Source organism: Maniola jurtina, chromosome 24 (assembly GCF_905333055.1).
Source record: "Maniola jurtina chromosome 24, ilManJurt1.1, whole genome shotgun sequence".
NCBI lineage: Eukaryota > Metazoa > Arthropoda > Insecta > Lepidoptera > Nymphalidae > Maniola > Maniola jurtina.
In genome coordinates, this window is record NC_060052.1 from 33,338 (window position 1) to 321,695 (window position 288,358).

Here is a 288,358-nt window from a genome sequence, read left to right on the forward strand (position 1 = left end):
AGATTTGTCGTAGTTGAAAACCAACTGCACTTAAAGAGCGTTTCGCTCACTTAAATGCAGCAAGTTGGTCAAGACCACTTGCACTTAAAGAACATTTCGCTCACTTAAGCGTACCAAGTTGGTGAAGACCACTTGAAGATCACTTGCACTTAAAGAACATTTCGCTCACTTAAGTGTACCAAGTTCACCTTCAAGTTCCAAGCATCATAGAAGACCACTTGAAGACCACTTGCACTTAAAGAGCATTTCGCTCACTTAAGCGTACCAAGTTCGCCATCAAGTTCTAAGCATTATAGAAGACCACTTGAAGACTACTTGCACTTAAAGAGCATTTCACTCACTTAAGCGTACCAAGTTCGCCATCAAGGTCAAGCATCGTAGAAGATCACTTGAAGACCACTTGCACTTAAAGAGCATTTCACTCACTTAAGCGTACCAAGTTCGCCTTCAAGTTTAAGCATCGTATTCCAATGTGATATTTTATATTCTTGGTACAATATTCCCAATTATCTTTCGAATATTTTATCAAAGTTCAAGCTTCGTATCCCAGTGTGATATCTTATATCCATGGTGCAATATTCCAACTAATTAATCTTCCAAAATTTTATCACGGCTCGCTGTATCAATTATGTTGCTATACATACTTAATTTTAAATAGATTACTCAACATAATACACAAGGTAGCCTTGCCAACACGGTTTTTAATACTCCATGAATATTCTTTAAAGAAGCAATGCATTAGCACTCACGATTAAAATCAGATCATACCTCTTTACTAAATCTCAAAATTCTTTACTAAATTCTGAACACATACTCAATGCCATAGCATCGTGCACCCACACAGTGCTCCGACACTATTCATCCACGTATGCAATCACCACACTATCTTTATCTACCGCGCATCCACGCAAGGGATCACCGGTGCCTAGTTCACCATAATACAAGGTATTTGATCTCATAAGAATCATATTTGATCTCATCCATTTTATTTTAACTATCAATGCTTTATTATTATAAACGGATCATTTGATTGTAAAGCTGGTGCTATCAAAGTTAACTTTAAATAATTATTATCATACTAAAACTATCACTTTTTAAACTAATCAATATCTTAACTGCAGTTATATTAATGATTTCACTAGTTCACTGCATTATTAATTACGAGGGTTGGTCACCAAATATAATCTTATAACCCACAAACTATTTTAATTCATGAATTACTCTAGTATCAAAAAATAATAATAATTGGTATTTCATATTCCATATATGCAAATATTAATTACGCTATCTCAAATAATTATTAGGCTAATTAAAAATGATAAACAGAGAGTCATGGATTATGAGCGACACCGATGCATGCCACTGCCAAAACCAAGACTTTCTTTTTAACTCATTCATCTGTCCATTCACGCAGGGAATTCATCTACTGCCACTGTATGCTATCTAATATTTCTATTCGCACAATATACTCTTACTGTCACTCTTTATTATTTTCGGCCTGTCCTGATTATAGCACAGAATTGCAACTGAGAGCATAAAAATGTTGCATTTGTCTACCCTCTTATTGTAATCTTTTAAATGAGAATTTCTCAAGTTAATAATACCCACTTAGCTATCCGGACAAGAATATTTCTTTGTTCAACGCAAATGTGAAGCTTTTACCCAAATTTGTAATGTTAGGTATTAACTACCAACATAAATCATAGTTATTTTTTTTTAAATATTATTCTAATTTGCATTATTAATGATATACTATGACTTTACAAACTAAATAAAGCTTCATTATCATATTATACACACCACAATCCGTAGTTACTATTTGTTTTTGAAGCAGGTACCCAACAAATGCAACAAAACTTTTGAATTGAACAGACTACAGGCAATAGTTTTAACTCTGAAGAGAAATATTACTTTCATCGTTACTAGTCTGTCTGTGTCTATTTTATTAAAATATAATGTACAATCCTTTTACCTTCGTTCTAGTTCAATCTAATCGACTTGTACATGTATACAAAACGGTTCTCTGTTTGGGTAGACAAAAAATAGCTAAAATGCTTTCAGAGGTCAATGTGTATACGAGTCTACTACTATTACATTACTTTTCTCGGGGATAAACCAAATCGGATCACTCTGTTACATTCCGTCCAAGCAAGTTACTACTCCCTAGTACCCCATAGGTACATACCTACGTAAAAATAAATTCGCTTAACGCAATTGAATCAAAAGGAATGTTAACACATTTTGTTTTTTATTACCTTTTGTAATTCTGCTAAAAACCCTTGTATCAACAAAAAAAATCAGCTTTATCTTTAAATAGAAACCTTACGTAAAATTATTCATCTTGTATGCCAAAAGTACGCCCTAATATTATAACGATCTAGTCAAACATCATATTGTAATGCATGGTAAATTATTTTGACGATTCAAAAGCATTTGTAAAAGTTTACTTGAATTATTATATCATATTCTATTCTAGTCTAGTCTATTCTATTCTATTGTATATTGAATAGTATATCGAAAAGGGGATGCCTATGTCGATGAGCACGCAGAATATAAAAAAAATAAAACTAAAACTTCATATGTAAATAATCTTTACTGTAATAATTTAAAGTTATTATCTATCTAATTAATTATTTACTTAGGTGGCACTAAGGTAAACCTGTACAGTACTTATTTAAAACTGCAACAAAGGCTCTTTTTTAAATATTTACTGATTTAAATAACCTGTATAGCAATAATAATAGATGAAACAAAAGAAACAATATTTAAACAAAACTAAAAAAATGGCTAATCCAAAAATGTTACTACAGTGTGCATGAACTATTGAATGAATATACCTCAATAATATGATAATACGATATAAGAAGATTGTAATAACTTTGTTAACCACTTTTTATTTGTAACTACTTTTTTTTTAAAGTCTGATTAGTTATAATAGGACATAATTTGAAAACTCCCATAATCTTTATTTATATGTGACCTTTTTATTTTATTTTTATTTAATGACCATATAATTAATTCATAATTTTTGCTATTCATATTTCATATTTCATAAGAATTGTAATATTACCTTTGATTATTTACATATGTTTTACTTTGCAACGCCCCAACGGGGCTTCATGTTGTAATATTATGATATTTTTTATTTATTATGTAAGACATGAATGCAAATAAAGAAAGAATAAAGAATTACCTCTATAAAGATACGAAAATTCTAAATATAAGTCACTCGTACGCGCTTCAAACTTGTATTCCTATCAGGAAAATAATAACAGGATATATACACTCCCAATTGAGCTTTAAAAGAAGAACCATTATGAAAACTTCCCTAAAAACTAGTATTATAAACGTATGGATGTTATTACTTACCCACACAATTATTCAATGTAGATAATATGAAGTACTAAAATGGATACTTGATTTCATGTGCGGAAGTACCTACCATTGTCAATGTAAATAGCTGTAATTCCTGATATCTAAAAGACTGTTATGCTCTTCATTGATAAATAAATGTTTTTAAACTGAAATCCCTTTACTAACGATTTTGATATGCGCGGACAACTACTTCCGGTATCTATAAACGCCTCGTGACATGTATCAAAAATATACACTTTTTAACCCCATATATTATGTAACATTTACTTACAATTAATATAATAACTTATTATTATAATATTAATATTGACATTTAATTAAGAGACATGTTACCATAGAAATTAATTCACTTTTTGGTCTCATCAGGATTATTTGTACGGATTATTCCTGATGAGTATTAAATATTTGCATGCTTATGAAGTAGAATATGAAGGTCGCTACTTAGTTATAATTTTGAACTCAACAACTGATATTCAGCAAATAAATAAATTTCATTTCATTTCAGTATACGAGTTCGGGATTGGTTATCATGATTTATATCTGAGCTAACATTTCACTTGTGAAGTTTGACTAACCTAAGACATTCTTCGATTACTTTTACCACTACCACTATAACATTTTAACTTGTTCGTCACGTATACTACCCACATGTTTAATATTTTTATTATAAAAACTTCTATGTAAATAACTAGCTCAATCGTCACACGTTTTTAAATTATTATCTTCTAAGGACGTATATTACTGATGCTACTATAATAATTGACCCACTATAATTTAAATAATATTTTGTTCGAAAAAAAGTTGAGACAAACGTGAATTTAACATTTAGTTCCAAAATAAAATTTAAACAAACCAAAAATTAACCATTTTAAAAAACATATTCCTTTGAATTTGGAACTAAAAGACAATTTCGTTTACCGATCACTATTCCCACGAGGACCACTTATAGACTGTACGCAATATTAAATCGTGCCAGACTTTTAGCTGATACCTTCAACTTAGTTTAGTAACGAATTATCTCACCTGACTATACAAAAGTTTGAGAATACGATTTAGTAATTTAAACCATATTGACTTAATCTTTAATAATTATTCAAAGTACTCACAGTTTCGGTATCTTTACGAGATACCTTATTACGTTTCCATCGCGGCCGACGGTGTCCTGGCACTTGAAGACCTCTAGGTGGAAAAGTACGTTTGCGTTTCGACCGATTATTCCTCAAAGCGTAAGTTACTACACACTTCTGATGTTAACAATTAAACTCTCAGATAGTAAAATCAACCCGTATAATGCAATGTAAATCGGTCGGAGCGCAAACAGCAACTCAAGCTTGTCGTTCCACGCCACGTCCTCGCCCTAGCGCCATCTTTTTCGTCTCGATGGAGGGGGCTCTGACGTCACGACCACAGCATAACCACCAACACCAAGCAACACCGAACGTGAGAACGAGTTGTTGCCAACAAAAGATACAAGAATGATTTGAATTCGGCTGAGATGTTTATGAATGAATCATTCAGACAACTATTAAGTTGTAAATATTTTGGTCAGTTCTAAAGGTGCCTATCCACTTGAGCGAAGCGGAGAGAAAGCGGCGTCTGTGTGCTTTGACCAATCAGATAACGTGGTAAGATCACCAGACTTTAAGACATTAAAATCAGAAGAAGAAAGACTACTGCGTAAATCCAAACTTAAAACTAACTAAAAACCTTGGTCTAACATACTTAGTAATCTTTTTTAGAAACATCATCATCATCATCATCAGCCTGTGGACGTCCACTGCTGGACATAGGCCTTCCCTAGAGAGCGCCACCACACGCGGTCCTCAGCCTTCCTCATCCAGCCACTTCCCGCCAGCCGCTTTATATCGTCGGTCCATCGTGCTGGAGTCGTTTCGAAACATCAATTTATGAAAATTCCCACGTTTTTTCTCGATAACTCAAATTACTTTTGCAGAGGCAGAGGGACCGAGATACCATCAGTGACGTCTGCGGCGCGTGACGTCATCCCTCGATAAGGTAACGACTTAAGAGGCGTCACTAAGTCTGAAATGAGTGTAAAATCGCTCGCACAATTTGTGGCTCGCACCAAGCGTTAAATTGTCGACTTGTAGCGGTAGTTACATTACACATACAAACATACATACATACATACATACATACATACATACATACAAGCACTCTCGTCCTTTGTTGGCGATAATTACTGTATTTGATCGGAAATAATCGCCACGTTCTGTATCTACGTACACGGAACAAACACCTCCGAATGCAGTTTAAACTTAATGCCACCTTCCCTATTGCGTCACTTCGCAGAAACTAACTGACGAAATAGGGTATTTAAGTATTTTGTCCTGACTGAGCCTTCTTATCAGGGTCGTAACATTGTTTTTTATTCGAGTATTTCACCTGGCGGGAAGTGGTGATGCAGATGGGGTCCCCTCGGAAGGAGTAGGTATGGCCGCCATTTGTCAGTATCGTACCGGAACTCGATATCGTACCGGAACGTCAAATCGCTTGGCGACCACACAGTTTAGCCTATGATCAGGGACTAATTAATAAAAAAATTGCTGGGAATCGAACCACAACCTCACACATAAAAGAGCACAGCGCTCACGGAGCCGCAAGTCATCTTATTTTGGACGAGAAAAATGTGACAGAGAGACAATGTAGGTAGGTACCTGCCTTATACCTAACTACCTACTTTATAATATGCTGGCTCCTCAAAACCTCAATAAACTGTGTGCTTACCGTCTCTCCTATTTGAAATCAGCTAAAATATGAATCATTGGCCGTGATTACTGGTTGTAGATATTATTTCTTATAGGTTTAAAAGTTAGAGAATTTTGTTATGTCCAAGTTTAGCGATGCGCAGTTGTATTTATGTTTCGTGTATATATTACTGATTCGCCGGCCTTGTACAATTAATTCAACATACCTATTTACACCTATTTACGAATTCTTAGTTCTAGAGCAGTCTGCAGAACTTATATAATTAAAACTTAAAACTTAGGAATGCCTAAAGCAATTTAACAATTCATACTAATATTATAAATTGTATAAAGTGCGTCTGTCTGTCTGCCTGGCTAGTGTCTTTGCGCGGTTCGATAACAAGAATGATTTAGATAATTGGTACAGATATAGCTTCATCTTGGAAGCGAAGATAATATAGCACTGTTATCTATAAAAATTGAAGCGTTCTGACGGGACTTTTAAAAGCTTAAATGCGCGCCGCAAAAGGCTCTTTTGTAGGACTTGTAATACATAGCCGTAGAGTTGCAGATTTCAGCCACAGTGATTAAGTCCCTATATCCTTTAGTATCTTAGGCAGGCATTAATTTTTATTATTGTATTTGTTTACCTAAGTAAGTATGTTTAATAATATTGGAGGACGAGCTAACTCTCCGACGTGCGCGATTACCGTTCAGGTCAGGTTCGACCTTCCTTTCAGGTAAGGAGGTTTCCCTATTATACAACCTAATATTGTAAGTATAAGTAACTACTAATACTTATTAACTGAAAAAAAATCAATAAAATGGGCATCGTGTAAAAAAACTCGCGTATTGAAAACGTATTTTCATAGCTCTCTTGAAAAAGAAGTGTACCTATGTATTGTATTCAGGTAGCTAGTCATCCCTTAATTTCCCCGGCGCCTACATTCCCCCGCGCGGCTGGCGCGCCGCCAGGTGGTACTGCTCCTCAGCCGACGGCCGCGTGCGCGTCGCCCGACGGCTTAGAACATTGGTCTAGACTCCATGGAACATTGGTCCATGGGAGCTGTAGTCTCTACAGCCCGCTGCCAACTATCTACGTCGGTAAGTAGATAGAGTTTCAAGTTCGTAGTTGCTCCTGCAGGCTAGACATGCTACACACACACACACACACACACACAAGCAGCTAGACCGACGAACGAAACAATATCGCTACCTAGGTCACACACCACGTGTCTCATTTTGAGTGTTTATTTTGCCTATATAGTAACTATCCCCGAGGCCCAAATAAATACTTTTTATTTTTTTCTACATAGACAAAAAATAGGTTTTGTCGCGAAACAATGATTAGTAATTAGATGCGTTTCCACTGAAGCAGAACTGAGCGTAAATGTGTACTTTCAACCTATCAAAAACTTCTCCGATCCACTCCGGTTCAGTTGAAACGCGCCTTTAGAATTGACGCAACTATTCAGATTCCCATGAACAAAGTTCCCCGCACAGCACAAAGCTAAGTACAGGTTTTCAGCAGGGCCTGTCTGTCTGTCTGTCTGTCTGTCTGTCTATTGATATTCCCGGAGTGCGGGTGAACCTATAGGGTAGTTTTTATCCCGAAAAAAATGAGGGATTCTTCGTGATACGAATTCAAATTTTTATCGATTTTACTTCCGTCAAAATACCGATTTACACATTATTTTCTAACCCCCGACCCAAAAAGAGGGGTTTTATAAGTTTGACGTGTGTATCTGTCTGTGGCATCGTAGCCCCTAAACTAATGAACCAATTTTAATTTAGTTTTTTTTGTTTGAAAGGTGGCTTGATCGAGAGTGTTCTTAGCTATAATCCAAGAAAATCGGTTCAGCCGTTTGAAAGTTATCAGATCTTTTCTAGTTACTGTAATACGACATACGGATTATGACCTACCCTTCTCATTCTGAGAGGAGACCTGTACTTAGTAGTGGACTGGCGACAGGTTCACAAGATGATGATGATAACATTATAAACTCTCGATTCAATGGATCACAAAACTGTTTTGTAAAAGATAATAATTTTAATGTTATTATTTACATCAATTAACATAAAATATGGGTGAAGCAAGAAATAGTAAGTAGGTAGGTACTTAACTAATTAATTAATGAGTTGGCAATTAAAATCTGCTGCGGACTTACAAATTATTTATTGAAGCAGGTAAACGTGCGCGTGCGCCGCGTGTCTGTCTACTTACCTATTTGTTTCTAACTACATATTATTATCATTATGTCACATTATTGCCACAACACTCGCACTATACCTACCAGTTCCTACTATAAGTACATCTATAAATCTATGAAAATATTACCTCAATCGGAATTACCTGCCTAGACAAGTAAAATACAATAATATGAATTATTATTATTGAAGGCTTTGTCTGTGATTTAGAAATAACTGCCCTTTATGAAGCTCATAATGAATTAAGATTATATAAGTAGGCGCCTATATACAACAGCCGCGATGCCTCGAGGCATCGAGGCCCCGAGGTCGGGGCTTCGGTGCCGGGCACGCACCTCTGACATTGCAAACATATATAATGCGTTTTAAGCAATTAAATATCACTTGCTTTTAACACTGAAAATGCAAGTAATGTGTTACGTTACCATAACCCAAACACACAATTTTTTTTCTGTTTGTCTGTCTGGTCTTATTTTCGAAACGTAATATGAAAATGGTCGAAAACTAGGCAAGCAGACATTTTGCAAGGAATGAGGCTTGTTGTGGATATAGGTTTTTCAAATGCCACGGGAGCTCTTTTATTTTCCGGGTTAAAAAGTAGCCAATCTGTTAATTCAGGGTATAATTTATCTTTATTCTAAATTTCAGCAAAATCCGTCCAGTACTTTTTGCGTGAAAATGTAACAAATACACACACACATACAAACTTTCGTAGTTTGATATTGTGATAGCACTCATACTCACATGTCTTAGGTAGATACATGTGTATTTGGAAGAAAATATAATTAGCGGCGTTTGTGGCGAGTCACTCTCCACGTGCTGCCAATTTGCGAATATCGGTGATACAAGCCGCTGCCCAACACAAAACTTTCATAAACCGTTGCCAAATGAATCAGAACAAAAATACTTGTTTCGCTGTTTCTTTGACCCGAATCTCGATTCACAAATTACTTTTTACCACCTATATCCCATTGCCACTAAATAGTTCAAATTCACGAGAATGGAGTCATTTCCTTTTTTTTCTACGCGAGTCATACCGGAATGCTAAACGGAGTGTGGCGCTACATGCTTGCAACTATAGTGCTCACCAGCCACGACCGAAGCCGTCCGACATTGGTGCTGCAGTTTGTCAAGAGGTCACAGTAAACGTGGAATGTAAGAAAAAGGTACAAGTGAGTATAGTTCGTTTTAAACAATTTATTAAGCCTCGATCGCTTTGCTTGGTGGCGGGCTTTTACTGCGTGCTTAGTTGTGGGAGGGCGGGCGGTGCATATCGCGTGTTGCCTGTTGCATCATACAGATTTATCTGTTTTATCGGATTATATTAAATTATTAAGCTTTTGATTCCTTGTAAGTAGTATTATCATGGAAATAACGCCTGCTTCTATAGGTGCATAGGCAAATATGTCGCACCTATTCAATATCTAACTACATCACAGCTTGAAATTGCATCGGTTGCGGCTTGCAAGGCGGAAAATAGTCTCATTACATTTATGATGCAGATAAGGGTTTACGACGTATCGAGGAAAATATCGCGATTCTATGATTTTTATAAATAAGAACCTATTTTTACTGAAAATGTGTACTAAAACTATAAATTAGGTATTATAGTACTTAATATAAATTAGGTATGCCTGCGTGGAATGGTGCCAAGAATACTGGCTGCATATCCGCGCTGAACCAGCCAGGCTGATCTTTTGCACGAAAACAGATTCCGACGAGTTGAAAATTTTTTTGAAATCGGATATTATGTCACTAGATCGATACAATACCATGTTTTATAAGAATTTTAAGCAATCCATAAAACTCTATGACCGCAACATCTCCACGGCATACGGATCAAAAATGTAACTCTCGATGAGAGAGGTTCATAATGCCCCGCTTACTGGTTTCAGCAATTTCTGCTGCGTGGCGGCTTTCGCTCCCTGATATGGTGCTGATATGACGCGGGGCCAATGTGCCGACACGTGGGCGTGTCCCCGTGCTCAGTAATGAGCCGGCATGGAATGAATGTGAAATTCTTTCCTGTCGTCCTCTCTGTGTTCTGCAGTGTTGTGTGGTGGTGTTCAATCCGAGACCTAGATTAACACGAACGCTTATAGATAACAAGCAGGTATCATGATCATAACATCATATTGGCGTCACTCAGAAAAGCAGGTATTATTTAATTATTTTTATCGAATTATTGGAATGTTCTCTCCAGAACCAACACAAAAAACACAAGTTTAATGTGTAAGGTTATCCGAGAGTTTTAATCTAAACAAACTAATGCCAAAATAAATAATTTAATTAGAGCGTGATTGCTATCACAACATCTAATTATCCAGTTTAAAAGCCAAATACCGAAAATATGCGATATCGCTCCGAATCTCAGAAGGAGACTGAACTAAAACCTTCGAAACACCCGTATTTATGCAAGTTCAATCTTGTCGGCCTCCTAGTAACAGATTGTATGACATCGAATGAGCGAAATATCGATTTTATCAACCTACCTGCATTACATAAACTAATAATTTTATATTATTGTTAACAATTCAAATCAATTTTTAAAAGTAACCTTACAGTTCGGCCGTCCTGAATTTAACACGTCCTCGTGTTTCTAATCGATCTTGTCATGTCAGTCGCGGGCTTCCTTGCCCTAAGTCAAATACAAATCATGGGCTATCCTGCCCTCCGTCAAATCATTAAAACCTACCCTTGAACTGCCGAACTCTCAGTTTTAATATTCAGTCAACAATAAATCCAAACGACTAACTTCTCATTCGATGTATACAAAATCTGAACCACTTATTGCAAATTACTTTTCACTACACAAAAGACTAAATTATTAAAAAAAACTAAAAATTTTAATCACCAAATCAAACTCAATAAAAATTTTAATCAAATGTGGGTTGTTTACAAAAAGATACCAAAGCGAAATTAAGACAACGTGAGACACGTCCCGCTTCTGAATTATTGGCGTCACTCAGAAAAGCAGGTATTATTTAATTATTTTTATCGAATTATTGGAATGTTCTCTCCAGAACCAACACAAAAAACACAAGTTTAATGTGTAAGGTTATCCGAGAGTTTTAATCTAAACAAACTAATGCCAAAATAAATAATTTAATTAGAGCGTGATTGCTATCACAACATCTAATTATCCAGTTTAAAATCCAAATACCGAAAATATGCGATATCGCTCCGAATCTCAGAAGGAGACTGAACTAAAACCTTCGAAACACCCGTATTTATGCAAGTTCAATCTTGTCGGCCTCCTAGTAACAGATTGTATGACATCGAATGAGCGAAATATCGATTTTATCAACCTACCTGCATTACATAAACTAATAATTTTATATTATTGTTAACAATTCAAATCAATTTTTAAAAGTAACCTTACAATCAATAGTTTTCTCAGTCACGATATTTACTTATGCAGCTTTTGGATGCAATTGAACAGTATACCTACTTATTTAAATATTCATTTATCTGTCTCAACTAGAAAACGTATACAGTTACATAGTAATGATGAATGATTATGCGTCTCTAAATAATTAGCATCAAATAAGTAACAAGGTAAGTATGAGGAATTTCACCAATGGTAAAGTGCGTGAGCAGCTGCGTGCGCGCGTACTGTGTAGCCTGTAGGGTAAAGTGCGTGAGCAGCTTCGTGCGCGCGTACTGTGTAGCCTGTAGGGTAAAGTGCGTGAGCAGCTTCGTGCGCGCGTACTGTGTAGCCTGTAGGGTAAATCACCCGGTAGTCAACCTCTTGGCACTAATTGAAACTTTGCTTAGCTGGAGTTTAAATGTTAATTGCTGTGAAGAAAATCTTGAGCATCTTAATGTCGTTAGTTAATTTTTTTAAATACTTACTTAAATCAACAAAAATGCAACAGTTATATTAATTTACCATAGTAAAATACACCAATAAACGTTGTACAATTAATGTTGTATAATAGAGATAATGTGAGTAAAAGCCGACCACTGGAATGGGGGGTGATTCGCGCTACGACAATGTACGTAATATGACGCAATCAAAGTAAATACCTACCACTTCAGTCCTAGTTCAAAGGCCGGTGATGTTTGAGGGAGTTATAGAAACTTAATCGATTTTCAATTTTCATGACACTCACTATAATAATAGTGGATGCTCGCGACTTCGTAGGAACCTTCAACCTACGCGTGGTATTTACATTTTTATGTATTCCTTTGGGAGCAAGACATTTTTTCCGTGATGAAAAGTTGCCCACGTCCATTGCTCGGCTCCGGAAAACTAGGTAGCTATGGTGGTGCTAATATATAAGGTGAGTGCAAAATCTCATCAATATCGGTTGAGCGGATAGGCTGTGAGAATGGTAATCGACAGACGGATATACAGTAATTAAAATAATCCATACTTAATATTATAAATGCGAAAGTGTGTCTGTCTGTCTGCTACCTTTTCACGGCCCAACAGTTTAGCTGATTCTGACGAAATTTGGTACAGGGTCACTTATATCCCGGGGACGGACATAGGCTACTTTTTATCCCGGAAAATCAAACTGTTCCTGCGGGATCTTTAAAACCTAAATCCACGCGGACGAAGTCGCGAGCATCCTCTAGTTTAAATTAAATAAATATTTTCGAATTGTTGTTGACGTTAGCACGGATTTTCTTCTCGTAGAACGTGGCAGTTTCATTTCAGTTGACCTTCAAACCTTTGCCAAGATTGCTTCGCGCTTGGAAATTCGTTCACCCCCAGAGAGGGGTGCCCCCAGAGAGGGGTGCCCCCAGAGAGGGGTGCCCCCAGCTCGAGGCGTTATCACTTAGGTACTGGCCTGTTCATATCACTTGGTTTTTTGAAAACCTATCCAGACGCGGCCATTATGCCGTTTTTGATTCATTATGTTTAATGAATATTATTTATTATATATTATTATTCATTAACCACCGACCCAAAAAGAGGGGTGTTATAAGTTTGACGTGTGTATCTGTGTATCGGTATATCTGTGTATCTTTGTATCTGTGTATCTGTCTGTGGCATCGTAGCTCCTAAACTAATAAACCGATTTTAAAAGAAAATCGGTTCAGCCGTTTGAAAGTTATCAGCTCTTTTCTAGTTACTGTAACCTTCACTTGTCGCGGGTGTTAATTTACACTTGTGATACTATGCAATGTACCTACCTAGAATTTAAAAATGATTTAGAAGTTTCATTCTTGTGTAGGTAAAACCACTCTCATACAAATTATATACTTATAAATAGATAAGTAGCTGATTTTGATAATCGTAATGTTTTAAGCAAGTCTTCACTCTAATATAATTCAGACTTCATTGATGACCTTATGAAACAAATTCGTGAATGATATGAAATTCAAACCAGTTTATCTAGAGACGTCCATATAAATGTTGCAAGCTATGTTAGGTATGTAGGTATGTATGTTCCCATCTCGGGAACCTAGCTGTCGGTGGCGGTAAGGAGCCGGTCTTGCAGTAAAAAGTGTGGAACTATGCATGGAGAGTGTGGTGCGATGTCAGTTAACATCGCGATAAGGTCGTTAGCTCGGCAAGTAGTTAAATATTCATCTAGAAAGAATTTCTCGAAGACCGACATCGACTGTGAAAACCTTAACAATGCAACATATTATAAGTATTGAGTAAATATTTCATTCGAAACTTCAAGAAATTCTAATTCTTGATAAATGTTGATTAAGTATAGTTTTATGCGTAGGTATATACCTACTCACTCCTGAATTACAAAATTAAAATGCGTTTAATTTTTTTACCTACGTGTGTGTATCACTGTATTATACAAAAAATTAAAAATGTCAAAGTGCGAGTCAGACTCGCGCATCGAGGGTTCCGTACTCGGGTATTTTTCCGACATTTTGCACGATAAATCAAAAACTGTTATGGTTAAAAATAAATAAAAATCTGTTTTAGAGTGTACAAGTAAAGCCCTTTCATATACCCCACTTGGTATAGTTATCTTACTTTGAAAATTAAAACACATTTTAAATTATTTTTTTGTGATGTGTCATGCAACCACAAATTCATGGTTTTCAGATTTATTCCTTTACTTGTGCTATAATACCTACCTACTTGACAAAATTCACGATTCTAGGCCTATGGGAAGTACCCTATAGGTTTTCTTGACAGATACGACGGACGGACGGACGGACAGACAGACAGACAGACGTACAGTCAACAAAGTGATCCTTTATGGGTTCCGTTTTTCCTTTTGAGGTACGGAACCCTAAAAAAATAAAAATATTCCATCATCACACAATAAAAACAAGTTTAAAATACAGGTACAATAACTTATGTAGTAAATAAATATATGTTATGTAGTTGTCAAAAAAAAATAAAAAATAAAACCGACTTCAATAACCAAGAAAACAATTTATTTTTATTTCACTATTTTTAGTGGGCTCACTGTACCTACTATGCCGGAGTAAAACCTACTGTTTACACTGATTACACATTTACTCTTATTCATTGAGGAGTTCTGTTCTACATCTCCGAAGATATCCGGGACCACGTCTGAAGTATGACGTACCGACTAAGAAATAATTATTATCAAAATCGGTTGATGCCTGGCGGAGTAATCGTGTAGCAAACACAAAAAACATGCAGTCGAATTGAGAGCCTTCTCCTTTTTTGAAATCGGTTAAAAATATTATTTCACGTGTGAGAATGTCCTGACAACCTGCACCTGGCGCTGTGATCGCAGGTACAAGTGGGAAGCTTTCAAGTTCAATTCTCGAATTTGAGAATTTATTAAGTAGGTAATTCTGAATATAAGGTCTGGTCTGGCGGCAAGCTTCGGCCGTGGCTAGTGGCCCCACCGGCAATACCGTGCCTCCTGCGATAGGGTTTCAAGGATCCTATTAGGATATAGGGGTAGGTACTAGGTTGGTAGGTACAGGTTCATCACAATCAAAATCGTTTATTCAAAGTAGGCACTGTACGCCTTTTGATAGTCAAATTGTTGGACTTGTAATATAGTGGTGATAATTAATTACGTAAACTTAAAACTAAAGCTACGAGGGTTCCAAACGCGCCCAGGTCTGAGAAGAGCCCACAACAAACTCAGCCGGGTATTCTTCTTTAATAAAAACCTTCCCACTAGTGAAATATCAGCCGAGGGCTTTCATATAGTTGCATCCGAATTAAAAAAATCAAATTCCTTAGGTACAAAAAATGCACAATAACTTGAAAAAATACATATTATCATCATTATCATGTATTTTTATAGCACATGTGCCATCTGCATCGGCGACTCAACAAAAACAACTCACTTTGTTTTCCGGGAGCCGCAAATAGCCGAGTTGGCCGCTTTCCACGCGCGCCAGTTCCCAGTACGTGCGCCCTACGTACCACTGACATGTACTGTGTACTCTGTGTACTCTGTGTACTACGTGTACTGCGTGTACTGCGTGTACTGCATGTAGAGTGCACCGCGCGGGACGGCGAGCGAGCGCCGACTGACCGTTTCACAACATGCGTGAGTTTATTATAATACATTTTGTTTATTTTTATTTTTATCTGATTGTAGCCCTCGACGCTAAAGGGTTAGTTTTCCACGCGCGTTTTTCATCTGAGGAGATCCGTGGGAAAGCACAGTAACCGACGTAGTTCAGCGGGTTGCGAAGTGGCAACGGCCGCAATGGGCAGGGCACATACTTCAAAAAAGGCGATTTAGGCGAACAACTGGGCTACGCAGTGTGTCGAGGTTTAATGAATGGCATTGACGCAAAGGTTGTGTTCCCGGTGGGCGCGACGCTTCGTGCACCTGCTACACAGTACAATCATGATCAACCCATCACGGCACCATAGACAACGGGTCTCCTCCGAGAGTCACAAAGGGGTTTGTCCTTATCCTAGCACGCTGGCGAGGAGCGATTGGTAGATTTCACACACCTTTGAGCGTATTGTGGAGAACTCTCAGGCATGCAGGTTTCCTCACGATGTTTTCCTTCACCGTAGAAGCAAATGATATTTAATTAAAAACGCACAAAACTCCGAAAAGTTCGGATCGAACCCCGACCTTCAATTAGGAGTCCTAACCACTAGGCTATCGCAGCATATCACCGATATCAAAATACGTATTTTTATAGTGGATTTCATTTTGATACCCACCACACGGCACACGCCAAGCATCTCATCTGCTGTGAACTACAGATAAACTCCTATTTTTTCTTTCATTAAATAATATGATCTAGTTACTCAACTAGATAGTGGGATAGTGTCTCTTACCTTTCACAGACTTCTTTAATTCAGAAATGCTTGAGGCTTTAAACTGCGCACAGTCACAAAAACTTGAACGCTACTAGGTAGGTACATAAGGAAAGAAGTCGGACAGACATTATTAAACTATTTTGTTATTTTTAAGAAGTTTACGGAACACTGGTTGTGCGCGGGCAGCTCGCACTTGTCCGGTATTTTTCCTACAGTAATAAAATAACCTAGTCCTAAAAATAGCTAACCGACTTTAGACGATAAAGTCATTTGCAGAAGATCCCGGTTTTCGCTAAGTACAGCTGATGAGTAGAGCGCGCGAACTGCGCTTATCAGTAAGGGCCGGTGCACACGACGGACTTTTGTCTGCGGAGGGCATTTTTTCTGATACAAGTTAGCCCTTGACTGACGGTAGGATCTCATTTGATGGTAAGTGATGATGCAGTCTAAGATGGAAGCGGGCTAACTTGGAAGGGGTATGGCAGAGTAGAAACCGATCAGGAGTATAAACTCGATCGGTTTCTAGACGTTATCGGAATTATCGCTTGGTGGCTCGGCTTTGCTGGTAGGTTGGTAATTTACCCTCAGCCGAAGCCTCATCAGACCAAAACCAGAGACAATTTAGAAAGTACAAAGTTTTCAAATTCCCCTTTTTGGAACTCGAACTCGAGACCTCCCACTTAAAAGACCGCGGCGCTCTCAAATGTGCCCGGGAGGCGGGACGTCGTCGAGATACATCCGTCGAGAGATAATTCCCGAAGTTTAGATAGTTATATGTCCGCCGCGAACTTTCCGGTGATCATTTACTTTTATTCTATTTTTCTAGGACTCCCCCGTACTTTTTTGCAGTCCGGTCCGCCGTCGCGCTCTTTCAAGGGATTTTTCGTACAGGGTAAATATAGTCCCCCGTGAAAAAAGTATCCCGAGGACTGTCCCTCGTGTGTGCAGGCCTTAGGTATCGCAGTACGAGGCAGCCGCCGCCGCAGCCGCCTCGTGATCACCGTGACTCACCGCACGGCGCGTCGGCGCGGCGGATGGCGAGGTGTGCGGGAGATTTGCCCAAACACATGTGTAACTAATACATTTACGATTGGTAAATAAAATAGATAATGGATCTTGCCCTCAGAAAATGTTTTCATATACTTAGGTACTTAGGCTTTTTAGTGTAAATGAATACACAATCAGCATTTCAGGTCAGAATCAGGTCCCATAGCTATAGCAGAGGCAGGGCTTACACGAGTCGCGGCGCCGCTGGACGACGATGACACGACGGTGGCATGTTGAAGTCTCTACAAGAGAATGTGTTGATGATGATGATGACAGCTTAGTGCAATAGTAATATGCAGCATCTGGATTGAAGGGCTAGGATCCGAAGTTCAACGATAAAGTCAACGCTTGGTAGATAGGTACAGTCAGCAACAAACGTAGGTTTGCTATATAGGTATAGTGGCTTGTACTGGCGGGTGCAAACCTAGCTGTTGCATACTCTACCTGTAATATCAAGAAATGCATCGTCAATATTTCCCTTATCGCCACAGCAGCGTAGGAACATGGTAAGCGCAGGCGAGCTAATATAACCGTCAGCAAGAGTCACTTGTAAGTCGCTAATGAAGAGTGAGTAGGTACTGAGGTAAATAAGTAAATGGCGGAAAATGCTCGTAGGAGTGTTCCCGGGCATGCGTCACGACGCTCGTGGGTTGATGACTGCTCCGTTGTGATGATACTTCATATAATTCATATCCATACTAATATATAAATGCGAAAATGTGCTTGGCTGTTCACGGCCCAACAGTTCAACCGATTATGATTTTGGTATGGAGGTAGCTTGCTCTTGGAAAATCAAAGAGTTCCCGCGGGATTTTTAAGAAAACCTAAATCCACGTGGACGAAGTCGCGGGCATCATCTAGTATTATTATATAAGTCGTAAGTAACATTTCGCAGTAATTTTTTTTTTCAAGAAATGAAATATTCATTTTGAATTATTTTGAATACTACTAACGATACAGCTTGTACTATTAACGATAAAGACAGCACAGGTTCAGAAAACAAATTCTTCTGAGAAGAGCCGGCAAGAAACGGCCGGTCTAAGTTTGTGACAGCGTCGAATGCTGATTGATCTAGGTGGCTATCGTCAATTAATGATATCTAGACTCGCTTTTGCTTAGATAACCTTCTGTTAGCGATATGCCTTTGCCTGGAGTTGAAGTTAAAAAAAAAGAAAAGACAATTAAGGAGATGGGAAAATGGCGGCAAGAAAAGCGGTTGGTATTGATTCGAAGCAGAAAATATTGGAATTTATTGATATGTTTGCAAGAAGTTAATAGTTTAGAATTAAAGTTAGGTAAAGTTTATAATGCGCATTGTATAGCTATGGAATAAAGTCAGTTCTTATGAATTAAGGATATTTTTTTTACTTCTGAGACGGTTAATAAAATAAAGTTGGGCTTTCATTCGTGTCTACTGCCGTACGTTTTGTATGACCTATTGCACCTACTACCCTTAAACATCGCTTTATATCTATGAGAATAAAGCTAAGTAATACATGAGTACAACCACAGTTGACCACCAGAGCGTTACATCGCTTGGCGGCACTACTTCGCCGGCAGGCAGCTAGCCACCGCCGAAGCCTCCCACCAGACCAGCCAAGAGACAATTTAGAAATTACAAACGCCCAAATTGTCGCCTGCCGGGAATGGAACCCGGGACCTCCCGCTCATAAGACAACAGCGCTCGCCGCCGCGCCACGGAGGCAGTCATGCTTGGAATGAAATCTAAGCACTTGCCCAATTATATGGCGATGATGAAATTATTGATAAGAGAGGTTGTTTTTCTCAGATAAGCTAAACTCGTCTGCAGAGTACCTCGTACCTCCTCGGTCGGTACTGGGGCACCCTGTAGCAGGGGAGGGGGAGCTACCCAGTAGCTACTCGCTACTGATAGCAATTACCTGTGCATCCGTCATGTTGGTTTGCAGTTCACTACAGGGCAGTAAGGTCAGCAAAAAAATTAAGTAACTAACTTAATAAAATTCTTTAGCTTAGTCAAGTTATAGGTAGGTCACATGGTCGACAGTGGATCAGTGGTACACAGTTGATCACGCACACAGTTGAACCATTTATTCATGTAAGAGTAAAACAATATTACAAACGTGTCTTGCGTGTGAACCCCCTTCCACTCCCGCAGTCGCTGCGCGGACGCGCTTAGTAGTAGACGCGGGAGCGCGACATTTTGTTTATCCGGAATAAAAACGACCAATCAGGTAAATTGAATTTTGTTTACAAATCTCAAAGTAACGCTCTCATCTGATATATTTTATTCTAATCGTGTGTGAAGATTAATATAGAGTGATTGAATGATAAGGAATTTGCGAAAATATTTATGTTTTTTTTTTAATTTGATTTCGACTTGTATAGTGGTAACATGGTTAACAGTGGATTGATTCACTGTGTACACAATGGATCACGATCCAGTGTGTACCACCTAAACGACTTTTAACTTCGTAACTTAACGGAATTATAACTTTTCAGAAATGCCGAGGAATAAAGTAGAAAAAAGGAAGGTAGGAGCTCATTCGCATGAGCAAATGCAGGAAGCCTTACAAGCAGTAAAAGATGGGAAAAGTATAAGGCAAGCTGCTACTGACCATAATATTCCATTCACAACGCTACAAAGATACAAAACAAAAGAAAAAGAAACTCAGAATCAGCTTCTACGATTGACACCAAACTACGCGGTAAATCAAGTTTTTTCCAGAGATCAAGAAGTAATATTAAAAGATTATTACATTAAATGCGCAAATCTTTTCTATGGTCTGTCTGTTAATGATTGTAGACAAGTAGCCTACGAAATGGCCAAAATAAATGGTATCAAAATGCCAAAGACCTGGACAGAGAACCGATTGGCTGGTATAGATTGGCTGAGGGGTTTCCGCCAAAGACATCCGGATTTGACACTACGTAAACCAGAAGCATGCAGCTTAGCACGAGCATCGGCTTTTAACCGGGAAACAGTAAATCACTTTTACGATAATTTAGAGAAAGTAATCCAGCGCCATCCTGCATTTGCTGATGGGACTAGAATTTATAACTTAGACGAAACTGGTACCACCACTGTGCAAAAAACTCAACGAATTATTGCGCCAAAGGGCAGAAGAAATCTTTGTAAAGTGACAAGCGGCGAGAAGGGAACACTTGTCACTACCTGCAACATTATAAGCGCTGGAGGACAGGCAGTTCCACCAGTCATTGTCTTCCCAAGAAAAAATACGAACCCTCGCATGGCTGTTGGTACTCCACCTGGTTCACTGATTCTAGCAAACCCATCTGGATGGATGAACAGTGAACTGTTCCTCGATGTAATGAAGCATTTCATACGAAGAACGGGAACTTCGAAAGAATACAAAATGTTTTGTTGTCACTAGTTGTGATTAGTCTTTAAATAAACATCCAGTTGATTATATGCATAGATTTTTATTATTTTCCGTTCAGATTTTCTTCGATCCACTGTTAACCAGGGTGCGATCCACTGTAAACCAGGGGGAGTACACAGTGAATCAAAACCCACTTAAAAAAATAAAATATCTATTTTATTTATTGTACACTGAATGTTAAAATGGGCAATAATATTATAAACTTTAATAACTTCATAACCCCCTGGCAAGTTTCCGTATAATTCTGACGATTAGTTTTTGTAAAATAATGCGTGAAAAAAAAGTGATCCACTGTTGACCATGTTACCTACAACATAAAATCTTATTTGAAAATTTCTGCGCTGCGCGATATTGATGAGACTAGATGATGTCCGCGACTTCGTTCGCTAGCATCCCGCTGCTATACATTTTAACGGGATGAAAGTAGCCTACATTGTGTGAATCCAAGATAAAATCTATCTCCATTCCAATTTCAGTCAAATCTGTCCAGTAGTTTTTGAGTGAAAGAATAGGTAACAAACACAAAAACTTTCGCTTTTATAATATTAGTGTGATATGATAAATTCGCACAAATGGATACAATAAAAATTAAATAATCCAACAAAGAAGACAGAAGGTATATAATATAATCACGATCCGTTGCTCTGTTGCGGCGTGACAAACAAACAAACAATATACTTTTGCATTTATGATATTACTTACTTGCAAAATGCGATGTTAAGTTGAATAAAGTAGGTAAATGATAAGTTTAAGAGTCGAGTTACCTCGAATAATGATTTTTCTTTCTAAAATTTTCTTAAATTGATTTAGGAGTCCTAGGATACGATCAAAGTCTGGAAATATGCCGAAAGCCTCATGAAATATAACTTGTAGAAATAATCTTTAGAAGTTGTTTTGCTGACCGTTCACTGTAACTGCTATTAACCTAGGGCTCGGCGCATTCCAACGTTATCGAAATATTCCCTTCGATTAATTACCGCGATGATACATTCCGGTTATATCGGCGCCTCGCCGACCACCGCGTGACTCGCGGAGGCTATACTTAGCCATAGTTTATAATATTATTATTTACCGTTTTTATACTTTTTACGAACCGTGATAGTCCAGTGGTTAAGACGCCCACTTTATATTCGGGAGGTCGAAGGTTCGATACGGATCTGCTCAACTTTTCCGAGTTTTGTGCGTTTCCTCAATTAAGTGACACTTGCTTTAACGGTGAAGGAAAACATCGTGAAGAAATCAAGAAACCTGCATTCCTGAGAGTTCTCCATAGTGTTTTCAAAGGTGACCGATTCAGAGAGGTTCACAATCTTTCCACAGCTTACAATCTCCTCTGTTAGACTATAATCTATCGGTACTCTATTTACAATTTACAGACAAATATGACAAGACAGATATACTTTAGTAAGAGTCCAGTATATATGAAAGACAATTGGAAAGTGTTATGAATGCTAATGGATAACTTTACATAGGTTGGTCCGAGATCCCACAGCCGCCAGACGTTCCTTATTTTCTGAGAAACAAAACGTGTGTGATAGAGAAGCGCTAGTTTGTACGTTCGATGTACGCCACAGAACACAAGTGGTCTGTGATGTACGCATATTCGCTAGCTTGTACCTCGGACCAATTTAAAGACTTCAGTCGCTAGAGGCATATAAAAACATTACTCACTTTTCTTAATGTCCGAGTGCTGATTTTTACGTATATTTCTTGAGTAGGTATCATAATATAAAAGTTACGACTCAGACTTTAAGTAAGATAAACTATGTTATTTTTTGCAAGCAGAAATTACCGCCGGCAGGAAGTGTCTGGCAGTATTGAATATTAATTATTAACAATATTCTGTAAAACATCCAAGAAAATCAGCAGTCAGACTTTAAGAAACGTGAGTAATTTTTTAAAAAGGCACATACTCAGTGGCTTCAACCTACCTATAAATTGGCCCACGGCACCCTTACACTAGTCAATTCCACACAAAATTCTCAGAAAATAAGGAAGGTCTGGCGGCAGTGGGGTTTTACTGTATAAATAATGGTCAGGTAGCTATCAAGTATCAACATAGCCTTGTGCTGGAGGAGTCAGCACAAAGGAGAATAAATTAAAACAACATAATTCTGTATCATTTAAAGATTTAATAACTTTCATTAAAATAACAATTAATTATAATAATTTATATACAATAAGGTGTTATAAACATTTTATACACAACAAAATGTGACAATACTTTAACGGAGTTAAGCTGAACGTCCACCGGTTACGAGTTTGGTTCAATGTAACATGGAAACTGAAACTGCGCGTGAAATACGTTTTGTGATGACAAATAAATTATAGTTAATTAATCATTCAAATAGATCGGTGCAGAGGGCTGATGGTATTTAAAATTGAGTTTTAGGACATTCAAACAGCTTGTTTATTTTGACATGCTAAAATAAAAGTAAACCTTATTTCAATGTCCTAAAACTCAATTTTAAATACCATCAGCTCTCCTCCCCGCGCTGGTCTATTTGAACGGATCCTTACAGTACGAACAAGTTCAAAATCTGATTAACTAAATAGGTGGAACACGACATTGAGTAGCCTGTGGACGTACAACTTTACAAAATGTGTATGAGCCTCGATAAATAAAATGAATATGAATGAAATAAATGAATGGTTAAATCATCTATAAAGAGTATTCATTTCTTTAATGTAATAATAATAATAATTGATAACAACGTCAAATAATAATTCCTTGCTCTTGTGATAATATCATTTTAATTATTTATATTCATAAATTATATTTCTACAGTTAAATGTACAATTTGATTTATAATATCGGTCAGCCATCTTCGTATTTCAAACAAGTTGTTATTACATCTGTGAACTTTATTGTTAAGAGACTTATTTGTAAGAAATACGTTCTTTATAAATAAATGAGCAGCTAAAAAGTCCCAGTATTGCAACGATATTTTCTAGTTTACTTATTTAAGTTTTGAAGATGCTCGCTTGTTTTTAAACCCCCCCCCCCCCCCCCCCCGCCCCCCCCCCCCCCCGGGGAACTCTTTGATTTTCCGGGATAAAAAGTAGCCCACCTCTGTCTCCAAGATGCCTGATGTTTGTATCAAGCTATCTTTGTATCAAGTTCGTCAAAATCGGTTAAGTGGAAAGGCCGTGAAAAAATAACTCAGACAAGGTAGTTCATACTTTAATATGAATAGATTCTGTGACTTTGCGTCGGGCATCATCAAGTATCGAAGTACGAAGACAGCCGACCGAATACTACATCTATAGTGCACTAAAAATACTATAAAAATCTTAAAGTATAAAATATCTTTTGGAAAATAATTTACATTATCTTTGATATGCTTTAACAGTTAAAATTAAAACGTCGCGTCCAGACTGATTTATTTATTAGAGATTTGATCAATAACATTATACCATAGATATAACGTTACGTTTATATTACGTAACGTATATAATTCGTACTCGATGATGAGTAAGACAGAAGATAAAAACGCAAAAGAGTGGAAAGAGATAGCTCTCTAAAATTAAAGTGAACATAATGTCCTAGGTTCAAGTTCATCACTTTAGAATTAGTTACGTAGGTATATCTTTTACTTTATTTTAGATAAGTGTATTATTATGATAGGTTTTGATGCATTTGCTAGAGCGTTGACCAACGACGAAACACGTCAAATATTTCAGTCAGTTTTTACCAAACGTCAGTTAGTCGAGACGCGACTTGAATACTTATTCCAAAATAAGGCACTAGTCCTCCAAACTCCAAATTAGTTGTCAAGTTTGACGTCACTAACTGCACCTATGCGTATTTGAAAAAGGATTCGCGATATTTCCTCGTCATGTCAAAAGGTAGTCAAATGTTCGGTGAACAGTTCTTTTGATATGACAATAATTGACACAGACCAAAATAATATGGGGAGTCCTTTTTCAAACTCTATGCGTAACACACAAACGGAAAAACACAAATTTGAAAAATCAAATATATCAGTGTTCTATCGAAATTTTTTTTTTGCGAGAGATAGGTGGTAACTTTTACTGACTATAACAAATTATTATGGCACTGTACATTTTTGGATATTATACGTATACTTTGATTTTACTTTAAATATAACAAAAGGGATCTTTTCATTTGACTCGAATATAATTTCTTTAAATACAATAATATTACACATTAAGTTTTTCTTAAAGATAATAATAATTTTCGGCATCTTTCGGTTTGATTCAAGAAAGACTGTTTTAAAGCATTTAATTTTATCTATTTGTAGAAAAATATTTTGATGTAGACTTTTATAAAAATGCTAGTTGGAATGCTATTACATAATTTTGAAAATGTACCAAAACTCCACGTTCGCGCTCGATTTCGACTCGGCCGCTATAACATAGTTGGAGGATTGGATCAAAAGACACAAGATCCTTTCTTCAAAATCAACAAGTGCGTCTTGAAAAGATAACAAATAGACACACTTTCGCGTACAGGGTGTAGCCAGAACGCTAGCAAAAGGAAGACAGGTGATAATACTGATGATTACTGACAAGATACCATAAATAAAACTACGAAACTTTTTTTGAAAAAAAAAAAAAAGTATTTTTTTAAAGTTCACAATATATTGCACAGTAAAACATCTGACTGACGCTAGAGATCAGCGAACGTTCCGTAAATAGGACACTCGAAGTCAATGCTGAGTCGTAGGTGGGGCAATGTAACTCGGGTCAATGACCCGAGTTTTGCATACAATGGGGGCTTGGAAAATAGTAAATCACTAAAACTACAAGATAAGGCAAATGGTTATTGGCATTGGATTGTGTTTAGGTAGTATGATAATATCGCTAAGTTTCTGCTAGCGTTCTGGTTACAGCGTGTGCAGTGTGAACGTGTAAGCTTCAGTTGAGTGGCGCGTGGTTGCTAGACGTTGTTCTGGTTGCGCTTCTTGGGCGGCGGGGTGGGCGCCCTCTCGGCGCCGGGCGGCAGCGCGTCGCGCGTGTTGCGGCGCCGCGACTGGTAGAGGTAGGAGTTGCGCGGCGACACCACCAGGTCGTAGTTGTAGCGCGCGGGCGTGGGCGTGGGCGCGGGCGTGGGCGTGGGCGTGGGCGCGGGCTCCGCGTTGTTGTTGTCGGCGTCGGGGTCGGCGCCGCGGTGGGACTGCTTCTGCGGCAGCGGCGGCGGCTCCTCGTCCTCCTGATTGGAATCCGTCGTTCCTAAACAACAGTATTCATTGAGAAATAAACATTAGATATGATGGCTAGCTGTCAAAATAAGAATATTTCAGTTTTGGGATATGCATTTAGACTTTAATATGAAGGTCAACTTGGAAAAAATGGCTGGGTTTCATTCAGATAAATTTTACAATGCTATCGCACTTCAATAAAAATTAAACAAGCAAGACCATGTTAGTAGTTTTCTGGCTTGAACACAAGCGAGTGCTGATTTCATACGAAAATGTATGTCAATGTCATGAGCTGGAGGGGAAGACAGAGAAAAATAAGAGTTTACTTGCACTTTATAGCGTCGTAATAAGAGTTGCTGGGCATGAATCTTTTTCAACCATCTAAGCAGTATTTAGTATTCTGTGGCATCACGCTTACCTAACGAGTCTCTGTTGGAGGGCGGCTCCGAGGAAGTGATGAAGCTGGCGCGCTGCGAGAGGCGCCGCTCGGCCTCCGCGCGCAGCGGCCGCTCCGTCACCAGCTGCAAAGGGAATACTTCCAGATTTGAAAGAAAGATAGAAAGAAAGAAAACTTTTTTTTACTAGGTCACTGTAACACTACAATGTATCTTAAAACTAGTCGAGTTATACTACATTATACACTAAAAAAAAATAACGGCCCTAAATGGAGCCTTGTGGTACGCCATGACTTAATATTTGCGAGATTATTTTCAAATTTTCTTAGTTTAACTAATTGCTTCCGGTTATTTAATTATGACTTAAGTATATAATGTGCAGAGCCCACGATATCAATTTCATGTAGTTTATGCATAAGATAGCGTGGCTGACTGTATCAAATGCCGTTTTTAAATCGATAAAGAAGCCGAAGCGATTTGATTTTTAGAAAAATTTAGAAACACTGATGGAACATAGGCCGATAATTTCTTGGATCTGTTTTGGATCCTGACTTATAAATTGGGGTCAGTTTGGAGATTTCAAAATATCAGGAAAATGTCGAGTCAACATACCTCCTGCCTCAGCTCCCGGAGAGGGGAAGACGAAGGCGAGTCCAGCACGCTACACAGAGCGCCGTTGTTGTTGAGGCCGGCGCTGCTGACCCCCGTCATGATGCTGTTGATGGCGCTGTTGAGGCTGTTGAGGTTGTTGAGCGTGTTGAGGCTGTTGACGTGCACGGGCAGGCCGGCGCCGTTGGCGGACGTGTACCACTGGCTCGCGCTGGACTGTAAACTCACATCGCTCTACAAACCAAACGTTACTGCTATTGCCACGACTAACCCAATCAGAATTGAAAGAATTTTGAAGAAAGAAGTTGAAAGGTGACTTTCAGTAAAGAAATCAAGAGTAAAGAAAATATCATTAACACGAGGAGGAACGAGCAATTTAATGGCCGATGTACATTCCGCCACGAGCTTGTTTCAAGTTGTAGGAATCTCCATAAGTTAAACGGGCAGTAACCCTGTATATCAAGATTGACGAGTTGGAACTTGGAATTCAATAATAATAAAGTCTATATTCACCTTTCTGCCGCGCTTCTTCGGCGGTAAGGTGCCGCTAGTGCTGTTCCTGAAAATACGACAAAATGCGTCAAATAGTAGTTTTTTTAAAAGAAATCGGCTTCTAATGCCGTTACAAATAATAATTTTTGCTTACGTGTACAAATAGAAATGTATATAATTACCTGGCCCAATTGCTTAAAGCTGAATTAATTTTAGCACTGACGAATTTCGTCTTGTTCGGAGTGGATCTGCAAACAAAGATTAATGTGAAAATTATGTTGAGTGTAAGTTCACGAGATCTTAAACTCTGGAAAAAATTTCACACAAGTACTTTGTTGTTTATTGTTGACCTTTTTGTAGGGGTTTTTAAAGTTCGATCTTAGGGGAGAGTATGAATAACGACGAACACAGCGACCCCTTTCCGAATGACCTTGTATTTTTCCGTTTGTTCAAAATAAAGTGCTGGTAACTGATAGTCACCAGTTTCTAAAATTATTATTATCAAGAGTTGTAAAGCCTGTTTACATGAAGTAACAGTAATTTTGGAAATAGAAAAGGAATAGTCATCTCACTCGTTGCCGGTGGAGATGTCGGAGATGCGGTTGTTGCTGAGCGCGCTGGCCTCGGTGTCGGTGCTCTTGCGCAGGTTGGCGCGCAGCTGCACCTCCGGGATGGACTCCGTCTCGAAGTCGCCCATCTGCGGGAGCGGCGAGGTATCATACCAATCCGTTCAACAATTTAGAAATAATGGTGTTACAAAAAAACTCACATAGATACAATATACATACATGAACCCTGAAAGCATTACACTTCTTCTTTGAACAGTCGTGTATTTTGAGATACCGATTACGAAAATGATAAGTATCAGGTACCCATTTACCATTACTAATTGCGAAATACATTTTTTTTGGTTTTGTTTATGTTTTCGGGGGACTTTCTCAATTTTTTTTTAACTTATCAAAACGTGGTGTTACCCGTTTCCCATATCGCTGGTGCACGTGCTGCTGCATCTGGCGGAAGCACGCCGTGAGGTGCGCGTTGAGCGACGCTTGCTTCGAGCGCGCCACCAGCACCTCCAGACCTGGCGCAGATAGACATAATTGAGAAAAATTCAGACGTCCGGCAGAATCAAAGCTCAATTTTAGAGTGAAAGTAGTTTTGAACGGACTTGACTTGACTGAAATAATCCAGCCCAGTCCTGACTGGGCCGGACTATTCACCAGCCCGCCTTGCACCGCCGAGTCCAGGATGCCTGATCATTGTGTAACGTACCGAACTTGAGCAGCGGCACTTGGTCGGCGATGTGGTCGCGCAGCTGCTGCAGCAGCGCCGCGTGCTCGGGGTGCCGCGCCTCGTACTCCGGCGTCAGGAACGCGAGCTCGTAGTTCACCAGCCCGCCTTGCACCGCCGAGTCCAGGATGCCTGATCATTGTGTAACGTACCGAACTTGAGCAGCGGCACTTGGTCGGCGATGTGGTCGCGCAGCTGCTGCAGCAGCGCCGCGTGCTCGGGGTGCCGCGCCTCGTACTCCGGCGTCAGGAACGCGAGCTCGTAGTTCACCAGCCCGCCTTGCACCGCCGAGTCCAGGATCCCTGATTATCAAGGATATTATTGAAACATCACTACTGACAGATATAATAAACTTGATTGAAATTTCGAGTGCTTTTCAGGTTTTATACATATTATTTATTAAAGTGTACAAATATGAATACTGTTAACCATCGTAATATTTGGAGTTCCTCATAGAGTACAATGGTACTGTGGACAACAGTTCCCGTCACTCGAGAACTCGGTAACTAACCTTGCAGCTTCAGGGTTAGAGGGTGCAGCGGCGCGCTGGGCGGCCGCGCCTCCAGGATTATGGTCTTCAGGTCAGTGTTGGTTCGCGCCATGGTCTCCACGGCCACCTCCAGCGGACAAACCGGGTAGCTCCGGCTGGAGACTATCGGGAACCATCGGAGGATACCTGCAGAGAATCAAATTATATTAAAATTTTTACACATCGATTCTATCTTGATATATTGAGGATACTCACAAAAAATAAAGGTCTTCTTAAGATCCAGAAAATAAGAAACAAAATTGAGGAAAAGAGAAACATCGGTAGAAGAAAGTCGTGGTTTCGGAACATCCGAGAATGGGCCGGAATATCCAACGAGTACAAGTTTCCAATTTAGCAAAGGTGAATATAGTATGACGAGATGACAGCCATGAGACATGGACGGCCAACCTCCAATACGAGAGACACAAGAAGAACAAAATATGTAAAAGTACATCTGCCACTATGCAGTTTCTCTCATCATTTGAATCTGGTAAGCAATTTATAATGAATAATGATGAATGGACACAATAGGACTCCCAACAATCAGCTTGTCAGCGCATTGGTGACGCATTAAGGAATAAACACTCACCAGGCAAAGTGTCGCTAATCTCCAACTCTGTTCTGTCGAGCCAGCGCGTCGCGAACTCGTTCGCTCCGGACACGTCGTCTTTGGAGTCGCTGGTGATTATGGAGTCCTCTGCAAATATACCCTTGGAGTAAATGAGTGTCGACACGATGGGCACTCGGCGAACAAACTCATGGAGTATCGGTGATGTTATACTTAGTGTGCAGACATGAATATTGGTATCGTGATTCACGATGCTTAGTGTGCGAACATATTTGTCTGTACGGGTGGGTGGTCAGGCAAACTGATTCAGCCATGAAATGTGTGAATGTGAGAGTTGTATATGCAATTTTGTGCACGCTGCGTACGTGTTGTGTTTATGCGTATCTACGAGTATACATTATGAGCGAGATAATTCGAACGTATTTTTGGTGAACACGTGAAACATCCTCGCCCATTCCAGGTTGTCTTTGAGTATTTGTGTATTATATAGAAGCAGCCGTTACTTTGCGGAAGTCATGCTAATAATGACTAATACTCCCTTTTCCCCTCCAATAAAGCGTAAAGCTTGTGCTAGGAGTGGGAATAGTGCAACGGGTGCGGTTTGAACCGCCGACCTTTCGGAATTCAGTCCGCTCCTTAACTGTTGAGCTATCGAGGCTATGGAGAATATGTAGCAAGCAATAAGCACCACCACCCGCAGCAGCGTATTGCTTGCTTGGTGGCTGGCTTTTGCTGCATGTTTAGCAGTGGGAGAGCGCATGCTGCATGTTGCGTCATACAGATGTGTCGGCTCACCGGCTCTGTGGAAGGGGCGGGAGTACACGAACTTGCTGACGTTGTTCTGCTCGTAGTAGCGCAGCATGCGGTCGTCCACCGGCTTGCTGAGCAGCCAGCGCCAGCGCTCCGCCATCACCGGCGTCACCGCGTTGATTTGCAAGTCTGTTCACAAGCTAAGGCAATTCCGATTGGCTCAAGCTTGCTTGCAATTTGAATCTTTACATTGCCTCCACATATCTATACTAATAAATAAAATTGGAGTGTCTGTCTGTAATTTCAAAATAACTACCGCATATTAAGGTCATATGGTTATTTGAACGATACTATAACCGAATCACACGTTTTTAAAATTTTTGTCTGTCTGTCTGTCTGTCTGTTTGAAAAGGCTAATCTTGGGAACGGCTGAACCGATTTTGACGGGATTTTCACAGACAAGTAGAGAATTGACCAGGGAGTAACATAGGCTACTTTTTTAACCGACTTTCAAAAAGGGAGTTGTGTTTTTCTATCTATGTACACCGAAATCTCCGAGATTTCTGAACCGATTTGCGTCATTTTTTTTAATCGATAGAGGAACTTTGCGACATTGTTTCATAAAAAATTTGGAGTCCAACTCCTCAATCCTGATGCTGCAGGAGATCTGACCAATCCACGCGGGCGAAGCTGCGGGCATCAGCTAGTGTCAAATATAATGCATAAGGACCTACAAAATTCTAGTCTAAATTTTTTTTAGACGATTCGTACGAATCAGGTAATTTTTTTAATGTCTTTTATACAAAAACAAACTTTTACCCCCTATTTAATCCTTAGAGGTGAAAAATCCTTTCTTAGTAAGCGCCTACGTGATACAAGGAATTGTAACCCCAGCGGTTTAGACTTTGTGTGCAATGATAGATCAGTCAGTCAGGACAAATCTTTTTATATATATAGATGAACCGTTTGTTGGTGACGATATGTCTAAGAGGTGTAATCGAGTTTTAGGTTGAAATCTATAGAGCACACTTTAACTTTGCTTAGATTTAAGTTTCAGTTGAAGCGAGACAGATTTATGCCAGCGGTATAACGCTGTCTCGTTTGCACAGTGTCTTAAGTGCTGGAGCGTCGTAGTAAAAGGATACACTGTCCGTCGGAGTCGGTGATGTCCTCCCCCGGCTCGTCCAGCTTCAGCAGCACCTCGGCCTCGGGCCACTCGTCCAGCATGCGCTCCTTGAAGCTGTGCAGCATGTCGCACTCGTTGCCGCGGTGCACGAACCCCTGACCACACCACTGTATTGACACTGACTTCACTTGAAAAGAGCAACTGCTGAGTTTCTTGCTGGTTTTTCTCGGTAAGAACGGTATTCCGAACCAGTGACAAATTTATTTTGACGATTCAAAAGCACTTGTAAAAGTTTACGTGCATAAAATATATTCTATTCTATTCTTTACTGTCTCATTGTCTTCCTCTTAACTAAGATGCACCCCGCACCCGCACGAAATTCGCGAAATTCGTGTAATGAAACAAGGCAGGGCGACCAACAACTAATTTATTATCAAAAAACCCTCAAGTACATTATAGTAATAATTACACTACATCTTTCTTTTTCTATACTGAAAAACAATTGATGTGTGTGTGAGACATGCATAAAAATTAATATCCTTTAATATCTCTATTCATCTCATCATATTACAAAATCTGTTACTGTATAAAACCATTCTATTACATATCCAATATAAAGTAAAAATGCACAACACAAAATAACATTATTAGTAGTACTTATACTAAATTAAAATAATTCATTTCTAAAATTCATCATTGAGTAAAATAAAATAAGATAAAATAACAATGGTGTACACTAACAACCTACGCAACAACACTATTCTGAATTATTTTTATCATATAAACGGCAAGCCCTTCTCGTGCGACGAGGCAAGGCAAAATCCTGCGGTGGAACAGCGTCTTTCGACGGTGCTCCGGCTGAGCCCGCACTCATGGGATCTGTACCTGTAACCGTACCGGACTCACCTGCATTTGTACTATTTTCCGTTGCACGTGTCTCGCATTCATTGTGCCTTCCCTCGGACGCCTGCTCGCCCTGTCTATTTACCAGGTGTCGCCTATTGCGCCGATATTTACGCCTGGTTTGATCCTCTACAACATAAGACCTAGGTTCCGCAGTCTGCTGAACCACTTTTGCGAGCTTGCGTTCCTTGCCGTCTACTATCACAACCTTATCATTCGTGTGAAGCGGTGGAAGGGTTTTCGCTGACCTATCATAGTATACTTTTTGTTTTTGTTGATGCTTCAATATAGCGCTGTAGTTTCTTTTACGATCAACCGTTTCATCAAAAAGTTTGTGATATGTCGGCAACCGCGTATTTAATCTCCTACCCATCAGAATTTGCGCGGGCGAATCGATATTTTCGCGTGGCGTGGTTCTCAAATTTAACAACCCTATATAATAATCTTCGCCTCGATCCCACCGCTGTCACCATGTAATGAAACAAGGCAGGGCGACCAACAACTAATTTATTATCAAAATACCCTCAAGTACATTATAGTAATAATTACACTACAACTTTTCGTTAGATCTTTTTTAAACAAAAAAATAGCGAGCAAGCAGGTCATCAGATGTTAAGTGATTACCGCCACCCATGAACATTTGCAGTACCAAAGGTACCACCAATGCGTTGCGACCCTTTCAGGAATTTGTTGGTCCGCCCCTTGAAATACCCCATGTATTATCGGATTTGATCGCTTACCTTGGGATGCCTGAGGTGCTGAGGGAAGCCTCTGCCGAGGTAGCGCACGCGGAAGTAGGAGTGCCTCAGCCGGGTCTCCCGCAGCGGCGCGCGGTACAGCCTCGCCAGCTGCTCGTGCAGCTCGGCCAGCGCTTCGTAGCCCATCCCGCGCCGCTCGTACACCTGCACTAGCTCCTTCACCACCTCCACCGCCAGCTCCCACTGGTGCCCCGAGTCCAGCAGCCGAGCTACCTCCTCGTACAGCGAAATCTACGAAGCCACAGAGAATCTGAGTTTTCTGCTGCTTACTCTCCTATTTGAAAGGGAAACTGACCAACTGACGTAACAGTTTCTGCTGGACATTTTCTTGTTTCTGAATGACCGAAAGGACACGTCTCTCGGATTGGCACCAAAATGTTAAAACCGCCAAAAAACTTAACTTAGAACTTAAGTGAGAGCCAAGGCATTACAATCTGCATTTCGTGGCAGAAACGAAGGGGGGGGGGGGGGGATATGTTTCTGTGACGTAAGACGCCATCCTAGAATGGGAAACTAGAGACTATCCAATCATGAACCGAACTGCTCGATTTTGAATCAAATTAAATCGAATGTGTCGGTATGTGTTTGTAAGATTTTTGCTATAAAGTGTGTGTGGAGTGGTGGGGATACCTTCAGTTCCAGATGTGTGTGATGGTCGAGCGGCGCGGCGGGGTGGCGCAGGCGCGGCGGCAGGGGCGTCTCGCTCCAGTCCAGCAGCTTGGCGTGCAGCTGCAGCGTCAGCCCCGCCTCGGCCCAGTGCTGCGACGCGCGGTGCATGGCCGCCAGGCGGTGCACGTAGCTGCCGACAACAGTGGTTGCTACAGTGTGATCCTAGGTGGCGTGGCGGTGACACGAAACGACCCTAAGACGAACTTCTCACAACGACCTCACTAGATGGCACCACAAGTATCTTCAATCACTCACTGTGAAGCCTGAATCACGCTAATGAAGTTTTAATTCTGAAAGACTATAACATACAATTCCATTATTATCCGTATTCTAAGATACAATGGCCGGACCAATCGGGTCCCGAAAAACTTCCTATTGATTAACGCCTGTAATAGCCAGAGTAAATCATATAAACTTAGGCAGGTTTAGCAGGTTTGGCTCACCGTATGTACATGTGCGGGCGCTCGATCTCCTCGTAGAAGCGCAGCACGCTGGTGATGAGGTACATGCGGTGGTGCGTGGGCGCCGCGCGGTACTGCAGCAGCGCGTCCAGCTGCCGCGCCGCCGCCGCCACCAGGTCCGTGCCTATGTCCCTCACCGTATGTACATGTGCGGGCGCTCGATCTCCTCGTAGAAGCGCAGCACGCTGGTGATGAGGTACATGCGGTGGTGCGTGGGCGCCGCGCGGTACTGCAGCAGCGCGTCCAGCTGCCGCGCCGCCGCCGCCACCAGGTCCGTGCCTATGTCCCTCACCGTATGTACATGTGCGGGCGCTCGATCTCCTCGTAGAAGCGCAGCACGCTGGTGATGAGGTACATGCGGTGGTGCGTGGGCGCCGCGCGGTACTGCAGCAGCGCGTCCAGCTGCCGCGCCGCCGCCGCCACCAGGTCCGTGCCTATGTCCCTCACCGTATGTACATGTGCGGGCGCTCGATCTCCTCGTAGAAGCGCAGCACGCTGGTGATGAGGTACATGCGGTGGTGCGTGGGCGCCGCGCGGTACTGCAGCAGCGCGTCCAGCTGCCGCGCCGCCGCCGCCACCAGGTCCGTGCCTATGTCCCTCACCGTATGTACATGTGCGGGCGCTCGATCTCCTCGTAGAAGCGCAGCACGCTGGTGATGAGGAACATGCGGTGGTGCGTGGGCGCCGCGCGGTACTGCAGCAGCGCGTCCAGCTGCCGCGCCGCCGCCGCCACCAGGTCCGTGCCTATGTCCCTCACCGTATGTACATGTGCGGGCGCTCGATCTCCTCGTAGAAGCGCAGCACGCTGGTGATGAGGTACATGCGGTGGTGCGTGGGCGCCGCGCGGTACTGCAGCAGCGCGTCCAGCTGCCGCGCCGCCGCCGCCACCAGGTCCGTGCCTATGTCCCTGCACAAATTCATTCAAATTAAATCCTCGTATAAATGTGAATGTTTGGTTGCTTGGATATTTATTACTTTTTCACGCCAAAATCACTGCTATTTGGGTGAAAATTAAAATTTCAAATAGACATAGATTATACCCTGAATTAACGTTGACTACTTTTCACCTAGTTTATATTCACCGTCCACTCACCGTGCCCTACCGCTACTGACCCCCTGCAGCTCTGGAATCCCCTGTTGTGTAGTGCCCCTGCCCTGTAACCCCCTGTGTAATATCAGCGACGATTCTGGCGAATCCTGCGGGTCGGTATAATCTGTCCCCAGTTTCGCTCGTCACCTCGTAGGATTGCTCTGTTCAGACATCTCCGTCGCCCGCCGTCTGTCCGCCACCTGAGTAGGTCATGGTAGCACTAAGCCCTCACCTCAGCGACTCGTGCGCAGCGCACAGCGCGCCGCAGAGCGAGACGAAGCGCGCGCGCCATGCCGCGTCGCCGCGCCCTGCCTCCGCCAGCACGTCCAACTTGTCTATCAGCTCGTTCTCGAACGAGCGCAGGTTGCCCTCGCCTGACACCAAACATATTCAATAAACAACGGGTGCAAGATAAATGCCTTAGACTCTAATGTTAATCGAGCACTCCGAACCGATTCGAGAAGTCGAGCGGTTTACAGTGGTCTTCTCAGTTAAAAACATAGAAAGTTGTTTGTCAAGTTTGTACTGTCAAATGTAATATGTCACACAAAATAATAATCCCGAATAGAGTGCATTTTTTTATTTAGAAACACGATTACCAGCTCAAAAAATGTGAATCTTTACATGATAACGGTAAATAAGTGAACCACAAACTGCCGGCCCCTATTGGTAGTTATATTCAATGGACAACCAAAGTTAAAGTTCTCCCAAAACTAAGCAAAAGTTGATTGAAAAAGCTGAATTGTGCGGTCATCTTACCGATTTCGGCGGTGTACTTGTACTCGGTCTGCATCATGTCAAAGAACAGCGGAATGGTTGTGTTCCTCACTTCCTCGTCGCGCAGGAACGACACCTCGAGGAACGGCCCCACCAGCGGACCGATGAAGTAGCGCTTGTGGCTCTCTGGGAAAACAGATATACCATCAATAAACAAGATTGGACTTTAAAATATTTCAACAACACGAGAATCCAGAATAATTTCTTGCGAGATCTATGGAAGTAAGAGTAATCGCATAATGTAGTAGAATCGTACAAACAAAAAAATAAAGGTTGATAATGAAAGACATTGGATTTTTATTCTCTGCGGACAATATGCCTCACCCAAGTTGAACCACATCTCAGCCAGAAGAGCAGCAGCGCTTCTCCTTATATCGCCGTACAGCGTGACGGCCCGCTGGCGCCGCGCGGCCGGCAGCGCCTCCAGCTGGATGGCTGGCGACGCGGCCACGGCGCCCAGCACGCCGAACCACTCCTGCAGGATGCCGTGCACGGTGGTGAGCCCGTCCGCGTCCGCCTCGTCCAGCGAGCACAGGTTGTCGCGGAGCGTCGACGCCAGCAACCTGACAACACATCGTCCGACTCAAGCCACGGGCATATCTAGTGGAAATTTAACGAAATGCCGCTACAATATTTATGAAGTTAACGACATGGTAACATTGGAGCTCCTAAGCCTGATACAGGCGAGACGAAGCATATCACTGGAAGTTATTTTATGTCGATCGCAAGTTAAAAGTTGCAAGTTTTTACGAATGTATCGTTCCATAGCCCTAAGAAAATTTTCTATCAACAATCACATAACTATTTAGTGATTCACCTCAAGGCATGCAGCATGACGTGGTGCTGCAGATGCAGCATATCGGCCCAGTGCGGGCGGAACACGGGGCGCTGCAGCAGCGCCAGCATGAGCGCCAGCGCGTCGCTCACCAGCGAGTTGGAGCGGCCCGCGCCCTCCGCGTCCAGCGCGCGCGTCACCACCGCGTACTGCGCCTCCGACATCTGCCGCACCATGTCCAGCAGCACGCAGATCAGCTTGCGCTGAGACAGTAACAGCACTTTGACACAGCAGGCCCACTGCTGGCCAGTGACCTCATCTCTCATTAGAAATTACAACTGTTAGAAAAAATATTTCGAGGAATCGCAACTTTTACCGTGATGCTTCGGTTTTAAAATTCACTAAAAAATGATATTTGCACTACATTTCGTGTCAACTGTGTAAACTCGTGGATGCGCAAATATTGCAAGTCAATGACATCTCGTCCGCTCAGATTTGGCACACCCCTAAGATTTTGGCGCGCGTTTTTTGTGCAATTCCGCTTTATTTGTGCCAGCCCTAAAATTTACGTAGTGGCCGAGAAAACACACCAAAAACAAGTACCAGGCGCCCTTCCGCGGAGTGAACCTTACCAGCAAGGGGTCATCGTTGGCGGTGGTGTCCTCCTTGCTGCGGTCGCGCATCATGGTGGCGGCGATGCGCAGCACGGTGGGCAGCAGCGAGCGCGCCAGCTCGCCGCGGTCCGCCTCCACGGCGCCCACGTCGTCCCGCGCCAGCAGCGACACCACCTCGCCCAGCGTCTCCACGCACAGCTCCACCTGCAGCGATGGCGCGACTCTTGTAACCGGCCGAGGTTCCTCTTCCACACAGGCACAAAATTCCGATACACAAAAATACTATCCCTTCTTTAGCAAGTAGACAGTCCCTTGAGATTTCTTCTGGCACTTATGTACCGGAGAAAATACGTGTTTACCAAAAAGATGGAAAAAATCAAAAAGTAAAACCATTTTTAAGTTGGTTGGACACACTGAAGCGTTTACAGGTGTATTTTTCAATTTTTCAGTTTTTTGCTGACAAGAGTGTCTGCAAAACACTGGACAGATAAGATCCTACACATCAAAACTCATTAAATATTTTCTGAGAGTCTTTAAATAAATGATAAAAAACTCTAACGCATTGTGGAATTTTGCACCTGTATGCACAAGATAAATATCATTTATACTGTAAAGGAAAAGTAGTGATTAAAGAGTGCTCTTAGAAAACTGTGCGTAAAAATTGTAACAAACATAAATCGCAAAAAGAAAGTGGAGAAATATTGAATAAACCAACCTTCTTCAAGTTTCCACTTCAACCGCGCTGCATTAAGTAAAAAACTGTTTGAAATTATTGATTTCGAATATGTATAACTGTTAGATTTAAGGCTATATATTTATTTGGCAAATTAGTGTAGCAAAAAATGGCGTAAATATAAATTATATCGACATCGTGCCTTAACAAACCTACGTAGATAGAAGTTCTCATTTTATTAGCTGAAAACTTTGCTGAGCACTTGACCCTATAATATGTAGATTGATCGCACTTTGGATCAATTGAACTGATCTCATATCGACTGTCGCAAAACGCCTCAGCATGTGTGTTCAAACCTTCCGCACAGCTCCACGGGTGTAGCTTCCTTCTTAGTGCGGAAACTGGCCTAGTTGAAGAGGTTACTTACGATCTATCGGAGTTCACCAATCACAAGCTCCATGTCAGAAATTCCTCTGCTCCAAGATCATTCCAGAAGGAGTAAACTTAAATGAGTAATGGTCAGCGGGCTGGCCGAGTCACCAGCTCGTTTACGTTTATACGACCAATCTGCTGCACGTGGTCCAGCAGACTGGCCGTGTCATAGCTTTGTTCGCCGAGCACGATAATATTTTGCGGCAATCGTCTGTATGCGCAAGCGCAGAGGGAGATGTACATACGGTCTGCATTTACTGCACATGGTTGAGCATACTAGCCGGTCGCTGTCGCTCTGAACGCAATCTGAGCGCTGCGTTGTATAGCAACCGTCGGTGTGTGCAAGCCTGGGAGGTGTACATACGATCTGCATCTGCTGCGTGTGGTCGCGCAGACTGGCCGTGTCGACGCCTCGTGCGCCGCGCTCGCAGCCGCAGCGACCACAAGCCTGGAGGGACGTGTACATACGATCTGCATCTGCTGCGTGTGGTCGCGCAGACTGGCCGTGTCGACGCCTCGTGCGCCGCGCTCGCAGCCGCAGCGACCACAAGCCTGGAGGGACGTGTACATACGATCTGCATCTGCTGCGTGTGGTCGCGCAGACTGGCCGTGTCGACGCCTCGTGCGCCGCGCTCGCAGCTGCAGCGACCACAAGCCTGGAGGGACGTGTACATACGATCTGCATCTGCTGCGTGTGGTCGAGCAGGCTGGCCGTGTCGGCGCCCAGCAGCCGCGCCGCCTTGTCCGCCGAGCGCGACTTGTGCGCCGCGTTGTCCAGCTGCGCACACACCACACCGTCGCGCCAAGCCCGATATGTATACGCGTACTGATCATGGTGTACTGAGCCAACGGTTTCACTAATTGTTCTTTTAGGTACGTGTGATCGATGAAAAATCGACAAGGACTGAACCGACTCTGTGGTCTCAACTCCTCAATGATGATCAGTAGCCTTATCGTGTTTGGGCGATGTTAGCTTCCACAAGAGCTCTAGTCCGAGGTGATGTTCTTTCGAACATTTTAAACAGAACTGATTTGAACCAACGAATTGATGATTTACTCAGAAAGGATGAGCATAGAGTTTGATGAAGGGAGGAGTTAGCCAGAAATATTTCATTTTGAAATATTTTTGAATTGAGAAATCTTTGTTCAAGTTTGTAAAGTAGGAGTTGAAATATTTCATGTGGCAAAAACTACAAAAGACATTCTTTCCAATTTTTTTTAAAAGAACGAAAGTAGTTTCTTGCATGTTCTGGACGGTAGGACGGGTATCCCGAATTCCAAACCGGTAGTAGGTATATTTAGTTGGAAAAGTTTACTTGAATGAAACTCTTTTAGTATGCAAGCGTATGCAGAGCTGTTTGCAATATTTGTATAATCGTTTAACTCTTAAATTAAACAAAATATTTATAATTTTTAACCTGCCGTTGACCACACATACTCCTTGCGCTATACTACGGTTGGCTTCAAAAGTTACAAGTACACCATGATCAGTATTCAAAAAGCAGAATGTTAGCATTTTGAAGAGTTTACACAAACTTATATTTTTCAAATATGTATTTACTTAATTTGCTATGACTTCGGTAAATTAGTAAAACAATATTTTCATAGCAATGCTATGTGTAATCTCTTCATGATTGTTACGCAGTTTATCGGAGTTTGTTCACAAGCGTACACCAAATTACAAAATAATACAAAGTAACATCTCAGAAAGCACTTTGAATTTTAACATTTATTCGTAGTATGCTGAAACATGTTAATTTGTAAATACTTGTTATGTTGTATGTGAAGGCGGCCGCGCAAACACATCGAATTTGGACGTACGTTTCTTCGTCATGTTGCTTTCGACTTTTCATCAGATTATTTGCTGATTGTTGCAAACCATTGTAAACTAGTAGCCTGTTAAATTATTTAGAAAAATAAGAATCTGATTTATTAATAATAAATAAATATATAAATAATTAACTCAATTATAATAATAATCAACTCAAGTAAGTACAGATTATTTGAAGACTGAAAATTCTTTTCTTTTCTAAAAGAAGATATTTATGATACAAATTCGACGTGCGTGCGTGACCCGTAGGACTGTAGTGTTCGTCAAATTCTTTGGCGATATTGACTTATAACTTAAGTCCTAGTGAACGAATTTCCTTCACTAGAAAACTTTTTAAATATTTCTGAATAACTAATGTTATATTGTCAAAATTAATTACATTTTTATTTAGTTACATTTATCTAGAACCATCGTACTATTTTAGAATTTGACGAACTATGCACAGACTAAAGAAAAAGGTAGACCGAGTACTCTCGAACCCAGTAGTTCATAAAAATTAAATTGCGCTACGCATTTCTGACTAACACCCCAGCACCAAGTCTTGAAAGCTATACCAACCGAGATGATGGCAGTCACAATTTGGATGATAAGGTGCGGTGTGATCTATGGGTAACCCGTTTCTTCTATCTTTTTCTTTAAATCTATGTTCACATGCTACACATCTGGAGTGTGCACACAATTTAAATAGCGACATCAAAAGCTCGCTTTGTTATTTTTTTAATTAAACAAAAAAAAAAACTTCAAAAACCGTTCATTGTTACTTAAACCATTTAAAAGTAAAGAAAGAAACAGTTTTAAATTCAAACTTCACGTAAATTACGTTCTAAAATTGTTTATTGAAATGTCATGTAGTGTATAAGTGTGTGTGTGTGTATATTAGGTAAATATGGGTAAATAGATACGTATATAAGTACAAATACGTATGTAAAAGTTATTGAGTAAAATCATAGATGTGTATACTATTACTAATAATAATAGTTTTGGCATGAAATCGATATCTCGTATATTGATAATAATAAATAATCGGTCATCTCCATGAACATGTAGGCTGATCGCATATTATCAGAAATTATGTCAGAAAACTTTCTGTCTCACACACTTGCGAATGTCAGAAGGTAGCAACATTCTCTGTCGTATGTGTGCAAACTCCATTAAGGCGCAAGGCCAAATTTTTCTGACAGAAATATCTGATAATATGCGGCCGGCTTAAGGCCGAGATCTAAAGAGCATACTGTGACTTTGCTCAGACTTAAGACTCTATTAAAACGAGACAGCGCTTTACCGCTGGCATAAATCTGTCTCGTTTTAACTGAAGCTAAAGTCTAAGCAAAGTCAAAGTACGCTCTATAGGTCAGCCCTCTTTGACTTTGCTTAGACTTAAGTTTCAGTTAAAACGAGACAGATTTATGCCAGCGGAATAGCGCTGTCTCGTTTTAAGTCGTGTTTGATGTCAATTTGACAGTTCCTGTTTGAAAAGGTATCAAAGACGTCACAGAATGTAACCACACATAAAATTGGGGTTCCAATGTCGAGAATCGCGCCCAGGTCATAAAGGATAGTGTATAGAGGTATCGCAGGGTGGATTTTGTAGACTGTCTGACATTATGATAATGATAGGTTAATTATATACATACTAATAAGAACAATACAAACCAACACACAAACATACTGATTAGTAGGTGACGGAACACAAACTCACACAAACAACACAAAAAGGTGAATTAAGACAGAAACTGGACAACACAATTTACGAGTAACAAAAACTAAAACTCTACCACCAAAAACATTTCTAGATTAATAGTTTTAATTTTCTTCAAAATAAGTAGTTACAAATTAAAAGATGGACGAAAAGATTTACTTAGTAATTAAAAACCATTTTTGCAGATTTGCAATAAAAATAACTATTACTTAAAAGCCTAAAGACTTAAAGAACCCCCTGTTCCTTTTCAAAAAATTATAAAATTTCTTTTCCCCAAATCACTCCCTCGCCTCAAAAGTTAAGATCAAGTCTTTTTAAACACAACCGATACTTTATTTCTAGCTAAACTACTGCATAGAATCGATTCACACGTAAATTCATGCACACACAGAACACAACAAATATTAAAAAAAAGAATAATTAGGATTACTTATCATGTAACATTTATACCCCGGTCACTGAAACGAGCTACTAGCAAAGTGAGACACCGCACGTCATTGGTCGTACATAACGCACATAGGGCAGGTTTACATTGCGACTGTGTCAATTTCCGGGACGCAAGCTACGTCTGTACCCATATAAATCCGTAAAACGGATGGGCCTTTAAGGATCCCATGGGAACTCTTTGATTTTCCAGGAACAAAAGTAGCCTATGTCCATCCCTGGTATGTAAAGATTTAAAACTTAGCTAATGAGAGTCGGCTGTACTTTTTTAGTAATATTTGAAATTTTTAGTAATTAATAAAGTATGAGGGAAAGTAAATTATTATGTCAGTGGTTATCTTATGCCTTCTATAATGATAAAATTATTGTGATTGATGCATAGTGATCGCTTTACATAGTTCGTGTTTGGTTATTCACAGAGCTTTGTATTTTTGATCGCCAAATAAACTTTCAATGGCAAAACGTCTTTATTCATTCGTTATTAAACATAATATGATGATTGGAAATACTAAAATGTTATTGACTTCTACTATTTAGATCTGGATCCTTTAATTGAATTTTTATTTCAATATTTGGTTTTGGGTCAACGTTTCTACACCAAATACCAAAATTTCAGATCTGTAACTCATTTAGTCTGCGAACTAGAGACCTGTGACATGATTCAGATAGACAGCCAGACAGGCAGCAGAGTGGCATCAATAGAGCTTTATTTTGTTGGGTGCGGAACCCTAAAATCAGGCGTTAATATTACATGATAAGTAAAGGTGTGCGTAAAACGATATATTATATAAAGAAGTATGGATATAGGAAGATTATATGACTTGTGACACAGTAGTGTTGTGATTGTTAAGGCCACGGTTTTGTGTGCATACCGCAAGATGCCGGTGCGCAGGCCTGAGTACATTACGACATGACTGATTACAATTGTTGCACATGTTCTATTTCACCATGACCGTTTGGCTATGACTGTGTGAGTGCACACGTACACATTGTTGTAGTGTGCGTGGCGCGGTTATATGTTACGCACACAAACGCGTTATCGCTTATCGGTACACTCACTACTACAACCAAAGCTGAACGGTCGTAGTGAAATAGAACAACTATACTAGGCTTCTCAACTACCGTTCACACAGCGTCTAACGTAATCTAAGGTAAAAAATTACTTCAAAAACTAAATTTTGAGTAACACTTGTCAAAACTTAATGTTGAAGTCTAAGAATTATATCTTTGTTGATTGACAGATTTTAAAATGTATTTACAAGCTAACATGTCCGATTTCAATATTCAATCTATCTATAATCTGTAGATCTATAAGTTTCTTAGCAATGCTGTTATATATAAAGATGATTTGGTTTTTCTTAATAAATTACAACGTTGCTAAGTAATTTGTCTACACATTACAGATAGATTCAATATTGAAAACGGACTAAGTAATTACGTAAGTACTTTATCAAATCAAACATTTTATTGGCCGAAAATGATAACCACCACCGTCTTTGAAAATCCATCAATCTTCTTAATTTTTTAACGAAGACGATACGTGCAAAGCGATAGGTGATACTACTTTCAAAAACCTAGTGAATGTTAGTGCAAGTCTAAACCCCACTGTATTTCTCCTAAACTCCTTTTAAATGAAGTTTAAACCAGTTTCATATTGTGGTTCTAATGGGTAATCTATTCTAATTCTAGTACTGTGGTAATACAACTTGAGTTATCAATCTTTTTGACAGAAAATTAATTTAAAAGAATGGAGAACTAAGTTACAGTCATTAAATTATATTTGCTGCGAGCATTCAAAAGGTCCCAGTTAAATTAATACTAATTACTCAATTCACCAATATATATATAGGATAACTTTCTGTGGCATCCCATATTTTTACGGCAAATTAAAGAACAAGTACATATCAAACATAAACCCTCATTAAAAGCATGAGTATCCCATTGTCAATGTAAAACTAAACCTTGAATGTCTTAAAACTCAATTTCAAATACGATTTTATTTGTTCTCCTCCTGCTTATCTGAACGGACCTTTAGCCTGAGATTTATATAGCGTACTTTGACTTTGCTGTGACTTCAGGCACTGTCAAAACGAGACAGCTTTATATCGTTGACAACAATTTGTCTCGTTTTAACTGAAGCTTAGATGTGAGCTAAATCAAAGTATGCTCTATAACTCTCAGCCTAAGAGTTATAATAGAGTGGTACAGTAGAGTCAGTGAGCTCGTTCTACGACTTGAGTTATCAAAGCAACATGGAAGAGTGCGGCAGGCGGCGTGCATAGCGTGGCTTACCTGGTGATCTGCGAGCGCGCGTACAGCCGACTTTCGTCTCTGCCACCATCGAGATTTGGCCGACAATCGTTTGTACAAATTGACTAGATAATATGAAACCAATTTGATAGTTGAAGCTTTCAAATAGTTTAGTCTACTAATAGCATTTTCGGAACACGTCAAAGTAAATATTACAAAAGGTTAGAAATTAAATTCACTCTCATGGATATGTAGCGACATATTTTCACCAACAGCAATGAGTTCTATTAGAGATTTGCAAAAAAGATGATGAGTATTTAATTAGGGCAAAATCAAGCAATCAGATCAGTGAATTTTGGTGTGATGTATAACTGGGAGCTATGTCATTGGATAATTATATTCTCAGTCAATAGGTTCAGTTTGTTTTACAAAAACAAAAGTGATCAAATATTTTGGTGGTCGGTCGAATCTCGATGCATCGGCATAGTTGAGGAGCTAGGTGCATGTGCATACATACCATCACAGGGTGGAGTGGACACGCGCACACGGACGGACACAGTTAACACACGGACATACCACGACCTAACGTTTTGAGGTACTTTGTATACAAATAATGTTGTGTGTCCTTTGAAAACTATACCTGTTACAACATTGTTAATTCCTGTACCATGAACACAATAAGCCCAAAAACTCCAATCCCAATTTGTGATTGTACCCAATTAGGGGGCTTGTGCACTAGCCCGATCCGAATCCGAGAAAATATGGACCAAAAAAAACTTTGGACTGAGTTTGCGTCTAAAGTAACAACAGCAGAGGCCTGCAAGCTCTGTTATTTAAGACACTTATAATTAGGCCTTTGATATTTGGTGGACTATGGAAAATGTACCAAAAACGTATTTTTTGCTGAGTGCATTTAAGTTAATATGTAGCCATGAAAAAAATAAATGGTTGTTTGGTAGTGCGACCATTTCTCGGACTCAAACTGAGTTGGTGCATAGAGCCATTCATGATAAAACAATATATCCCACAAATAATAATTTCTTTGTGTTGGGTGAAAAGTTTCATGTTTAGTTGTGTTATAATAAAATTGGACAATGTTGGATTTGTTGAATTTTAACTCAAACTTGACAGAATTTCCGACCCATCAATAGTTTGAGGATTTGTTGAATGTTTGCGTGTTACTTCTGTACTGTTCGACTAAAATAATCAGACAACTCCGCCGCGAGGCGCTCGCCTTAAGGTTAGATCTATAGAGCGCACTCTGACTTTGCTTAGCCTCAAGATAGAGTTAAAACGACACAGACAGAGAACAACGACACAGAGAAAAAAAAACAAATGTATATTTCTCACATAAATCTGTCTCGTTTTAAAGTCAAAGTGAGTCTTGAGTTAGAGCCCTGAGTGTGGAGGCGAGATGTATGTGCGTGTGGGTGTACCTCGTTGGGCGCCCGCAGCAGCGCGCGCAGCGTGGAGGCGAGGTGCGGCAGCAGGCGCGCGCGCGGCGCGGCGGCGGCGCCCAGCGGCCCGCGCACCAGCTCCAGCAGCGCGTGCAGGCGCTGGTTGGACAGCCGGCCCAGCGGCAGCGCCTCCAGCGCCCACACTATGTACTCGCTGACAATATTATTATATTGTGTTATTATTTGACATGAAATTATATGAATTCATTTACTTCACATAGGCAGATTACGCGTAATTCATGCGCCACTTATGATATGTCGAGGCTACCACCGCCGGCTCGGAAAGCAGATTCTATTGACAGAGCCAGCAAGAAACTCAGTAGGTAGTTGCTCTTTTTTTTTCAAAATAGAAGCAGTCGAAAAATCGAAAATTCGAAAAAGTTTTTTTGACGATTCAGAAGCATTTTTAAAAGTTTACTTGAATAAAAATATAATATTCTATTTTAATCAGTTACCAATTTCAACGGAATGGCAACACATTATGATGAATAAATCAAGTTACTAATACGGAACCCTAAAAAGGGTTTAAAGCATGTGGATTGTGGATACCTGAGCTGCGTGTCGGGGTATATCTTGATCATGTGCGGCACGGCGTGCGGCAGGTACTTGAGCGCGGAGCCCTGGCACGTGAGCGCGTGGTCGCCGCAGCGCATCAGCCACACCAGCGCTTCCAGGAGATTCTGCACACCACAATATATTTTTGAACTTTCAATAAGGTGTGTAAGGGTAAGTAAAATGCTTGCGAATATTTTCAGGTCTACCTAGCGTAAACTCACCAGACAAAAATCTTCAAACCAAACTCCTGCGCAGGATTTTCGCAACTCACTAGAGCACAAGAACAAGAAGATTTGCAATGTTGCGTAACTCAAGGGATATATTTTAAGGGGTTATAAGGAGGTAATACGGGTTTCTTACCCATTTACATCAGATCTATAAACTAAAGCATTCGTTTGTGTGTTTTACACACATCCTCTGCCATAAATCGTAATTATTATTATTATACGTATAAATATAAGTGATATAAGTATAAATAAGGAAAAACTGCGTTTCGGTAGTGCGTACAATATTACGAACAACTGTGACAATAAAGATGGTTTCAGGAAGAGCTAAATTACAAAAGCTGAAAACTGAATACAGTGCCGCTCGATAGAATTCTAATCTCTGATACGCTGGCTATAAGGCTCAAATTCACCTGTAGCTGGGGAAAAGTAGATGGGTTCCCTGGTCCCTGTATCTTTCTCCATTGTATTACTCTTCTATAATATAGACTCTATCTACTACTATAATACCTACTAGCTATAAGGCTGAAAGTCACCTGCAGCTGCGGGCAGTAGGCAGGCTCCTCTATGCCGTTCTCCATGCTGCTGCGGGATACGGCCGTCGCGCGGGAGCCGAGCGCGGCGCGCAGCTGGCGCGAGCGCACCAGCACTCTGGCGAGACTCTCCAGGCACTTCATGCACTGCAGCAGGCGCTTGGACGCCACCTCGCCCTGCTCTGCCGAGCGGATCGTCCACACCATGATAGATATTAGTTTTCTGCCGACAACAAATATCAAATAAGGTTTATAGGGTGAACAAATCATCCCTCCCAGCACAAGTTAACAAAAACAGCGTAAGTCTAAAAAATTTAACGCATAGTTAGTTATTGGTTTCTAGCAGTCTCTGAATCGCTTTGGGTTGCCCTTACATCCATGGAACATTATAATTGAGGAATTGAAATTTTTGGAAGAATTTTTTGGGACCATCTGTCTGTGTCAACTTCTTTCATCCAGAAAAAGTGTAGAAATCTCGTAGAAGTCGTTGTGTATGTACAAAATATATCACTCACTCATAAGCTAGCGCGTCGCAGAAGCTGCGCTCGACGTAGACGGCCAGCACGGGCTGGAAGTGCTGGTACTTGTGGTCGGCCACCAGCGCGATCACCTGCAGCAGGCAGTCCAGCACCAGCACGGCGTAGCTGCGCTCGCTCCTCTCTTGCTCCTCTTCGTCGATCTGGTGAAGCACACACATTTTGATATGGCTGAGTAGCAAAATCGTCAACTGTAAATTCACGCACACTCCTGTTCTGATCCCGTATCGGCAATTTGACATGTCATCCCTTAGATAGAAATGAGAATAAGTCTGAACACGTGTTACCTGTGTGAGTATGCTGAAGAGCGCGTCGAGTATGTCCTGCAGGAACTTGACCAGCTCGTCGTTGGGCACGCGCTGCAGCCGCATCAGCGCTTCCCGTAGAGTGTCTTCGGCGTGGTGGGTACTCCACTTTAGTACGCCCAGGATCTCCTCTGACAATCAATACAATACCATGTTTTTAAGTGCGATCTGGCAAGAACTGGTGAGTTTCTGAGTTGAGCATTTTCAGTCATTTTAGTGGGGTAAGATTTCGAGAAGCTGTTTCGAATTTTTTGGGCCTTTTCGAAAATTCTCAAATATTGCGTGTAAAGTCTGATGGGTCTGCGCAGACACAGTGTGCTGTATAAAGAAATGCCGCAGACTGTAGTCAGTAATTTCGATGGTTTTCTGCACGAAAAATTCAAATTGATAGCATAAATGAGCTTCCTTTATTAAATTTCACTCGCCCTCACAATCATCAGTTCGAAAACAGTGTGGATTCCACCAATCAGATTATTCAAAGTTGCCGTGACACAGTAACCTGATCGGTGGATCCTACACTGCGAAACCTTGTAGTACTGATTGCTACTGACATCGAACTCACCTCTCTGAGTGAGTTTGGTGGAGCACAGCCTAGTGGCGACAAGCAAGGAGTCCCGATGCAGCAGCGCGAGCGGGCCCCGGGTGAGGCCGCGGTCGCAGCCGGCGGGCAGCTCGTCGCGCCGCGACGGCAGGCCCAGGCACGCCGCCGCGGCCTCCGTGTCCACGTCCACGTTACCCGTAGCGCGCTTGTAGTCGATCTGACAACCGAACAACTGTTGTTGGCGCATACTTTCGCGTAAAAATAAAAAGCATACAATCCAGTTTCAAATTATTTATTACGATTTCAAAATCAGTGACCTTATAGCTTTACGTTAGGATTTTGCTGTCACTCAACTCGTGCGTACAAAATATGGCACCTAAGCAAAATTACTAGCGGACGAACGCGCGCACATTAGCTGTGGTATTGTCGCGCCATTCAAAAATAACATTTCTGCGCAAGCACATAGGCGTAACTTATAAGTAGTAGTACATCTACATGGTAATAATGTGAGACTGTACCTACACGGTAAGAATGGAATATATAAAACTCCCTAAAAGCAGCTAAAGTGATGGAACCGACTTGCCTTGTACACGGCGAGGTTGTGCTGCGTGTCGGGCGTGGTGGTGCCCTCCTTCTGCATGAGCCGCAGGTACGACAGCGCGAAGTGCTTCTCCGCGCGGTCCTTCGCCTCGTTGGAGCTGCGGTGACGGAACAGGAACACGATGTGCGCCTCCTTGAACTCGTCGATGTTGAGACACACCTGGCAACACCAGTGTTTAACTATAGGTATGGCGCATAACTATAGGTATAGCGCGAATTAATCTTTTAAGGCCGATGATTTTTGTCAGCCCTAGCACAGAGTACAGACTACGGTCTATTTGGGCTGCAAATTGCAAACACCGGTCTCAGTTGTTATGTAGCGCTTTGGTCTACAAAGTTTGGTGTAAAATGTCCACTTTTCACTAAGTCTGTAATTAAATAAATAAATGAAAAACAACTGAGTAGGCTCCTGCGGTAGTGGAGCGGTGCGGGAGGGAGACAGTTGTCACAAGTTGACGAGTCGCTGAGCTCTCGCGTCACGTCATCACACCCCTCCCGCACCGCTCCTCTACCGCAGGACGCTGTAGGTTTCTAGGTATACCAAAATAACCCAAATTCTAAACGTTCAAATTGTTAAATGAAGACAATATCTTACAAGTGACCGTACTGGTGCGACAATAATGGATACGTAATGTTGATAGAAGAAAATCGTATCACTAGAACAATGTTATATATACATGAGGACGGGGAAAAAAGACGGCACATGAGAGACGACAGAAGCGAGTGGAAGAAGATCAGAATAATAAACAGTTCGATACCTTGAAGACTTCCTGCCAGCGCGGCCGGTCGTCGTGGTAGTACACGACGGACGTGTACTCGCTCACCAGCGGCACGCCCGCGCCCACCGAGATCACGCCCTGCGGACAACGCCACGTCCACGTGAAGAACATTAAAAAAGGGGCAGTACAACTAGTTTTTGAAGATCCGGCAACGCATTGGCGGTTCCTCTGCTGCTGCAAATATGTTTATGAGTGGCGGTAATCACTAAAAATTGCAAAAAAACAGGTGGCCCGCCTGCTCGCTATTTTTTGTTCAATAACGCCGATAATTTCGGAAAACCCCATTTCGAGTACAATGGGTGTATTCCCCACTCACCGGCACCGTGTGTCCATTCTTGTCCACGACGCGCGCCACCAGCTCGATGTTCCTCTCGGAAGTCTTCCCTCCGCCCTTGGAGAAGGACCCGCTGCAGAGGGTCACGTAGAGGTCGTTGCGCGCGTCGCCGGGCAGGATGACCTCGGGGAAACCCATTTTGCGCGCAAATGCTGTGTTCCCCACCACTATGTGAGGGTTTTCTTGTCTTATCTGTAACAAATGCTTTTTTTAGCGTCTAAGAACCATGGAAATCGGCCATAAATGTAATAAAAAAAATTGCGGATAAAAATAGTCCGCAAATTGTGAATCTCTTTAGAGAGGTTGACTCTGACACTGACATACACAGAGGCAATGTTAAAACGAGACAGTGGTATGCCGCTAAATTTGTCTCTTTTTAACTGAAACTTAAGTCTAAACAAAGTCAAAGCACACTCTATAGATTTCAACCTAAGTGTACAATTTAAAACAGACATACGAACGCGCCACCTTATTGGCTGACCGGAGTGGGACTGAGTACAGCTTCGGTTCTAATGAGTATACCACGACAATATAACACACAATCGTTGTATAAGACCTTCCTAATTATGAAATATGAATATTCCCAGAACTAATTAGGAGTAAAAGCACTCGATGCAAGGGTAGGTTCTGGCCGGCAGTGGGACATCAACGCTTGCCTGTTTCAAGTCTCCCTCCACCATTTGCAGGAACACCCACAGCCCCTGCGACTGCTTCTGGTCCTTCAGCTCGCGGTTCGTGATCACCTTCTTGAGGAGAGAATCCATATTCTCTTTTTCACATCTAAAAGAAATTAATACAAATCCATACAGTTTAACTATTTGGAGATTTAGCGATAAGGAAAAGATTGTGAAATCCAACATCAAGAGAATTGCAAGAGAATTGAAGTGTAAGAAATGGCTTTAGCTTTAAGGCCGTCCTTGCACCTTTTGTTATCGCACATGTTTGCCGCGCTTTTGAACGGAAGTCACGTGGCATCTGTTGGTAATGTTTTTAGGAACGCAACAGTGGCGCCACCTCGGAAAACTATCTTGAAAGTGGCCTGCGACAGTTCGAGGGACTTTGGTTCGGTCGATCTTAGTGTGCAGACGTGTTTTATCCATCTGTTATTATTGCGCTAACTTAGTTTTGTTGAGTATCAAGCCTTAATCATGTAAATAAGGGTTATATTTATTATTTCTTATATTTTTATTGAGGTTCACTTCTGGTATGCTTATACTTTTGTATAGTTCCTTAAGTATTTATGTATTGTTAGGGTTCCATACCTCAAAAGGAAAAACGGAACCTTTATAGGATCACTTTGTTGTCTGTCTGTCTGTCGTGTTTGTCAAGAAAAATAGGGTACTTCCCGTTGACCTAGAATTATGAAATTCGGCAGGTAGGTAGATATAGCACAAGTAATCCTTTACTTGTGCTATATCTACCTACCTGCCGAATAAATCCAAAAACCGTGAATTTGTGGTTGTATCACAGAAAAAATAATTAAAATGTGTTTCATTTTTCAAAATAAGATAACTGTACCAAGTGAGGTATCATATGTAAAGGCTTTACTTGTACATCCTAAAACAGATGTTTATTTATTTTTAAGCATAATAGTTTTTGATTTATCGTGCAAAATGTCGGAAGAAATAAGCGTGTACAGAACGCTCGGTGCGCGAGTCTGGCTCGCACTTTGCCAGTATAAGTTTTTTCTATAATTTGTGTGTGTAGTAAAGATTTGTAATTATAATAAAGCAAGCGACAGCATGCTCACGCGTAGAAGGGCAGCTGGATCTCCTTGTCGGAGTTGTCGGCCGCCAGGTACTGCGTGATGTCGGCGCACGCCACGCCGAACGGCCGCCGCATGCACGTCGAGCTCGCCAGCGGCGTGCTGGGGCTCATCGTGCTGCGTCTGGAACACCACACCACGCCGGCTCACTACGGAGCACTGGTCTCCTCTCATGACCATAGTCCACCACGCTAGCCAAGTACGAATTGGCGAACTCCATATACCGCCGAGAACAGTGTGCAAGACTCTCAGGCATGAAGGTTTCCTCACGATATTTCCCTTCACAAGAAAGTAATATTTAATTGCCTAAAATGCAAATAACTACGAAAAGTTCCGGAATCGAGCCTCCGATTTCAGGAAAAGAAGGCCGACGTCCTAACCACTGACTATCACCACTCCCGTCTGCATTTATTATCATACACTTAAACTGTTTTGAAGAATCTCTCCATTTAATTGCTGAAAGTTGAAACCCGTATGAAAATTTATCTGATGAAACATTCGCGCAACAATATTATGTAACAACTAAATACATTTTTTTTTTGTATTTGTTTTTTCTGGTAATTCGTAATAATTATTACGAAAATTCCTAATTATTAATAATAATAATTAACAAAAAACTCTATAAAACAAAAACAAGAAAAAACACTACAAATATTTAGGTCTCTACCTGTGATCCACATTCTGCGCATCCATAGATCCTAGTCTGACGACATGGCACACTAGGAAGATCTTCTCTTTCTTTATGTCACTGCCTAGATCCTGCAAACAAAAATGACACAAGTTAAGCTCGCTTTTCAGGAATGATTTTACTGTACATTGCAAGAAAGATAAATCGATATCTGGCTTTGATTTAGATCTAGAACAAATATTTGAATAATAGGCGTGTGTATGGAGAAGTGCGTAAGTAAAATCCTGTATGATGGTGTACTCACAGTGAATACGGTGGAGGGCGCGGTGAAGAGTTCGGCCGCGCCCAGGTGACCGGGCGGCCACTTCAGCAGCACACTCTCAGTCAGCTTGTTGCCGCCGGAGTCGTGCAGCGCGAGCGACAGCTCCGCCGTGTCGTTCAGGCGGCACACGAAGTTCTTGATGTTAACTACGACGGTGTACGTGCGCACAGTGGGCGTTTGACTCGTCGGCCGACTGGTGGGCGTCGTCTCCTGGTACACAAATCAATATTGGATACTTCCAAAGATATTACAAAACTCCAGAAAGGAAACGCTTCTCCAGGTGTATTTTTAAAAATAAAGACGGAGTCATACGCTTGTGCGCATATGCATACGAATTTTACGTACTTTTTAAAATGGCGGCCCGTTACCAGGGTTGGGTTGTCCATAAAAAATAGCTGCCAGTTCGAGTGTACTTTATTGAACGCCTTCATGTTGGGGTGAGGAATTAAGAGGTAGACGGGGCGACAGTGAAAGCTTATCGCGACATAAATAAATAGTAAAACAAAAATAGTCGTTATTATAAACGTATTTACATTACAGTTTAGTTCACTTTGAACGCTAAAGATCGATTTGAGATAATTCGAGGGATTTATTTGAACTCGTGAAAAGAGGAGTGTTCTGAAAGAGAAGAGGTGTGGTGAAAGAGAAGAGGTGTGGTGAAAGAGAAGAGGTGTGGTGAAAGAGAAGAGGTGTGGTGAAAGAGAAGAGGTGTGGTGAAAAAGAAGAGGTGTGGTGAAAGAGAAGAGGTCTTCTGAAAGAGAAGAGGTATGGTGTTACGTTACCATGTTCTTGTCGATCCTGGAGTTGGCGTCGTCATGTAGCGCGTTGAGGCGGAACGTGGACGTGGTGAGCGGGTCCACCAGCTGCCCGCTCACGGTGCGCACCGCCAGCTCCATGCCCAGCGTTCTGGAACGGCAAACGGTAGTTAAAGTCTATAAAATAAACAGCTCTTTGGATACGACTCCCCGGTGTGAGAGCAACTCTATTGAGCATCTTGTAGTGCAGGGCGAGATAGGTCGCCTGCGCGATGGAGCGATCAAAATGGGCGGTGCCATGCAAGAGTGTACCAGACTATCGGCCAGCAGGGAGGAGGGGCGAATGCTCGTGAAGCGGATAACATCTGCCCTCAAAAACGTCACTCCTTGATGACCACGTACTAATCTGCACGACGAAGAATAAAAAAAAAAGCGAAGGATCAAAATCACCCGTGGAATATGGGCAAGGAAAGGAGTCAAAAAATGTTGTACAACTCTTGGTAATCTCTTTGTGCTACTTTTAACCTGACTCACATTAGAAATTCTTTACTTTGTAGTCAAAGTAGTATTTCTACAGTTACCTGTTTCCTTTGTCTATGGTGAAGACGGCGGTGCGCGCGACGCGGCGCAGCAGGTCCTGCGGCAGCGCGCCCGATGCGGCCTGCGCGCGCAGCTCCAACAGAGCGCGCATGCTCACCTCCATGAACTTGAACCGCTCGTCATTTGTCTACAGATGACAAACATAAAAAACAGTCAAATTTTACATCTCAATTTCAACTTGATTGTGGGTTGGAACTTTTTTCGTATAAAAACATTTAAAAATAAAATAAAAACTGACATCATAACCACAAACACTAAAAAGTTTTTTTTTTATTTTATTCACAACTTTTAGTGGCCCGACTGTAATAAAATATCCTATACCTGGTTAAACCCTACTGTTTGCTACGCCATTATACCGTTCGCGAGCAATTTACTCTTATCCGTTGAGGAGTTCTGTTCTCTATCTCCGAATATAGTCATCAGATTTTCACCAAACCATCGAATTGAAAACCTCCTCCTTTTTCTAAGTCGGTTAAAAATACGTCCAGTGCTGAAAGTGCGTCAACTCACCAAGTACAGCAGCTTCCAGTGCTGCAGCCACTCCCGCAGCGTGACGGCTATGTCGTGCACCACGCCGCCGCCGCCCGCCGACGCCACCACCGTCTCCCCGCACCTAAACCACCACACCAACATTGCACACCAACACTTTAGCCTTTAGACTATACTGCCGGAATTGAACCGGGTTTCTTGCTACTTCTTCTCGGTAAGAATATTCCGAACCCGTGGTAGATGAATTTGACGATTCAAAAGCACTTTGACAATACAGAAGGAAATATGTTGAAAAGGTAGGGCTCGAACATTTTTTCCCAAACAAGCAGTCACTTTGAAATAGAACGGTCCGTATTGAAAGATGTGTAGAGCTAGAAAAGTACGCCTTTAAATTTTTATAATCACACAGTCCAAATTCCATGTAATATAAAAGTGCATTAAAATATTGTATTGCGGGAGCTTCGATACGTCAAATGAATCACCAAATGTTAGTTATTCAGTAGTCATTTTGATGGCCTCCCTGGCGCAATGGTCTTATAAGGGGGAGTTCGGGGAATGCCGAGTTCGATTCCCAGAAGGGGCAACTTGGGAATTTATAATTTCTAAATTGTCTCTGATCTGAACGGGTGGGAAGCTACCAAGCTTACCGTGGCGTAGCAAGCCGTGGTTACCAAGCTACCAACCCCACCGGCCTAGCCGTGCCGACAAGCGATTTAGTGCTGTCTACGATGCTGTGTAGAAACCGATAACGGGTATGGGCTTAATAAAAAAACTTGCATATCTTAGACTGCATCATCACTTACCAGCAGATGGGATGGCAGTCAAGGGCCAACTTGTAGCTGAATTAAAAAAAATAGTTCAAGTTCACAGTAAAATAATCTAGTGACAAAAAGTGCTGTACTCAGCATCAGCGGAGCGGGTCGGCGACCTACTGATAACAGCAGTGATTCACGCCGCGCGACGCCATTCATTCAAACATTATCACTTTTACTATAATTACCGGCAGCTTTATACCAGTAGCTTTTGCCCGTTTACTGTTACAGGCTACTGTGTACAGAGTCACTGTAGGGAACTGTAGGGAAGATCTTCTAAAGTCTCTACTGACAGACTGCTGCTCCAGTATCATTGCAGCGGCTCTCTCCAGGTGAACCAGCGGAACCTGTGGCAAATGGAACTGTTTGGCCCGGTTTGGAACTGTTACCTGTCCACATTGCAGTCGCGTATGGTGACGTATCGCTTGGGGAAGGCGCCGCTCGCGTCCCTGCGCAGACTGCTGCCCCAGTACCACTGCGCCGTCTCCCTCTCCAGGTGCACCAGCTCCCCGACTGCCAGCGGCAAGTGGAACGGTTTATTTGAGTTGAAGTTATATACAGCTGTGGACAAATTAAATTAAATGTAAAATGGTCGCTGCTAAATCAATCGGCTGTGAGTTTTAAATCCTGGGTATTTGAAACAAAAAGTGGAAAATAAGCTGTTAGACGTTGGGTTTCCAAAGTGCTATTAATGGCGACTTCGCTCCAGAAAGCGTAGCATTGGTAGCCACCTCACTAGACGAGTTCAAACGAATTGGGAGGTGCTTGATGACGGCGCGCGGCGCAAACCGTGGTGTGTGGAAGTCCCTACAAGAGACCTTTGTCTATCTATGTATTTGTATATGTATGTTTGTATTCAGATTCTGTGTGTTCCACCGTAGCGCTAAACTAAACTAAGTGAGGTGTCAATTGATTCGTTGTTAAGGTCCGGTCCCATAAGCTATTACGAAAAAATTGACCGATGTCTGAAAGATTGATGTAACGGATGTTACATCAAAAAAAGTGGGGGTCTCCAAAAAAATTTTTTTGCTATTGTATCGAGTGGGATGTCAAATAAAAGAAGAGAAAATTCTGAATTCATGAATATAAATACACTACATCAAAAATATACCAAGACATACCAAGCGACAGAAAAATTATTTAACTCTAATATTTCAGCGTTTATTAAGACGATCGTAGTCGGGTATTAGTTTTCAACTTTATCTTGTTTAACACATGGATAAAATATTTATGGGTTACAAGTTACAACCGCTATTGCATTTTATCATGAAGCGGAAATGGTGGCCATAATATGAGTTTCCTTGTAGTGCAGAGATTTGGCGAGCGTTTGCCGGTCGACCGCTATGTCGTCTGCCGTAGCCCATGCAGGGCACAATCACATTCGCAATGGTAGGTATAGATTTCACTTTTTATCGATGAGTAGCGTTTGGACGCACAGCTTAATAACAAGTTAGCCCTCACTGCGATTTTTAAATAAAACTAGCGAGCAAACGAGCAGGCGGATCACCTGATGTTAAGTGATTACCGCCGCCCATAAACATTTGCCGCACTATGGCTTTTTAAAAAATTGTTTCACCCTGCTTTCACCTGCTGCTAACTTGGAAAGTGATGATGCTTGGTAATTAATGTAACTTGGTAAGTGATGATGTTTTGATGACCTCCCTGGCGCAGTGGTCTTATAAGCAGAGGTCCCGAGTTCGATTCTCGGTAGGGGGTAATTCGGTCATTTATAATTTCAAAGTTGCCTCTGGTCTGGTCTGGTGGGAGGCATCGGCCGTGGCCAGGTAACTAGCCACGGCCGATAAGATTGGACATCCTACCGGCAACGCTGCGTTTCTGCACGATGCCGCGAAGATACTAGAAACCGAACAGGGGTACGGGTTTAATGAAACTTCCATACTCCTTCCAAGTTAGCTCGCTTCCATCTTAGACTACATCATCACTTACCACTAGGTGAGAGCGCAGTCAACGGCTTTTTCGCGGAATTAAAAAAATCTATATCCACGCGGATAAAGTCGCAGGCGTCATGTTGAAGGTAGGTATAGTCCGCGACAAGTTGAGGTGGCAATCGGGGTATGAGGCGGGAGGACGCCCCGCACACCCGCACGTAACCTGCGCAAATTATTCATTATTTCCAACCAAAGTAAACTACCAATCACTTAACAGTTTGATAACTTGAATTAATTACCTAACCCAATAATTATGTGCATAATATCTGACCCGAGCAATATCCCTGACTAAATTAATTTCGCCGGGAAAGGGACGCGACTATACGTCACCATAGCGTCGTCCCGCTCGCGCGCATGTCCTGAATCTGACGAGATAAGAAGTGGTCCACATTACAGCAGCACAAGTTTATGTTTGTTTTCACGCACTTTGACTCAAAATGAGCCAGTGCGCTAGATAGGTGTTAGAGTGTTGGTCCTTTACCTACATTCTGTAAAACTTAACAAAATAAAAAGATAACCTGAGCTTTTGCTCAATGAATGAGTTTTCAGCTGAGTATAAAGAGTAGAAAAACTCATTACCGTAGTATATTTTCAGCAATAATTATTTTTAATTGCAGGTTAAGATAGGCTTGCGCTTGACGACTATCATCATCATCATCATGCTTTAAAATCGGTCAAGCGCGAGTTTGACTCTCAGAGGAAGGGTTCCAAGGAATGTAGCCGCAAATTCACGGTTTTCGGCTTTCTGTCCTTTACTTGTGCTATAAGACATTGATCCCTATACCCTATGCCCTAAGACCCAGACAGACAGACAACGAAGTGATCCTATAAAGGCCGATTCACACCAAGCGTACGTAGTGACGCGCGTAAACCCCTAACACACCGGGTTACGCATACGTCCACCATGTTTCATACAGTTCCATACATTACAACGCAATGGTACGCGCTACGTCTACGCTTACGCAACGCTTACCTACACAGCCTGTGTAAACGAGCTATTAAGCCTATAAGAGTTCCTTTTTATCTCTGGAGATACGGAACCCTCACAAAGCATCTTTTTTCGAGAAGTTAGAGACTAGACTACTTTGACGTAGTGACTTTACCATCGGAACCCGAGTGAACTAGAGTGAGGGAACTCTCGGTCTGATCCTGAATCGATGGTATGTCAAATATTAGGCTATGCTGACGTCAAATCATAGAAAACCTCGCACCTTAGGGCTACCTGCGTCAATGTACTAACATTTGACGCCTGCCAGAGATATCGAAACCTCGACAAGAGGGCTCTCTCCGTCACTCGTTTCATACAATCGTAGTTCCAATTTCATTTGAATATTAATCAACCAAAGTCCATGAAATTTTGCAGACATATTCTAGAAACTAATATCTATGTCTGTGGTTTTCCAGATTTCTGTTAAAATATTCGGTTTCAAAGTTACGCGGACTTAAAAATTTTCATACAAATCTTTGAGCCCCTGTAATTTTAAAACTACATATTTTTAGAGAAATCTAAAACACCACAGACACAGATATTAGTTTCTAGAATATGTCTGCAAAATTTCATGGACTTTGGTTGATTAATATTCAAATGAAATTGGAACTACGATTGTATGAAACGAGTGACGGAGAGAGCCCTGTTAAGTTCCCTAACTGTGATTACCACTTACCACAATGCACATTTTTTTAGAGAAAAGTGTAAAGCTTGTGTTAGGAGTGTCTACGACAATAGTGCAACGGGTGGGGTTTGAACCGCCGACCTTTCGAATTTCAGTCCGCTCCTATAACCGTTGAGCTATCGAGGTTCAAGTTTCATTCCACGGTTGAAGAACCGTGTGTGTATACTGTATATATTATGTCGTATAGATCCAGATGAATTGTTGGCGTGAGTAAGTAAAGGATGTAATGAATAAGTTCGCGTCGCCAAGTAATTGCTCGGCCATCTGCCGCCAAGACCGTTTTATTTCTCTCTTTATTGTTTTGTTTGTTTTGTCTGATGAGAGCTTATGAAGTTATTATATTTTGTTCCTTGCTGGGAACGAAAGTATGGCTCCAATAATGAAGCTTCATTTAGGTACGTTATCTCACTTGGTGATCGGTTTAACCAAAATGATTTTTCAAGAAATTATTATCTCATATCTTTACCAAAAAAAGCCTTCGATTAAAAAAAAAACAAAGTGATTTTTTGAGAAATTATATTTTTAACGTAATATCCTTATCAAAAAGCCTTCGATGAAAAAATTGGTGATAGCCTAGTCAGAGATTAGTAATTAATTATCTCTTTCCACAGGATTTTTAAAAACCTGAACGGAAGAAGTGGCGAGCATCATCATCATAATATAAAACGTGGACTCAAAGGAAGGATTTTCAAAAATGTCATGCGAACGAAGTCGCGGGCATTAGCTAGTCAACCATAAATAATCACACTAATATTATAAAGGCGAAAGTATGTGTGTATGTTTGTTACTTTTTCACGCAAAAACTACTGAACGGATTAGGCTTAGATTCGGAATGGAGATTTTTACCCTGGATTAACACATAGGCTACTTTTTATCCCGGAAAATTAAATAGTTCCCACGGGATTTGGAAAAACCTAAATTCCACGCGAACGAAGTCGCAGGCATTAGCTAGTCAAGTATAAATAATGGAGTAATGAATAATGAATACGACACAATGGCATGAGTGTCGTGTGAGTCAACAGCGCGCCGAAAACGACCGCTTGTGCGTACTATACGTTGCCGATGCTGATTGACGCAGACACTGGCTTCTCACAGAACTGGCACTTCTCACAGAAATCTCATTTTTATTTACTTTATTTTATTTATTTTTCTTTTCATTCAACACAACACACATTCTTTGATTCTCCTGGATAAAAAGTAGCCTAAGTGCTAATCCAGGTTATCTATTTAAATCCGTCCAGTAGTTTTGCGTGAAAGAGTAATAAACATACACACAGACACACACAAACACACACACATACCTACAAACTTTCGCCTTTCTAATATTAGTATGTGATAAAAATGCATAGATGTAAGTACAATAGATTTTTAGCAATACTCGGCTGAGTTTGTTGTGGGCTCTTCTCAGACTTGGGCGCGTTTGGAACCCTCTTAGCTTTAGTTTTAAGTTAACGTAATTAATTATCACCACTACATCATTGTTTAACAATCAGAAAGTGACAATAGTACCCAATTTGAGTAAATGACTGACTATAAATTAAAAGTTCGTATCTATTAGATTCGAAAGTCTGTTAGGAATCAAACTATGCACCTGCCCTGTCTGATACATCATATAACGTAGTCTAGTAAAGCCAATGCAACTGATCAACTACTGTGTGATCAGTTACTTCAGCTACAGGCTCTTCTGAGACCCTAAGCGCGTTTGGAACCCACGTAGCTTTAGTTCTAAGTTTACGTAATTAATTACGTAATATCATTATTATTACCTTACTAATCCAACAATTCACACTCAAAAATTGTACAATGGTACCTATTTGGAATAAATGATTTGACTTTGACTCCTCATCTCTAAACTATGAGAGTGAGGGAGTAGAGTAGGTAATGCACCTGTATAATATACGCACACATAATATCGCTATGGATTTTAGCCAATCCGAGATGATTGTGAAAGTCACTATCGATCCAAAACAATGGAAGATAGCCAAGATAAGTGTATAGGCCATAGTCTACCACGCTGGCCAAGTGCGGATTGGCAGATCTCACACACCTTGACAACATGACTATGGAGAAGTCTCAGGTATGCAGGTTTCCTTATGATGTTCCTTCACGACTAAAGCAAGCGACGTCAATGCACGGTGCGTGCTCAGGATCGAACCCTCGACCACCGAATACGAGGCCGACGTCCTAACCACTAGGCTATCACCGAAAGTCACACAGCTGTCAAGTAAGTAAGCCTCGATACACGTCGGCAATCAATCAGTCATCCGCACAAATTGGCCAATGTGAACGGGCCGCGTTTCGACTGCCGCTCATAATTGAACTTCCTCAGGTGGGGACCGCGGGTCGCATGGGACACACAGACAGACTGCCCCCCTACCGCGGAACATGGCATTATTGCATTGCCATCATTCATTCATTAATCGATGTTGATTTTTTTTAATAGCCACGCGCTTACTCCTATCACACCAAAGTAGGTGTCCACAGTGTAAGGTAGAGCGCCTATTCTCTCTTCTTTTTAACCGACTTCAAAAAAAGGAGGAGGTTCTCAATTCTTTGGAATCTTTTGTTGACGTAACAACGTCTTATAATTTGATAGAGCCGGCTGCACGCACGAAAAAACATGACTCATGCGGCGTTACCTCGCTCTGAGGCGTTCCATGTAAGGCTTAAAGTGCAAGCGAGAGCGCGGAACGAGCGACAAAGAAGCGCAATCGGCCTTTGTTGTCACGTTCAACTATCGTCAGTAAACCGACTTTACAGACAACCAATTTTTTTTTTGAAGGGAAGTATGCGGCGGGGAAAACGAAAGCTCCAATTTGACGGAGTCCTACAGCAAGAGAAGGTAAGACTGCCAAAAAAAAATACGTATCGAATTGAAAACCTCTTTTTTCTGAAGTCGATTAAAAGTAGAGTCTTCGAGACGTGGGAATATCATTGCATGCGTGTACACATTGTTTATTGTTGAACAATATCCGGTAGTGGGATAACCGAACTTGGAATCTAAACAGATAAGTGATAGCGCGATAAATGTTTGGGTACCGCTGATAAGGATAACGCGACGTTGATCGGTGCATCCACTGATACGCTGATCGGTTCACTTTATATACCTACACTCTACCTCTACGTATTGCCGACAGCGTTCTATGCAGAGAATGCTTGGAGAGTGACGAGCCACATTTCTTTTTTTAGGGTTCCGTATCACCAGAGGAAAAACGGAATCCTTATAGTATCACTTTGACTGTCTGTCGTCGTGTCTGTCAAGAAAACCTATAGGGTACTTTCCGTTGACCTACAATTATGAAAAATGTAATGATTTCAAGGTTTATGTATGTATGTTTGTGAGTTTCTTTGTGAGGTTGTATCAGAGTGAAGTAGAGTGAGGGAACTCTCGGTTTGATCCTGAATCGACTGCATCACACTAATATTATAAAGGCGAAAGTTTGTATGTGTGTGTGTGTGTGTGTGTGTATGTTTGTTACTCCTTCACGCAAAAACTACTGGACGGATTTGGCTGAAATTCGAAATGGAGATAGATAATATCCTGGATTAGCACATAGACTACTTTTTATCCCGGAAAATCAAAGAGTTCCCACGGGATTTCAAAAAACCTAAATCCACGCGGGCGAAGTCGCGGGCATCGGCTAGTGTCAAATATTAGTCTATGCTGACGAGAAATCAATAAAAAATACGGCTACTTTAGGGCTGCGTGCGTCAAATGTACTAACATTTTGACGCCTGCTAGCTAAGAGTATGTGATGTATGTCAGTGACGTGGAAGCCTCGACGGTTTGTCAGAAGTTGTCTGTATGCAAGTGAGCATTATAATATGAAATAGTCGCTGTACCACATAATGGTCTGTATTACAATATTATTAGCTCCAATAAGGAAATGTAACAGGAAATAACTGCAGGAGCGCGTTAGTGTATGTTTCAAACAAAGCTGCGACACCCGTTACTATCAGTTGATGGCGGGCGTTGTATATGTTTTATGTAGTTTACAACTAGTAACATGGGCGATAGTCTAGTGGTTAAGACGTCTGCCTTCTATTTGACAGGTCGGGGGTTCGAACACCGGTAACTTTTTGAAGCTAAGCGCGTTTTAAGCAATGAAATAACATATTTTTGTGATAGTGTTTTAATTGAACTTCAAAGAAACTAAATAATTTTTAAATGCATATAAAAAAAAATAAAAATTGCGGAACCGGCGGGGTTCGAATCTGAGTCTTCTGGGTTCGCGTCCGACGCTCTGGCCGCTAAGCCACGGTTTTGCTTACTGCCAGTGACGAAAGTGATATGTATGTTCACTGAGTACTGAAACGACTGTTAATGTCGTCAAAAAACGCGGGTTCGAATCCTGCCGCGGTTCTACAAATATTTAGAAATTAAATATCATTTACTTTAAAGTGAAGGACAACATCGCGAGGAAACCTGCACGCCTGAGCTAGGCGCGGCAGGCGTGTAGGCTATCACAGCTTACTCTTAGGTTTATGTTCCAGCGCCTGCACACCTACTTGTCACATAGGTCTAGTATTATACTTGAACTGGTTTTGAATAGCCCCGCATTTTGGTGTCGGGTTGCAAGTGTCTTCCCTTATTAACCTACCTACCTATTGTTAAGAAACTAAGGCTAAGCCCGCCGATAACACCGAGACCGCGTGATTTTTAACCCCCGACCCAAAAATAGGGATGTTATAAGTTTGACGTGTGTATCTGTGGCATCGTAGCTCCTAAACTAGTAAACCGATTTTAATTTAGTTTTTTTTGTTTGAAATGTGGCTTGATCGAAAGAGCTCTTAGCTAGCTTAAGCCAGCCACCAAGCAAGCCCTAAGTACCACCACGCAACACCACATAAATCCACCAGAACACACTCGACGCACGTTTCGCTCGGACACCGGAGCAACATCAGGATATGTAGACCTAACAAATGCACAATTTGTGCATTTCCTGGCCTTTCTTGCATGCTTAGCTGTGGGAGGGCGGGTGATGCGTGTCGCCTGCTGCATGTTGTACCATACAGATTTGCCTTTTCAGCGGATTATTGCAAATTAAGGTTTTTATTGCTAGGACGTAAGAACATTGTATGAAACCGTTCGTTCGCGCATGTTTTTTCGCAAGTACGTACATATAACTCTGCGGATATAATTCGCGTACGGCACCCTTAATAAATCACCCGAGTTATCCTTCACTGTGAAAAACCGCGCGATGTTTTATCGCGATTCTGTGAAATCATTTAAAATGTGCAAGTATTGGCAATTTAAAATTTGCAACAGGGATATGAATGAATTTGTACAGGAAATATCGCAGTGCGGGCAAACTGCCTTTAACATATTTTTTTGGTTCCGTACCCAAAGAGTACCAACGGGACTCTATTATACGCCTCCACTGTCCATCCGTCTGTTTGTACTAGTGAGTTAGTGGGGTAGTGAGTTGAATTTTCCGCACTTGACCAGCTTTATTAACGAATCTTTATATCTGAAAGGAACACTTCGTCCTTTGATTATAACTGTAAAATCGCTATAGTACGTATTTTTGTATAATTTCGCGATCATGTTTTCGTAATTAAAACATTAATTAGGTGTAGGTAAGTACATCAATGTAAGACTTAGGTGCTGATTCATATTATTCCGGTAATGTGGTCAATTCTGTTGTACATAATCAATAAAGTAAGAAGTGAAATGGCAGGTCTAAATGTTTGCTATCCCTTTGATAATACCACTTGTAGAAAAGAATAGCATTAGATTAAAACCCATATTCTTAATCGCAACCTGGAAACCTCCTCGCCTCAGGGAACTTCAAGGAATGACTCAAATCTCCACAAAGTTGGTCTTTTGGACTTGTCAGGTTTAGAGAGTGCATACAACAGAATTAGCCACATTATGTGTACAGAAGTAAAAAAAATGCTATTCCAATCGTGATCCTGTGGAAAATAGCACTACTTTTAGACATTTTAATTAAGAGATTTTTACACTTGAATTAGCACCGTTCTTACATACATAACAAATAGTACAAATAGTGGGAATTAATTTAACATACTATCGCACTGATTGCAAGTAATTTGTTGGTAAAAACCACGAATTAGATAATTCCAGGTGTTATAAGCATCTAATGAGGCGCGAAACTATATAATTACTGGCTCAGTGGAACCAGCTGGCTCGCGTTTATTAAATCATGTTCTACCAGGGCTGTCACATGTACGGTTGGCCTCAGAATTCGAGTAGCAATTTTGCGGAACTATTGCATCAACAACATGTCGCACTTATGACCTTTTTCTATAAAAAAGTCACACACGCCTAACATGATCATTAAGGTGCTAAACGACTTACAGCCTTTGACTGTACACTGGTGACAGGTAAGAAGCGTTCTAGATGAGTGGAGTGGAGGTGTAGTCTATACATACTTGTAGGTGTCTACTATGCTACAGAGAAGGATGCGAGAGATAGAGCGGTGACATACTACATAAACTCTATCTAAACAGTCTGACTATGTACATGTGGGTTTGGTTTTTAAAAAGTTCATTGGAATTTCTCAAATATTTTTTTTTATGAATATAGAGCACCTACATAATAATGCGAAGTCTCATTTCTAGACAGTGCTTTGAGCTGTATGTTGTTGTTACTCAGTTTCTTCATAGTCCGAACTTACTACACGATGCCCGCAACTTTGTGTATATTTAGGTTTTTAAAATTCAGTGGGTTTCTGACTTTCCAGGACAAAAAGTTTGTGCTTGTCCATGCCCCGGATGCAAGCTACGTCTGTACTAAATTTCGTCAGAAGTCTATTATGTCTACAAAATCTTAGAAAAGTGACAACCCTGCATCAATAGTTCAGTGATTTGAAATAGATTACATCCATATTTGCATACTTTGTTATATAAGAGGTAATCTTTAAGTAACTACTAACTTAATTATAGGCTTCCTTACTTCAAAAGGAAAAAGGAAGGATAGATCATTTTGTAGTCTGTCTGTCCATCTGTCTGTTGTCTGTTAGTCCATCTGTCTGTTATCAGTCAGAGAAACATTGACCTAGAATCATGAAATTTGGCAAGCAGGTAGGTCTTATAGCACAAGTAGCTAAAGAAAAAAATTCGAAAACTGTGAATTTGTGCTTATATCACAAAAAAAAAATTAAACACAAATTTTTTAATTTACTAACTAAAAACTAAAATCATATATTATAGACAAGGCAGTCCATCATTAACTGGCAGTGTTCTACATAAAAGTGTTTGTATTTTGTTTATATGTTTGGAACCCTTAGGAGTGAGACTCACACTTGACCGGTTATTCAAATGAAATTTCTTATACAAGACAGTAATGAATTGTCTTGATTCAGTTTATCAGTGGTAAATATGAAAGAGTATTTATAAATTGTGTGAGTCAAACCATAAACATTTTACAAGAACAACTTTCTCTCCCACACCAATGTTTACGAATGACACAATAATGTATAGAGTTTTGGCAATCTGTATTTATATCACTACATGCAGGGTTCACTCAGCCTGCCACATAAAGTTTATTTCATTTTTATTGATTTATGAAGCTAGCAACAGCATGTGACTTCTTTTTGGGAATTTTGAAAAATCCAGTTTTATTCCTTGTCTATATTTTAAGGGAATCTCTACTTAAAATTTCAGCTTACTAGATCCAAGGGTATGAGCTGGGTGTTGGTGAGGCAGACAGCGAGTCAGGATTTCTCTTTTCTAAATACATTTAGACAAGTTAGCCCTTGGCTATGATTTCACAGAATAGTAAGTGGATGATGATGTCTGAGAGGGAAGCAGGCTAACTGGAATTGAGTAGAGAATGATGCAAGGTTTTATTAAACCTGCATCATACAGGAAAGGGATACTTTTGCATTTATAAGTAGTCATGGTAATGATTTTTAAAGGAGTTGGAGACAAGTTTCTTATTGGTTCTTCTTATTGGGAAATGCTTACTAAACTAGGAGTTTATCTCAAAGTAATTACTTTATCAGAGATTTTTGATCCATCACTTCAGTCTCCGGATGTCCACTGCTGAACATTGGCTTTTCTTAAACAGCGCCACCACAATCTCTGATTAATTTATTATAATATTTATAATGCGGTTTGTAAAGAAATCTATTCCATTTTATACTCTCCCATGTTTCTGTCTTGTGCTTCTAAGATCACAAAAACAATAATTTTTGTATATATTAATAAAAATATAAATATTTTCCAGAGATCTAAAAGTGAGATAAGCATTTCACATTTGAAATGAATTATTTATAGACTTCAAACATACTGACTGAACGAAACTTGACTGGAAACACAATGCACATTTTAATTAATGATTTTTAAAATAATAGGTAGGTACTGCTGATAAAAAAATCACAAGACGTCATGACAAATTAATTAACAAATCAAATTAATTGTTGCCAATGGACTTGTTTTGGGAGGGGCATTGAAAATTGATATTTTCTATAAGAACGCTGGGCAGAACTATAGCTACTGGACTTCTCTGACTTTTAAACTTTAACATAGAAGTTTCAACCGTGAGACAATGTTTATATTTATCTTTCTCTGCGGGTGGGAGCTTGTGGAACTGTGTAACACTAATTTTCTACAATTTCTTAGTCATTACAGGAAAAATTTGAAACAGGTACATACCGACGGCGTAGCAGTCCTCATTGTCGAGTTTTCGCCACACAGTCATATTTGATTAATCACTAGATTTTAATTTTCTAATTAATTTGTGGAGCTCGTCATTTTTATCACGGTCAAAACTTTTGTGATTGTCAAAACACCACTGACCACAGCAAAACACGCTGTCTATGGTCGGACGTAGTGATGCGTAATGACGGGAGGTTTAAGGCCAGTGCACACTTGACATTACCATAAACTAGTTAGCCGCACGTTTACAACGGCCGTTTATCGATTGAGATATCGAAATATTATTGATCTAGATGATAATAATTATTATGAGGGATGTTGGTGGATGTGATTAAGGTAATCTCAAGATTCTGAGAATACACGAAATCCATCTATTATACCTATTAACTCGACTACAAATATATCTAGTCTAGCATCGAGGTTATAAAGTTGGTAGCACTGACACGTGTGAGTGAACATCATAGAACATCTCAGCCCGATTTCTCTTTCTATTTTCGTCTTTGCTAGTTTGAAATCGTTATAGGTTTTCCGTTTTATGAGTTTCATTATCGCTTATTCACGTTTGTAAGAGTTCCCCGAACCTCTTGATATGAGCTGAGGATGCCCATCGAGGGATTTTAGTGGGTAGAAATCCCACATAACCCGATTTCTCTTCAAAGAGATCGAACCCCCCGGGAACAAAAAAAAGGCACCTACTGTACCTTTGCTAGAAAACTTATAGCTACCTACTCTAATATAATTTGTGGGTATAGAGTTATGTTAAATTGCGGGCGCACACCGTCGCGACATGTAATTTAAGTTAATTATTTTTTATTTATATTATTTTAATCACCTATTAAATTTGGCATCCCATGTATTCGCAAAATCAGAGATGGTATTAACGTAAAAACCGTCACGCCAATGGGTTATTCCTAAGGTTATTTAAAAGTTATGAGAAGTATAATGGAACACGCACCATTATAGGTGCCTGAATAGATTAATATAGCAATTTTGTATTGCTGGACTTTTGTTTAATATACTTAGTTATTGGGTGGAATAGGGTAGATAATGAGGTAGGTACACTTAACCACCAGGCTGCCACTGTATTACCTCCTTTTTCGAATTCAGAAATGAAAAGCTGGTCAAGTGCGAGATGGATTCGTACACGAGGATTCTGTATCTATCTACCACCATACATACAAAAAATAACACTTTTTTTTTTAATTTACATGGTTGACATTTTTATTATCTATTGTTATATAGCGGCAAATGAATACATATTCTGGGATTTTCGGCTCTATACCTATTAGGATTTATGGGATACAGCCCACTGACAGACAGACAGACGGACGAACAACGGAGGCTTAGTAATGGGTTCGGAACCCTAAAAACAAGTGTAAATAAATTAGGTTACACCCCCGACAAGTGAAGGTAACTAGAAAAGAGCTGATAACTTTCAAACGGCTGAACCGATTTTCTTCAATTACCTATAGCTAAGAACACTCTCGATCAAACCACCTTTCAAACAAAAGAAAAAACTAAATTAAAATCGGTTCGTTAGTTTAGGAGCTACGATGCCACAGACAGATACACAGATACACAGGTACACACGTCAAACTTATAACACCCCTCTTTTTGGGTCGGGGGTTAATAAGGAGTTATTTTATGAATTATCTTCGAGATGAAAATGCTGACGTGACATTTGACCTCTGCAACAATCTCGTTATACTGAATAGCTGTGATGTTGCGGCAATTTTTCCGCTCCATTGTATCTCGGGACGATCTCTGTAAGGGTCTGGGGTCAGTTTTGTGGTTCTTATACGCCGCCCAATGGCTACTCCGTTCGTAATTTATATAAATACGATGTGTAGTGATCTGGGGCATGATATGACACGCAAGAGTCAGTTTTAGGGTTACGTGAGTGTCTTAAAAGGCGGAACAATGAGTTTAAAAGTATCCTAGGAGCACGACATAGGCTGCTTATGCTATAACATTAGCTATATAGGAGTTACGAGCGAAAAGACGAAGAAAATAAGCCATATTAAAAAAAAAAATATTATACTTAATATACAAAATTGTGTCTATTACTTCTTCACGGCCCATCTAGTAAGCCGATTTTAACGATATTTGGTACTGAAACGGAAACACGCTTCTTATGCTGGGAAATCACAAAGTTCCCAAGATAATTTAAACCGCAATCCACGCGGACGAAGCCGCGGGCATCATCTAGTAATAAATAGTAGGCTGTTTCTAGAAACTCAATATTTTGGCAGTGAGTTCTTTGAACTATAACGTAGTCCCCACTAAGAAAGGATTTTGAGAAATCTTTCGGATGTTCAACTAAAATACGCCCAATTTGTAAACTCGCAGAACTCGTAGGTATACTTGTATATAACCCTTCAGTCGGGTACAGCTACAAATACGGGCTCATATTTTCTTGTGTAAATAAGTAAATAGGTAGGAGCATTAATTTTTCCCTGTCATCTACAGATTCTCCCGAGAAAAGGGGAACGTTATAAGGCGCGATAGAAGTTATGCATTTTCATTAACCCGGCGACATTTATATTATACCTACTTAGATCGTGAGGGAAAATAGCTGTTTATTCTAATAACACCTTTTTTATCTCTCTCAGAACACGTCTTGGCTACCTGAAAGTTGAGATATCCTGAATTTTCAGCCGCGCTAACGAAGTTGGAAGGCTATGGAATTCAGGCTGACTGGAAATGCGATGCATTCCTTGCAAGGGGTGAAAGTAGAGCTTTCTTGCAGCTAATTTTGTCATCGTAAGTAGTGGTTATTGCCTATCAGAAAACCACAAAATAATAAAAAAAAATCCGTATATTGATCACAAGGGTACATATTAACTTAACAAATTGGCGGGTTTGATTGAAATTCTTAAATCTTAAATAACTCAGAAATAACCACATTTCGGATAGGGTGTCTAACAAAATTAGATGCAAATAGGCTCTACTTTCACCCTTTGCAACGAACGCATTTCCAGTCCACATGTAATATAATAAACAAGTTTCAAGATCCGGGGTTCCATCCCGGGCACGCACCTCTAAGCGGACTAACCTGAAAGGAGTATGGTAGTTTTCATTATACCCATACTCCTTTGGTTTCTACACGGCATCGTACCGGAACGCTAAATCACTTTGCGGTACGGCTTTGCCGGTAGGGCGGCAACCAGCCGCGGTCGAAGCAGACGAGACCAGAAATTTAGAAATTATAAAATTCCAAACCCAAAGATTAAAATCGATGACGAGTGGGATCGCATTTTAAAGGTTTGTCCACACTCCACGCCGAACCTTACAGAGCTCTGTGTTCCCGGAAGTAGCAGAGCAGTAATAAAACAAAGAAGCCCCTATGCATTGGCGCAGCGCGGTGCGGGTTTGCGCTATTTGGCACTTTTCCAGCGCCAGCCGCCAGCCGCCAGGTGCCGACCATGGCCCTACCTATAGCTGCCTACAGCCAGCTAGCTGCCTACTTAATACTACAATACTTTCGACAATTAAGAAAGCTCAACGTGTAAATTGAATCAGTTGATTACTGAATCTCATAATATTCAACAGCGAGTCGTTTGTCATTACAGAGAACAAGGTAAAGTTCAAAACTAAAATCCGACTAAAGGTATGAGGTATCCAGTTTATAAACGCTGAAATAAAAGTGATTTTTTTTTCTTGTGGCTGATGGCATATTTTAATATTGCACTAAGCAATATAGTCTGCATGTGCGTGGAAAAAAGGATCCGGCACAACGATCGAAGTAGGTACACTAGGCGCACAGGTTGGTGACGGGTCAGGGTAAAATTGCTTACGATGGCATGCGGTGCGGTTGTAGAAAAAGGAAGGTGGAATGAGGTGTAACGATTAGGTACCGACTCAGAATACATCTGCATTATAAAATCTCTGCGATGCTCCAGGTTTTTACAACAAGCTGGTTAGTTTGGGATTGTGCACAAGTCGGACTATCCGGTTTTGAATCCGATCAAATCGTAAGGAGTTGGTAGAAGAAGGGAGACCTGGAATGTGTTTACATTGTTAACGCATAGGCAATAGGCATTAGGCATCAACACTAAGTGCGATGCGATAGGATGCGTTGGCCGGCCGCCAGATAACGAAGCCTTGGTGAGAGCGTCACGTGAATGCGAGCGAGCTTTCTTTGTTCTGCGAATAGAATACCAATAGAATACATTTGTAATTGCCTCTCGATCATTTAGGAGATTCAGATTTGCTGGAAAGCGTCTTTTTTATCGACTTAAAAAGTGAGTGCTACTTAGTAGTTAAATTTTAAATGATAAGAACTACCTCAATAAAACTAGCTTTTCAGGGTTCCGTAGCCAAAGGGTAAAAACGGATCCCTATTAATATCACTCTGCTGTCTTTCTGTCGGTCTGTCCGTCTGTCTGTCCGCATGCCACAGGTCTCTAGCTCGTAGATGAAATGAGTTACAAATCTGAAATTTTTGTATTTGGTGTTGACCCAAAACCAAAATATTTCTAAGAGGATTCACATACACGACAAAGGTGCCAAAAAAAATCTTTTACTTACCCTAAAATGTGGGGTGTTGTTGTTAAGAGCCAAGAGCTCATCGAGTAGGTTACGAGGTTAAGTACGAATATATGTTTGATTTATTTTAATCTTAAAAAACAAAGATATGGGGGGCCGTTAAAGTCGTCAGTTTTATATCATTTTTGTGACGGGGGCTATCTCAAAAACTAAACAGTTAGGAATATGACATTTCGGTATATCATGTACCATATATTTACTTTACTTTTCCTATTTGCCCAGGACTGAGAGTAAACTGAAAAAAAAACCGATCAAGTGCAAGTTAGATTTGCACATCGAGGGTTCTGTACTGGGGAATTTTTTCCGATATTATGCACGATAAACCAAAAACTATTATGCATTAAAATTAATAAAAATCTGTTTTAGAATGTACAGATAAAGCTTTTTCATATGATACCCCACTTGATATAGTTATCTTACTTTGAAAATTGAAATACATTTTAATTTTTTTTTTGTGATGTAACAAATTCCCGTTTTTCGGATTTTTTCCTTAACTTGTACTGTAAGACCTATCTACCTGCTAAACATGATTCTAGTTCAACGGGAAGTACCCTTTTCTTGACAGACACGACAGACGGACAGACAGATAGAGAAGACAACAAAGGTTCGGTCTTTCCTTTTAAGGTACAGCACCCTAAAAAACGACTCAACTCCACTCCGTCTGTATGCGCTGGTCCTCACAGGTCGTTAGTCTTATTCGTCACTTGGCTAGACATAAATGGGTAAAGTTACTCCGGCGGCGGAGTTCGAGCGACGCGACCAGCCGCGACAGCTGGCCGCGGTCAAACGACCAATAACCGCAGGTGTTGGCTCTCCCATCACACTGCGGGGTTCTCACGCATAGTGTGACATGAGGCGTGGTGATAGCTACGGAGCCTAGTGGATAACACGTCGGCCTCCTGTTGCGGGGGCTGGGGATTGGATCCCGGGCGTAAACCTCGTAGGTGGGTTCCTAAATTCCAACGAGTCACACTAAGTCGTGTAACAGTATGACTCGTCGGAAATCCATTGAAATTTTTAATTCTGAAATTAATTTGTTTAAATTTTTTATTTAATGCACTTCATCAACAAAGACTTAATTGTTTAAAGAATTGCGTGAGAATTCTCCGATTTTTCGGGACAAAAAATAGTCCACATCCATCCTCGGGATACAGCTATCTACATAATATATGCCACATAGACGCCAACAAACCTCCAAACTCATATAAAATGTTTTTGAACACAATTTAAATGCAAAATCGTTCTAAAGCTAAACTTCTATTCTCAATTTATACAAACCACGCTTTGTACCAAACGTGAAACTCACTGTTCCATGAGTTAACAGTTAACACTCAAAACTGCGTCGGTTCGTCGAAACTGCAACTCAGCGTTGCACTGAAAGCATAGGCACTTACCCAAATAAATACATTCTGAGGGAAACTACTTATTTCAAGTTTCAACACAATTTTCCACCACTCTACTCATTCTCCTAATGGTAATATATTTTATGAACTAACTGTTGCCTGCGAGTTTCCGCATAACCTCCGCACTGCCTCCTGAAACACAGTTTTCACTTCATCAGGAGGCAGGGCCTCACACCAAAGTCTGTAAATAATGTTCTGTTCAGATAATAAAGATTTATTTATTTATTTATTTATTTATTTATAAGAAGGTATGGTACAAGATCTCAGTGCCACCAGACGTTACCTACCTACTACGTATGTCTTATTTTGTGAGAAACAATATGTGCGGACAAAGCCTTCGTATAATTAGATAGAACTTCACTTACAGGTAAGTTCGTTTGATCATTAAATGCATGAAATGTACCTACTCGTACGTGCCACGCGAACACCACAAGAATCCACCTACTATACATCGATGACCAGAACACACTCTACGCAAGTTTCGCTCCGACAGCGGAGCATCCTCAGGAGATATTCCTATAGGTATACTGTTACGAATTCATTGCAAAGTGATGATCGCGTCTTTGTCTTTTTTGGCGGATATAGCAAATCAAGCTTTTGATTCCTTGTAGATGATTAATCGTTACCGAGGCCAACTTAGATATTTCGGCTGTTAACTACACTCAGGATCTAATATCTGCAATGTTTCACACAAATTAAAACTATCTATCGGAGCTTTGGTTTTCTTAACAAAGTGGTAAGTATAATATTTCATAGGATGTATCGGTTTCATTGTTCAAGTGCTTTATAATGGACGAGCACTTAAAATGTCGACCAATATTGGAGTTTGGACACTGCGACCACGTAAACCGTTGCTTCCGGTTATCGTGAGAGGGTAAGAGAAAATAAAACATTAAGTTAGTATAAGATCTTACTCTATCAAGAAAATCTAGTAGCAGTTTAGTAACATTAGAGATAATAAGGGTAAGATTAGGGTGAGGATTCACGTAATTCGGTGCCTACGTCTAATTGGGTAAAGGGCATTCCGATACAATTCTATAGCCCAGTGTCCACTAGGAATAAAACTTGCAGAAGACAGCTCTCTCTTTCCGTTGGAAAGCAACTCGTGCGATTAGATTTCAAGTTGTATTGTAGATTAGCGTCTAGCTAATTGGCTTTGGCAGAGCCTGTAGAAAAATCGAGAATCTCATTCTGTTAGCTTTTGACGGCCCACACGTTTGGGCGATTTTGTCAATTTTGGAAGTTATAGATACGAGTAGCTTGCGTCCCGAGAAATGACAAAAGACTACTTTTGGTCCCGGAAAATAAAAGTCTCCACGGGATTTGTAAAAGACCGAAGTTCACATGGACGACATAGCTTGTTGCTTGGCGCCAGGACGCAAGCTGTCTGTACCAAGTAGGTAATGCCTTGATTGAGGGTTATTCCAATAATTCCATCTGGCAATCTTACTTTTTATCTCGGAAAATCAAAGAGTTCCCACAAGATTTTTAAACTTAAAATCAAATCCAGGCGGAACCAAGCGAATTCGTAATCTTGTTGTGTTTTGTATTCATCGGTTAAAATATTGTATAAGTATTCAAAAGCGCCATTTTGTTTAGGCAAAGGCTGACGCGCCATAAATGTGCCGCTCTCCGTTTAATTGTATGCAAGCTCGCAACTAATCACGGCTGATGAATGGCGCGGCGCCGCTGTTGGGTGTTTTCCAATTAAAATTGCCTCTAACGAAATGCTGCGTGTTATATTTTTTGCTAGAACAGGTTGACTGCGCGTTTCGTAAATGCTGATCCCTGTATTTGACCAAGCGAAGTTAGGTGGAGGCCTTTACGGAGCTTACTTGGATGCTTCATCCTACATCTATATTCGTGAGTCTATTCATCGATCGGGACCTTTAATAACATCAAATAATACTTACAACATAATTACTATGAACTTGAAAGCTTAATTTTTAGCTTACACATCTTATACATCTTGTATTAAACTTTTATTTATTTATTTATTGGCTCAACGCTATGTAGGTGTGTTAAAAAACCTATTTTGAAAATTGACTATATTATACAAGCAGTTGCTATTATTATATATTAGACCTATTCTTTCCCTGGGAATTTCTTATAACAGGTTACAAGATATTAATCCTGTACCCACTGGAAACACAAAAACTAACATCAGTCAATTATTGTTATTTATCATATGAAAAAAAATACGATTTTAAAAGCACTTTACTCGAGGTTTCGCCTGAATGAAGATCCCGTCTTAGAATTCTTTATTTATTTAAATTTGTTTATACAAGGAACCAAAAGCTTAATTTAATACCACTTGAAATCCCAAAACTACTCAAACTTGAACTTTTAATTTGTGTGGTGCTGCTTGGTGGCTGGGTTTTCCTGCATGTTTAGCAGTGGGAAGGCGGGCGGCGCGTATCGCATGCTGCATGTTACACCATACAGATTTGTCTGGTTTAACGGATTATAGCAAATTAAGGTTTTGGTTCCTTGTGTATCATGGACTTCCGCAAAGTAACGCCTGCTTCTATATAATATTTTGTTTGTCCTGGTTTCTGTGGCGGAATTCATGGTGTTTGCACAGATCGGATGTCGTGAGTGATATGCCTGTTGTCAGCCTTCGGGCTTGTGATGAGCCGGCAATCGGCATCAAAGCTACGCTACTTCCACACTTATTGCTTCACGGAGGCAAGCAACAATCTTCTCTGTTCCCTCAATTTCTAAGTACAATGGGATCAGAGAGAACAAAACAGACGAATCAGAATGATCATAATTATTACTAGATGATTCCCGCGACTATGTCCACGTGTCTTTGATTTCCCAGGGTGAAAAGTAGCTTATGTCCTTCGTTGGGCCGTGAAAAGCTAGCAGATAGACAGGCAGACAGACATAATTTCGCATTTATAATATTAGTAAGTATGGAAGTATCTAAGAAGGCCTTAGTAGCGAAGTGCGGACTGGCAGGCTTCACACACCTTTGAGAACATTATAGAGAACTGTCAGGCATGCAGGTTTCCTATCGATGTTTTCTTTCAGCGTTAAAGAAAAATGTGATACCTAAGTATGTACTTATTACTAAGACGAATTTTATTTATACATACTACATAATTGTATATAGTTTATTTTCATCACCCGATACAATTTAAGAACGAATGTGTGAGCCAAAGCTCCCTGAATCTATCGGGAAATATAAGTTGCGGACGAAATGAGAATTTACGACAACCCGGGGAGCGCCCGGCTCCGGGATAAATGCCTTTGTGCCGGAGAAAAATAATTATGTAACACTAAATTATATACTTTAGGCATCTGGTTGCCTCACAATGTTTACCTTCACCGTTAAAGCAAATAGTACTGGATTGCTTGAAACACGCATTGCTTCGAAAAGTTAGTACCCGGGACCTCTCAATTAAGAGGCCAGGCTATCATAGAGTTCTCCATAATGTTCTTAAACGTGTATGAAGTCAGCCAATCCGCACTCGGCCAGCGTCGTAGACTATAGGAAAACCCTTCTTGTTCTTCGAGAAGCCCCGTTCTCAGTAGTGGGCCATCGATGGAGTAGATTCAAATTGATTGAAGGCGATATTACCTAGTTCACAAAAGACGATGAGCATAAACTTATTCGACCTATTTTCTTTATGTTGTTTGTTCCACAAGTTGGGAAGTTTGCCCTGCATGCGTTGTCAATTTATAAGTTCAGTACGACAGGTAACTAGGTATATTTTTCATACCCTATTCCTTAATAATATTTCCTTTGTATTTATGCTTGTTCAAATTGTTTCTGGAATTCATTCACTATGCATTTGAATTGAGAAGACCATAAGGTACCTACTTACCTCTCTACTCCGTAACTGAGATAGCTCTAGGAATTAGCGAGCTGAAAAGGCAACAGGCAGGTCTCGTCTGTCGCTGGGCAGACGTGTTCTAGAGTGGAGGCCACGTACCAGCAAGTGCAGTGTGGGGAAACCTCCACTCCAGCCCGCTGGACTGATGACTGAACTGGAAGAGGTGGCGGGAAGTGGGTGGATGAGAAAACAAGAGGAAAGGCATATGTCCAGCCATGGAAGTAAATAAGCTAGTTGATAGCTATCAGATTCGTATTAAACATTCTAGCAACTGCATTATAATTTCAGTTCGATTTTTTTTACCGTTTTTTAAAGCAATTAAATAAGCAAAACAATCATGAGTTCAAGTATAACCTCAGAGTACTTATATACCTAATACTATATTAGGACATCTTTACCTACTGTACACACATACCTATAAATTATATACAGAATAAACTAAACAAAAGGGTGCAGGGGCGGTCTTACTCGTATTGCTAAAGCAATCTCTTACAGCCAACCTTTGGTTACATTATTAACAGAGCTCTCTCCGTCACTTACTCCATACAATCGTAGTTCCCATTTCATTTGAATATTAAGCAACCAAAGTCCATGAAATTTTGCAGACATAGTCTAGAAACTAATATCTGTGTCTGTGGTGTTTTAGATTTTTCTAAAAATATGTAGTTTTAAAATTACAGGGGTTCAAAGATTTGTATTTTTCTTTAAAAAAAGGCCCAACTTTGTGCTCGTTTTTCTAGACAACGAAGCAATTTAATGAAATTTGGAAAAACCACAGACCTAGAAAATTTAATGAATATCATGCAGTAAAAAAATTATCGTTATATATTTTATATTGTTATAATTATGTTGGAACTACGAAAACCAGAAATTACACCCAGAAATCTTGAAAATTTCGTGCTGTCTCGATTTCTGCAAGAGGGGTGGTGAGGTGCGGGGGACGACCAACCCCCGACGGTGACGGGGGGCGGAACTGACAGTCTAAACTGGTCTAAACACACGGGCCACATTTAAACTACACCCGACTCTAAACTTGTCGATAGGTCTAACTAAATACACTGGTACATTTCAACTTGCGTTAGACGTATGCGTTACCTACTCAGACGTTGCCTGTAGATAAAAATATGTCTCATGTTTGCTGGCAATAGCGCATGCATCAAACCCTGCAAGTTGCACCTATTCCTCACGCAATACGCAATTCCTCACGCAATACGCACAGCTTTAATATTATAATTTTTGACAATGTATACTATATGTAATGCCATATCACAGGTCACTCTCTGATTTATTGCTAACAATTTACTTCCAAATCAATTCCAAATGCAAAGAAATCTAAGTGTGTTCAATTCACACTGCCCAATACCAGGACCTTAAAGGACATAAATTCATTGATTAATATCGACGGGGGCTTGTTGACAAGTATCCTCTTAACCTTTGGTTTTGTTAGTTACGGTAAGTATAACTTAGAATGATAACGCTTTCTAAGAAGTACTTTTTTTGACACCAACGTCGTAGTAGACACGACAGATAGTCGGCTAAGTATATTATATGTCGCGAGTATCTCTGATTAATAGCTTCCTATTGGGAAAGGATTCTAAGGACCTCTTTATAATAGAGTAACGTGATTCTTGAGGTCACCGGTAAGGAAGTCAAGTCCCATAGTTAGCCACTGGAGACGGGTCCACCTCCCGGTGGATAAGTAGTATTTAGTTGTCACCTGAGTTAGTAGAATTCCTTTTTATGTCGATATTTGTACAAGGTAGGTACCTACTCAACCCAAACTTTCATGTGAGGGTAAAATAATTATAAAAAATTGAAATAACCTCCTGGTAGGTATATTATTTGGAGGTTCCGGCAACATGTGGGCGGTTAATTAAATGAGTTTAGCTTTTTAGGGTTCCGTACCTCGAAAGGAAAAACGAAACCCTTATAGGATCACTTTGTTGTCTGTCTGTCTGTCTGTCTGACCGTCTGTCCGTCGTGTCTGTCAAGAAACCTATAGGGTACTTCCCATTGACCTAGAATCATGAAATTTGACAGGTAGGTAGGTCTTATAGCACAAGTACAGGAATAAATCTGAAAACCGCGTATTTGTGGTTACATCATTAAAAAAAAATTAAAATGTGTTTAAATTTTCAAAGTAAGGTAATAAGGTAATTTTCAATACCAAGTGGGATAACATATGGCTTGGAATATGGAATGGGCTTTACGTATACAATGCGCGAGTCTGACTCGCACTTGGCCGGTTTTTGACGTGACAACGTCTTATAATTCGATAGAGCCGGCTGCACGCACGAAAAACCATGACTCATGCGGCGTTACCTCGCTCTGAGGCGTTCCATGTAAGCCTTGAAGTGCAAGCGAGAGCGCGGAACGAGCGACAAAGAAGCGCAATCGGCCTTTGTTGTCACGTTCAACTATCGTCAGTAAACCGACTTTACAGACAACCAATTTTTTTTTATTATTTTACTCGTTCATTAAAACTCTACCTGTAGGTGCCTAGCTATTGACCGGAAAAATGGTTCAAATTATTGAACAATAAAGGTTTTGCATAAATGTTTCCAGTAGCAAAGTGGTGAAAACTTTTCCATCTCTGGCGCCGCTGCGCGGCTTCTGGCTGGGCGTCTTAACTAAATTTGTGCAGATAAAAAGTTCCGCCGCGAGTTAAATCCGCGATTCACAGACTTGTAAAAATAACTTATACTTCGGAAAATTGAACGATTTTATTATCATAAAGTTCTTTTCAATGCAAATTTACTGCGCGAACATTTTGATAAGGCCCTTTCACAACGCTTGCGATGCTACGTCGCGCGTCGCATCGTCAAACTCTACGACAGCATACGACTGTATATATTATTTGGAGATATGCATGATGTCATGCAAACTTGATGGTTTTTTATGAAGTTAGTCCTTGACTGCAATCTCACCTGGTGGTAAGTCATGATGCAGTCTAACATCGAAGCGGACTAACCTGAACCTGTGTAAATATACATCGATGCTAAATACTAGGTAAGTACAGAAGTAACAGAATTTTTGGATGGATCCGTAGTTTCGGCGATTATCCTCTACATACAAACTGACTTCCTTGTTGAAAGCTTATCCAGTGTCCACCATGCCTGATGACGACAGCATGCGTCGACTTGAGAATCAGTTCGTTTTGTGAGCTCTGGGCCACGAGCCCACGACAAAGCGTACTGATTCTAATGCCGACCACACGCCTGCTTCCTCCTCTCTTCTTCTCTTTTCGTTCTTCTTTTCTTAAATATCCCGCATTGGTTAGCGCAGAAGCTGGAGCAGAAGTTAGAGAGGAAGCGCCCAAGCAAAAGGTTTATTTATCGTAATTTACTTCCGGTGAGGACTTCCCTGACGCAATGGTAAGCGCTGTAGATAAGGTGGGACGTCCCGGGTAGGTAAAGGAGATTTATAATTTCTAAATTGTCTTTATCCGGTCTGATGGTAGGCTTCGGCCGTGGCTAGTTACCAGCCTACCAGCAAAGCCGTGCTGACAAGTAATTTAGCGTTCCGATACGATGCCTTCTAGAAACCAAAGGGGTACATATAGGTTTAATAAAACTGGCATACCCAATCCAAATTAGCCCGCTTAGACAGTGCAGTTTGGCGAGACATATTTTTTAAGGATTTTTTTTTGTGTCTGCAAATTAATAAAAAAAAAAAAAGACTGCGCAGAATATAATTATTATGCATTACCTATTTCTCTTTTAGGTCTGTTTATTTGTAGCTACAGTACTAACAGAGAGACAAAGTAGAAACTAGATTCCACTGAGAAGAGTCGCTAAGCCAGCCGGCTTTCACCTTACCTTTCCTTGGATGTGTAAAGAAAAACTGATGTATTTTAGCAAGAAGACGGCTATCCGGGATAATCCGCGGCCACGGCCTATCCCGGATAATTTATTGCCAGAATTTTAAAGACAAAAAAACCATTCTTACGATTGATAAATTGGTCTTTATTCAACTAGAAACGAACCTAAACCAGCGTGATACAAAAACGTACATTTATTATTGCTTTTGTACAATCAAACACATAAATTATAAAAAGTAAAGACCAGCGCAGATGACTTTTATGACGCGAGCTGTGGTGTCTGATGGATATTCAATTACCCAGCAAAAAGCCGCTCGTTAGATTTGTATTATCGTTTGCAGTGGCCTTTCGTTTTTAATTAGACAATTAATAGTTTTAACTTTAATAAGAGCCTTTACACAGGACGACCTATTCGCGCGCGGTTGAAGCGAGTCAGACTGGACGTAACTAAAACGAGCACCGAACGCGATGCAGCTGTAATATCAACTCACTGGGAGTATTCCCATATATGGTAACAGCTTAGGTTCGAGTATTTTATCACTGTAGGCAAGGCAAGCATTACAATGCGCACGCGCACATAATAATGACTCAATTTCGTACACTGTTACATGTTACGTGTGTCGAGATTTGTTTATATTTGTTACTAGCTGATGCCCGCAGCTTCGCCCGCGTGGATTGGTCAGATCCCCTGCAGCATCAGGATTGAGGAGTTGGACTCCAAATTTTTTATGAAACAATGTCGCAAAGTTCCTCTATCGATTAAAAAAGAAATGACGCAAATCGGTTCAGAAATCTCGGAGATTTCGGTGTACATAGCTAGAAAAACACAACTCCCTTTTTGAAAGTCGGTTAAAAAGTAGCCTATGTTACTCCCTGGTCAATTCTCTACTTGTCTGTGAAAATCCCGTCAAAATCGGTTCAGCCGTTCCCAAGATTAGCCTTTTCAAACAGACAGACAGACAGACAGACAGACAGACAGACAGACACAAAAATTTTAAAAACGTGTGATTCGGTTATAGTATCGTTCAAATAACCATATGACCTTAATATGCGGTAGTTATTTCTAAATTACAGACAGACACTCCAATTTTATTTATTAGTATAGATGATTTTTAACCGACTTAAAAAAAGGAGGAGGTTCTCTTTCTACTGTATTTTTTTTTTGTATGTCGTAGGCTCTAAAAATATTAGTATAGAATTACATAAACTCTTGTATACTTACATAATATATTCGGTAATAAATTATAGAGTTTTTTACTTTTTATTTTTTTGGTTTTTGAAGTCGGTTTTTCATTTATTTCTTTGAATTTTTTTATACGGCGCTGTTGATGAGCGTGAATAAGGTGTCATGTGCAAAGGCTTGTACTTGAAAATTATTATTTATATTGTGTCCTAATAATTACAATAAAATTATAATGGATATAACGTCTTCACTCTGAAAAGCGTAAAATACCTCGATATTTTATGTGTTGCGAATTTTGATTTGCTTAAACAATAATTGACTTACCTACAATTACTTACAAACTACCTATAGTAACTTTTTAATGGTAATTTAGAATAATTCCGTTTTGATGTACATAATATTATTATTAGTATTATTATGTGATAAAATCTATAAAGCGTTTGTTTTAAGGTGTTTAGGTACTATATACATTACGTTGAAAACATACAATCTAATAAGAAAATTTACCTAATCATTTTTATTTATAAAGTAAGTATTATCAAATCTTCAAGTCTTAAGACCAAGATGCTATAGTGGTGCTCTCAGACAACAGTTATATCTTAAAACGTTATTTAAACAAGATAGTATTTTCGTAAAGTTATATTTTGTTGTTAAAAAAGATTTCTTTTAATGTAATGTTGTATAATGTATTGTATTATATCCTCTTACACTTTTATAGTATTTCACATAATACCTATGCGTGCAACATTATTATATATTGGTGTAGTTATAGTATAGTGGAGTAAATAAAGCCTTAAAATAGTCAATCTTAGGAAGTCCTCAGAAACAGCTCCGATTTTGATGATTTTTTTTTTTAATTCTTGGTCTTTATACATTATTTAAAATCAGAAACGTTTTGAAGCGGGGAAATAATTTTTAATATTTTTTTATCCATATGTGCGATATTTATACGTGAAGTCCAGAAAAACGCTACCTTCTCTTTGAGAAGTTGTACAGGAGGTCAAATGCTACAAATGACCTCTGAACACTTATGGGCGAAAACCGCCCGTTTTTGAGTTATTGATCGTTTTCAGAAAAATACGTATTTGTTTCTTTTAAAATTCATTAAAAAAAAAAGTAAGGCATATTGCCGACTTTTTATTTAATTTCTAAGTACTAGACATCTCAATTAATAATTGTGAATACTAAAATAAAAATAATCTTTGTAGGTTCCCCGGTTAGGGATCCAAGACTGTACCAGTTTCATAATTTCTATTGGGTTACTTTGCCAAAAATGCAACTTTTTTTTAAAGTTACAGAAATTTTTGGCCTGCAAATTATTTGCAAAGCTTTTACACATTCTCAGCTATCTAATGATGTACAAAACTTTAAAATAAGTTGAAAATTAGCTAAAAAAAACAATAAAATAATAGCACAAGGGAGAAATTTCTTAACGCTTAAATTTTAAACAAATCGTTCCTATCGATCAATTGAGCTATCCCGTGACCGATTTTATGATCAGACTTGACCAGATCACATATTCACAGTAAACTGTTACCTCTTTCTAAGTAGAGACTACCTCTAAACAAAGAAAAAACGATTTGTTTAAAATTTAAGCGTTAAGAAATTTCTCCCTTGTGCTATTATTTTATCGTTTTTTTTAGCTAATTTTCAACTTATTTTAAAGTTTTATACATCATTAGAAAGCTGAGTATGTGTAGAAGCTTTGTAAATAATTTGCAGGCCAAAAATTTCTGTAACTTTAAAAAAAAATAGCATTTTTGCCACAAAAACCCAATAGAAATTATGAAACTGGTACAGTCTTGGATCCCTAACCGGGGAACCTACAAAGATTATTTTTATTTTAGTATTTACAATTATTAATTGAGATGTCTAGTACTTAGAAATTAAATAAAAAGTCAGCAATATGCCTTACTTTTTTTTTGATGAATTTTAAAAGAAACAAATACGTATTTTTCTGAAAACGATCAATAACTCAAAAACGGGCGGTTTTTGCCCATAAGTGTTCAGAGGTCATTTGTAGCATTTGACCAGCTCTACAACTTATCAAAGAGAAGGTAGCGTTTTTCTGAACTTCGTGTACAAATATCGCACATATGGATAAAAAAATACTAAAAATTATTTCCCCGCTTCAAAACGTTTCTGATTTTTAAATAATGTATAAAAAACAAGAATTTAAAAAAAAAATCATCAAAATCGAAACTGTTTCTGAGGACTTCCGACGAAAATGCTTCGTTTACTCCACTAGTAGCTGTCATAATAATATTATTATGTAACAAAATATGTTATTCACCACATAATACTATAACTGCTGTATGGGGAGCACCATAACAAACTAAATTACTTGAAATTTATATGCTTTAAGATTAAAGCTACTTTTAAACTTTAAATTAGACATAATATCTAAGTAGTTTAGAAATACCAACAAGCTCTTCGCAAATCATATGATTTATAAAATGAGTCTGTATGATTATGTTTAGTATTTAACTTCTAATATTTATTCAGAACAAGTAGCAAATAGCAATCTATTAGAAATTCTATTAAGTTAGGTAAGTATCTTTGGAAGCCAGCTTAATAAAAACTATAATACATACATATTTCTATATAGTTTACCTTTTAGAATTAAAATATTAATTTCTAATCTACATGTCTAGCTAAATTATAGATTTATTCAAATTGTGTTTATCTAATAAGGAAAAGGCAGATCCGAATTATTTCTTTTATTTAATGCTGGGTTATGCCAGAGCAACAAAATGCGACAATGCGGCATACAGCAACAGTCTATTTTACGCCAAGAACTCATCGTGCCATAGGTAGAAATATTGCGGTACGATAGCTTGCCAGTTGCCACATAATATAAGATGTTGCATATTTGATGAACTTGATGCAATGTGAGGTCTTGTGCTTTAAGATTCTTTTCACCTAAGCAAATAGTACGGCATTGCGGCATGCTACAGGGCCTCATGGTATAACAATTCAAAATGTAGCAAGAATCGTCGGCAGGCTGCTATATTCCTATTTTATAGCATGATATTGTCCTGGCATAATAAGACTGTCGATTGCTAATTACGACCGAAATATTATTGTTTCCATTGCATGCCGCATTGTCGCATATTGTTGCTATGGCGCAAAACAACTTTTAGTTAATGAAATAAAATACATCATACCTAATTACGGTCGTCGTCGTCGTCGTGTAAAGTTACACATATCGCCTTCTATATAATTATACTCAATGATATATTCTAGAACACAAAGCGATGTACTTTCCCGCGGGATTTAAGGGTTCAAAGAAATAAATCCAAGCAAACGCTCTGTTTGTATTTACACAAAAAAATATACAATCTATAACTCGGTCGTGCTAAGTTTGCACCTCACTGGAATGCGGCGCCTCTCCCACTTCCCCGCTCACCTCCCCGCGGTCGTCTTGTCGGGTCAGTACGGTTCGGATATCGTACCTAAACGTCAGTGTGACGTGATCGAGGCGAGGTGCAAACTTAGCTTGACCAAGTAGTAGGTGAGGGAATATTTTCATGATCACTTTCGAATTATGGGATCATTCGTCATAGGTCCAAATCGATGTGTACGCTCTTGCAATGAAACATATAAGGCTCTCCCACACTCGTTCGATGTTCCAGCCGGAACGCAGCGGCCGGGCGGTCAGTGCGCGAGCGCGAGCGCGAACGCGAACGTCGCGACGAGAGCGGCGAGCGGGCTCCGTGTGAAGGCGCTGTTACATTCGTCCGTCTCGCAGCAGAACGTGCGCGCGCCCCACCACTCTGCGGACAAACTCATTATGAATATCCTGACTTCCATACTAATGTTATAAACGAAAAGAGCAACCGCCGAGTTTATTGCTGGTTCTTCTCGGTAGGAAAGGCATTCCGGCAGTGGTAGATGCTTTTGACGATTCAAAAGTACTTATAAAAGTCTAGTTGAATAAAAATATTTTGAATTTGAATGCGAAAGTGTGTCTGTCTGTCTGTCTGCTAGCTTTTCACAGCCCAACAGTCTAACCGATTTTGATGAAGTCCCAGAGTTAGCTTGCCTCCCGGGGAAGGACATAGGCTACTTTTTATCCCGGAAAATCAAAGAATTCCCAAGGGATTCTTAAGGGCCCATTCGTTTAACCGATTTATATGAAATTTGGCACAGAGGTAGCTTGCGTTCCGGTAACTGACACAGACAACTTTTATCCCGGAAAATCTAAAGGTTCCTACGGGATTTAAAAAAAAAAACTTAATCGAAGTTGCGGGCATCATCTAGCATAATTAACGCGAAAGTAATAGATAGCTCTGTCTGTCTGTGTGACGCTTAAACTATTGAAACAATTTAAACGTTTGGTGTAGAGATAGTCTAGACAAGAGCCTGAGAAAGGACATGGCTACTTTTTATTGCGAAAAAAGGGCTATAAAGGATTGAAATACCTAGCGGATGGAAATTTGTATGGAAATTACGTCATTTGTAAAATTAGAAGCTTGAAACTTACTTTTTAGGCTTTTGGTATATATAAAAATTATCAATATAGTTAGTAATTACTTACTGGTTAATGTCTAATTGGTTAATATCTGGTTAGTGGCTCCTGTTCGGGAGGTTAGGAGTTGGATTTTTAAGCTTTTCGGAATTATGTGCGTTTTAATTTCAATTAAATATCACTTGTGTCGGTGAGGGAAAATATCTTGAGGAAACCTGTATGCCTGAGAGTGCTCTTTAATATTCTCAAAAGTGAGTAAAGTCTGCATAATAAATATTAAAATAATTCGCACTTGGCCTATTTATGCTGTGCTGTGGTAGAAGAGTATATTTAAGGCTCAGAGCACATAATATGAAACGCAACATTGCCTAATAAGCAATAACCAAACGTACAATGTAAGTAGCAACGTATTGGTAACATAACACAAGCAATCACTTATTCATATCGGCGCAATACCGCGAGCAGATTGCCTGATCGCTGCAATTTGCAGCGCGCTTTAAACTAATATCAGTCTCATTGCATGTTCATATTGTCAGCGCATCTACACAAAGTGTGCGACCCCGCCCCAGGCAGCTGTCATAGGATTCCTCATACCCTGATTGACATATCAACCTGTGCGTAGGTATAATACGTATAAAGACTAGATGATGCCCGCAGCTTCGCCCGCGTGGATTGGTCAGATCCCCTGCAGTATAAGGATTCAGGAGTTGGAATCCAAATTTTTTATGGAACAATGCCGCAAAGTTCCTCTATCGATTAAAAAAAAGCCCAAATCGGTTCAGAATTCTCGGTGATATCAGTGTACATAGGTAGAAAAACACAACTCCTGCATTTTTTACATGTTATGCATGTTACTCCTTGGTTAATCCTGTATTTGTCTGTGAAAGTCAAAATAGGTTTAGCCATTCCGAAGATTAGCCCGTTTCAGACAGACACTTCCATTTTATTTATTAGTATACATAGGTAAGTATAGATTTCAATGGCTCGTCTTGGCGTGCCCCCCGATAATGAATCGTTGCTCAAGTATGCATAGGGTGGATGGTATTAATTAACATTCGATCAAGTAGGTACCTATCGTAATATCGACTCTGTCCCATGCAGCATGTCATGAATACCGTTATATTATGCATGCAATTAATTTAAAACTCCAATAAACACATGAATAACGGTGTATACTTAATATTAACAGGAAATGCACGATGTTTATTTTGTTACTTGCAATATTTTACTTTAACAGAATATTTTAATTTTTAATTATTAAAAAACTCTGGTGCTGATTGTTCTTGCACGTTCAGTTCCGTAAAGAAAATAAACTCCTTACCGTGAACTAAAATGTAAAATCAAAAACGAAATAGCGTTTGTAGCAAGCTACTTGACTCCAAAGTTTACAAACTGATTAAATTATGCGATGCATTTTGATTTTATTGACAGACAAAATTGAAGATGAATAGTTTTTTTAATAAAAAAAAATAGTGAGCAAACGAGCAGGCTGGTCACTTGATGTTAAGTGATTACCGCCACCCATGAACATTTGCAGCACCAGAGGTACCGCGATGCGTTGCCGGCCTCTCGGAATTTGTTGGTCTGCCCCTTGAATAACCCCACGTTCTAATCTACTGGGAACACCGTCGATGGGAGTCAATTCCACAGTTTGCATGTGCATGGAAAAAAGGATCCGGCACAACGGGTGACTAAGATAAGTCGTAATTTACCACGTGTTATGCAACTGGACCTCCGGCATTAGTACCTAAATCCTACGAATGTTACAAACGCCAAAAATTTGTACCTATATATGGATGTTTGTTTCTCTTTCACGCAAAAACTATTGAACGGATTTAGCTGAAATTTGAAATGGAGATAGATTATATAACCTGGATTAATACATAGACTACTTTTTTCCCGGAAAATCAATGTGTTCAAACGGGGTTTATAAAAACAAAAGTCGCAGGCATCAGCTAGTGAAAGTAAAACAGCCGCTGTTCCAAAATAAAGTCACATTTGTACCGCAAAATCATAAAAAAATATAAATATACACTCCGCAGTACACAGGACGGCGTGAGCTCCAATTTCATCCAACTTTACTTCTTTACAACTGTTTTGGGCCTCGTCGAGTTTAAACATTCATGCGAGAGTCAGGCGGACTACAGTTTTGCAGATTTTCGGAAATCCGCACCGGGGCAGAAGTATTAAAAATTTAAACCACGGACGGCCAATAAATTCTATCTGTTAGACCCTACTTGGTTATTTATGATACTTTTATAGTGTTGTGGCATGGTTCTGGTTGGCACATAGTAAGATGTAAATTATCTATAATTTAATCCAAAGCAACATAATGCGTACAAATAGTTATTATTATGCTTAGTTTCTCTACGTATAATCAAATAAAATAAAAAATGACAAAAAGAAAAGAAAAGAGTCATAATAGGTAGAATTAAAATTTTCACAAAATGTGTATTTCTATTGATGCTATGACAACAAATACAAGTGTAAATTAAAAATTTATAACACCCCCGACAAGTGAAGGCATCTTGACAGCTTGACATTTTGTCAATTGTCATAATATTATGAACCTAACGGTTATCTAACCTTCTTTTCTACAATAAAACTAGAAAAGAGCTGATAACTCTTAAACGGCTGAACCAATTTTTTTGGATTATACCTAGCTAAGAACACTCTCGATCGAGCCACCTTTTAAACAAAAAAAAAGTAAATTAAAATCGGTTCATTCGTTTAGGCGCTACGATGCCACAGACAGATACACAGATACACAGATACACACGTCAAACTTATAACACCCCTCTTTTTGGGTCGGGGGTTAAAAAAGAAATTAAAATGGCCATCATGAAAAAAAACTTTTGCACGTACTATGGTACGGAACCCTTCATGTGTGCATCCTACTCGCACTTGGCCGATTTTTTACTAACACATCTTATAGTTAACGCCGGAAACGGAAGGTTGATGCCGAAAGTGGTTATTTCTGGAACATTCTCGTCACGGCTCCACTGATCCCACGATAGATGATATCACATTCAGTATGTCTGTCACGTGCTAGCTCCCCAACTGGAAAGGCTTGTAGAGATACCGAATGAAATTTCTCCAAAATACGCTATTGTAAAGGAAAATTGCAAGAAGGAATGTCTCTAAGGTTTCACAGGAAAACAAATAAAAGGATTTTTTTAATGAATATGAAATATCACTTGCTTTAATGATGAAGGAAAACATCGTGAAACATTCTCCACAATGTTCTCAAAGACGAAGTCTGTCAATCCTCACTTGACCAGTGTGGTAGACTATGGCCAAACCCTTCTCATTATGAGAGGAGATCCGTGCTTAGTAGTGAGACGGCGATGGGTTAATGATGATGATGATAGTAAAACAAGAAACTCACAAAGTTTCATTCAGTCCGTCTGTCCGTCAGTCTGCGTGTATCTGTTATCCTGCCTTCACAATCAACTCCACGTGAACAAAGTCGCAGGTATGAAGGAGTATCCAATATGTTTGCAGGTTAGGTGCAACGTTATGCGATTTGTCAAACTGTGTGTGTGTTCCGCCCACACCCCCACTGCAGGCAGTTGAATGTTTTTAATTACTGAAACAGAGATATTTCAACGACATTCGTGGCAGATAAGACAAAATGTCAGAAAGCTTCATATTGTTTGACCACTAATTATTGTAATGGAGACTGGAAACGATCATTGATGATGTACATTGTACACTTAACATTACTTTGTAAATAAATTAGGTTTTGTTTCCTTGTATATACTTATCTACATATTTTTAATTATGTTTTTGATTTCTGCATAGTTTAAGTCGATTGTTTATGTTAGGTTAAATGCTGATTCAAACCCATTGCGTATACAGCACGTACCTACACGTGACACGTGCGTAATGACGAGCGTGAATCCGTAGACATAACTGCATGCATTACATCCACGCGAACGTTCACGCCACGCAAGCGGTATGCCATGTCGTATACAGTTCCATACATTACAACGCAATGGTACGCGCTACGTCTACGCTTACGCAGCCTGTGTGAACGAGCTCTTAGTAGTTTGTTCATATTGTGTCGCCCTGGTTCTATTGCTAAGCTGTAGTGCAGTTGATTACATATTTATACCTATTTTGTTTGATAGATTTAAGATAACTATAGTTTTAATACATAATAATATGTAATTGTTTATTGTCTTAAAATAAAATAAAATAAATAAAAAGAATACTTGCGTATTATTACAATATAGCTGTCTGTGTTTGTTTATTTTTAGTGTTACTTTTTCTTTTCATCGAGTTTCAAATACACCACAACACTAAAGAAGTTTCACTTCAAAAATATTTAGCCGCTCTACTGTGTACAGTGTGTACAACTCTCAGGTGTGGAATGAGACGCGTGGTGTATCCGACTGCGGCGCGTTGCTCCATTTTCTTTCAGCAAATAATACACCGTACACCGTACTACAGTACTGTAGCGCAGTTGCGACACCAAACGCGTCACGGAACTTGAAAATCTGGACACTACACGAGTAATTAATTGTGGAGACGTATGTAGAGGATTCCTTGGACAGCCAAGCGCAAAACGGGTCTATCCTGGCACAGCTAGGAGTAAAAACGCGACTTTCCTCCGTGTGTTACCAACGCCTGCTCTCCTATTTCGGGCACATCATGCAACGAGGGAATGATGGTTTGGAAAAACTTATTGAGACAAGCAACACAGAGGGCAAAAGATTGAGAGGCCGCTCACCAACCAGATGGGCAGACCAGCTGAGGGACTCCAAGTGCAATATCACACGATTGCAAGACTAGCCTCCGAACAGCATTCCGAACCAGTGGTAGATTATTTTGACGATTCAAAAGCACTTGTAAAAGCGATCTTCAAAAATGAAGGAACGACTTTAGACAGAGAGAGAGAGAGAGAGAGAGAGAGAGAGAGAGAGAGAGAGGAGAGAGATAGAGTAGCCGGGACGGGTCGCTAGTTATCAGTTGTGATGTAAAGCATCTCGGGAAGATAATGATCCGTATGAAGTTACAAATTGTTGCATCTACGAGGATCATTTGTGCTGGCGCGGCCGGTAATGATCCAACTCACTAACTGCGCGAACTGCACTGCAATTAATGTTAGTTCACTGCTATTGACGTTAAGAGCAGTTATGTAATGAGGAGCGACCTAATCCTGCAGGCTTCACTGGTGTATCTTGACAGTCACAGCTACAGTGTAAATCAAATCTGATTCAAAATTCAAAATATTTTTTTTATTCAATTACACTTTTACAAGTCAAGAGCATCTACCGACACTCTTCTCACTATTGACTGAAATTGACTGTTACAAATCACAAAAATCAACAACTAAAGTGTCTCTTACGCTAGGTTCGTACTCTACCACCGGTTCAGAATGTAGATTTTACTGAGAAGAGCCAGTAAGAAACTCAACAGTTGCTCTTTTCAAATCATATAAAGTTACAATATAACAATACAACTGCGCCACCTTGTGGGCAACTGAAGGCACAGTTTTCTGTTGAAAGCTCAGCCGGTTTCTCCTACACAACTTTATTACTAAGAAATTCATCAATTGTATAATACTTGTCTTAAGGTTGATATCATATTTTGGCTTGGATATTTCAATTTCAATAAAATTATATTTCGATTTAGGCTTGCGTTAGCTTTTACTAACGTTAGGGCCCATACAAATTAAAAAAAAATAGATAGAATTACAGTATGGCTACATAAAAATACCACAGAAAAATATTTTCATCTTACGAGAAAATAGAAAGATTTGAAAAATACGAAATCCTTGGCAACGGAGCTCCGAGTACTCGCTGCAATAAATTGTATCCGGTAAGTAGATACGTAAGAAGTCTAAATGGGAAGTAAATAGCGAGATTTATTCAAATATGCGGTAACGTAGGTAGTGAAATGTATTCAAGCATAGAGGAAATCTGCATATCCAAGGATTCTGCGAAGTGTACAGAGTGTAACCAGAACGCTTGCAACAACCAAGAGAGATTACTGATAAGATACCATAAAAAAGCGAAAAAGATAAATTAAATAATCCTGTATTTTTAAAAGTTCGCAATTTGCAAATGCAAATAAAACATTTGACTGACGCTAGAGGTCAACGAACGTAAGTAGGACACTCGGAGTCATTATGCTGCGTTGTAGGAGGGGCATTGACTCGAATTTTGCATTGCGGGTTTGATAAATATTTAATCACTAAAGTACAAAATAAGAAAATTTTATTTATAAGGTTATTGGCAATGCATTGTGTTTAGGTAGTATAATAATAACGCTAAGTTTTGTTGAATACAAATTAAATTAAAATGGGCAAAAATTACAAGGTTCTGTTCCTTTTAAAACTTAGTAAGTATAAAAGTTTTACTATAAAAGTTTACTATAAAAGTTACAACAAAATTTAAAATTTAAAAACGTCTCGTCTCGTTTATTTCGTATATTAGGTCAAAAAAAAACGCTAAGTTTTTGGTCGCGTTCAGGTAACACCCTGTATATCTCTCCAGTGGGGCTGCGTCGGCGCGGAGTCGATGCAGCTAATGCGATTAAATCTGAGCTCTTGTGTATTTACTATTCCAATATATTGCTAAGTTTAGAAATACACTAGTGTTCAGAATGCGTTGTGGCTGTTCTTTGCCACAAAAAGTTGTGGTCGTATAGCAGGATGGCCACGACATGAATTTCGCGTCGTTGCCTTTTTTTGAATGCCACAACGCGTTGTGAGCTGCTTTTCTGCACAATAAGCATTTTCGGACGTCGAGCGCAACTTATCTAACTAATTGGAATCGTCTCAGGACTTTAATGGAAAACAAGTCGCATTTAAAAAAGTTAAAAACACGACTGCCCCAACAAAAACGAAATAAAAAAGTAAACATTTTCACATTTGAATATAGCGCACTGAGGGTTCCGTACTCGGGTATTTTTTCCAACTTTTGCACGATAAATCAAAAACTATTATACATAAAAATAAAAAAAATCTGTTTTAGGATGTACAGGTAAAGCCCTTTCATATGATACCCCACTTGGTACAGTTATCTTATTTTGAAAATTGAAACATATTTTAATTTTTTTTTAATGATGTAACCACAAATTAACTACATGTCACTTGGTGGTATGATGTAAGGATTCTAACAATTCGCAAATACACCCAAATCTGTTTAGGTAGAAGTTGTTGTGAAATAAAAAAGCTCTCAATAGAACTATAAATTACTCTCGTTAATTACCTAAAAACATTAGGTACGAAGTGTAGTTTTTGGGCAGTCAGTCGTATAAAATATGATTCAAATTGATTCATACGTTTGGAGACCGATTCGAAGGACTTGTTTTCATAAAATATACATAATTATTTAGTTAAAAAACTCCTTGGAACAGGGCATATGTATCTAATTGTGACCTAAAAAACAATTCTGAACAAATATTAACGCAGTAAGTACCCCGCTACGGAATGGGTAATGAAGCCCGTTATAATTCTCGCCTATTCAAACAGAATTGTATTAATTTGCGGCGCCATTGTTTCGGCAAATGATCGCAAACATCAAACACACCTATGCGCCATTGTTTAGATAAAATTAAGCTTTCATTTGTAACGGTGAGGTATTCGGCGCAGGTTTACATCTGCGGGTAGCTTCAGAATTCCGGATACTTGTATATATTTGCCTGCAATAAATCAACGTAATTGGGGAAATCTCTTTGCTAAGGATCCACACAATTTTTTTATCAGCGGTTGTTTTCCTTTGTCGGTTCTAAAGCTCAAGGAAAGTTTCTTGCGGCATCGAGAAAGCAGACGTTAGGTACATTACCATAATCAACTCAACGCCGGCCCACTACTGATCACTAGTCTCCTCTCAGAATAAGAAGGGTTTGACCATAGTCCATCATGCTAGCCAAGTGCGGATTGGCAGACTTTCACACCTTTGAGGACGTTAGAGAGAACTCTCAGACATGCAGGTTTTCTCACGATGTTTTCCTTTACCGTTAAAGTAATTGATTTAATTGATTTAATGGCTTAAAACGCACAAAATTCCGGAAAAGTTAGAGGTACGCACTCAGGAATCGAACCCTAGAACCCCTGAAAAGGAAGCTGACGTGTTGACCACCAGTCTGTCACCACTTCATGCTTATCGCTCTGAAATGGGGGTAAAACTGTAGGTACATGTCCTGACATTGTCATAATGACATATTCGAGGGGAAATTCACGTGAATTTCTCATTCGCGTATTTCCTTCACCTGCCCTGCACTAATATGGCACCTGCCCTGCACTAATATGGATTTAATTACCTATATTATGACCAACTAGAATCTAGATGATGCCCGTGACTTCGTCAGTGTGAATTTATGTTTTTGAAAATCCCGTAGGAACTCTTTGATTTTCCGGGAAAAAAGTTTCTTATGTCAATTTCCGGGATGCAAACTACTTCTGTACCAAATTTTAAATATAAATCGGTCAAACGTTTGGAATTTTAAGAATCTTAAAGTTCCCGTGGGAACTCCTTGATTTTCCGGGATAAAAAGTAGCCTATGTTCTTCCCCGATATGTAAGCTAACTCTATTCCAAATTGCATCAAAATTGATTAAACTGTTGGGCCGTGAAAAACTAGCAGGCCGACAGACAGACAGATACACTTTCCAATTAATTATAATATTGGTATGGGTTTACCTTTTTCACTGCAGGTGGGCACGCAGTCGCGCACCACTGTCAGCTCGCTCACGTATTTCTGAAACAAAGCAAATTCCATTATCGCTCTCCCTCTTTGTGATGTTCCTCATTACTGAGGGTCATGGTCGTTTCCCTTTGATCATATTTCTTTATTTGTTTTCTTGAGCTAGTAATGCAGGAGGGCATCCAAATACTTTCATATATAAGACTCTACTAAGATTGAAATCTATGGAGTGATTTTTGTCTTTGACTAGACTAATAACGAATTCATTGACACCTCATTCATCAAAATCAGCCCAGTAATTTAGGCGCTACGGTGGAACACACGGAATCTGATACAAACACACATACAATATGCATAGACTGCTAAGATCATAACCTTTCCTTTTGGCTTTGCCGTAGTCGGGTAAAATGTGGTCTTGATATGTCACCTCATGACCTTACACTAAGGTTAACAGAATTATAGATTACCGTCAGTTCACGGATGGCTAACCGGGGGATTAACTCAGTTAACTGGCAGGCTGACTGGCGTCTTGCAATCACACGTCGCACTACCGCTCTACTCAGTTTTCTTATCTTAGAAAGTAAATAGTTACTCTTTTTTACACGCTTTATAGTATTGTAACTGTACTTTCGTAACAATGTCATGTGCGGCTACATTAAAGTTAACGTCAATGCTCAGCAACGCCATAATTATCGCGATAATCAACGCGTTAAACTGAGTGGCCACACTTAAACGTCTAATGCCTAAATTGCATTAAAGTTAAAATCGTAAAACGCCAAACGGCACTGTGAATGCCGTTGTACGTTGATCGTGGCTACATCTACGTTCAACATGACTGGTTTAGCGGATTATAGTTTTGTAGGTTCCTTGAATGGCATGTTTTTTCCTCACGATGTTTTCCTTCACTACTAGTGATATACATTTAATTACTTGAATTGCACCTATGAAAAGTTAGAAATCTCAGATCCACTGAATAGAAAACCCTAACGTAACGTCGTGGTCATTACGGCTTATTTTACCTACCCTGAAAAACTTACTTAGTGCTAGAAGCTTAGTACGTATAAGTTTTGTGATGGCTCGGTATGGAACCTGCAAGTGCTAGATATAAACCCTGCTGCGTTAAATATTGGCTATTCATCAACCTTTCAACAAATGGGGTTCAAACCGACCCTTGAGACCCTATTATCTTAATACCGTAGCAAGCTGCCGCACCTAATTTATTCTAATCGGGGTCGTTCTTCACTAATTTGTGTACCTCAGGGGCCCAGGTGGCGTAAATTGGATTATGCTGAGGACATTTTTAAAATTCAAAGGATCTTGTAAATTAGATTTTTATTTTTACTTTAAAAATAACAACAAAAGTAACAATGGTACTTAGTTAATACAAAACTTTGGTTTAGATTTTGGTTTGGTTTTGGTTTATTTGGTTTGTCTGGTGGGAGGCTTCGGCCGTGACTAGTGACTATCTTTGGGTTTGGAATTTTATAATTTCTAAATTTCTGGTCTGGTCTGTTTCGGCCGTGGCTGGTTGCCGCCCTACCGGCAGAGCCGTGCCGCCAAGCGATTTAGCGTTTCGGTACGATGCCGTGTACAACCCAAAGGAGTATGGGTTTAATGAAAAACTGCCATACTCCTTCCAGGTTAGGCTTCCATCTTAGATTGCATCATCACTTACCACCAGCTGAGATTACAGTCAAGGGCTAACTTACATTATATCTGAATAAAAATAAAAATAAAAGAATTAAAAAACCCCTGCTAGCGTGCATCACAGTGTAAGGCATATTGCATTTGAAGTGGAAAAATCGGTCATGTTCGAGTCGGATTCGCACCAGGGTTCCGTACCATCCTACCTACAAGATATAAAACACTTATTATTATTTTTTTAATTTTCGTGGCAGCCATTTTGTAATTATTATCATTTGTTGTTAAAATCAGAAATTTTAAGAAGTACACATTGTGTGAAAATTTCAACTCTACCTATTACAGTTTACGAGATACAGTCTGCTCACAGACGGACGGTCAGCGGAGGCTAGTAATAGGGTCCCGTTGGCTACGGGTACGGAACCCTAATAAATGATTTAATTTGTTAATCGGAGTGGAAGAAAGAGGAAAAGCACTGAGCACTGACCTTCACGTCAGTTAGTTTCGCTCTAAATATCATTTCTCGGAACATTATATTGCGGTTATGGACATTTTATATTTTTTTTATCAACTTTCCAGTGGATTATGGAAATTAGATTTCACTCATTGCGGAAGGTCATACTCTTTACATTATTTACATAATACATACTTACTTAACCTAGTAGACGGTGCCCGCAATTTCATCCGCGTGGCAAGTTTTTATAATTTTCGAAAGTGTACAATATTACCCTATTAGAATAAATGACTTTGACTTTGACTTTAGCGGAATTAATTTTCCGGGATAAAAAGTTGTGTCTATGTTCGTTTTCGGATGCAAGCTATCTCTGTACCAAATTTTATAAAGTAAGTTAAACGGAATCTTTTAGAATAGAAACGGAATCTTTAAGGAATTCTGATTTCCTGGGACAAAATGACCACCATCGGGATAGATGCTAACTCTGTACTAAATGTCAAAACCGGTTAAATGGATGGCCTTCAAAAGCTAGCGGAGTTCTACAAAGTAACACTTCTATAAAATAAAATAAAATATTTTCTACTCGTATGTTGAAGTCGGGTCCTTATATTTTTTGTGATGAATAAAGTCTGGTTTAAGTCTACAATAATTTCAGTCTAGACTTTTATTACTTCAGTGGTTTGGAGGTTAGGGAAGGGGATAATAAATGAAATTTTGTCCGGCATTAATTAGCGGGATTGTATTGTGATCTAATTTACTGGCCGCAGTCTTCTATTAGACCTTAGTAATTGACTCCAGGATTATATTAAAGAAATTTCTGTGTTATATTTTCAGACTAGCCGACCTGCTCGCTCTGGCTTCGCTTAAGTGGAATTTGTCAAAAATTTTTCTTCGAACCTTTTTTGAATCCTACGCGAAAGTTTGTATGTATGGATGTTTTTTACTCTTTCACGCAAAAACTACTGGACGGATTTGGCTGAAATTCGGAATGGAGATAGTTTATACCCTGGATTAACACATAGACTTGATTTTTCGGAATAGTACATAAAAAGTAGCCTATGTCCGTCCCCGGCATGTAAGTTAACACTGTACTAAATTTTATAATATGTGTAGAAGTGTTAACCGTGTACTAAGGTTTGCATATTTAGTTTTTTTTAACCTATTGTGATGTATTTATGATGTGAATGGAGTGTTAACTATGATATTGGTAAGTTTGAAAGGGGCGTGTACAGCCTGCCAAACTGTGTTAGATTTATTATTTTGTGTTTATCCTGTGTGTGTTACCAGGACATAAACTGTGTATATATTTTAATTATTTGATAATAAAGACATTTTTCAAACAAAACAAACAAACTAAATTTTATCAAAATCGGTTAAACCGCTAGGCCGTGAAAAGCTAGCAGACAGACAGACACACTTTCGCATTTATAATATTAGTATGGAATGGATTTGTTATGCCTCTATCACCGCAGTGTAGCTAGTTGTTTGTGTGTGACGATATCTGCAGCAAAAACGATGCTTTGGTCACGTCCTGCAGCGCGGGGTACACAAATTAAGCGTCTAACGAGCGCTTTGAGATGACTTTGGACTAGAGGTGAGCGCTCAAAGCACGTGCACCGCAGATAATGGGTATTGGCTTCTTATATTATTATCTACCCATTGATTTACTTCATACAAATAATTTATTCCCGTACACTTGCTCGCATGAATGTGTCTTTGCAGTTCCATATTAATTTATCTAATCAAGTTAGTTTAATACAAGACGTGTAAATTAAAAATTTATAATACCCCCGACAAATACTAAATTAAGATCGGCTCATCAGTTTAGGAGCTACGATGCCACAGACAGATAGGTACACAGATACACAGATACGCAGATACGCTGATACACACGTCAAACTTATAACACCCTTCTTTTTGGGTCGGTTGTTAAAAATTGATATTTGGCTGATTCGATTTCATACGATCTGTTCCTAGGAGGCCAACAAGAGTGAACTTGCAATAAATACGGGTGTTTTGAAGGTTTTTGTTTGAGTCTCCTTCCGAGATTCGGAGCGATTATTGAATATTTTCGGTGTTTTAGATCGTGGAACTGGATAATTAGATGTTGTGATAGCAACCACGTTCTAATTTTTATTTTTATTTTGCCATTAGTTTATTTATATTAAAACTCTCGGATAACCTCACACGCGTTGGATCTGTGTTCTTCGCGTAGCTTTTGGGAGGACATAATTCTATAAAAATATTGAAATAATATGTACCTTCTTTTCTTAGCGACGCTTAAAATATTCTTTTTTGAAACTCATAATAAAAATAATCGTCCATTCATCGTCCGATAGTGGTGTGGTAGCGGGGTAAGAAGTTCGCGTCATCTTATTGAGCAGATCCCGTGAAATATGACGCCGTTAACACTCGCCGTGAAATATGAACGCGTTACAGCGCGAGCGTACTTACGGCGTGTGAAGCTATCATAAAACTTGTCGCTCCTATTGCGTTATGAGAAATGAGATACTTATGATCGTATGATAAACTATGATGTTTATACAGGGAACCAAAAGCTTAATTTGCTATAATCCGCTAAACCAAACTTTGTATGGTGCAACATGCAGCATAGAGAAACTTCAATCATCTTCATCTCTCTCTGACTTTCTAATACCAAACATTGCTATTTCTTGGCTATATGCCGCCCCAAACGGGAACCCAGGAAGTAAGAAGAAGACTCTAAGCTTTCTCACGAGACCCATAGTTGGCGACCATGTCCCGGATCCCAAAATCACTTTACTCTTGGCAGAAATCTAACTCACTATTGATATAAGGACATATATCCACATCTGAACGAAGGTTTACAGCTTAAGTTCTCAAGCTACAAGGAGAACAAACGATAAACCGTCGCAGAAAACACCGGCGGCGCAAAATCGAAAACCAATACCGAATCAGTTTGCCAAAAGCAAAGCGCTCGAGACAAATACTTACTAGCTGTGCTAGTGTTGCCCGCTTTTAGGGACTATACACAAATGTTCGGTACGATTCGGATCGTTTTCTTCCTAGTATTACATTACCCGTTGGAGTAAATCGCTTACCGCCTGGACCGATGACTTTATGAAAGTCAGGCGAGGTGGTTGAATGAGAAAGGTAAGAGGACTGTGTGGTACCATATGGATGCAAACCTATTTTTAAAACTGGACAGAGGCCTCGAAAAACTGTCAAGGGTACTCTTGTAGAAATCTCTTAAAGAGATAAATGCTTTCTGTTCACTTCTTCTTGATTTTCTCTAATATTAGATCAATTCATGGGTTATTTTGAAACTGCCATACTTCTCTTTCAGTCGATCGTAGTTTCACACTTCTGTGGTTCTATCTTACAAAATATCATCGTCACATTTTATCATCGGATTAAATACAAGTTTTTAATGCAGTTTCAATTTTTTAACACTTCTAAATAATTTATGTAAGTATTGTAAAATACTATTAAGTGTTTGAAAGAGTAAAAAAGAAAGATAACGGAACGAGAGCAAACTAAGTAAATAACTAGAAAATATTATTACTTAGTTCAAAGTTTTTAGAAATTTTTAGATTTTAAACACTGCTTTATAAAACTGCAGCTTGCCTTTCGATAAGTGTGTGTAGTACCTAAGCTCAGCTAGACATGAAGTTCTAACATCGGTATAGTATACAGGAAATAACTTTCTGATCCTCTATGCGGTAGGCGATCATGGGTCGGACGAGCGAAGTTGTTAGTCTTCATTATTCCTGCATCGTTCTAGGTCATTCTAGAATATTCCCCACATTTAACCAGACGTTTACTAATGTTGAGCGAGCCAAGCAAGATTAGCGAGAATGTTTAAATAATTTGCGCTTCGTGCGTCCATCGGTCGGCCTATTTGTCGGCCATAGTGTTTATTCATAGTTGCACAATATCAATGGTGCTAATAAAATTAAATCCTGTACAATGGTACGGAACTCTACGTGTGCGGGTCCGACTCGCACTTGACCGGTTATTAAATGCCCAAAATTAAATATTATTATAGATAAATCAACAAATTATTCGTCTTTATTTACCAATACTAAGTATACTCAATACAAAAATTAGAAAACAAAAATGTCATTCAAACCACTAAGGTAGAAAGGGTCAAGAGGCGCAAATATGAAGATATTATAAAAAATAATTCCTTAATCATGCCTTTTGGGGGTAGAGATTGGAGACCATGGGTTCGTGGGGCGTAGATGCCAGATCCTTTTTTAAGGACCTGTCATCCCGTCTCGTGGAGTCCACGGGCGACCGGAGTTCTGGCAATAACCTCGGTTCAAATTCAAGATATTTTTATTCAATTAAACTTTTACAAGTGCTTTTGAATCCTCAAAATAAATTACCACTGGTTCGGAATGCCATAATATGTGCCATAATATGTCAGAATATTGGTCTGGCCATTCAACGAGGAAACACAACCAACGTTCTGCACACCCTGCCTCGTTTCAGTGGTTTAGATGACATTTTTGTTTTGCAATTTATAGATACCTATATCATATCTTATTTATCTCTACGAGATAAGCATCTCGTGGCCAGCTCTCCACCTCAGTAATATCTGGAGGGTTGGCGCTTAAGCATGTAAACAAGCAATTAATCTTGGTTACGTCCCCATTCAGCCGCCTGAAGCGGGTCGGAAGGGACCTTATAAAATTGGACCCCGGCGAGGGCGACGGGGAAACCTATAACTCATTGGGAGACGATTTTTCAATACATTGTACCTACCTACATTTCCTTTTACATTGCGGAAGTTAAGGAAACTGAGGTGCGCTTTGAATAGAAGTGGATGGATGGGTAGCTAGGATAATTAATTATTTATAGGTTGAGATGGCAACTGAAGTGAGGCGCCCTGCACACCCGCATAGCCCCCGCGTTTTCCGCGAGGGAGTTTCCTCCCCGATTGCCATTTCAACCTGTCGTGTATTATACAGTTACAGCTGTAGTTTGACCTGTTTCAGTCATGATTGCATATCAAATCCTTGAAAAGAGCAACCGTCGAGTTTCTTGCTGATACTTCTATGTAGGAAAGGCATTCCAAACCAGGTGGTAGATGCATTTGACGATTCAGAGTACCTTGTAAAATTTAATTGAATAAAAAAATATTTTGATTTTGTCCGCGACTTCATCCGCATGGATTACGGTTTTCAAAAAAATATGTGGGAACTGTTTGACTTCTGGAATAAAGTAGTATTGTCCAGGCTTCTGTCAATCGGCTGCTACGTTGTGCTCGATTGAAGAACAAACCAACAAACACACAGTCTCTTTCATAATATGGGTACGCGTAATAGGCAGCCCTATTGGATCTTTTTTCTATTGTTCCCGTGGGATACCAATTTTTTGTATAAATAAATTCTATTATTGCAAATGTTTAATAGTGACCGTTTCTTTTCTTACAATCAGTTTCCGAAATTAAATTAAATAGGCCCCTGGGCACAATGAACTTGCTGGGTACACGATGAATGAAAATAATTCATTACTAGCTGATACCCGCGACTTCGTTCGCGTGGATGTAGGTTTTTTAAAATTCCCGTGGGAACTCTTTGATTTTCCGGGATAAAAAGTAGCCTATGTGCTAATCCAGGGTATAATCTATCTTCATTTTAAATTTCAGCCCAATCCGTCTAGTAGTTTTTGCGTGAAGGAGTAACAAACACACACACACACACACACACACACGCATACAAACTTTCTCCTTTATAATATTAGTGTGATTTTTTTCATTTCAAAGGTCTATGGATAAACTCTTTAAATTACATCAACCACAAATGTGTAATTACTAGGTTTTAGATTCGACTTATGAGGCTCTAGATGGGATCAAATGCGTGGAAAATTGCTCCCGTTTTGGTTTTCATGGGATATTTTTAGGATTCCGTATCTCAAAAGGAAAAACGGAACCCTTATAGGATCACTTTGTTGTCTGTCTGTCTGTCTGTCTGTCCGTCCGTCCGTCCATCGTGTCTGTCAAGAAACCTATAGGATACTTCCGTTGACCTAGAATCATGAAATTTGGCAGGTAGGTAGGTCTTATAGCACAAGTAGGTACACGAATAAATCAAATAAGATAAATAAAGTAAGATAACTTATACCAAGTGGGGTATCATATTTTGAAAGGGCTTTACTTGTTGATTCTAAAACAGATTTTTATGTATAATAGTTTTCGATTTATCGAGCAAAATGTCGGAAAAAATACCTGAGTACGGAACCCTCGCTGCGCGAGTCTGAATCGCACTTGGCCGGATTTTTTAGGATTAGTGGAATTTCTACATACAAGGGGGTTAAATAAGGTAGGAAGTTAGTATGAAAGTCCGTCATTTTTCAAGTTTTTTAGGTATTTGGGTTTTGAGGCAAAAACAGCAATATGGGTATGTACAGAATTTGTAATAAGAAAAATAAAGGCCGTAGCTCACTTACACGTAGGCACGGTAAAAGAATAAACATTCAAATATGGGCGATGGGCTTTCAAATAAGTGAAACTTAGATTTATTGCTTAGGTGTTAAGTTTTATTTTATAATAAATATTTTTGTTCTCATTAAAAAAAAACCTGGCCACTTGAGCCATGTCATTTTGTTCGTGATCTGTCATCTATACCTACTATTCTATATCAATGGGCGAAAATATGGCGAAAATAAAGAAGTTCATATTTCAAGACATTTTGAAAATCCCCTCACCAATTTTCGAAAATTCCAGTCGCATAAAGCCGGGGCGTGTTACTAGTACTTAGTAGTAGTACTAGGTAGTTAATAGAATTGATAGATAATAATCCAATTATAAGCCATTATACAGCGTGTTCATGTCGATACTGATAACCGTGTATGGCGCCGCGGCATCGCACATGCATGCGCTGTGCTGATACCATAATGTCTGGATAACATGATGTCGACTGACACGAAGTCTTTTTATCACGAAGGTGATCCACACCAGAGTGAATTAGACTGAGGGAACTCTCGGTTTGATCCAAAATATTAGGCTTTAAGTGAAATCAAAGAAAAATACACTATTTATAGGCTACCTAGCGTCACATGTAGGAACATTCGACGCCTGCCAGTGACGTCGAAGTCTCGATGTTTGGTTACAAATTCCGTAACTGTCGTGAACTGGGCTTATACAAAGAAAGGGTTCCGCATTGAATTTTTGAAAACAGCAAACGCTGAGTTTCTTGCTGGTTCTTCTTCATTGTGTGGGCATTCCGATTTCCGAACCAGTTCTGTTCACTTGACAATTTAAAAGCACTTCGTTTTTTTTTCGAGTAAATTTAAAAAACCACATTCGAAATTCAATAGAAAGAATAGTTTCGTGTGTGATTGGTTGGTGACTCAAAATGGTTAACACCCACTGAGGTTTTTGATTTTATTTTGTACTAGCGCCCGCCCCGGCTTCGCACGGGTGGACACTACCACGAAAAATCCTATCTATTTTCCGGGATAAAATATAGCCTATACGGATTCGGAAGAATCCCTCTAAGTAATGGTAAAAGAAATTATGAAATCGGTCCAGTAGTTTTTGAGCCTATTCAATACAAACATACAAAAATACAAAAATACAAAGGTTTCCTCTTTATAATATTAGTATAGATTGGATAACGTAACAGTGAGAGCGCTTATACTAATTTATTTTAGACCGTTTATGTTCATTGAGCCTCGATAGCCCAACGGTTAAAGGAGCGGACTGAAATTCGAAAGGTCGGCGGTTCAAACCCCACCCGTTGCACTATTGTCGTACCCACTCCTGGCACAAGCTTTTTTTTTTTTTAATTATATAGACTAGCGCTTGGCTGCAATCAGACCTGCCAGCAAGTGATGATGCACTTTGCACACATAGTACAGCTTTGTACTTAATGGGAGGGGAAAAGGGGAATATTACAAAGGGGGGACAAACTTGGCTAGTATCTATCTCACACCTATATCTAGAATTTTTTGCACTTAATTTTTTTAATTTAATATTCTTGTTTCGCTTTTACGACGCAGCCTGGTAACAAATTATAAATTTAAATTTTATTCGACTTCACGAAGAAAGAAATATTAAACTGAGTAAAATTCTAAAAGCTTCGTGAAATTTTAAATGCAATTTTCGTGGATTGACAATGGTTGATAGATTTGAATGTTTGTGAATATTATATCGCGAATAGGTAATATTACCAACTCCGCTCAATAATGTTAGATGTCAACCCCACAAACAACATTATACTATTTGATCGATGAGTTGTTTAGTTGTTTTAGGGTTCCACATCTCAAAGGGATTTTACGAAATTTTCAATTTACAAGAGTTGCACCTACCGTTCCTTAAGTTAATAAATTCCTTAAGTTAATAATAAATTAAGTGAAATACCCACTGTTCTATCTCTAAGTTATGTAATTTTTAAACGCTCTAAATATTGAGCTCGTAAGTTCTAAATAACCAAAATCGATTACAAATATCGATTACAAACAAATCTTTCTTCTTTATAGTATTAAGAACTAGATAGAACTCTTTAATTTCCCGGGATAAAATGTCCCATTTCGATTTCCGGGATGCAAGCTACCTCTGTGCCTTTCATATAAATCGGTTAAAGAGATGGGCCTTTAAGAATCCCCTGGGAACTCTTTGATTTTTCGGGATAAAAAGTAGGTTATGTCCGTCCCCTGGATGTAAGCTAACTCTGTATATTTCATCAAAATCAGTTAAACTGTTGCACCGTGAAAAGCTGGCAGACAGACAGACACACTTTCGCATTTATAATATTAGTAGGTATGGATGTGGATTTATAGCGACTTAAACGGCAATAAAACCCAGTTTGAAATGTGCAAATGAAGCCCTTTAACGTTATGATATTCTACTTGACCTAATAACTCCTCTTAAAAATACAACCCCTCATTTCGCCTCTTTTGAAATAAATTCTAAATTATTTCACTCGCCATTGAAGAAGGGTAATTAATTTCATTATTTAAATGTAACCCTACTGAAATACGAGTACAAACACACCGACAAACGGACGAGGTGGCTCCATAGGGGTCCCCTTTTAACCATTTTCATACGGAACGCTAAAACTAAAGTGATGTACAAAAGTACTCTAATAAGTTTTTACCCGGGCAAAAGAAACAAGATATGAAGCCTGAATAAAGTTTGTCATCTGAATCCTTCATCAACCCGTCGCTCGCTCGTGCAATCCCATAAACCCGGATACAGATTAGGAGCAGTCCGTGAAAATGTCCATTTCCACAAGAACATTTTATGCTGTCTTATTTTATGCAATGGCGTCCCTTTTCCATGACATCCCAAAGTTAAGGCGGCGAATACACGACGAGCAATCTAGCGTTCTGAATTATTCTGCGTTCAGAGTTCTATGTACTCTATGCTTGGACCTCTACACAAAGCATCAAGATGAAAGCAGCGACCATTTTTAGGTTTCCGACCCGAAGGGTACCAATGGCATTACTAAGCTTACATTGTCCGTTTTACGTCCGTCCGTCCGTCTGTCTGTCAGCGAGCTGTATATTTTGAACCAGAATATGTAGAGAATTGAAAATTTCACAGAATATGTTTTTCTTGCCGCTATAAAAACAAATAACAAAAATTAAAATGGCCGCCATGAAAATTTATGAAAATTAAAAGTGCTATTTCTTGTATGATGGTACGGAGTCCTTCATGTGTCGAACTTGACTGTTTTTAACCCCCGACCCAAAAAGAGGCGTGTTATAAGTTTGACGTGTGTATCTGTGTATGTATCTGTGTGTGTATTGTTATTATTCTTTCAAACTTACAATATCGGCCCGAAAGACAGCACGCAGAAAAAAAACAGCTTTTACTTGTTAGACCTTCACACTCTTGCCTCGAAATCTGAACTAGACCGTCCGTAGTGGAATTGATACTTATGCGCGATGACATCCCTTCAACATGGCGTCGCGAAGATGAATGTTGAGATAATTCGAGTTAACGGTTTGTAATCATTGTGATATTAGGAAGCAGGGAACATTACGTTACTGTTACTTGCTGATAATACATTTCCTTAAGTACAATATAATTCGTGTTGATGGTTTCCTTAATCTCAGTGAAAGCTTCTACCGTTATTAATAACACAAATCAGAAACATTTTAGTCAGGCGTTCGCATTTTTGCAGCTGACTAAACTTATACGAAAGGGGTGCAGGTTTCCTCACGATGTTTGCCTTCAGGTTAAAGCAAGTGATGATGACGATGTTGCCTTCAATGTTCTGAATCGTCCTGTAAGTTGGATTCAGTGGCTAACCTCATTCTCGAATAAAGGTTGTTACTCACGATGCAGTATTTAGCGTCGGGCGGGCACTGGTTGAGCCGTGCCGCGCTGCGGTTGTTGCAAGGGGTGATGGAGCCCACCCCGTCGCTGTACTGGCCGCACTGCCAGCACTTGATGCCGGCCGTCGCCGCCACCAGCGACAGCAGCAGGCCAACTGATACCAACCGAGCCGTACTTGACATAGTCTGTGGAAGATAAATAAATTTTAAGCAAGCATAGAATTTGACAATGAAGAAGGTGTGTGGCAACCAGAACAACGTTCTGTTGAGCATCCTAAACTTATCGTCTTCTAGAAAAAATCCCAAGAAATTCCTGAAATTTCTTGTCTCATAAGATAACTCAGAGTAACTCAGTGGTCGATGGTGCGAGTAATTTTTTCTTGGAGTTTCTCTACGTGATCAAATCAGATAAATTAGGAGATCCGCATGAGAACCAGAAAAACTAGAAAATCTCAACGACTTGCGAAATGGGAAGGCCTTTGGTTCTTGCTGTTCCTGTTTGTTTTAGTGGCCGTCTAGTGCAATAAAATAAATGTCATAAATAAGAACTTGTGTTTCAGTTTTATTGTTTACTAGCCGATGCCCGCGACTTCGCCCGCGCGGATTTAGGTTTTCTGAAATCCCGTGGGAACTCTTTGATTTTTCGGGATAAAAAGTAGCCTATGTGCTAATCCAGGATGTTATCTATCTCCATTCTAAATTTCAGCCAAATCCGTTCAGTAGTTTTTGCGTGAAGGAATAACAAACATACACACACACACACACACACACATACAAACTTTCGCCTTTATAACTGTAAGGTTATTTTAAAAAAAGTTGATTTGAATTGTCAACAATAATATAAAATTATTAATTTATCTAATGCTTAATCTTTAAATAAATCTTTAGTTTGATAAAATCGATATTTGGCTCATTCGATGTCATACAATCTGTTGCTAGGAGGCCAACAAGATTGTACTTGCATAAATACGGGTGTTTTGAAGGTTTTAGTTCAGTCTCCTTCTGAGATTCGGAGCGATATCGCATATTTTCGGTATTTGGATTGTGAACTGAATAATTAGATGTGATAGCAATCACGCTCTAATTAAATTATTTATTTTGGCATTAGTTTGTTTAGATTAAAACTCTCGTATAACCTTACACATTAAACTTGTGTTTTTTTGTGTTGGTTTTGGAGAGGACATTCCAATAATTCGATAAAAATATTTAAATAATACCTGCTTTTCTGAGTGACGCCAATATAATATTAGTGTGATTTAGTTTAGAAGTTTAATTAGAGTTGGGTAGCAGTCCAAGCACGATCAGTGCAACACATCTCTCTTGTGGTTTTGACGAAGTTTTGTCGTTAAAAAAGCCGCGACAAAAGCCGCGAAAACGCCTTGTCACACTGATTTCGCTTGGGTTGTAGAGCGTTAATGGTCGATTAAGGACAGATAGTTGTTTCAGAGAATGTTTTGGGGAGATTCTATTGCCGCAAATATCTTCCATCTTGAAATAAACCCTCACAATTTAACATCTCTTACTCTCTGTTCAAAAATACAGTAATATGGCTTTTATCGACTTTATAATAAGAACCATATTCCAATGAATAAATATTAGTCAATTATCTTCAGAACTTTGAGAAGGGTAGCTGATGTAAGATGTTACACGACAGTGTTTCGACTTTTTTATAGCCTTGTGATACATGGTCTGAATATTTGCCTTGAATACATTCACGTAGGTACGTGGCTAAAATTTGTACCTAGGTATTTAAAGTTTTAAAGAATCTAAAGGATAAGGTCGATATACGAGGTGTAACCAACACTAGCAAAAACTTAGCGTATACCTAAACACAATCCAATGCCGCCATCTGCCTTATCTTGTACTTTTAGTGATTTAGTATATTTCAAATCTGCATTGTAGTATTCAAAACTCGAATCAACGCTCCACTGACGACGCGGCATTGACTTCGAGTCGTCTATTTACGGAACGTTCGTTGACCTTTAGAGTCAGTCAGATGTTTTATTTTGAACGTTAAAAAAAAATTGAAATTCTGAGCAACTTTGTAGAGCCAAGCTGTAGAGTGCATAATATCATGAATAACCTCGACATAATATTGTGGTATCGTACATTTTTTTTAAATCAAATTAGCGAGCTAACGAGCAGGCGAGTCACCTGTAAGTAATTACGCCGCCCATGAACATTTGCAGTACCAGAGGAACCGCAAATGCGTTGTCAGCCTTTCAGGAACCTGTTGATGCGCCCCTTGAATAACCTCATGTTCTGGTAGATTCATTCTAGGAGAAACACCACCGTCGATTTCCCAGTTTGCATCCCAAACAGGTGTACAAATTACATAGCTTTTTAAGCCTTTACTGAGAAAAATCAATTAAACAAACACATACCAGTGTATACTTTTGATTTGACTTCATTTTATAACAAAAATCTTTGAAATTTTTTGAAAAAGTATAAGGCTGGTTGGGGACACACTATTATTTACATTCCAAATGTTCTTTTAATGACTGTGACAAATAGGTTTTTAGTAGAGAAAAGGAGAAAGGTGCGTCACAAGGGAGTATAAAGTTTCGTTAACCTGAATATTTGAGGGAGGATTTATGTATGTTTTCATTCGGCCACGGCTCGCGTGCAGCCGCGCGCGGCGCCGGGTAATTTACTGAGTGTTATTTGTGTTGCCTGTTAGAGAGTAATGTATCTTGCGTGCTACTTGTGTTTGTGAAGTACCAATACGTTTTACTGTAAACTCAGAGGGCGATAGAGTAAAGCAAAAGTAAAAGTAAAATATTTAAAAAAAAAAATCAAAATATTTTTATTCAATTAAACTTTTACAAGTGCTTTTAAATCGTCAAAATAATCTACCACTGGTTCGGAATGCCGTTCCTACCGAGAAAAACCAGCAAGAAACTCGGCGGTTGCTCTTTTCAAGTATTCAATTTACAATAAAATACCATACTGTATACAAGCAATCGCAGCGCCGTGTATTGCTAGAGCGAGTCAAATCCAAGCTTTTTTGTCATTAACATAATCTTCGATTGTATAATAAGCTTTTTTCATTTATTCTTTATTTTACACCAAAGAAATATAATTACAAAATACACTATTGTACACTTTCTGATTGTCAAACAATGATGCAGTGGTGACAATTAATTACGTTAACTTAAAACTAAAGCTACGAGGGTTCCGAACGCGCCCAGGTATGAGAAGACTCTAGCTATAGGTATCTACAATTTTAATAAGCACGTCTCAATATCAGAAAGGTTTCAGTTAAAGTTTTGATATAAGTATATAAATTGGGGGCTAGTTTAAATCACATTATAAAGTAGATCCGAACAAATAGTAAGATAAAGTTAAAGTCAAGCTACAAGGCAGCGAGCTCGAATCTAGATAAATGAGATGTCGCGAGGCAGCATTATACTTCGCTGGAGAGTCTCGGGACATCTTAAGTAGGTTCCCGACCCTTCATTGAGATAAAGTATTTTTTATCTTTCTGAATTAAGCACTATACAAGGGTACTGCCCTTTGATATCAAACTTTAAATCATTTATTCAAAGTAGGTAGGTACTATTTTGTACACCTTTTATGGTCAACTTAAAACTGCAAGGTCAAGGTCTGCATCCATACGTAGTTGAAATTCTTCGGACACGCACGAAGCGATTTGCTTCCTCGTTTCTAATCTGAACCGCTAGGATATGGAACGCCCTTCTGGCATCAGTTTTCCCTTCTACTTTTAATATGGGTGCCTTCAAGTTAAGAGTGAATAGGCAACTTCTAGGCAAACGCACTCTATGTATCTTAGGCTGCATCATCACTTGCCGGCAGGTCTAATTGCAGCCAAGCGCTAGTCTGTAAATTAAAAAAAATAATAGGACATCTAAACCACTTGGCTATTACCGTTTTCTACACAATTCTACGTAAAAGGTTGACCTTACCGTGTCTGTTGTTTTGTTAAAAAAAAGCCATACAAAGAAAAATGTAGAGTTCCGTAGGTAATGTGACGGTAACCACATATTATGATCAATGTACATCGGAAGCGGGGCGCAGCGCTGTTGTCTCGCATCCCGCATGAGGAAGCCGCAGCAGCATTGTGAACGCGGCCTTACATACTCGTAGCTATCGGTGCTCCAGTTTGTTCATCTACACTTTATATACGACTGCCAGTTAGTCCAATGATACACTTTTAACTATGTAAAACAAAATTTCGCGTGGGATAGAGGGGATCGATTAAAAAGTAGACAAGTGTAAATTAAAAATTTATAACACCCCCGACTAGTGAAGGTTACAGTAACTAGAAAAGAGCTGATAACTTTCAACGGCTGAACCGATATTCTTGGATTATAGCTAAGAACACTTGATCAAGCCACCTTTCAAACAAAAAAACTAAATTAAAATCGGTTCATTAATTTCGGAGCAAACTCATCAACAACATCCCTCTTTTTGGGTCGGGGGTTAATAAATAGATAGGTATATTCTACAATACCTAGTAGAATTCATCGTGGCGGCTACATTGTCGTGCGTTTCAAATATTTGTAGAGCAGATAAAAATGTGAATTTTTTAAAATGAATTATAAAATTCATATAATAATTTTCTAACCTAAAATTAACATTTTCCTATTGGTTATTGCCAATATTATCATGTTCAAGTATGCATTTTTTCTTGCTTGGTGCAATCCATACTTAATATTATAAATTCGAAAGTTTGTTTATCTGCCTTAGGCTACTTTTTATCTTGGAAAATAAGAGTTCCCACGGGATTTTACAAAAACCACACAGACGAAGTCGCGGTCGTCATCTAGTATACCATATGTACGTACAATCATTACCAACGAATAAGCACACACGTTATACAAGATATCCGGATGCAAGTTATCTCAGCCGAATGACGTAAGAAAAGTTCGGTCAGCAGAAATCGCTAAGCCCAATCCTATTGAAGCTGCGCTATCAGACGAAGCGTCCATTAAACTTCCTCTCTGCATCGCATTGAGACGCGATTGCATTTGACTCGATCGAACAAATTTGATATTTTAATCGAATTCGCGCGGACGGCGGGCGCTAATCGAAGCAAATAGTTTAGTAGCTGGCTGCTATTTGCTTTGCATTTTAGCTTTGAATACTTAGTGCTATTTTTGGATTGGCCTGAATTTCGTTATATAACGGGGAGTATTCGGAAAAGCGATGATAGTTTGGGACTCTTGGTTCGATCTTGGTCACGCACCTCTAACTTTTGGGAGTTTTGTGCGTTTTAAGCAACTAAACAGTTAAAACGAGTTAATAATAAGGTATGGGTTTAATTCAACTGCTTTATCCTTTCCAGGTTAGTCCGCTTCCATCTTGGACTACATCATCATTGGTAATTCCAGGTAAAATTTGGTACCAGGAGAGAATTCACTCAAGGGGTTTAAACCAAAGATTTTATAGCTTCCATCACAAAAACATAAGGGTTGTGTCAGGAAAATCGTGGGTGTTTAACTCATATTGAAATGTTAGAGATACAGTACAACTGGTTAGTACAGTCATTATATCGACTCAACCAACGGAAGACTAAGGTACACCTTCGTCTTACGCTGGCTGAGTTCTTTATATATTCTTTATATTAAACACCTTTCCGGAACGCAAACGGGGCATACTATAATTGTGGTATTAGGAGGCCCCTTGTACTTGAATACCTTTCTCTCATTTTTTAATAGCATATTATGCCATTTTATCTATCTTATCTAATATTCTTTATCTATTTCTTATCTAGTATTCTATATCCATTCATTATCTAGTATTCTTTAGATCCTACGACATATTTTGTAGACTTATTTTAGACTCCACAGACATATAATACTGATCTGACTTCCGTAAACGCTTTTATAAGTGTAATGGTCTAAATCGAAGAATAAATCAATACAAATACATCCTATCATAATAATCATTTGTCATGTCAATTAGAAAAGCATAATGTCATGAGCGATGATGGTGACGATGATAGCTTAACGGAGCTCATCACAGAATAACCAATGTTAACTTTTCCGGTATCTGTACTATTTCCAAAACCAATCGCACAACAAAAACTCTGTTCAATGAATTGTAAACGAGGCAATTGACTGTTTGTTGGCTAATTAACACTCTCTCTCGTTAGATACATTTTACCAAAATATTCCGACTGAATAAAACTGTGATAGCTAGTGTTTAGAAGGCTCTCTCTGGATCGTATTGACTGAATAGATGATGTCATATTCCTCATTGATCAGGGTCGTGACCCCTAATCCTTTGATCGTATAGTACCTACCTACGTACTTAGAGAAAGACTTGACTGTAAGCAAACAATGGACAGGGTCATAGCCGTGGCTAACATTAGTGGGCTGGACCCAAAAAATCAAAATCAATTAACTTATTTAAAATAGGTACTATTAGGTACACCTTTTGATGGTCAGTATTGTTGGTACATCGTAGATTTGAAAGATGATATAGTGGTGATAAATAATTACGTAAACTTAAAACTATAGCTACGAGGTTCCAAACGCGCCCAAGTCTGAGAAGAGCCCACAACAAACTCAGCCGGGTCCAAGAGGAAAACTGTCGGGCTGCCTATGGACAGGTCAACGATTTAATAGGTAGTACAAATAGCTGATCGTACTAAAATATAATATTCTCTGATAATTTGGTGGTTTTAATAATACGTACAAATGAGAAAAAAAAAGAAAAGAAGAAGGAAAGTCAAAGGAAAAGTTTACAAAATCAATAGAAGCAAAATAAGAAAAAATATTCTCTTGTGACGCTAAGCCGTTTAGAAGTAGAAGATGTTATTGCGAGTTGTTATTGTAATTGCTAAAAGTCAGAGGTCTCAAAGTCAGGAGGAATCGAACCCATTAAACCCACTCGTCTATCACGGATACTGATATACTCGTAACGTTTAAATTATGCATCTGACCCATTTTCCTCACGATTAAAATATCAAATGTATTCCATCGCGCCAAACGCCATTCAGTGACAGTCAGAGAGAGCTGATAAAAGTTTAATGGAGGACCGAGGACGGAGGGCGCTTGCCTCTCGACAACGAAGGCGCCCATTCTATAAATGTTTCTAAGGAAAATGCTGAATATTGTCATGAAAGGCGGTGGCACCTTTAGCTATTTCGGATTTTTCCTAATCATGCCCTACTAAAGTGCAATGATTAAGTATTATAGTAAGTATTTATTATATACGTACAGTCAAAGATCATAAGTCGTTTGGCATCTTAATGATCATATTCGCGTAGTACGGTTATGCACATGCGTTAGGTGTGTGTGGCGTATTTATAAGAAAAGGTCGTAAATACGACAAGTTTTTGAAGCAAAAGTTTCGCGGAATTGCTACTTGAATTCTGAGGCCGGCCGTACATTAACTTATGATCTGTCGTTATTATAATCATGATTAACCTCTGACAATGAGAAAGATTTAGCCATATTCTACCACGATGGCCGAGTGCGGATTGGCAGACATGATCCGCAGTAGTCGGGTAGAAAAGATCTCCTTTTAACAGTCGTTCAAAATCAATACAATAGCATCCATTCAGTATTGCAAAGTAGCTATAAAGAAACACTTTAACAGCTCGTTTGTGGCGGCACTTTGCGACATCCCCTCCCATCCCCCTTTAACAATCAATCATACCCCTATTGTCGTTATCATTTTTCACAGCTGCCCCTCTCTATTGTCGCAAGGTTACCAACTGAAAGAGAAGTGTAATTAATGGTAAATAGTAATTGAAGACAGAGAGATTCTTTCTAACGACCTTTTTGAACAATCCGGTGCTTGAAAACTAGTCAAATTAAGTATCTTTTTATCAAACGTCAAACCACTAGCTTAGCATGCGGCTTCTATGACTGGCATGTGACGTCACAATGATTTGACATGCTATTTTAGTTTAATCGATATTTTAAAATGGTTACTACTTACTACACTTAACAAGTGTAAATTAAAAATTTATAACACCCCCGACAAGTGAAGGTTGCAGTAACTAGAAAAGAGCTGACAACTTTCAAACAGCTGAACCAATTTTCTTGGATTGTAGCTAAGAACACTCTCGATCAAGCCACCTTTCACACAAAAAAAAAACTTAAAATCGGTTCATTAGTTTAGGATCTACGATGCCACAGACAGATACACAGATACACACGTCAAACTTATAACACCCCTCTTTTTGGGTCGGGGGTTAAAAATAACAAAGGACGTGGATTTATGTATTTTTAACCCCCGACCCAAAAAGAGGGGTGTTATAAGTTTGACGTGTGTATCTGTGTGTCTGTATATCTGTGTATTTGTGTATCTGTGTATCTGTGTATCTGTCTGTGGCATCGTAGCGCCTAAACGAATGAACCGATTTTAATTTAGTTTTTTTTGTTTGAAAGGTGGCTTGATCGAGAGTGTTCTTAGCTATAATCTAAAAAAATTGGTTCAGCCGTTTAAGAGTTATCAGCTCTTTTCTAGTTTTCTTGTAGAAAAGAAGGTTAGATAACCGTTAGGTTCATAATATTATGTCAATTGACAAATGTCAAGTTGTCAAGATGGACGTTGCCTAAATACATAATTATTTATTTGAAAATGATGTTTTGGAAAACTCAAATACTTTGGATCGTCGGGGGTGTTATAAATTTTTAATTTACACTTGTTATTTATACATTTTGGAAAACTGCCTATTTAATAATCACAAAACCCAAATACTAATGTTCATAGATGTAACTTCAAAAATAACGGACTTTCTGCTTTCATCTGCTACGTATTCATAGGGTGAATTTTCCAAAACATTTCATTAACCGACTTCCAAAAAAGGAGGAGGTTCTCAATTCGTCGGAATCTTTTTTTTTTAAACCTAAAATTAAAATATTAAGTTTTATGGATTTATATACTCAACTCGCTTGAAACATGACGGACTTATACAAACTTTCATCCCTTATAATAAATATAACTCCCTTCATGGTAGTCTTTCGAAAAGTTAGCTTTCTTAGTGAATGCCTATGTACAGTACGCGACAGATTGAGATGGCAATCGGCGTATGAGGCGGGGCGTTTGCACCCCGGTTGCCATCTCAACCTGTCGCGCACTATAGTTACTTCGCAAAAGGAACCTACTGTGATCAAGCTTCTATTTCCAGCTGTTTAGGCAGAGATGCATCTAGATAGACCAGTCAGTTACAAATGTCAAATAGGTAGGTTTTTTTTTTTTAAATTAAGTATATAGACTAGCGCTTGGCTGCAATCAAACCTGCTAGCAAGTGATGATGCAGCCTAAGATGGAGCGAGCTTGCCTAGAAGTTGCCTAGATTGCAGTCCCGCACATTGGCGCTCCAATAGATCCACTCGCCTAGAAGGTACACATTCAGTACTCTTTCCACGTATCACACTTAATATTATAAAGGAGAAAGTTTGTATGTGTGTGTGTGTGTGTGTGTGTGTATGTTTGTTACTCCTTCACGCTAAAACTACTGGACGGATTGGGCTGAAATTTAGAATGGAGATAGATTATACCCTGGATTAGCACACAGGCTACTTTTTATCCCGGAAAATCAAAGAGTTCCCACGGGAATTTTAAAAAATCTACATCCACGCGAACGAAGTCGCGGGCATCAGCTAGTGCTATAATAAGATCACGGCTTAGCTAACCCTAATAAATCCTTTCACTAAACGCCTCAAAGGTTAATGCCGACCCTTATTCTGATTTCGCCGTCAAGTTATTGGGTGCTGGAATGAGGAATGTTGTTCTTAATTAAAAGTTGCTTCGTCTGGCTTCGGGAGCTTGTTGTATGTAAATGCTAATATTGATTGCGTTCGCTTAACTGTTTGTGTATTGAAAAGTGGTTTCGTGTTGTTTGTTGCTTGATGTATTGAAGTTAATTTAGATTATGGCGACGGAAGGGTTAAGAAGTTGCACGTCCTATTTTGTGAGAGAAGAAATACCTATTACAAGTGATTTATCGCAAATCACTTGCCAGCAGGTGTGATTGCAATCAAGCGCTGCTGGTCTATAAATTAAAAAAAAATCTCTACTAATATTATAAATGCAAAACTGTGTTCATTTGCAATCAATAAAAATGCAACCAAGCAACGATGCGTTTTTTTTAATGTTTTTAGGGCTCCGTACCTCAAAAGGAAAAACGGAACCCTTATAGGACCACTTTGTCTGTCTGTCCGTCCGTCCGTCCGCCCGCCCACCCGAAAAAATACTCGAAAACGGAACCCTCAGTGCGCGAGTCTGACTCGCACTTGGCCGGTTTTAATTTTTAAAGTTGTAAAAATCTTGTGGGAACTTTGATTTTCCGGGACAAAAAGTAGCTTATGTCCGCTCCCCGGATATACGCTAACTCTGTACTGAAATGGATCTGCCCCGGTTTCGAATCCTTCGCTAGAAAAAAAAACGCTATTACGATGTAGTTTTTAAACCCAGTATTTTGAGCTGGATGTACGTACAGTACATTGATAGTCAGTCAGTCAGTTTACTGATAAAGACTTTCCAGTTTATTGTTTCTACCGTCCAGTACAATATTTGGTCTCAGCGTCAATTACCTCTTACCTCGGCATTGTCCGGCTGTCCGGAGTCAGCTGAGTCGCCGCCATTGTTGCACCTCCGACGCGAGAGGACAATGCTAGCAATTACACTTTTCATAATGCCACTTTAATTGTCTTGGCTAACGCTCACGTCACACTTGCGACTTTTGACGTGACAACGTCTTATAATTCGATAGAGCCGGCTGCACGCACGAAAAAACATGACTCATGCGGCGTTACCTCGCTCTGAGGCGTTCCATGTAAGGCTTGAAGTGCAAGCGAGAGCGCGGAACGAGCGACAAAGAAGCACAATCAGCCTTTGTTGTCACGTTCAACTATCGTCAGTAAACCGACTTTACAGACAACCAATTTTTTTTACTGTTACTTTTAAATCTTTTTTTTTATTCAGATACAAGTTAGCCCTTGATTGCAGTCCCACTTGGTGTTGTGATGATGCCACTGCGCCAGGGAGGTCGTCATTTTCATTTGGTAAAATTATTATTTTTGTTCAGAAGGATTTCACAGGCGATTTTACAATCGAAATAGTGTTCATTTAGATTTCCAAAAATATAGTGGAAACTCTTTGATTTTCCGGAATAAAAAGTAGCTTATGTAAATATCCATGTTGAAAATCTGTTCGATCCGTTGCAGCGTGGTTGAAAGCCATACCGACAAAGTGATAAACCAGCAAACTAACCAACAAATACACTTCTGCATTTATAATATTATAGATAGGTGGTTATAGTCTCTACTTTGTAGCGACTTTACCGCTGAGTTGGAATGCAGTTTTTACAAAAAGAACTCGTCGAGACACTACAAGAACATGATAAGTACTCTACCTATAATATGAAATGAAATGATTGTTAACTTCATAAATATTGTATCGAAAGCCCCGAAGTTTTGGAAAGCCTGTATCTCAGATATCTAAAAAATTATGTATTTTACTCAATAGTTATCAGTCTAGGATTACGATTAAAGCATCGATTGTATCATTTTGTGTGTGCTTGGATTCAGGGATCCACTTCCCTTTGCACTTCCGGCATTAGTTTTTCCTTCCACATTTAATATAGCTAAGAGTGATAGGTGTCTTTTAGGCAAGCCTGATTCTATAAATTAAAAAAAGAAAATTGCTACAACCGCATACAAAACGCAGTCGTAGTAATTTTTTGTCGCACATCTTGTCGCAAATGTAACGTTGTACTAAAGATGCTTAATTATTATTTGCTCTTGAAGAGTTATTTATATTTTTGGGTTTGTTTTGGGAATTTTTATAATAACCGCGCCTTAATTTGGATAACAAAGGATTTTTGTGTACAAAATGCGGAAAAATTGGGGCACCACAATGTAAGCCGTTTTGTTAAAAGGGCAAGTGTGTTGTATTTTTACTAATTTTCTCTCAAAAGGTTACACTGTTTTAATAAAACAGTTTCTTAGTGACTTCCAAAATACTACCTAGGTATATTCTACATAAAGTTGCTGTGCCAGACCCAGCCAATTTCATTTGGAAGTGGTTTTTGGAAGTCGGTAATTTTTTTTTTTTTTTTAAAGAAAATCATGCCATGCTAATCATGTCTAATACTTCCCTTTCCCCTCCAATTAAGCGTAAAGCTTGTGCCAGGAGTGGGTACGACAATAGTGCAACGGGTGGGGTTTGAACCGCTGACTTTTCGGAATTCAGTCCGCTCCTCAACCGTTGAGCTATCGAGGCTCTTTAGTAGTGATTATACAGCTCTAACATTGATCAATATCGGTTTAACCGAGGCTCAAATACCTACTCGACGCTTGCACTGTATAATACGAAGGCGAACAAAGAAAATTAGTTGGATGGACTCCTAATAAGGCAGTCAAAAGCTAATGAAATAATTCACCGTGTTGCATGATGTTTCAAACGAACTTTGTACCTGTAGTTTCCACGGAGAGCTTTCGTCGAACTACGCTGCAAACTCGAGAACCCTTTTTAACACGTTTGATGTTAGTCAAAGGGTTTCATTCTCTGCGAAATTAAAAATAGGTGCCTGTGTTTTACAATTATTATGAACTAGCTGATGCCCGCGACTTCTTTCGCGTGGATATAGAAGGTTTATGAGATACAGCCTGCTACCAGGCAGACGGACGGACACCAGAGGCTCAATAATAGGATTCTGTTGGCATCCTTCCGGGTATTTAGGTATTTAAGTGTTGCAATTCAAATACGTTTTATTGAAGTGTGAAAATAAACTTTTTTTACCCGACTGCGGCAAAGCCAAAAGGAAGGGTTATGATTTTAACAGTCTGTGTATGTATCTATGTATGTATGTATATATGTATGTATGTTTGTATCCAGATTCTGTGTGTTCCACCGTAGTGCCTAAACTATTGGGCTGATTTTGATGTATGAGGTGTCAATCGATTCGTCGTAAGGGTCCGGGTGACATAGGCTCCATTTTATACGAAAAAAATTGACCAAACCGATGTTACATGAAAAACAGTTGGGGGTCTTCAAAATTTTTTTTTGCTATTGTATCGAGTGGGGTGTCAAATAAAAGAGAAGAAAATTATGAGTTCGTAAATTATGTAGATGTACTACAATATTAAAATATACCAAGCGACAGAAAAACAATTTACTATAGTATTTCAGCGTTTATTAAGACGATCGCAGTCGGGTTTAGGTAAGTTTTCAACTTTTTACTTGTTTAAATTCTCATTTAGAGAACTGGGTCACTAATGCGTACATGTGGCTCTGGTAGGTCTAGACTATATTAATTTAATACTTTAAACTATATCTAATAACTATTTAAGGATTATTTCTACGACATACATGTCGGTTGCAAACGCATCAAATTGGAACAAAGGTGATGCAAAATTATGTAGATTAGATTAAGAAATATTAGCTTGTAAGATTACATTATAATTACTGTTAGTAGATAAGAGAGTCAATCATAAGCCTTCAACTAATAAAGACGTATATACAACGCCGTCTCCATCATTTAAAAAAAACCAGCCAAAGAAATATATTTCAGTATTGGAGTAGCCTATTTGGTTTGGAGCTGTTAATTCAGGGAATTTTCTCCACGTATCGAACATTAAAGTAAGTTCGCTTTGGTATATAACAGCTCATGTACGAATCCACTCGAGAGCCGACGGCGGGGTATTGCGGCGCGGTAGTAGGCACTAGGCACTAGGTACTCGTAGGTAGGTATTAACGCTTTGCTTTTGAACTGCATTGAGAAGCGAACAGGGTGCTAATGAAGTTTTTAATTTTACACATTGCTGGCTTTTGGAGCTCCATGTAAAAATATACCTCAGTATTTTGTGTGAATTGGACCAGAACATGGGTTAAAACACTCCATTTTTTTTTTAAATTATAGTCTTGCTTGGCTACAATCAGATTTGCTGGCAAGTGATCATGCAGCCTAAGATGGGGCACGCTTGCATAGATGTCTCTTTACTCTTGAAGGTACGAAAAATGATGCCGGAAGGGCGTTCTATATTCTAGAGATTTGAATTAGAAACGAGGAGGCAAATCGCTTCGAAATCGCACCCGGGTGCGATTACGAAGTGACAGCCCCTGCAGCGCGGGGGCTGTGCAGGTGTGCGGGGCGTTGGCACCCCGATTGCCACGTCGACCTGTCACGAACTATACCTACGGCTCTGCTACGGCGCTGCTACGGCGGCGTAGCGGCTACAGCGTAGTGGCTACGCGAATGTGTGTGGCACTTGTGTGTGCGTATGAATTTGTACGAAATGGACAACTTAATATACTTGTCCATTCCTGTATTTAATCGATTTCTGTAAAGTAACACCTGCTATCTGACTTTCATTAGGTTTTATAACCGTGAAGAATCGATACAATCGATCACATAAAATATCTAATTTCAGAGATAAATCCATCACAAATGCTAGAAGTATCCGGCTCGATATCACACATTAATCAGACGGGACAAAGGGCCAACCAGCTGCTCAATTCACAACTAAAGCAATCACTCTGCTGGACGAATTGTTTTAAAACTACCCTCATTCAATTCTCCACCTTATCGCATGAAAATAGGGTTGAAATTATGTCAGTGGAACGCTTGGCACGTTGCCAAGTACGAATGAGATAGTGTGGAGCGAAATTTTAATGCGTTGGTGAAACTTGCAGCTTAAGTACAGCTGAATGGTGTGGGAAGTGCTTTATGGCCGCCGCGAGCTTCGCACTAACAGGCTTACATCACGGACGTTATGAACTATTTGATAACCGGAATCAAAAATATACGGAACCGTCATAATAATAAAAAAATCGGCCAAGAGCGAGTCGGGCCTCACTCTTTTAGGGTTCTGTACATAAATTATGAACATCATATTTTGCATGTATGAAATACTTATTTCTTTTCCGAGCTAGGACATCGCAAGTCGCAATCAACCGTGAAAGAAACCCCCAAAAAATGTTCGTTTGTTTTGGTTACAGTATTTATTATTTAAAGACAGTATAAGATACATACCTAATATAACCAAACATATTCTTAACTAGTTTAGTTTTTGAATAGCCCTCGTCACAAAAATAAAAATAAAAATATATTCGTACTCTACTCAATGAGCTCTAAACAATGATACCACACATGCAAGGGTCAAAAAAAACCGGTTCCTTTTTCATGTATGGGGGCCGTATGTTCCACACCGAATTGCAAAATTCCAGGTTTGTATCTCATTTTGTCTTCGTGCTAGAAACCTGTGACACGCGGATAGACAGACAAACAGACAGACAGCAGAATGACATTAATAGGGCTCCGTTTTTACCTTTTAGGTACTATTAGGTACGGTACTTTTAGGTAGCGGGAGTTAAAGGCCGATTTATATGAAATTTGGTACAGAGGTAGCTTATATCGCGGACATTGGCAACTTTTCATCCCGGAAAATTAATGAAGTCACATGGGATTTGTAAAACCTAAATAATCCACGCGAACGAAGTCGCGGGCATCAGCTAGATATTAATAAAGTATAATGTAAGCACTACGAGGAAACAGTGCTAAATAAATCCGACGGAAGCTCTTCCTCGGAGATGTTATTCATGAGCCTAACTACTTAATTGCTGTACAAAGCCCCGCGCAATTAAGTTAAGGCCATCTTAAGTGCTTCCTTGACTATCCCTGTTTTACATACTTGACATTTATAATTCATTGCCGGCTTTGGATGAAGAAAAATGTGAGAAACAAGGACTTACCTATATCTAATTTTGAAGAAACTCCGACAGGTAGTAAGTAATAATGTCCTCCCAATCAAATGGGCAGGGCATACAGGTGTAGCCAGAACGCTAGCGAAAACGAAGACAAGTGATAGTACTGGTGATAGTACTGATGATAACTGATAAGATACCATAAAAAAAACTTTGGTATTTTTTTTAATATCCTGAATTTTTTAAAAGTTCAAAATATATTGCAAATAAAACTTCTGATTGACGCTAGAGGTCGAAAAACGTTCTGTAAATAGGCCTTTCCAAGTCAATGCCGCGTCGTAGGTGGGGCATTGACCCGAGTTTTGCACGCTATACAATGCGGGTTTGAAAAATACTAAATCACTAAAACTACAAGATAAGGCAAATGGTTATTAGCATTGGATTGTGTTAAGGTAGTATATTAATAACGCTAAATTTTTCGCTAGCGTTCTGGTTACACCTTGTATAGTTTGAAAATCCATAGATGTTTGGGGTACCAAGGGTCCCAAAAATGACGACCTCGCACCAGAAAGCGCTTACCACCCTTAAGTTATCTGTTTAAAATAGCTCTCACTCATACTTTTGAAATAAAAAAGGTGCTATTACCGCATAACGGTGAAAGATTTCACCGCAAAAATACATTAATTATTATTATTTATTATTACCACTATCACATCTCTTAAATCTACAAATTAAACAAAAAAAAACTAAAAAGTCAGTAATATAAATACTTGCCGTTACATAAGGCATTAATAAATATTAAATAAACTTTTCTATTACCCGTGAAACATGATAAATTCCTGCACAAACCTAAACAAATGTTTGCCACAAACAAAGAAACCAATATCTCATGCGTCAATGCAAAATTTATTTTATTTATCTTCCGATCCGTTTTGTCTAAAAGCACAGATTCATTTCCCATTCTCTTTCAGTTCGGATATGTTTAGCTTATTTCCTTCAAGATCAAATCATTTATTTATTTCATGTAGGACAACTAAGTAATACCTCTTAGGCCTCATTAAATACACGAGAGCTGTTTAACGTCCGTTAAAAAGGCGTCTAAATAGAACAAAATAATTATATACATATTCCCAACATCGATGGATTCCCAAGTATCGGTTCACACGTAAAAAACGTTGACGTGTGAACAGATACTAGGAAATACATTTTGTTCTATTTAGACGCTTTTTAACCCCCGACCCAAAAAGAGGGGTGTTATAAGTTTGACGTGTGTATCTGTGTGTCTGTGTGTCTGTGTATCTGTGTATCTGTGTATCTGTGTATCTGTGTATCTGTGTATCTGTCTGTGGCATCGTAGCGCCTAAACAAATGAACCGATTTTAATTTACTTTTTTTTGTTTGAAAGGTGGCTTGATCGAGAGTGTTCTTAGCTATAATCCAAAAAAATTGGTTCAGCCGTTTAAGAGTTATCAGCTCTTTTCTAGTTTTCTTGTAGAAATAAGGTTAGATAACCGTTAGGTTCATAATATTATGTCAATTGACAAATGTCAAGCTGTCATAGATACATAATTATTTATTTGAAAATGATGTTTGGAAAACTCGGATACTCGGATACTTTGGATCGTAGGCGCGGAATAGTCCAAGTCGGGGGTGTTATAAATTTTTAATTTACACTTGTTTAAGCGTACACTCAAAGGCTGTAAGTCGTTTAGCTCTTTAATGATCATATTCGCGTAGCACGGCTATGCACATGCGTTAAATAAATAAATAAATAAATATACTTTTATTCGGGACTACAAAGTTAGGCGCAAACACAATACACAGAATGAAAACAGATAAAACATAAAAACTAATAAATTAAACTTAAAAACCTAAATAAATTATCCAAAACATAACTTACTGAGCTTTCCATGCATTTCGTTAGGTGTGTGTTAAGTTGTTAGGTTTTTGATGCAATAGCTTCGCGGAATCGCTACTCGAATTCTGAGGTCGACCGTACATGTAATCGAACTAGCTTACCTACCTTCTGAAGTGCTTCTGAATAATCCCTTACCTGAGTAAAAATAATTCCCGTACTCATTAAAATACGATCGGCCCGACCTCACCGCATAACGGCAGTTAATCAGTGAAATATTTCACCACAAAAATACATTAATCATTATTATTGGTAAAACTCGGCTCATTATACGCTCAGTTAAATAACAATGACGTGGAAAAATAGTTACGCCTTTAGCATACCTTCCCCGCGAAACCAACAGCGAAACCGCAGCTTTTTTATCCATTAGAATTCCCAACGAGTCACACTTTACTGCGGCTGTGACTCGATGGGAAAAATTCGATAGGTTCCCAACGAGTCACATTGTTACACGATTGAGTGTGACTCGTTAGGAGATAATGGAGCCTCTCCTAAGGACGGAGATATTATAAGACATACTACACCTTCCTCATTTATTATGTGTGTAACCAATACGAGAACGTAGAGACTAGTTACCTAATATAAAATATTATGAAATAATATGTATTATAATATTCCTACGGCGGCGGTGCCGGTCCGCTGAGTTAGGTCCAAGGTCTAAGCATCGTGTTACATTGTGATTTGTGTCCCTACAACTCGTTAGGAACCCATCGCAGTTTCGTGACGTCTTGTCAGGTGTTGGATAGAACCAGGCGTTACTTTGCGGAAGTTCATGTTTAGCAAGAAACAGTTTTTTCTGTTGGCGGATTATAGCAAAATAATTTTTAACTGTTTCTTGCTAGACTTGTCAGGTGACTTAGAATAAGAACCTAGGTTGAAGTCAAGTCTTCGGCTGCGATCAGGAAGCTTCGAGATGTCTTTTCATCCAAAGTTCATCACTGAAGACCAAAGTCTGAAGAAGTGGAATAGTGATGAAATATGCGGAGTTTCTCTACGTGATCAGATCAGAAATGTAGAAATTCGTAGGAGAACCAGAGTAACCGATATTACTCGGTGAGTTGCGAAGCTGAGTTGGCAAAAAAACCGATAGACGTTGGAGTCCCAAGGTGCCAGAATGGCGACCTCGCACCAGAAAACCTCCCACTAGGTGGAGACGAACTGCAAGGAGGCGCTGGATGGCGGCGGCGCAGGGCCGTGCCGAGTCGACCTACAAGACACCTATGTCCAGCGGTGGACATCTATCGGTTCACAACGACGACTTTATTATTATTATATAACGACGATTCATGCAGTTAGTTTCACCTACTGCATAACAATCTTTCACGAGTCTATTTTTTACCACCAAAATAGGTAGGTATATCGATGAAAAGGCACGTGGAAACCTTTAAACCTAAGAAATTTATGTAGAAATTCGGCTCACCGCACAATTGCAGACGTGTGAACACTGCAATAGGAAAATCCCGGCCAAGTGCGAATCGGTGAGCTCACGGAGGGTCCCGTACTTTGGAAGAATATGTGTAATTATTTTATTGCTTAAATTGTCTCCAACTGCAAATATAACTTTGTAATTGCAATCAAATATGGGATATAACTACAAATTAAAGTTATTAGGTTTTTTCTTAAAATGTGCTGTAAAAGCTTGCTTCTTGCTGAATTTCATGATTTTACGTCAGCGGAAGGTTACCCGGGTTTATACGTTTTGATTTATTTGTGAGGAGTCAAAATAAGCAGCATGCATGGTCGTACTTTCTAAACTGCTTTGACTTAGAAGCTTGATTTTTACAGCTCCAAGGGAAGTATTTTATATTTATTTCAACTTGATATTCACAGGTTCCTGCGAAAAAGGGCCTTAACAGACAGACAACAAAATGATCCTAAAAGGGTTCCTTTTCCTCTTTTGAGTTACGGAACCCTAAAAACACTATTCATTAGCGGTAGCCGGGTATCGGGTACGATCGCGCTTTGTATAAAAATATACGAACCAAATTGGACTTTATTCTCTAAAGGGTTCCCGGGTGAACTGTTTTGTTGAAAGGAACTACCGAGCTCAAGTTTAAACGAAGTTTAATAACTAGAACGAAAGGGTTTTATTAAAGCACCCTATATTTTTCTATCTAATATAGAAAAAATAAATGAAAGTCGGAAAGTCAGTTATGAGACTGAGTGTAGTATTTTTTTTAACCCCCGACCCAAAAGAGGGGTGTTACAATATTGACGTGTGTATCTGTGTATCTGTCTGTGGCATCGTAGATCCTAAACTAATGAACCGATTTTAATTTAATTTTTTTCGTTTGAAAGGTTAATCGAGAATGTTCTTAGCTATAATCCAAGAAAATCGGTTCAGCCGTTTGAAAGTTATCTGCTCTTTTCTAGTTACTGTAACCTTCACTTGTCGGGGGTGTTATAATTTTTTAATTTACATTTGTTATAATAAAACTAATGACCCGCCCCTGCAATGTAAATGTGGTTTCAGGGTTTTTTGTTCTATTTCAAAAGAAAAAGACACTTTCGATGAGAGCTCTCAGTCGGCTTGATTTCTTCCAACTTCTTAACCAATTGTCGTCGTATTTCAAGAAATTATTACAAGACAAAATAAATCTACCCGTATAAGCCTTTCTCTTGAAGTATTTTATATATTGATGAAAATTGCATTAAAATCCGTTGCGTAGTTTAAAAGATCTAAGCGTACATATGGACAGACGGCGGGAAGCGACTTTGTTTCAAACTATGTAGAGAATACAGATGTAGAGTTCCCAGTCAATTATAGACAGTTTGCCTTTACATAAGTTTAAAAAAATTATTAAGAGCAAAAATTATATTCTTATACAATCAAAGTATGATGAAAAAGCGTGGATTTGACGTGGTGGTTGAATTAAAATTTTAAAATAACTATTTTATACTTCCTTTTCTGTTTTCAGCTTTCACCTGATAGTAAAGGAAAAATAAAAATAAAAAACGAAAACCATAAATAAAGTAAGCAACCTACAGCTTTTTAAATAATTATAAAGATTGAGTTTTATTTTAATTAGAAGAGTAGGGATCACAGCGATTTACGCTTGGCCTATTTCAACCGCGAAAATTACTGGCACTTAAAATATTTCAACTAAACTGAAATACCTCTACCGCGCGATACAAAGTTTACATATTTTGTTAAAAATTTCGTCTCATCGTGCATTTTTTTGGTAAAAAAAGAGTTATTTGAATAAATAAAATTTGTTAGTTAACTATTTCAGAGTTTCGTTAGTGATGTTGCATTGTTAAGTTTATACATCCAAATTGCTCTCGTGTACATAAGGTATAGTATAATAGGTATAGTATAGTACGCGACAGGGCGAGATGGCAATTGGGGTATGAGGCGATAAGTATCTTTGATTTCACGTCACCCAGCCTAATGTTTCACAGATTACCGATTCAGGATTAAACCGAGAGTTTCCTCACTCTAGTTCACTCTGTCACTGTTAGTCACTGCCGCCACGCGTTTTATTTGTCCAACCCCTTACCCGTATCTCGTAATGTAATCTTTTCTCTCCGCAGAGGTTTAACTTCAAGGAGATGTGATGTCTTTACTTTTATTAAAAAAGATATTACAATGTCTCTGGCTCTTTTGTGAGACACTTGCTGTTGGTTTGACTTTGATTATCGTTCATAAGGTCCAGTGTCCACCAAAGCGACAAAATTCTAAATAATTTTTAAATACCGGCAGGATTCGCAATTTTTGATACCTATTCAAAAATTATTTGTATGCTTTGTTTTTATCTGTGACATCAACACCAATTAAAGCATTTTCTTTCTATATTTTCGTTTACACACAGACACACTTTCGCATTAACAATAGTAGTATGGATGGGATTTGTTTGGTTTGATAAGCGAAATATTGACAAAACGCCTAAAGAAATGCGCCATTTCTACTACCTTTTTTAGAAATTCTGAGGTTCAAAATCATAAGTCTAGATCCAAAGTAGCCCTTAATTAGGTTTCCCTCGTCAGAGCAATCGCGCACGCAAGGCTGCCCCTGTTTGAGGCAGCACCTGTAAATATTGGACCTACCACGAACAAGGGTCTAATTAACCTATACGAGAGGTCACACAATCTATATACTGCTCTGATAGCTGATGCCTACGGCTTCGTGCGCGTGGATTTAGGTTTTTTCAAATCCCGTGGGAACTCTTTGATTTTCCGGGATGAAATGCAGCCAGGCCCATGCAAAAAATCATGTCAATCCGTTGCTCCATTGTGACGTAATATAAATTAAAGACAAACAAACACACTTTCGCATTAAATTTTTAATAAGAGTTGCGATAATTAGTAAGTGTAATTATCATCATCATCAAGCTATCGCGGCTCACTACTGAACACGGGTCTCCTCCCAAAAATGATCGAAGGGGAAAGAAAACATCGTGAGGAAACCTGCATACCTCAGAGTTGTCCATAATATTCTCTAAGGTGTATAAAGTCTAGCCTGCTCATTCTCAGTAGTGAGCCGGCGGTGGGTTATGATGTTGTAATCGAAGTCTGTGGGACTGCAATTCCTTACTTTACCGGAATGATCTAACGTGAACTGTTCCTAAAACCTAAAACGCACATAACCCTGAAAAGTTATAGGTGCGTGTCCGGAATCGAAATCCGAACCGACTGAATAGGAGCAGACATCTTAACCACTAGGCTCTCAAGACTCGCTGAACGTTGAATTGCGTAAACATTTAGCATGCACCGTCGGGTAACACAATGAAGCCGTAGCTATGTTACTTGAGAGGAATTCTCATCCGAGTGGATGAAGGCATGTGCGGGGAACTGTATACTGCTTCGTTTATGATTGTTGCACTGTTTGTATACCTACCTAGATGGAAAACTTTATTGCACACGAAACAAAAAATAACCAAGACAAAACAAACAAACTAAGACTAAAAACAAATGTATGCAAAGACGGCTGTTCGGCGTACAGGTAGTTATTATGACGTAGACATCCGCTAAGAAAGGATTTTTTAAAATTCAACCTCTTTAAGGGGTAAATTAGGGGTTTGAACTTTTGTAGTCCACGCGGAAGAAGTTGCAGGTATAAGCTAGTAAAAATATCGGCGTCGGCGGGTAAATCGATTCAGACTACATTTATCAAAGTATAAATTAAAAAATGTATAGAAATAAAAACCTGCTTTTTTGTTTCAATTTAAGTAGGTAAAAATACCGCGTGAAAGACAGTTTAAAAAATATTTTAACTGAACGTGAGTGCAATTCGTCGGAGCATAATTGGCGGAGTGGTCGTTTAAAAGGACTTGACCACACGCAGCGCCGGCGTCCTCTACAAAGTACAACTGTTAAACTCAATTTTGAATGGTACACTCACTAGGCGTTGCTTTTGACATACTAAAATTTTCCCCACACAGCCTTAATTAGGTCCAGTTGCAAGACAGATGATTAAAGTTATGTTACGGTAAGGGTTAAACCTGGGTTTTTATTCTAAGGGTTAAACTTTGATCGTCAATAAAAGCGAAATGAGTTGCACGAGTCACAATTTGTTAACTTGGAACCAAAATTTTACCAAATCTTTTTTTATTGCAAGATAGGCTTGCGCTTGGCGATAAACATGCTCAATAAACAGCAATGTTGCGGTCTAGATTGGAGTGCGCTTGCCTAGAAGATGAGATTCACCCTTGCCTTGAAGGTACGTAAGTTATACGTGGCAGGAAAAATAGCTATGCCTGAAGAGCATTCCACACTTTAGCGGTTCGTATCAGAAACGTAGAGTAAAAACGTTTTGTGCGAGTCGAAAGGAATCGTCGAATCATTTAGGACTTAATTAGTACTAACTTCTCCAATCCGCTTTACTATTTGGCGCTCTAAGTCTAATCATAACCGTAATTTAACTATGAACACCTGTCATCAAACTTAATAACCTTAGTAATAGTTGACGCAGGAAAATGATGGAAACTGGCCTTTCCTTTTTACGGTCAAATTAACCGTAATTTAACTTTAACCTCTTATATTGAAACTGTACCTTAGTACCTAATATAGTTGCTAGGGATAATAAGCGGAAAAGAGACTCAAATTAAGCGAGTGGTTCCACACGTGGCGTAGTTTACATTAGCAATTCAATTTGGATTAACTTTAGTATGAAGAATAGTTTAGTTTATAGTATGAATCCGGTTTGATTTAGTAGTGTTTTACTGATTTATGTGACTGTAAATTAAATGTATGAGCCGTGATAGCCTTGTGGTAAAGGCGATCGTCTCCTATTCCGGAGGTCGGAGCTTCGATCTGAGGAGACCTGTGCTCAGGGAGTTGGTGATGATGATGATGATAGCTCGCACTCCGGAGACAGACTAACTCTAGGTACTTTTAAGACCGAAAAATTGAACAATTCCTGTGATTTAAACAAGTGTAAATTAATAATTTATAACACCCCCGACAAGTGAAGATTACAGTAACTAGAAAAGAGCTGATAACTTTCAAACAGCTGAACCGATTTTCTTGGATTATAGCTAAGAACACTCTCGATCAAGCCACCTTTCAAACAAAAAAAAACTAAATTAAAGTCGGTTCATTAGTTTAGGAGCTACGGTGCCACAGACAGATACACAGATACACAGATACACAGACACACATATACACAGATACATAGATACACACGTCAAACTTATAACACCCCTCTAAAAAGACGTATAGAGAGACTGGCAAACTTTATACCTACTCGCATAATATGTATCGGCTCACTTTGACACATACATTGTCATAAGTGGTATCCTGAAAGTGACCAAGAGAGAGCCAAACCACTCTTTACAATCAACAAGACTGTTTGCGCGGTTCCTATTACACCTACCTTGTACCCAATGACAATGCAAATTCAACCTTACCACGCACCAATAGAGTTTAAATCCAACATACCTTTGTTATTTTAACTGTTAAAGGAAATTTAGTTCTGGGGTGAAAGAAAATAGAGTTCATTTTTCATGAATGACGTAAGTTTTGTTTTCAGGAAGGTATGAACGATTTTTGGTGGGAAAGCAATTACTAAAGTGCTGCGAATCTGTTACGAAGTGGAATTAAAGTACTGAAACTGATCGCTGTTCTACACTGTTTAACTGAAAGTGCGGAGGGGTTACCTACCTAGGCGTGCCATAGAATTGATTGAAAAAACCGGCCAAGTGTGAGTCAGACTCGCGCACTGAGGGTTCCGTACTCGGGTATTTTTTCCAATATTTTGCACGATAAATCAAAAACTATTACGCATAAAATTAAATAAAAATCTGTTTTAGAATATACCTACAGGTAAAACCCTTTCATATGATACTTGGTATAGTTATCTTACTTTGAAAAATAAAACACATTTTATTTTTTTGATGTAACCACAAATTCGGGGTTTCAGATTTATTCCTATACTTGTGCTATAAAACCTACCTACCTGCCAAATTTCATGATCCTAGGTCAACGGGAAGTACCCTATAGGTTTCTTGACAGACATACAGACAACAAAGTGATCCTATAAGGGTTCCTTTTTTCTTTTTGAGGTACGGAACCCTAAAAATCATGTAAAAGATTAATTAATTATAGGTAGTAGGTATAAATGGGAAAGCTTGGAGCTTGGTGATGTTTTGAGAGTGTGATAATAACAGAAATAAAAACATTGAGCGGAGTTTTCATTTAATTCATCTGAATAGGTACAAGTTAGCCCTTGACCGCAATCTCACCTGGTGGTAAGTGATACTGATGAATGATGATGCAGTCTAAGATGGAAGCGGAGTAACCCGGGAGAGGTAGGGTGTCTTTATTAAACTCACATCCCTTTGATTTCTTGACATATCTATGTTTCTTGTTGTGGGTTTCTTTTCTGATGAGGTTCTGTTTTTCTTCTTTGGTACTCTCGTAGCTTCGTAGCTTTACTTTTAAGCATGTTTTTAAGTTTGTGTAAAGAATCGTCCCCATTCTTCTAAATTTTGTTAGATCCAAGTAACATTTACTGTTTATATACCCGTCTAAAGAATCGGGGAGCCCGTGCACCCACTAACTTCTCCCAACAGTGGATGCAAGGCGAATTTGTCTTTACCCATCCACCCACTGCATTCTACTAGTAACTAAATAAAAAGTTTTCACCTAAAAAAATAAAAAAATAACAGCCCATCACTACACTAAGAATTATTTTGGTATATCGCGCTCAAATTTTGACGATCGTCGACTAATTACAGTCGAGGCAAGACTCTCAAACTCTCCACACATACCAGTAACATGTGTACCTACTACTGAGTGCTTAGTATGAGATTCTACATCTCACCGCAACGGCATTCGACCGCCGGAAAAATTTAGGGTCAAAGTAAAATGGACCTTATTAAATCATTTGTAGACTAGACTTGCTGTCATGATGGAGTGATAATGCAGCATGTACGAGCGCGTTTGCTAGAAGATGTCTTTTGTAGGTATCTATATTAAAAGTGGAGGGAAAAACTGGTGTCGGAAAGACGTTTCATGTCCTAGCGGTTCGAAACAGAAACTAAGAGGCAAATCACTTCATACGTGTCCGTGGAATTTATATTAAGTAGGTGATGTACAGGACTAGACCTTGAAGACGCCTTGCGATCGGGTAAAGGAGGAACGTTGAGTTTGTTCTGGTGGATTTGTGTGGTGTGGTGTCGTGGTCCTTGGGGCTTGCTTGGTGGCTGGCTTTTCCTGCATGCTTAGCCGTGGGAGGGCGGGTGTTGCATGTCGCATGCTGCATGTTGTCCATACAGATTGGCCTTTTTTAGCGGATTATAGCAAATTAAGTATTTGATTCTTTGTAAGGGCTAACTTGTAATCGAAAACAAAATGTGTTGGTGAGATGGAGAATCTCATACTAAGCACACTGACATCGCGTGTAATATGAGGCGCGGATGGAAGTAGACGGTTTCTGGGTCACTCGACTTACATCACAGGTAACTTGGTACCTACTTTGATTCCGGAAATATTAATGAGAATTTATTTAAGCCTTTAAATTCAGTTTTGGTTGGAGTAAACAACTCGTTAATAAAAATTTAAAACATGACTGCAAGACCAAAAACGATTTCTGAAAAATCATTTTACGAAATCTCATAAAACTCACTCTCATAAAAGTGAAGAAAGAGAGAGTGAACCTGTGTTTATATACACATATAACTAACTAATCCATATTTTATTAAAATATTAAGTAGGTATATATACAAAAGTGTGTCTGTCTATATGTTAGCATTCCACGGTTCATCCGTTGAACTGATTTTGACGAAATTTAGTACGGAGATAGCTTGCATCCCGTGGAAGGACATAGACTACTTTTATCCCGGAATATCCGGGTCCGCACGGGATTTTGGAAGATCTTAATCCACACGGACAAAGCCGCGGGCATCATCTAGTTCACTGTAATATTCTCTTCGTAGTTGGCTAGTCTCCATTGAGATTGGTCTCTGTAGCCAAATCTCGGTCAGAACGTTATTAAAGGCCCAATTGCAAGCGCAAGCAAAACCGCAGGCCGAAACGAGTGAAACAATAATCTGAATTGCACAAATGATGGAAACGGTTGATTTAAATTATATTCGTTTATTAAAACTGCAGTTGAAATCATTGCCAGCGTAATACTACCTCTTTACAAGTCCTCTGCTTAGGGCTGCCAACTGATAAATATAATATTATTTTTAGGGTTCCGTACCCGAACGGTGCCAACGGGATCCTATTACTAAGCCTCCGCTGTAAAATGAGAATGCCACACTTGAATGGTTAACGTCTAATGCCAATTATTGGATTGGGATTAAAATCGTCTAACGCCAAACGGCATTGTGAATGCCGTTGTACGTTGGTCGTGGCTACATCTACGTTTAACGGGAAACGCCGTTGAACATTGCGTTGTTGGCAGTTAATGTGGCCGGGACATCAGCGGTCTGTATTTTATGAACCGAAAATTAGGTAGAGAGGTTTCCACAGAGTGAGTATTCTATTTATTCTAACAGCAAAATAATTAAATAATTGAATTTCTTTTTAAGAGGTAAGGAGGTAAGAAAAGAATGTTACGGCTATGCCTACTCACGTATTTAGTTGACTTAAGACCGACTAATTTTACTTATAATGTAGTTATACTTATAATAATATAGTTGTACTTATAATGGAAATGTGACTAGTAATAGTAATAATAATCTTATAGTTGAAACTGTGCAGGGATTTAAATCCAGTAGTTTTGCGATAGCAACCGCACGCGAGGGAGGACTCGTGTAAGGAGCTGCCGGGAAATAAATTGAAGCAAAAATATGGGGATCGACTTATTCACTGTCGAATGCCAAGAAAATAGGGACATGGCAAAAATGGAGTCGGCGCGAATAGAAATAGTATGAGATCTGGTAGTAGAAATATCTACTGCCATCTATTAATGGGGATAGAGAATGTATGCTAGATAATGTATAAATTGATACCTAAGAAGAGCAACCGCCGAGTTTCTTGCTGGTTCTTCTCGGTAGGAACGGCATTCCGAACCAGTGGTAGATTATTTTGACCCAAAAGCTCTTGTAAAAGTTTAATTGAATAAAAATATTTTAAATTTGAATTTAAATAGATACTGTTGCCTAGCTAAATTACGTGCCAATTAAAAAAAGTTCTATCAACTCCACATAAAAGTTGTTTTTTGAAAGTCGAGCATCAGCTGAAATGATATACCTACCCAAGGGGTTGAAAAAATAAAACACAGTAATCAGAAGTTTCCGAAAAAAGTTTGTATATGAGTGTTAAAAAATGTGTATAAATTCACATTCCGTACCCGACAGCTGCCAACGGAACCCTATCACTAAGCCTCCGCTGCCCTATACTATCACACTAATATTATAAAGGCGAAAGTTTGTTTGTATATGTGTATGTGTGCGTGTGTGTGTATGTTTGTTACTCTTTCACGCCAAAACTACTGAATGAAATTGGCTGTTTGGAATAGAGATATATTATATCCTGGGTTAACACATAGGTTAATCAAAGAGTGCCTACGGGATTTTTGAAATCTTAAAATGCCGACCAAGCGAGCATCAGCTATGAGCTAGTTAATTCATAATACTTCTACAATGTCAAGTTGGTAGCCCTGGTCGGGAGCTCATGATGCCCTGGTCGTCGCTTGGCAGAGCTCCAGTTTCATACATATTGTCAATTTGCTCAGTCCTTTTAGTTTCGGTTTTAATGGATACTCGTCTGTTACGGGTTGGCTTGTGTTAATTGTTGTGGAGCTCATATTTTCTGCAACAACTCTATTTTGACGACTCTATAATCCAGACTTTATTATACTACACTAGACGGTTTTAGCTTGTTTTTAACCCCCGACCCAAAAAGAGGGGTGTTATAAGTTTGACGTGTGTATCTGTGTATCTGTGTCATCGTAGCTCCTAAACTAATGAACCGCGGCAGCGGAGGCTTAGTGATCTGTGATAGGGTTCCGTTGGCAGCTTTCGGGTACGGAATGTGAATTTATAGTAGGTAGTTAGATGCTATTTCATTTTTATTTGACAAAAAACTCCTTTCAAAATTGCATCACGTCATCCCCCATAGAAAACTGAAGCACTTTAATCTATATTAATGGATTGTTCGCGTGAAAAATGGCGGCGTTTTTGGAAAATATCGCCTAATTCTCGTTCGGCCGGGGCCGGCGGCGGCGGTTTGGCAATTAATACGCGCATCCAATATTGCCGTGGATAATTTGAAATTTAATCATTTTCATTCATTAGGGCTGTTGTATGGCCTAGAACTACTTAGGCCTAGATATAGAGTAAGTATCTATATACCTACCTACGTATTCTATATACGTAGGTATGTATGTGAGTTTTTTTTATTCCACCATAGTTTCAAAATGCCTGAACAGATTTGTATTATGGAGTCTCGTTAGAATCCTTACATCATCTAGACTCTAGAGTGACAGGGGCTTTATATTAAAAAAAACAATATGTTGGTTGTTGGGTGTCATTTTCAAATGTGAAACTTTTAGTTTTTCGTACGTTTTTTGCCAGAGCAATCGTGTTTTAATACTTTTTTAGCTACTAGTTACGACTTTTTTATTACTAAGTAGATTCGATTCTTTTAGCTTACATTTTTTTGGTTGTAATATCTAAGATAAGATGCCTTTCATGATACAATGATCGTAAAGGTTCCAAATCTGTAAAATACCAACCTAAACATTATACCTACCTACTGAACGTGTTATTCTTATAAAATAATTATCTATGAGGTTATGTTCCCGTGAATTTAGGTTTTTAAAAATCCCGCGGGAACTCATTGATTTTCCGGAATAAAAAGGTGCCTATGTGTTAATCCAGGGTATAATCTATCTCCATTCCTCAGCAAAATTCGTCCAGTAGTTTTTGCGTGAAAGAGCGACAAACATCCATACGTTTATAATATTAGTAGGATACCGTTTTGTTTATTATGTTTTACGTAATATTTTATGAATAGGTACTGAAATAACCGCTTCGTATTCAAATCATGGTAAAACTAGGAAGCAAGTATATACAACGCGACGTCATTAAGACAAGATGTATGACGTAATGCGGGCGGACTCGAAACTCGCCACAAGTGTCTTCTTAACATTAATGACGAAGAAAAACCCCGAGATCTAGATGTAGCCGGCGAAACTAGCAAAACTAGCTCGAAAATATGACCTACATCTGCACGCGCTCCCACGTACCTGCCTGTTTGTATTGCTTAGAGAGTGCAATTAAAACATCGAACTCTATGCCGTCATTATACCCGTTCCTTTATACGTTTGCTTGAATTCTTCCAAATCAAAGATAGAAAAAAACCGGCCGAGTGCAAGTCGCTCGGCTTTGCTGATAGGGCGGTAACTAGCTACGGCCGAAGCCTCCCACCAGACCATTCCATGGAAAATATGAATACCTAAATTGCCCTTGCCGCTTATATTTAAGACCTTATAACAAGACCACGGTGTTTCTTAGATAGGTAAACTGCAGTGCACAATGTTTCATAAGGCCAAACTGATGCCATCTTTTCCAATAAAAGAACTGTCGAAATTCGTTCAAAATTGGTCAGAGTTAAAGAATGTGGAAGAATTTTATTTGGCTACTCAAAAACTTAGTCATTCTTGGCTCAGAAATCGGTAACCGGGATGTTGAACCTTAAGTAGTAAGTGGCGAGTAATAGCTAATGTGACATAATGTTGATAAAAACCGGCCAAGTGCCAGTCAGACTCACTCACCGAGGGTTCCGCCGAATAAAATCTTAATATTGATTGAAAAGCTGACTGATCTATCAACGCACAGCTCAAACTACTGGACGGACAGCCCTGACATCCGCTAAGAAAGGCTTTTTAAAAATTTAACCCTTAAGGGGGTAATACGGGGTTTTTAAACTTGTGTAGTACACGCGGACGAAGTCGCGGGCATAAGTAATCTATACTAATAAATAAAATTGGAGTGTCTGTCTGTAATTTCGAAATAACTACCTCATATTAAGCTCATATGGTTATTTGAACGATACCAACACTGAATCACACGTTTTTAAAATTTTTGTCTGTCTGTCTGTCTGTCTGTCTGTCTGTCTGTCTGTTTGAAAAGGCTAATCTTCGGAACGGCTGGACGGATTTTGACGGGGTTTTCACAGACAAGTAGAGAATTGACCAGGGAGTAAAATAGGCTACTTTTTTAACCGACTTCCAAAAAGGGAGTTGTGTTTTTCTACCTATGTACACCAAAATCTCCGAGATTTCTGAACCGATTTGCGTCATTTTTTTTTAATCGATAGAGGAACTTCGCGACATTGTTTCATAAAAAATTTGGAGTCTAACTCTTCAATCCTGATGCTGCAGGGGATCTGACCAATCCACGCGGGCGAAGCTGCGGGCATCAGCTAGTATTTTAATAAATTGCCAATGCAGATGAAAATACTTCTAATTAACAATTCAGTCATAAACGTAAAAAATGGTTTAGTATGGATTTCAAGTAGGTTGCATTGGTAGTTACTGAAAATAACAGCTGTGAATTTACAGACAGACTTAGTTGCCCGTGGTACCCATCTTTTTACCATTTTGATACGGAACCCTAAAACTATCATTCGTCTTGGATTGGAGCCAATGCGACGTAACTCGACGATATTCCATAGTTGTTGGACTCCACAGACAGACAGTTTTGGACGATAACAACCAAATCCTGGCGAGGGAAATATGGTAATTTTCTTTTTATGCACGTATTTTGATGATTTCATATTGTGTTCTTATAAGTGGACGTTTCCGGGTTCGTTCCTGGGAAATATTTTTAAAAACTTGAATGAACATACGTTCAAAGTTCATAATCACTACGGACGTACAAGAGGCTTCGGTCATGGCTAGTTACCACCCTACCAAGCGATTTACCATTCTGGTGCGATACCGTGTCGAAACCAAAGGAGAATGAGTTTAATGAAACTGCCATACCTCTCCCAGGTTAGCCCGCTTTCATCTTAGGCTGCATCATCACTTACCACCAGGTGAAATGGCAGTCAAGGGCTAACTTGTATCTGAATTAAGAAAAAAATCGACTTATATTTTACCCACATTGTCGCCCCTAGGCCGCACCACCCTCAAATTGAAATCACTCTTGGTATATATTTTGGAGGTAAATGTTAAGCTGGCTCAAACTGCACCGCGGAGCACGCGCCTGGCGCTCATCCAAGCAGGTAATAAAGTGCTGTTTCCAGGTAATGAACGTGGAATCCACAAAAAAGGGCTTACCGGGTGTTTATTGGGTGGATGGAAAATTTTCCACTTAACGTTAATTCATCTGTTTTTAACCCTTCTCGGTTGTTTTTTTTATTTGTACCAGAAAGTTGTAACAATAAAGAGAAACACTTTGTTTTCATTCCATTTCATTTCATATTGACACTCAGTAAAGAAGATTTGGTCGCAGAGAAAGATATACAAGTCAATATCAAGATAGTCGCATCCGACAATTAAATATTCAAGATGAAGCAAACAATTTTGAAAATATCTCCTTATTATCTGTCTGGATGGTCGCCAGTGGAGTTTTGCACTAACTTCACAATTTATGCGACGGACAGACCGACTGGCACACTCCGTTTGTTGATTTAGCTACGGATTTAACTATTTAATGCTTCCGCTCCGCTTTATAGACACTTTCGTATTCATAAGATTAGTATGGATGATGATAGGGCTATCCCGGCAAGTAATAATGAAAAATCAATCAAGTGCGAGTCGGACTCGCACACAAAGGGTTCCGTACCTTTGTATAAGAAATAGCCTTTTTTTTTTAATTTTCACGGCAGCCATTATAATATTTTTATTATTTATTGTTATAGCGGCGATAGAAATACACATTCTTATTATGTACGCATCACGAGATAGGTTCAGCCCGCTGACGGACAGACGGACGGACGGACGGACGAATAGCGGAGGCTTAGTAATAGGGTACCGTTGGCACTCTTCGGGTATGGAACCCTAGAAATTGACACTCATGGATAGCCATACTAAGAAAATGAAAATGAATAATGTTTATTTACCAAATACCTACGGTCTTGTACAATTTTTATGTGTCTGGTGGAACTTCGAAGAAATATATTTTTTGGTAAAGATATTCGTTTTAGCGTGGATTTAGCTCATTTTTAAAACGGGTTCAAAGGTTCCATAGTACAAAAACGAAAAAACATAGGGTTCTGTTTTCTAGATACGCATGGCTAAGGTTTGGAATACTCAATACTCTTCCGCGATCTGTATTTCCTACCAATTACAATCCGGGTAAAACAAGAGTGAATAGGCACCTTCTAGGTAAACGCGTCCCATCTTAGGCCACATCATCACTTTCCATCAGGTGCGATTGTGGTCAAGCGTTTGCCTATAGTGAATAAAAAAAATAGATGATACTACATCATCAGACCATAAAGTCAAACGCAAAGAAAGACCTTGAAACTCCAAGAAAATAACCTTAGAAATTCAAAAACAGAGCTTGAAAACTTTTCTAGGGCAGTCATAATAATATTATTATGATGCATGTGCACGAACGTTGAATATTCATGTATAGAAGTATCTTATCTCTTAAATAACCGACCAGTAAATTAATTTAAGAAACTGTACGTTTATTCAAAAACACAAACAAACAGATTAAAATGATCATAACCGATTAAATAATGGAATATATTTTTATTTTCCTTTAAATCACACTTCACACTCAATATTATAAAGGCGAAAGTTTCTGAGTATGTGTATGTTTGTTACTCTTTCACGCAAAAACTACTGAACGGATTTGTCTGAAATTTGCAATAGAGATGGATAATATCCTGGATTAGCACATAGGCTACTTTTTATCCCGGAAAATCAAGGAACTCCCACGGGATTGTGAAAAACGTAAATCCACGCGGAGGAAGTCGTGGGCGTCAGCTACTACAGATATATTTTGTAGTGCTTTACTAATCTTTGTACTACATGGTACTACTCAGTATAACTAGGATTAGCAAGTAGGTATCTCAGAGAAGTCTTAAGCTGACCCTGTAACTTCCCAGCGCCGCAAAAAAAACTTCAAAAAGTTCCGCGCACATAAAAGTCGACTGTTAAAACTGGGCCAGTCGCATGTGTGAAAGAATCTCCACAGCCGCCGGCCTGAATAGATTTTAAAGTAAATTTCACTTTGAGCCCGGCCTCTGGCGCAAAAAGTTTCTCAATTGGATGCTGTTTTATTATCTCGAACGAATCTGTGAATCTAAAGACTGTTCTTAATTGAAAAGTTCAAAACGCTTGGCGTACAAGTGTTTTTCTATTATTAGGTACTTTTTAGTGTTCCGTACCCGAAAGGTGCAAACAGGACCCTATAATGTCCGTCCGTTTGTTTGTCATCGGAATGTATCTCATGAACTGTTATAGGTAGAGAGTTGAAATTTTCACAGAATGCGTATTTTCTAATGCGGCTATAACAACATATTATTTTCAAAATGGTCGTCATGAAAATTAAAAATAATTTGATAAGTGTTATTTCTTGTACGATGGTACGGAACCCGAATGTGCGAATCCAACTTACACTTGACCGGTTTTTTATGCTAAAACATAGGGTAAGAGCCTAGGGTATAGGGTAAAAGCCTAGGATATAGGGTAAGAACCTAGGGTATAGCGTAACCTATTAGTAACAAAGAGTCGGAAATTCGATATCCGAACAGAAACCTTTGAATTATACATACTATTTCTATATAGATTTCTCTGAAAGATCCGGAACTAAGAATATTTGGTTTGGCTATTCGAAATCAAAGCATTAATTTAATGTAAATTTTAGTTTACAATCTCCATAAATTATTGGAAACAAAGAAAAGGATAAGGCATTTATTTCACTAAATCCTTTTAACAAGCCTTAAATTTTGTACTTAATTGAGATTATCCAAAAGTCAAAGGACAAGGAAAATGGAAAGGAATAAGTAATAATAGATTACACTCTAGAGATGACGATTTGTATAAACTACATACTAGCGACCCGCGCCGGCTTCACACGAGTGCATGAAAATAAAATAATATAGTCTATGTTACTCAGGAAGAATGTAGCTTTCTATTGGTGAAAGAATTTACAAAATCGGTTCAGGAGTTCCAGAGATTACTTCAGACAAACAAACTCACAAACTTTACCTCTTTATTATATTAGTGTAGTTGTAGTAATTACCTATTATTACTATCTGATTCTTGCCCGTAGTGACCCTATGGACCAGAGAAGCACAAAAAAGACTCATTTGAAACAAGATTAAGTTGAAAACTGCCCGACTGCGATCGTCTTAATAAACGCTGAAATATTAATAGTCAAATTGATTTCGGTCGCTTGGTACGAGTACATTTCAATGTTGTAGTACATTCCAGTTATATTCATGAATTCATAATTTTCTTCGCTTTCACTCCCCACATCCCACTCGATACAATAACAAAAAAAAATTGTACACCCCCACTTTTTTGGTGTAACATCCGTTAGGTCATTTTTTTCGTATAAAATATAATCTATGTCACCCGAACCTATATGACAACTCAATTGACACCTCATTCATCAAAATCGGCCCAGTAGTTTAGGCGATCGGTGGAATACGCAGAATCTGGATACAAACATACATACATAGACTGTTAAAATCATAACCCTTCCTTATGGCTTTGTCGCGGTCGAGCAAAAACCTGGAGGAGGCCTATGTGTCAGAAGATGGAAAGGAACTAAAGGGCGAGATTTGAATTAATTGTTATGTAAATTCAGCAATAAACTCTTTATTTATATATTTATTTATCTGACTCTTAACTTTATATTTCGCACTGACTGCTCTCAGCCTAATCTGTAAGCTTTAATAAAGATAACAATATTTTAATCTCAGGCGAAATGTTTTTGTTATTCCAAACAAATCGCTTTACGCCTTCCTTTCTGAGAAAATATTGGATTTCAAACAGAATTCGAGCGTCGCGGATAAATAAACCTTAATAAGTTTCATTTTCTTTGTATCGTTTCCTTGAAACCAATTTATGAAACGGTTTTAATGAACTGAGGACTCATTAATACTGGAATGTGAAATATCCAGTTCAATCAGCAATTTTCAAATTACGATATTTTTCATCTCTCTCCTCACAAATATAAATCTGCAATTAGGGACATTATATCCAAAACTGACTAGCTTCACTAGTCAGTTTTGTTTCGTTTTTGTTTTTGTTTTTGCTTTATTATTTATGTAATTTACCTATTTTCTGTTTTTTTCCTATGTACCTTCTACCTACCCGGCTATTGTGTGTTTTAATTTAGTGATAACTTTTCGTTGGAGACTGTTGTGGTGTGTGTGCTTTGTATTTGTGCTACCTTTTGTTTATTTTTAATACTGTTTGTCTCCATAAAAAAATAAAAAATAAATAAATAAAAATAAAATAAAATATAATTTTATAGGGAGTATATATTTTATATAAAATCTCCGCCCAGATTTAAAAAAAAAACTAAAAGTGACTCTTTTAATCAACACAAAAAGGATGAATTAATTTGCTAAGTAACAATGAGTTAATGTTAAAAACACTATTATGTTTATGTACGTGTGTATGGATGTATATGCTGACAAGCAACGCTGCAATACTTTGTAACAAAAGTGCAAAAACTGACGAGTGCTTTTAGTGAAATACGAAGCCATTGAAATATACTAGAAAAATGCCTATTTTGTTTTATACGACTGAAAAACTTTAAAAGAGCTTTTAGTTTTTGCAAGACTTTGGTTTTAGTAATACGCAGCTGTAGGGACTTACATAAAACGGTTTTTTTTTTATTGATGGGATAATACAAACATACTTGCTTGGTTTGCGTTTACAATCTTACTTTTTTGCTTGCACACTATAGTTACGCTACGAATAACAAAACAGCATGATAGCGCCGGGCGTCACAAAATTACGTTAATATTTTTTTTTATTCAATAGAGGCAAGCGCTTGACCACAATCACACCTGAAGAAAAGTGATGATGTGGCCTAAGATGGGACGCGTTTACCTAGAAGATGTCTATTTTAAAGATGTATGTATGTATGTGTGTGTGTATGTTTGTATCCAGATTCTGTGTGTTCCACCGTAGCGCCTAAACTACTGGGCTGATTTTGATGAATGAGGTGTCAATCGATTCGTTGTAAAGGTCTGGGTGACATAGGCTACATTTTATACGAAAAAAATTGACCCAAATGGTGTTACACGAAAAAAGTGGGGGTCTCCAAAATTTTTTTTTTGCTATTGTATCGAGTGGGGTATCAAATGAAAGAGAAGAAAATTCTGAGTTCATAAATATAAATGTACTACAACATTAAAATATATCAAGCGACCGAAAAACAATTTTACTATAGTATTTCAGCGTTTATTAAGACGATCGCAGTCGGGTTTTAGTTTTTAACTTTACCTTGTTATGAGATCAATTCAATAGTACCTGCGTCTGTTGTTTATTATCTTTTGACGGCAAAAAAACGATTCAGCGGAACCGATTTTGATTAAATTTGCATTACAATACAAGCCGGCTACTACACAGCACGCTGACCCAGTGCGGATTGGCAGACTTCACACACCTTTGAGAACATTGTGGAGACTCAGGCATTGAAGGGTCCTTACGATGTTTTTCTTCACTGTTAAAGGTACTCTAGTGCCTACTTGTAAAAGTTTAATTGAATCCATACTAATATTATAAATGCAAAAGTGTGTCTGTTTGTCTGTCTGTCTGCTAGCTTTTACTGCACAACAGTTTAAAACCGATTTTGATGAGAGAGAAAGACATAGACTTCTTTTCATTCCGGAAAATCAAAAATTTCCCAAGGGATTCTTAAACCCCCATCCTGGAAACTGACATAGACAACTTTTTATCCCGGAAAATCAAAGAGTTCCCAAGGGATTGCACGGATTTGCCGCGAAAAGTTAGAGTTGCGAGATTGAACCCCGACCCCCCAAACAGGAGGCTGCGGTCTTAAACTAATAGACAGATATTTAAAGCTGAAGAAAAACTAGCTGATGCTCGCGACTTCGTTTGCTTGGATATAGGTTTCTAAAAAATCCCGTGGGATTTAATTTTCCGGGATAAAAAGCTGCCTATGTCAATTTCCGGGATGCTACTTCTGTACCATATAAATCGGTAAAACGGATGGCCTTTTAAGAATCCCGCGGGAACTCTTTGATTTTTCAGAATTAAAAGTAGCCTATGTCCTTCCCTGGGGTGTAAGCTAACTCTGCACCAAATTTCATCAAAATCGGTTAAACTGTTGAGCCGTGAAAAACTCGCAGACAGACAGACAGACACTTTCGGTATAATATTAACAAACTCTTGAAAGGCTGGCAACACATCTGCGGTACCTCTGGTGCTGCAAATGTTCATGGGCGGCGGTAATCACTTAACACCAAGTGACCCGCCTGCTCATTTTTTTTATAAAAAAATTAAAAAAGCATGAAAGTAGGATAAACTCACCAAAAATTCAAAATTTTCCGCAGCCACAAATTCAAAAGGAGCAAAATTCGCACTTCAAATTGTTCACGTAGATCGAACTTTGTAAGCTCCTCGCGTGGCGTAGCACGTGCGTGCTTCAGGGGAGCTTTCACGGCACTGAAGGCTTCAGGGGAATAGGGAAGTACAGCCTGCAGAGTATTGTGCAGGCTGATTGCCAATGGCCGATCGGAATCGACATGAGACGCCTATCTAACTTAACGCGGAGTTCCGGTTTTTTTTGCAATGCGTTAACATTATATTATTTACGTGATAAAAAAATTAACTTGTAAATTTTGGTAGGACTCGGCTAACAAATATGCAAACTTCCAAACATCCACACTTTCACATTTATAATATTACTAGAGGATGCCCGCGACTTCGTCCGCGTAGATGTAGGTTTATGAAGATCCCGTGGGAACTGTTTGATTTTCGGGGTTAAAAGTTGTCTATGTTAATAACATGGACGCAAGCTATCTCCGTGCCTTTCATACAAATCGGTTGAGCGGATGGGTCTTTAGGAATCCCGTGGGAACTCTTTGATTTTCCGGGATAAAAAGAAGCCTATGTCCGTCCCCGGGATATAAGCTAACTCTGTACCAAATTTCGTCAGAATCGGTTAAATTGTTGGGCCGTGAAAAGGTAGCAGACAGACAGACAGACAGACTTTCGCATTTATAATATTAAGTAGGTATGGCATATTAGTATATTAGGATTAGGATTACATTATTATGCAGCTCTATTTCTATATATACTAAAGTTGGACCAACTAGGAGTTTATCTAAGTGCTTAGTTACTGGTAGTTGTAGCTTTGGATTGTATTAGAGACAAACTTAGAACAATTACGACTTGGAACGTTCCCGGTAATAATTGGATTACCATACGATTTAGCAGACCAGCATTAATCTATACATTATCCTATATATCCCATTATTACCTATTATATAAAAGAAAAAGCTGACTGTCTGACTGATATAGACACAACTCAAATTACTGGACGGATCGGGCTGTTAGGCATGCAGATAGTTATGACGTAGACATCCGCTAAGAAAGGATTTTTGTTAATTCAACCCCTAAGGAGGTAAATTAGGGATTTGAAATTTTTATATACCACGGAAAAGAAGTCGCGGGCATGAGCTAATGTAAAATAAAAATATTGTTCTGTTCTTAGGATTTTGTACCTCAAAAGGAAAAACGGAACCCTTATAGGATCATTTTGTTGTCTATCTGTCTGTCTGTCTGTTCGTCCGTCCGTCCGTCCGTCGTGTGTGTCAAGAAATCTTAATAGAGTACTTCCCGTTGACCTAGAATCATGTGGTAGGTAGGTAGGTATTACACAAGTACAGGAATAAATCTGAAAACCACGAATTTGTGGTTATATCAAAAAAAAAGGTGTTTTAATTTTCAAAGTAAGATAACTATACTAAGTGGGAGTATCATATGAAAGGGCTTTACCTGTACATTCTAAAACAGATTTTTATTTATTTTTATGTATAATAGTTTTTGATTTATCGTGCAAAATGTTGGAAAAATTACCCGAGCACGGAACCCTCAGTGCGCGAGTCTGACACGCACTTGGCCGGTTTTTATCATTTTGCACCTGCGTTTAAAAAGGCATAGTAATAAATCAAAATATTACAAAAATATGCCTTTTTTGTATCGATTCCGATCGTGGAAACGAAATTCCACCGCCAGTGGAAATGCGACATGTCAGTTTCATTCATTCAGAGATGATAAGGGATGTATTTCGAGCATCTGTTTTGTGTGTAAAGTAGGGTTTATTGATGCAATCACAGATTTGGGGCTGAAGAGAGATAAACTAGGGATTACAGGGTGGAGTTTTGAGTTCACACAATATAGTGTTATGTATTTGAAGGGTCTGTAATCTGTAGTGCTAAAATTTTTTTTTCACGATCTACGCATTTGCAAAATGCAGCATTTCAAATACTGTGTTAAGTCAAAGTTAATGTAATATAGTTGGCGTATTTCTAAAGTTAGATGGAATTAGTCGGGTTCGATTCCTGGCAGGGGTCTGGAATTTTAAATAATTTCTAAATTTCTGGTCCGGTCTGGTGAGAGGCTTCGGCCATGGTTAGTTACCACTCTACTGGCAAAGCCGTGCCGCCAAGCGATTTAGCGTTTCGGTACGATGCCGTATAGCAACCAAAGGAGTATGGGTTTAATGGAAACTGCCATATCTCTTCCAGAGTAGCCCGCTTCCATCTTAGACTGCATCATCACTTACCACCAGATGAGATCGTAGTCAAGGGCTAACTTGTATGAGAATTAAGAAGAAACTTATACTTAACTATAGGTTACGATCTTGGTGCCTAAATCATTTGTAAAACTACGAAACTTTTCCAATACGAAATAATCTCAACAAAAGTTTAGTTTAAACTGGAAAGCAAGCCAATTATAGCGGAGTAAGAAAATAACTACAGAAGTTAGTCAGCTCCCGATCTCGGGAGTCGGCCACTTTGAATCCCTGATAGCGTTTTAACCAACTGAAAATTCTCTTCGTCTTCGTTCTTCGCAGATAATTTCTTCGTAAATTTATTTGATGGCGCGTTTTCGTGAACTCTTTTACAGTCTAACTTAAGTACCTACCTGTGATAAATCTGTAACTGGACGATTCCTGACCATATATATTTTTTAGGGTTCCGTACTTCAAAATAAAAAAAGGAACCCTTATAGGATCACTTTGTTGTATGTCTATCTGTCTGTCTGTCTGTCAGCAAGCCATTTTCGTGGAATCTTTTATAGTTTAACTTAAGGTTTTTAACATCTCTACTTATAAGTAATAAATCTGTAACTGGCCGATTCCTGAACAATTTTTTTTTTTAATTTTTGTGTCTGTCTGTCTGTGTCACGCTAAAACTACTGAATGGATTTGAACGCAACTTTACATTACTGATAGTGTGATAGTTAATAATTCGGACCAACTTATTATCATTATCATATAGTGATCACCCCATTTTACCGGACTACTGAACACGGGTTTCCTTTAATGTCCCGGCCACATTAACGGCCATCAACGCGATGTTCAACGGCGTTCCCCGTTAAACGTAGATGTAGCCACGACCAACGTAGGTCCAACGGCATTTACAATGCCGTTTGGCGTTAAACGATTTTAACTCCAGTTCAATTGGCATTAGACGTTCCAGTGTAGCCACTCAGTTTAACGCGTTGATTATCGCGATAATTATGGCGTTGTTGAGTATTAACGTTAACCTTAATGTGGCCCGAGCATCAAAATGAGAACATGGTATCATTACATATTATCATACCTACAGATCATATTATGTTAGAGGCCGATAAAATTACATCTCCCTTCACCTTAAGCCTATTAAGTCTAATTTATGGAGTTAGTTTATTTTATTAGGTCTTGTATACACACCTGAGCCAGCAAACGACGGACAGACATTACTATAAATTGGGTTAGAGCGAGCAGGGAGGATGTCATAAACATGGGACGTTTGTTGTAGTAAAATGTCACTTGCTAATAACGGGGAAGGAAAACATCATATACCTACAAGGAACCAAAAGCTTAATTTGCTATAATCCGCTGAACCAGACGAATCTGCATGGCAAATGCATGCATGATTTTGATGAGGTACAGCTTTAGCTAACATCCTGACATATTTTGATCTCGGAAAATCAAAAAGTCCCCACGGGATTCTTGAAGGCCCATCCGTTTAACCAATTTATTCTGAAAGGTACAGAGGTAGCTTGCATCCTGGAAAAAGACATATGCAACTTTGTATCCCGGAAAATCAAAGAGTTCCCACAGGATTTTTAAAACCCTAAATCCACGTCGACGAAGTCGCGGACATTATCTAGTTATCAATAAAAATAAGTAAGAAAGTATTCTATTTTGAAGCCCCTCAGGCTTGCAAATAAACACAAAAAGTAGCTAATCACATAAAATACACATAATTTCACGCAAATTGAAGCAGGCTCTTAAGTATATTTCGAGTTTCGACCCTCTCTTAAGAGCCCTCCAAAAAATCGGTTTCGCGGACGGTTAAGTACCTAAACTAAGTAAAATTCAAGTGAGACTGTTTATTTTATCGTATGGTCTGTCTGTGACATATTGCTGGATCATTCGTCTAACAAAACCTGTTAGCACCAAACTTAAATAAACCTCAATAGCTCAACGGTTATAGAACTAGCTGAAATCCAAAGGACCTTACAATGCACAATTGCAAAGGGTTAGGCCTTCGCAGTTGTACATTGTAAGGTCTGCATCCCCTGAGGATGCTCTGGTGTCGGAGCGAAACGTGCGTCGAGTGTGTTCTGGTGGATTTATGTGGTGTTGCGTGGTGTTACTTGGGGCTTGCTTGGTGGCTGCCTTTGCCTGCATGCTTAGCAGTGGGAGGGCGGGTGGTGCATGTCGCATGCTGCATGTTGTATCATACAGATTGCCTTTTTAGCGGATTATAGTAAATTAAGCTTTTGATTTTTTGTACACCCATCTTTCTTTATCACTAGACTCATTAAGTTGCCTTCAAATATCACTTCAAAGTAGGGTGAGCAATATTTATATATTATATTATATTTCCGTAGTTTGAAAGCAACTTTAGCCATTTCTAGCGTCCGTGTGTATAATATCCATCTCTCTAAGATCTAATTTCCTGTACCGACGTCCAGAGCGGGTTTCATATAAGTCGGAGCGACCCACTTATTGCGCGAATGCCAGAGGCGATATGTGCTCATATTAACATTAATATAAAACTATTAAATCAAAATTCCGATCTATAGATCCGAATTTGTTACATAAATATCGAGCATGTAGATCCACTATGTGGACTCAATCATTCCAATAAACTCAACTTTATTTGAGGCAAGCCGCAACGTGGGGCATGACTGATTTTTAACCCCCGACCCAAAAAGAGGGGAGTTATAAGTTTGACGTGTGTATCTGTGTATCTGTATGTGGCATCGTAGCGCCTAAACGAATGAACCGATTTTAATTTACTTTTTTTTGTTTGAAAGGTGGCTTGATCGAGAGTGTTCTTAGCTATAATCCAAAAAAATTGGTTCAGCCGTTTAAGAGTAAATCAGCTCTTTTCTAGTTTTCTTGTAGAAAGGAAAGCTAGATAACCGCTAGGTTCATAATATGTATTCAAGTGTCAATTGACAAATGTCAAGCTGTCAAGATGGACGTTGCCTATAATAATTATTTATTTGAAAATGATGTTTTGGAAAACTCTAATACTTTGTCGGGGGTGTTATAAATTTTTAATTTACACTTGTTTACTATTCATTTTTTTCATCATGTCGCAGCATCTCGTAGCATTTTGGACGCTAAATGGGTGCTAAGACGATGCTATAATAGGAATAAATCCTGCCTTTTTTGAAATATCAAAAATCAATTTTTAGCAATAAGGTTGCCCTTGCACCCTCTGTATAGTTGCTTGAGTATTTATGTATTGTTTTCCTGTAACGTGTGTGAAAAATAAAGACTTCTAAATTACAAAAAAAAATAGCATTACTAGTTGATCCACCCCGGATTTCCTCGGGTACTGAAATTTCTTTTTTATAGCGGGAGTCTACGTTATAAAGAAAACCTATCTACATGCACGAAACGTTTCTCATCATTCTCCATACATATGCCAAATGTTTGAATATGCTTCCAATCTGTGTTTCCTACCAATTACAATCCGGGTATCTGTGAATAGGCATCTTATCGCTAGGTAGCGATAAGGCCGCCAAATTGTACCTACCTTTTTCTGTACTAACGTAGAAAAGAAACACATACATCTTCTAGGTAAACGCGTCCTATCTTTGCCACATCATCACTTTCCATCAGATGTGATTGTGGTCAAGCGCTTGCCTATAATGAATTAAGAAAAAACTAGTATTTAGAAGCAGCAGTTTGGGTTTCGTTTAAAAGGCTTAAATCAATGTTATAGATAAGTAGTATAGGTACTTTAGTATACTAAAACCTGCACTTATCAAGAGTCTGCACAATTCAGAGCAAGTAATATAGAATTGCAGCGAATTGAAGACGAAGCGAAAATTCCATTACATGACGCGTCGCGTCAGCTATTCACACCGGTGCTGCATTTCCCGAAAACTTGTATTGCTTTTGTACACATTTTTAGAGTTCCGTATCACCAAAAGAATATATATAAGTAAACTTAAAACTAAAGCTACGAGGGTTCCAAACGCGCCCGAGTCTGAGAAGAGCCACAACAAACTCAGCCGGGTACTCTTTTCTTTCATTATCACCACTTTACAAAATCACTTATGCTTGAACTATCAAAGCTGTTTGGCAACTCATTTCCAAGCTTTCTTATCCATATCCATACTAATATTATAAATGCGAAAGTGTGTCTGTCTGTCTGTCTGTCTGTCTGCTACGCTTTCACGGCCCAACCGCTGAACCGATTTTGATGAAATTTGGTACAGACATGGGATACATCCCGGGGAATGACATAGGCTACTTTTTATCCCGGAAAATCAAAGAGTTCCTACGGGATTTTAAAAAACCGTAATCCACGCGGGCGAAGCCGCGGGCATCCTCTAGTCTTTTATAATCCTGTACATTGTATTATATGTTATAGGATTTTTCAATCAGGTAACTTCTTATGAAAACTTTGAACTTGTTGAGAGACATCTCCAATATGTCTTCTGGAAGCTTATTATAAAAACATACATATTTTGAGTACTTCCGTATTTTTCGTTAATGCTGTGTGAAATCAGAGCTCACTTGATATGATTCATTTGCTTTCAGAACACACTGCCTCATTCAGCGCGCTCCCTTCATTAGAGGCTGTATGTACACCATAGACATACATACCTCAAGGATTTCTCATCATGAGGTTGGCTTTATTGTAAGTATTCAAAGTTTTGAACATCGGCGCAAGGTTGCCTGTCTGTACTCCGTAGGTATTCTACAAGATATACAGGATGTACAGGATGTAATGAGAACGCTAGCAGAAACTTAGCACCATTATTATAGTTCTTAAACTCAATCCAATAACCATTTGCCTTAAACTTGCAGTTTTAGTGATTTAGTCACACTAATATTATAAAGGCGAAAGTTTGTATGTGTGTGTGTGTGTGTATGTTTGTTACTCCTTCACGCAAAAACTACTGAACGGATTTGGCTGAAATTCGGAATGGAGATAGATAATATCCTGGATTACCACATAGGCTACTTTTTATCCCGGAAAACCAAAGAGTTCCCACGGGATTTCGGAAAACCTAAATCCACGCGGACGAAGTCGCGGGCATCTGCTAGTATTTTATAAATCCGCAATGTATAGCGTAACCCGGAGTCAATGTTCCACCTACAACGAGCCATTGACTCCGCGGTGCCTATCTATGCAACGTCTGTTGACCTCAATCAGATCACAGTCAATCAGATGTTATATTTGCGAGCTCTAAAAAATTCAGTTTTTTTATTGCGTTTTTTATGGTATCTTATCACTTATCAGTAATCATCACCTGTCTTCGTGTGGATGCAGATCTTGACGATACCTTGCATACCGATAGTAAAAAATATTAACCAGATTGACCGTGAAAACCTAGCAGACCCGGCAGACAGACACACTTCCAAATTTATAATAGTACCTACTCGTAGTATGCATGTCTCATGCGCCGAATTTTCATTTCAGCCGCCCCTGTGTGTATCTTAGGTTTTGCGTATCAGTGGTGCACACCTTTAGATAAATGAATAGCGCGGAAAAATACGAAAAGGTGGAAAAAATACTATAAGAGTTTCCGGCTTGTATGTAGTGTAGGTATTTTCTCGCAAGGATTACCTACAATGTGCTTTTCTTTGTATAATGCTGGCTTTCCTTTGCAAAGCTTGTTTTTGGGGCTGCTTGCGAGTTGGATGGATGATACATACCTAAATATACGTACGGCACATTGTACGTATAATACTGGCTTCCCACGGTGCGCGATTCTGCGGATTGTCACAATTTTTAAACATAATGTGTAAATATGTAATACATAGCAATGTAATTATTACACTACCTTTTATAGGCCGCCGAAACCATAGCCGACCGTTCAAATCGATTAGATATTGAAATATTTCTTTCGAATAGAAGACCGACTTTTCATATTAATTTTGTATATCAAATCATTGAAAAGAGCAACCGCCGAGTTTCTTGCTTGTTCTTCTCGGTAGGAAAGACATTCGGAACCAGCGGTAGATGCACTTGACGATTAAAAAGCACTATTAAAAGTATACTTAACTGAATAAAATATATATTGTGAATTTTGTATTTTTTTTTAACCACTAGTGGCTAGGCTATCGCCTTAACTGTATGGTTGGTTGCTAAACTGTGGAATTAATTCTACACAATAACACAACAGCTACACATCCACTAACGAGTTGGAAACAAATTTAATAAACAGCAATTTTCCGTTATCCGCGCAAATCCCCTTCTGTTCCATTAACTCCGTCACGGATGCCGGGGAACGCTGGCAAATAATGGAAATGTTGGAAAATAATGGAAATTGACGTGCGAAGTTTATACGTTTTACGTTTATGAAATAAACTGTTCATTTGTTGTAAACAGTTCGCAGAGTGTGCACAAGAACTCTTTGACCTGGTGCCTCCCTCACCTTTCTACCATTCATACCGCCAGGCATCGTCAAGGTCTGCATCCGTAATCGAAATTCCTCGAACACGTACGAAGCGATTTGCTTCCTCTTTTCTAATCCGAACCGCTAGGATGTGGAACGCCCGTTCGGCATCAGTTTTCCCTTCCACCATAATATGGGTACCTTCAAGTCAAGAGTGAATAGGCAACTTCTAGGCAAGCGCGCTCCATCTTAGGCTGCATCATCACTTGCTAGCAGGTCTGATTGCAGCCAAGCGCTAGTCTATACAATTAAAAAAAAATACGTTGAATACGTTTAGCTATTGAAAATACTAATTTAAAAGTTTATAAAGAAATATAATTTATCTTAGTACCCGTCCCGGCTTCGGGCGGATAGCTCATCGTAGGGATCTCTAATTTTTTTGAAAATAAAATATATAACCTATGCCACTCGGTAATTTAGAAAGTCCACGTGGCTCACCACTACATATCGACACCTCCCACGTAAGTTGTTGTAAGCCACAAAATTGCGATTTTGCGTTTTTTACATTACAATGTCTATTTTTATCTATTTTATATGTTCAACTAAAAAAAATCCTAAAAATGTTGTTTTTTAAAGTACTTATGAGGCGTATAATGTTGTATTTTTCAAACGAGGACGACGTAAAATATCATATCGACCTTTACAACGTTTTATGTGGGGTGAAGTCGCACGTTTGCGCCTCGTATGTAACAGATACAACAGATCACGCCGGACTTCAAATGAAATGTTTGTAACTCAAGACACTGATATATCACGGTTGTGTTTGCATTTTTTTATTTCATTATCGTATTTTAGTAATTTAATAGTGATGCCAAGCTAAACTATTGTATAGGTTACATACAACAATTTACGTCGTTGAGGACACCCAAAAACAGTATTGTATGATGACATACAACCGTTTACGTTGCAGAATTATAATAAATTTTGTGTTAAGTGATACATACAACATTTTACTTCGGCATTCATTTCTCAAAATTTTGTTGTATGATTACATGCTATATTTTACGTTGCTATGACATTGTTTTTTTTTCTTACATACGACTTTGTATACAATAAAACTATGTTAAAATTTAGTTTGATGGCGACGTAAACTTATGATAGTCAATAAAATAACTAATCGGCTCATCATACCACTAGGTTACCATATAATTAACAAAAAAATCACTACTACAATATATTATTTCAGAGCCTACCTTTCCAATAAATAGGTTGGTAGAACCTGCCAGGTGGTGGAGTCCAATTTCTTTACGGCCTATCGTCCAAAAATAACAAATATTTTTTTATGATTTTAAAGCTCATGGCCAGAAAAAGGCCAGAAATGATACTGTAGTCTTCAGCAGATGCACCTACCTACTGGCAGATCATTGTACAAACACGTAACTTATGGATCTTTAATTTCGTTTTAAAGATACCATAGAGCGGAACAGGAGCTCAAAAGTATTCACGAAAGATCTGTCAACTAAACAGGGCCTGCTGATACGACAAAAAACTGACAACACCTCATTTCAGCTAAACTTGAGCTCTTGAAATAAGTGGAGAAGTTCTATGGACAGTTATACACCACAATACAAAGACTTGTTGAAGATTTGGCTAAAGATCCCAGAGCTAAATTGACGGGATACTATACCCAAGATATCCGAGATGTCAGTTTATACGAGATAAGTATGGCTCTCAAACAACTCAAGGATAAAAATTCGCTCGGTGATATCAGAATCACAGTAGAATTCCTGAAAGCGGGTGGCAAACCAGTACTTAAGGTCTTTCAGCGATTTTCCAATCGCCATGACGGGGTTTTCAATCCCGTCATGGCGATAATGCCGTAATAAATAATAAGTAATGGTTTATTCGTTGCAATGTGGGCACAAAAGGTTAGTGAATCTTATATTCAAATTAATCTAGTTCATTGCATAACGAAATTACAAATTTACAAACATTACTCAAGAAGAGTCATAGACTCATCTCGCTGCTAAGCCATGTCTATAAGCTGTTATTATCATAAGTCATTATGAATAGTCACAATAATAAGTTCGATGACTTTCAGCATCCCTAACAAGCTTGATTCTGAAAAAGCTTAAGCACTATAGGTCACATTCATACGCTGCGACATGTTATGCATAATATAACTGAAGGCTATTATAATAATCTGCCTCTTTGCTAAGCGTTTGTAAACTATGAGAAAGTTTTTGATTTGGTGGAAACTGGGGCTGTATTGAGGTTGCTATTGAGATGCTGAAACAACTGCCTGTTCATACAAATACTGAAATAGAATCCTGTACGAAAACATCATGTCAGTCGACATATAGGACCAGACTAGGCCAGACCAATTGCAGTGACAGAGTGCACATTGAGACGTAATTCTCTGAAACTTTTTACCGCTGCTTTGGAAGACGTCCTTATCTTTAAGCTTGGATTGGAATGAACTTGACATTAACATCAAAAGAAATTCACCTTCGATTTTTCGATGACATAGTCACTATCGCAGAAACTTTGGGAAACCTCATTAGGTTTCCCAGAGTTTCTACATTTACAGCTCAATAACCTTTGCAAAGTTTCACAACAGATGGGCCTGAAAATGAACATGAGTAAGACGAAAATTATGTCTGATTCTTATGTCTCGGCCCACCCAGTAATCGTTGAGGGCTCTGCACTTGAAATTATAGAAAAGTGTGTAAGCCTGGAACAGGTACCTGGACCAGGTAGGTAAGTGCAATTTCAAGAAACAGGTCAGCCAACGAATCCGACTCGGCGGCAGCGTACGGAAACTAAATTAGTCTTCGAACAGTGATTGTTACCAGTGATGACATATTATGGATCCGAGATAATATGGTCACATATTATAATGGAATTCATAAGAAAGTTCAGAGTCACTAAGCGGGCAATTAGAGAGCTATATTTGAAGATTCTCTACGTGATTGAATCTGGAATGTGGATATCGGTAGGAAAATCAGAGTAACCGGCATAAATGGGTTGCGAAGCTGAAGTGTAAATGGCCGGGGCACAAAATTCGAAGGATCCATAGACGTTGAGGTCCCAAGGTGCTGGAACCTCGCACTGTAAGGCACAGCGTTGACAGACTCCCACTAGGTGCACAGACGACATCAAACGAGTTACAAGGAGCCACTGGATTCAGGTGGTGCAAGACCGTGGCATATAGAAGTCCCTACAAGAGACCTATGTCCAGTAGTGGACATCCATTGGTTGGAAATGATGAATCGGACTACACATACTACATTTTTTTTAAATTTTAAACGACGTACACAGTTGTATGTAACACATACGATGACACTCAACCCGTTTTTCCCAGCGTAATTTGTTGTAAGTATCTTATACAACATTTTACAAAGATGAAACACGCCGTAAAATGTTGTATGAACAAAATCTCAGAAATGTGAAGTATTTCTATAAATTATCTTTCAGAATATGTGAAAGTACTGTAAACTATAACTAAATACCGAATTTCACAAAAATATATTGAAAAATGGAGCTTTAATTTCAATTTATATCTTCAAAACGCTCTACTGAAAAGTTGTAGTTTTGGGGATACAACAACTTACGTGGGAGGTGTCGATATTATATATACGTGTATGTAAATTTTTGCCGAGGTGAAAGAAAACGCTTTGGTATAACGGTTGGTATTTGGATTACGTAAATCGTCTAGTTTAACTCGATTTATTTTTGTTATGAGTTAGTATCTAATAAGTAAGTCATATAAGTACTTATATTTTCATATACCTACTATGACATATAATATTTAACATTATACGAAAGGGAGATGTGAAAATTACCCTGTTTACCACGGCGTGGGTGTCGGATTTGTGGAGTTGATTATATTATTTAAATAATTTAAATAATATGCCACTAGCTCATTAACTGAAAAAATTAAAAATGTTAACGCTGGACCAAAAAAAATACGAAATCAATGAATAGGTTTAAAAAGCAATAGATTGAAATTAACTCACCGTACTGATCAACTGGAAAAAATACAGCGAAAAAAGATTAAATTAATGCCCTTGTAATTTCAATCAAAACTTAATAACAATTTTTGTAGAGAACTTGATTACTACTGATGATAATTTCTTGCAAGCCTAAGTAAAGTACTTATATCGCGTCGAATGAAGCTTGCTCGTATAATTTGGATCGAACTTCACTTACAGGTAAGTTCGTTTGATCATAAATATTTCTTTATAGCCACTTATTACTTTTTTAAGAAAATTTCCAAAACATAATTAACTCTATGCTGTGTATGAGTTAATTCATCCAAGTCGAGTAGGTATCTATGTACTTACTATCAACATCTGTTATTTTCACGGCATATTTTTGCTCTATGGCTGAAATAAAAATAATATAAATTAAGAATTATTCTATACTTATAATTACGGCTCAAAATTTAAAAAACCCCCGACACAAAAACCTCTATAAGAAAACTAGAAAAGAGCTGATAACTTTCAAACGGCTGAACCGATTTTCTTGGATTATAGCTAAGAACACTCTCGATCAAGCCACCTTTCAAACAAAAAGACTAAATTAAAATCGGTTCATTCGTTTAGGAGCTACGATGCCACAGACAGATACACAGATATACACGTCAAACTTATAACACCCCTCTTTTTGGGTCGGGGGTTAAAAATAGAAATCACTCACTACATCTATCCTTTTTATTGTAGGCTCTCACATGAGCTTGACTCTCTCTTCGCTGAAGAATTCAGCGATTTTTTGGACGAATCTCTTGAACTCCTCCAGCCATGTAGAGTCTTCTCGTAAGGTTTTTTTATTAGCTGTAATTATGTTACAAATACATGGAAATATGAAAGTTAAAGAAGGAAAATTCAGAAGAGAAATATGAATGCTAACGCGCCCACGTAAATAAGTAAAAAAACTAGGCATGTACGAGTCGGATTCGGGCATCGAGGGTTCCGTACCTTTGATGGATAAGTGCCATTATTTTGTTGCACTTTATTATCTACTAGCTGCAAATGTAAGTTTGTAATCTCAAACAGTTTTAGTACAACAATTTTCGGATTTTTTCTTTAACTTTTGTTGTGTGACTACTTCTTAGCTTTCATGGTTGTAGGTCAACGGGGAGTTACTAATGTGCTTATACCTTTAAAGGCTGTATTTTTTGAAGCTTGAATTTTTTACAACTTCAAGGCTTGATGCCTTCACGCGTTTCTGAGAAAAAGGGTCTTGACAAACCGATAGACAGACGAACCACGAAGTGATCAAAAGGGTTTCTTCTTTCGTTTTGAGGTACGGAACCCTAAAAAAATTTTAAGGATAGTATATTTCGGAAAGAGCAGCCACAGAGTTTCTTGCTGATCCGCGTTGATAGGTAAGGTATTCCAAATCAGCTTGCTACTTATTCTATTCTATTCTACAAAAAAAAATTTGAATCTTTAGATACTTAAACAACCTCTTTTCTTATGTCTTCTGGAACGTCGTACTGGACTGAACTGTTCTGAAGATGTTCCTGAAATAAGCTAAAGTTTCATCAAAATTGAAAGCAGATTTTTAAGGTTCCCTAGTAGGAAAAGGAACCCATAAAGTTTCATCCATCACAGATAGAGCGAACTAGAGTGAGGAAACCCTCCGTTTTTATCCTGAATTGTCATCTAACAAACACTAGATGATGCCCGCGACTTCGTCCACGTTCTATAAAATATTAAAATAAGGATTTAGGTTCTTTAGAAATCCCGTAGGAATTTTTTGATTTTCTGGGATAAAAAGTTATCCATCTCAGTTTCCGAGATGCCAGCTACCTCTGTACCAAATCTATACATATAATAAAATTGTAGAAAAGTGGTGTCTGTACAATGGAAATATATAAAAAAAAGTAGCAGGGGTTGTTATTATATCGATGCCGAACCCGAAATTGTAATTAAATTTTTTTTTGTCTGTTTGTCTGTGTGTTTGTGCACGCTAATATCAGAAACGGATTATTCGATTTAAATACGGTTTTCACTAATATATTGTAGTAAGCTTCACTTAACATTTAGTGTTTATTTCATGTCAATCGGTTCATAAATAAAAAAGTTATGTCAATTTAAAGAATCACGACGAACATTTTTAACGTACTGTGTGCCTAGTGGGAGATTTTTAACCTATTCGATCGCGTAAAAGTTAACTGCGTTTTGTATGGAATTGAAACAGCGCCATCTAGTGATAAGAAGAATCGAATAGGTTAAAAATCTCCCACTAGGCACACAGAGTACGTACTACACGCCTCGCGCCTGAGCGTGGCTATATAAAGCGCGCTGAGAGCTATTCCACGCGAACGAAGTCGCGGGCACAGCTAGTTAATTAATAAATCAGTCAAACGGAATGGCCTGTAATATATGGATTTAAGTAAAGGTAAAAAAACACTATCATAATAATTATAAATTGTAATATTTTGGTTTTTAAAAAGAGTACAGCTGAGTTTTTGCCGGCTTTCCCACTAGAATTTGCTTCCTGAACCAGTGGTAGAGTCGTATCATAAGTGGTACATGCTATCCTATATGAAATAAATGAATTCATTTCATTTCAATATACGGGACCCTAAAAATATATCGTATCTTTCTAGCCCAACAATCATAAAGACCCATAATTCATAGACTTACCGTTTTCACTCACTGAAAAACATAAATCAAATGTCTAGGTTACTTACCTACTTTGTATATATTTATATTTATTTATTATAAGAACCCTGATAACCCAGTGGTTAAGAATCTAGACGCCCGTCTCCTATTCCAAAGGTCGGGGGTTCGATCCCGGACATCCCTAGGTAAGTGCGTTTTAAGTAATTAAGTAAATATCAACGGAAAACATCGTGAGGAAACCTGCATGCCTAAGAGATCTCCATAATATTTTCAGTGTGTGAAGTCTGCTAAGCCGCACTTGGCCACGTTGGCTGACTGTGGCCAAAATCCTTCTCATTCTGAGAGGAGACCTGTGCTCAGTAGTGGCCCAGCAATGGGTTGATCATGACGATAAATATACTTGTTAGATAGATACTTTAGTACCTACACCGTACATTTTAAAATACTAGGTAGGTACATAACACACGTCAAATGAACAGAAAATATTTGTTTTTAACCACCGACCCGAAATGAGGGGTGTTATAAGTTTGACGCGTGTATCTGTGTATCTGTCTGTGGCATCGTAGCTCCTAAACTAGTGAACCGATTTTAATTTAGTTTTTTTTGTTTGAAAGATGGCTTGATCGAGAGTGTTATTAGCTGTAATTAAAGAAAATCGGTTCAGCCGTTTGAAAGTTATCAGCTCTTTTCTAGTTAGGTACTGTGACCTTCACTTGTCGGGGGTGTTATAAATTTTTAATTTACACTTGTACCTTTTACACGAAGAAGTAGGTTTGTCGAATTTTCTACATCTAAAACAAAAAATGTTCATACTAGTAAGTATATTATCTAGTCCTATTATGCTATCCTATCGTATTGCGTGAATGAGTAACAAACATACACACACAAACGCTTTTATAATATTAGTGTGAAAACAGTTTTAAACCTATTTTAAACAAAAAACGTTTTGTTTTAACCGACTTCAAAAAGGTAGGAGGGTCTCAATTTGTCGGAATCTTTTTTTTTTTTTTTTTCAACCATGGCTACGGCCTATGACCCTAAAGCCTGCACTTTCACAAGCATCAAGTGCGTCGTCTCACTGTATTTATTCACACTGTGGTACAAGGAGGTAGGTATTTGTTCCTGTAAATAATAGAGCTAACTACATCTCAGAGATAAATAGGTATTGTATCCAGCAAATGTTGATGTTTTGTTCTCAAAATAAGTAGGTACCTAAAGGAAAACCTAATTTGACTCTTCCATCAAAAGAACTATTCACTTGATTGTTTTGTCTGTTGTTGCCACAGCCTAAAATTATGCAGTACAACAGTAAAATGAAAAATGAAAGCGTGTAGCGAAAAGTAGCATCTAGTTCAATTAATTCAATTAATGTAGCAAACGATTGCTTGCTATATTAATGGAATGCTATATTACCTAGATGTTTTTCTTGTTCTAACACGCAGCGATGCGAGTATTCTCGCTAGCGCGCTCTTTAGCTTGACCGTACGCGCGATATTTAAGCAATAAAGCGGTAGCTCGATAGCTCAACGGTTAAAGGAGTGGACAGCCTGTGTGAATGAGCTATTAATCTTTGATTTCACGTCACCCCTAGTGCTCAAATATCTAGTATTTGACAGATGTCGATTCAGGATCAAACCGGGAGCTCCCTCACTCTAGTTCACTCGGTGTATTATTTTGTTGTCAGTAATGTGGACTCCAAATACCTACTTACTGCTCTCTCTAGGCTGTGGCACACCAGTATGTTATAGAAAATCTGCCCTCCGGGCGCTATTGTCTGTATTCAGTATTCACCCTTTGTTGCGTCACAAACGTAACGTCTTATATTTTTCATACATTTTCACCTTTGTTTATTGTGGAAAGCAACCGAAATTAAACCTTTACACAAGCGTTTAAGAGCTATTTTTCATTGAAGAGTGCGATAAGATTATTTGCTAACAATGACCAACACGTAGAAGAGGTGACGAGCGATCTTCCAGTACAATCAATAGACACTTAATCATTATCGTCATCATCAACAACCCATCGCTGGATCACTACTGAGCATGAGTCTCCTATCAAAATGAAAAGGGTCTAGGCCATAGTCTGCCATGCTACAGTGCGGATCGGCAAACTTCACACACCTTTGAGAACAATATGGATAACTCACAGGTATGCAGGTTTCAGCTCAATATTTTCCTTCACCGTTCAAGTAAGTGATAGCTATATAGTTATTAATTGTTTTCTATCAAATATAAAAATCGTGACTCCTTCGTAGTTATAAGTGTGAGAAGCCTCATTCATCTTATATTAGCGCGTGGTGGCTGTCACCGGCTTAAAGTCATCCAATCTGCTTAATTTAAAAAAACCGATGTTATAATAATAATAATAAGTTTATTTATAAGGGTAAAAACACAAAAAAATATACAAAAATAAAATAATATAAGACACCGATAAAAGAACAAGAGATAGTTTTGTAATGTATGCACACCGATAGCTCTAAATATTTATTTGACCCAATGGTCAGATACATTGGCAGAGAGGAAACTTAATTTATAGCTTGTCCCCTTCGAGGGTACTTACATAAGTTTGTTTGCTAGATATACTTACTCAAGCCATGGCTGTTGTGTTCTCCTGCAACATTATATTGTAAGATTTGCTAGAAACAGAAACAAACGGAAAAAGTTTAGTAGATAGGTAAGTCTTTACATTACGTTACATACTTACATTACATTACATTATCATACTATCAGGCAGCAATCACATCACATCACACTAATATTATAAAGGCGAAAGTTTGTATGGGTGTGTGTGTGTGTGTGTGTGTGTTTGTTACTCCTTCACGCAAAAACTACTGGACGGATTGGGCTGAAATTTAGAATGGAGATAGATTATACCCTGGATTAGCACATAGGCTACTTTTTATCCCGGAAAATCAAAGAGTTCCCACGGGATTATTCAAAAACCTACATCCACGCAAACGAAGTCGCGGGCATCAGCTAGTAATTGTATAAGCAACTCCAAATTGGACTACTTGGGTTGCAATCACTGTTTTTTCACTTCACTTTCACAAATTATAAACGCGAAAGTTTGTGTGTATGTATGTGTGTTACTCGTTCACGCAAAAACTACTCGACGGCTTTGGCTGAAGTTTGGAATGGAGATAGATTATACCCTGGATTAACACATAGGCTACTTATTATCACGGAAAATTAATGAATTCCCGCGGGATTTTTGAAAACCTATATCCACGGGAACGAAGTCGCGGGCATCAGCTGGTAAATAATATTTTTCGCTCGACCAAGATGTGGTCCTGAGGAATGCTGCATTAAAATTCAGTCGTCGTAGTCAAGTTTCCGTAGTGTAGCGGTTATCACGTGTGCTTCACACGCACAAGGTCCTCGGTTCGATCCCGGGCGGAAACAAACTTTTTCATTCCAAAAAAAAAACATAATGCCAGACCTACTAAAGTCCATTTTTTTCCAGGTTCTATATAAATCTAAATATAAAAATCGATCAAGTGCGAGTCGAACTCACACAGGAAGCTATACTTTTTGGGTTCCGTACCTCAAAAGGAAAAACGGAACCCTTATAGGATCTGTCTGTTGTCTATTTGCCTGTCTGTCTACCTGTACGTCTGTCGTGTCTGTTAAGAAAACCTATAGGGTATTTCCCGTTGACCTAGAATGATGAAATTTGGAGGTAGGTATGAAAGGTTCCGTACCATCGCACTTAAGGAATAGGTAACACTTTTTATTTATTTTTAATCTTTATGGCGGCCATTTCGAAATTTTCATTATTTTTTGTTATAGCGGCAAGAGAAATAGGTACACATTTGAAAATTTCAACTCTCTATCTATTATGGTTCATGAGATACAGCCCGTTGACAGATAGACGTACGGACAGCGTAGTCTTAGTAATATGGTCACGTTGCCATCCTTCAGCTACGGATCCCTAAAAAGAAGTCTTGACTCAATGACTCATCAATGCCCAGTCAATTCTTGGATCTAAAAAATTGAAATTTCGCACAGAGATTCCCTTCATTAATTAAGCTGAATTTTTAAAATTCTTGGCCGATCGTTAGTATAAATATAATACAAATCACAATTTTTACCGAAATCAAGTCGAAGTAAAGAATAAATAATAAAACTGATCTCATGGCTATTGGTTATTAAAAACTATATTTTACTGCATTTCATACTTGCCTACCTAACACGAAACGATAACGAAATTGATTGATTTTTCAAACTTTTGTCATAAAACTTGATGATATGATTTCGAAGAACTTTTACTAAAAAATTATTCTTATGTAGGTATGTACAAAGTATTCAAAATGATTGAAATAGATATAAGCTACATATACAAGGTTGCCGGGGGTGTTCAATTAGGGCGATTGCGCACTGCATCCGATTCGATTCCGTGAAAATACGTTCCGAAGTAGTCATAGAACTATTTGTATGGAAGCTTACGCACTAGCTCCGACTTCCGTCATCCGTGAGAATATCTCGAATGTGCCTCGGATTTGGATCAGAGATCGGATGAGTGCGTAATCGCTCTTAGTAAGTCAAACTCGACTGCTTATGCTTTTAATATTGAGGTTTATAAGAAAAAAGCTTCACATTTAGATAAACTCTTTTATTTCATTTATGTTATTTTATAAATATAATACATTTATACAGTAAACCATAATCGTCAAGTGTATCTCAGGTGTCACAGTGAGCTTGGTCCGCAGTAAGCTTCTATGTATGCTTTTGAGGTTTATATGAGAAAGATTAAACTAACACAAAGCAATATTAAACTATACATATAAACCTTTCTCTTGAATCACTGTATCTATTGATGAAATGATTGTAGTTTAACAGGGCTCTCACCGTCACTTACTCCATACAATCGTACTTAGTTCCAATTTCATTTGAATATCAAGCAACCAAAGTCCATGAAATTTTGCAGACATATTCTAGAAACTAATATCTGTGCCTGTAGTGTTTTAGATTTTTTTTTAAATATGTAGTTTTAAAATTACAGGAGCTCATAGATTTGTATGTGAATTTTTAAGACTGCGTAACTTTGAAACCGAATATTTTAACAGAAATCTGGAAAACCACAGGCATAGATATAAGTTTCTAGAACATTATGTCTGCAAAATTTCATGGACTTTGGTTGCTTAGTATTCAAATGAAATTGGAACTACGTTTGTATGGAGCGAGTGACGGAGAGACCCCTCTTAAAAGAATTAAGCGTACAGACGGCGGGAAACAACTTTCTCTATTCTTTATCTATTTTTCTGTATATTCTTTATCTTTATCTTTGTTTTATACAATGTAGAAATGGTCGTCGTCAGTGTATCTCAGGCGTGACAGTGAGCTTGGTCCGTGTGCGCCCGCGCACCACGTCCACGGTGAGCTTGCCGGTCGTCTGCTCCAGCGCGGCGTACACGTCCGTGGCGCTGCTCACGGGGGTGCCGTTGATGTGCGTCACTATGTCCCCTGGCTGAAGACCGCCACTGTAACCCAAAAACAAATCCATACTAATATTATAAATGCGAAAGTGTGTCTGTCCGTCTGTCTGCTACCTTTTCACGGCCCAACAGTTTAACCGATTCTGACGAAAGGTACAGGGTTAGCTTATATCCCGGGGCTACATACATACATAGGCTACTTTTTATCCCAGAAAATCAAAGTGTTCTCATGGGGTTCTTAAGGGTCTCTCCCTTTAACCGATTCATATGAAAGGTACAGAGGTAGCTTGTGTCCCGGAAATTGACATAGGCGACTTTTTGTCCCGGAAAAGCAAAAAGTTCCCACGGAATTAAAAAAAACCTAAATACACGCGGTCGAAGTCGCGGGCATTATTATGTAAATAAATAAAAATGTTTTTATTCAATTAGGTACTTTTGAATCGTCAAATGCATCTACCACTAGTTCGGAATTCGAAATTCGAAAACCCTTTCCTACCGAAAAGAACCAGCAAGAAACTCGGCGGTTGCTCTTTTCAAAGATTTGATATACAGTGTTTTTTTAACTGGGACAATATGTTGAAATCCAAAACCATAGGAGATACATAGAAACTGTCTGAGAAAACTTCAGCTCTTTTTTTGTGAAAACAATTTTCGCATAGCCAATTTTTTGGTCAGGCGTGAGTTGTCCATAAAAATCAATGAAATTGACTGAAACATTTTTAAATGTACGATACGCACATGTACGCGGGAGATCCGACGATCACTTTCCATACCAGAATACCATGTTTTATATCTGTCGGCATCTGAAACCAAATAAATACAAATCTAGCTTTTTTCCTCACCTTTGTCTGTGGATTTTATTTTTCGGGTTATCTCTAGTCAAAGTCAAAGTCAAAATCATTTATTCAAAGTAGGTACAATTCTACTCCCTTTGATGGTGGAAATTGTTAAATAGCTAAATGCTAGAGAAAAAAGCATCCCTTATAGGATCACTTTCTTCTCTGTCTGACAAGACCCGTCGAGGGAGTCAAAACCTAGGGTACCATATTATAGGGTAAGGCGTTTTTCTGTGCTGATTTTGTGGTGTACAATATAAGTATATTTAAATAAAAAGTTGTAACAATAAAGAGAAAAAGAAAAAAAAAGTGGACAGGGAAGCACTAAGTTTATAAGAGATCTCTACCAGTGACCCTTGGCAGTTCGAGAGGTTGTAAATACAAAATATTTAATTAGTTCTATTTTACTCTGAATAGGTACAACAAGGATAGAAAGTATGTATGAAAAAAGGTTAATATAAGCTTCAAAGCTATAACATAATATTATATTATAATAAACATGTATTTATATATTAAAAAACAGGCTTGGTTTAAAAGGCGAAATAAAGGTTACCTCTGGGTTCCGCATGCGTAGTTCCATCAGAATGTTGTTAGTGAGAGACAGCATGGTGATGCCGAGGTACCGACGCGACACGTGCGGGGGTTTCGTTTTACCTGGAACCAATCATTTTGTACTGATTAGTTTTTGGCGGTCGTCACAGTTGCAAGAAGAGGGCGCTTCTCACTCATACCAAGACATCGATCAACAGACCTCAATACTACCTAAGCCAATCGCCACTCACGACGCTCTCTCACTAGATGGCAGCACGAATACGTTAAAGCTGAAGTACAAGTGGAACACGCAAATCTGAATCGCACTAACGGAGCGTTTAGGAATCTGCCCTATAATCTATAGAAGTTTCAAGGTACAACCGTCGGCCAGCTGGCTCTACCGAGCAAGACAAACGCTCGGCGGGAGATCATCCTATGGTACAGTCGAGCACACAGCTAGCGCTCCCGTACACTTTCATATGTCAGTCAGATTGGATTGGATTACACCAGGTCATATCGATTCAAAATTCAAAATATTTTTATTCAATTAAACTTTTACAAGTACTTTTGAATCGTCAAGGCCAACTACCACTAGTTTGGAATGCCTTTCTTACCGAGAAGAACCAGCAAGAAACTCGGCAGCTAATTCAGGCCTATGCCCAGGAGTGGTCGTCTATCAGTTGGTGATAATAATGGTCAGATAGGTTTGGGTTGGATTGATGGTGCTGTAAACTCACTCTTAGCAAGGAAGTCCTTCACATAGTCGATGGGTATAGCGAAGGAGATCCCCGAGGTGACCTTCATGCTGTTTATGCCGATAGCTTCACCGTCCAGGTTGACCAGAGGGCCGCCGCTGTTGCCGAACGTTATAGGCGCGTCCGTCTGTATGTACACCATGTCTTTGCCTGGAAATTAAAAAAATTGGTCAAGTGTGAGTTGGACTCGCTAACGAAGGGTTCCGTACCATCGTACAAGATATAACACTTCAATTTTTACGGTGGCAATTTTGAAAATCTTAGTATTTGTTATAGCGGCAATAGAAGTACACATTCTGTCTTAGTTTCATGTCTCTACTTTACCTATAATGGTTCAAGAGATACGGTACTCTGACGGATGGACTGACAGCGGAGTTTTAGTAATAGGGCCCATTGCCATCCTTTAAGAACAGAACCCAAAAAACCATGTGGTGTTGTGGAGCACTGAAAGAAGCAGTGTTGTTCATAATACGCGCTGCCTGTTGCATCGTCTATCTTTTATTGTTCTCTGTCTCGCTCACTCATATGAACGCGCTGCCCAGCCAATTTATTACAGTGTTCGTGCATTCGTTAATTTACTTTTTGTAAGTTAGATCCAGTATTGGAAAAAAACATAAAAGAATTAAAACGCATGACCCTGTGATCTTACCTCGGAGCCCCAACTCTTTGCTGTCTCTCTCCGTGGAGCTGACTACTCCAGCCGTCACTGTGTTACTGAGTGCGAGTGGACTGCCCATAGCCACTACCTAAAATAAAGTCATTTTTTCTGAGATCCAAAACTAACTTAATACCTTTATCATATTAATATGTAGCCATTAGGCATAGTAAGGTCTACATCTCCTGAGGATACTCCGGTGTCGGGCCGAAACGTGCGTAGAGTGGTTTTCGGATTTGTGTGGTGCTGAATGGTGGTGGTGCATATGGCTTGCTTGGTGGCTGACTTTTCCTGCATGTTTAGCAGCGGGAGGGCGGGCGGTGCATGTCGCATACTGCATGTTGTACCAGACAGATTTATTTGGTTTAGCGGATTATAGCGAATTAAGCTTTTGGTTCCTTCTATATTATGTAGCATTCTTTTATTAGAAATATTATTTTTCAAAAACCCCCACTGGGATTTGGTGATAATTCAAAAATTACTTTTTGCAGTTAACTTACAGTAATTTTAGATAATAGAACAAAATTAGCCATAACGTTACTACATTGTGAATTATGTTATTAGTTTGGTGGTACAAGCAAGTGTAGTGTGGAAAATCACCAGCACAATGGACCGACAATATAAAGAGGCTGGTGGGAAGTGGCTGGATGAGGAAGGCTGAGGACCGGGTGTGGTGGTGCTCTATAGGGAAGGCCTATGTCCAACAGTGGACGTCCACAGGCTCATGATGATGACTAAGCTAAGTGTGAGGGTCTGATGATGGAGTAAGCAATACAAACCCACTCGCCAGGCCGGAGGTCAGCAGAGGAGCCAAGCTTCATGGTGGGAAGGTTCTTCATGGGTATCCGGAGCGTGGCCAGGTCTGACTTCAAGTCTACATCTTCCACAACGCCTGTGTGGTTAGACCCATCCTGCAATAAAAGATTTTTGTTTCTACTATAAAGCATTAATATACTTTTAGTCTATGGGATGGTAAATAATATTATTATATTTTGGCTTAAGGTGGGCCTTCTTACTCGCTTCTCCATACAAACGTATTACGCCTATTATTCTATTATTTGTTATTCTAGATCTATAACGAAGCCATATATTAGTTTATCTCTCCATCATCTATGCCCTAAAATAATAAATTTAGTACAATTATATATATTTTGAAAGTTACGATCTTTTCCCTAAACTGAGTGCTACCAAGTAAACACATTTTTGCGCTTATCATACTCACCATAAGCCTCACATTAACAATGGCATTAGGCTTGTTGACCACCACATGGGCATTGGTCAGTATCAGACCATCCTCCTTCACTATGAACCCCGAGCCGTTGGACAGGGTGATGGGCTGCCCCGTGAATAGATCCATCCTGCGCCCATCTTTGATCTCTATGTACACCACTGATGGTGCTGATACGGCCACCACATCAGCTGGAATTATAATTTCACACACAAATTAAAAATGCTGCATATAAAAATGCAATTAAATATCATTTGCTTTAATGGTGAAGAAAAACATTGTGAGGAAACCTGCCCGAGTTCTCCATAATGGTCTCCAAGGCGTGTGAAGGATGCCAATCTGCATTTGGCCAGTGGGGTAGACTATGCTCAGTAGTGAGCCAACGATGGGATGATCATAATGATGATGAAATCAAAAATGCTGTATATCAGCAGGGGTCACTGCAGAAGTCCATGATATACAAGGAAAGACAAGCTTAATTTAAATTAAAGCTATAATATGCTGAAACAAACAAATCTACATGGTACAACGCACAGCATGCTGTATGCTTAGTAATTCCTTCCTTGTAGTTCCTCAGTCATCATCTCACAACCCATCACCGGCCCACTACTGAACACGGGTCTCTTTAGAAAATGTTTTTTTTAATTTATAGACTAGCGCTTGGCTGCAATCAGACCTGCTAGCAAGTGATGATGCAGCCTAAGATGGAGCGCGCTTGCCTAGAAGTTGCATATTCACTCTTGACTTAAAGGTATGGGAAACAAAATTCCCTAGAATCCTAGCGGTTCGGATTAGAAACATGGAAGCAAATAGCTTCGTAAGTTTCCAAGGAATTTCAACTACCTACCGATGCAGATTGATGCCTTGCAGTACAATGGTAGACAGGTGTAGGAGGAACCAGGTTAAAGAGTTCTTGTGCATGCTCCGAAAGCCACATTCATAACCAAATTCAGAATGGCAGATTTCACACATTGAGAACATTATGGAGATATCTCAGGCATGCTGTCCAACTTTCTGCAGCAAAGGTGTAGGCTCAGGACCAAACCTCAGACCCTCAAATAGGGGCTGAAGTCTTAACCACTAAGGCTACACTGCTTTATTTTACTAATTTTATATCCAGGATGAAAATGATAAAATAGATTATGTAGGTATTAATTTGTTATCATTAGGAGATATCAAATCAACTGTCGATTTGAGGGCAAAATGATTGAACTTCCTTGATAAAAATTTGAAACATGATATTTTCAAAATTATGATTTTTATAAATTACACAATACAGCTCTTGATGAAATTTGGCACAAAGATAGCTTGTATCTTTGAGGTCATAGGATACTTTTGTGAGACTTTTTTACATCCTTCCATCGCAAACTGAGTAACTTTCAAGTAACAATGTGCAAGGTTTGCATATATTGTGCAAACACCGATTTTTTGTACCAGTTATGTTAATGTGTCACGAAGACTATTGTCATAGGTTTTAAGTATTTGATAAATAGATTACCTACCTATAAAGTTGTACTGCTCTCGTCTACCAGAAAGATTGATCACTGATGCCGCAGCCAACTTTTCCTTAGCACTAATGTAACCTATAAGACCACTAGCAACTAAAATACCACCAAATATATATTTTCCAGTAGAACCATGGTTTTGTTCGCCAAATGCTGTTTGGGCACGACACAAACACCGGCTATTTATTTTTAAAATTGGTTTTATTTTGAAAAATCTAGCCGCGGTTCTTGCTAGTGACATTTTTGACGTATTTCACAGTTAGTTTTATTTTTTATCCCCTTCAGGAAAGGCAAAGGTCGTAGACCATGCAGCCTGGTAAGTCGTAGATGAATTATTCTTATGTTGTTATAAAATAATGAAGGCAAAGCCTGTTCAGTCGTTTCTTTTAATTAAATATTTATTTCCACCGTTTATTTCTTTAATCTTCAAAGATTACGTATTTCACATCCCTTTTTTTTCTCTCTCGTCTGGCTTTACAAAGATTAGCCAATGTCAAGTTTGTAGATAGTTGTAACAAGTTAGGGAAAATATACAAGTGTGGACCCCGTCTGTGCCGGCGCTCGCCGACATACGCACGGCACCCCCTTAGAGCGCTTTCCAGTCATTTTTAGCAAAAAAAAACACTCCAAAAAGGCAGAGCACGCCCGCCAGCTAACACCAACACAGACGAAGTCCTTCACATCACTTTCACATTAAGTGAATTTTCGTTTGACAATGACATTTACGACGAATCGTAAAAATAGAGATGTTGCCCTTGATGCGAATGTTACCGATTTTTCAAAAACATAACGATAATAGTAACGTTGACGTTATTGTAACGATAATATCGTTTCAAACTACAGACGAAGATTCAAATCTCTAACTTTTCTATTAGCTAGTATCCTGCATAATATTAATATGATTCTTCATTCTTGTCTCAGCATCAAAACCTGAAATACCATAATTTGTTTACATCTTCGATACCCTTGAGAACTAGATCAATTAAGTTCCTTTAGAGATATATAAACCAGTAAGAAAATATAGTATGGATTTTTGTATTGCTATGAAAATATATCCAAGGACTTGCACAGCTCTGAAAGAAGATCACTATAGGATTAATATCAGAGTAAAACCACTTTTGGAAATTAAATTATTTAATTTATTGAAAACAAAACTAATAATATGTCAATAATTATGTATGTGTCTAGGAAAATAATTGTTTTCTTATGATCTAGCTATCTATCCGTATAATAATAGTGATATGATGTAACATGATACACTTGATAACAGCTAATATCTAGTCAACTTATTTATAGCATATAGGAACTATAACTATATTTTACATTACAATTAAAATGTATTTTAATTTTATAATAATATTAACATTTCTTCTATGTGAATGTTTAATGAACTACTTAAGTTTTAAAATGTTAATAATTTGGGGCCATTTTGTGATATGTTTGCCATTTCCAAATATTTCTCATTTCAAAACATTGGCAATTTATAGATGCTATTATTCAAATTATGTTGTTATCTCGAGTGCTCACGTTCAAGTCAGTGGCTTAAAAAATTATTGATGTTTTATTACTTGGTTGTAGTTGTCAGTAAGTTGCAATATATAGCCCGTTTTAAAACCACTTTTCTATTAGTTTACTTATAAAGTACATAATAACAAACATTTATTTACATTCAGATCATTCCATAATTAATTTCTTATGACTAGATGATACATTAGAACCATGAACTGCACGGTTTTAATCATGTAACTTTTTAAGTAAATAAAACTCGTTACTGAAGTCGATATTATCAGTCCACTGAAAGAAATAGCCATGCCTATTTCTTAGCCATTGACTAATAAAATATAATAACCTCCTTTAAACCTGAATAAAAAGCTAGTGCTTCAATCTACTCCGTCTAGAAATTGAGGATTTGAATATGGATACTACATTTTCTAATATTCTGCGTTAAAGCGGCTCTACACTTGCGTACACGCACGAACCGTGCACCCAACGCGCATAAAACATCTATGGACGGGTCACTGTCTCTATGCGCACGGTAAGTGCTCGTGCGCAAATCTAGATCAGCCTTTATAATACGTTGACTCTAGAAACTGATTTTCTAAAATGTCACGTTAATAATATGCCCAGAGGTATTTTTTACGGAAAATTCTTCTTTGTGGATATAGATTTCAAAGTCTAGTTTTGGAAATAAATCTAAGCAAAATGATAAGTCCACGACTACAATCAATTAAATAAATCTAGTATCAAAATCAGGCGTGGTTATCAGTTTCCGGTTTCTAAAAAACGCTATGGAATCACTCCAGCTTCCGTTATTCTGACTCTACCTAACATTAGCTTCCATCAAAACTCATAGTCAGCCTGTTTCTAATAGTAATAAAGGATGTATAAATGTCAGTTAATAAGGATCAATTAAATTAAATTAACAACTATTGGAATTTATGTCAATGACGAATTTTCCAGGGCATGTTCTGTAATAGCCTAATGGATGGCGCTGTTCATACCCTTCTATAGTAGTATGAAAAAAATACTTAACTTTTCCCCCAAAAATGAAAGAGTTTCCGCGGCATTTTTAAAAACCTAAATCCAGGCCAACTAAGTCGCGGAATCTTTTATAGAATTATATAAATAAATCTAGTATCAAAACTGGGTGAGGTTAAAAAAAACCAAGTAACGTTTCCCGCAATTACTCTCAGCTTTCTTTAAGCAGACTCTTGTACTAAAGTCCGATGTAAGAAAAAAATTCCGGTATTCCTTGGAAGGGCATGAACAGCGCCATCCATAAGACTTTTAAGGAATACGCATTTGAAAGTTCCTTATTGACAATGCATAACACGAATCTAAAGTTTCCCAAATTGACTGTTCTATTGTGTATAAATCACTATTTCACATAATCTACACTAAACAATAAACACAACACTAGCTCCAGAGTGACCAATCGTTGCATCCGCATCCGATCACACCATTTTCTTTTATACCGTTTTCTATATTACCGTTTTCACTAGTACCATTTACCCCGAAACCGTTTTCCGTTATAACGTTATCGTTATGAGTACCGTTAACTTTATCGGTAATATCGGATCGGTATGTGTAGAAGACATCACAGAAGGCGGTATCGTCTCTAGGTAAGTCGAAGTCGACGTGCCTAGCGGCCAGCCAGGCGGCTCCCATTGCGCTGGATACTCGCAGACGGACGAGTTCGAGGTCGAATTTTACCTGGAATATGGAAAAGAGAAATATTAATTATGTATTGGGAATAAGGAATCTCTGTATACTAGATTAGAAACTGAGCTACCTCCTTCGTGTTTTCAACTAAGCTATGCAATATTAATGAGATAAATGTTGCTGTGTTGGCACAACTTAAAACCACACAATAAACACAACACAATTTATTTATTGTTGCAAATCTACCCAAAAATAAAGATTTATTAACAACTAGCTGATGACCAGCATGCAAAGTGACTCACGCGCCATCTATTTTACGTTGATGGTGCTATGTCACAAACCTTTACAGAAGTCTCAACAATAACCAAGTTTCAATTCATTCAGATGAACAGATAGACACACTGACAAAAAAATTTTTTGCATAAAAGATTAAAAGGCATATATTTCTTTTTGGAAGTGTCTAGACAGCCACAAGTTGTTGTTTGATTATAAAGCGTCAAGTTTTTGATTAGCTTTTAAAATTTGTTCCAAGCCAAGACATTTACCAAGATCTATGAACAGAACCAGAAATACTCACCCGTCTGTCAGCCAACTGCTTCAAGGCGCCAGGTTTTAAGGCTTTCCAACTGTTCCACACGGATCCGACACACACAACCCTGATCCCTTCCCGGAACACAACAGAACCGCCTTCCTTCTGAGCCTTCTGAGCTCTTTCGATTAGAGCCGCTAAGTGAGCCGCTAGCGCCGCGCCTGCGTCCGCAAACAAGTGTTGAGAAAGCGCGTCACCTGATTCTGCTAGTTTTGAGAGTTTTGCTGTAAGACCTGGAAAGAGGACATAATTTAAATTTTAATGAAAGAATATTTTTCCTTTATTTTTTATCTGAACTTAAAAAATAACACTTTACTCGCTAATAAAATAGCTTTCTCATTTATTAAATTACATAGTTCTTAAAATATGAAAGCGCCAAGACTTCAAAGATTCACGAAATCATTATTGTGACTAGTCTTGGAAAGTTACAGTTAGGGTTAAGTTAGTCTTACATCGTAGAGGGAAATTTGACCTATGTAATACTTTACATTGTAGAGGCATGCAGCCTCTTTTAAGACTGGCAGCTGCGAAGAAAGCAACACACTTTGCAGCTGTCACTTTAGCTGTCAGAACACAATTTGAATTCGGAACGATTCGAATATCCTGTTGGCCTTGGCGGACCCCGGGCAACACATTCACCAATTCACTTCAGAAACCTCAAGACCGCAACACCTCGGCCTAGCATCAAGCTCCGGCCCTCATTTTCTACCACAGTTTTAATTATAACTACGGCGCACATATTGTAAATAATTGCTCATGTAATACAACTTGTAAATATGTAGCGGCCTTTTATTCATTAGTCATCATACGCTGCATGGCTGCTACAACATTACTGGCTCTATGGTAACGATATTACAGGTAACATAAATCGAATTTATTTTATTTATTTATTTATTATTATTGACATTAAAAAATACAGAGGGTTTTTGTTACATTCAGCGCCACAAAAACCACAGTTGGTTTTACCGGGCACTGAGTATCAGGGGGCACGGCAGTGCCCCCGCCAAGACGAGCCAAACGCGGCGGCCGGGGCGCTACGTACCTTTTTCTCGAAGTGTTTCGCCGTATTTTCGACCCGTCATAACTTCGGTCTGGATGACGCTAGAAAGCTGAAATTTTCAGTATAAGGTGTCCTCAGCAAATTTACCAAATATACCAAATATCAAATATCTAGCTTTTATGGTTACAGATTTATTGATATCTAAAATACGTCGATTTCGTCCCTCACTGATGATCATCAAAACCTCTACTCAAAACCTCTAAGGTACTTCCCGAAGTCCTAGAAGACTGAAATTTGGTATGTAGACTAGAAATTGCATACAAACTACAGGAAAATTAAGACTTTGGAAATTCCCCCCCTCTACGCCTCTTATGAGAAAAGCAAATCTGTAAATTCTGTCGCTAGAATGCTGATATTTTCAGGATAAAATGTCCTTGGCAGAATTATTATACGCACTGAGTATCAATTGTCTAGCTTTTATAGTTTCAGATTTATTGACAGTCAAACTTCTAGTCTGTAATTCTAGGGCACTTCCCGAAGTCCTAGAAGACTGAAATTTGGTATGTAGACTAGAAATTGCATAGAAACTACAGGAAAATTAAGACTTTGGAAATTCCCCCCCTCTACGCCTCTTATGAGAAAAGCGAATCTGTAAATTCTGTCACTAGAATGCTGATATTTTCAGGATAAGATGTCCTTGACAGACTTATTAAACGCACTAAGTATCAATTGTCTAGCTTTTATAGTTTCAGATTTATTGACAGTCAAACTTCTAGTCTGTAATTCTAGGGCACTTTCCGAAGTCCTAGAAGACTGAAATTTGGTATGTAGACTAGAAATTGCATACAAACTACAGGAAAATTAAGAAATTGGAAATTTCACCCCTCTACGCCTCTGTATGGGGGAAACAAATCTGTAAATTCTATCGCTAGAATGCTGATATTTTCAGGATAAGATGTCCTTGGCAGATTCATTAAACGCACTGAGTATCAATTGTCTAGCTTTTATAGTTTCACATTTATCGACATTCAAAACCTCTAGTCACAAATTTTAGGGTACTTTCTGAAGTTCTAGAAGACTGAAATTTGGCATTAAGTAGGAATTTCAACAATTATGAACAACAGATAAATTAAGAAATCGGGTCCCCCTTCATCCCCTCGTATATGAGATGCATATCTGTAAAATCTGTTGCTCGAATTCTAAAGTTTTCAGGATAAGATGTCCGTGGCAGATTTATCAAACGTACCAAGTATCTGTGTTTCCTGAAGTCCTAAAAGACTGAAATTTGTTATATCTGCTTCAAAATTGAGTTGCAAGATTCCACCCGAACAAACATATTTACATACGACATTGCAAGTTGAATAAAAGCTTTTAAAAAAAGAGGTAACGATAGAGAGTGGGCCATGAAAATGATTTACCTACAAAAAATAGATCCAAAAAAATCTAGGGCACCTGCCAAAAAGAAATGAAATCCCACCAAAAACATTTCATGTAAAAATATAGCCAAGACTCACAAGTTCATAATGTTTTCACTGTTAAAAAGTTATGAGATCTCTAGTAGAGCCAAGCCCCTAGCTGAGCTTAGATTTGTGCTGGCCATGGGACCTATCCCAAGTCCAAAGTAATATAGCTCTTTAATGTTCTTGACTGTATCAAATTTATAACAATAAATAACAAATCACTCTACTTACAAGCTCTGATTCTACAAACCCTATATCTTGGTAAAAAAAGTACGGCTTGGCCGTTTACAGTTCGTGGATTTTTTATCTGAAATGACATCTAAGCCCGGAATTGCTTCTGCGACCATCACGAAGTACAATACAAATTAGTAATTGTCGAACTAACTATTCCTTAAGGCCTTAAAATATGTTATGTCATGTAATAGTTTTACGAACATTAAACGGCCAAGCCGTCCTTTTTTTACCAAGATGTAGGGTTTGTAAAATCAGAGCTTGTAAGTAGAGTGATTTGTTATTTATTGTTATAAATTTGATACAGTCAAGAACATTTAAGAGCTATATTACTTTGGACTTGGGATAGGTCCCATGGCCAGCACAAATCTAAGCTCAGCTAGGGGCTTGGCTCTACTAGAGATCTCATAACTTTTTAACAGTGAAAACATTATGAACTTGTGAGTCTTGGCTATATTTTTACATGAAATGTTTTTGGTGGGATACTAATTATAGCTATACAATAAAAATAAAATTATAGAAACCAGCATGCATATAATGACAAATTGGTAATGTAGGTACATAGTAGGTATGTAGAATCGAAAAGGGATTATAGATTCCACTAGATTTATACCGGTATTACGAATCGGTAATCGGTACTATGTGACGGACAACACTAGTAACGTCACACAACAAACAGAGCACAGATAAGAAAGTTTTAAGTTTTTACCCGATTGTGGCGAAGCTCTAAAGGAGAGTTATGTGTTTGGACCTGTATATTTATATATGTCCGTTCCTATGTGCGATATTTTGATAAATATTCGCCTTGATGGCGCGAGAGTCACTGGGTAGGTACAAAAAAAATTCCAAACTCAAAATGACTTTAGTGTGCGGGCTGAAAAAGATACCGCGCAAACCGTAGTCAGGGTTTTTTGTAAACCTTTCAAATACTTACAACTCGTTACAAAAACTTGACAGTAAAGGCGATTACGCACTGCATCCGATCCAAATCCGTGAAAATACGTTCCGAAGTAGTCATAGAACTATTTTTTTAAAAAGAATATTAGCCATGCTAATCATGACTAATACTCCCCTTTCCCCTCCAATTAAACGTAAAGCTTGTGCCAGGAGTGGGTACGGCAATAGTGCAACGGGTGGGGTTTGAACCGCCGACCTTTCGGAATTCAGTCCGCTCCTCAACCGTTGAGCTATCGAAGCTATAAACATATTTGTATGGTAGCTTACGCACTAGCTTCGACTTCCGTCATCCGAGTTCTCTCCGTCATCCGTGAGAATATCTTAGATGTGCCTCGGATATGACGTAGATATGTCAAAGATGTCCACTGAATAGCTCGGATTTGGATTGTCGTGGTAACTTTGCTCTTCCGGCATATAAGTATATAGCATATCTATGTCTTACCTGCGAATTGTGACTTGTCAAACAGCTTAGACGCATAAGGTAGTAAGTCAGCTCTGGTCTCCGCGTTGAAATGTTCTTTGATGGCCTTCCACACGCGCTCCGTGGGGTGAGGCGAGGGACGCAGTCCGTCCACGTCGTCGAATATCGTCTTTACAGCTCGAAAGGCTATCCAGTAGGCTGGAAAAAAATAAAAGACTTTTTAGGGTTCCATAGTTGTAAACCCAAAAGGTGCCAGCAGGATCCTAGTAGCAAGCCTCCGCCGTTCATCCGTCTGGTTGTCTATAAGCAGGATATATCTCATGAACCATAATAGCTAGAGAGTTGAAATTTTCAGTGCGTATTTCCATTGCCGGTATAACGACAAATAATAATAAAAAAGTACATAATGCGTTGATACGGAACCCTTTGTGTTCGAGTCCGAATCGCACTTGACCGGTTTTCTTAGATACAGAATGCCAGAGTAGCAGTCTGAAATCTATAACCCATACATAGAGATAGATTGTCAAAAAATTGCAATTACCTCCACCTTCATCCCCAAAAAGGTAACCCCACCCCCCACAACCATACTGCTGACCATCCGGAGTCCGCAGCAAACTGTTTGATCCTGTACCTGAAATAAAAACGAAAATAACCTTACATATTAATATAACTACCTGCGCAATGAGTGACTTATCGAAATGAACTTAGTAAAAAGTAAGCAATTTTTAGTAAAATCTTAATTTAGTTTTTTTTTGTTTGAAAGGTGGCTTGATCGAGAGTATTCTTAGCTATATATAATCCAAGAAAATCGGTTCAGCCGTTTGAAAGTTATCAGCTCTTTTCTAGTTACTGTAACCTTCACTTGTCGGGGGTGTTATAATTTTTTAATTTACACTTGTATGCGAGTAAAAACAAAATGTAAAAAAATAATCTTTGAATGAAAGAAAGGTAATTTATTTCAATCGGAGCAAAAAGCAAACAAAATTGTCCCTGATACTCTGAGCATCGTCAGCCTTGCGTCGGTATCAACGGCGAGGCTATCTCGGGTCCTAGGTTATCAGATGACCTAATTCCGACTGAGCTGAACGAAACCGACACAAGCCCCTATGCCGCTAACACCAACGTTAACTGTCGCCAAAATGCTTGAGTTCATTGAAAAAAAGGATCGATAAAAATTTGCCAGTTTCCTCTTTTTAATCGACTTCAAAAAAAGGATTTTAGAGGAAAGGAGGAAGGAAAGGAAGGAAAAAAGGAAGGGAAGGGAGGAGGAGGAGGAAGGAAAGCAAGGAAATTTTATTCCGTGCAATTTATAGCCTCGGTAGCTCAACGGTTAAACGGACTGAAATCCGAAATGTCGCCGGTTCGAACCCGCACTATAATTGCCGTACCTAATTCCCGTTGACCTGGAATCATAAAATTTGGCAGGTAGGTAGATTTTATAGTACAAGTACAGGAATAAATCTGAAAACCGCGAATTCGTGGTTACATCATTAAAAAAAAATGTGTTTCAATTTTCAAAGTAAGATAACTATACCAAGTGGGTTATCATATGAAAGGGCTTTACCTGTACATTCTAACACAGATTTTTATTTCTTTTTATGCATAACAGTTTTTAATTTATCGTGCAAAATGTTGGAAGAAATACCTGAGAACGGAACCCTCAGTGCGCGAATTTGACTCGCACTTGGCCGGTTTTATTTTTTACAGATATATTATACCGTTTTGTCCACCAGCTCCCCAATTGGTCATAAGGGACTTACCAGCAATAAGCACCATGCCACCATTAGGAGCTCCCGTGAACAGAGATCCAGCAGTATCGGATGCAACGTAGATAGTTCTTGCGCAGTTTCCGTCCTTTTCCCTCACGCTGTCAGCTAGCAAAGCGTTGCTGCTCTCCTGCTCGCACCCTGACAGCGTCAGACCCTAAAAATGTTAATAATTTCCTTCACCATTAATTAATATTGCAAGTGCTATTTAATCACTTAAAATGCACATTTTGAAAAGTAAGAGGGCGTGCGTGGGTTTGAACCTGGACCCCAGAACACTAGCAACAGGGTATCGCCGCAATTGAGGATGATAAAGATTAATAGAGCCAAAGGGGTCATGTACTTAGTCGGGAATTGAATGATGGACGGCCAATTAGATTATTATCTGCATTGTCATCCGAGTTCTGTATGTCATCCGTGAGAATATCTCAGATGTGTCTCGGATTTAAATCGGACATATTGTGTAGATATTATGTTAATGATGGCCACTGATGAATAGCTTGGATTTGGATTAGAGATTAGATTAGTGCGTAAGCAATATTCGAGTTCGGTCCGAGTTTTTAACCGACTTCAAAAAAAAGGAGGATGTTCTCAATTCGACCCTATGTTTTTTTTGTATGTTTTGTATCCGTATTTTTACGGATTCGGATCGGATGAGTGCGTGACCGCTCTAACTCGCGTTTCCCTGCGTCTCCGCTCATGTCATACTTAAATTAAATTAAGCATCTATCCCATAGCTTGAATTCGATTATTACTTGAACGAACTTATAGCAATATCGATCACACAGCCTGAGCTCGCTTAATTGTACACCTAATAGGTACTTCCTTGAGCAAGCTAAGCTGCGGGGGATTCTTTACGCGACAAAAGAAGCAATATTATTTCAAATTACCGAAAAATTAAGAATGACCGCTTTGCCTAGTATGGCTGCTTTGAGCACACCTCCCTGCGTGTTTGTTATTAAAACCTATTGTTATTTTTCCTCTACTTTTTCCGTAATAACCAAGGGTCAGGTTAGGTCAATACTCTTTATTTTATATGTAGTGGCCTAAACTAATTTTCATTCAACATCTTACCAAGAATCTTACCGAAATCATAGTTTTGAATAGCGAGAAAACGAGGTTGGTCACCTGATGTTACTGAATTAACATTGAAGGTTTTCTATAATCAATCATTTTATTATCACTGTGAAGCAGCAATGTAAAACCAACCAATGTCAAATAGGCTCATTCATCGTTGGACACTGAGTTAGCGAATCAACCCATTGGTCTGGACTTTAACGGTATTGAATGCGGTGGATCTATTTTGTAAAGTTAGGTACAGATTTATGTAATTATAGATCAATTGGCCTTCTTCAAGTTCTTGAAGCATTTGCAAGATCAATAGCGTGGATTGTGGAATGTTACGTAAAAAGTAGACTTTTCCATTAAAGGTGGAAGGCAGACAAGCCTACTACCATGTAGGGCCGAATGACGTCTAACACGTCATGCTATGAAGGGTTATATGGAAATAAGCTTCCAAAGTAAACAAATACTTGATTAAATGCCCTTTTACTTGCTTTGAATTACCTACTTGTACCATAGAATCCAAAGGCGTGTCGAGCGTATGCGTAGCGGGTAAGTATGCCCGCGTCTTGCATGGCGGCATGCATGTCTATGACCCGCCTGGCACACTCGTCTATGCCCAGCGCCCAGTGGTTGGAGCCAGGCCCTCGGGATCTGCCCACTATGTGGTCTAACCGATGACATATAGTGATGAAGTTGAGGTTCCAATACACCAACTCACCAAAGAATCCAAAGGCATGTCGAGCGGTATGCCCGCGTCTTCCTTGGCGGCATGCAGCATGTCTATGACCCGCTTGGCACACTCGTCTATGCCCAGCGCCCAGTGGTTGGTGCCAGGCCCACGGGACCTGCCGACCACTCGGCCCAGTTCGTCACATATCACCAGGTTTGAGTGAGTGCCACCACTGGAACAAATTGTAAACATTTCAAGAAAAACTGGGCAAGTGCTAGTCAGATTCGCATACGAAGGGTTCCGTACCATTGTACAAGATATTTTAATATTTGTATGTGCAAACTTGCAATAAATAAGTAAGTAGGTAAATTAAATAATTATGGCGCAATAATAACTATCGCGCAGTAAAATGTAGTGAACGAAGAGCCAGCGAGTGCCAGACCTTCGTTATTTTATAAAAGCTGATATTTTCTCTGCGTATTGCCCCAACACAGCGAGGAACGATCACCGACTATGAAGTTTGGATCATGGTGGCTTTGGGACATAACAGGTTTTAAACTTTTAAACTTTATGGGCGTCTGGGAGGGGGTTGCCACGACAGTAAGTGTCTGACAATGCATAACATGATTTCTAGTACTATTCCGAAGAAAAAATAAAAAAATTAGACTTTATACCTTTACGTAAGATTTGTTACACCTTTATTACCTGTTACCTCCCAAAGCCAGTATGCATGATTTAAACTTTATAGTTGCTGACCGTTTCTCCCCGTGTTGGGACAATACGCAGATAAACTTTCAGCTTTTCTAAAATAACGAAGGTCTGGCACGCGCTGGCTCTCTCTATAGGCAATAACAATTAAAATAATTGTCTAAAATGGCTTAATTCGCAATATTGTAACGCGTTCGCATATCACATTGTAAACATAGATAAACACTTATAGATACCTATTTATGGCTTCATAATGATACATAATCCTAGTGATAATTGATAACAACTGTCGGCGTTATCCTGCTACTGATAGTTATCAATAATCATGAACTTGGCCCTCTTACGAACAGTTCCAGGTAAATAGAACATTTCTTTAAAACTCAATGTATCTAGAACATATCTCATGAAGGGCAATCTAATCTAAGAAGGCATGAATGAATAATTTTTTCAAAGAATATTATATAGGTAAGTTAGGCCACTATGTCTAGACAGCGACCATTTCAGAAAGAAGACGTCTTGTAAGAAAGCTAACATTACCAATACAACTAGTCAAATCAGTACCTTTTTATCAAACTTCAAAACACGCGATTAGTATGCGAGCTTCTATGAAATACTGGCCTGTGACGTCACAATGATTTGACGTACTTTTTTAGTTTAATCGATAATATAAAATGGTTATTACATTCAAAAAGGATGTGGATTTTACGTATCAAAATTCCAGACCCTCTATTTACCGAGAAGTGCCGAGAAGTAATTTATTTTTGACATAGACAAATACCGTAACAAATACTTTCAGTTAATCATCATGAGCAAGCATTATACTTCTCACAGGCCGACGTCTAAGCCACTAAGCCACCACCACTAAGCTATCACTGCTTTGTGTTTTATGTATTGGTCTATTGGAGCCATAAAGTTCTTTTCCTTGTTGACATTCAAACAGAGCTCGTAACTGCAATGTGACGTCAATGTTTAACGTTTTATAGCTGAACAAATGGTGGGCATGTCGGCACTCGGCAGGCACGCCTCGATCTCGAACGACGACGCAAGATGCATTCTGCGCAGTTACATTTCCAAGGTCAAAACAATGCTCCTTTACAGCAGAAACCAAGTGACTTATCGATGAATGCAAAATCCATTATGTAACATAATAATAAGAGAAATCCCACGGACCCCTACGAAGCGATTTGCTTCTTTGTTTCTAATACGCACTGCTAGAATATGGAATGCCCTTCCGGCTTCCGTTCTTCCCGCTAGCTATAATATTGGTACCTTCAAAAGAAGAGTGAATAGGCACCTTCTGGGCAAGCGTGCTCCATCTAAGGCTGCATCATCTCCTACTTGGTCTGTTTGCAGTCAAGCGCAAGCCCATTTAGTTAATAAAAAATTAAAGTATTAGGAATGTGAAGTTAATGGTTCTAACAGTAGGTAACTATTATCCTATTAGAAGAAAATACAACATATTATATGTTGGGCAAGGTCTGAATTCTGAAACCTATAATAATTATCTTGAAATGCCAACTATTTTTATATATGTATTCAGATATACAAGTTAGCTTTAGACTGCAATCTTACCTGCTGGTGATAATGCAGTCTAAAAGCGGGCTAACCTGGAAAAGGTATATCAGTTTTTATTAAACCCATATCCCTTTGGTTTCTACATCGCATCGTTACGACACGCTAAATCGCTTGACGACACGGCTTTGCCGGCCTGAGGTCTGATGTCTGATATCTAGGAGCAATGGCTTCATCGTTCTCAATAAGGAATTAAACACAAATCATTTGCTTATAGTTCCCCGACTGAGTGCATATAAATCAGAGGTGAAATAGAGACAATCTATGAATAACCTAATTGGTCTACAAAACATATCTCCGCTTATCTCAGCTTTAGACCATACAAGGCCCAAGATTCACCATAATCTTTTGGTATGCCCTTATTTGGCATCATATTATCAAAACCCTGATGATATGATAACAACAGTGGGTGTGTCGGCTGTCGAGACAGATAAAGGTTATTTCCCGCAGCCTGCATCGCATTCCGTCGCGCAACACGTGCAGACTGTAGAACCACAATCACCTCACGGCCACACAACAGTGAACGCACACATCACAACAAATACAAACACACTAACAAGGATACCAAGTGAAGGGGGCGTGGCGGACGAGAATAACATGTTTCGAACATAGTGATATTTAGCAGATTGTATGATTGGTTATATTTGGATAGAGACTTCAATTTACGGTTGAGACGTAGACTGTAGTTCTTTACACTAAACGATCAAGAATGCTCTTGTTCTAGCTCTGGATTTTTGTTCGTTTGGTTTAAATCAAAAGCTTCCAGTTCCGAGTTCCAGAAGCCAGTTCTATAACTGAATTCACAGGCCATTTTCGAACAGCGTTGTGAAATTTTAGAGCCAGTCTGTTATGCCAGAAATCAGCAAAATTAGACGAAGACCATAACCCTTCCTTTTGGCTTTGCCGCAGTCGGGTAAAAAAGAAACCCTTGATTTAGATCTAGGCCCTTAAGCAGTTCCTGGAGTTATAACGCAATGCATAGAACCTGTAATTAGATAAGGAGGAGAAACGTGGACACTGACAGTTGGCCTCGTCCACAAATTAAAAGTCACTCAACGCGCTCTGGGGCGAGCTATGTTGGGTACTTTCTAAAATCAATTACCCCTAATTATCGAATTAGGGCGGAAAACAAAAGCGACTGACATAGCTCAAAGGATTAGCAAGCTGAAGTGGTAATGGGCAGGCCATGTGTGTCGCAGAATCGACGACCGATGGAACAGACGTGTTCTGGAGTAGAGCAATGTAGACCATGGACCATGGACCTGAAAGTGGCGGGAAGCGGATAGATGACGAAGGCAGAGGACCGCGTTCGGTGGCGCGCTCTTCGAAAGGCTATGTCCAGCAATGAACGCATACAGGCTGACGGATTAAATTGGATTGCAGCAATAAGCCAATCTTTGCGGTTAGTTGGCAGCCAATGCATCATTCACGATTTTTGTAATCAATCACAATTTTGCAGGACGTGCAATATTACGACAGTGACGGTTGCATTAGTTAGTTATCGCTAGTTGTTAATTAATAGCTAAAATACTAGGTAAATTCTATCCAATATCAAGATTTCTGCCAATTGGAAAACTTTAGATTGAATAAAACACTAAATGATGGCTGTGCTAAAAACGGAATCAGAATATCCCAACTTAAAAAAAAATTGGGCACAGTATCTAGAGAGAAAAAAGGAGAGTTTTGATTTTGGAAAAAAGTAGTTCAGAAAACAGTTTTATAGAACTCTAAACTCATAAATCAACGAGGTGGAGAAGACTGTACAGACTGCGAATTCCTTTGGAAAAAGAAATTTTGAATTTTGATGAGTCCTTAGCCCATGATTATGTATTATAATCATGTTGACGTCTTAGGTCGAATTGTTCTACACGTTTAACATCAATATTATGTGTGAGACATACTCAAAAGTAATATACACACCGGTTTTAAATATAAACTTGTTAATTTGAATTTTGATTCGGTATTGACCTTCGAGTATTGGATTTAATCGATCTACTATTTGTTAAACATTAAAATACTTGCTGAATTCATTTTTAACGATTTTTTATCGAATACAAATTAAGTATATTTTAAGATACTTCCAAAAATTGAAGCTTGGATTCTTAGCTTTCTTAAAGCTTAAGGAGTTGGATTAAGGATATGAGCGTTTCTCTGTAAACTGGGCAACTCATTGTCTCAGTCCAATATTATTTAAGAAAGTACAGATTAATACACATTTCGCAGATAACTTTGCGAGATCACACTTCACACTAATATTATAAAGGCGAAAGTTTGTGTGTGTGTGTGTGTGTGTGTGTGTGTGTGTGTGTGTGTGTGTGTGTGTGTGTGTGTGTGTGTGTGTGTGTGTGTGTGTGTGTATGTTTGTTACTCCTTCACGCAAAAACTACCGGACAGATTTGGCTGAAATTTAGAATGGAGATATATAGTATCCTGGATTAGCACATAGGCTACTTTTTATCCCGGAAAATCAAAGAGTTCCCACGGGATTTCAAAAAACCTAAATCCATGCGGGCGAAGTCGCGGGCATCGGCTAGTATCTAATAACCTCATCTAACTTAATCTTTAATCTCTGCGGAAATTCTGGCAATGCTTTTAATTCTATATTAGCCAAATTCCTATTTTCATAAAAAGGTAAATAAAAACTCGTCTCCGCGTCTTGCGGTATTGCGAAATGTCAAGTGTCGGTATGTAAACACCAGCTAGTTTCGCCCGTGGCCCAAGGTTGGAAGAGCCGGGCAAGTGCGAGACGGACTCGCCCACGAAGGGTTCCGTACCATCGTGCAAATTTTTTTTGTGATATAAGCACTAACTCACGGTTTTCGGATTTTCCTTTGACGCACGGAACCCTAAAAACGCCTTGTTTGAGTTCTAGCTTTGTATACCTTTGTATTTGTTTTCTGCTAGGGACAACCCAGGGTCGTACCACTTCGCCAGAAAGGTCGCCAGAATCTTTAACATGAACTCGGATATTTGATTTTTAAACCAATAGGAGTTTGTGGAAAAGTTTGTCTAGAGAGCATCAATAGGGATTTGTAGAGTAAAATTTAACTAAATCAAAAAAAATTTTTTGAATCGTCAATTATTGTACCTACCACAAACCCCCATTGATGGGGATTGAACCTCAGGGTCAGAGTTTATTATTCTAAGCACTGAGAGTTATATTTACCTCAATTATTTGTTACCTTCAAAATCAGGGACATTATAGGTAAGTACTTATGAATTCTATGTCGATTTGACTTCCAAAAGGGCTCCAGTCAAGGAAAATTAATGTAGGCTGTCTGTCATTTATAAGACATTGCTGCATGCCACTGGCCACATGATTCTAGGTAACGGGAAGTACCCTATAGGTTTTGATTCCCTTGAGAGTCTTGACACTTGACAGACAGACAGACAGACAGACAGACAACGTGATCCTATATGGTTTTCTTTTTTCTGTTGAGATAATATGGAATCCTAAAAATGAAAATAGGTAGATACCAACTAACTTCCTAACCTTAGTTAAAAATGTGGCCTTTATCAGGATGTGTTTTTACAAGAATTTTATAGGTAGGTTAACTAACATTCCCCTTTCCCCTCCAACTAAGCGTAAAGCTTGTGCTAGGAGTGGGTACGACAATAGTGCAACGGGTGGGGTTTGAACCGCCGACCTTTCGGAATTCAGTCCACTCCTATAACCGTTGAGCTATTGAGGCTTTACTTACTTCAATGAATCTTATTATAAAAGGCAAATCAATTGTCGCCATTGCTATAGAAAAGTAAACGTAAAAAAACCACTCAGGGTCACCAGCCGCGCCGATGTTAAATTCCGCGCATATTTCATTACAACTTCAACTTAATTACACTCTTATCACAAGAGCCATAAAGTTCATTATCACACTAGTGACGTTAATCAGAGTCGCGCTTGTTTTTCACAATCATTACATTTTATAATAACGTTATTATTATTATATTTTATTATTATTTTGCTACATAACAGTATTTAGACAAATTACTTAGAAATCAAAATAATTCTGTGCTTTTGTGTACTTATACAGTACTTACACAAATTATATTATTACAGTTTTATATGAAGTAGTTTGATATTTAAATACATTTTAGACATTACTTTTAGAAATTAAAATAATGATGTGCTTTACTTATTCAGTGCCTAGACAATTATTACAATTTATATTATTTTGCTATAAAAACAATTTAGAAAGATTACTTAGAAATTGAAATAAATGATCTTTTGTATAGGTACTTACTTATTCAGTTTTAAATAAGTAAATTATATTTCAATTCTAACTAATTTTTAAATTTTTATTTTAAGTTTAATTTCAAAAGTATTGTGGAGTCTTAATAATTGAGTTATGTAATATATTATCCTTTCATAAGAAAGTCAATTGTATATGAACACTATAGCTGATGCCTGCAACTTTATCTGTGTGGATTTAATAAGGTTTTTTACAAAGGATCCTAAATATGTCCCAAATAAAAAGTGGCCTAGGTCACTCCTTGTATAATCTATCTGCCTGTCAAAGTACCTTTGGAATTGGTTCAGCAGTTCTGAAGAAAAGCCCGGTCAACCAGACAGAAAGACTGACAGATTATACAGGCAAATAGAGATTTGAGTGATGCTATCGTCCAAATAATAAAGAAAAAATATTTTGCGACTTAGGAGGCTGCATGGTATTTGATCTTTGCCTAAAATACTTATCGAAAAGCGAAAAAATGTAAAGGTAAACAATAAACATTCGATTTTCAATTTAACCAAGCAGTCCTGAAATACCTGCTAGAAAAATAGTCGGCAGATCAGCTATAAGGAATACTAAACAAAGTGCAAGTACCGCTATATTTATTTTAATAATACACTTCTGTCGAAACACTTTGATTTCAATTCAAGGCAAGCCTTTCTACTTTCAAATTAATTAATAAACAATTATTGTTTAACCCGACTTACCCTTCTACGCCCCCGAAGTACCTGGTCGACTCCATATGATAGCTTGTTTATTATTTAATATTTAAAACGTGGGTGGTCGCGTTATCACGCCGGAAAATTGATAAGAAATTGTATTTTTCTTAAACACAACAACTTGCCACGAACGCGTTTGACGCACTGAAAAGAGAAAGTAAGTCTTCTGTCACACGTCAAGTGTCAATGTCAGTGCAAAAGTAGCAATGTCAATGGGAAGCTAGTGCGGGCTTGCTTAGCGATAACCGTTTCTCGTCACCATTATTACCGATTATTTGTAACGTTATTACGTCGTTACATAGTTAAGACCCAAAAAGAGGGATGTTATAAGTTTGACGTGTGTATCTGTGTATCTGTCTGTGGCATCGTAGCTCCTAAACGAATGGACCCATTTTAATTTAATTTTTTTTTGTTTGAAAGGTAGCTTGATCGACAGTGTTCTTAGCTATAATGGAAGAAAATCGGTTCAGCCGTTTAAAAATTATCAGCTCTTTTCTAGTTTTCTTAATGAGGTTTAGTGTCGGGGTTTATTTAAATTTTAAGTTCTTTACCTACACTTCAAGGTTAATTCTAAATAAAATTTAAATATATTATATCAAAAATTGCGAAACCGGCAAGATTCGAACCTACGTCTTCTGTGACTTTGACCGCTAAGCAACAGCATCGCTTACTGCTAGTAACAGTTACTTTAGTCTTTAGTACTGAGTGAACATACATAATCACAAACGGTATAATCTGTTTTTAAAAATTATTTACTAACAAATTGTCCTTGGTGCATGCGATGATAGCTTAGCAGTCATAATTTCAGCTTCCTATTCGGTGAGTCGGGGCTCGATTCCGGGCACGTAACTTTTCGGAAGAACGTGCGTTTTAAGTAAGTAATTAAATAATATCACTTGCTTTAACGTCAAGAATAACATCATGAGGAAATCTGCTCGTCTGTGAGTTCTCCATAATGTATATGGCATCTGCTAATTCATACTTGGCCAGTGTGGTGCATTGTAGCTTAAGCCCTTCCCATTTTGAGAGGAGATGCATGCTCAGTAGTGGGCTGGCGAAGGGATGTGTCGACGATGAATTGGTCCCTGGGTTAGGTAAATAAAATTACAAAGTTATGTATAACATCTCATATATTTTTGTACATAATATAGAATTTAGGCTTAATATTGGCGACAGTTGAAATAATCCACCAATAAATTGTAAAGATGGTGTTTCTAGTAGGTATAAGGAAAATAAAACAGATGGCGTTGTTGCTCATCCTCATATTGTAATATTATTATTTTTGAGGACTTTTTTATTTATTTCATTAGTTGTTCATAAGTAAATCTCAGAATAATTTTTCAAGCTCTTTTAAGTTTTATAATAACGTAAATTTTGTACTTAATATAAACACTTAAATTACAGTAAATTAAACTTAATTTAAAACAGAAATATAAGGAAATCGGCCTAGCGTTTTTCCTAAATAATAAAGTCGGAAGTAAAGTAGTATTAACTACCTACTTATTGCATTAAAATTGACTAGAATTTTTGTGTAAAAGTAAAACAATAGTATTGGAAGAGACAATAATTATCCTTTTCTTATAGAAAAGAGAGATGTAGTGTTTTGATCCACCACATTGTTTCAGTGTGTATTGGTGGATCATACAAACTAGAAAACTTGTGATAGTCGTAGGCTTAGTAAAGATTGTACCACTTACCAACATTGACAGAATTCATATAAACAATTTAGCATTAAAATAAAATAGACCTTAACAACCTTGTTTTTAAGGCGCATTTTCACTAGGCGACATGTCGCAGATACTTGTCGCTCGACATTCACGTAGTTGTCTCTGTAAAAGTTGTGGGACAATGTCCCGCGACATATGACTCGTTCTCATTGGCCAGTCGTGATCAGTATGTCGCCCGAGGAAGTAGTGCTGTTCAGTGCAGTGGAACACAAAGCGACACACGTTCTCACCACTCAAAACCTGTCCGGCAATTGTCGAGGGACACGAAGGTCGCGCGCGTCGACGCTCGCAGACCATCGACTAGCGACAAGTTGCGCGACACGTAAATATCCCAAGCAACGTCGGACGACGTCGGGCGACATGGCGCGGGACACGTGAATTTCGTGTCGAGCGACACAGTCGCGCAACAAATGTCCCCTAGTGAAAATGCGGCTTAAAGCTCAAGTTCACCCATAAAACTACAGTAAGTGCTCCAAGCAGAAAAGTTACAGAATTAATATTGATAAGTTGAGTTAACAGGTACTCAACTCAACTAAGTTGAGTTAATAGGTACTCAATTCTTGAATCTAGGTCAAATACTTTTATGTTAGTTCTACTCTAACGTTATTGTGTTTTGAGTCGAATTATTATCAACGTTGATGAATAGTACAATTCAATACTAAGCTTGTATTCCGTGAGCAATATTTGAAGATTCAACTTTATTTTCTCGGATTTTAGTTTTGTAGACTTTCCTAAGTTCATAACCCATATTCCATAAGTACATTATACACAAATATCTTCATAAAACTCATATCTTATGTATTTTATACACATAAATCAATTTAACCTAAGCATTGACTAGTTATAGTTCACTATACATATAAAAAGTGGCAATATATTTTTACATAATATTAAATCTAACCTAATTATTACACTCGTATTATACACACATTGAAATATTAGGTAGGTAGGTGTATTTTGGAAATTGTCTCTGTTATATCAACATTAATTAATATTTAATTAATCACCTAATTATAATTAAGTTGCTGCTAAACACAGGCGACAGTTGCTTTGAACTGAGCGTTTTGCCGCCGCATGATTGGTCGTCACCTGTAATAATTAATAATAGATATTAATTAAGAAATATAATAATTAATAAATTATTAAAATTAATTAATAAATTATTAAAATTAATTAATAATTAAGATAAAATAAAATTAATAATAATTAATGAAATAAATCCTGAACGAAAACATTAGGAGAGAACACTCTTAGTATTCGAAAGAACAAGACAAGAGTTTGTCTAGTTGTCTGTCTGTCTGTAAATCTTCTAGAATTCTAGAATCGTCAATATTTTTACAAAATCTTACCGATATATCGGTATTTATTGGCACTTCAAACATCCCTAAATGGCTGCAAAACAAAGAATTGTCACCTGTCAGTGCTGGTAGTGTTCGTGCTATCCTGCTCTTCTAACGAGTGTGAATGTGAGTGCGAGTGGGGCGGACGACGTCGCGGCGTTTCTTCCGCGCCTGACTCGCGCCGCGCACCGCCGCCGGCGCAGAAACATTTGCAGATTATACGCTTGAAGGCAAACCTGAAAAATGTGGGAATTGTTTTATTAATTGCCATTTGAATGCTACTTGACTCTTATCCCATAATACTTGGGGAGGGCCCACATTGAGGAAAAAGTCATCATCTTCATCACTGCGCATAAACATTTGCAGCACCAGAGGAATCGCCAATGCGTTGCCGGCTTTTCAGAAATTTGGTGATCCGCATTGAATATTCTATGTTAAAATCTAGTGGCGATCTAGAATCCGATCCGAAGGCAATTGGTTTCACGATCACACATACCTAAAGTCCTTAGAGAACAGAGCGTAGATCAACGGATTGATGGCAGAGTTGCAGTATCCCAGCCAGAACAGCACAGAGAAGACGATAGGCTCAACGCAGTCCCCGCAGAACGCCCGGACCACATACACGCTGAAGAACGGCAGCCAGCAGAACACGAAGCCACCCACGATGATGCCCAGAGTCTTTGCTGCTTTGGTCTCCATGCGGAAACGTTTCACCTGGAATTCAAGCAACTTTGTAATCAAATAAAGGCAGAACTCTAAATAAAATCAACATACTAAAAGTTTTAAAAAGAAAGATTGGATAGTCTAATATGCATATTATAATATGAGCTGAGATAGTAAATTGAAGAAAACTTTCTTCAAATACTGTACAACTTTACAATTAGCAAAAAAAATCTCAGGTAGGAAAAAATACTCTTTGAGTAGATTTCATGTTGTTGTTTGATCACAGAGAAATAACACTTTTTTGTGACGCAATGACAAATTCATGGTTTTTGGATTTTCCCCTTCACTTGTGCTACTTCCTGCCTTGATTTTAGATCAACGGGTACCCCATAGGTTCTAATTCCCTTGACGGATCTTCGCAGACAAGACAGACAGACAGATAACGAAGTGATCTATAAAGGTTCCATTTTTTCTCTACACATATGGGACCGTAAAAAACTGTAAAAACTTCTTTCAACCTGTGCTTTAATATTTCTCTTCCCCATACGCCGTGTTCTGGGCTTGTTGTCATCGTATTCATCATACAAGGGTCCCGGTGCCAAATGATGTGAGTGCCTGACTTTCAGCCGACTCTCTGTTAGCTCCCTCCCATCCCTCTCATAGTGAACGGCGTAGAGGGAGGGGCTTGGCGAACGGCTGGGGGATCTGGAGTTCTCGTGAGCTGGACAGATCTGCTCTGATGATGGATAGGAGACGGAGATTTTGACCTTCTCGTGTGCTCTTCTTGCGCTGGAGTGTCTGAAAACAAAATCGAGTAAATATTAGGATGGTCATTAACTCGTCAGAATATAGACAGAGTCACTAGAGTAAGGGCTTGGAGTTTCTTTACGTGATCAAATCAGAAATGAGGAGATCCGTAGGGGAACCAGAGTAATGAGTTGCGAAGCATAAGTGGCAAAGGATAGGGCACATAGTTCGAAAAAACGATAGACATTTTAAGGTCCCAAAGTGCTAAAATGGTGACCTCGCATTACATCGCATGCGCTTACCACTGCGCCAGGGAGGTCGTCAAAACATTTACTTGTCACTAAAAAATCCGTCCAAGTGCGAGTCAGACTCGCGCACCGAGGGTTCCGTACTCGGGTATTTTTTCCGACATTTTGCGCGATAAATCAAAATCTATTACGCATAAAAATAAATAAAAATCTGTTTTAGAATGTACAGGCAAAGCCCTTTCATATGCCCCACTTGGTATAGTTATCTTACTTTGAAAATTTAAACACATTTAGATTTTTTTTTTATGATGTAACCGCAAAACGGTATTCGGATTTTTTCCTTTACTTGTGCTATAAGACCTACCTATCTGCATAGTTCTAGGTCAACGGGAAGTACCCTATAGGTTTTCTTGACAGACATGACAGACGGACAGACCGGCCGACGGACAGACAGACAACAAAGTGATCCTATAAGGGTTCCGTTTTTTCTTTTGGGTACGGAACTCAAAAACCGCAACACTAACCTCCTCAGCCTCTCCGGTGAGGCGCTGAGGGAAGTGCTGGTGGAGTGGTTGGAGGCATTGGAGAGCGGAGACCCGTGAGGCCTGGAGCCCCCGGAGCCCCGCCCGCGGTGTATCCGCAGCGTCAGCCGGTTGTCGTCAAACCTGCTGCCCAGGCCTCTACCTGGAAAAACAAATACGGAAGTGTCTGAAACGGCCGCCAAATAGAACAGCTGATTAGGGACCACCATCTTTTTATCGAGATATTTCTAAGTACCAATTGCTTAGGCTGAGATCTTATATTCTATAGAATAGAGCGTACTTTGATTATGCTCAGACTTAAGTTTCAGTTAAAACGAGACAGATATAATATGACGCTGTCTCGTTTTAACAGATCTATAGATCTCTACCTCAGTGCCATAGATTAAAATCTTTTTTAAAGAATATTAGCCATGGTATAATCATGACTAATACTCCCCTTTCCTCTCCAATTAAGCGCAAAGCTTGTGCTAGGATTGGGTACGACAATAGTGCAACGGGTGGAGTTTGAACCGCCGACCTTTCGGAATTCTGTCCGCTCCTCGACCGTCGCGTTGAGCTATCGAGGCTATTTTTAACCCCCAATCCAAAAAGAGGGGTGTTATAAGTTTGACGTGTGTATCTGTGTATCTGTCTGTGGTATCGTAGCTCCTAAACTAATGAACCGATTTTAATTTAGTTTCTTTTTGTTTGAAAGGTGGCTTGATCGAGAGTGTTCTTAGCTATAATCCAAGAAAATCGGTTCAGCCGTTTGAAAGTTATCAGCTCTTTTCAAGTTACTGTAACCTTCACTTGTCGGGGTGATACGTATACGTTCTTTACGTAGGTACTTAATTTATTACAGAAATATAGAAAATTGCTGACATCAGAGAGGGTCAGAAACTCATTTACATCACCGACAGTTTACATAGCCGTTAAACGGTATAAGTCATTTTGAAGGCTCTATGAATAAAATTATTTCGGAGTATTACTTTTGATGAGGCTGTTATAGTGATGCATGGACGAATAGATTGCAGAGAATAACGAAATTTCCTTGTGCTAACATTTCATACCCGTTATCTATCCATACTAATAGGTATTATAAATGCGAAAGTGTGTGTCTGTCTGTCTGTCTGCTAGCTTTTCACGGCCCAACAGTTTAACTGATTTTGATGGCCATAGAGTTAGCTAACATCCTGGGGAGGACATAGCCTATGTCCTTCGGAATAGCCTGTCCTTTTTATATCGGAAAATTAAAGAGTTCCCACGGGATTCCCAAAAACCCATCCGCTTAATCGATTTGTATGAAATTTAGTACCGAGGTAGCTTGCGTCCGTTACTGACATAGGCAGCTTTTTATCCCGGAAAATCAAACAGTTCCCACGGGATCTTTAAAAACCTAACTCCACGCGGACGAAGTCACGGGCATCCTCTAGTTTAATAAATATAAAAGTACTTTTGCCGTACCTACACCACCTTTGGTCGTCCGAAATCCCTGGTTTATCGCCTTGGTGGTCCTAACAGCAGCCTTGTAGATCCTCCAGTAGAAGAACAGCATAACGAACATGGGGATGTAGAAGGATCCGAGCGCTGAGTACACCACGTAGCCGGCATCGTTGGTCAGTTCGCAAGTCCACGGGCACGGTGGGTTGATCATTCTTCCTTCTTTGAGATCCGATTCTTCTGGCTGGGGAAAAACACAAGCATTTCATTAAAAATGTGATCGTTCCGAATTGCTGAAAGTTTATTTTAAAAAACCGACTTCAATTGCTACTCCTTCCATCTGGGGGAAGGAAGTATTAAGAAAGTACAAGCCAATGATTTCATTCTCTTTTTTCTTGCTCAGATTCTGACGTATCTTAATAAGTACTTATAAGATTTGCCAGAATCTAAGTCGTTGAGGGAGGAGCTAAGTAGATATAGTATATCTACTTAGCTCTTTTACTATCAGCCGTTGCTACTTACTGTGGACATGAGCGAAACTGCGTTCCATTATCCGATTCAATTGCTATAGGTAGTCCTCTACGGTCAAAGAAGCGCTTACTGTAATAAAGTTATGATAGTTTAACCTACTTTTTTGTCTTTCCATCCAACCAAGGGAGGGAAGCAAATGACGAAGGACAGCACCCAGAGGCCAGCTATCAGCGCCTTGGCTCGTTTTTTGCTCATGATGCTGGGGTAGCTGACAGGTCTGGTCACCGCCACGTAGCGGTCGAGCGAGATCGCGCAGAGGTTCAGGATGGAGGCTGTGCACATCCACACGTCTACTGCCAGCCAGACTGAACACCAGACGTCTCCGAAGATCCATATCTGGAACGGGATGTAAAACTTTCTAAAATGGAAAAAAATTCATCACACTAACAATAAATAAATAAATTTTTATTGTTTCCTTACAATACCACACTAATATTATAAAGGTGAAAGGTTTTACGTATGTGTGTACGTTTGCTACTCTTTCACGCAAAAACTTTTGGACGGATTTGGCTGTTTGGAATGGAGATAGATTTTACCCTGGACTAACGCATAGGCTACTGTTTATCCCGGAAAATTAAAGAGTTCTAATGGGATTTTAAAACCTATATTCACACGAGCGACGTCACGGGCATCAGCTAGTTGTAGCAATAAATTGAAAATGATCATATTTAAACTTCACCAAAGTTTTCTCAACTTATGAGAAATTATGGCTGATCACTGCGTACTGTCTATGAAATAGGTTTTGGTGCAGCGATGGGATTTTTAATATTTCTGTTTGGCTTTAAATCAGCGTTTAAGATTGTTAGACAATGATTTGGTCAGTTTGGTGCTCCTTTTAAATTGCTTGTTATAAAACTTATCTTCTAAAAAAAACCAACGAGTTTCATATAAACTACATCAAGATTGGTTTAGAAATCCATGCAAACTTTTAAAATTTCATGGCACATCCGTTTAACCGATTTTAAGCTTTGGTGCACAGATAGCTTGCATCTAGGAGAGGACATAGGCTACTTTTATACCGAAAACTCAAATATAGTTTCCACTAGCCGATGCCCGCGACTTCGCCCGCGTGGATTTAAGTTTTTTGAAATCCCGTGGGAACTCTTTGATTTTCCGGGATAAAAAGTAGCCTATGTGCTAATCCAGGATATTATCTATCTCCATTATCAATTTCAGCCAAATCCGTCTAGTAGTTTTTGCGTGAAGGAGTAACAAACATACACACACACACACACACACACACACACACACATACAAACTTTCGCCTTTATAATATTAGTGTGATGTTTGGCTTTAGATCAGCGTAAGATTGTTAGACAATGATTTGGTCAGTTTGGTGCTCCTTTTAAATTGCTCGTTATAAAACTTATCTTCTAAAAAAAACCAACGAGTTTCATATAAACTACATCAAGATTGGTTTAGAAATCCATGCAAACTTTTAAAATTTCATGGCACATCCGCTTAACCGATTCTAAGCTTTGGTGCACAGATAGCTTGCATCTAGGAGAGGACATAGGCTAGGTACTTTTATACCGAAAACTCAAATATAGTTTCCATTGAATTTTCAAAAGTCAGTTTTTATGAAAAATAGTAAGCAGACGGGCAGGCGGGTCACCTGATGTTAAGTGATTACCGCCACCCATAATCATTTGCAGCACCAGAGTAACTGCCGATGCGTTGCCGGCCTTTCAAGAATTTTTTGGCCCGCCCCTTGAATAACCCCATGCATCGATGTATATGGATTAGCCTTTCCCATACAATTACGTCCGCAAAAATACGCTCGAATCTTACGTCATCGTCATTGACAAAGTCAAGAGACTTTTGCAAATTCTCTTGACTTTTTGAGCGCGTTTTTTATCTTCGAAGGGCCCCATCCATATACATCGATGACCCCATGTTGTAATCTAGTGGGAACACCGCCGATGGGAGTTGATTCCACAGTTTACATATATTGGGTCCATTTTAGAATAGGTATCTAATTTAAAATTAACACCCACACAAATAGCTCCCGTCGAGTGATTGCATGTTAGTACCTACTCATAGTTGCATAGCATAGGTAAATACTTGCAGCTTGCTCAGCTGACGAGCTTAGGAAATACAGAGACGGTGCTCACATTTACTATTCCATTAATACATACATTTACTGGTGAACGATTTAATGATAGTAGCTGCATGTGTAATAACTTAAGATGCAGTTTACTTATCTGAACTTAGGAAACATGTGGTACAAGATACGACAGTCACATTTACTAAACAAATCGTAGATTGTAGGATTTTATATCTACGGCGAATTCAAGCTTCCAAAATAGTTCTTAAATGAGCTCTATTACCTGATTTGGTAATAGATTTCTTAAAGAGCCGAGTTTCTTGCTGGTTCTTCTCGGTAGGAACGGCATTCCGAACCAGTGGTAGATTATTTTGACGATTCAAAAGCACTTGTAAAAGTTTAATTGAATAAAAATAATTTGAATTTGAATTTGAATAAAGGATTGAATTTAGAAAAATTATTTCTTAGCGAATATCTATATCATAATAGCTATCTGCATGCCAAATTTCAGCCTGATCTGTCTAGTAGTTTGAACTGTGCGTCGATAGATCAGTCAGTCTGTCAGCTTTTTTTGACGTGACAACGTCTTATAATTCGATAGAGCCGGCTGCACGCACGAAAAAACATGACTCATGCGGCGTTACCTCGCTCTGAGGCGTTCCATGCAAGGCTTGAAGTGCAAGCGAGAGCGCGGAACGAGCGACGAAGAAGCACAATCGGCCTTTGTTGCCACGTTCAACTATCGTCAGTAAACCGACTTTACAGACAACCAATTTTTTTTATAATATATACCCGTAACTAGATTCAACTTCAGCAGAATGTCACAGTGATCTCTTAGACTATGCAGAGAGAGTAGTATTATTATGTTAGGATATCGTGTAGTAGGTACGTTTGTGTATAGTGAACAGATGAGCAAACGTTCAATCAGTGCATGCCCCTACCATGTGGTAAATTGTCACAGAAAACAGAATAAGGAATGGCAGATTCTTTATTTTCACGATGGTCACACGCTGGTTCGCTGTTTGTTACAAGCGTGTATGGCTCACATGCAGATGCGGCAAGCGACAAGACTATTTTGGCTATTTTGGCCAATATCGAAACTAACGTCGCCATCTTGTGAAATGTCACTCTGTCCCCTTATATGTAGTGTTGCTAAGAAAAAAATCTTAAGACTTACTGTTTTTTTTATATTACAGCCATTCCATGTTACACACGATTACACTGTTAATTTTACATGTTTTTATGTTACATGTTTTAGTTCGTCAGCGCTGAGGCTCTGCGTGGCTCGTTTCAGTATTGTACTGAACGCCTTACTGTACAGACGACGACAAAAATGCGGAGTGTATTAATTATTGCTGCTTTGTACTACCTATCCCAAAGGAATAGAAACCGGTGATTCGCCATGACTGTACACGCTGACTACATCCGCTCCGCTCGACACTAGAACGCTCATAGAAGGCAGAGGCGCTCGTGCAATGGTCAGCGCCGACCGCTACGCGGCGCAGACGCGCGACGCGTGCGGCTGCGTAGCTATCAGCGCTGACCACCGTGCGCGCTGATAGCTACGCGCCTTTCAAAAACGCTTCCCATAAGTTTATGTATCTCGGCCATCAGCGCTGACGGTGCGCGTGTGGTCGGCGTGAGACTAAAATCCTATCAATGTATTCCCAATTGCTTTTTCAGTTAAAATAATTGGAACTTAAGTACTCGGTTTCCAACATTAATATTTTCAACATATTTTTCAAAATTGAGGAGATTTTATTTGCTGGCAGCCTTGGTTCTACAACTACGCCCCACTTTCAATGTCATTCAAGTGTCAAAAGATCCTTGTCGTACTGTATACGCAAACACAGGTCTACGCGCTTGCCAGTGCTTGTTGTTGCTGTTTTACGCAAGCATCTAGCGCCACCATAAGGGATGACCTACTAAAACTTATTTAATGATTTAACTAGTATACACAAGTGTAAATTAAAAATTTATAACACCCCCGACGATCCAAAGTATCTGAGTTTTCCAAAACATCATTTTCAAATAAATAATTATGTATTTAGGCAACGTCCATCTTGACAGCTTGACATTTGTCTATTGACATAATAATATTATGAACCTAACGGTTATCTAACCTTCTTTTGTACAAGAAAACTAGAAAAGAGCTGATAACTCTTAAACGGCTGAACCATTTTTTTTAGATTATAGCTAAGAACACTCTCGATCAAGCCACCTTTCAAACAAAAAAAACTAAATTAAAATCGGTTCATTCGTTCAGGCGCTACGATGCCACAGACAGATACACAGATACACAGATACACAGATACACAGAGACACAGATACACAGACACACAGATACATAGATACACACGTCAAACTTATAACACCCCTCTTTTTGGGTCGGGGGTTAAAAATGCCGCAGCGTCCCAGTCGCTTGGTAAACCACAAAGCTCGTTCGTGATGCGAATAACAGATGTAACTTTATTGTAAATGCGAGGAAGTAAAAAGGGGCGATCGGAATGACCGAATAAACTTTAACGTTTATAATGCGATTGCGAAAGCTTAGAATTGTTGACTGTTGTAAACTCTTAAATGAAAACACTGAACGATCCAAGCGGAATATGATTCAAAAAAAATTCTTTTGATACTGCTGTCTGTATCTGAATTCATGAATCATAAGCGGTAATAGCCTAGAATAGAATAGAATAGATTTTTTTCAAATAGAATTTTACAAGTGCTTTTGAATCGGCAAATAATTTACCACTACATACTAGTGATTCAGACGTCGATTTTTTATTCTGAAGGTCAACGGTTCGATCCCAGATACGCACCCTTAATTTTTCGGAGTTATGTGCGTTTTAAGCAATTCACATCACTTGCTTTAACAGTGAAGAATACATCGTGAGGAAACCTGCATGCCTGAGAGTTCTCCGTAATGTTCCTTAAGGTGTATGAAGTCTGCCAGTTCACACTGGACCAGCGTGGCAGACTGTGGCCCTCCTCAGTCTGAGAGACCCATTCCCAGTAGTGAGCTGAGATAGGATGAAAAGTAGTAGGAAAGTTATTTTTGATTCGAGTTTTCACGGTAGAGGTAACACAAAGTGGACAGATGGCGCCACGCTTCAATTCAATTACAGACATAATTACGTCTTCATGACTGGAAAATACACGCAAAATAGACGAGCCAGTTGCTTTGTGGTGGAACTGGGAGGAACTGGGATTTTGGTCTCCGTAAAAATACCTAGGTATAGTGCGCGACACGTTGAGATGGCAACTAGGGTCAGGACGCCCTTACAGCCCCCGCGCTTAACCGGCTGCGGGTGAGAACGGGTGACGTGCGGGTGGGCGGAGCGTGCCCTCGCCTCATGCCCCGATTGCCATGTCAACCTGTCGCGTACTATACATACCGTAATATTTTAATATGAAATCTGTTAAAGTGTTCGAAAAAAAATTGGGGCAAACGAAGACACACGGAGGGTTCTCTACCATCGTACAAGACATAACACTTTGTTTTAACTTCCATGGCAGCCATTTTGAAATTTTCATTATTTGTTGTTATAGCGGCAATAGAAATACACATTCTGTGAAAATTTCAGCTCTCCACCTATTACGGTTCACGAGATACAGGCCCACTGACAGACAGATGGACGAACGGATAAATGGACGGACAGCAGAGTTTTAGTGTTCCGTGTCCCGTTCGGGACACGGAACCCTAAAAAGCGTGGGTTTTTCGCTCTAGTAATGCAAGGGACTGTAATAAGTATTTATACTAGACTTTTCTACTCACTAAATATTAATTGCCTAGGATTATGTTCAATAACCTAGGTCGGTATTTGATTAAGTCTGCCTCAACAACCACTTGCCTTGATTGGGTAATGTTATAACTTTATATAAAGTACCTACCGGTCAGATCAATTACTTTGGCTGCAAGTTAATTTAATTAATTTCAATAACAATTATAGTCGGGACGGGATAGGTACCTAATTGTGTCAGTGTTTCCACTTACGATTTAGGTTTTCCGTTTTAGGTATGATAGATTTTGTAGGAATTCGCACTAAATTACCCTAAAAATTGTTTGAATTACAGACTTACCCTGATTTAGAGCGCAAAACAATTATTTCGCCTTAATTTCTTTCGCAGTTTTTAGGGTTCCGTACCTCAAAAGGAAAAAGGGAACCCATATAGAATCACTTTGTTGTCTGTCTGTCTGTCCGTCCGTCCGTCCGTCCGTGCATCCGTCGTGTCTGTCAAGAAAACCTATGGGGTACTTCCCGTTGACCTAACATCATGAAATTTGGCAGAAAGGTAGGTCTTAGAGCACAAGTAAAGGAATAAATCTGAAAACCGTGAATTTGTGGTTACATCACATCACAGAAAAAAAAATGTGTTTCAATTTTCAAATTAAGATAACTATACCAAGTGGGGTATTATGAAAGAGCTTTACCTGTACATTCTAAAACAGATTTTTATTTGTTTTTATATGCATAATAGTTTTTATCGGGCAAAATATCGGATAAATACCTGAGTACGAAACCCTGAGTGCGCGAGTCTGACGCGTACTTGGCCGTTTTTATAGTAGGTATCTTATCAGTAATCATCAGTACTATCACCTGTCTTCGTTTGCTAGCGTTCTGGTTATACCCTGTATTAAAGTTGTAATTACTTAGAGCTATGAAAGCCTGAAGCTGTAGTCAATATTGTTGATGTTTACAGATAACTGCAGAGCGAGCTAGCTAGTTCTTTGAACTGCAGTTAAAGAACCTTTTCTGTAGAACTTAATGTTGTTTTTAAGCCCCAGGCAAAACTGAGGTGATTAACTTTGATGCTTTTGCTGTTAATAGATTGTGCTTTGACTTTGTTCAGAGTTAAAATGAAACAGATTTATGTGAAAGGAAGGAATATGTAATTAAGTAAACCTGTTTCGAGGTAAGGTCTTCTAAGTAAACGCGTCCCATCTTGGACCACATCATCACTTAACATCAGGTGTGATTGTGGTCAAGCTTTTGCCTATAACGATTTTTAAAAAAAAGGTCCAAATGCATGCAAAACTGAGGTGATTAACTTTGATGCTTTTTCTGTTAATAGATTGTGCTTAGACTTTGTTCAGAGTTAAAATGAAACAGATTTATGTGAAAGGAATAATTAAGTAAACCTGTTTCGAGGTAAGGTCTTCTAAGTAAACGCGTCCCATCTTTGACCACATCATCACTTAACATCAGGTGTGATTGTGGTCAAGCTCTTGCTTATAATGATTGTAAAAAAAAGGTCCAAATGCATGAATGACATTTAAAATTACCTACCCGGTTAGGTACCTATTGACCGAATCAATTTTCGAAATATTTTTTGGTTTGATTTCAGCAAAGTGTGTACCAAGATGACTTTGGATTATCTCGATCGATTATTGTTATCATTATAGCTATTTTTTGATTTATCATATGATATATATATGTAGGTCTTCTGTAGGGACTCCACACGCCACGCCACGCCATCCATACTAATATTATAAATGGGAAAGAGGGCCTGTCTGTCTGTCTGCTACCTTTTCACGGCCCAACAGTTTAACCGATTTTGACAAAATTTGGTACAAAGTTAGCTTATATCCCGGGGACGGACATAGGCAACTTTTGATCCCGGAAAATCAAGCAGTTCCCACGGGATCTTTAAAAATCTAAATCCACGCGGACGAAGTCGCGGGCATCCTCTAGTACAAAATATTATTAAAATATTATTATTTCTATACAGTTTGTTCACGGTTTATTAACATTCTACTATTACTTATTTGAAATTTTTACATGGCGCGACTCGTAAAATAACCAGTTTAGAGTAGATTTTTCCTAATCCTTCCTAATTCTAGACGGCTATCCATCTAAGCTTCAACCTGTTGAGCTATGTCGCTTACTCTAAACTTCCCCTCATTTCTCATTTGAGCACGTAGATAAACTCCAAGCATAGCTCTCTCCATCGCTCGCTGAATGACTCTGAGCTTTCTTATGAGACTCATATAGTTAGTGACTATGTCTCGGATCCATATTATCATCACTGACAACACAGAATACCCGGCTGAGTTTGTTGTGGGCTCTTCTCAGACTTGGGCGCGTTTGAAACCCTCATAGCTTTAGTTTTAAGTTACGTAATTAATTATCACCACTATATCATACAAATTTAACAATTTCGACCATCAAAAGGAGTACAATTATACCTACTTTGAAAAAAAAACACGTCATTTCTAGTTAGAGACAAATAATAAAGTTATAAATAACTACCATTGCGTGATATCAAAGCCTAATTACCAAAAAAACCATCAATATTGTATTCTAAAAGGGAAAAGTCTGAAAGCTGAACGCGGCGGCGAGGGTAGGCAATAAAAAACTCATTACAACATCTGACCCCAATATTATACAACGCTACAAGTTACAACGGTAGGTACCAGGTGCTCCAATAATGACGTGGCCTGATATAGTTATGTGTGACAGGGAGTCACATATTAGTTAGTTATGGTATTGTACGTCTTCTCTGTTATCTAGAAGGAAAAGGTGACTGACTAACTATCAACCATATATCTATGCTATCAACGCACAGCTCAAAATCACTGGTCGGCTAGGGCCGAAATATGGCAGTTAGATAGCTTTTTTATTTTATTAACCCCCGACCCAAAAAGAGGGGTGTTATAAGTTTGACGTGTGTATCTGTGTATCTGTGTGTCTGTGTATCTGTGTATCTGTGTATCTGTGTATCTGTGTATCTGTCTGTGGCATCGTAGCGCCTAAACGAATGAACCGATTTTAATTTAGTTTTTTTTGTTTGAAAGGTGACTTGATCGAGAGTGTTCTTAGCTATAATCCAAAAAAAATGGTTCAGCCGTGTTATCAGCTCTTTTCTAGTTTTCTTGTAGAAAGAAGGTTATATAACCGTTAGGTTCTTAATATTATGTCAATTGACAAATGTCAAGCTGTCAAGATGGACGTTGCCTAAATACATAATAATTTATTTGAAAATGATGTTTTGGAAAACTCAAATACTTTGGATCGTCGGGGGTGTTATAAATTTTTAATTTACACTTGTTCAGATACAAGTTAGCCCTTGATTGCAATCTCACCTGATGGTAAGTGATGATGCAGTCTAAGATGGAAGTGGGCTAACCTGGAAGGATATGGCAGTTTTTTTAAACCCATACCCCTTTGGTTTCTACACGGCATAATACCGGAATGCTAAATCTCCTAACGGCACGGCTTTGCCGGTAGATGGTAACTAGCCACAGCCAACCCCTCCCACCAGACAAGACCAGTGAACCAGACCAGATATTACCTTGAACACGTCCCTGCTGGCGGAAAATGGCAGCACAGCCAATCCAACCAGCAGGTCTGCCACGGCGAGCGATACTATGAACAGATTGGTGACGCTTTTCAGCTTCGATGAGCACAGCACCGCCGCTATCATCATTTAATTCCCTGGTGACCGATATTACCTTGAACACTTCCCTGGTGGCGGAGAAGGGCAGCACAGCCAATCCGACCAGTAGGTCTGCCACGGCGAGCGATACGATGAACAGGTTGGTGACGCTTCTCAGCTTCGACGAGCACAACACCGCTGCGATCACCAGGCAATTTCCTGGGGACAAGGGAAAAAATAAAGCATTTTAAAACATTAATGGATGTGTAATACGTATTATAGGTAGCTATAGGTATTAGGTATTAGGTTATAGATATACTAGTAGGTATTAGGTAGGTTAGGTTATAGGTAGGTAGGTATAGGTAACTGAGGAGGCTTCTGCGGTAGTGGAGCGGTGCGGGAGGAGGGTGACAGTTGTCTCAAGTTGACGAATCTCCTCTCCACTACCGCATAATCCTACTCAGTTAGACGTAATACCTGTAGAGTCAAGACGGCTAATATAAACTACAGGTACAGATTAACAGGGCTCTCTCCGTCACTTACTCCATACAATCGTAGTCCCAATTTCATTTGAATATTAAGCAACCAAAGTCCATGTGCAGACATACTTAAGAAACTAATATCTGTGTCTGTGGTGTTTTAGATTTTTCTAAAAATATGTAGTTTTAAAATTACAGGGGCTCAAAGATTTGTATGTGAATTTTTAAGACCGCGTAACTTTGAAACCGAATATTTTAACGGAAATCTGGAAAACCACAGGCATAGATATTAGTTCCCGGAACGTTTCTACAAAATTCCATTGAGTATGATTGGTTAGTATTCCAATGAGAGACGAACTACGTTTGTGTGAAACGAGTGACGGAGAGACCCCTCTACTATAAATATAGAGCACTGGATTCTGGCTAAATTCTGGCAAAAGGAAATAGCCTAGGATACTTTATTTATATCCCTCGTCTTTTACCTTTTAACCGACAAAATAACTTTTTCAATAATATCTAGAACAGACCTCAGACCAAATAGGTCCATGAAATAGAGTTTGAAAGCAGAAATTGCAGGCCATTCTATTGGGTTACAGCAATTTGGTTATAAATGGTAGGTATTCTTTGTAAACTAATATTGTCCCGGGCAGAGCAATTTATCGGAGGGACGTAGTTTTATAACGAGCCGGGAACGCTGGAGCCGATCGGGTTTTTATCTTTTATCGACATATTTATTGTGGACCTTTAAGGCCGTTTCTCTAGTTATTACAGTACCCAAATGTACGCATTTTTTATTTATGTTACCGGCAGTGTGTGTAATTCAGTCATTCTATAGAATACCTAGCCATTCAATGAAATAGTCAGTTTTGGCAAAGTATAAAAATATATGTAATCTATCGTTTAGCATTTCATACATTTCCTAGGCATTGTATACAATTCTTATGCATTCCATACAATGCGTAATTATGCTCCTATGAAATGTACGAATTGTACGTAGAATTTGTTAATGAGTAAAAAATAATAGACGGATAAACTAAGAATTATGATGATGATCACGGTGTTCTAATGGTAATGGCCCACCATATAGGTACCTAGGCAAAGTATGAAATAAAAAATATTTTATACGTTTCCTGAATGTTTTAGGTATTCGATAGAATGCCAACGTATTCTTTCCATGCAATACTAGTATATACAAATTGACGGTAAATTGTATGAAATCACACTTTCGTTTTCATACATTTTATAATATCGGTAATATTTCCATTTCCAAGAAGGGATCCATCTTTCAGTTTCAACATTATAATATTATAACAAAAGGAGCAATAAAATATTTTGCTCATAAACAAACGTCTACTTTTATTTCACAAGCAATTTAAGAGGTTAGGCCCTGCCCAGACTGTGAAACGGTAATGACATCCGTTGCTGTTTTCCACTGCTTTGCGTTCTAGTTTATTCAGTCGAGCTTTATTTCTACAATTTACTTTGTTGTGCGTGTGATATCTAAGCGCTAAGTGGTGATAGCTTAAAACTTCAGACCTCCTATTCCTATACATAGGTCTGAAATCCGATCTCGGGACGTACCTTTAATTTTTCGAAGTTATGGGCGTTTTAAGTAATTTAAATACGATTTACTTCATCGGTAAAGGCAACGATGCGATTCATCTTAACAGGGCTCTCTCCGTCACTCGTTGCATACAATCGTAATTCCAATTTCATTTGAATATTAAGCGACCAAAGTCCATGAAATTTTGCAGACATATTCTAGAAACTAATATCTGTGTCTGTGGTGTTTTAGATTTTTCTAAAAATATGTAGTTTTAAAATTACAGGGGCTCAAAGATTTGTATGAAAATTTTTAAGACCGCGTAACTTGAAACCGAATATTTTAACAGAAATCTGGAAAACCACAGATTTTAGTTTCTAGAATATGTCTGCAAAATTTCATGGACTTTGGTTGCTTAATATTCAAATGAAATTGGAACTACGATTGTATGAAACGAGTGACGGAGGAGCCCTCTTAAAATTTCAATATCAAATGAAAAACGTCTATTTTTATTTCATAAACGATTTATGTAAGGTTAGGCCCCGCCCACACTGTGAAACGGTAATGACATCCGTTGTCGTTTTCCACCGCTTTGCGTTCTAGTTTATTCAGTCGAGTTTTTTTTTCATTGTACTTACTTGTAAGTGTGATATCTAAGAGGTAAGTGGTGATAGCCTAGTGGTTGAAACTTCAGACCTCCTGCTCGGAGGTCAGAGATCCGATCCCGGGACGCACCTCTAACTTTCCGGAGTTTTTTACGTTTTAAGCAATTAAGTAACACTTGTTTTAATTGTGAAGGAACCGATATGATTCAATATCAGTATCAAATAACTTTCAGTTTCAATATCAAATAACAAAAGGAGCAATAAAATATTTTTCTATTTTTATTTCGCAAGCGAATTATGTTTAAAGTGAAAAGGTTAGGCCCCACCCACACGCGTTCTGGTTTATTTAGTCGAGCTTTCTCATTTTACTTCTTCTGATTTCTGAATTCTGATATAACTTAACTTTTGATGTTGATGGAAATTTTGTAAGGAATAAAAATCTTCTTATTTCTATTTCAATACTATTTACTGCCCGACATTTTACAATATTTCATTTTTTTTGGGATTTATTTTTATGATTCGCGAATCGTGCGCTTTCTATAACTGTACCACGGTAATATTATGTATCAGTATTCCAACTTCATAGAAACGGACGAAACGCGAGCTATACCTACGCACCTCGATGTCGGCAGGCGCTCGACACGCAGACAGTCGCGACTGTGCCGCAGTGACGAACGGGCGGTGTTTTGTTTTTCTAACAATAACCGCGCGATTTTTTCCGTTGTATGTAAAACCTGATTAAAGAAGTCACAATTTCAGCCCGAATGTCGGTATTTAAGTTACCGGGACTGCAATAAGATTAATTCGCAAACTTTTTTGATTGTACCCAGCGATGATTTTGTGGAGTATATAGAAAAAATGGAGAAAATATTCCGAACTTCAATTAAAACCAAATATATAAATTGTAAAGTAGCTGCAGGTATCTATCTATAACCAAGTAAAAGATATTCCTTTTTCTCCATCTTGTCCATGTTTCCCAAAACAATTTTTAATTAAAGCTTTATACTAGAAAATGCGGATTTTTTAAACTTTTAAATTTAATAATTCGTAACGTTCGTTTAATTTCCTACATCTCAGTCGAGGCGCAAATATTTTTCGGTTTCAAATGTATAAGACCGATTTGTTATTCAATCATAAACATGATTTTTTAATTAAATCTACCAATCAAAAAACAACACGCATTTTTGTTGGACATTTCCTATGCAATTCACAAAGTATTTTATTTGTTTATATAAAAAAGTATATTTACAATCACAAAACTAGATGGAAACACAAAGTAGGCAAAAATTAAAATGCTGGCGGCAGGCAGCCCTATCGCATGTTTACGTACCGCGCAGCTGTAGGTATTTATTTCAAAGAAACGGCCGAGTTAGAATACTGTATAGATAATATTACCGTGACTGTACGCCGATAAAATAATAGTGCGACAAAAATCTTCACGCAAGTGACAACAATTCAATTGAAGTTTTAAATTTTACTTTGAATTGAATTGAATCAGAAGTAGGTAGGTACCTACCTATGCGTGAACGCATAGCTGGACACTTTTCAAATACTTAGGTAAATAAGTAACTAAGATTTTTCACAGAAATCACGTCATGTTATTTCTTACTCGTTATTGAATAATATTATTGGGTATTTTGGCTAAACTTCTATCAAATTGCCTATCTGTACTCGTCAGTAATCAGCAAAGTAGAAAAAGTTTTGGCTCAGGTAAAAAGTTTCCCTAATTATTATTTATTCATTCAGTTAGGTAATCACTTATTCATTCGGTTTCGATTAGGTACGTTGATTAAATAAAGAGTTTGAAATATAAACATCTACTGTATTAGATATACTAACAATATTAACATAGTTAAAAGAAAAAAATGCTATTAACACAATAACTTGGTAAATCTTTTAAACCTAATAAATGTTATGTCTGAAACAAAAGATAATTTTGTATTTTTTACCCGACTACGGCAAAGCCGAAAGGAAGGGTTATGATTTTAGTTAATTAATATAGCTACAAAATAGCTGCTATAACAGTAATAAAAATGGCCGCCATGAAAACTGAAAAAAAGTATTATTACTTGTACGATAGAATAGAATAGATTTTTATTCAAATAAACTTTTACAAGTGCTTTTGAATCGTCAAAATATATTTTACCACTAATAAATCAAAGTCGAATAAATTTACCATTTTAATTATTTACGATGGTACGGAACCTTACGTGTGCGGATCCGACTCGCATTTGACCGGTTTTTTTGGGCGAATGTGTAAAAAGCTGTTTTTTGATTTAGATCTTGTTTAGATATAAGTAAATTTGCTATCATTAATGCACTCTTGCGAAGTGCGACAGAAATAACTATCAAAGCGACAGCGCCTAGATTCAATTCAAAAGAGTCGCAGAGCAAAACAACAAGCTTCTCGAGGGCTGCTCAGTACCTACCCTAGTGCTAGGGTTGCCAACTGTGAATAATTAATCAGTTTTTCCTTTGCTGACAAAACAGGTAAGAAAATGGAAGCTATTCGCAGAAACATGTTAAAGACGCGCTGTCCGTGTCGAAATTCACGGACACCTACTTAGATAGGAACTAGGAAGCGATTTGCTTCCTCGTTTCTGATTCAAACCGCTGGTACATAGAGTCAATTTTCTTGCCCATTTTTCCAAGTCAAGAGTGAATAGACATCTAAGCAAGCGCGCTCCGTTTTAGGTTGCATTATCACTTGCCAGCTGCAGGTCTGATTGCAGCCAAACGCTAGGTATAAAAAAATTCTAGTGATGAAAAAGATACAGTTTTATATTTTCACTTCCATCACGACTTGTTACCTTTTGAGGTACAAAGCCTAAAAACTAGCCGTCATTTCGTAATTATTAACCCCCGACCCAAAAAGAGGGGTATTATAAGTTTGAAGTGTGTATCTGTGTATCTGTCTATGGCATCGTAGCTCCTAAACTAATGAACCGATTTTAATTTAGTTTTTTTTTTTTTGTTTGAAAGGTGGCTTGATCGAAAGTGTTCTTAGCTATAATCCAAGAAAATCGGTTCAGCCGTTTGAAAGTTATCAGCTCTTTTCTAGTTACTGTAACCTTCACTTGTCGGGGGTGTTATAATTTTTTAATTTACACTCGTTAATAAAACAGCAGCAACCCTACGTTGATATAGCTACTAGCAACTTAGTTCCTCGGTACGTCAAAGGTTCCGTAGCAACTAGCAATTCAATCGACGAGAAATTTGGAGGACGCCATTACGAAATTACAGCTTCTTTGTAGACACTGGCTCTCGACCTATACTTGACGGTCGAGCCAGCGCATAGTATAAGAGCTGACTTTCTACCAGGGATGTGTGAGGACATGTCTGAAACGGAACTACCTAATAAACCATTGTCGTATTACCACTCACACACTCCCACACCCACACGCACATACACACAATCAAAAACCCTATTGTAATTTTTTATGTTTTTTATTATATAAGTAAGTAACATTTTCTTAGTCTATTGTGTTAACAGGGCTCTCTCCGTCACTCGTTTCCACTCGTTTCATACAATCGTAGTTCCAATTTCATTTGAATATTAAGCAACCAAAGTCCATGAAATTTTGCAGACATATTCTAGAAACTAATATCTGTGTCTGTGGTGTTTTAGATTTTTCTAAAAATATGTAGTTTTAAAATTACAGGGGCTCCAAGATTTGTATGAAAATTTTAAGACCGCGTAACTTTGAAACCGAATATTTTAACAGAAATCTGGAAAACCACAGACATAGATATTAGTTTCTAGAATATGTCTGCAAAATTTCATGGACTTTGGTTGCTTAATATTCAAATGAAATTGGAACTACGATTGTATGAAACGAGTGGAAACGAGTGACGGAGAGAGCCCTCTTAAAATACTTTTTTCTATTTTTTTTATCGCTTTAAGTAAAACCTAGATTTAGATTGTTAAAATAATTTTGTGTACGCTGTTGGTTACGAATAAATAAATAAAATAAATAAGTAAGTAGATAAAATTAAATGCGTACCTAGTGAGAGATAGTGTAAAACTGAGGGGCTCATATTAAGAGCTAAGAAGCTATAAAAATAGGAAATTAGTGGGTTTCACTAAGTTTCAGCAGTAATTTAACTGGCATTTTGAGTAGCCCGGTTGCTATTGAGGATATATTGACTGAAAACCTCTATGACCCGACTCGAAACCAGGACCTTATGATTCGCGGCCGCAAACTAACCTCTGGACCAACGAGGCAATCACCAGCAAATAAAAAGCTAGGTACTTCATATTTCCCCGGTGGATTTCCCCTTTATGGCAATGACGCAAAGCGCTCTTTACCTACAAAAGAGAGCCTCCATTCATTGCATTGAGGTTCGCATCAAAAGTATTTGCAGCGAAGAGGAGCGATTTTATTTATGAACTTTTTCCTACTTCCCAGTAATTACTTAACTCGACTATTTAATAAATGCGAAAGTAAGTTCTGTCTATGTGTGAGCCACTTAGGCTGCGTTCACATCAATAAAAAAATCAACGTCGTTTTCTGCGAAAATTATTGTGTGAAAGTACTTTGTGTGGACAATTTTTTATAATTAAATAAATATAATTTAATATTAAATTTTAATAATCTTTCAATTAACATACTCTCAAGGTATGTTAGGATATAAGCATCTTTTTCATTTTGCCTTTTTCGCTCATCTTCACAAAGTGCCAACAAAAGCAAAGCTTCGTCTTCAACTCATTCTGACATGATGACATCATGAAGAGTAGGCAGCGAATGGCGCTCGAAGCCGCGACCGCGACCGCGGTGGTGTGTGTTTGTGGCGGCTAGAGCAGCGGCCCGCGGTAGGCCGCCACCGCAGGCCGCGTCTGTGTGTGACAGGCTTAAAACGGCGTGCGGCCTGCGCTGCGTGGATACCAAAGTACGTTCGTTTCGCTAGAATCATCTAGAGGAACTATTACCTGCAATGACCAGCACGTCGATGAGCGCGAGCACGGCGAGGCTCGCGACGCTGGTCGGCTCGTCCCAGCGCACATCTTCCAGCAACGCCGCGCACGCTGTGACGTTTAGCGAGCGCATGTTACGCGCCCCGCACGTAACAGCGCACGCGTCGCGCGGCGCATCGCCTCGCCGCCTCACACGCTCATCGAGATGGAGACCCGCCCTTCTGTAACAAAACAAAACTCATTAAACAAGTGTAAATTAAAAATTTGCAACACCCCCGACAAGTGAAGGTTACAGTAACTAGAAAAGAGCTGATAACTTTCAAACGGCTGAACCGACTTTCTTGAATTGTAGCTAAAAACACTCTCGATCAAGCCACCTTTCAAACAAAAAAACTAAATTAAAATCGGTTCATTAGTTTAGGAGCTACGATCCCACAGACAGGTGCACAGATAAATAGATACACAGATACACACGTCAAACTTGCTCAATGTTATGGCAATGCTTCAATTTTTAATTTGCAAAAATGTTAATGTATAACTGTTTATTTATTTATAATCTTAATGAAAAGTGTACATTTTACACCAAAATTATAAACCAACGCACTAGATAAAAACTAAGACAGATATTTTATCTGTAGCCCAAATAGACCGTAGTCTGTGTTAGGGCTGACAAAAATCATCGGCCTACACGATTGATTGATTTCAAGACTTTAAAAAGAAAGCAAATAATTTCTAGGTGTGTGATTAAAGAATTGAAAAAAAGTTGAAGAATGATCTACTATGCATTTATAAACATAGCTTAATACAAAAGCTAGCAATGTATAATCATTTTTGAACATAGGTTTGGCGAATCGCCCCAAGTTGGATCATTTAACTGGATCCGCAAAAACACGTAATAGCTGCCATCTGTTACGCTGCGGTAACACGTTAGTGCAAACGGAGCGTTAATCAAAGCTTACAATAAATATCGCTCATCGCCAGTAGCTCTGTAGTCTGTACGCTAACCGTTCCTAAATAAACGGATGACTATGTTTAAATGAGCGGGGTGGGAAATGTAGGTTGGATTAAGTATTTGAAGGTAGCGGTTTTCATTAAAATTTTATTAGAAAATAATATATTATGTTCATAAAACCGTACGTGTTACGCGAGCCACACGATGTTCGCGAATCGTGCGCGTCGCGTAACGGGCTTGACAACTATAGGTATATAAGGGCTAATTCAGACAAAAATCGTTTCATACTTCAGAGGTGGTCCCATTTTAGTTTGGGTGCCAATGAGGTGAGGAATTACATTAACTCTTGTATACATAATATTATATTCGGTAATAAATTAAATTATTTTTAGTGTTTGTGGTTATTGAAGTCCGTTTCTATTTTATTTTTTTGACTTATTTATGGAAAACTAGCTGATGCCCGCGACTTCGTTCGCGTGGATGTAGGTTTTTTTGAATTCCCGTGGGAACCTCTGTGTCTCTTTGATTTTCCGGGAAAAAGTAGCCTATGTGCTAATCCAGGGTATAATCTATCTCCATTCTAAATTTCAGCCCAATCCGTCCAGTAGTTTTTGCGTGAAGGAGTAACAAACATACACACACACACACACATACACACACATACAAACTTTCTCCTTTATAATATTAGTGTGATAACTAAAAAGACGGATTACTAGGTAGGTCCAAAATCTTCAAAGCCCTTTCGATTTGATTAGAAATTATCACTCTTTCGTTTATATCTTAGACCGCAACAGAGCAGCCCATACGATCAGTTCACTAATTAACTGTCCTTCGGGTATGTTTGCCTTTATAATTGCTACGCTCAACTTTTGCCTCTACTCTGTGACATTATCCGAGCTACGGTTGAACGGGCTTCACTATCTGTAGGGTCAAACTATAACTTAGTTCTATTACTATCATCATCATTATCATCATTCCGCATTCATTGAGCAACCGCCGAGTTTCTTGCTGGTTCTTCTCGGTAGGAACGGCATTCCGAACCAGTGGTAGATCATTTTGACAATTCAAAAGCACTTGTAAAAGTTTAATTGAATAAAAATATTTTGAATTTGAATTCCTCATACACATGGCTAATCTTTTGGAACACTCTTCCGTGATTTGTGTTTCCTACCAATTATAATCCGAGTATCTAAACATGAGTGAATAGGCTCATCTAGGTAAACACGTTCAACGTTAGGCCATACATTACAACATTTTCATCTTGTGCCATGTGGGTGCAAGAATTAGTTATTATTAAGTACTTATTAAAATCCCATTACTAACCTAAGTTTGTCTTTACTTGTTGATGCACACACAAGATGAATAAACTAATTTTCTTTCTTTCTTTCTTTCTATATCATCACTTTCTATCAGGTGTGATTGTGGTCAAGCTTGTGCCTATAATGAATAAAAAACGAGAGAAGCTTTCTTTACTTTTAGCTCTCTATACTAATTCGTGTATTTCTTGCTCCGGAACGATGCTGAAAGGTTGGATTTTGTACAGTAGGTATGTAAATCTCCTAAACACAGGAATATGGAGCAGCCATTATGAGTTTTCAAAGAATTTTATGTTCCTACCCAGTAACTCTGGCACCGGTGCCATCCAAACGAATCTAAAGGTCCCAACGCACTAACGCAACGCAGCGCGGCTTGTCAAATATACTCATAGCTCATATGAGTCTGTATGGATATTGTAGTTCATACATGGTTTCAAGCAGCGCAGTGCAAATGCGTTTCGACTTATCCAAATCGGATAAGTCGTAGATAGTTACAAAGGACCGGACAAACTCGTACATATCTACATACATACAAATCAAACACATAACCCTCCTTTTGCGCTTCACCGCAGTTGGATAAATACTCATAGATTTTTAGTTTTACCTATAGAGAAGTTTAGCTTCCCTACATTTGAATAAAACCTTTTTATTAGTTTCCGCTCGCTTGGGTTGGATCCAATCCCGGCATAGTGCAATACCGAAGCGAGGAACACTGCATGTGATTGAGTGTTAGCCATCGCTTCCACTCTACTCTGTGTACAGACTCTACAGAGGTATTTACATGGGAAATGCTCTAGGGCTACTTTCTTATACTATGTTTCACCGACTACCTGATTATGGCTATTTATTTACTGGACTACCAATATTGAGTTCCGGGTCTTGAAAGCTCAGTGTTGCGTTTACTCTCCTTTTAAGGGTATCAATACTAAGTATTGGTAGTTGAACAACGGAAGGGCGTTCCATATTCTAGCAATGCGTATTAAAAACAAGAAAGTAAATCAATTCGTACGAGTCCGGAAGTACAGAATTTCGATAATTTTTGCAAAAATGAAAATTCGCCTATTTTTTATACTTACTTAAATCTTTTTAGCCTCAAAATTAAAAAATACTAGTCTCCAAATACGATGCTCTTATTTCAAAGTCCTTTACAAGCTCGATGCTTCGTCGAAAGAAGAAAAGTCGAACAAAAAGTATTAGTGGCTTATTTACACACAGTTCTGTTTTTAGCCCGAGGCAGCTGAAATAAAACCGTGTGTGAAAAGCTGCAAATAGGTAGCACCTTTCCCCTACAAAATTTCAATTTGGCTAACTATAGTAAAATTTTCTTTGTTGATGTTTGTAGTTAACAAAAACCGGCCAAGTGCGAGTCAGACTCGCGCACTGAGAATTCCGTATATGGGGATTTTTTCCGACATATTGCACCATAACGTCTCACTCTACAAATCTTTAACAGCTATCGACCCTTTTTTTTTCTTTAATTCTGGCTTTACTCTGATTAGCCAATGACAAGTTTGTAGTTATTTTCAAGTTATTGAATCTATACAAGTATGGACTCCGTCTGCGCCGGCGCCCGCCGACATACACGCGGCGCCCCTTTAGAGCGCTTCCCAGTCAGTTCCACCACCAAAAAACACCAACTAACACAAAAACCATCCACTCTTAACAAAAAAAAACACTCCAAACAAGCACAGCACGCGCGCCAGCAAACGCCATCACAGACGAAGTCCGCTATCGACCCTTATAGCTGTTAAAGATTTGCAGAGTGAGATACGAGTACCTACGTTTCATCCCGGAAAATCAGAGTTCCTACGGGATTTTCGAAAACCTAAATCGCGCGCAACGAAGTCGCGGGCTTCACCTAGTAATGTTATAGGTATTACGCAGGGTCGGTAGCACACATAATGGGTAGGTGGGAAGCCCAGTTAGCGGCCGCCATTCGTTTTTCAATTAACGCCGCCGAATGGACACCACGCTCCGATTGCGCCGATACCGGCTCTTTGAAACTTTTACATTGCTACCTCAAACAGTGTTTGACCGTTTTGGCTTAAATGCTTAGTGAATGGACACTCTCTCTCTCTCCTTTTGCTACATCGTCTGCTACCTTTTCACGGCCCAACAGTGTAACCGATTCTGACGGGTACAGGGTTAGCTTATATCCCGGGGACGGACATACTCGTAGGCTAATTTATCCCGGAAAATCAAAGAGTTCCCGCGGAATTCCTAAAGACCCATCCACTTAACCGATTTGTATGAGATTTGGTACCGAAGTAGCTTGCGTACCTGTAATTGAAATAGGCAACTTTTATCCCGAAAAATCAAACAGTACCCACGGGATCTATAAAACTCTAAATCCACGCGGACGAAGTCGTGGGCATCCTCTTGTCTTTTACACGTCGTACGATGGTACGGAATCACAGATAAGGAAAGAAGCCTTTGTATGCGTATTCAACTCGCAATTAGCCAGTTTTTTGACACAAAATAATAATGTTGCATATATACTTACCTAATAAATTACATATCAATAAATTGATTTTATTGTTCATTAATTCACTAAGAAAAAAATTATTATCGTTTAACCGTTATAATCGGAATATATTGGTGATAAGAGACGGAAGAAAGAGGTCAAATTCGACCACCAATTATCCGTCTGTTTGAGTTTGATATTAAAATGAAACGATTAATAATGAGCTTTAAGGACGTAATCCTTTTCAGAGGGGCTTTGCAATTTCTCAAAACCGATGTTTGATAATTACATACTTAGGTACACTCGTTATTAAAAAAAATACTATTGATCTGCCAAAAAAATTAACTAAAAGTAAAAACTTCAGCCTCCTATCCGGAGGTCGGTTCGGGAGTTTGAATTTTATATTACTTGCTTTAACGGTGAAGAAAAAAATCTTGAGAAAACGTGCATGCATGAGTGTTCTCCATAATTTTCTCAAAGGTGTATGAAGTCTGCCAATCCGCTCTTGGACTGCCTGGAGGACTAAGGCCTAAGGCCTTCGAATAGAATAGAAGAAACGTGCTCAGTAGTGGGCCGGCGATGGGTTGAGATGATGATGATGATTAATCTATATCAGCTAATAACAAAACAGTATCGAAAGAGAGAGATTATGTCTACTCTTAGACGTGTAAATCGATTGTTACATCCAAAATTCTGAGCATATTATGAATATGCATGAATAAAATAAATGTATACGAGTGACTATTTATTTTCCCGTGGAATCGAGAAGATATCTAAATACAGGATGTTTTATTAAGATATACCTAATATCCGCAAATATTTATGGGGTTGGATTTAAATAAAATAATAGCTAACGTTACAATATGCTCATATTTTACCGTGGAACCTTGTTAATTTTAATGATGTCGGAATATTAGGTATTCCGATACAATAATAGCTCAGTAGGAAAATATACTAAAAGTAATTTTATATTTTAATAAGCTGGATGTATCATGATATTGCGGATTTCAAATGCATTAAACTGAAAATCATCTTAACTTAAAATAATTTTAAAAGTATGACTGAAAAGGCATACTGAGTAGGCAAATATACTTACATATGTTTCTTTACCTCAAAAGAACAAAGGAAGCTTTAGAGGATTTGTTTGTCTGTGTGTCTGCATATCGAGATGTCTGTATGCTTTTTTTCAGGAAAGTATAAAGTTGAAATTAAAACAAATATATAGTTAGTTCTACAGTCTTTTAGAATTGTAAAAAAAACTAAGCTTCTAAGTCAACACATTCAAAAAATACGGACATTTATGCCTATATTTACTTCTTGTTGACCTTGAATTTTAGTAAGAAGCAATCTCACAGCACAAGGGAAAGAAAATTCTGAAAATCGCTGATTTAAGGTCTTAACAATTAAAGAAAGTTTTTGGTATAAACCCGATGTAGAAAAAGAATGCAGAAACAGGCACACATACATACAAATGAGAAAAGTTGAGAGAAATATAAAAAAAATCTTTTCTTCCTTATTTCACGCCATACAAAACGCTTGCTTCGGTATATTTTCATAACAAAAACCAGCCGAAATATACATTCCTATGCTGAATACAACTTTAATTTTCTCCGGCTTCAATGGTGAATAAATAAATAAACTGAACCACCCTGTATATTATCCATGCGCGCCCCGCGATTTGAATAATCGCTGGCAGCGCCACCTACCGTTATTAATAAGCATATATTTTCCAAAACACATCCTTTTTTGAATTGAAAATGCCATTGCAAAGTCCATTCATAATTTAAATAGGAGATAGGAGTATAAATAAATGGAAATGGGTTCCATTTAGGTTAATTACTGAGGAGATTTTGAACACCGTCAGTATAGAATGCTAGCAAACACTGAGCGCTATTATTATACTACCTAAACACAATCCAATACAATTAACAATTTGTCTTATACTTGTAGTTTAAGTAATTTAATATTTTTCAAACCCGCAATGTATTGCGTGCAAAACTCGGGGTCAATGCTCCACCTACGACGCGGCTCTGCGTTACCTACATATCTACGCAACGTTTGTTGCCCTCTAGCGTCAGTCAGATGTTTTATTTGCAGTACATTGAAAACACTTCCTACATCTTACACCCTTGTTTAGAGTTCCGTATTCCGTATTCCGTATCTCGGGTGCCGACGGGACCCTGTACAGCCTCCGCTTTCCGTCCTTCCGTCTATCCGTCCCTCTCTCTGTCGGCGAGCTGTATATCACGAACTGTAATAAGTTGAGTTGATATTTTCACAGGGTAAGTTTCTTTTGCCGCTATAACAACAAAAATGGCCGCCCGGAAAATTAAAAAAAATAATTAAAATAGTACATAGGTAATGTCATATCTTATACGAAGGTACGAAACCTTTCATGTGCGAAGCCGACTCGCACTTGACCGGATTTTTTGGGTAGTCGTGTAGGACAACAGGAAGGTAGCTCTTACAATGTGCTATTACAGGTCAAGGCAGTCGCCCAGCACGTTACTGTGTCTAAACGGCGCACATAAATCACAACAAATGCACTGATACTGCCGTATCGCGTGAGTAACGTACTCGCATACCCGTTCCCGTTACACGCTGGAACCGTTCCAACTCACGACGCTTAGCATAAACATGCACATGCTATCTGCATACATGCGTCCACATATGCGGATGCACTTTGATGTTTTTGCGTCTTTTATCATCATTATTAGCAATCGATAGACGTCCAATGCTGGACATAGATCTATTATAAAAAGTTCCACATGCCACGATCTATACGTTTGATATCATGTGTTAATTTAGTGGGGAGGTCTTCCAACACTGCGGTTTTCAGTATGAGGTCACCAATTTAGCACCTTTGGACCCTAAAAATATTACATTCCGTTTTTTTGACCAGTCTTAAGAGAACAGCAGCAAGGTAGTTCTTGCAATGTGCTATTAATATGGGTCAATGCAGTCGCCCGTGTATCTAAATGGCGCACATAAATCACAACAGCAAATGCACTGATACTGCCGTATCGCGTGAGTAACGTACTGGTATACCCGTTCCCGTTACACGCTGGAACCGTTCCAACTCGCGACGCTTAGCATAAACATGCACATGCTATCTGCATACATGCGTCCACATATGCGGATGCACTCCGATGTTTTGCATCTTTAATTTGCGTTTATCTTTTGTGAAAAAAACGAAGACAGGTGATAGTACTGGTGATAATTGATAAGATACCACTAAAAAAAACGACGACAGAAAAATAAAAAAACCTTTATTTACACAAGTTCACAATATATCGCAAGTAAAACATCTGACTGACACTTGAGGGCAACCAACGTTCCATAAATAGGTCACTCGAAGTCAATGCCGCGTCTTAGATGGGGCATTGACCCGAGTTTTACACAAGGTCTGCACTCGTATGTAGTCAAAATTCCACAAACACGTATTTAAAGTGATTTGCCTCCTCGTTTCTACTTCGATCCGTTAGGATATGGAACTCCTTTCCAGCATCGTTTTTGTCAAGTCAAGAGTGATTGGCCATCTTCTGGGCAAGCGCGCTCTATCTTAGCATCATCACTTTTAGCAGGTTGATTGCAAAAGCGCTAGTATATGTATAAATTAAAAAGAAATGTTTTACTATGTAAGCTTTATCATGATTTTTAGGGATCCGTAAATAAAACAAACTTTGAGATATCGTAGTGGGTAGGTCATTGCCGTCTGGGGTCCAGTCTCGGAGATGCATTTCTAACTTTTCGAAGTTATTTATTTAAAAAAAAATTACGAGACATTTCACCGCGTTTAATAGCCTCATCGGGTGACAAAAGGGCTGACTCATATTTTGCGCAACGGATCAGCCTGGCTGTCCAGCGCGGAAATGCAGCCAGTATTCTTGGCACCATTCCACGCGGGCATGATTTGTATAGAATAATATAAGGCTAGCTTTAAGTTTTATTGTAATATTTTCCTAAAAAAAAAAAAAAACAAGTTATTTATTTATTTTTTATTTGTACCAGAAAATTATAACTCAAAAGAAAGAGTTCCGGGATTCCTAAAGACCAATCCATTTAACCCATTTGTGTGAAAGGTACCGAAGTAGCTTGCGTCCCTGTATACGAAGTAGGCAACTTTTCATACCGGAAAATCAAACAGGTCCCATCCATGGGATCTTTAAAAACCTAAATCCACGCGGACGAAGTCGCGGGCATCCTCTAGTATGAATATAAAGCCTTAACACGAGCGCATGAAAGCTCGGCATCAATACACCGAAGGCTTATTATTTTTTCATCCGTTGACGTCTTCTTGATGACGTCACACGTATTGACTAGGTGTAACTTTTGACTGCTGTTGTAATTTAGCCTTCGAGTTTTGATCACAAATATCATAGCACCTCGGGTTCTGTACCACTCAATGCGGTGTATGCCAGGTCAGATTTTTAGGGTTCCCCACTTCAAAAGGAAAAACGGGACCCTTAAGATTCGCTTTGTTGTCTATCTGTGTGTCTGTCCCTCTGTCAGTCTCTGTCAAGAAAACCTATAGGGTACTTGCCGTTGAACTGGAACCATGAAATTTGGTAGGCAAGTAGGTCTTATAGCTCAAGTAAAGTAACTAATCCGAAAACAGTCTTTGTGGTTACGTCACAAAAAAAAATTTAAATGTGCCTCAATTTTCAAAGTAAGATAACTATACCAAGTGGGGTATAGTTATCTAATAACATGAAGGGTTCTAATATGAAAGGGCTTTACCTGTACATTCTAAAACAGATTTTTATCTATAATAGTTAGTATAATAGCTACCAAGTGGAGTATCATATGAAAATGCTTTACTTGTACATTCTAAAACAGATTTTTATTTATTTTTATGCATAATAGTTTTCGATTTATCGTCCAAAATGTCGGAAAAATACCCGAGTACGGAACCCTCGGTGCGCGAGTCTGACTCGCACTTGGCCGGTTTCTTCCATATTTAGCTAGTTACTACTAAAATTAAATGAATCCTTGTTATTCACACATACTTACACAATGTTGTACAAGATAAGGCTCGGATAGAAAAACGACGCTTTCATCTGTTCAAATAACTTCGCAGCTTGTTGTGAGAAAATTCCGCATTCCGAAAACACGGGGCATGCGGATGTCAAGCGTAATGCGTAAAACATTTTGTGATATGCATGTATTTATCCTTGAAATTCTTAGCTTCTTAAAGAAGATCTTAGCTACTTACAGCATTTTGAGTTAACATAAAAAAATTGACAAGTCAGACTCGCGCACCGAGGGTTCCATACTCGGGTATTCTTTTCGACATTTTGCACGACAAATCAAAAACTATTTATGCATAAAAATAAAAATAAATCTGTTTTAGAATGTACATACAGGTAAAATCCTTTCATTGACACCCCCCTTGGTATAGTTATATTACTTTTAAATTGAAAATACTAATTGTTTGTTCACGAACATATTTATCACACTAAAATTATAAAGACGAAAGTTTGTGTGTATGTGTGTGTGTGTGTGTGTATGTTTGTTACTCCTTCACGCAAAAACTACTAGACGGATTTGGCTGAAATTGAATGGAGATAGATAATATCCTGGATTAGCACAAAGGCTACTTTTTATACCGGAAAATCAAAGAGTTCCCACGGGATTTCGAAAAACCTAAATCCACGCAGGCGAAGTGGCGGGTATCGGCTAGTAATTTTTTTTAAAGTAGGTATATGAAGTCATGCGCATTGCTGGAGCGAGCTGCAGGTCAAATCCACGCTCTTTTATCATTTACATAATCTTTAAATTGTATAATATGCTTTTTTCAGGAGCATATTTTATAAATGTATTACCTCTAAGCAAATATAATATTAACTAAATAAATTATTTATATTTCTATAAACGCACGGTCCGTGTGTGTGAATCTCGTTGAGATTCTGGTCAGTGCGCGCTGAAATCACAGACATCCGAGGAATTCTTGAGGCAATTGCGACGACTGGCGCGGAGTCTGCGCTATATTGCGAGCTTTTTAAAGTATTTACACTAGCGCTACTTAAAGAATCAAAATCCATACTAATATTATAAATGTGAAAGTGTGTCTGTCTGTCTGTCTGCTACCTTTTCACGGCCCAACAGTTTAACCGATTCTGACGAAATTTGGTACAGGGTTAGCTTATATCCCGGGGACGGACATAGGCTACTTTTTATCCCCGAAAATCAAAGTACGCGCGGGATTCCTAAAAACCCATCCGCTCAACCGATTTGTATGAAATTTGGTATGACAATATGTAATGTCAATTACAGGGACGTAAGTTACCTCGGTAGCTTGTGTCTTGCGTACCTACCCTGTAATTGACATAGTCACTTTATCCCGGAAAATCAAAAAGTTCCCACGGCATCTTTAAAATCCTAAATCCACGCGGACGAAGTCGCGGGCATCCTCTAGTTCTCAATATTTTTATTCAATTAAACTTTTACAAAGTACTTTTGAATCGTCAAAAGCGTACCACTGATTCGGCGCCTACATGTACCCTATGCCTGTAACATTTTGCGTTTTTAAAATAATTTCTTGCCGACTCTTCTCAGTAGAATCTTCTTTATGAACTTTAAAATCACTAGCCATAATATTTGAATGTGAAATGTTGTACTAGTGGGAATGAGCCTTGGTTTATTTGTTATAGTATGTTTGTTATCCTGAAAAATTAAAACCGTTTCCACTGAATGTTTGAAAATCTAAATCCACGCGGACAGTTTTGAGATCAGCTGTGAGCTGATACAAAAATGAATTACACCTATAGTGCGCGACAGGTCGAGATGGCAATCGGCACATTCGCACTGCGCTCGCGCTATCCGTACGGGATAGCGCGGGTGACGTGCGGGTGTGCGGCCCCCGCCTCATAGCCCGATTGCCATCTCGAACTGTCGCGTAAGTACTATACATACACAATATGTTATGTAGTATTCAGAGGTAAATATGGACAGACAGATATACCTACAGACAGACAGCAAAGTGATAAGGGTTCCGTATTTCCATTTTAAGGTACGGAACGTTAAATGTGCACCTTTCAGAACAAGTTCACGTAAAACAAAAACACGCCTTTTAAAAAAAGAGATGTTAATCAAGGGATACGCTTTCTTGAAATGAATTAACCCCTTTAATTACCCTTAAACGGTCCGAGCAGATCTTATTGGCCATTTGTCTGAAGTTTTTCAATTAAATAATGAAATCGTTTTAATGCCCCTTCATTAATCTCTAAGAAGGATTACGCTGGGAGATTTTCTTTTACGTTTTTTGCACTGCGTTTTTAAGGAATCTCGATTCTCGGAAAATGTAAGGAAATACTTAAATACGGAGCCCACAATGATAAATGGCAATTCTTTTTCCATTAAAAGTTAGCCCTTGACTGCGACCTCACCTGGTGGTAAGTGATGATGCAGTCTTGTCAGCTAACTTGGAAGGGGTATCACACTTAATCACACTAATATTATAAAGGCGAAAGTTTGTATGTGTGTGTGTGTGTGTTTTTTACTCCTTCACGCAAAAACTACTAGACGGATTTGGTTGTTTTAATGGAGATAGATAATACCCTGGATTAGCATATAGGCTACTTTTTATCCCGGAAAATCAAAGAGTTCCCACGGGATTTCGAAAAACCTAAATCCACGCGGGCGAAGTCGCGGGCATCGGTTAGTAGCCAATACTTCTGGTCGGTTTCTACGCAGCATCGTACCGGAATGCTAAGTCGCTTGGGCGCACGACTTTGCCGGTAGAGTGTAACTTGCCAAATGAGAAACAATTTAAAGATGAAAAATTCCTTAATTTATCCCCTTCAGGAATCAAACCCGGGACTTCCCAAGACCATAGACGAAGAGAATAGACACCACGGTCGATATGAGTAATTTTCGACGTAAGCTTTGTGGTTGTCATGTATAGGAGGCTTTATTCACATGTTCACAAGACAAGGCCAAGTGAAGAGGTCCTGAAATTTGCAAGTGGGTACAACTGATCCATCTGCGAAGTTGGAATTGCCGACACTGCCATTTCGCGTCGCCGGGGGGTGTTATTACGCCCTACGTGTTTCAATCTCGAGCCAACTTGCTACAGCGCTCAGCTTAGTGTACAAACTTTGTATTATGAAAATAAATCCACAATAATCAACTTTTAATCAAGCGTTGAATCTTTGCAAAGTTTTTACTTAACTAAAAACTTTTTAACAAAAAACTATTATAGATAAAAATCTGTTTTAGAATGTACAGGTAAAGCCCTTTCATATTAGAACCCTTCATGTTATTAGATAACTATACCCCACTTGGTATAGTTATCTTACTTTGAAAATTGAAACATATTTTAATATTTTTTTAAATGATGTAACCACAAATGCGCGGTTTTCATATTTATTCCTGTACTTGTGCTATAAGACCTACTTACCTGCCTTTCATGATTCTAGGTTAACGGGAAGTACCCTATAATATGTTTTCTTGACAGACACGACGGACGGACGGACGGACGGACGGACGGACAGACAACAAAGTGATCCTATAAGTCTTCCGTTTTCCCTTTTGAGGTACGGAACTCTAAAATTTCACCCCAAACGAAGCCGGGCTGAGGCAGCTTGTATGGCTAATATAGCGCTTTCCGACATCGCGTCACCGCGTGTCGAACAAAACGGAAATAAGAAAACGTAACTACCTATCTTACCTACCTATCTAAGTAAATACTCGTATACATTCAGTACTCGTGTACATAGACGCCTAATTCAAACTCTGCAAAGGAAACCGAAAGATGCCACGTAATCACCAATTTCCGTACGTAATATTATATTTTGGAAGGCTTTTATATATCGCGATATATTATATAAATTAGACCATTGAGATAGACCGTGGAGAAGCAAACGTTGACGTCCATTGCTGGCGATAAAAGTCTCTTGTAAGAGCTTCCACACGCCACGGCGACGCCGCGTGAATCCAGCGGCGCCCTGCGACTCGTTTGATGTCATCTTGGGGGGTCTTTCAATGCTACCGCTTGTCACTCGAGGTCGCCATTCTATGTATAGAAATAATAAGTACATAGTTCCTAGTGTGTCACTGACAGTCCTCTGTGCAGGGCCTGCATGGAGGTCGATGAAACACCGATGTACGTGCTCCTTAAGTGCGTGGGCGTGGCAGAACAACGCGAGCGCCATTTGGGATCCCCAACCTCACTTCATGAAGGCCTCGGCAACCTGGGCGGTCTACTCGACTTCTGGAGCGAGCTTGGATGGCTGGAGTGAAAACTTCGGCGGGGAGGGGCAACGCACACACAACAGAAGGAAACGTTTAAGTGGGGAAACCAGCCCAGAAAGAAGGAAGAAAGAAGATAGATAGTTTCTAGTACAACGGATTATTATTTACTAATTCCATGATTCTATGCCACTCGTTGTCAGAAAAGCGTTCCCGTTTAATGATGAAAAAGACGTAAGATTGGAATCCATACTATAATATTATAGTGTGTGTCTGTCTGTCTGTTATCTTCTCATGGCTTAACTGACGCACTGATCTTGACAAGCTTTGCTACACAGATAGCTTGCATCTGTGGACGGCATAAACTACTTTTTATCCTGGAAAATCAATAGTTCCCGCAGGTTTTAAAAACATAAATCTACGCGGACGAAGTAGCGTTATGTTCTCAACTGGTCACTACCCGCCACTAACCACATTATGAATGTGAAAGTGTGAAAAAAATTACCAATTAAATTGAATCCACTTTCCTGGCAATTGCTGCTCTTATAATATCACAACTCTCTGGCCATTGGATTACTCGGATATTCATTTTATTTATTATGCCCTCCCCAAGGAAATTATTTCGCTACATGCAAGTGTCTCTCCTAATTAGGTTTTACATGCTACGAATCACTGGTTACACAAGCGTTGCGATAAATCCAACCAAATACCAGCTGATGCCCGCGACTTCGTCCGGTAGATTTGGGTTATTTCTAGAATCCCGTGGGAACTCATTGATTTCCCGGGATGAAAAGTAGCCTATGTGTTGATCCAGGGTATAATCTATCCCCATTCCGTTAGCCAAATCCGTCGACTAGTTTTTGCGTGAAAGAGTACGTAACAAACACACATCCATCCATACATATACCTAAACGTTACTAGCTAATGCCCGCGGCTTCGCTCTCGTGACTCAAGGTGTTAATAATAATTGAGGTTTGTTACAGTATTTTTGGTGCAATGCTTAATTGTTATTTTATCACGTGTATGCTATCCTGCGGGAACTGTTTGTTTTTTTGGAAGAAATAGTAGCCTATATAACTTTTTAAGTACTCGACTATGTCTATGCAAAAAATTATGCCAATCCGTAGTTCTGTTGCGGCGTTATTGAACGATAAATGCTTGAAAGATAGCATGCTATCCTGCGGGAACTGTTTGTTTTTTTCGGGAGAAAAAGTAGCTATTATTGAACGACAAATGCGTGAAAACGTAGCAGACAGACAGACAAATTGACAGCCATACGTACAGACAAACAAACATACAGATATAATATTAGTGGGATATCAATATAGACATAGGAGTGCGACACGCAATTTCAATTCAGAACATCTAGGCCCCACACCTACTTACAGTGAATGTAACGAAGCGCCACAACCAGGTCAGGCGTGTATCGGCGACCTTTTTTCTTGCCATCGTTACACAAAAGGTTCACCCCCTATACAGGGTGTAACCAGCCGCTAGCAACAAGTGTAAATTAAAAATTTATAACACCCCCGGTAACAAATCCGGTATTTTTTAAAAGTTCACAACATATTGCAAATAAAACATCTGACTGACGCTAGAGGTTAACGAACGTTCCGTAAATAGGTCACTCGAAGTCAATGCCGCGTCGTAGGTGGGGCATTGACCCGAGTTTTGCACGCTTTAGAATGCGGATAAAAATACTAAATCACTAAAAATACAAGTATAAGGCAAATGGTTGTTGGCATTGAATTGTGTTAAGGTAGTATAATAAAATAATAACGCTGTTTTTGCTAGCATTTTGGTTACACCCTGTATAAGCCTGAAGGGTACATCCCTGTGCCCTCAATAATTCAGATTTGTGGACATTTTTTATTTAGATACTAATGAGGGTTAATGTTATTAGGGTTCCTTATCAAAACGGTTCAAAAATATTCCCGTAGTGCATCTGTCACACTTGCTCATGTCAGTAACTGTAGTGATGTTTCCGACTTGAAAGGGATTTTCAAACAAAGGATTTTATATTTTTAACCTCCGACCCAAAAAGAGCGGTGTTATGAGTTTGACGTGTGTATCTGTGTATCTGTCTGTGGCATCGTAGCTCCTAAACTAATGAACTAATTTAAATTAAGTTTTTTTTTGTTTGAAAGGTGGCTTGATCGAGAGTGTTCTTAGCTATAATCCAAGAAAATCGGTTCAGCCGTTTGAAAGTTATCAGCTCTTAGTAACTGTAACCTTCACTTGTCGGGGGTGTTATAAATTTTTAATTTACACTTATTAAACTAAGAAATACATCCTCCTACATTATAAACGCGAAATTTTGTATGTATGGGTGGATGTATGTTTGTTACTGTTTCACGCAAAAACTACTGGATTTGGTTAAAATTTGGAATGGAGATAGATTATACCCTGGATTGACGGGATTTTTAAAAACCTATACCCACGGGACCAGCTAGTATATGTATATAATAAATAAATGAGGAGATCCGCAGAAGAACCAAGGTCACTGATATTATAGCTCAAGCCATTAGCAAGCTGATGGCAGTGGGCAGTCCATGCTTGTCGTGGAATATTAATAACTTATGCTTATTTCTATTCTATTCTATTCTTATGCCCACGACTTCATCAACATGGCCTACATAAATTTCACACTCCTATTTTACCCCCTTAGAGATCGAATTTTCAAAAATCCTTTAGCGGATGTCTTGCGGATGTTTATTCATAACTAGCTGATACCCGCGACTTCGTTCGCGTGGATGTACGTTTTTCAAAATTCCCGTGGGAACTCCTTGATTTTCCGGGATAAAAAGTAGCCTATGTGCTAATCCAGGGTATAATCTATCTCCATTCTAAATTTCAGCCCAATCCGTCCAGTAGTTTTTGCGTGAAGGAGTAACAAACATACACACACACACACACACACACACACATACAAACTTTCTCCTTTATAATATTAGTGTGATAGATATCTGCCAAACAGCCCGATCAATCCAGTTTTTGAGAATGCGTTGATAGATTAATCAGTTAGTCAGTCCATCAGTCACTTTATCCTTTTACATATTTAGATATTGGAATATGTACGCCAAAACAAATTAACCTTCAAGACCAGAATACTCCGGCACTATAAATTAAGTGGCAGCCTCGCAGCCCTAAACTTGAAACTCATAAAGGGCGCTCGGTCATGCGTTAAAGACCCCCTTCATCCTGATTTATGGGACCCCCCGCTGAAAGTATGCTAAAATAAACGATGGATAAGATTCATGCGCTAATACAATCAAATAAGTAGGTATTTTTTTAATCTACTAATTCCATACTGTCTGTCCGTTTGCTACCTTTTCACGGCCCAACAGTTCAACCGATTCTGACATTTGGTACAGGGTTAGCTTATATCCCGGGGACGGACATAAGCTAACCCTGTACCAAACCCGGGGCTACTTTTTATCCCGGAAAATCAAAGAGTTCCCACGAGATTCCCAAAAACCCATCCGCTTAACCGATTTGTATGAAATTTGGTACTCAGGTAGCTTGCCTCGGTGTATTTGATATAGGCAACTTTTTATCCCGAAAAATCAAACAGTTCCCACGGGATCTTTAGAAACTTAAATCCACGCGGACGAAGTCGTGGGCATCCTGTAGTCAATGATAATTTTAATCTTTGTCTAGTGGGAGGCTTTGGGCATGGCTAGTTACCACTCTACCGATAAAGTCGTACCGCCAAGCGATTTAGCGTTCAGGTACGATGCCGCGTAGAAACCGATCAGTGAAACTGCCATGCTTACCGCTTTCATGTAAGACTGGGTATACACCTGTAAGTTCCACACACTTAAGTAGCTTATACCACATACGATCAACTGACGACTACAAACTAATGTCACAAGTGTAAATTAAACTTTTATAACACCCCCGATAAGTGAAGGTTACAGTAACTAAGAAAGAGTAGATAACTTTCAAACGGCTGAACCGATTTTCTTGGATTATAGCTAAGAACACTCGATCAAGCCACTTTTCAAACAAAAAAACCTTAATTAAAACCGGTTCATTACTTTAGGAGGTACGATGCCACAGACAGATACACAGATACACACGTCAAACTTATAACACCCCTCTTTTGGGTCGGGGGTTAATAAGTACAGTCAAAGCTAAGTTTGCACCCGCTAGTACAAGCAATTACTATGGAGGGGTGCAAACCTATAAACTTTGTTGCTGACTGTACATTCACCTAAGTAAACCTATTGCCAATTAATTGCGTAAAGCCACTTACTCGTTAAACGCGAGTAAAACTCACAGGTGTAATCTCGGCCTTAGCCCGATTCCATCTTAGATTGCATCATCACTTACCATCAAGTAACATCGCAGTCAAGGGCTAACTTGAAATGGAATAAAAAGATGTTAGATAAAGAGCGTTAAAATTGTGTTATCACTTATCAATAAAGGTCAAGTTATACTGAAGTAACGTTAAGGAGCGCCTAACTCGCCTGATTTGAGGATTTCTTACACTAGGCCGACCATACGTCTTGTTATTCTGAGACATTATTCCAGACAATTTTTAGGGTTCCGTACCTCAAAAGGAAGAACGGAACCCTTATAGGATCACTTTGTTGTCTGTTTGTTCGTCTGTCCGTCGGTCGCATTTGTCAAGAAAACCTATAGGGTACTTCCCGTTGAAGTAAAATCATGAAATTTGGCAGATAGGTACTCGGGTATTTGGCAAATACCCGAGTACGGAACCATTGGTGCGCGAGTCTGATTCGCACTTGGCCGCTTTTTGTTTTTCAGACTCCAATCCCATGAAATTAAAGATTAGAATCTGCGTCCCGCTTTTACTACAATTTAACAAATCAATCAATCATCAATTTAGAGCCAATCGCTTCGTACGGGTCTGTGGGATTTCGACTATTCAAAATTCAAAATATTCTTATTCAATTAAACTTTTACAAGTGCTTTTGAATCGTCAAAATAATCTACCACTGGTTCGGAATGCCGTTTCTACCGAGAAGAACCAGCAAGAAACTCGGCGGTTGCTCTTTTCAAGTATTGAATTTACAATAATATGCCATACTGTATACAAGCAATTGCAGCGCCGTGTATTGCTGGAGCGAGTCAAATCCAAGCTTTTTTGTCATTTACATAATCTTCGATTGTATAATAATATAAGCTTTTTTCAGGAGCATACTTTTAATAGACTATTTAGGGGTGCAGACAGGTTCGATAGTAAAATTGGAAGGGGGGAAGTAGGTCGGTACGAAACACCGTGGGTGACCTCCCTAAGATGTTGGCCTCTAAGCATGTAGAGAAAGTTCTAGTATTAAATTATTCATGGTGTACCTAGCACGGACCCGTAAAAGGTCGGGCCGAGTGTTCTATCATTATAATGAGGCAGGTAACAAGGGTCTTGCAGTACTTAAGAAATACAAAAAAAATGTTGAACGCCGAATTTTATGTAGCGTGCTGGTTTTGGGGTTCCTTATGAAATTTAATGATCCAAGTTCAATCTGTGGATTAATTATTGAATTCCGTGGACTGGAGAAATTCTATAAAATAATATTGTCCGACATTATTATGTTATGTATTCAGATTTGGCTGTAAATATAGCCACACAACTATTTTAAAAGCGAAAGAGTGTCTGTCTGCGTGTGTGTTATCTTTTCAAGCTACTTTTATCTCTAACTTACAAAGTGTTTCCACGAGATTTTTAATAATCTTAGTCCTCACTTTCGCATTCCATACATACATACATATTAGTAAAATATAGCATGTGTAGCCGTGATAGCTTAGTAGTTGTGACGTCCACCTTCTAGTTAGGAGGTCGGGGGTTCGATCCCGGGCACGCACCCGTAACTATTCGAAGTTATGTGCGTTTTAAGCAATTAAATATCACTAGCTTTAATGAGGAAGGAAAACATCGTTAGGAAATCTGCATGCCTGTTCTCCATATTGTTATTCAAAGGTACGTGAAGTCTGACAATTCGCACTAGCCCAGCGTGGTGGAGAATGGCCTAATCCTTCCTCATTCTGAGAGGAGACCTGTACTCAGTAGTGGGCCGGTGAGGGGTTGATCATGATAATATATAATATAATATAATATAATATGTATAATATATCTTTCTAAGGTACACGAGTAAGAAGGTCATAGACAGTTTAAACCTACGGAACCTCCAGTCCTAACGACTAAACAGACTTACCTGTATTTCAACAAGATATTTATTGTTATGTTGTCGACAGTCTTTGGGTTAAGTATAGCGATGATAACGGATCGCTGATTCATTCACCTTATCTATCCTTATCCACACTTTCCATACTCTAATATTAAAAATGCGAAAGTGTGTCTGTCTGTCTGTCTGCTAGCTTTTCACAACCCAACATCAACAGTTCAACCGATTTTGACGAAAGGTATAGAGTTACTTTTTATCCCGGAAAATTAAAGAGTTCCCACGGGGTTTTCATAGGGTCATCCGTTTAACTTATATGTTTGGTACAAGAGCTAGACTAGGTAGTTTTGGACATTTCATCAACTTTTCACCCCAGAAAGCAAAGAGCTCCCGCGGGATTTTTCAAAAACCTAAATCATTTTTATAATCCTTTTCATAGAACTTTATGTAATTACAACTTTAGTGGTAAAGGTGACTTAGGTTCGTTTGGCTGTGGGTTCAAAGCTTTACAGAAAGGTCAAAACAAAGATTATAAACTCTCCAAGAGTAAGATACAAATAACGGTCGGCAATGTTCGCAGGCTTGTCTATAATACACAGTCCTTTTGATCTCATTTCAAAGCGAACTCAAGTAAATATGTACAAGAAAGTTGCGGTTAAAATCGAGACCAAAGCGGGGGACACATCTGCGTTAATTTTTCATTTATCATCAACTAGACGATGCCCATGAAATATGTGGCATGGCCAATTTGCGATGTCAACTTTGCAAGCCGTTGAGTTATGTCGAAAACTACGGATCTCTTCATTTAATCACTTAGATGAAATCCAAACCTAGCTCTATCCATCGTCGGCTGAGTGACTCTGTGCTTTCTAATGAGGCCCATAGTTTATACCTACACAATTCAGGATGGAACCTGCATTAAAGTCCATACTAATCCATACTAATATTATAAATGCGAAAATGTATCTGTCTGTCTGCTACCTTTTCACGGCCCAACAGTTTAACCGATTCTGACGAAATTTATAAGCTTAAATCCCAGGGACGCACATAGGCTACTTTTTATCCCGAAAAATCAAGGAGTTCCCAAAAACCCATCCGCTTAACAGATTTGTATGAAATTTGTTGCCGAGGTAGCTTGCGTTCCCGTAATTGACATAAGAAACTTTTTGTCCCGGAAAACCAAACAGTTCCCATGGGATCTTTAAAACCCTTAATCCACGCGGGCGAAGTCGCGGGCATCCTTTAGTAATATTATAAATGCGAAAGTGTGTCTGTCTGTCTATCTGTCTGCTACGTTCTCACACCCCAACCGCTGAACCGATTTTAATGTTTGGTACAGACTTGGGATACATTTCGGGGAACGACATAGGCTAATTTTTATGCCGAAAAATCGAAGAGTTTTAAGAGAGAATTAAAAAAATGAAATCCACGCGAGCGAACCCGCGGGCATCCTCTAGTTGTATAATATTAGCCTCTACGTGGTATCGTAGCGGAGTGCTACGGTTTCTGCTACGCTTTCCCAGTAAGTACGGTATCTTTATTGAAACTTCTGACCGAGGAAACAATGCAGTTGCAAGTAGGAAACTATATACATATTATTATAAAATACTAGAGGATACCCGCGACTTCGTCCGCGTGGATTTAGATTTTTATAGATCCCGTGGGAACTGTTTGATTTTCTGGGATAAAAAGTTGCCTATTTTGATTACAGGGACGCAAGCTACTTCAATACTAAATTTCATACAAATCGGTTAAGTGGATGGGTCTTTAGGAATCCCGCGGGAACTCTTTGATTTTCCGGGATAAAAAGTAGCCTATGGCCGTCCCCGGGATTCTGACGATTCTGGTTACACTGTTGGGCCGTGAAAAGATAGCAGACAGACAGACAGACACACTTTCGCATTTATATAATATTAATATGGATTAAGTATTGAAATTGATACAATATAATGTTAATTAACTAGTAATAATTTAAAGTACTACAAAATTCAAACTCTATTTATGATTACAGTTCTAAATGAATATTAATATTATGGATTTTAATATAATTATTTGGTGAATTTGGATTTGAGGAAGGAAGGCCACTGACGGCTATTACATAAAACATAAATGCTTAACATAAATTAGTTCAGCAAACCATAGTGTTTTTTTAAGTGGGACAGTATGGGGTATCCAAAACCATAGGAGATACAGGGAAACTGTCTTTGACGAAAGATTTCATATACCTTTATTACCACCATGCCACCATGATACAAACTTCATAGTGGCTGAGCGTTCCTCCCTGTGTTGGGGGCAATACGCAAAGAAACTTTCAGCTTTTATAAAATAACGAAAGTCCGGTTCTCTCTATTCGTAATTAAAAAAAATTAAAAACACAACTGCTCTGCTAAAAAAAAGGTTCCGACGAATTGAGAACCCCTTCATTTTTTGAAGTTGCTTAAAAACGAACTATATAAAACGAACTAAGTACTAAAAAAACTCAAGTAGCTAAATGAGTTTCTTTAATCCACCATAATATTATGCCTCAAAAGATATGGATGTGTGGGGTATCGTTAGATATCCCGAGTGACACTGGGTTTATTTTAAACAAGTGTAAATTAAAAATTTATAACACCCCCGACAAGTGAAGGTTGCAGTAACTAGAAAAGAGCTGATAACTTTCAAACGGCTCAACCGATTTTCTTGAATTATAGCTAAGAACACTCTCGATCAAGCCACCTTTCAAACAAAAAAAACTAAATTAAAATCGGTTCATTAGTTTAGGAGCTACGATGCCACAGACAGATACACAGATACACCGATACACAGATACACACGTCAAACTTATAACACCCCTCTTTTTGGGTCGGGGGTTAAAAACAAAATTCAATATTGTGGCTATATAGCACCATTTTAAATGTGAAAGTTTTCAGTTTTAGAAACATCACTTTTCCGAAACTCCTACAATTTTTCGGCGATTTAACTCTTTGTACTACAAAATATTGATTGCTTTTTTTAATTATCGCCTCTGCGACTCATCCATTTCACGTGACATTGGCGAAGTGCGTTGTGCTGGTGTGGAACTAATAAGCCATAGAGCAAAATAAGAAGAAGAAAGAAGACTCAAAAACTACTTTTTTGGGCTAGTCGCTTTTTAGCAAAAGGACGGCAGTATTGAACCCCAAGAATCTTCTTTAATATTGTGTTATATCCATATTCTTTATACAGTTAGGTATTGCCGGCGGCGGCTCGGTCGGACAGTCATAGATACTAATAAAGTAATAACATTATTCTCAAAGACATCAAAGAAAATCTCCAACTTTGACTTACTTCAATATCTCATCAATTCTGACCCGAACATTGAGCTACACATAAGAGAAGACATTATAAGTACTTAATATTATGAAGTAACTGATGACTTCGTCTACGAGGTTTTAAAATCTTGTGAGAACTATTTGATACTCCGAAATAAAATGTATCCTGTGTCACTCGTCAGATCCTTGACGATATCCATGGAAAAGATCACACCGATACTTTGCATTGTTGCAGCGTGATTGACAAACAGACAAACTTTCGTATTTATAATAATATAGTTGCCTAATGAGTAGTGATGCAAAAGTGAGTTTGTTACCGTACGATTGGAAGTGCGGAAATTGAAAAATCACTGTAATGTAAAATAATAATTTTATTACAGTAAAATGATTTCAATCCGTCGCGCACACGCACGACTTTCAAAATAACACTTTTTAACTATTTTTTGTGGCGTAACCACAGATTCACGGTTTACGGAGTTTTCCCTTTGACTCGTACCTTAAAACATTGCAACCTCCCAAGTTTCATGATCCTAAGTCAACGGAAAGTACCCAATAGATTTAAATTCTCTTGAGTGACTTGACATACAGAATCAAAAAAAACTAAGTGATTCTATAAGGGTATCTTTCTTCTCTAGAGATACGGAAATCTAAAAACAGCAACAATGCTCATCTCTTGTTAGTACTAATTATTGCGTCGGCCGTATGGTCTTTACATTGGCACGAACTTTATGCACCGCAGCTCCCCATGAAGGATAGCGAAGCTTTTGCCGACTAATAATAATCGAAGGAGGCATCGAGATATCGATTCCATTTAATAATGAAAATGGCCGCTGAATGGCACTCCATATAAATAATAGCTCCATCTGTCTGTCTAATTAAATATTAAGTGGTCTTATGAAATTCCACTTTTGCTTTTGCTTTGAGAATCATTCGGTAAAAACTCGATAATCGGGTATCGATATTGTCGATGAGAATACGTTATTGAAATAAATTAGGTTAGGTCGATTCACTTGACGATCCAAAAGCACTTGTAAAAGTTGTATAAATCTTTCTAATTCAGTAATTTAGCTGAATATCTAATTATATTTTACTAGCTGATGGCCACGACTTCGTCCGCGTGAATTTTGGTTTTTAAAAATCCCGTGGGAACTCTTCTATTTTCCGGAATAAAAAGTAGCCTTAGTAGCCTAGTAGTAAAACTCTCCAGGCCTTTCAGTATATCCATGCAAAAAAGCACGTCGATCCATTGCTCCGTTGCGATGTGATTGAGGGACAAACCAATAAACAACCAAACAAACACACTTTCGCATTTATCATATTATGGGTAGTGATATCTAGTAACTAGATTAGGGATCAACCGCCGAGTTTTTGTAGGTTCCTCACGGAAAGGGCATTCCGTTTTTTTTTAAATTTACTAGCATCATTATCATTTATCATTATGATCAACCCGTCACCGGCCTACTACTGAGTACGAGTCTCCTCTCAAAATGACGACCTCCCTGGCACAGTGATAAGTGCTGTCTTATCAGTCCCGGGTTCGTTTCCCGGCAGAGGATTAGAATTTTATAATTTCTAAATCTCTTGTCTAGTATGCGGGGAGACTTCGGCTGTGGCTAGTTACCACCCTACCGACACAGATGTGCCGCCAAGCGATTTAGCCTTACGGCACGATGCCGTGTTGAAACTACAGGGGTATGTATGGGTTAATTAAACTGCCATTCCCCTTCTAAGTTAGCCCGCTTCCATCTTAGACTGCATCCTCACTTACTACCAGGTGAGATTACAGTCAAGGGCTAACTTGTATGTGAATAAATGAAGAATGAGAAGCTATTGTAAGCTATCATATTACCACCTTGTCATTTAGGTACAAGTTAATTGCATTTCTCAATATAATTCAACAAAGCAATTAATTTAAAGTCTATAGAAATATACTAGTATTTTTAATTAACCGTGACAAACGCGCGGCCGCCGCAATTTAATAAAAAAGGAAAAGTGACATTAATTGGGCGAGGAATTAATTTCTCATTCCCGCCGAATATAAAGGACAATGTTTAATAATCATTTTTGGCTTCCGAGGCTTCTTCGCTCGTTTGTAATAAATACGGAACCCTAAAAATGAATAAAAATAACAAAGGTCAAGTTTAACAATCAACAAGATAAAGTTGAAAACTAAAACCCGAATGCAATCGTCTTAATAAACGCTAAATATAGTAAAATTGTTTCTCTGTTGCTTGGTATATTTTAATGTTGTAGTACATTTATATTTATGAAGTCAGAATTTTCTTCTCTTTCATTTGAGACCCCACTCGACCTCCACTTTTTTTCATGTAACATCCGTTATGTAATTTTTTTTTTTTAGTATAAAATGTAGCCTATGTCACCCGGACTTTTACGACGAATCTATTGACACTTCATTCATCAAAATCAGCCCAGTAGTTTAGGCACTACGGTGGAACACACAGAATCTGGATACAAACATACGTCACGTACATACATACTTAGACTGCTAAAATCATTACCCTTCCTTTTGGCTTTGCCGCAATCGGGTAAAAATAACAAAATTTGATATTGTAGAACTGGTGACTTACCTATAATCATATTATTAAATCATACCAAAAAACTGAATGATAAGTAATAAAAACCGAATAAGTATGGTTTTGAGGAAAAGTGGCCTAAGTACTAATTTCCAAGAAACAGATTTGGGGTAGCACCCCCTCTAACATAAAACAGTGAATTAATATGTCTAAAAAACTTCATTGAGGAATATAATATAACTCACCTAGCGCAAAAAAAAAACAAATCGGTATTTTTAAAACATTCTATAAAAATTGGAAACATTCTCGTACATTTACCTACAAAATATTATCAAATTCGACTACGCGTTACACGCAAGGCAATAAATCCTCGATAACGTTACAATAATATCGATAAAGTATCTAAATACCGATATCAGTAACAGTGAGTAACAGTATCACATTAGTATTGATATTCGACTAATCTCTTTTTTGCGGAGAATGGTTGTCCTAAATAAACAAAATCGGTTTGGTTGATAAAGATAAATACCACCGGTAGGTATGAAGATGGGCATTACTGCTACATGTAAATCATTATCATTTGATGAAATTATTTTTACTGTCACGGTGATTTCACAAGTAAATTACGAAAATATTTTTTAATTTTCGCACTCACTTCATTGCACATTGTGATCAAGCTCAATTTAGGGCTGATATTTCACAGCTGGTTTCTCACAGAAAGTGAATTCGTTTGCTAAATATAGTGAACTATTGTAAGCGTGAAAATTCATGAAAATTAATGAATTTAACTAGATATGAGCTGTGAATGAATGATATGAGATGAACTCTTTCTAGCCGGATGCGATGCGAGGGTTCTCGCTCGCACTCTCTTTGGCGTCTTAGCTCTGCGGGTCAATCACAATGAGCGCACGAAATTAAAAAATAATGCGGGATTAATTTAATAATTTCCATACTATTTAGTGAATTTTGCTTCGTGATTTTTCACAGGCTACTGTAAGTAAGATAGCAAGTGTTACATTATGAAATAATTGACATTGGTTTTTCACATGATTTTTCACATGAAAACTAGTCCATCTCTTATCGGTGTCAAATTAACCATCAGTTATTTTATAAGCCCAAAAAAAATAAAAAGCCCGTGACACAAAATTAACTGGAGTCATTTGTCATTTATTTGAAATGACGTTGATTGATGCTCTGATCATTTTTCTGGATCACAGTGATAGAAAATGTTAGAGGTATGGGAAATGATAGCCTAGTGGTTAAGAGGATCGCCTTCTTCTTGGGGGGTCTTGAATCGATCCCAGAGTTGGTGTTACGTGATTTGGAGTTACGTGCATTTTAAGCAATTAAATCAGCACATTTTGAAGGAAAACTGAGAGTTCTCAACATCTTGGGACTTGGGAGTTGGGACCCCAACGTTTTGCGGTGTTTCGAACTGTGCCCTGTCTGAGGCCCATTGCCACTTCAGCTTCGCAACCCGTTGAGCTAGGTCAGTTTTTTTTTAAGGGTGCTCCCTCACCGGGAGCATTCACGTGTACTGTAACATTATAGATTCGTCTTTGAGCATTACATTACATTAATACCTCCCTGACTGACGAGCATTCGCGTGTAATGTAATATATAGATTCGTCTTTGAGCATTACATTACAATTCTACCTCCCTGACTGACGAGTATTTGCGTGTAATGTAATATTGATTCGACTTTGAGCATTTTCAGCATTTCATAGCATTTTGAAGCGCATTGATGTTACAAGTTGTATCAAGATAATACACATTGTATCATTACAAGGTGCGCATTGTAATGCTCGGTTCTCCTCCTTCACTGATGTATGCCCGTTTTGTATCATTACAAGGTGCGCATTGTAATGCTCGGTTCTCCTCCTTCACTGATGTAATGCTCAAATCTGTAACGTTACATTACACGCGAATGCTCCCGGTGAGGGAGCACCCTAAGAATATTAGCTAAGTTTATTATACTGACTAATATTCCCCTTTCCCCTCCAATTAAGCGTAAAGTTTGTGCAAGGAATAAGTACGACAATAGTGCAACGGGTGGGGTTTGAACCGACGACCTTTCGGTTTTCAGTCCGCTCCTTTGACCGTTGAGCTATCGAGGCTCTTAGAGGTACTTATAGTTTTCTTACGGGTCTCCTCACTTTTGATTTGATCACGTAGATATCCCGTTTTAAATAATATCAGGTATAATCTGATGTCGCCAATTAGAAAATTAATAAGCATTTTTTTTTGAAGTTTTTTTTTCATTTAATTCATTTAGCTCCCTCGTAAGTAAATTTCGCTTTAGTCGAGTTATACGTAATGCGCTAAATCCTATTAATCTTTTGCTCCGTTTAATATTCTCCAGACCGTTCGTAGCTCGTAAGAGCTAATAAGCAATTTCCACAAATCATTTTATAACCATAATTCCATAAAAACTTGCGTACCTATACTAATTTATTATAACACGTTTTTATATTATTTATGTTTTTATTAACCCCCGACCCAAAAAGAGTGGTGTTATAAGTTTGACGTGTGTATCTGTCTGTGGCATCGTAGCTCCTAAACTTATGAACCGATTTTAATTTAGTTTTTTTTTGTTTGAAAAGTGGCTTGATCGAGAGTGTTCCTAGCTATAATCCAAGAAAATCGGTTCAGCCGTTTGAAAGTTATCAGCTCTTTTCTAGTTACTGTAACCTTCACTTGTCGGGGGTATTATAAATTTTTAATGTATACTTGTTTTCTTATCAGTCGGTAGAATTATCGGTTCGCCATCGATTTTAAACTAATTTCCCAAATCCCGGTGAGCTCTACTTGAAACTTTAAAAATAGCACAGAAAATAGAAATACACATTTTGTGAAAATTTCAACTATAATTAATAGGTACCTATTACGGTTCATGAGATACAGTCCGATGGCAGACAGACGCACATATGGATGCGGAGGCTAATGGCGTCCTGTACGTTGGCACCCTTCGGGTACGAACTACGGAACCCTAAAAATTATACATTTCCAAATTGTGTCTGGCGGAAATCAAACCCGAGAGCTCCTCCTTATAAGACCATAGTTCACCACTATGCCTTAATTTATTTGAAAAGAGCAACCGTCGAGTTTCTTGCTAATTCTTCTGGAAGCATTTCGAACTGTGGTAGATGCTTTTGACAATTCGTAATAAACGCACTTCTAAATATTTGAACACAAAAATCTTTCTATTCTACTCTTTAGTAGCTTATGTCCGCGACTTCGTCCGTGTGGGTTACCCAAATTCCAAACCCCTATTTTACCGCCTTAGGGGTTGAATTTTCAAAAATCCTTTCTTAACGGATGTCTACGTCATAACAGCTATCTGCATGTCTTTCAGTCCGATCCGTCCAGTAGTTTGAGCGTTAATAGATTAGTCAGTCAGTGACCTTCTCCTTGTAGATATATCAAAAGATTAACGAGGTGAAGCGGACTTAGAGAATTAATTCAGTCGTTCACAGTTAACTATAATATTATTCTAGCTGTTTCCGCTTACAGCAAAACAATAACAGCTTAAAAGCTTAAAGTTTATCAGCTTGTAACGAATGCGGACTAACAGCTTAAAATATGATGACGTAGTTACATTTCAGTCACTGAAGTTCCTGAGCAAAACTATATTAGATGAAAATGTTTGCATTACACAGATGATGCGATGTGATTTCATCGTGCGATGAAGGACAATATGAACGCATCGCAAGATCGCGCGATCTTCAATAGGACATCTTTAGGACATTCAGTAGAACACAGTATGTTTGAACGCACGGACCGCGCGATCATTTTCGTCGGACGCACGCATCAACGCACGAGCAGTGACAATAGCGGCGCCTGACAGTACAATGTCACGATCGAAATCACCTCTGAAGGAAGAAATAGAGACGTCACTCGCTTTTTCTATGATAAGTCAATTTCTCTGATTTCCCCGTATAATGCGATTAGCAAACACTGCCGAATATAAAGGATGCCCGAAACGATCATTTGCAATTGACAATGCTCACGTGATTGAAGATTTGAAATGATGTGTGATTGAAGCTCCAAATGAAGGTGTATCATTTGCGCTTGCTTCAGTCTGATATTGAACTGCAATGAAGAAAGTCAAGTCGCTCGAAATATGATTTCAAACGCAGATAAAGCATTTCTTGCAGTTTATACGCACAAGAAAAGAAAAGAACTAGGCGTTGGTCCAAGGAATGGTATAAACTAAGAAATCGGTTCACTAATGAACATTTACTAAGAACTCTTCAAGAAACAGAGCTGGATGATTATAAAAACGATTGACATTTGCTGTCATTGAACGTGCACAGCGCGTCAATTGCCATCAAAATTTCCATCAATGTTCTTCAATACCGTAGTTGCAATTGACAATTGCTTCAATTCTCTTGCCAAACGATCATTTGGCATTGACAATGAGCATCAATCACGTAAAAATTGAGAAACCCCACGATTGATCGTCTCGGGGGCCCTTAACGGTTTTTGATGAAAAAACCTTTTGTTTTGTTTATCAATTTTAATCGAGTGCCGTATCGAGTTTGCCAATAAAATACCTAACGCCTAAAACAAAGGCGAGCTAAAACAGTCCTGTTTATTCAACCACCTAAAACCTATAAAGCAATCTAAAAGCAATGTAGACAATTTATTAACTCAATACAAAATGATGTTATTTTTTGTGCCGATTCTAGCGCCCAACCGGGCGTAGGTAGGTACCTACCGGGGATTTAATTTGACACTGTATGAAATGTAGCTCGATTCCGTAAAAGCTGTATCAATCATTATTACAATCGCAATTGTTGTTATTGCCCACAATTGCTTTTCCTGTTGCAACATGCATTGTAGCCAATAGTGAGCGAGCGTCAACCAATCACCTTTTTTTTTTTTTAAGCCTTATACCTTATAGTTTGCCCTTTGCCTGATTACTATAAAAATGTATAATTTCAAGGTCGCACGGGTTTAAAAATTCGCACTATCTAAATCTTTAAGCCCATGCTTGCAACGTTATGCAATAACAAAAATTTCGCGCTTACATTCCATGATTTTATGACAAATCAGGATGAGAACCAGCTCCAGCATTTTTGCATGGGTAGAGATCATGTCGATCCGTTGTTACATTGCGAGGTGATTGAAGGACAAACCAACACACTTCTTCATTTATAATAATACTAGAGGATGCCCGCGACTTCATTCGCGTGAATATAGGTTTTTTTAGATCCCGTAGGATCTCTTTAATTTTCCGGGATAAAAAGCTGCCTATGTGTTAATCCAAGGTATAATCTATCTTCGTTCTCAGCCAAATCCGTCCAGTAGTTTTTACATGAAAGAGTAACAACACACATACACACATACGCACATACACACAAACTTTCGCCTTTATTATTAGTGTGATTGGTGTGATAGTGTGATGAGTACCAAGTGATAGCATGGGTAGTGATAGTCGGTGGGTTTAGTTACTTGATCCAAACCCCTGTTATTCGGCAGTGTTTGCTGATCGCTCCCGCACGCAGCGGGAATCAATCAGCAAATTGGCTTGTCACAGAAACAGTGCGGCAAATTAATACACCAGCGGATTACGACACACCGACAGACAGTTACATACACTAAAAGTCTGTTTTTAGGGTTCCGTACCTCAAAAGGAAAAACGGAACCCTTATAGGAATAAGGGTTCCGTTTTTCCTTTTGAGGTACGGAACCCTTATAGGAATAAGGGTTCCGTTTCTCCTTTTGAGGTATGGTTTCACTTTGTTGTCTGTCTGTCTGTCTGTCTGTCTGTCTGTCTGTCTGTCCGTGCGTCCGTCCGTCCGTCCGTCGTGTCTGTCAAGAAACCTATAGGGTACTTCCGTTGACCTAGAATCATGAAATTTGGCAGGTAGGTAGGTTTTATAGCACAAGTACAGGAATAAATCTGAAAACCGCGAATTTGTGGTTACATCTGTATCATTTAATAAAAATTAAAATGTGTTTCAATTTTCAAAGTAAGATAACTATACCAAGTGGGGTATCATATGAAAGGGCTTTACCTGTACCTACATTCTAAAACAGATATTTATTTATTTTTATGTAAAATATTTTTTGATTTACTGTCTAAAATGTTGGAAAAAATACCCGAGTAGGACGGAACCCTCAGTGCGCGAGTCTGACTCGCACTTGACCGGTTTTTCATCAGTCGATATGAAATGCATTCAGATTTCAGACGATTTCTATTTTAAGGCGGATTTTCGATCGCCAAATTCGGACCTAGTAAAGGATCACTGTCGATGTTGCTAAAATGCACAGATTTCAGAGAATTTCTATCGTCGTTATTTGATGAAAGCCACTGCTGGACATCTATCAACGCCACGCCACGTTTGATGTCCACTTACATATTATATATCCTTAGGTCAACCTTTTTTTTAATTCAAATACAGTTAGCTCTTGATGGCGATCTCACCTGCTGGAAAGTGATAATGCAGTCTAAGATGGTAGCGGGCTAACCTGGAATGGGTATGGTAGTTTTTACTAAACCCACGCTCCTTTGATTGACCCCGGCATCGTATTGGAACGCTAAATCGCTTGGTGGTACGGCTTTGCCGGTAGGGTGGTAACTAGTCACGGCCGTAGTCTCCCACCAAACCAGACCAGAGAAATAATAAAATTCCAATTTTACCCTAGCGGGAATCAAACCCGAAACCTGCCACTGATAAGATCACAGCGCTCACCACTGTGCCAGTGTGGTCTTCACTCTTCAAGCACTGAGGAATTTTGGACGACAAGACATCTTAGCTGGATTCGGTGACTAACCTCTTCCTCAACAGGCAATAAAACAAACGAAGCCACCGATAAATGCTAGTACAATGTGTACCTGTGTATTTATGTGATTACACCTGAGACCCTAAAGTGGGCGAAGGGCCTGACAGTGATATATCGCCCTCCTAATTTATCTAAGTGCCCTTAAACCCTCACATAAACTACACTAAACTCTAGCCCCATAGGAATAAGGGCTAGTTTAATCTCCAAAGTTGCGGGATAATGTTTGTTGTACTAGTTTGTATAGAGAATGAGAGTGAAAAGTTAAAAGTAAGTTTGCACTGAAAAGGGATGAATGTTGCGTAATAAATCTTAAGGCATCTCAAAAGTTTGAAATATTGGCGGGAATTCACTAACTACTTTTATCCACTAGTTACCATTTATTTAAAAAGAGGGGTGTTATAAGTTTGACGTGTGTATCTGTGTATCTGCTTGCGGCATCGTAGCTCCTAAACGAATGAACCGATTTTAATTTAGTTTTTTTTTTTTGTTTGAAAGATGGCTTGATCGAGAGTATTCTTAGCTATAATCCAAGAAAATTGGTTCAGCCGTTTGAAAGTTATCAGCTCTTTTCTAGTTTTCTTATAGAGGTTTTTATGTTTGGGGTTTTTTTTTAAATTTTGATTTATTCTTAATTTTATTAAGTAACGGTATTTAGAATCTAACATATAAGTACTTACCAGTATTTTTGCCGATATCTAAAAACCCTGTATCGAACATCATGATACGTTACTAATTAAGGCATAATATGGAAGATTATCCCTTGTATCTTCAAATAGGTATATAATTAGCTAAGATAATTAACCCCGTTCCTTGTATTAGCGATTTTAATTATGGTAGCGGGAACCGGTTTGTGAGTGTATTTTAATATTGCGAGTTTACACAAAGGCTTCTTTTGTATAATAATTTCCTATAGGGTTGCCGCAACGACTTGGAGTAGCTATAGTATAATTTTTAGGGTTCCGTTTTTATTTTTATTTATAGCTATAGACTAGTGCTTGGCTGCAATTAGACCTGCTGGTAAGTAATGATGCAGCCTAAGATGGAGCGCGCTTGTCTAGAAGTTACCCATATCAAAATTGGAGGTGAAAACTCCATATCCTAGCGGTTCGAATAAGAAACGAGGAAGCAAGTCGCTTTGTACGTATCCGTGGAATTTCGACTACGTACGGGTGCAGACCTTGGTGATGCCTTGCAATACGATGGTAGAAAGGTGAAGGAGCCAGGCCAAAAAGGTGGAAGAATCACGAAATAACCTGGTTATACAGTTTATATCAAACCCATACGTAATACCAACCTATGTTGGCTTATACACGGTATCGTACTGGAACACTAAAACCCCAACTTCCGGTATGAGACGGCACTAAGAAGAAGAAGAAGAAGAAGTACCGCTCGACAGCCCTAGCCAAATCCACTCAGCATCCCATCCCTGTATTATCATGATTGCTCCACGTCACAGAACACAAGGCGAAAAATTGTTACATTTCCTGAAATGAAAATGTTTGTGTTGAATAATTTACTTAAGTACCATTGCCGCCCTGGGCCGGCCTTGGAGGCACCAGAAATGGTATCCATTTTCAAATTCAAAATGGCGGACGCTACATTTTGTTTTAAATAGATATGGAGGTAGCGTTCTCGAGGTTTCTTGGGGTAGGTATTAATTACAAAAATCGAATCTAATTTTAAACTAGGGGTTTAAAATTAGATTCGATTATAATAATCGATAACCCGAACTGAGGCCCATACCACAGAATAATATAATAGTACTTATACCTACGTACCCATACATCGATACATCGATGAACCCATACCTATCCCATAATTCCCATAAGACGCGGTATCCCATAATTCTCATAAGATAGTTTTAACTATGTACCTACCTGTTGTAATAGGTAATTTTAACATTAGACGCAAAAAGAGCTAAAACTACGAGTAAATCACACTATCACAATTCACACTAATATTATAAAGGCAAAAGTTTGTGTGTATGTGTGTGTGTATGTTTGTTACTCCTTCACGCAAAAACCAATTGATATATTTGGCTGAAATTCGGAATGGAGATAGATAATATCCTGGATTAGTACATAGGCTACTTTTCATCCCGGAAAATCGAAGAGTTCCCACGGGATTTCGAAAAACCTAAATCCACGCGGGCGAAGTCGCGGGTTATTTATAAAATCTGATCAAGTGCGAGTCGAATACACGAAGGGTTCCGTACCATTTGTATACATCAAAGAACGCTTTTTATTTTTTTTGTGAAGTAGTCACTTTACGGTTTTACGATTTTTCCTTTAGGTACTTGTGTTATATGACATTGCTACTAGCCAAACATGGTTCTATGTCAGCAAAAAGTAGGATTCCCCAGAAATTGATAGACAGACAAACAGACAGACAACAAAGTGATCCTATAAGGATGCCTTTTTTATCTGGAAATATGGAACCCTAAAAATTGGGTGTCACTTACAACTTAGTAATTATGGACTGTAAAAATATTATATAAGAGAAATATCTTTCATTTCTACTGAACAAAATAATTCAAATTGAACAATTTGGCTATAAAAATAGCAACTTGGCAGCTTCGTAGAAATTCTTAATTGAACACTCTAGCCCAATTTATTTTGGCGAGCAGTCTATTTGTATAGTGTTTATTGAACAACTTATTTCACTCCTACCTACATGTCTTTGGGCAGCAAAAAGTGTAATTTACCTAAACATAATAATATTTTTTCGCACAGAAAAATGTAGTCGCAACTCAGACCTGGCAATTGAATTATGCCATTTTTTAGGGTTCCGTACCTTTTTTTTATTCAGATACAAGTTAGCCCTTGACTCACCTGGTGATAAGTGATGATGCAGTGATGGAAGTGGGCTAACCTGGTTGGGGTATGGCAGTTTTTATTAAACCCATACCCCTCTGGTTTCTATAGAAGGCATCGTACCGGAACTCTTAATCGCTTGGCAGCACGGCTTTGCCGGTAGGAAAGTAACTAGTCATGGGCGAAGCCTCCCAGCAGACTAGACCAGAAATTTAGAAATATCGAACCCGGGACCTCCCACTAATAAGACCACAGTGCTTGCCACTGCGCCAGGGAGGTCAAAAATCGATTGATTGAATGTCAATGACGGACATAGGTGAATATTTTTGTGTTTTAAGTATTAAGATAAGCTACCACCATTTCGGAAAGCAGTTTCTACTGAGAAAACTCAGCAAGAAACATTATACAACCAAACCATTATAATACGAAAGATCTCATTATCTGACAATAAATTATTAGACACGACGGTGTAAATCACTGTCAAACTCCAAACTTCCCGTCTGATTCGATGACAGTTCACGAACACGTTTGATTTTGAACTGTATTCTCGTGACAGTAAAGTACGTTTTGATATAGCAGGACGGAGTAATTCGAGTTTTGTAGAGTGCGTCTTGGTTGTCATACTCTAAATAGCAGCGCAAATTGCTTGTATTGATCCGCCATGTTGTCCACTAGATTCTAGAAGCTAAGCTATATGGAAGCTAAGCTAATTGTAAGCTATAAGTATGCTATAGAATTAGTTCTACTTACTATGCATCCGCACTTGGTCAGCGTAGTAGACTACGGTCAAAACCATTTTCATTCTAATTTTGAGATCTTAGAGCGTAACAGATAGGTACTTTGACTTTGCTCAAAACAGAGTTAAGTGTACAATAGTACCCAATTTGAATAAATGACTTTAACTTAGACTTTGATAGCTATTATAACGTAGATATCCGCTAAGACGGGATTTTTCAAAATACTACGGGGGAAAAATAAGGGTTTGGTGTAGTTCACGCGAACCAAGTCGTGGGCATCTAGTCTAAGGAATTAGTGCCTGACTGACTGACTAATCTATTAATTAATTAACTAGTTATTATGAGTTATGACGTAGATAACATCCTCTATGACATGTCTATGACAGAAAATTTTCCAACTCCTTAGGTAAATCTAGCCCAATTCGCCGATTCGTTTGAGTTGTACGTTGATAGATCAGTCAGTCAGTCTTTCCCTTTTGTATATTTAGACTAGCTTATGCCCACGACTCCGTTCGCGTGGACTACACCAATCTGTAGGGGATTGGTGTAGTTAGTCCACACGAACGAAGTCGCGGGATATTATCAGTGGACGCCATTCCTCATTATTTCACGTAACTAAACTGCTGGAGCACTGCCAACAATTTGTTGGCGCGATTTTTGCGAGGAGACCTAATCAGTGATATCCTCCGTATAGTACCTAATAACATCACAGTCTATATAGTCAACGGAAGTAGAGCCTAAATAGCCAGTAAACGAGATGCCTGTTCAATAACTCGCTATGATAACAGTAGGTTAGGTAGGGTCAGCAATAAAGCTGGCTATGCACTCGTTCATAGTCACTTATTGGCGGGTGCAAACTGCAAACCTAGCTTTGTTGCTGTTTGTACCTAGGTATTTTTAACCCCCGACCCAATAAGAGGGGTGTTAAAAGTTTGACGTGTGTAGGTATCTGTCTGTGGCATCGTAGCTCCTAAACTAATGAACGATTTTAATTTAGTTTTTTTTTTGTTTGAAAGGTGGCTTGATCTTAGCTAGGTATAAACCAAAAAAATCGATTCAGCCGTTTGAAAGTTATCAGCTCTTTTCTAGTTATGTAACCTTCACTTGTCGGGGGTGTTATAAATTTTTAATTTACACTTGTACACCAAACTGATATGAGTACAAATCCATACTAATATTATTAATGCGAAAGTGTGTCCGTCTGTCTGTATGATAGCTTTCCACGGTCTAACCGATCTTGATGGGCGTATAGAGTTATATAGTGTTAGCTTACACGACGACAAGTGTTCTCCCGGGATTATTAAACTTATCTGTTTAACCGATTTATATGAAATGTACAGAGGTAGCTTGCGTCCCGGAAATTGGGATAGGCAACTTTTTATCCTGGAAAATCAAAGAGTTCCCACGAGATTTTTAAAAACCTAAATCCATGTGGACGAAGTCGCGGGCATCATCTAGTTTCCAATATAAATCTGTCAAAATGACCAATTCATCTCAACCCATCGCTGGCACACTACTGAGCATGGGCCTCCTAATAAAGGCCATAATCCACCACGATTGTCGATTGCAGATTGGCAGACGTCACACACCTTGCGTAAAAAAAAACCTACGGAGCCCTCCTCAATCTTTTTTATTTATTTCCACATTTTATTTATTAACTTACTTATTTTATTTATTTCAACAGGCACTTATCAGGTTTTAACTGGACGCAAAGTCCAAGCCTCGGCAAAACCTCCCTCGGTAGCATACTTTACGATCCACAGTACTTAGTACGGATTCGCGGCATCAAAACTTTGCGCAATGCACCGAAACTCGGCATTGTTCTACGTTAATGAAGCTCGGATTGGCTGCCCACGTTTACTTGAGTTGCTAAGTTCATGAAGTTTACCCTACAACTATTTTAGTACACTAATGATGTAAACTAATATTAGCTAGCCGAGCAGTGGTAGCCTAGTGGTTAAAAGTTAAGATTTTGTGTGTTCAGGGGTTCAATCCTGGGCACGCATTTTTCAATTTTCGGAGTTACAATTAAATATCACTTGCTTTAAATCATTCATTCATTCATTCATTCAATGACAAGGAAAACTTCTTTTATTTATTGAGATACAAGTTAGCTCTTGACGGCGATCTCTCCTGGCGGTAAGTGATGATGTAGTCTAAGAAGTGTGCTAACCTGCAAGGGGTATGGCAGTTTTCATTAAACCCATACCCCTTTGGTGTCTACGGGATTTTCAAAACCTAAAACGCGGACGAAGTCGTGGGTCTCAGTTAGTGACTTATTTAAATAAACCAACATCAGTATGTTGTTTGTATAAGTGTGAGTATAAGGGATGATTTATACTAGACCGTGCCGGGACGTGACACCACGTTCAAGACATGTGCGACACGTAGACGATCCACGGACGACGTTCGGAAGATTCGGACATGGCACGGTCTAATGTGTCCTCATACAAAGTCAAAGGCATTTATTCAAATTGGGTACTATTGTACACTTTCTGACTGTCAAACAATGATGTAGTGGTGATAATTAATTACGTTAACTTAAAACTAAAGCCACGAAAGCCAAGTCTGAGAAGAGCCCACACAAACTTAGCGGGGTTTTCTTTTTTTTTATTATCACCACTTTACAAAATCACTTATACTTAGTAGAACTATCAAAGCAGTTTGACAACTCATTACTAAGCTTTCTTATCATTTAAATACCTTTTCATATACCTTTACATTGCAATAGAATACATTACTATACAGTTCTTTATTTGCATAAGTGTGTAAGTACATAAGGTGTTAAATCTATGAAACATAGTTCAGCACATTCGCCATATTGGCGTACAAATATAGGAGTTCAAGAGTTCAAGAGTTCAAGAGTTTTTTTATTTGCTGAAACATTTTTTACAGTAAGATCTTATTAAGTAGTACTACATATTGTCCCGTAGAAATGTTTCACCTTATATAATCAGGCATGCAAAACTGTTCTTTGAATTCATTAAACTAAATTACATTATTACATTAAATATATCACATGTCAAATTATAATTATTACCTTATTATTATTTTAGTAAGTCAACCAATAAATAATATTATAGCAAATAGTATAATCACATCAAGTCAATAAATACAATATCAAATAGGTAACTAAGATATTTTAAAATTATAATTTTATTCATTCTTTATAATCAAAAAAATCATTTACAGTGTAGAATGTTTTCGCGCTGAGCCATTCATACAATTTTCTTTTAAATGGTCCCAGAGGTAATGATTTGATGTGATTTGGCAATTTATTGAAAACTTTAATGCACATTCCAGTGAAATTTTTTGTATACATTGCCGTTCTAGGGACACAATTCAAAACCAACCTATTAGGATTCCTCGTAGGATAAGAGCGAACATTATACGCTTTAGTGAAAAGATCATTATGCTTCTTAATAAAGACACAAATATCAAATAAATATAAACATGGCAGAGTTAACAAATTAAGTTTTTTGAAAAGTGGTTTGCAGCTATCTATTGGTGCGGCACCACACATTGCTCGGACGCATTTCTTTTGGGCAATGAATGCTCTATTAATGTAACTCCCATTACCCCAGAACATCAAACCATATCTAAGACTAGAGGCCACGTACGCATGATACACTTCCAGCCTAGTTTTCATATCTACTATGTTCCTTAGCCGTCGCAGGACAAAACAAAACTTATTGACCCTTTCAGCAACCTTACCGATCTGATCATTCCATGTTAGATTTGTATCCACGTATATTCCTAAAAACTTGATTACGTTCACTGATTCTAAATTAATGTCATCATAATGTATGTCTAATAAGGCGGGTAGATTTTTATTAAATTGAACATATTTGGTTTTGGATAAGTTTATTTGAAGATTATTAGTGTCAAGCCAATTTATAATTGATTTAATTGTCAAATTAATTTCATTCTCATGGAATTTGACACCAGAAATATTTTCGGTGGATACGACTATTGCGATATCATCAGCGAATAATACTGTTTTATATATTGTGGCTTCAGTGATGTCATTGATGTAGAGAAGAAAAAGAAAGGGGCCTAATATGCTCCCTTGCGGAACCCCAAAGTTATTGTGCTTGAATTCTGATTGGAATTCTTTAAGTTCCCTGTCAACAATCCTTTTAATTATAACTGATTGTGTACGATTGGATAGGTAAGATTCAATCCATTGAAGCACCAGTCCCCTTATACCTACATTTTCCAACTTTGACAGTAATATGTCATGACTCACAAAATCAAAGGCCTTAGATAAATCAAAAAATAGGCCTGATGTGAACTTTTTTAAATCTACTTTTTTAAGGACTTCACTTATTAAAGAGAAAATCGCAAGCGTTGTGGATTTATCTTTTTGGAACCCGTACTGTTGTGGTCTTATTATGTTGAATTTATTACAAAAACAGAGTAATCGCTTTAGCATACATTTCTCTAATATTTTTGAGAAGATAGGGATAAGGGTAATAGGTCTATAATTTCCTATGTCTTTATGATTTCCTTTTTTGTATATAGGTTTGATAATGGATAGTTTTAGAATATCTGGAAAACATCCAGATTCGTATGATAAATTTATCAAGTGAGTTAAAACCGGGACAATGTAATTTTTTGAAGCTTTTACTATTTTAGTGCTTATTTCGTCGTACCCTTCTGCTGTAGTATTTTTTAGTGATAGTATTTCCTTTTCTACTTCACTGTAAGTCATTGGCTCTATGTACATAGATTGAGCTATACTATTAAGTTTACTAGGCATAAAGTTATTGGATTTATCTGATTTAATATTTGTCAATTCTATAAAGTAGTCGTTAAATGTTTGTGCTATTTTCATAGGTTCGTTAATAATTTCTTTTTTACTCATAATACTGTCAATAAAATCATAATTCTTAGTGTTTGTTACTTCATCTTTAACAATATTCCAAGACGTTTTACACTTGTTTTTACTGTTATGTATCCTTCGTCTATTTGTCAGCTGTTGTGCATTATAAATACACCTCTTTAAAGTATTCGAAAAAAATTTATACTTATCTTTATATTGCTTATTTTTTCTGTTTTTGTAATATGATAAACGTAACTTTCTTTTAGATTTACAACTAACTCTAAGACCTCGTGTGATCCACTTTTTCTTGTTGTTTGTTGTATCAATTTTGATCCTAATTTTTGGAAAACACAGGTTGTAAAAGAGGCTAAATAGTTCATGAAACTTGTTAAAAGCAATGTTAAAATCAATTTCTTCAAATACTTCAGAAAAGGTAAGATTTTTAATAGAATTGTTGAACTTTTCTACGTTTTCTTTGCTGTAGTCTCTTTTGTAGATAAAATATTTTTTATTATTAGAATAATTAGATTTTATTGGGTAGCTGATCATCTGAGCTGTTTCATGATCTGAAAGGCTAAGATGGAGGATCGAAGAAGTCGCATTAGTTATATTGCTCATGATCAGATCAATGCACGATTGTTGTCTGGTCGGCTTATTGATGTGCAATGTATAATTATAATTTTGAGCTAGGTCTTGCAAATGTATAGTAGCTTTAGATGGAATTAAGGTGTTTATATTGAAGTCGCCAGCAATCACAATCTTTTTTTTACTATTTTTTTTAAATTTGTTTGATAGTAGGAACAATAGATTCTCAAGTTTGTTTAGGAAAAGAGTAACGTCTGAGTTTGGAGTGCGATATATGCAAATTATGATTAAATCATATTCACTAGACACAGAGACAGTTAAAATTACTATGTATGAACAAAAAAATATTCCTATTGAAATACAGGGAATCATAAAATTAAACTAAATAAACTAATGTTGATTTTCCGATCCGTGTGTGTCGGATGTGGCACGTCTCGGGCCCGGCTCGGTCTAGCAAACATCATCCCTTACATTACTTTATGTTGTCGAACTACTAAACAATAATATTTACGAGAAACAAACAACTAAGCTGTTGTGTGGTTGTGAAGCTTAACATTAAGCCAATTAATAAACTACGCTTTAAACTAATTTGCAAGTAATTATACGTATTGCCTTACGCCATTAAACGTAATCCGCCGACGCAAGGTTTGCCGCCTACTATTAATTTTATCTGTAACACAATATAGTTAAGGGCCCACGCAGACGAAGTCGCGGGCTTCATCTAGTTTAATATATTATTCTGTGGAGTTAAGTTGAAATTAAAAACCCTACCTATTAACAATTGTAAATTAAAAATTTATAACACCCCCTACAAGTGAAGGTTACAGTAACTAGAAAAGAGCTGATAACTTTTAAACAGCTGAACCGATTTTCTTGGATTATAGCTAAGAACCCTCTCGTTTAAGCCACCTTTCAAAACAAAAAAAAACTAAATTAAAATAGGTTCATTAGTTTAGGAGCTACGATGACACAGACAGATACACAGATACATACGTCAAACTTATAACACCCCTGTTTTTGGGTCGGGGGTTAAAAAGTCCCTTTTTAAAAAAAGGTTTCTGTAACTGTGCTTGAATAATATATTAAACTAAATGATGCCCGCGACTTCGTCCGAATGGATTTAGGTTTTGAAAATCCCGTGGGAACTCTTTGATTTTCCAGGATAAAAGTTGCCTACCCGATTTCCGGGACGCAAGCTACCTCTGTACATTTCGTATAAATCGGTTAAACAGATAAGCCTTTAATAGCCCCGGGGGAAATCTTTAATTTCCCGGCATAAGAAGTAGCCTATATGTCCGTCCCCGGGATGTAAGCTAACTCTGTACCAAATTCCATCAAAATCGGTTAAACTGTTGGGCTGTGAAAAGCTAGCAGACAGACAGACAGGCAGAACTGGACGATATTATAAGGTTCTCTACATTTACTACCGATCCCTAAAAAACAGAAAGAATGAAAAAGATTATATCTCTTCGAGTACCTATTGTTATCAATGAATAAAAGGCCCAACGATTTAATAACCGATAAATAAATAATTAAAATGGAGCGCAATACCAATATAAAACTTTTTATTAACTTTTTCTTTAACTTTTGAATTGATAAATAAATAATTCAGATGTTTGATGGAAACAATGAAAAAATGAAATGAGAAAAAGTTTTTATCGGTATTAAATCGAGCATTTTAGGGATAAAAAAGACTTTGTACTGATCACACTAATATTATTAAGGCGAAAGTTTGCGTGTATGTGTGTGTGTATGTTTGTTACTCCTTCACGCAAAAACCACTGGGCGGATTTGACTGAAATTCAGAATGAAGATAGATAATATTCTGGATTAGCACATAGGCTACTTTTTATCCCGAAAAATCAAAGAGTTCCCACGGGATTTTGAAAAACCTAAATCCGCGCGGGCGAAGTCGCGGGCGTCAGCTAGTACGAGATAATTTCAAAAATTAAATCAAAAGTGCCCACTGCCCAATGCTCCCTATGGCAGGGAGGTTTGGAGAGAAAATCTGAAGAGAACGCAGAGGAACTTTTAGCTTTTAGCCGGAAAATCAAAGAGTTCCCACGTGATTACGAAAAAACTAAATCCACGCGGACGAAGTCGCGGGCATCGGCTAGTTAAATATAAAATATAAAATCGGTCAAGTGCGAGTTGGACTCACATACGAAGGGTTCCGTTCAAAAAATAACACTTTTCAATTTTTTTAATTTTCATGGTGGCCGTTTTTTTGTCATAGCAGCAATAGAAATATACATTCTGCGAAAATTTATACGTAACGTTTCGTGAGATACAGCCTGCTGACATACTGACGAACGGACAGCGGAGGCTTAGTGATACGAAACCCTAAAAATCGAATATTTTATCGATGAAAAGACATTGTACCGATTAAATAAACGATAAATAACAAATTAAAACGGAGCTCCATACCCGATGTATTGTGAAACTTTTATTTACTCTTTTATTGAGCTTTTGAAATGTAGATTGTATCGGCGATTCAGTTACTGTATAACCTGGTATAACTCACACAGTTTGTATTGAATGGGTGTATTGAATTCGAAAATAGTTATGGCTGAAAAAAAAAACCAATAAAACTTACAAAAAAGTGGACTTGAATATAAGAGAGTGGAGATGGTCAAAAAAAAATTATTTCTAAATCCACATTCGATGCTAGTTTTAAGTATGCTAACTATTTTAAACTATCGATTAAACTTATAAAGTAGATACGTCAAATGACGTCAAATGTGTGTGACATCAAATGTGTATGACGTCAAATATGTATGACGTCAAATGCGTAAATTTCATACAAACTCCCAATAGGTACTAACTACTAAGTGAGATATGCGGATACGTATTACGCAGATCGTACCGGTACGCTAAAACCATCGATGTGCTAAAACGCTTGGCGGCACGGCTTTGCCGGTAGGCTGGTAACTAGCAACGGCCGAAGCCTCCTACTAGAACAGACCTGAGACAATTTAGAAATTAGAAATTCACAAATTGCCCCTGCTTAGAATAGAGCCCGAGACCTGCCCTTTATTAGACCACAGGCTTACCACTGCGACGGAGGTCATCAAAATTTAAATTTATTTTAAAAATATTCACACTTTTTGATAGTCGGTTGTTGGATTTGTAAGATGATATTATTATAGTGGTGATGATTAATTATGTACTATGTACACTTAAAACTAAAACTACGAGGGTTCCAAACGCGCCCAGATCTCAGAAGAGCCCACAACAAACTCAGCCAAGTTACTAGTATGATCTCGGTCATTTTGCAGATTTTCGTACAAAATATGTCTTCCATACCTATTTAAAAACATGTTGAAAATTACATTTTCATTGTATATTCGGCAAGTATCCTACAGTTTTTCATTCCCTTGACGGTTCTTAACAGGCACGACTTACAGACAGACAACGAAGTGATCCTGTAAGGGTTCCTTTTTTTTTCTGTGGAAGAACGGAACCCTAGAAATCATGTCCCTTAGTCGTAACCAAACCAAAACTTACACCAAAAAGTATTTTTGTAACAAAAGGAAATCTTACCACTCGGTTTTGTAAAATGGAAGGTATTAGAGATAATGGGATAAACCCTATTTACACCTTGCGACTAATCGTATCCTACAATCTGTAGTTATCGGACATTACAGGTTTAATACGAACGAAGAAATTCTAGCTTTTATGATAGATAGTTATGAAATGCTCTCTCCGAGATCCTTCTGTACGGTGCCAGCTGACAACGTCTGTCTGCTAGAATATCTAGTACTAGCTGACGCCCGCGACTTCGTCCGCATGGATTTAGGGTTTTCAAAATCCCGTGGGAACTCTTTGATTTTCCGGGATAAAAAGTAGCCTATGTGCTAATCCAGGATATTATCTATCTCCATTCCGAATTTCAGCCAAATCTGTCCAGTGGTTTTTGCGTGAAGGAGTAACAAACATACACACACACACACACACACACACACACACACACACACACACACAAAAACTTTCGCCTTTATAATATTAGTTTGGAAATGTGATGTGATAGTGTGAAGTGTGATGTTAAAATGGCCCACTTTTCTGTTACGTCCAGTCCTAAAACGTCCAGTATCAAAAAGTCCACTAACCGTAACATCTAGCATCTGAAAATGTTATTATTACTACCTATGCCGATGAAGAATACGACTTGTCGTGACGTATAAATGTGGCGTTAAGGTGGTAAAGCTTGCAGACGTCACGAGTAATTTGATAAGCTTGGCTTTCAGGATAAACTTAAAGACCTTCGTGACCTAAGGACTAAGTTAAGTAGTACATAAGTAGTGAGCTTTGCGAAAGGGTTGCTATTTTGTTTATAGTTCCCGGACGCAAGGAATAACAAGCTTAGGTATCTAAATACTTATATAACAGGAAAGGGTGATTAACTGACTGAACTATCAACGCACAGCAAGCTACTGGACGGATCGGGCTGAAAAGCTTGTAATTGTATGTTGTAGATATCCACTAAGAAAGGGTTGTTGAAATTTTAACCCCTAAGAGGGTAAAATAGGGGTTCGAAATATGTGTAGTCCAAGCGGACGAAATCGCGGCCATAATCTATTCTAAATATATAACAATAAACAACAATCTGTTTAGAATGAACAGGTAAATATGATTCCCCACTTGGCATACTTAGTTATCTTTTATTGAAAATAGGTACTAATTATTATTATTTGTTCATAAGCACATTTTAATTTATTTTTTGTGATGTACGCCAAAAGTCACGGTTTTCGGATTTTTCCCCTTAAGTATGCTATAAGACACTTACCTGCCTTTTATGATACTAGGTCAACGGGAAGTAAATTATAGGTTGCTCTATAGGTGGTGTCTTGACATATACGACAGACAGACAGACAGACAGACAGACACAGACAGACAGACAACAACGTGATCCTATAAGGGTTCCGTTTTTCCTTTTGAGGTACGGAATCCTAATATCCTAGGTATAAGAACAGTCCCCGTCACCGAATTTCGTCGCTTATCCAAATGCTCGCCTAATGGCTTCCCCCTTGAGTGGGAGTCGCACGTGGCACAATGGCGGCACATCCGTAATTGTCGCGCAATACAAGCCCCTACATAATGTACGAGACGACGTATTTTGGCGGTGGGTACTTAAAAAGGTATTGTGATTCCATTAAGAGGGCTATCTCCGTCACTCGTTTCATACAATCGTAGTTCCAATTTCATTTGAATATTAAGCAACCAAAGTCCATGAAATTTTGTAGACATATTCTAGAAAATAATATCTATGTCTATGGATTTCCAGATTTCTGTTAAAATATTCGGTTTCAAAGTTACGCGGTCTTAAAAATTTACATACAAATCTTTGAGCCCTGTAATTTTAAAACTACATATTTTTAGAATAATGTAAAACTCCACAGACACAGATATTAGTTTCTAGAATATGTCTGCAAAATTTCATGGACTTTGGTTGCTTAATATTCAAATGAAATTGGAACTACGATTGTATGAAACGAGTGACGGAGAGAGCCCTGTTAATACATTTATTATATTATATTATATTATAGAGAGAGAGCCAGCAAGTGCCAGGCCTTCGTCTAAATACAGAGTGTGACCAGAACGCTAGCAAAAACGAAGACAGGTTACTGATAATAATTGCTGATAAGATACCATAAAAACACTACAATTTTTTTTTAATCCTGTATTTTTCAAAAGTTCACAATGTATTGCAAATAAACATCTGATTGACGCTAGAGGTCAACGAATGTTCCATAAATAGGTCACTCGAAATCAATGCCACGGTCGTAGGTGGTGACCCGAGTTTTGCACGCTATACATTGCGGGTTTGCTATCTCCCAAAACCACCATATTTAAAAATTCATAGTCTCTGATCGCTCCTTGTGCACCCTCCCTGCGTTGAAACAATGCGTAGATAAGCTTTTATAAAATAACGATGGTTTGGTACGCGCTGGCTCATAGTCCATAGGCTATTCTCCGGGATACATCTATTCCAGTCCAGAGTCGGGAGTCCAGAATATTATCAACTAAGTAGCTGATGTCCGCGACTTCATCCGCGTGTTTTTGAAAATCTCGTGAAATCGAATTCATTAATTTTCCGGGGTTAGAAGCAACCATTATCACCCTACAGGTCTTTAGCTATATACCCATACAAAAATCACGTCGATTGATTGCTCCGTTGCGACGTGATTGAAGGACAAACCAACCAACCAATAAACTAACGAACAAACACACTTTCGCATTTATAATATGATATGGTATTGATATTAGAATGGATTAGTAGGGATATGGATGTATGACAGAGCTACTATGGGAATTATTTTGGTGTGCATGGAAGGATTTGGATAAGCCACGAAATTCGTTGGAGAGGAAAGATTTATCTTGTGTTATCACCGTGCTATTTTTGCGTATTTTTAATCGAAATTAGTAGCGACTCAGCGCGCAACTTATTAGAGTATTCGCATCTTTTTCTTAGATTAGAATATTTTTATTCAAGTAAACTTTTACAAGTGCATTTGAATCGTCGAAATAATTTACCACTGGTTCGGAATGCCGGCACCAAGTCACGAGGTATGACATATTTTGTCGATTTTAGATAATTTTTGTGATGAGGCCTATCTCAAAAACTAAACTAAAACATAATTATGTACGAAACCCTATTAGAGCGTGGCTCGACTCACACTTGGCCGGTTTGAACCGAGTGAAGGAGAAATCGCACCTGTCTTTTTTTTTCTTTTGTCTATGAAAGCCAGCCTTACCTGTGTTTTTAGGGTTCCGTACCTCAAAAGGAAAAACGGAACCCTTTTAGGATCACTTTGTTGTATATTTAGATGTATGTTTGTCTGTCTGTCTGTCTATCTGTCTATCTGTCTATCTGTCTGTCTGTCTGTCTGTCTGTCTGTCTGTCTGTCTGTCTGTCTGTCTGTCTGTCCGTCCGTCGTGTCTGTCAAGAAAACCTATAGGGTACTTCCCGTTGACCTAGATTCATGGGGAGGTAGGTAGATCTTATAGCACAAGTAAAGGAATAAATCCAAAAACCGTGAATTTGTGGTTACATCGTTAAAAAAATTAAAATGTGTTTAAATTTTCAAATTAAGATGACTACACCAAGTACGGTATCATATGAAAGAGCTTTACCTGTACATTGCCTGTACATTATAAAACAGTTTTTTATTTATTTTTATGCACAACAGTTTTTGATTTATCGTGCGAAATGTCGAAAAAGTACCCAAGTACGGAACCCTCTGTGCGCGAGTCCGACTCGCACTTGGCCGGGTTTTTTTCACGTATTTAGCTACGTTGGCAGCTTTTCGTATCAGAATATTTATGAAATTGACGGAAAATGTCAGGCGAGATTGGATGTCGACGCCTGAAAGAAACCTTTGCTTTGCGCTACGAGTTTTGAAATACTTTTTATAAATATAAAGTAAGTGTGGACAGCGACATCAAACAGAACACCGGCGTCCACTCCACACGTTAACAAAGCGCACAGGTTACCCCAGATTACTTGAAGTGGGGTACAGCTGAGCAGGTCACGGGGGCTTTTCAAAATTACCCACTTTTTTGTTGAGGGAAAATTCTCATTTAGAGACTGGAATTAGAACATCTTTAAAACATGAATGGATGAATTATCTACCTTTTTACTCGACTACGACAAAGTCAAAACGAAGGGTTTTTAGCAGTCTATGTATGTATGTATCAGATTCTGTGTGTTCCACTGTAGCGCCTAAATTACTGGGTCGATTTTTATGAAATGAGGTGTCAATGAATTCGTTATTATAGTCCAGGTGACATAAGCTACATTTTAAACGAAAAAATCGACCTGATGGATGTTACATCGAAAAAAGTAGGGGTCTCCAAAAAATTTTTTTGCTATTGTATCGAGTGGTATATGAAATGCAAGAGGAAAAAATTTTGAGTTCATAAATATAAATACGACGATACTGAAACTGACGATATTTAAAGAGGCTGGCGGGAAGTGGCTGGATGAAGAAGGCTGAGGAACGGGTATGGTGGCGCTGAATAGGAAAATCCTATGTCCAACAGTGGACATTCACAGGCTGATACTAATGATGCTGAAGTAAAAATCTTGTGGGCACAAAAGTCTATAGAGTTACATTTAAACCTATAACCTTTAAAAGGTACAAGAGATACAAGTAAAACTCCAAAACCTTCGAGTTTACTTGCATTCCTATTGGAACTTAAAAAGTTTTACCTTATTTTGAACTTTCAATGCAAAATGGGACTTGGAAACTGTACTTCAGTAGATTGTCAACAGCAAGCTGCCGTCGAGTTGGTATTGTAATTATTTAGTGCAGCTGCAAAGGAAGTAAAAAAGGAGTCTTGCTTACGTATTACTTTTCTGATAGTGTTTTCCCTACATTATTGACTAATCAATTAAGTTATAACTAATAAGTAAAATATTATTATTATAGACAGGTATTATTATAGATTGCTGAAATGTTCAGAACTGAAATTTTAAAAGAGATAAATAACTCTATCCATCTATCTATCGTCCAAGACGACCATATTTTTATTAAAAAAACCGGCCAAGTGCAAGTCAGACTCGTGCACTGAGGGTTCCGTACTCGGGTATTTTTTCCAACATTTTGTGATCCTATAAGGGTTCAGTTTTTCCTTTTGAGGTACGGATTAATTTTAAAAGCCGTGATCATTTCAAATTATTCTTTCGTGATAAATAGACAATTCCTTTTCATAACAAAGGTTTTTTCATACAATGAAAGTAGGGAAAAACTCATAATCCCGCGTTTAATAAAAACAAAAAATGCTTCCAAATCACTCAGATGGAAAAATTTATTTTTCTAACAAAAGAAACGTTTGAATCGGTTTTGTGGATCGTATTAGAGATAATGGTTTTTATTGTCTTTATAACTTACGACACGATATACTAGATATTGTCACGACATCATCGCAACTAGCATTCTGCAAACTGTATGTGAACTGAAACCTATAACTTAAGACAGTAAAAATGAGATATAATAAGTTTTGAGTAAATAATAAGAATAAATAATAAGTTTTGTTTTAAGCCAAAGCCTAGCTAACCACGATCAGTTTAAACTCAGCTATTATATAAACATTATTAAGGTACTAAGAGACCTTAATTTATAGATATTGATATTGATACTTGATAGCAAGTTATATACATAGCTATAATGCTAATAAATAATTTCATTTCAATTTTTGATCTGTATCTTAAAATACTTGCACACTATTAATTTAGTCGGATATTATGACCCCAAAGTCTATTGAATACATTTGTCTTTCTAGTATCAACAATCTTGCATATAAATGATTATTTAAGTAAGTATTTAAAAAATATGCCATGGTGTCGTGTGCAAATTGTCTCGCATAATATAAAGTAACTTGTAGAGGTGGTAACTGTAACACCACGAGTCTTGATAAGCCCGGTCTTACAAAACTAATTACATAGGTTCCCTGCTTCAGTACAAAGTGATATTAAGTTAGCTTTTCACTTTAATTTGACCTTGTATTTTTCCATTTTCAAACCAGTTTTGATCAAGAAAACTCGGATGTTATATTATATAACTTTGGCCATAGTCGACTACGCTGGCCAATGCGGATGGCAGACCTCACACACCATTGAGAACATTATAGAAACTCTCAAGCCAGCTGCAGGTTTCCTCACGATGATCTATACGTACTTATCACATTTCACATCACAGGCGAAATCACTTATCGGCGAAAGTTTGTGTGTCTGTGTGTGTGTGTGTGTGTGTGTGTGTATGTTTGTTACTCCTTCACGCAAAAACTACTAAACGGATTTGGCTGAAATTTGGAATGGAGATAGATAATATCCTGGATTAGCACATAGGCTACTTTTTATCCCGGAAAATCAAAGAGTTCCCACGGGATTTCGAAAAACCTAAATCCACGCGGACGAAGACGCGGGCGTCAGCTAGTACGAGATAATTTCAGATATTAAGTCAAAAGTGCCCAATGCTCCCTATGGCAGGGAGGTTTGGAGAGAAAATCTGAAGAGAACGCAGAGGAACTTTCAGCTTTATAAATTAACGTAGATCTGGCACGCACTGGCTCTCTCTCTCTATTAGTCAACTCCATGTTGTCAGATTGATCCACAAGACGCAACAAGTTGCAACCAGTCCCAACATATCATAACTTGTCCCCGTTTCTGAGAGCTTCTAATAAGTTACTGAGTTTCTGAAGCGAATGCGTTAGAGACTGATATAAAATAGTATGTACCTAGTAGCGTGTATGTATACATAATATGTATGTATAGCTGCATTAAGACTCCTCGTCTAAAGTTCTATAAGTTCTTATTCATGGGTTACCTGGAAGAGATCACTATAGTGATAAGGTCGCCCTTTGTTTCTTTAAGTGTGTCCTGTATTCTTACTCTTTGTAATTTTTAGGGTTTTAGGATCACTTTGTTGTCTGTCTGTCTGTCTGTCTGTCCGTCGTGTCTGTCAAGAAACCTATAGGGTACTTCCCGTTGACCTAGAATCATGAAATTTGGTAGGTAGGTAGGTCTTATACCACAAGTACTTACACGAATAAAATCTGAAAACCGCGAATTTGTGGTTAAATCATTTAGAAAAAATTAAAATGTGTTTCAATTTTCAAAATAAGATAACTACTTATACCAAGTGGGGTATCATATGAAAGGGCTTTACCTGTTCATCCTAAAACAGATTTTTATATATTTTTATATATTATAGTTTTTAATCTATCGTGCAAAATGTTGGAAAAAATACCCGAGTACGGAACCCTCAGTGCGCGAGTCTGACTCGCACTTGACCGGTTTTTTTTAAATATATTGAAGGCTGTTCTTACCTATATATAATATACAGGCAAATAAAACAACATCTGTTTCATCCAATACGTTTTATTCGCTTTTAATCCGAGCATGTTAGGAGTGTGACCTTTGTCCTTTATGTTACGGGCTTCTTGAATACTAGGAATTATGAGAACTTGATAACTTCATTGAAACCATTGTAAATACCAGCAGGTTTTATTTCTTCTTTGAAAGACATAATTCCAGGGTTAGGTAATATTTTTAGAAATCTATCTTGGTCTGTTTCTATTTCCGCGGAATTTCATTGCAAGGGTTTTCAATTGCAAGTCCAATATAGTGTTGTTAAAAGTTTCGCTCTCAATTGATTCGGTTCAGTGCTCATTCGAACAAAAGTTTTAAGTGTTCAACTTGCTAAATAATGTAGTTCAATTCCTATTTATCGTGGATGCTTTCGAATGTTTCTACGGCTTTGCAATGTTGGGGTTATTTGAGTTTTAAATTAAGTAGGGAGCGAGTATCAATAAATTATCTAAATAATAATTACTTAAGAAGGTTTTTTTTACATGCTAAAAAAGCAATAATGATGGTTGGATGGCGCTTGCCTAGAAGACGCCTATTCACTCTTGCTTTCAAAGTATTTAGAGTAGGTAGGTATACGTGGCAGGAAATATGAAAAACGTACATACTTGCTATATGATGCTCGCGACTTCGTCTGCGTGGATTTAGTTTTTTTATAGAAATCCCGTGGGAACTCTGCTTTTCCGGGGTAAAAAGTTGCCTATGTCAATTTTCGGGACGGACGCAAGCTATCTCTGTAGGTACCGAAAATCGGTTAAACGGATGGACCTTTAAGAATTTCTTGGGAACTCTTTGATTTTCCGGGATAAAAAGTAGCCTATGTCCGTCCCCGGGATGTAAGCTAACTCTGTAGGCACCAAATTTAATTAAAATAGTTTAAACTGCAGGGCCGTGAAAAGCTAGCAGACAGACAGACAGACACACTTTCTCATTTATAGATGATATATTCTGATATATCCATACCTACTAAAATATTTATATATTAGTAGGTATGGATTTTTAATTTATTGTGACTACAATCTCTACTAGTAGTAAGCGAAGATGCAGTGAAAATTGAAACGAGCTAACCTTATTCCGATTAATCACTTGTTTATTTTGGTACTTAATTTTTACTTGATTTTCGTATGAATTGTTAAAGTCTACTCACAATTTAAGAGCACCTCTCTCACAAAACCTTTACAATTACCTAATATTCTTGACCCTAAAGTTAAAAGGTCAGAGGTTAGATAACTGTCCCGTGTCCCGGCAACTTTTAATTTCATCAGCATTACAATCAAAGTAAAAAGCAAACATTTTCAGAGCTCGCAAAAATTCCGAAGGGATTCCGAGCCCTTTAGTCCTTTGCCTATAACTTTAACTTAGACGTTAGAACATACACTGAGCTTGCAAAACTTTATTTGAATAACCTTTTTGGGTATAAATTGTTACGGCTATACCCACGTATTTAGTCGATGTAAGCCCGACAAGTTTTGAACCCATCCAGGGTGCTTTTTCTGTCTGTCAAGAAAACTTATAGTGTAGGTAGGTACCTACTTCCCGCTGACCTAGAATCATGAAATCTGATAGGATCACTTCGTTGCCTTTTTTTTTTTTTTGTTGACGGGGGGGAAATCTTCACAAGATACCCTACCTCTTTGAGGAGAGATCGGGTTATGTGGGATTTGTACCCACTAAAACCCCCTCGATGGCCATCCTCAGCGCATATTAAGAGGCTCCGGGAACTCTTACGAACGTGCGCCGGTGCCTCCCCTGCGCGACGCCCAGTGGGCTCATCCTGAAAGATGCACTCCCCTGGCCTCGTGCACTTTGCATGTAGCCACGACAGCTTGCGCCACAGCAAGCGGTCGTCCTTCCAGGGTCGCCAGCCAGAGCTCCGCTCCAGCTACTACAGCGGCCCGGTCCCAGCGCCTGGGACTACTGAATGGAACGATCAGAGCGTTGATCAGCGCCGCCCTGATGTCTCCGCCTCCGAGAAGGATCGGCTCGCTCGCGGTCCCGCTCAGCGGCCTCCTTCTTGCACATTACTACTTCACAGAAGGAGACCACTGCCCTCCATGCTTCACTGTCCTCCAGCATTGCCGCTATGACAGCAGGTGGTGACAGGTCTCTCCCAACGTAGCTGACCAGGATGCGCCGCTCAGGTTCCCAGGCAGGGCACTCTTCGAGCGTGTGCTGAGCGGAGTCCCGGACCTCCCCACAGTGATGACACCGCGGTGTCACCTCGCGACCGATCCGACACAGGTACTCGCCGAAACAACCATGTCCGGTAAGTACCTGTGTCAGCCTGAAAGTTAAGCTGCCATGTTTTCTCCCCAGCCAGGCTTCGAAGTTTGGTAAAATAGCCCCGACAACGCGTTGACGTGCGTTTCTATCCTCTTCCAAGCGTATACGCCAATTTACTAAGGCTTGCCGGTGCGCTTGCCGTCGCAGGGTACCAGTGTCCGGCCCGTCTGCAGTTCTCTGTAAGACTGCGCGGGTCTGGGTGTACACCCTCGCATCCATGTCCGCCAGTATATCCAGCGGTGGAAAGCGAGCCAGTACAGTAGCCGCCTCAAAGGATATGGTGCGGTATCCACGCGCAACCCTTATAGCCATCTTTCGCTGTACGCTATTAAGTTTCGCTCTGAGACGCTTTACACCAGAAAGCCTATGTGACCATACAGGCGCCCCATAGAGAGCTATCGATCGGACGACCTCAGCGTAAAGTCGGCGAACTCCTTCTTGTGGTCCCCCGAGATTAGGCAGCAGACCATGCATTGCTCCAGCTACTTTCTGAATTTTAGGGACTAAGCGCTCGAAATGTTCCTCAAATCCCCATCGGCCGTCCAAGGTAAGACCCAGATATTTGAGGTATTGCCCTACCTGGACATCTACGTCACCCACTCGAATCGATGAGCTGGGTGGTTCCAGTCGCCTAGGAAGCCCATGGAACCATAGTGCCTCTGTTTTATGAGGCGCTATCTTTAGTCCAAGCTCATGGATTTTGGCCACTACGCAGGCCACGCCTACCTCTGCGAGCCTTGATGTCTCCTCAAATGTGTTGCCTTCAGCTAACACCATAGTGTCATCGGCGTAGCAGACTAGGGTGATACCAGAGGGGACAGTGACACGAAGAACTGCGTCGTAGGCCAGGTTCCACAGAAGTGGTCCTAATACGGAACCCTGTGGAACACCACAGTTTACTTCTCTCTTGTGCATGCGGCCATTCCGCCCTGTGTAAGTGATTGATCTGTCGCATAGGTACGCCCCAACTATGTTGCGCAGGTATACGGGAATGTTATGGTGAGTTAGAGCATTCCTTATAGTATCCCAAGGAAGTGAGTTGAAGGCATTGACAATATCTAAGCTCACCGCTAATGCCACCCCACCCCTGCTAAGGGCCCGTTCCGAAGAGGCGCGTACGTAAAGGATCGCATCGACTGTTGATCGGCCCTGCCGGAAACCAAACTGACTTTCGGACAAGTCGGGGCCCACATTTGATAGATGATCGCTGAGACGGGCAGCTATAATCCGCTCGAACAGCTTACCTACTTCGTCCAAGAGACATATGGGTCGGTAAGCTGATGGGGACTCCATGGGTCTACCTTCCTTTTTAAGAAGAACTAGCCGCGCTTCCTTCCACCCGGATGGGAATATGCCTGATTGAAGACAACTGTTGAATAGGTGTCTCAACCTGTATTCTAAAACCTCCAGAGCTAACACCCAGGCGCGGCCTGGTATGCCATCTGGCCCAGGTGCGGTATTACAAGTTGCGAGACGCCTAACCGCTCGCTTTAGTTCTTCTTCCGAGACATCTAGTTCATCTGACCAGGCTTCTTGCGGTGCCGCGATGGTGGAGGGGCTGTTTTGGGATCTAGGAAAAAGAACATCGACTATTCGCTCTACCAAATTTGGCTCAAGAGTTTCGGTCAGTGGAGGGATCCATGGTCTGAGTTTGCCCAGTACCATTTTGTATGGGCGTCCCCATGGGTCCCTATCCAGCCCTTCGAGCAGCTCTCTCCAGCTCCGCGCTTTAGCGTTTGCAATTGCGATCTGGAGCAGTTTTGTAGCTTCTCGGTAAGTGGAGTAGGCAGTTGCGATTGCTTCAGCTGTAGATCTCCGTCTTCTTCTGGCCCTAGTGTATTGGCGTCTGGACCTTAGACATGTTCTGCGCAGATGTGCAATGTCTTCGGACCACCAATAAACCGCCCGATTTTTGGCCTGCCGACATCTTGGCATCGATGTATTGCATATCCGTGTCATAGTTTCCCGAAACCAGGCCGCCTCCTCTTCCGGATCGGATAAGACACCATTAATTTGTTCTGGCCAGGCTGCGACGCAGGCAGCTGCAACTAATAAATCGCGGTCTAGCTTTTTAAGGGCCCAACGTTGCGATTGGCTGCTATTTTGTTGCTCGATGATGCCAGAAGTTCCCGCTGAGACTACAAAAACTATGTGTCGGTGATCTGACAGTGTGACCACTTCTTCTGCAACCCGCCATCCTGACACCATACGTGATGCAGGAGGGGTCGCCCATGTAAGATCCACGATCGACTCCCCCTGCCACCGCACACAAGTGCTTGTCGAGCCCTGATTTAAAAGACGAAGGTCAAGTTCCGCCGCCCACTCTTGGATGATATCACCCCTTCGATCATCACGCTTGTCCCCCCAGACCCTTGAGTGCGCGTTGAAGTCACCCAGTACTATCAAAGGGCGGGGCAAGCATCTGCGGATACAGGCAGCCAACTCGTCTAGGTATGCTTCATAGACGGTAATACCGGAGTTGGGAGAAATGTAGCAGCCCAGCACTGCCAGGGGACCCCATTCTACAGCGACGTAACCTGATCCTCTCTCCAGAATGGAACAAGGCGGATCGCTTTGCCTTCCCGCCCAGTATATCGCGACGGTGTCCCCAATGCTACCAAACCAGCGAGGATGGTTGGGGACTTTGTAGGGCTCAGCCACCACAGCTAAGGCAACAGACCACTCAGCCAGACTTTGCAACAACAAATCCTGTGCAGCCCGGCAGTGGTTCAAGTTGCCCTGAAGGACCCTTAGCTGCGCGTATTTTGCGCTTTTTTAACCTTCTCTGCTGGCTCATTGGCCAGCTGATCAATTTCACTTGGTCTATGAGACACGAAAGGTTCTTTGAGTCCCCCTTTACTTCTCGCCTTCTTAGGGGGGTTACATTTATCGCCCCCTAATCTATGGTCTGCTGGCCGACCAAGATCCGCACATACTGGGCATTTTGGCACTTTCGTTTTACATTCGCGGGCCTTGTGTCCAGGTTCCCCGCAACTATAGCAACACAGGCTTCTGTCCACGGTGTTTGAGCATTGCTTCCGGACATGCCCAAATTCTAGGCAGCGAAAGCATTGTAACTGCCTAGGTGCCAAGACTCGCACTCTTGCACTGACCCATCCTATCCGCAGATGCTTTTCTGTAGCAAGTTTGCGAACAACCGTCAGTGGGCATCGGACCCAGACTGTACCCAACCTGGAGGCGCTATACTGAATCTCACCAACCTTCACTTGCTCTTCAGGGCATTCTCCAGCCTCAGCTATAGCCACTGCAACGTCCTGTTTTGCGATGGATTCATCCAGGTCCATTACCCTTATCTCTCCCGTTTTGACTGGCCGTGCAATTCTAACACCCATGTCGGCGAGAGCCGTCCGAAGTTGTTCTGCTAAAGCGTCAGCCTTTTTGGCACTGTCGGGTCCGGGAATTTCAAGAACAAGACCCCCTGTAATAGCCTTTTTTTGACGTACCTGCAATATTCCGCACTCCGCTAAGCTTACCCGCTGCTTGGCAGTTGCCATAGCGGTAGCGTAGTTGACTGTAGCACCTTCAGTCAAAGTGATAGTGACCGCCGCGGTTTTAGGGACAGGAGGTGTCTTTGCTGTCTTCTTCGCCTGACCTGAGGCAGTAGCTGAACCTGTTGTGGCACCTGTGTCTTTCTTCGAAGCGGACGTTCTTGTTTTTCGCCCCACAACTTTAGCCCAAGTGGCAGTAGCTAGTTGCTCTGGCTCCAAACATCCTGGTGCGTCCAAAGTTGCCTCCGACCGAGTGTCGCTAACCAGTTGTGGTCTTTGAGTATCTTCCTTTTGCTTTTTCTTCGATCTCTTGCTTGTCTTACCTTTTGATTGTACCATCCCCGTTGTCTTTTCTGGCTTTTGTCCCAAAGATGATCTAGCGTCATGTTGAGGCATAATTTCTGCTCTGAACTCTGCCAGTTTTTCATCCATTAGAGCAGAAATACGTTGCACTAGTGGATCTTTGTCCTTCCTTGATTTCCCAGTTTGTTGGGCCCATCCTTCTGCCCCCGTGTCCCTTTGGCGGAGACAATTTACCTCCACTGTCAAACTTGTCAATTCAGCTTTAAGGCTGGCAAGTTCTGAGCGGAGCTCTCCATTTTCTTTCCTTAGCTTCTCCACGTCTAAGTTGGAACTTCTTTGTGCCAGCTCTGATGCCGCCGCCATTGCAGAACGAGCAGCCAGACGAATGTTTTGTGCATGAGCACCCCTCAAGTTGCGAGAACTATCTGCAACTTTTTCAATAGTTGAGATGGACTCAAAGATACGAGTCATTATGTCAACAGACGTGCAGTCTTTCAGCTCGTTCTGAATGTTCTCGACTGTAGGCAGATCTTTTTTTGTCTTCATACTTGGCGTAGCCTCATATGGGTCATGTGCATGATCATCCTCCACCGCAGTTTTCTTTGCCTTTCCCGGCTTACACAAGTAAGGCTGTCGCCTTTTTCGCGTTCCTGAAGCAGTTGATGCGGTCGACGCGAGTGAGCAGTCAGAAACGTCCGCTTCGCTCTCTTTTTCCGAGGGACGCGCAAAAACGCACGGTCGTTCAGTTTCCTTCCCTAAGGGACGCGCAAAAAAGCACGTCTCTGTCTTTCCGCGCAGGCCTTCTGAACTTCTCGTATTATTTTCATTGGCTCCTAGTGAGTCCTTTCTTTCACGTCCTTCAGTTGGTTGCACCATTTTCCATGTGTTTATGTCAGTCTGTTGGTCTTCTGTACATGATGTTTCTTTTACTAGTATAGTGCTCATATCAGTGTCCTGGCTAGTGTTCTGGGTTGGTGGTGACCTCTGAACGGCTCCCCCCCGGGTGAAAGGATTTATCTTGTCGTTCTCTATAGAACAATTCCCTTCGGCTGCAGTATTCACGCCACGATATGGTGAGGCTACTGCTGCTGTTTTAGGTGTATGTGTAGGTTTGTATGTGTGCGTTTGAGTATATTTGACGTTAGGCGAACCGTTGCCCCCCCCAGAATACGAGGGGCGGCCTGAAGCCCTGATTATGGTCGGCAGCGACGGCATATCCAAAGCTCCAGGGAGGGATTCTCCAGCACTGCCTGCAGCGCTGGTACCCTCCTGGGGTAGTTTCTTTTTTTGATCCGCTTTATTCATGTTTTGCACTTTTCCTTTTAATCCCTCCTTCCCTCCAATAGTGCTCAGTCGAGGGTTTCTAAAAACCGCCTGATTTTCGGCGTTTTGATCTACTCTCCAGTCATTTTTGGGACTATTTAGGTCCCAAGGCTCGCTGCAGCCTCATTCAGCCGGTTTCCCAGCTGAGTATGTGGTTATCCCGCCACTGCTCGGTCGCCAGAGCCTCGTCTGTTGTCCAGCAGGGAGCACCACGGCAACCAGTTGGTTGTCGCCGCCGTTAGGCGCGTGCAGGTGAGGTTGACGTTTGGATCGGTTAAGATGTTGGTTACCGTTCATCCCTTGCCCCCCATCACTTCGTTGCCTGTCTGTCCGTCTGTCTATGGAGCGCCCCATCTAGTGAAACAATTATATCGCTGGTTATAAGTAGTTGTATAAGTAACAGCGTGGTAACAGAAGACAAGGTAGATTATGAGATAATAACTTATAACAACCTGTCAAACAAAAGTAAAACTTATTGTTGTTAATAACAGTGGCGTCCCTAGACAGTGACACATACTTATAGGATAAACAGAGATTTTGCCATGATCCCACTGAAATGGATATATTCAAGTACGCTGGAAGAGGTGTGCCATATAAAAATATGGTAGTTATTTTTTGTGTACCGGGAATTAAAATTGACGCTTTCAAAGAGTACGTAATCACTCATTTTATGTCAAATGGTCTTTTGCTGGTCGATTGCGGGAAAACTGCATCAATCATTATTATAATCGCAATCGTTATGATTGACTGAATTTATGGCATATTATTGTAAATTAAATACTTGAAAAGAGCAACCGCCGAGTTTCTTGCTGGTTCTTCTCGGTAGGAACGGCATTCCGAGCCAGTGGTAGATTATTTTGACGATTCAAAAGCACTTGTAAAAGTTTAATTGAATAAAAATATTTTGAATTTTGAATTTTTGGTGTTCCTGTTGTCATTGTAGTCAATAGTGAGTGAGCGTCAACCAATCAGAGGTGATTGCGAACGTGACATTGTAGCTGTCATTACCGCAATCGAACTGCTGATGACACTATGTTGACAGATCATCAGTAACCTTCAGTTCCCAGTACTCTCACGTGACGCTCCTTGCTACAGTGCCAAAATGGGAAAATCGAGTTGCTACAGAAACAGATAGGCATTCGCAGGTCCAGCGTGTATTGATAGAGGTCAGTGCGTGATCCCGTATCAAAAGGTGTCATTGTTCCTAATTTGTTGAGCAACCTGTGAATTGCGACCCTTTCCTGACACTAGAGATTGACACTTTGACGCGTTGCTTAGAGGGTTATGATTTTGGCTGTATGTATGTCTGTGTCAGGTGTGTTTCATCGTAGCACCTTAACTAGTGGGCCGATTTTGATGAATGAGGTATAAATTAATTCCTTATTATGGTTCTGGTGACATTTTATACGAACACAATTGATTTGACGGATGTTACATGTGATAAAGTGGGGGTCTCTAAAATTTTTTTTTTACTATTGTATCGTGTGGGATGTCAAATGAAAGAAGAAAATATACTGGGTTCATTAAAAAATCACGTCGATTCGTTGCTCTGTTGCGGCATGATTGAAGAACAAACCAATAAACCAAAAACAAATACACTTTTGCACTAATAACAAGTTAACAGTGCTTATTAGAAGGCCGAAGTTTATTATTGTAACCGCAAACTTAACTTTAACCATCTGTTATGAAACTGGGCCTAATATCTTTGAAAATTCTTTTCCATACTTCATGATGGAACGCCTAAGTATAATAAATTGCGTTTACACAAGTTGTGAAAAGAAAAGATTTTCTTAATAACAAGTATTTCTCAAGTAAAATCCGGTCAAGTGCGAGTCGGGCTCACGCAAGAAAGGTTCCGTACTATCAAACAAAAACCATTTTTACGCAGAACACTGCAAGTTAATAACGGACTGCGCCATCTATATGTGATTTAGTAATTTAAAATTTTTGTGAACACACAAGCCAAATTTCACGATTCTAGGTCAGCGGGAAGTACCCTAAGTATAGGTTTTGTTTCCCCCAAATTGACAGACATGACAGTCAGGCAACAAAGTGATCCTATAAGGGCCCTTTTTTCCTTTCGATGTACGGAACCCTAAAAAAAACTCGCCCGAAATAAGGGCCGCAAGTTGAAGAGCACTCGGGCCTCGTTACGAGAAAACATTAATTTTCAAAAAGAAAAAACAAAATTAGAGGGCAACTTTTTAGCTTTTAATTTCTCTAATTTCGACTCTCAGCAAAAAAATGTATAGACATAAAGTAACACGGTAACGAGAAGACAGTGTAACGTAACGTTAGACAGTGTAAGGTAAGCGTCAGTGTGACGTAATCGACACGAGCTGCAAACTTACATATTATTATATCTACTCGTAGACATGAGTGGGTCTATCATTCGTTTACACTACCTGACTGATATTCATTATCAATATGAATGTGTGAAGGCTTAACTCTCGGGTAGTCTCGGGAGATGATCTGGAGACAGCTCTTCTAAACCTCAAACCCCTTTCACAGCCTTGCGTGTCAAAGCCACTGCGGCTTGCTGTCTCCTTGGCGCCGCGTCGCGAGCAGGGGCCATTGGAAAGGATCCCGGACAAGCTCGAAATTAGTTGGGCATACTCCAACCAACACGTGTCAGATTTCCTCTGATTCAAGATATAAAAATCTGGCATTTCATGTAACATATTGTTTTATTCCATTTACTAACAAATTATAATCTTCTTCTTTCTAACAGACTTTTATTATTATTTATTACTAGCAACTGCCTGTGGAACTGCTCAAAAAATTGGCCGTATTCCTTGTCTACATGGTAAAGAGGACCACTGTGCAAAACTTCAGCTTACTAGGACCAAGGGTTTGGGTTGGACGTTGAGTTATTTAGTGAGTGATTCAGGGCTTTTACTGCTGAACCCAGTGGTCTTATACTGTGACAGAGAGAAAAGTTTCATATTCTAGCTTCTCCCTTTTGACACAAGAGTTAGCTTTTGAAATATCATAATGTTAATCAGTGTTGCGAAATCTTATTGTGCAAGTCTTTATAAAGAAATAGGGAGACAAGGCGGAGGGATTAAAGGCCTCAACAGACAACGCGTGTTGGGAGTAACGCTTTTATTCTCACGCTGATCGTCTGCGCTGACAGATCCATATGTTTTTAAGCTTATTACTTGGTTTAACGACTTTTCATATCTAAAGTGACGTTGTGAGTGTATTTTTCTGGACAGCTTGTGAAGTTCCCGCGAAAAGATCAAGAAAACCCGTAGATTGGCTACTGCCCATGACAGCTCGAACTTCCACACACTGCAGTCCCGTAGTGACCACGTCTCTTGCAACTGAATCAAAATATTGGCAGTTAAAATACTAAATTTATCGTGGTATGTACTCGTTGTCTATAATATAAAAAGATCCATATGTATACATAACCACAGTATAAAGAAACGGTAGTCCGACGCCTTTGATCTCGTTGTAAATGACGACCACGACCAAGATGCGGTATGTTAGTATTTTACTAACATCACTATCTCAGTTACGTAATCCCATACAAATGATAGAGTCAAAAACCTCAGTGGAAGCTGACCATTTTGGGTCACCAACCAATAAGAAATGTAACTATGTCTTCTAATAGACTTCCGAATGTTTTTCGAAAATGCGTTTGTGATTGGTCGGTGACTCAAAATGGTTAACTTCAGTTAGAATTTTGGCTCTATCATTTGTATGGGATTACGTAACAGGCAGATTGCTATACTTACTAACTTCTTTCCGGATTTCTTATAGGATATAGTAGCCGCGTATGTAATGTCGCTGTCGCCCCTGTTAAAAATTAAACTCTCAGATAGTTAAATCAATCTGTATAATGCACTGTAAATCGGTCGGTTTTCCTCTCGGTGGAAGAGGCGCTGACGTCATGACCACAGCTTAGCGACTAACACGGACGTGAAAACGCGGTGTTGTCAATATTCCGCGCTTTTTTTCGCGTAGTGTGTCGAAACCCTTAGATGTTCGCTGTTTTTATAAGGAACTGCTTTAATAGCGAGGCAAGTATATTATTTTCTAATTTACTTCTCATTCTGTCTTAATTATTGTTTTAGAAATAGCTTTTCTTTATTGTGCAGTGGATATTTATCATTAAGAACCCCATTAAGGCTTGGCTGAAATAGAATATTTAAAAAAGTATAAGTAAAAAAGTTTTTTATTCAGGTAAGCTTTTATTTTGATACCTACTTTTGAATCGTCATTTGAATCTACCACTGAAGAAATATTGTGATAGTAGGTATGGACTATGGATTTTATAAAACAGCTTGTAATTAAGTAAAGAACAGGTGGTATATTATTAATGTTAATTAATATTTTTTTATTGAATAAAAAGTTTGGCGAACAGTAGGTTTTCAAGTTATTTAAGAAAACAGATGAAAATTGACTATTTTCTTGTTCATTCATTCATCTTCACCTACCTTATCTCCGAAACTACTTAGTCTTATATTTTGAAAAAATGTAGAAATATTTTAACCTAGTCAAATTCACCTTAACAAAACCACTTCAAAAAGTTTTCATACACATACATTACATTCACATTTTTTAACCTGTCATTTGTGTTTTGTCCTACAATAAAGTATTTACATATATACATATTACATACATTACAATTTACATAGATATATATTATATACTACTACATGCCTACTAATAATAATATTATAAATGCGAAAGTGTATCTGTCTGTCTGTTATCTTATCGCGGCTCGTCCGTGAAACCGTTTTAAATGCAATTTGGAACAGAGATATCCAGGAAACGGATGTAAGCTACTTTTTATCAACATATTATCACTAACATATAGCTTAACTGAAGTCTCGAAACTTACTCATAGGTTTTCTTTAACCCTCGACCCAAAAAGAGGGGTGTTATATAAGTTTGACGTGTGTATCTGCGTATCTGTCGTGGTATCGTAGCTCCTAAACTAATGAACCGATTTTAATTTAGTTTTTTTTTGTTTAAAAAAGGTGGCTTGATCGAGAGTGTTCTTAGCTATAATTCAAGAAAATCGGTTCAGCCGTTTGAAAGTTATCAGCTCTTTTCTAGTTACTGTAACCTTCACTGTTGTCGGGGGTGTTATAAATTTTTAATTTACACTTGTTTTATAATGATAATCCCACCCCATCCACTTCACCCATACACATTCATCAACGCGGAATTAGGTTTTTAAAAATCCCGCAGGAACTTATTGATTTTTCAGGACAAAAGTAACAACAATTTGCTCTCTCTTTTACACAAAGGACTTGAATAGTTATTTTTATTTTGTGTTTCCACAAAGCGAATGTTGTAACAATGGGGAAAATAATAAAAACAATCCGTTTATCACAATGAAAACAGAAGAAACAAACCGAGCGAAGCCTATTATAGAACAACCCTGCAATTTGCGACGTAATTTGTATTATTGTATCGATGCAAAAACCAACGTGGCACCTGCTCCCACGGGGAGATGCTATACGCAAGGCCACTCTCTGCCTAAATACCGGACCATTGGGGCAAGAAACAAACCGAGCAAAGCCTGAAGAACAACTCTGCAATTTGTGACGTAAACTGTATCGATACAAAAACCAACTTGATACCTACTTCCCGGGGAAGGTGCTATACTCAAGGTTACCCTCTACCAATATACACGCGAAAGTTTGTATATAGGTATGGATGGATGCTAGTTACTCTTTCACGTAAATACTACTGGACGGATTTGGCTGAAATTTGAAAATAGAGATAGATTAACACCTTATTACCTTGATTGATTAATACCTTGAATTAACACATAGGCTACTTTTTATTCCGGAAAATCAATGAGTTCTCACGGATTTTTTTAAAACCTATATCCACGGCAACGAAGTTGCGGCCATCAGCTAGTATTATAGTCATGTCTCCTCTTGACCGTGTCGCTTTGTATCGATGTAAAATTGAGAGGTCGGAGTTTGCGGACGATTGTTACAGATTTAATGAGCGATAAATCACCAGAATGGAACCCCTCGATGTTAATTTGTTGGTTAATTTATGCCTTTTTAAACCCGAAAACACAGAGGTTCTTTTATTCCCAGCTAGTTGATGCCCGCGACTTCGTTCGCAGTTTTTTTAGAGTTCCATGCCTCAAAAGGAAAAACGGAACCCTTATAGGATCACTTTGTTGTCTGTCTGTCTGTCCGTCTGTCGCGTCTGTCAAGAAAATCTTTAGGGTACTTCCCATTCATCTAGATTTATCAAATTAAGTCTGATAGCACAAGTAAAGTAAGAAATCCGAAAACCGTGAATTTGTGCTTACATTACAAAATTGTTGTTTTGGTACGATGGTATGGAACCCTTAATTTGGTACGGCACTTGACCGGTTTTTTTTGGAAATTCCACTCGCCCAAAAATTTTCAAAAACCCCATTCGAGCGAAAGCGAGGCGGGCGGGGGTCAGTCAGTAAATAATAAGACCCCACGGTAAACAATTGACTAGCTGTATTTACATTATAGTAGTACATGTATTTACGAGTAGCTTTGCTGAAGTATGCAGCGGGGCTAAATGTCTGCAATTTGGCGTAACAATGCCACGCTGAAATTCAGCGCATTTGCATAAAGTTTTAATAGAACCGCACTACTGCTGTTACAAAGGTCATCGCGGACCGGTTTTAACTATGTGCATGTTTTATGAATATTTTACAAGGAGTTTGGTGTATTGTTTCTTTAACCGACTTTAAAAAAGGAGGGGGTTCTCTATTCGGTCCTGAATGTTTTTTTGTATGGTTGTCACGCGATTACTGCGCCACATATGATTTTGATAAATTTTTTTTGTTCGGTAGGTCATACTTCCGAACTGGTCCCATTTTGGTTTGGTTAAGATGTGTATGTGATACTGTACGACTTATGTTTATGTTAATGCACGCTGTGACTGCCCGTAAGTGGAGTTACATAAGAGCAATAGAAAGTAAGGAACAAAATGTATAATTAAAATGTGTAACTCTGTGGGCGGTACTATAGTAAATAGTAAATAAATAAATAAAAATGTGATGAATATCTTCGGAGATAGAGAACAGAACTCTCCAATTGAAAAAGCCTTTAAGGTACTTCCCGATGACCTAGAATCATTAAATTTGGTAGGTAGGTAGGTCTTATAGCACAAGTAAAGGAATAATTCTGAAAACCATGAATTTGTGGTTAAATTACAGAAAAAATAATTAACATGTGTTTTAATTTTCAAAGTAAGATAACTATACCAAGTGGGGTATCATATAAAAGGGATTTACCTTTACATTTTAAAACAGATTTTTATTTATTCTTATGTAAGTATAAAAGTTTTTGATTTATCGTGCAAAATGTCAGAGAAAATACCCGAGTACGGAACCCTCTGTGCGCGAGTCTAACTCGCACTTGGCCGGTTTTTTTGCATGGATTAGTATAGTTAAGACCTGGGAGTGACAAATGTAGCTTATGTCATGTTTTTAACCCAGAAAATAGGAGTTCCCACGGGATTTTTAAGAAATCAAATCCACGCATACGGATTCACGGGTATCAACTAGCATTATCAAAAATGTAAACTTTTGACTGAAATACAGCAATGTAAGTATGACCTTCAAAAAGTTGAAAACTAAAACCCGACAGCGATCGTCTTAATAAACGCTGAAATATTATAGTTAAATTGTTTTTCTGTCGCTTGGTATATTTTAATGTTGTAGTACATTTATATTAATGAACTCAGAATTTTCTCCTCTTTCATTTGACACCCCACTCGATACAATAGCAAAAAAAAAATTTTGTAGACCCCCACTTCTTTTCATGTAACATCCGTTGGGTCAATTTTTTTCGTATAAAATGTAGTCTATGTCACCCGGACTTACGACAAATCGATTGACTGACACCTCATTCATCAAAATCGGCCTAGTAGCTTAGGCGCTACGGTGGAACACACAGAATCTGGATACAAACATAGAGTGCTAAAATCATAACCCTTCCTATTGGCTTTGCCGCAGTCAGGTAATAAAAGATTTAAAAAAAGTGAAGTTCCTAGAAAGAAAGTAAAACCTCACATTAAGTCCAGTCAGATGAGGCAGGGTCACGGAAAGCCTGAGGCCGTGGCTCAACAAAGGTCACAAGGTCGATCGGCCGCGTCACTGAGCACGCTTCACTGTGACCCTGATGATCTTTTAAGAGGCCCTCATTTAATTTCAGCGAGAACAGTATATTAGTCGAGAACTATTGCGACGATCACAATGTTATAATCTACATAAATATATATATATATAAATATTAAAGAAAAGGCTGGCTAACTGGCAATCAGTTATTTACTTACTGACTTTTTATATTTTCTTCGGAATAGTATTAAAAATCACGTCATCTATTGCCAGACACGGCTGAGATCTATACAGCGTAATTTGACTTTGCCCTGACTTGAGCTTCAGTTAAAACGAAGTCAAAATCAAAGTCAAAATATAAAAAAATTGACTTTACTTTGACGTCTGATTTTTTACACCTTTGTTACCTGTTATCTCCCAGAGCCACCATGATCCAAACTTCATAGTGGCTGACCGTTGCTCCCCGTATTGGGGACAATACGCAGAGAAACTTTCAGCTTTTTTATAAAATAACGGAGGTCTCGCTGACTCTTAGTCCATTTCTTGTACGACGGAACCCTTCGTATGCGAGTCCGACATAAAAGTTAGACCTCGACTGCAATCTCACCTGGTGGTAAGTGATGATGCAGTCTAAGATGGAAAACAAGCTAACCTAAAAGGGATATGACAGTTTTTTCCTAAACCCCGTACCTTTAGTTTCTACACGGCATCGTACCGGAACGCTAAATCGCTTGGCGTGGCTTTGTCGTGGTCGTAGCATGTAAACGAGGAACAAGATAGCGATCTGCCCCCATGTCTACTGAACTGGTGTGCAGCCTGATGCAAGATAACCGCCATTGTTCCATTATCCATTGTTACCTCGACTTGGGCATGACCTCCACTAATTCGGTAATTTTTAGGGTTCCGTACCTCAAAAGGAAAAACGGAACCCTTACAGGATCATTTTGTTGCCTGTCTGTCTGTCTGTCCGTCTGTCGTGTCTGTCAAAAATACCTATAGGATACTTCCCGTTGACCTAGAATCATGTTTGACAGGTAGGTAGATCTGATAGCACAAGTAAAGGAAAAATTCCTAAAACCTGAATTTGTGATTAAATCACAAAAAAAGTAAAATGACTAGGGACCAATAGGGACCTATTATACCAAGTGGGGTATCATATTAAAGTGATTTATTTACCATCTGTTTTACATTCTAAAACAGATTTATAATTATTTTGCATGCATAATAGTTTTTGATTTATCGTGCAAAATGTCGGAAACAATATGGCCGGTTTTTTGATGATTCTCTGGTTTATTTACCTACTGCAAATACAGTGGGTTTCCTGCGTTATTATATTATTGGGTAACTTGCAAATAATTACCTAGTAAGCAATTAGTAGGTAAGTATGAAAAATTCTGAATATTTCATGAGAAGTGAGAACTCTGTGAACAACCTAACCCTTCTTAGGATTCTAACCTAACAAACCAACAAATAATTTTGCTGTGTAACATCAGTGGTGATTAAATTGTATATTATATAATATTATAATTGTACACTGTTAAGAAATTTCAAAGTAAATTTTGAATTACGGTGGGATTTCAACCCGCATCAGGCTGATGAATTGGATTGTACCTATTGTTTGTATTGAACTTTTATGTGTAGAAATAAAAGTAGGGCGGTCTTGAAAAAGATTTCAATGTTTATGCAATAAAAACAGATATACTATGTAAACAGCGGAGATCTTCAGTAAAAGCTGCGTGTTAGGCTGGATGCAGATTGCCTTGCCTTGAGCATGAATTATTGATAAACAGCTCAATCGATAGTATGTCTATATGAACAAAATCGACCTGACGAAAGTTACTACATCCAAAAAATTGGGGTCTCCAAAAAATTTTTTCTATCCAAATGAAAGAGGAGAAAATTCTGAGGTCATAAATAAAAATAAAGGCAATGTCAAAATACACCGAGCGACAAAAACCAATTTTATACTATATCTATCCTCTAGTTAGGAATCGGATTTTAGTGCTGTTTAACTTTATTTTGTTCTATTTGCTCAGGTGATGGCAGCAATGTGTTTGCACCCTAACGTTAATGGGATGACAGTTTGTTTTCATTATCGGCTCTGAGATTTTCAAGACGAGCGCAATTACGTATACAGGTCAATCAACTGGATGTAAAATTAACCTTTGGCCAGTGTCCAAGAAGATTCTTGAACCGAATCATTTGAACCCGTTAAACTGGGTTAAACCTAATTATACGCAGCACGATCAATACATCATACAGTCTTTAAATTAATTGTTCATCATCATGATCAACCCATACCCGGCCCACTACAGAGCACGGATCTCTTCTCAGAAGGAAAAAGGTTAGTCCACATCTATCGCGCTGGCTAAGTACGGGCAGACTTCGCACGCCTTTGAGAATATGGAGAACTCTCAGGCATGCAGGTTCCCTCGCGGTGTTTTCCTTCACTGTTAAAGCCCCAGTAGCTCAACGGAAGAGCGGACTGAATGCCGAAAGGTCACCGGTTCGAACCCCACCCGTTGCACTATTGTCGTACCTACTCCTAGCACAAGTTTTACGCTTAGTTGGAGAGATAAGGGGAATATTAGTCATTATTTTTTTTTAAATTGCTTAAGTCGCAAATCCTTAAAAAACTTAGAGGTGCCCTTTAGCTTCTAATAGGAGGTCAACGTCTTCCAACGCTACAATTCCAGTTCCTCGGGACCCCAACATATTACGGCTTTTCGAACTATATACCTATGTACCATGCTCATTGCACTTTCTGCTACGCAACCCGCTGACGTTATAGTGTTTCGAATTTCGATGCTCGAAAACTATCAACGTCGTCGAGACTTGAAAACTCGTGCTTAGAGTGCAGAATAGATTTTTCTTTAGGTATGTTGTTGTAATTAGTACCGGGAACTCCGTGTATCACGTGCGAACGAGTTAAGAATCCGATAGTTCGTTAGTGTTAACCTTTGGCTTTCTAAGTGCACTTAAACTATTGGCTAGTTAGTTTTATTCTACTCGGGACTCTCCTGGCTCAGTGTAGAAGGTGCCGGATACGATTCCCGATAGGAGCAATTTAACACTTAATAATAAGTAGGTGGATTATTATTGTATCCCTATATATATAATTAATGTAATATTATTGTAAATTGTACATTTGAAAAGAGCAACCGCCGAGTTTCTTGCTGGTTCTTCTCGGTAGGAACGACATTCCGAACCAGTGGTAGATTATTTTGACGATTCAAAAGCACTTGTAAAAGTATAATTGAATAAAAATAATTAGAATTTGGATTTGGATGATATTCGTGACTTCTTCCGCGTAGGGCTTAGGTTTTTTATAAATCCCGTGGAAACTATAAGTTCTTCCGGTATAAAAACAAGAATATGCCCGTCCCTGGGATGCAAGCTATAGTACGCGACAGGTTGAGATGGCAATCGGGGTATGAGGTGGAGGGGACGCCCCGCACACACGATGATCTTCTTTGAAGTCGGTTTTTTGAAGTCGGTTAATAACTCTCTAAGGCTCTCTCTCTAAAGCTATTGAATATCTCCAGTCTTGTTGTAGGCAATAGAGAACCCTTTAAAGTCAATCACGAAGTCATCAATGGCGTGACGTCACGCCGTCCACTTACACCAATATAGAATAGTGGTGATCGATTGAATACTAGCTCCGTCCGTTACAATATGGCTAGATTTTACAAGGTCACACGTTTGTGATATTAACTTTTTTTTAAAGAGTACATGATGAGTTTGTTTCCGGCTCTTCTCAGTGGAAGTTCTTTCCGAATCAATGGTAGCGTCTTGCCTTCTCATATAAGTGTAATACATGCTGTCCTACATGAAATAAATATTTTATTTAAATTCATTTCATTGCTATAACTAAAACTTAGGTACTTATAATTATGCATAGGTAAAGGTCTGTCTCAGAACAAACGTTTTTCTGACACCAGCTGAAGATGATTTAGGTATACATACTTAGTATTAAATGGAATTTTTAGGGTTCCGTACCTACCTCAAAAGGAAAAAATAATCCCTTGTAGGACCTCTTTGTTGTCAGTCTGTCTGT

The 288,358-nt window shown here is 38.9% G+C and overlaps 5 protein-coding genes, 3 long non-coding RNA genes and 1 other non-coding gene across 15 annotated transcripts in view; 4 read left to right on the forward strand and 5 right to left on the reverse strand.

Moving 5' to 3' along the window:
* Positions 1-15,792, reverse strand: part of LOC123877862 (sodium-coupled monocarboxylate transporter 1) — a 33,790-nt gene extending 17,998 nt beyond the window's left edge. The window contains exon 1 of one of the 2 annotated variants that reach the window (XM_045924791.1): positions 15,552-15,792. In XM_045924791.1, the coding sequence (XP_045780747.1) occupies positions 15,552-15,777 (226 nt within the window). In that variant the 5' untranslated portion in view covers positions 15,778-15,792. The remainder of the gene's footprint in view (positions 1-15,551) is intronic. The other variant, XM_045924792.1, reaches the window with a different exon arrangement.
* Positions 15,793-25,021: 9,229 nt separating this feature from the next.
* LOC123877860 (dedicator of cytokinesis protein 1) lies at positions 25,022-68,869 on the reverse strand. 6 transcript variants are annotated; one of them, XM_045924788.1, is made up of 39 exons: positions 68,701-68,869; positions 56,846-57,017; positions 55,666-55,768; positions 55,137-55,282; positions 54,583-54,706; positions 53,783-54,010; positions 53,518-53,609; positions 52,836-52,973; positions 51,742-51,865; positions 51,068-51,277; positions 50,731-50,829; positions 49,956-50,132; positions 49,394-49,589; positions 48,814-48,962; positions 48,506-48,669; positions 47,994-48,213; positions 47,228-47,358; positions 46,658-46,832; positions 39,674-39,775; positions 37,911-38,096; positions 37,321-37,541; positions 36,828-37,066; positions 36,486-36,629; positions 35,959-36,100; positions 35,394-35,543; positions 34,137-34,305; positions 33,489-33,737; positions 31,865-32,000; positions 30,765-30,908; positions 29,991-30,098; positions 29,384-29,548; positions 29,025-29,174; positions 28,557-28,663; positions 28,155-28,279; positions 27,765-27,830; positions 27,604-27,649; positions 27,094-27,324; positions 26,505-26,607; positions 25,022-26,117 (listed from the first exon to the last, which is right to left on the reverse strand). In XM_045924788.1, the coding sequence occupies exons 1-39, from the start codon at positions 68,744-68,746 to the stop codon at positions 25,825-25,827; spliced, it is 5,970 nt and encodes a 1,989-aa protein (XP_045780744.1). In that variant the 5' UTR covers positions 68,747-68,869; the 3' UTR covers positions 25,022-25,824. The 6 variants fall into 6 exon arrangements, with proteins under 6 accessions (XP_045780744.1, XP_045780743.1, XP_045780742.1 ...); XM_045924787.1 differs by having other exon boundaries at positions 31,865-32,012; XM_045924786.1 differs by having other exon boundaries at positions 39,362-39,775.
* A 6,161-nt stretch (positions 68,870-75,030) lies between these two features.
* LOC123877864 lies at positions 75,031-86,505 on the forward strand. Its single transcript, XR_006798692.1, has 3 exons — positions 75,031-75,063; positions 84,277-84,280; positions 86,014-86,505. It is a non-coding gene; the product is annotated as an uncharacterized LOC123877864 (long non-coding RNA).
* A 411-nt stretch (positions 86,506-86,916) lies between these two features.
* On the reverse strand, positions 86,917-147,535 carry LOC123877863. The gene is made up of 4 exons (XM_045924793.1): positions 147,409-147,535; positions 108,998-109,180; positions 96,624-96,681; positions 86,917-87,275 (listed from the first exon to the last, which is right to left on the reverse strand). Exons 2-4 carry the CDS (start codon positions 109,175-109,177, stop codon positions 87,157-87,159), a joined length of 357 nt encoding a protein of 118 aa, XP_045780749.1. The 5' UTR covers positions 109,178-109,180; positions 147,409-147,535; the 3' UTR covers positions 86,917-87,156.
* An 18,395-nt stretch (positions 147,536-165,930) lies between these two features.
* On the forward strand, positions 165,931-166,003 carry Trnav-cac. Its single transcript has one exon. It is a non-coding gene; the product is annotated as a tRNA-Val (tRNA).
* Positions 166,004-167,198: 1,195 nt separating this feature from the next.
* Positions 167,199-192,237, reverse strand: LOC123877486 (serine protease HTRA2, mitochondrial-like). The gene is made up of 16 exons (XM_045924284.1): positions 192,087-192,237; positions 184,916-185,099; positions 183,127-183,289; positions 181,908-181,997; positions 181,388-181,564; positions 177,286-177,530; positions 176,489-176,759; positions 173,544-173,642; positions 172,036-172,232; positions 171,593-171,724; positions 170,808-170,904; positions 170,141-170,308; positions 169,426-169,526; positions 168,775-168,839; positions 167,803-168,081; positions 167,199-167,433 (listed from the first exon to the last, which is right to left on the reverse strand). Exons 1-15 carry the CDS (start codon positions 192,119-192,121, stop codon positions 167,916-167,918), a joined length of 2,190 nt encoding a protein of 729 aa, XP_045780240.1. The 5' UTR covers positions 192,122-192,237; the 3' UTR covers positions 167,199-167,433; positions 167,803-167,915.
* LOC123877487 lies at positions 168,249-186,537 on the forward strand. Its single transcript, XR_006798603.1, has 5 exons — positions 168,249-168,259; positions 172,362-172,365; positions 174,045-174,054; positions 175,900-175,906; positions 185,469-186,537. It is a non-coding gene; the product is annotated as an uncharacterized LOC123877487 (long non-coding RNA).
* A 2,027-nt stretch (positions 192,238-194,264) lies between the features above and the next one.
* The window catches only part of LOC123877484 (octopamine receptor Oamb), a 101,157-nt gene continuing 7,063 nt past the window's right edge, over positions 194,265-288,358 (reverse strand). Inside the window, exons 2-10 of the mRNA XM_045924283.1 lie at positions 216,297-216,502; positions 208,816-208,958; positions 199,415-199,651; positions 198,809-199,028; positions 197,348-197,507; positions 196,347-196,626; positions 195,662-195,879; positions 195,240-195,401; positions 194,265-194,914 (exon numbers count right to left, since the gene is read on the reverse strand). Coding sequence (XP_045780239.1) covers positions 194,911-194,914; positions 195,240-195,401; positions 195,662-195,879; positions 196,347-196,626; positions 197,348-197,507; positions 198,809-199,028; positions 199,415-199,651; positions 208,816-208,958; positions 216,297-216,414 — 1,542 coding nt within the window. The 5' untranslated portion in view covers positions 216,415-216,502 and the 3' untranslated portion in view covers positions 194,265-194,910. The remainder of the gene's footprint in view (positions 194,915-195,239; positions 195,402-195,661; positions 195,880-196,346; positions 196,627-197,347; positions 197,508-198,808; positions 199,029-199,414; positions 199,652-208,815; positions 208,959-216,296; positions 216,503-288,358) is intronic.
* LOC123877488 lies at positions 226,693-244,182 on the forward strand. Its single transcript, XR_006798604.1, has 4 exons — positions 226,693-226,710; positions 235,487-235,489; positions 243,673-243,685; positions 244,133-244,182. It is a non-coding gene; the product is annotated as an uncharacterized LOC123877488 (long non-coding RNA).

Excerpts from the sequence above, each read along its gene's own strand:
- LOC123877860 (XM_045924785.1), bottom strand. The coding sequence starts at position 68,746 with ATGACTGTGTGGCGAAAACTCGACAATGAGGACTGCTACGCCGTCG. Across the intron at positions 53,610-53,782 it reads CGCCCTCCACCGTATTCACT|GATCTAGGCAGTGACATAAA; the intron begins GTGAGTACACCA and ends TTTTGTTTGCAG. Across the intron at positions 27,831-28,154 it reads GACATCTCCACCGGCAACGA|ATCCACTCCGAACAAGACGA; the intron begins GTGAGATGACTA and ends CTTTGTTTGCAG.
- LOC123877863 (XM_045924793.1), bottom strand. The coding sequence starts at position 109,177 with ATGTCAAGTACGGCTCGGTTGGTATCAGTTGGCCTGCTGCTGTCGCTG. Across the intron at positions 96,682-108,997 it reads CCGACGCTAAATACTGCATC|AAATACGTGAGCGAGCTGAC; the intron begins GTGAGTAACAAC and ends GCTTTGTTTCAG. Across the intron at positions 87,276-96,623 it reads GCCCACCTGCAGTGAAAAAG|AGTGGTGGGGCGCGCGCACG; the intron begins GTAAACCCATAC and ends GTTTGTCCGCAG.
- LOC123877486 (XM_045924284.1), bottom strand. The coding sequence starts at position 192,121 with ATGGAGTCGACCAGGTACTTCGGGGGCGTAGAAGG. Across the intron at positions 173,643-176,488 it reads TGGTGTGATCGGATGCGGAT|TTGCTAGTGGTCTTATAGGT; the intron begins GCAACGATTGGT and ends GTGGTATTTTAG. Across the intron at positions 170,905-171,592 it reads ACCTCCGGCCTGGCGAGTGG|GTAGTGGCTATGGGCAGTCC; the intron begins GTTTGTATTGCT and ends ACTTTATTTTAG.